Below are 283,799 nucleotides of genomic sequence, written 5' to 3'. Positions count from 1 at the left end.
CTGAAGTAAACCAAAGTCTAAAATACTTAGTCATTTGTTTAATTGTAATTTAGCATTATATAACTCACATATAAAACTATCAATTGTAATTTTAAATGGTTTAAAAGCATGTAGAATAGCATATGTAGGCAAGTACATTTCTCCTTTTGTTATCAAGAAGCAAAGACAAAAGGGAAAAAAAACTGAATCATTCGTCCCCACCAATGCCAAAACGAAATCTACGCCCTTGACTTCACAGATACACAGCAGATAGTAGGAGCTGGCAGCAGTATTACCAACAGTGCTCTGAGTCTGAGCTCAGCAAGCCACATTCTGCAGATACTGACATTTCGACAATGTGTCGAGCGCAGATGTTTGGAAACGCAGTTCAAAGCACACAGGTCACGTGACCACAAACTTTTGGTGCACTTCTGTTCTCTATGCAACAACAGGATTCCATTTTATACTTAAAATCAGGCACGTGCAGAGCGGGGTGGGGTCCTGTCTGTGCCCCTCAACAATAATATTTAACTATTAATCACAGTTTTGCTAAATAAAAGGATCTGGCTTGCATCAGTCACATACGGTGGCCCCTAGAGACAAAGCACATACAAACTCCAAAACACAACGGAAGTGTCACGGTGAGTGAGATGAGCCGTGTGGAAGAAATAAAGGAGGATCCAAACGCAGGCACTTGCAAAGGTGTGAGGGTGGTTTATTAAACACAAAAATATAGATGGACAAATGGTAAACGGAGAACTAAACTATACTGGACAACTAAACTACTGAGCCTGAACAAGGACACGAACCTGAACATGAAGGAAGACGGAAGATGGTATATGACTGTGACAGCAGGGAGAACACACGAAAGGAACATGGTAGATACACAGACGGACCAGCAACTACAATGACAGAAGACACGACTTAAATACGCACAGAGAAACACAGGGAGATTACAGGTGGTGGACACAGCTGGGAGTAATTAACGAGACGAGACAAGGCAGGTAAACTGAACACACTCACATGAGACGCAGATCACTACACAAAGACGCAGACTCGACATTGAGAGACAGACAGAAAATGACACATGGAACTAAACCCACACAAAACATGAGAACACAAATCCTAAACCGTTACATCTAACCGTACAAACAGTTCTGGGGGCCGACCGTGCACACGGCAACGGCGGTGGTGCAGACAAAACAAATCAGGAGGCCGGCCACTTGGAAGGCAGTGGTGGCCATTGAGCAGGTCCGGAGGACGACCGCGAAGCCAGCGGTGGCGAAAAGGAAAGCGGCCGGCAGAGGCGAGGCGGAATAGGATGAGCTGGGTCCAATGACGGTGTGGCAACCGCAGGACCAGACGAGGCAGGAGCAGACGAGGTTGATGAAGACACAGAGGCCGGACCAGGCGTGGATGAAGACACAGAGGCCGGACCAGGTGTGGATGAAGACACAGGTGTGGATGAGGCTAACGCTGCAATCAGAACTGGTGTCCATTTACCTGATCATCCTCTCTACTTTGCTCTCTGTTATAGTAGAAGATGTTGTCTTTAGATGTTAGCTCCTTCTGCTCCTCTTTCCTCAGACTGACAAACAGCACAACCAGGACCAGCACTGAACACAGAGCACAAAGTTTAGCACACAACAACCAACCAAATCCACTTAGCTGGGAAAGAAAACAGAGGCTACAAGTTATAAATCCATTCACAACTCACTGAGCAGCAGAATGCCTCCAAGTACTCCCCGAATAATGGGCAGGTTGCTGCCACCTAAAGCACGCTGAGTACACATCAAATCTTCTCCCTTGCAGTCGCACACTTCAGCTTTGATGATGTTGTCCTGCCCCAACCCATGCTTGTCTGCCACTGTCAGTATAACACTGTAATTTCCACTGGGCAGCTCAGTGGCTAAATTCAAGATGATGCCTGTTCCTAAAAAAACCCAAAACAGATATTCGCAGGAAATAATCTCAACACAAGTCATGAAATATATTACGTTTCTATTTCAAAATATTTCAAATTCTGGCCATGTGACTGGACAGCATCACTTTATACAGTTTACATACTGGTGTCGTTCATCCTAGCGGTCCAGTTGGTCTTTGACATGCCCTGTAAAGACACCGAGTAGGGAGCTCCAAATTCTGGTCCGTCTTTATCTGTTACTGAGAGCAGCTGAGGAGCTGGATCCTTGTTGCACACCTGAGGAAACACAAAGCCTTTATGCTAATATTCTGTATCACATGACTGCATAAATAGGGCTTGGTTAAACTTTTTAATTGATCGCATCTTGAAGTCGGTAGATTCAATAAATACACCCATCCTGCACCACTATTTGATGTGTTAGATGAAAACACCTGTTGAGCTGGTGGGAAATAAGACATACCATAATTTTATGCTGCTCAATGATGGGAGCATTGTCATTGACATCTTCCAGCTGAATGATCAGAGTACCAGTTCCTGTAGCTGGGACTGCATCTGGTCACAGAACAAACACAGATGTTCACAGGTGGGTTCCATCGACAAAGTGAAATATAGTCCAAATTTTAACGCTCAGAGACTTTCCTCTGGTCTTCCAGTTCTTACATAACTGACATTTGACACACAAATAATTGAAGGTACTGCAACAAAGGGCGACCGTGGCTCAGGAGATTGGGAAGCTTATCTGTAACCGGTAGGTTGCCGGTTCGATCCCCCTGCTCTCTCTGTCTGGGTCGTTATGTCCTTGGGCAAGACACTTTACCCTACCGCCTACTGGTGTTGGCCAGAGGGGCCTATGGCACGATATGGCAGCCTTGCTTCTGTCAGTCTGCCCCAGGGCAGCTGTGGCTACAACTGTAGCTTCCCTGCACCAGTGTGTGAATGTGAGAGTGAATGAATAGTGGAATTGTAAAGCGCTTTGGGTGCCTAGAAAAGTGCTATATAAATGCAACCCATTAACAAAGGGCAACAATGTTATTAGCTGTGAGCATGCCAGGAACATCTGTTTGTACTGGAATTTGTATTGCAAAGAGCGAGCGCACGTGCACACACACCTTAATCCAGTGAACAATAAAATACATTTTGTTTGCCTGTTTCCCTGATATCACTTTTGTTTCTTGATAAACTCTTTCCTCATGTTCATCTCTGACATTGTACAGATTTGTTAAAGTAGAGGTGAAAGAGCCACAGCAAAACTCTTGTTTACCAGTGTAATTATTCAGACACTTGTTATTTTATGAAATCATATCAGTGGTCATTGTGTATGGGAGTCAAATGATGATAATAATCTGCATCAGTCTTAACTCCCACCTACCATCATCATAGGCCCCGATGGTTGCGATGTATCTGTTGTTTGTGACAAAGATGGCCTCTCTGTCCATGGACGCTCTCACTTTAATAAGACCTGTGTCCTTGTCCACGTTCAGCCAGCCTGCAGGGTCATTCATTATTTTGTACCTGTACAAGACAGTCACCGAAAAGATGGTAATACTGTGCAGGCAGGATGATTAGAATTAGCATGTTTCACAATATGGCACAGTGTGTTATTTGATTTTGGACATTTGTCGGGCTGTATTTTTATTATGCAAATGTAGCTCTGTGTAGACCACGAGTGACAATAATATTTATCTTTCTTCTTAATATCTTATATGTTTCTTCTTAATATTTCTTCTTTTTAATATTTCTTCTTAATATTATCATTATTTTATCTCTTAATTCTTCCCTCATGTTTAATCCATGGTGTTATGATAACTGTAATTGGACAAATGAACTGTTACAGGTTTCTCACATTCTTTATATTTGGGGCTTTGATAAGCAAACCAAATGTACTATGAGGGTAGCCAGAGGTAGCCAAAATAGATGTGGTACACAAATATTTTTAGAAATATTTGTGTACCACATCTATTTTGAATTACATATACAAAGTGTTTTTTTTTTTGTTAAGTACGTCAACACTTTGCATTGTTAGGATTGTTACATCTATTTTAAAAAAAGAAAAGAAAAGAGAGAACCAGTTCATCTCTCTCTGGTAATCAGTGGTAGTACTGGGCTGGAACCTATTTTGAAAACATTCTTCAGAGATTTTGGTCTATATTGACCTGACAGCATCATGCAAATTGTAGTCAGTGAACAGAGCGTTCCTGTCATGTTCAAGAAACCAGTTTGAGATTATCTGAGTTTTGTGACACGGTGTGTTATCCTGCTGGAAGCAGCAATACGAAGATTGGTACACCGAAGGCAGGGATACAGCCAGAAGCAGGCCGTGGAATTAGTATTGGTATTAAGAGGCTCAAAGTGCCAAAAACACATCTTTCACACCATTACTGACATCCTGAATTGTTGACATAAGGCAGGATGGAGTCATGCTTTTCATTGCTTTCATGCTTGTCAAAATGTAATCCTACCATCCAACAGAAATCAAAACTCTTCAGACCAGACAATATTCTTCCAATCTTTGTTTTTCCAACTCTGGTGAACCCAAGTGAACTGTATTTTGTTTGTTTGTTTGTTTGTTTGTTTGTTTGTTTGTTTGTTTTTAGCTAACAACTGTGTCCCGCACTGTGATGGTTCACTGGTGTAGCCCATCTGCTTCAAGGATGAATGTGCTGTGCATTTAGAGATGCTGCTCTTCATATGATGGTTATGCATGTCTACCTATGAATATCTAGTGGTTATTTGAGTCACTGTTGCCCTCCTATCAGCTTGAAGTAGTCTGGACATTCTCTTCAGATATAAACAAACAATTTTCACCCAGAGAAATGTCGCTCACTTGGTGTTTTCCAAATCCCCTTTCTGACCAGATTTTGCAGTGATTTGTATTGTGGACTGGAATTGAACCAACAACTTCTCACTTGCCAAACCAACTATGCTCATATGGAAAAGATGTATAGAAATCTTATAAAGTTTGTATCTGTCTTTTGTGAAACTTGTATGAAAAGCATATAAGAGTGAAAACAGATATAAGATCCCTTGAAAAATTATATAATGAAACTTGTATGTTTTGGATACTTCCTAAAACAATATATGAAAGTGGCCACTTTCATGAGTAATCACATATAAGTTTTTACTATTTCTTTTCCATGTGGGTGGAGCCAAAAATAAATGATATATATACTATAGTTTTACCTTCAAATGATCAATGGATATATAGTCACTTCTTTTCTTCGACTATTGTTTCCACCAATTTATTATTTATGTAAATTTACAAGGAAATATTACACATTTTACAGACTTTTATTCCCTGTTTGGAAACTGAACGCCTCTTTTTTACAGCCCCTCAGTCGGTTTGCCAGGTGCCAAAAAACAAAGTCTGGGTACTAATGAAGTGTTTTTATAGTGTACTTTTGACTGAAAAACTGAATGTTTGAGGCACTTATGAGGTTAGTGATACATTGTCTCTGTCAGTGAGAAATTTGTTCATAGTAAAAAGGCGTTTTTTTGTCCTGTTTGACTTACGAGACTGTCTGCTTGCGTGCAGTGTCTGGGTCTGAAGCAGTGTACTGCACCACGACTTCATCCACAGCAAGGTCCTCTGGTTTTACCACAAGCGTCTCCTTTGGATCAAATATTGGAGCTTCATTCACATCCTTCACATTCACCACCACTGTGGTGGTAGAAGTGACCACAGAAACACCAGGAGCAAAAGGAATCTCATTCTCCACTGAAACCAACAGAGTGTGCTTGCTGGCCGTCCCAAAGTCCAGCTCCTGGTTGGAAGGAAGAGAAAAAAAACATAAGGGTGTTGGCAATGTTAAGTTACAACAAATCACAGAAAGTACTTCCATCGACTAAAGAAAATACTCATTGATGACAATTATCTCCCAATATTATGAATGAATTCCTGATTTTCTTCGTACCTTTGCAGTAGAAAGGATTCCTTCCTGTTTGTTAGTTCCTGTTTTTACTGTGAAAAGTCCATCAGGATCACCACTGACGATCTTGAACTTGGCGTTCCAGGCTGCAGTTTGTGGTTCATCCTCATCTGTTACTATCATCCTAACCACCACAACATCCTTTTTGTTTTCATCAACTGTTGAATTATACTGTGAGAAAATAAAGGATGGCAGTGAAAACAGATCTAAAGCCTCCTCATTAGGGATAGAGAATAATGGCCTCATTTTGTAGTCTGTCATTATACTGGGCTCATTACTTACTGCACAGCTGTGGAATTTTATTAAATAAAGTTAATTCACTAAAAATGGAACAAAAGTGTTTTTAACCATATTAGCATATTTTCCATGTGCTGTCAAAGACTCACTATTCCCTGTACAAACCAGGGCACCCTGATGCATCTCAAAATCTATAGATAACTACATTTTCATTTGTGACAACTAGTTGTCAACTACGTGGAGGCAGCTCTACTATGTAGATATAAATATTATAATTTCTTTAATAATTTTTACTTAAATTGACAGCAGTATTTTACTCATTGCCGGCTGTCCACATGTAAATGCCAAAGTTACACACAAAATGTAGCACATGTTGAACAGCTGCTAAAGTGCACATGCTGTGGACATGTTTTGTTCTATTGTGGGTTTTTGCTGTTTTTACTATGTGTGAGTGCAACATTAGTAATGCATTTAGATACAGGATGAATGTATTCTGCTTTAACAGAGTGAAAAAGCAGCAGTTAAACAGGAAGTTTCCAGTTACTTCATACTTACTGAGCTCTGAGTGAAGACTGGAGCGTTGTCATTGCTGTCCGTCACCGTGAGGATGACTTTGGTTTGTCCAGTTAACCCTTCTCCTGCCATATCTGCTGCTTGCACTGTCAGAGTGTACTGTGGATATTTCTGTTAAGATACAGGGACTGTTAAGGTAAATCAGCTCATCAACAGGAAGGAAGAAACACTGACATCAGTTTACACACTTCTATAACACACAGCTTTCAAACTGCTGACTAGAGTCGTTCATCTATGAAGGCTTGGCACTCTGCCGAAAGGCTGAAGCGAAACTCATTTTATATTTTGCTTATGACAAATACCTGTAAACCTGATGCCATTAACTAATAATAGCCGTGTCGAAACTTTTTAAATATAGTGTATTCCCTGACCAGCTAGCAGGAGGCTGTTTGTTTGGCATGGGAAGTTCGAAACAGACGTGTCGACGCTGTGTCAAGCTTCCGAAGCACAGAAGTTTCGATACACCGCTCCAAAGCGTGGTTCAAAACACCTAGGTCATGTGACCACGACTCACCAAAGTTTTGGTGTGCTTCACCCCAGTTTCGACAGGTGGGGTACCTACTGCTTCTACACACTGCCAAGCAGTGTTGGGTAACTACGTTATTATTGTGGTAACGAGCACGGTAACTAGTTATTATGCTAAAATCAGGAACGCGTTAGTCGTTACTGGGATTTAGATAGGCTCGTTACTCGTTACTTCGTGTGGTGACATCGCAGAGCTTCCACAGATTCAGTAACATTAGCAAGTGGTGGAGGCAAGCAGGTGGATGAGAGAAAGGGGACGGAGAAGGAAGAGAGACCCGAGGCGGGCGCCGGTCCGAGTGTAAAAAAACAAGTTTAGGTGGAGTTTTTCCCGTACTGCGTGCTAGCTAGCATGACTGGGTTTCTATACAGCTGGGTGGGTGCTATGTTACTGATGTTGAACTTTATTTTGTTCATAAAGTTAATTATTAGAGTTGCCAACCGTCCCCTAAAAAACCGAATCGTCTCTTATTCAGAGAAAATATTACGCGTTTCGTATTGAGGTGAAAAGGAACACAGTTTGTCAGCTAGAATGGAAAAACACAAAGCTGGAGTTATTCTGTGTTTACGTTGCACAGCTGCCACTTCTTCTCTCATTCTCTCCCCCCTCCCTCTCCTGTTTCTACTTCAATCATGAAACTGATCAATGATCAGCTGATCGGCTCTCTTGTTTGTTTATCGCCCACTTTGTGCCAGAAAGAGGAAACCAGCTGATGTCGCGCTAAACAACAGCAGCACGTTTAAGCTTGATCAGCTGTTGTTAGAATTTATTTAATATTACTTTCTAGTATCAGCTGATGTTTGCTGGAGCCACAGCTGTAAAGCTGCTGGTCATGATGTCGGTTTGGATATGTGGTGAGAGGGAAACATGAAGATGAAACCAGGAGATGTCCTTACTGGATCATCAGAGCTGAACAGGTGATGGAGAAACAGGTTTACCTTTTAGGTGACATGAATGAGTTGAAGTTATGAACTGTTTCTGAGAGACAAATAACACCAGGATCCTTTTCTAAGTAGCTGACAGCTGGTAACTGTGCAGGGGCGGGTCTAGCAAAGTGTTGCCAGGGGGGCATGTAGGGCATTAACAGGGAGAGGGGGGCACAAAGAAATACTTTTCTTTCTTATTCTCATTTAAAATATCTAGCTTTTAAAAAATAATTATCTGAATCTTACAACAAACGATTGATAGATTGATGCATATATACCATCAGAACAGTGTACATCACTGTCACAACAGCGTTGGTTTTCATTCAAAGGCTTTATGATTTTTCCTATAATGGTGGGCCGGTCTCTAGTCAAAATCCCCGGGCCGATTTTTTGTCCCAGTCCAGCCCTGTATGCAACTCATCTGCAGTCTGGTGTTACCTGCATCTTCCTATTCAGAAGGCAGAATTTCCGAGTTCTGAGTACAATCGAAAGCACCACGACTGCAGTTTTTGTGTTGGATGTAAAAGGCGCACAAGACTGGCAAAGTTATGGAAGCAACACATTAACAAGAGAATTCTGAGTAAAACCAAAGTTACTTTCCCTAGTAACTAGTTACTTTGAAGGTAACAAGTAACTTGAAGTAACTAAGTTACTTTTGATAGAAGTAACTAGTAATGTAACTAAGTTACTAATTTAAAGTAACTTACCCAACACTGCTGCCAAGTGCAAGGATTCCTATCTTAACTAGAGCCAGACTGGACTGGGACAAAAAAAAAATCAGTCCTGGCATTTTTTGTCTATGATTGATATATACCATGCATACCTTGATCTATGTATGCTCAAGGTGGCAGGGAGGGAAGTTTGCCAACTATCGGAGCTGCAGAAAGGTGCAATGAAGAATGTGCGTAAGTACAGCAAGCTGTCCATACCTTAGACCTTAGAAACTGCCAAACAATGACTTACAGCCTGGGCCAGCTGCTTAAAGAACTATACCAGAGTAATAGAAGGCAACAGAATAAACCAGCTGTTCTCCACTGAAGGGGTGAGCAACAGAATGGCAGGGGAACAATATGGGAATAGCATCACCAAGGCTGTAGACAAAGCAATATTCGAAGCGCATATAGAAGTACGCAACCCATAACGCCAATGCTCAGTGGCTAGTGGATCTAAGAACAGACAACAGCAACTTTCCTGAACAGGTACGGGTAACCATCATAGTGGCAGACAGCCAAGAAAGGGTCTCTATGAAGAATTGGACAGCACCAGGCCCCGACGTGGTTCACATTTACTGACTGAAGAAACATACTGTACTCCATGTGAACGCCTATAAGTACAAATGAACCAGCTGCTTGTCAGTGAGACCTCTTCCACACCTGGAATGGCTAACTGAAGGCCGGATAGCCCTGATTCCCAAGAACCCCCAGAAAAAGTCCCAGGGAAACCGAGTTAACAATAAAAACCCTGAAAACCATGAATTTCACACCCGAGCCTCAACTCTCGCAGCCCGGTACCAAACGACTTGGCCCGGGGTTTGGGGGCCACTGGTGAAATGTAAGCCAGAAATAGAGACTGTTAGCCTGTAAAGTAAAAGTGTAGCCTCATGAAATCTGTTGGTTTCAACATTAAGTAAAACTTTTATTTGAAGGCAAACAGTTTCAAGTTTCACAATTGAAGAAATCACCAGCAGTGTTTTGATGCAGCACCCTCTTTCTGACTGATTTCTAGCAGTGACAGGCAGACTACTGATCCTGATTCATTATAAAATGCTTTTTTCAGTACTTAGGCGTAAAAGGACACTTGTGTTTTAAATGTGTTTAACAGGTCTTACCTCTCTATCCAGTCCTCTACCAGTGATTCTGATGCTTCCAGTAATTGGGTTGATTTCAAACATGTTGTCAGTGGGCAGCGGTGGGTCCTGGTTCAGAATACGATAGCGGAGCTCTGAGTTGTCAGTATTTGGCTCATCGTCATCTTTGGCCTCAACCCTAACCACCTCAGTCCCTGGAGTGGAGGAATTCAGAAAAAGGAAATAAAGAGCAGAAGTTTTAGAAGGTCTTCACATTGCTTCATTTAAGAATTTATTAAATCAAAATAGAGTTAGCGTAAAAAGTCTAATTTCATTCCAACCCACATTGTAATTTTCTGAAGGTTATCTTAAAATTCATTGCATTTAAACCTCTGCACTACATTGATTTCTATTGATGAGAATTGTAGATAGTTTTAAAAAATAAAGAAAACTGCAAATAAGTGCCAACAAGTTTGCTTGTTCAATATCTCAAAAAACAAAATAATGTCAAAAATATGTTTAAACATACCGATGGTCGTGGCCTCAGCAACATTTGCGTTGTACTCCACCGTAAAATAAGGTTTGTTGTCGTTCTGGTCGATCACAATGACTATAATCTCCATGGGAGCTTGTCCTGCTCCATCAGCCACAGCATGTGCTTCAAACTACACAGGCAGAAGATTTCAACATGTTTGATTCAGCTTTAAATTGATTCACTTATCTCTACGCCTTCAACATTACACACAATACAAACAAGGTAAAGATTTCAGTGTGACTGGTGAATTTAATATAAACTGAATCGAATTCTTTTAAAATTCTAGAAATAAAATGAAATGAAAAGACTTATTGTCTTGACTCTACACATTTGATTCATTCACAGTAGATTTTGTGAGGCGTCACTTGACTTCTTGTTTCTGTCTCTCAAAAGGGTTTTTGTGTGTTCCATTTCAAAACAGCCAAAAAGACCTGCAATGTCCAGCTGTAAAGGTTTAACAAACCTAGTAAAACTAGTAAAGACTATTAATACTTATCTAAACTGAACATTTCAGACTGATCTGCACATCAAGAATCTTATTTCTTAACTGTGAAGTATTGTCTGTAGTTGATTAAAAAACTGAATTAATTTCAATATGATCCTGAAACACAAGATGTTACAAAAAAACAACAACATGATAGAATAATCAGGATAAAAGTTTTTATTACTAAGTGATCTTTAAAACATACTCACTTTGGAACACATTTGGACAAAGTGAGGATGATTACCGTGTAACTGGCTGTTTCCTCTCTGTCGAGTGGCTGTGTTACATACAGATTGCCCATCTCCCTGTCCATTGTGAAACGACCAGCAGGAGGCAGATCAGCTCCAGGACCAGTGATGCTGTAAAAGAGCTTCTTTTTTTTATCGTCACTAGAGCGGATCTGGAAAAAACACACAGGACGGAGTTAGATCACTCTCACTGTCTATGGTAAAGGTTATGCAACAATAAAGAAGCCGTGGAAGTTCATCTTCAAAAATATCAAGAGATTCCTCAAATCAACAAGATTGCTAGATTCTCTAAGCACTTGGGATTTTTTAAATGTGTTTCTTTTTTATCAGAAGACAAGCTACAGTTACTAATTTTAACTAATTAGCTTACTGTTGGTGCTAACCATTTTAATGTTTTTTTTTCTATAATATCATCTTTTACCTTAATTGGATAATGTAGCAGTGAAGATACACAGAAAACGGGGAAGAAGGAGAAGGGAAACACACACACAGGAAAGCGCTGCACGTCAAACTCAGACTGCTGCACTGCAGCCATGTGACGTGTGGTTGCCTGCTCATCCACTGAGCTCACGTGGCCCCCAATTCACTTTTATTTATATTGTACCAATTCACAACAAAAGCCGCCTAAAGATGCTACAATATTTGAGAAAGAACCTCAAGAATCAGCTGGTCTGGAAGCACTTAGTGACAGTGGGAAGGGAAACCACTCTTAACAGGAAGAAATTTCCAGCAGGACCAGGCTTAGCATTTAAACGCTGAAATTTCAAACACAAAATATGACTAAACATTTTACTTTCTTTCCTTGCAGTGGATATCAATACATTTATGGTGAGACAAATTAAGCTCAACTGTATGTAAATAGGGTGAAACATGACTCTGTATGTGTGTATGTGGTCTCTGGTTAGGATAAATCTGTTATTCTAATTTTTCCCCCAGGTGTGGGACAGTTACTGTTGACTGCTAATATCTTGCTCTCATTATCGTAAATAGCAAATAAACTTTTGATCTGTATTTAAGAAATAACGTTTCTTTCACCAAAAATGTACATATTTTTACTCAACTAAAGTTAACAAGGTCAGCTTATGACAAAGACACATCCAAGAAAAGTGAAAACTCTGCAGATTCAATAATGAGAATTCAAAATAGGGGGAAAAGACTTGCTGACTGCAGAGGAAACATATAAACATTTACAATGCACTTTAGTGTCAAATTCTTCACAAGGTCCTTCAGTTCCTCATACCTGAGCTACTTTCAGGGGATAGGTTCCTCTCTTATTCTCAGTAACACTGAGTGGAGGAATAACCCAGTCTCTCTTCCTCCTCCTCACCCCTCCACCAGACTTGGGGGATTGAAGAACAGACACTTGTGGATCATTGGTAATCTGGGAAAACATGCAGAAAGCTTGGATAGAAGAACACTCACAAATTGACAAACTGCAATAAAGACTACAGATTATATTGTATATCTCAGAATTACACAACTTAGAGAAGTGAGAGGTAAGTCAGAGGGAGTGATGGAGACTTGGTAGAAAACAAACCTAATAGTAGGTTTTGTGCCTTAAAGAGACTTAGCTCAGAATCAAACAAACTTTTTTAAGCTTCAAGATACTGTCTCCCGGCCCATAGCATGAGGGATAACTTTGTGTATCCCAAAGTCTACTGGAGAGGACGCAGAAGCAACTGTTAAAAGCTCCATCCATGGACTTCCGTTTTCCGGTGTTCTGACAAAACGTCCTACTTTGGCAAAACGTCCTACCGTAAGTAGTTTATGCACATTTCTGCTGTCACAGAGTAATTCCAGCACAAATGTAAGTAGGTATGACGGTTTGCCACGTAACTTTGCCCATTAGAGAATGCTTGTAGCTCACATTCATAAAGCCAGGACGGTTTGCCACTTCATTTTACCCATTAAAGTATGCTTGTAGGTAACATTCACAAAGGTAGCATGGTTTGGCACGTAATTTTACCCGTCAGAGTATGTTTCTAGCTCTTATTCACAAAGGTAGGACGGTTTGGCACTTAATTATAGCTGTTAAAGTATGCTTGTACGTCACATTTACAAAGGTAGGACGGTTTGGCACTTAATTTTACCAGTCAAAGTATGTTTGTAGCTTATATTCACAAAGGCAGGACGGTTCGCCACAGAATTTTGTGTTGTGCGCATGCGTAGAAACAACGGGTAGGATTTGTTCTTGTTCTTTTTTCTTTCTCTTCTTCGTGTCCTGAAAACTGGGACTAGTATGGGAAGAAAGCAGGGGCTTACACGGTTGCTTTTGCAACCTGCTGGGGAGATATTGGTGGGTGGTATTGGTTTTTTTTTTTTTTTTACGCAGTGATATGTTATTGTATTGCATTTTATTTCTGGGGTGGGGTTGGTTGTCATGTTTTTTGTTGTTGTTGTTGTTGTTGTTGTTTTCGTCCCCTCCCTTCCCTCCTTGGGCAACTCTGCACATAAAAATGTGGGACTTCCTTGATGAGTGGTAATCTTACCTTTGTTAGCTGGAATGTGAGGGGGTTGAACCACCCAATAAAGCGAAAGAGAGCCTTATCACGCCTGAAGCAATTTAAGCCCGGGATAGTTTTTTTGCAAGAGACTCACTTGCAGGATTCGGATCACTCACGCTTGGCGAAATGTTGGTCAGGACAGATGTTTCACTCTAATTTTAAAGCAAAGGCCAGGGGTACAGCTATTCTTATCGATCGGAACATCACATTTGTTCCATCCACTGTTGTGTCAGACAAAAACGGTCGGTTTATAATAGTGTCTGGCAAACTCTGCGACAGGTCTGTGACCTTGGCCAATATTTATGCACCCAATTTTGATGATGTGCAATTTTTTCTACGCCTGTTTTCACACCTCCTGGACTTAAATACTCACTCTTTAATTCTGGCGATTTTAATCTTTATTTGGATGCGGTTTTAGATCGTTCATCCCCCAAAGCTGCTACTCTTAACAAATCTGCAACTTATGTCAAGTCTTTTCTTGAAGATTATAGTCTCACAGATCCCTGGCGGTTTTTGTTCCCTACTGGTAGAGACTATTCCTTCTTCTCACATGTACACCACACCTACACTAGAATAGATAATTTTTTATTGATAATTTGCTAATTAATAGTATTGGATTCTGCAGCTATGAAAGCATTACTGTCTCTGATCATGCCCCCCTCGTGCTCAAAGTAGCTTTTCAGGGCTGCTTTTCAGAGAAAGCTCTGGAGATTGGATCCATTGCTGCTCACGGATGAACAATTTGTTTCTAACATCTCTTCTAAAGTTAAAAATTTTCTTAACGAGAATAGAACACCTGGTATGCCAAACAAGACGGTGTTGGAAGCTCTGAAGGCATTCCTGAGAGGAGAAATCTCCTCAGTGGCAGCATTTAAAAGACAGTGTGCACAGCGGGAGCAGAGGCTTATTTCAGACCAGATTTTAAACATCGACAGGCAGTACGCTCAGTCACCATCACTGGCGCTATACAAAGAACGCTTAAGTCTACAAACCAAACTCAACCTACTTTCCACTCGACAAGTGGAAGAATGTCTGATTAGAAACAAGAACGATTTTTACGAACATGGTGCAAAGACCGGTAAGCTTTTGGCCACTCAACTGCGTGGTATTAGGGCTAAACTGCAGGAATGTCTTAAAGACATAAAGACCTGGATGGCCGCTAACTTTCTGCTTCTTAATTCAGATAAAACTGAGGTTATTGTACTCGGCCCTGAAAATCTTAGAAATATGGTATCTAATCAGATTCTTACTCTGGATGGCATTACCTTGGCCTCCAGTAACGCGGTGAGGAACCTTGGAGTCATTTTTGACCAGGACATGTCCTTCAACGCACATATTAAACAAATATGTAAGACTGCTTTCTTCCATTTGCGCAACATCTCTAAAATTAGAAATATCCTGTCTCAGAGTGACGCTGAAAAACTACTTCATGCATTTATTACTTCCAGGCTGGACTACTGTAATTCATTATTATCAGGATGTCCAAAAAAACTCACTGAAAAGCCTTCAGCTAATCCAAAATGCTGCAGCAAGAGTCCTGACAGGGACTAGAAAGAGAGAGCATATTTCTCCTGTTTTGGCTTCCCTTCATTGGCTTCCTGTTAAATCCAGAATTGAATTCAAAATCCTGCTCCTCACATACAAGGTCTTAAATAATCAGGCCCCATCTTATCTTAATGACCTTGTAGTACCATATCACCCTATTAGAGCGCTCCGCTCTCGCTCTGCAGGCCTACTTGTTGTTCCTAGAGTATTTAAAAGTAGAATGGGAGGGAGAGCCTTCAGTTTTCAGGCCCCTCTTCTGTGGAACCAGCTTCCAGTTTGGATTCGGGAGACAGACACTATCTCTACTTTTAAGATTAGGCTTAAAACTTTCCTTTTTTCTAAAGCATATAGTTAGGGCTGGACCAGGTGACCCTGAATCCTCCCTTAGTTATGCTGCAATAGATGTAGGCTGCCGGGGGATTCCCATGATGCATTGAGTTTTTCCTTTCCAGTCACCTTTCTCACTCACTATGTATTAATAGACCTCTCTGCATTGAATCATATCTGTTATTAACCTCTGTCTCTCTTCCACAGCATGTCTTTATCCTGTCTTCCTTCTCTCACCCCAACCGGTCGCAGCAGATGGCCGCCCCTCCCTGAGCCTGGTTCTGCCGGAGGTTTCTTCCTGTTAAAAGGGAGTTTTTCCTTCCCACTGTCGCCAAAGTGCTTGCTCATAGGGGGTCATATGATTGTTGGGTTTTTCTCTGTATCTATGAAGCGCCTTGAGGTGACTTTTGTTGTGATTTGGCGCTATATAAATAAAATTGAATTGAATTGAATTGAATTAAACAAATCATAACCGGAGTGAGGGCGGACAATGGAGTGGTGACATTTTTTTATATACATTTTCAATTCAATTCAATTCAATTTTATATATATATCGCCAAATCACAACATAAGTCGCCTTATGGCGCTTCACAGATACAGAGAAAAAACCCCAACAATCATATGACCCCCTATGAGCAAGCACTTTGGCAACAGTGGGAAGGAAAAACTCCCTTTTAACAGGAAGAAACCTCCGGCAGAACCAGGCTCAGGGAGGGGCGGCCATCTGCTGCGACCGGTTGGGCTGAGAGAAGGAAGACAGGATAAAGACATGCTGTGGAAGAGAGACAGAGGTTAATAACAGATATGATTCAATGCAGAGAGGTCTATTAATACATAGTGAGTGAGAAAGGTGACTGGAAAGGAAAAACTCAATGCATCATGGGAATCCCCGGCAGCCTATGTCTATTGCAGCATAACTAAGAGAGGATTCAGGGTCACCTGGTCCAGCCCTAACTATATGCTTTAGCAAAAAGGAAAGTTTGAAGCCTAATCTTAAAAGTAGAGATAGTGTCTGTCTCCCGAATCCAAACTGGAAGCTGGTTCCACAGAAGAGGGACCTGAAAACTGAAGGCTCTGCCTCCCATTCTACTTTAAATACTCTAGGAACAACAAGTAGGCCTGCAGAGCGAGAGCGAAGTGCTCTAATAGGGTGATATGGTACTACAAAGTCATTAAGATAAGATGGGGCCTGATTATTTAAGACCTTGTATGTGAGGAGCAGGATTTTGAATTCAATTCTGGATTTAACAGGAAGCCAATGAAGGGAAGCCAAAACAGGAGAAATATGCTCTCTCTTTCTAGTCCCTGTCAGGACTCTTGCTGCAGCATTTTGGATCAGCTGAAGGCTTTTCAGTGAGTTTTTTGGACATCCTGATAATAATGAATTACAGTCGTCCAGCCTGGAAGTAATAAATGCATGAACTAGTTTTTCAGCATCACTCTGAGACAGGATATTTCTAATTTTAGAGATGTTGCGCAAATGGAAGAATGCAGTCTTACATATTTGTTTAATATGTGCATTGAAGGACATGTCCTGGTCAAAAATGACTCCAAGGTTCCTCACAGTGTTACTGGAGGCCAAGGTAATGCCATCCAGAGTAAGAATCTGGTTAGATACCATATTTCTAGGCTTTTCAGGGCCGAGTACAATAACCTCAGTTTTATCTGAATTAAGAAGCAGAAAGTTAGCGGCCATCCAGGTCTTTATGTCTTTAAGACATTCCTGCAGTTTAACTCATTGGTGTGTGTTATCTGGCTTCATGGACAGATAGAGCTGGGTGTCATCTGCATAGCAGTGAAAATGTATGCTATGTCTTCTAATGATGCTGCCTAAGGGAAGCATGTATAATGTAAACAGAATTGGTCCTAGCACTGAACCCTGTGGAACTCCATAATTACCTCAGTGTGTGAAGAGGACTCTCCATTTACATGCACAAATTGGAGTCTATTAGATAGATATGATACAAACCACTGCAGTGCAGTACCTGTAATACCTACAGCATGTTCTAATCGCTCTAATAGGATATTATGGTCGACAGTATCGAATGCTGCACATTTGAATCTACTGTTAATGTAAAAGATTTGCATGGTTTCTTTGACTCCATTGATATGCCCTCGCTCTGGGGGGAGCGAGGGCATATCATATCAGGGCTCAGACAGACTCTGGAAGCCCCTGTCTCAAAGGCAGAAATTCAGGTGGGAATAGCATCTATGCAATCTGGGAAATCTCCAGGTCCTGATGGATTTTCTACAGACTTTTATAAAAAATTCTTGGATGATTTGTCTCCCTTCCTTTGCAAAGTTTTTGCAGAATTGCTAGACTCTGGGGCACTTCCTCCTTCATGCTACCAGGCCTGTATCACAGTGTTACTTAAGAAGGGCAAGGACTGTGCTTCTTATAGGCCTGTATCTCTGTTAAACACGGATGTTAAAATTCTGTCTAAGCTACTGGCGCACAGGCTGGAAAAAATTCTTCCTGCTATAATCTCTCCCGATCAAACTCTAAACTTTAAATCTCTAGACTCACTAATCACTTCATTTATTTGGAATGGTAAACATCCCAAATTGAAGAAATCTATTTGTTAAAAAGTCCTCCGGCCAGGGCATGCGTTACCTGCATGGGAGGAGCATGATTCCACCAGGGGCCAACAGCCAATCAGAGTGTTCACCATTCTCTCCTTGCTGTGGCAATTAACTAGCATACATGCACACACACTAAAATGCAGACATTAACAAAAGTTGCTTACGAAGTATCTCAAAAAACGCAATATACTGCCAAAACAGAACCATTTGTCATTTATGAGATGCAACAAAAAAACGTTTTGAAATCATTGTGATTTCAAAACAGTTTTTGAGTTTTTAAACAGTTCCAACCTGCTGCTGCACTTTTAGCTCTTTACCCTGTCTGAGTACTCCTCATGAGCCGGCTTGTCGCTGTTACAATCCTCAAACCCAGCTGTGCCATCTACCCGCTCCCAAGCCTCACTATTAACTTGTTCTTGGCCAGTGCATCAACCTGAAAGCCTAGGTCCTGACGGTGGAGGCAGTATCATTAGTTCGAGTCACATATCAGGAGCTCTCCTATGGTTTATTAGACCTTTGGTACTCACTAACACTTTGCTGCCAAGCCTTCCAGCTTCGACACAGTTGCTACTTAGGTCTTCAGTCTGGAAATGGCTATTTCCCAGCTCAATGGGAGGTTGTCCTGACTGGTCTGTTGGAAGTAAAGCTGCCATTTCCAGCCTCCTCATTGGCAGTGTTGTGGGCAGAGGATGAGGAGCTCGCAACCTCCATTCCAGCTGCTCCCTCTTTCAGTAGAAAGTGGGGTTCTCACAGCCACAGCTCATTTCACTGGGCTCCCTGAAGTTCCAACTACAATCATTAAGACTATTTCTTCTATTCTTGTGCATGAGTGAGCCGTTACTCCGACTGATTCTTGGGTTGCTATGGTCGGAGAGTGTTGGCTGTTTCTGTTCTAGCAAATAAAGTGACTGAGTTTTCTGTTTCTAACCTGATCAACTTAAATGTTGAGAGTTGTAAAAAAAAAAAAGCAAACTCTTGAGTCTTTGTTTTTTGTTTGTTTTTACCTGTTCATTGGGTATATGTAGCTTTAGCCTTTTTGTGTCCCCTAGGCCACAACACACTTCATCACAGACTTTTACAGAAACTGTCTATTATCCACCTGTATAGGCCTCTTCAAAACCTGTTTATTGTGAATCACTGCATCCCACCACAGGAACTACTTGGTTGCGGTGGTGTGTATATCATTCAGTAAGACCTGTTGCCATTGTTTTGTAAGGATGAAGAGGATTTTATGAAAGGGGGGAGACTGTTTCAGAGTTTCGCCATATTGGGACCTCCACAGTAGCCGGAAACACGTGACCTCCACAGAAATACGTTCCTGCATGGATCATCGACTGTGGAAGCCTTGCAAGTGAATCATTATTATTAATCAACATTATAAAGACACTATTTGTCATGTTAAATTTACTACACTACCATTATTATCTGAGCTATTATTATGATCTATTTATTTATGCTCCAGAAAGAACCACGAGGTCCTGTTTGAAACGGATGTTATCGATTTCATGGTCTAAACCTAAATCTCATGGCAACAGAGCCTTCTCTGTGCCAGGTACCGGACTCTGGTACCTGGCACAGAGAAGGCTCTGTCACTTAAGTTTGTGCAGATCTAATTTGTAGATCTGCACAAACACTGAACCACTGAACCAGTCCATTTTAAATCAGTAAAGATTTAAAATGGACTGGAAATAGACTTACAACCAAGATGGATAAATATTTGAAATCAAAAACTAAGGGCTCTGAACTGGGCCCTGGACAACATTCTAATCAAGAAGCAAAAACGGTGAGCTCGAGGCAATGTACAGCGAAAGTTATCTTTCATTTGGAATTACTTTCACTGGAGATCCGAATGCAACGACTTTGTTATTTTTGGTGTGTGTGGAAAAGCTCTTAAACAGTGCCAAGGTAGCAAGCTTGGTCTTTCCTCCCCACTGCTGTCAGACTCCACAACAAAGACTTTAACTGAACAAACACACACATCCACACATGTGCAATAACACTAAGTGCAATAATCTTTTCTGGCATCGTTGTATTTTTACTCAGTTGTATATAGCATTCGTATTCTATTTTTATCTTATTGTATATTTTTATTCTATTTTATTCTACTGTATATAGTATATTATTTTATTCTATTCTGTACAGTTGTGTACTGTATTTATTCTTATTGTATTCTAATTTTTGCGTCATAACTTTTGCACTGTCCACTTCCTGCTGTGACAAAACAAATTTCCCACGTGTGGGACTAATAAAGGTTATCTTATCTTATCTTAAACACCATTTCTACACAAAACATCCCTCACTTCAAAACAAGAACACAGGCTATTTTGTTCGCCTGTATGAACACGCTGAGAAACAGGTAACTTTAATGAGAAAAAACGCAAATATGTCTGAAAGAGCTCTCAAAGCTAGCTACTTAGTAGCTGAACTTATAGCCAAATCCCAAAGACCACACACTGTAGCAGAGACATTAATACTACCTGCCTGCAAAGTCATTGTGAATGAGATTGCTCGGCCCTGACGCGGGAAATAGCCAGTGTCCCGCTTTCAGATAACACAATTGACAGACGTATCGATGACATGTCTGCAGACACTAAAAGTGTGGTTTTGGAGAAGATACGCATCAGTGGGAAGTTTGCAGTGCAACTTGATGAGTCTACAGACATTATTGGACAAACCCAACTCTTGGCCAATTTGCGTTTTGTGGATGGGGACTCCATCAGAGAAAACGTTCTATTTTGCAAGGCACTGCCAGAAAAAACAACAGGAGAGGAAATGTTTTGGGTTACATCCAAATATGTTGAACAAGGAGGACTTAAGTGGGAAAACTCCACAAGTGTCTGCACTGATGGAGCAGCAGCCATGGGCGGGCACATCAAAGGTTGGTTTAGCAGAGTGAAAGCGATACACCCAGATGTTATTGTTATGCACTAATTTCTGCACTGCGAGGCACTCATTACTGAGACTTTACCAGCAGATCTGGAAAAGTACTGGCCCGTGCGTATGAGCTGTGGAAAGAGCTAAAAGTGTTTTTGAGTGATGAGAGGTACAACGATGCAAAGCTGCTTGCAAGTGAGGAGTGGTGTGCAAGGCTGGCTTACATGGCAGATATATTTCAGCATTTAAATGAACTAAGCACACAAATGTAAGGCCGAGATGAAAACCTGCTCAAAAGCACAGATAAAATAAATGGATTCCATTCAAAGGTGCACCTCTGGCAACAACATCTGGAAAGTGCCAAGATTGGCATTTTCCCGCTCACTCAGAAATGGCAAGGAGATATGAAAACTGCCACACTGTGTGAAATAATAGGTAAACATTTGAAAACGCTTGAGGAGAAGTTGTCCATTTATTTCCCCTCAGTATCCACTGAATGGCTTTACTGGGTAAGGACCCATATAGCTCAGCAGCAGTTTTTGAAAAGGATATGACTTTGCAGGAGCAGGAGGAACTAACTGAACTGAGACAAGGCCGTGGTTTAAAGCTAAGTTTTGCTGATCTATCTTTGCACAGTTTACGGTTGACTGCTGCCATGTAGTTCCCCATTCTAACAAACAGAGCTATTTTGACATTGCTCCCATTTTCAACAACATATTTATGTGAGCTAAACTTTTCAAGCATGGCTGCTATACAAACCAAAAACAGAACGAGATTAAGAGCTGTTGAGGAAGAGCTTTGTGTATGCCTTTCTTAAATTCCTCCCAGAATATGATCTTTGTGTTCATCTAGATAGGCCCAGGTTTCTCACTGAGTGAGTATAAACAAACTGAGGGACCAACTTTCCATTATATGTATTGTACAAGGCTACAGTGTGTCATTTTGGAAAACGTTTGGTTGGTGGTGTGCCACAGGATATTTGTGATCTATAAAATGTGCGGCGACTCAAAAAAGGTTGAAGAACACTGCCATATAAAACCTGCAGGACACCGGCCCTTGAGGTCTGCAGTCCGCACCCCTGTTCTAGATATTTGTTTTGTGTAAATGCAGACGTATCTCAAACTATACCAGCTGCATTCAGGAAACCAAACTTTGATAATGCTTTTATTTATCCACAATATATTCAGTTAAAATATTGTTTTCATTAAAGTGGAATTGTGCTAGTTTCAGTGGGAAATGTATGCAGCTCATTTAAATAAAAAGTTCAAAGAGCTGTGAAAGGTTGTACATTCTTATAAGGATGTGTTGTTTCTGTATCGTCTCTCTCCTGTTAGACTCAACCATCATCTGTTTACTGCTCTAATATCTTCAACATCTTCAGTAAGTTATATTGCACAATTATGTCATCCAATAAAAAACATTCACAGCTTCATACTGCCTTCCATTTTTATCTGCAACATACAAGGATCAAATGTTTTTACTTTATTTTTGGGATATGGGATATTGCACTTAAACCTAACTAAAGCTTTCAGACAGTGGTCATTGAATATAAACGTGTCTGTAACACAGTAACACAGGTATAAATGATGTGAAATAGAAATACATACCTTGAAGTCTTAATTTAGCTCAAGATGCTGTAGATTCCCGTCAGTAACACTTTCGGTCCGCTAGTAAAACGTAGTTCTATTAATTCAATTCAATTCAATTTTATTTATATAGCGCCAAATCACAACAAAAGTCGCCTCAAGGCGCTTCATAGATACAGAGAAAAACCCAACAATCATATGACCCCCTATGAGCAAGCACTTTGGCGACAGTGGGAAGGAAAAACTCCCTTTTAATCTGCGGTTGATTACCGGAACCGGATGTAAGTCCCAAAAAAAAAGAATTTTGGAACTGAAATTGAAGTGTAGAAGTGAAACTGAATGGTGAGAAGTGAATCTGAAATTATTCGAGAGCTAAATTTTTAAAGGATAAGATGCAGTTTCAAAGCAAATGAATTTATTTTCAAACTATAAAATTCAATTTCATTTTAGTGATGATAATTTTCAAACCAATAAATTGAATTTCAAATTAGGCTAATTCATATTCAGTTTTTAAAAGCATTTATTCAAGTTACAATTCAGATTCAATCTGAGCAATTTAAATTCAAATTTAACTTTTTCAAATTCAGTTTCTGGTGGCACAGATTTCTGCCCATAATTACATTTGTAACATATTCATTTGCATCCATTTCACATGTATGCAAATGTCTAAAAATACACAACAACCCTCTGGCTCATTTACAAAACCTTGTGTGCACGATACACACAAAGCATGTGTATCAGGTGCTGATGGGGAAACAGATCCCTCTGGATCCCTCTGGATGCTAACTAAGCTGTAAGCTAATCTGATGCTAACTAATGTAAATGTTACCATTCTCACTGCATCAAATAGGTAAAGGTGATGGAGGAAGTTCTGTTCCCCCCCCCCCCCTTTAAATCCTCATGGTCAAACACTTCAGGCATTTTCTCTCTATGCTCCTGAGGCACCCATACGTGCCACGGATGTGAAGAAGAGCATTCATCCGAAAATTCGCATGAGTTATTGTTCAAAGCATCATTTACCATGGTTCACTGCTGACATCTAGTGGAGAGTATAAGAATAGCATGATTGTTATTGTGTCAAAGGTACTGTACAATTTAGCAAGTGTGTAGATGTTCCTGTATAGTTTACAGCGAATATCTACTGTGTATAAAATCACAAGAATTATAAACTCACTCAGTTTACATACTGAGTTGGTCCTCTGGAAGTGTTTTTGCGACTAAGCTTTTTTTCTAGGTCAGTGTTAACTGACTAAGAAAAAAACGAAATCTTATTTATTTTGTATGTCTTCACTTTATTTTCTTGGTATACTCTTGTATTCTTCAGCTATCTTTACCTGAGCTGTGGTAACGCACAAATTTTCCCACCATGGGATCAATAAAGTCTTATCTTATCATTTCAACCTTCTGATTATTAGACCTACTAATGAGGTCATCTACTAATTGGACGATCTGATTAGTGGGTCGTCCGATTAGTAGAGAACTCTTCCTCCTGAGCTACAGCCAGCTACAGTTTCTGGGAATTTAACAAATGCTTTCAGGACTTTGCAGTTATTTTTAATTATCATATTTTTATTTACTTTTTTCCTTTATACAAAAAAAAAGAAGACAAAAACAACTACCACAACAACAACAGAGAGAAAACACAAAAACAAACAAACAAACAAACAAACAAACAAACACAATAAGCAGTCTGAGACATGTAAACGAAAAATTAATACAGTATATATAATTCGGTCTACCAGTCATTTACACATTTGTCCTGACAAACTCAACCTGCCATTGGAGTGGGGCTGCCTCTCTCACTATGGTTTTCTTCAGATCATCAGGTAAGTAATCCAATAGCGGGCGCCATATATCCAAAAAAATATCTTCATTGGCACTTAATTTTGCACTCAGTCTTTCCATTGGTAAAACTCTAAAGATTTCTTTATACCACTGAATTGTTGTTGGTGGTTTTTCATTAATCCAATTGAAAAGAATAATAATGGATTGTATTTATATAGCACTTTTTGGGGCCCTCAAAGCACTTTACAATTCCACTATTCATTCACTCTCACATTCACACACTGGTGGAGGCAGCTACAGTTGTAGCCACAGCTGCCCTAGGGCAGGCTGACAGAGGCGAGGCTGCCATATCACGCCATCGGCCCCTCTGGCCATCACCAGTAGGCGGCAGGTGAGGTGTCTTGCCCACGGACACAATGACCGAGACTGTCCGAGCCGGGGCTCGAACCGGCAACCTTCCGGTTACAAGATGAACTGCCAACTCTTTGAGCCACGATCGCCCCTAAGAATACATTTTCTTGCCAAAAACAATAATTTACATAATAGTATATATTTGTTTTTATCTGGAAATTTGTTCAGAATTGGCAGCCCCAATAAATACTGAGCTGGATCTTTTTGTATTCTGCTTTTAAATATACCTTTTAATTCTTTTGTTACACAGAAGCAGAATTTTGAGATTTTTGAGCAAGTCGAAAGACAGTGCAAGTAGGAACCCGCCGCAGATTTACATTTAATACATTGTGCAGACCTGCTCGGATCAATTTTATTCAGAAAAATAGGCGTTCTATACTGTCTATGTAAAATTTTATATTGTGTTTCTTTAAATCTGTTACTAAGAAATAAAGAATGCACAGATTGTATGCACTCACTCCAGGCATGATCATCACAATGACACTGGAGGTCACCCTCCCAACTCCTAATCAGTTTTCCAATATTATGTTTGTTATAACCTTCTAGTGTATTGTAAAACTGTCTTATAGTACAATTATCTGCATTTAAGTGTAAAAAGAAAATTTCCATGGGTCCTAGTTGCATTGTATTGTGCAAAGTATCAAAACTTGAAGTAATTAGGTGACGAGCTTGTAAAAATGCAAAAAAATCCATTTGATGTATTCCATATTTCTTTTGGACCTGCTCAAAAGAAATACAATCATTCCCATCAAACAAATCACCCACCACACTGCACCAAACCATCTCTGAAATATTACACTTTTCATTCCTGGTGTAAAGTGCCGATTATTTATAAAAGGTGTTAGATAACTTAGTATAGGATTACTTTCAGTGTATTTATTCATATCACGCCATGTTTTTAAGTAAGTATCAATCATTACTTTGTTACGTTTTTTAATATATCTACTCACTAGTTCGCTTAGGAGATTAAATGGCGAACATGTCCAGGCTTCATTTGGATTCTCTGTCTCTTTTAGATATGCGTGGATCCATTGATGTATAAGTCTACTATGACATGACCAGTTATACAGCAAAATGTTAGGAAAGGCAAGACCCCCTTTATCTTTGGGCAGCTGTAACATTTTCATACTTAATCTGGGTTTCTTACCCCTCCAAATAAACCTTGACAGATCTTTTTCAATTTCTTTTACAATTTTTTTGGTAAGAGTTATTGGGAGCATTTGTAAGGGATATAAAAGCCGTGGCAACACATTCATTTTAATTAAGTTTATTCTTCCTATCCAGGAGACCGGGAGATCCATCCATCTAGAAAGATCTTTTTTGACACTTTTATGAACTATGTAAAACGTAGTTCTATTAATCTGCGCTTGATTACTCTTGAACCGGAACCGGATGTAAGTCCCAAAAAAAATGAATTTTGGAACTGAAATTGAATGGTGAGAAGTGAATCTGAAATTATTCGAGAGCTAAATTTTTAAAGGATAAAATGCAGTTTCAAAGCAAATGAATTCATTTTCAAACTATAAAATTCAATTTCAGTTTAGTGATGATCATTTTCAAACCAATAAATTGAATTTCAAATTAGGCTAATTCATATTCAGTTTTTAAAAGCATATATTCAAGTTACAATTCAGATTCAGTCTGAGCAATTCAAATTCAAATTTAACTTTTTCAAATTCAGTTTCTGGTGGCACAGATTTCTGCCCATAATTACATTTGTAACATATTCATTTGCATCCATTTCACATGTATGCAAATGTCTAAAAATACGTACACAACAACCCTCTGGCTCATTTACAAAACCTTGTGTGCACGATACACACAAAGCATGTGTATCAGGTGCTGATGGGGAAACAGATCCCTCTGGATCCCTCTGGATGCTAACTAAGCTGTAAGCTAATCTGATGCTAACTAATGTAAATGTTACCATTCTCACTGCATCAAATAGGTAAAGGTGATGGAGGAAGTTCTGTTCCCCCCCCCTTTAAATCCTCATGGTCAAACACTTCAGGCATTTTCTCTCTATGCTCCTGAGGCACCCATACGTGCCATGGATGGTGAAGAAGAGCATTCATCCGAAAATTCGCATGAGTTATTGTTCAAAGCATCATTTACCATGGTTCACTGCTGACATCTAGTGGAGATTATAAGAATAGCATGATTGTTATTGTGTCAAAGGTACTGTACAATTTAGCAAGTGTGTAGATGTTCCTGTATAGTTTACAGCGAATATCTACTGTGTATAAAATCACAAGAATTATAAACTCACTCAGTTTACATACTGAGTTGGTCCTCTGGAAGTGTTTTTGCGACTAAGCTTTTTTTCTAGGTCAGTGTTAACTGACTAAGAATAAAAAGAAATCTTATTTATTTTGTATGTCTTGACTTTATTTTCTTGGTATACTCTTGTATTCTTCAGCTATCTTTACCTGAGCTGTGGTAACGCACAAATTTTCCCACCATGGGATCAATAAAGTCTTATCTTATCATTTCAACCTTCTGATTATTAGCGAAAACGCCCCAAACGCCCTTAATTTGACGCGTGCACATTCGCACCTCCACGCGTGTCCAAGAAAAATCCATCGCGCCTCAAAATATGCAATTTTGAGGCGCGTGAACCGGAAATGTGGGAGGGATGTGGGAGGAAGTTGTGCCAGACCAGTATCTTTGCTAGATGGCAGCTGTCGAGCTAGCGTTTGAAGAGAGAGTCTCCTTTCTCTATGTACTGTGGAGAGCAGAACAGCGGCGTTAAGGACGTCCTCGCCGTACCTGGGTCCATCAGGTCCTCCAGACAGGTGAGCAGTTTGGTGAGTTTCACCACTTGCTCCAGGAGCTGCACCTGGATGACATTCGATTTCTGCGATATCGCCGTCTTTCCCTCGCCCAATTTGAGGACCTGCTGTCCCACGTTGGTCCAAGTATCGCCGCCTAGACACCAACTACAGGCGCTCAATCCCACCTGCAGAGCGCCTGTCCGTCTGCCTGAGGTTAGTAAAAGTATTTAATATGGTAGTCCTTTATTGATACCTGTGCTAATATATGCTAAACTATCGTTTATAGACATGCTATCAATGAATGCCGTCAGTGTTTACTGATAGCAAACTGTGGTACAGAGACGACTGTTTATAATATTTCTAGTGATACTCGAAAGGTCTCATCAAGTCCCGATTTAATTCGACTTATGCTGTTATCAGTGTTTGCAATGATAGCATGGCTGTGGTGTCACATCAATGTATGCTCTCAGTGTTTGCTGATATCAAACTGGTACGAGGACCACTGTGGGTTAATCTTTGTAGTGATACTCACTCCTTTTTATTTAGACCTGGGGCCCGTTCTTCGTACCTCGCTAAGTAAGTTAGCTGGATTTGATTGTTGACGATTTCGCGTGATCTTGGATCGTTCGGTTCCCTGAAGCTCATCCGGGACTTGCTGCCATAGCAACAGAGCCGTAAGCGTAAACCTGCTCGGGAGCAGGTTTACTTTATGTAAACAGGATTAGATCGCGGCCACGCAGGTATGTCCGCTTCATTTATACGAAAGCAACAGCGATATTCCACCACTGTTTCACCATAAATAAATAACATCAATGTAACTAAAGATAATGCAGCACTTGATCCATTTATTGATTTCACACAGATACATACAGGTCATTTCCTAAAAAAGGGAAATGTACTATTAACATTCTATTACATGTATGTGATTATTACAGATGTAATTCATATTTCAGAGTAGTAATTGTAAATTACTTTGTGTAATCAAGATGAGAGACCACGGCTATAAAAGCGAAGGTGGATTTGGGAAGCCTGTCGCAGCCATGTCCTGTCCGTATACGCGACCAACCCATTGCGGAAGGTGCAAGATTGATAAGGAGAGTCCTCAGTATATATTGCGGGATAGACAGGATCCTTTAGCTCAGCGCGACAGTGTGCTCATAGAGAGATATCGATATTCCCGTGAGGGTATTATTCACTTAACCAACTTGTTGACGAGGGGGTGCAGGACCACCACCTGTCTGTTTTTGCTCTGCCCTTTTCTTGGTTGCTGTTATGAACAAACAAACAGATTATTCCAGGGTCTCTTTCCAAGAGACGAAAAGCAATATAAGTGATAAATATTACCATTCTGTAGAATATTCTTATATTTCACTTTTACTTGTTCCCATGTTCTAGTGGGTCCTGTTGTGGCTCTAATGTGACAGAGGATAAAATATAACATATTATAATATAATATAATGTAATATAATATTGGATATTATAGTGTAATATAATAAATCTACCCTACCGCCTACTGGTGTTGGCCAGAGGGGCCGATGGCGCGATATGGCAGCCTGGCTTCTGTCAGTCTGCCCCAGGGCAGCTGTGGCTACAACTGTAGCTGCCTCCACCAGTGTGTGAATGTGAGAGTGAATGAATAGTGGCATTGTAAAGCGCTTTGGGTGCCTTGAAAAGCGCTATATAAATCCAATCCATTATTATTGTTATTATTAAATTACTTACGAGTTTAATTTGTCAGCAACTTCCTGCCAGCCCTCTCTCCTTGCTTTTGCAGCCTTTGCAGTGTTCCCTTGCGTTCTGATTAAACTCTGAAACTCCTGAAATCCCTCACTCAAGAGTTCTTGCTCTGCTGCCGAAAAATACAGAGCGCGCTCCTTCGACATTTTCGCCGACCAATCAGAGGGTTGCCGATCAATGTTTCTACTATCGATGCGTAGCCCCTTTTACGACACCCAGTGATCTCACATTACTTCATCCAGCTGTAGTAATCGTCAACAGCAGGTGTGTTCGGAGAACCGGATTAGCGAGCTCACGGTTAGCGCGATGATTTGGTCTTGGATGTAGTAAGCGACGTACGAAGAACGGGCCCCTGGTTTAATTCTGGGATAGTTGAATATTTGTATATAATTCCTGCAGCTGTCAGACTCTATAGCAGGGGTCACAGCCTTTCTTAAAACTGAGAGCTAGATAAAATTGTGAACAGTTTGGTTCATCTTTAGTTACATGGTTCTATCTTGATAAGCTATGTCTTATCACAGATTAATTTTTCAAAAATATTAATGATTTAAGCAAGGAAAGGGCTACATGTCAACATACAACTCTTTATTTCTATTAATGTCTCACTTCATTCCTACCTGATTGACATGTTTAGGAATTATGAGTGATTGGCTCACTGTAGTTGTGAAAGTTGCTACCAATCAAATTATGATATGTTAAAGTTAAAACCAAACACAACTGTTTAATATTATATCTAATATATATTATGTAATTATCCTTATAATTACAAAATGTTTTATGTAAGATTTATGTTTTGTGATTTAAATCTGACATCACAAAAGTGTTTTGGAATTTGAATAATGTATTTTGTAACTGCAGTACACATAATACTGATTTTGAACAATTTTGTCCAGGTTCCTTGTCACCGGGGACTCCTTCAGCACCAAGCGTTCAGTTTCAGAGTCGGTGTGTCCACGGTGAGCCAGATCACCCCCCAGGTAGCGACGGCCATCTGGGACTGTCTAGTGGACGACTCCATGGCTGTGCCTTCAACTGAAGACTGGCGGTCCATCACAGAGGGATTCCAGGAGCGCTGGAACTTTCCTCTGTGCTGTGCAGCTCTGGATGGGAAGCACGTCCAGACAAAGGCACCCCATATATCATATAGGAGACACACACATTGATATACACTAAATATTTATTTCATTTCTTTTTTTGTGGTACCCAAATTGATGCAGCTGCTTGATTTTGTTTAAACAATTATTGCACACTTTCTGTAAATCCAGTAAACTTCTTTTCACTTCTCAAATATCACTGTGTGTGTCTCCTGTATGATATTTAACTGACATTTTTATTGTAACAACCAACGATTTATACAGGAAAATAATGTCTATTAACAAGGTTGCCCAAACTTCTGCATCCCACTGTATCAGTATATTTTGTCATTAGTATAATATGAAATAAATTCTACATGTGTCAAGTCGTGTGTAGTAGGACATACGTGTAGTAGAACTGAGACATTAGTCATTATAAAAATTTATTTGAAATAATATTAAAATTCTCACACAGAAAAACATTAAACATAAAATATAAGTATTTACAGAGAGACAGGAATAAAAAGGACCAGCTGCTCTCAAGAGCAGGAACAAGGCTGAGGAGGAAATGCTCCATTGGAGACTGGTGTGGCCTCTTCAGGGACTCCAGGATGGCCAGCTCCACCGCCGATGGACCGTCCTGGGACCGTTGTTCCAGATCTACTGGCGTTTAGATCTACTGGCGTTTAGATCAACTGGCGTTTGCCACACATCTGTTCGACCAACGCCAGTTGATCTAAACGCCAGTAGATCTGGAACAACGTCCCTCATCTGCCTTGGAGCCGTCCTCCTTTGTGGGCCTGTAAAACAGCACAAAACACAAAGAAATGAGAAGACTGCTACTAGATTTTAATTTCAAGATCGAAAAAAACAAAAAAACAGGATATAATCAGATTGGTTGTAGATATTTAGTAAAGGTGATCACAAGGCAATCCCACCGACTAAAAAGCTATCAGTGCTTGCTGTACATCTGATGCTACAATTACATACCTGTGGTGCAGCAGCAGCAGCTCAGGGACTGGGGATGCTCTGCTGCAGAATCAGTTGGTTCTATCAATACAGTATTAAATGTTAACAGGTTGAATATAATAATCATAGAGTAGACAGTGGTCCCTCATTTATTGCAGCAGGGGTTCTCAGAATAACTAGCCCCTGGCCACGCACTTTATACACTTTTTTCCACACACACACATGAACATTGGTCACAGTTCTCACAATTGATTCTCAAAGTGCAAACCTTTGTAGATTGCAAAACGTAAAAGTATTATTATGCCGCGGTTTGTCTTCATCTGCCCGCCACTTTCGTGCACCTTTTTCCCTCGCGGTGCAGGTGTCTATTTCCGAATGAGGCTCATAGTTATGGGTGTTTTTGTGCTGTTTTTTCTATCGGACGTGATGGTTATCAAAACCAAACGTGATAAATTTGGCAAGCGCAGGAGACACGACACGGAGGAGATTTGTCAATCAGGCTGCAGATTGCAATGCTGTACTGTGCAACAAAAAGAAAATGAAAAAGAAAATCAGCGAAAAAGCGAAGCAGTGACGGATGAACAGCGGGACCACTGTGTGCTGTTTATTAATAAACAAAATATATTCCTAAATGACAACATGCATAAAAGCAGAACGGTATTTGTACGTCAGTGGGAAAATAGCGGTGGCTTGCTAACTTTTGTGCGGCTTCCCCGGGTCAGTGAAAACTTTCAAAAGAGAAATGAATGAACTTACCAGGTTGCCCGTCTCTTCACATATCTTCCTCCAAGCTCGGTCCTTTATATTCCTGTCTCGGTACAGAAAGCAGCTGGTGTCGTACAGCTCCGGGTGGTTTGCTACTGCGTTGATTAGCCTTCCCTCCATTGAAGAATGAAGGGCTTTGGCTGGATCTGCCCCTTTGACCTAGGTCAGAGCACGTCACCAGGCTCCTGATTGGTTGTCGCGGTGCGATTTGACACTGGAGTTCAGATTTTTCCAACTGAGCGGTAGACGCGAAACGCGTGTATGCACAAAATGCAACACAAAAACTCACGCGCGTGGTTTTTTTCGCGAATCAAACGCGCTACACTGACACGCGTTTCACGCGTTTTGGCGTTTTCGCGATATGGCAAGCCATTAGTATGGCAAGCCATTAGTGCCAAAAATCGCCACTTTTCTAACCCGTTTGGTTAAGAAATGGCGTAAAAAACGCCGTTTAATTATTCAAAACGCCGAATAAAAGGGCGTTCTGTTCCGACAAACGCAGTTTTTTCCGACTCTCACGTGGCACCCTGAACGCACCATCCGAGTGACATAAAAAGCGGCATTCAAAGACAGACGGAAACGCCGTTTTTTCCGCCACTCGGCAGAAAACGCCGTTCAAAGATGCATAAAAACGGCGTTTCTTACGGCGTTCTGTGCCAGCTGTAACGGCGTTTAAAGCTGCGTTTTATTGAAATTATGCAGGGCACTCCCCATGGTTCCCTCATCCAATTACTTTCAACTCATTTCACCCAATCAAAGAAGAGGAAGTGCAGACCACACTAATGCATCACCGATTCACCTTGCTGCTAAGTGATTGCCTATTCAGTACCAGTGCTTGTCACAGTATTGGGATCAGCTATTAGCGCTGCGCTACCGCAGTGTAGCATCATGATGCTAACGGAGTCCTGGCTAACACCGCAAACTCCGGACATGAGTGTGGAGCTGCCCGGTTTCCAGCTGCTGCGGGCTGACAGGACGAGATAGCGGTGAGAGGAAAGGCAGTGTTTGTGAACGATGAGCTGATACTTAATTTAAAATATTGCATACATAAATCATATATATCATAAACTAAACTTGCGTAAACGTTACAGCAGCTGATAATGATAAACAACTATAAAACATTTACAGTAAAGAATTAGATGAAGAAAAAACGGTATAGTAGGTCTTGAAGTGGCTCAGTACAGTGCAGTGGACATAAAGTGATTTGGTGTGTGTTTGGTGTTGTGACAGTACACAGCTGAAAAAAAGTGTTAACATTAGAGAGCAGATCACTTTTCTCCAGACAGACTTTGTACAAACCCAGTTCTGAAAATACTAGTCTCCTGTGTAAAATGTAAAAAAAAAAAGAGAGAGAGAAGAAAGCAGTGATTTGAAAATCTCAAAGCCATTATTTATTCACACTGTAACATAGAAAATATGTCATGTGTTTAAACCTAGACTATGTCGTTAAAAATAACTCCTTTTGAATTTGATGGCAGTAATATGTTTCAAAACAGTTGGTATGGGGTGAGAAAAGGCTGGAAAAATAAGTGGTTCTAAAAAGAAACAGCTGGAGGGACATTTTAAAAGTAATTAGGTTACTTGGCAACAGGTCAGTAACATGATTCGATATTAAAATAACATTTCAGAGAAGCAGAGATGATCTGAAAGAAATGTGGGCAGAGGTTGGTCAATCTGCAAAAAACTCCATTAACAAATTGTGCCAAAATTTCAGAATAATGTTTCTCAGGGTTAAGTTGGGAAGACTTGAAATAGTGCATCCTCTGGAGGTATCAAAATATATTTTATCAAAAGATTCAGTGACTGGAGAAATCTCTTTGCAGAAACAATGAGGCTAAAAGCCATGATGTCAGTGATCTTCAAACGCTCATAGGAAAGTTATCATCATGGAGCATTAAACAGACATGATTCTATCATGGAAATCAGTGCATTTCCTGTATCCTTTTGGGCAACAGACCCGAGTCACACTTTTAGAGAAGTACCTGGTGAAGTGGATTGAGAGGAATATCCATGATGCATGGCAGTTTGTTTGTTTGATTCTTTTGTCCCCATGACAGAACAGAGAAAACCGACTCATAGTGTGTTAAAACATTTATATTTCTTTTTATTCAATCATCTTCCGGAAGAGAGAGACCCCTGCACAGTTCAAACGCCAGTTGCAAGAGCTCTAACATTAGAATCATAAGCTGTGCCTCATATAGGTGTTATTTTGGTACTTTCCATATAAGCAATGTTTCAGACTGTGTGACGTGCAAAGTTCCTCTTTTCTGTATCTTGTCTATTGGGGCGATCGTGGCTCAAGAGTTGGGAGTTCGCCTTGTAATCGGAAGGTTGCCGGTTCGAGCCCCGGCTTGGACAGTCTCGGTCGTTGTGTCCTTGGGCAAGACACTTCACCCGTTGCCTACTGGTGGTGGTCAGAGGGCCCGGTGGCGCCAGTGTCCGGCAACCTCGCCTCTGTCAGTGCGCCCCAGGGTGGCTGTGGCTACAATGTAGCTGCCATCATCAGTGTGTGAATGTGTGTGTGAATGGGTGGATGACTGGATATGTAAAGCGCTTTGGGGTCCTTAGGGACTAGTAAAGCGCTATATAAATACAGGCCATTTACCATTTTTACCATATGCCTGTGCACTACAACTTCCTGTTTTTTAGTCTGGCTGAGCACTTAGTTTGTGAGTCAAAAGTGGCCTTGCTCTACAAGCCTTCATTATTAAAGTACATAAAACAATCTAATGAGCAGATACACATTAAAAATATTTCTTTTGTCCTTAACAACAGGTAAACTAGTTATGTTATGTGCAGCGCTGTCATGTGCCACTGTCAAATTCGTGTAAGACATCCAGAGTACTCTGATGACATTGACAAGGACATCTCCAGTTTAAATGGGAAACAATTATTTCATGTTCTTGAGATTACTTATTTACATCACTTTTCAGAAAACGTACAGGGAGTGCAGAATTATTAGGCAAATGAGTATTTTGTCCACATCATCCTCTTCATGCATGTTGTCTTACTCCAAGCTGTATAGGCTCGAAAGCCTACTACCAATTAAGCATATTAGGTGATGTGCATCTCTGTAATGAGAAGGGGTGTGGTCTAATGACATCAACACCCTATATCAGGTGTGCATAATTATTAGGCAACGTCCTTTCCTTTGGCAAAATGGGTCAAAAGAAGGACTTGACAGGCTCAGAAAAGTCAAAAATAGTGAGATATCTTGCAGAGGGATGCAGCAGTCTCAAAATTGCAAAGCTTCTGAAGCGTGATCATCGAACAATCAAGCGTTTCATTCAAAATAGTCAACAGGGTCGCAAGAAGCGTGTGGAAAAACCAAGGCGCAAAATAATTGCCCATGAACTGAGAAAAGTCAAGCGTGCAGCTGCCAAGATGCCACTTGCCACCAGTTTGGCCATATTTCAGAGCTGCAACATCACTGGAGTGCCCAAAAGCACAAGGTGTGCAATACTCAGAGATATGGCCAAGGTAAGAAAGGCTGAAAGACGACCACCACTGAACAAGACACACAAGCTGAAACGTCAAGACTGGGCCAAGAAATATCTCAAGACTGGTTTTTCTAAGGTTTTATGGACTGATGAAATGAGAGTGAGTCTTGATGGGCCAGATGGATGGGCCCGTGGCTGGATTGGTAAAGGGCAGAGAGCTCCAGTCCGACTCAGACGCCAGCAAGGTGGAGGTGGAGTACTGGTTTGGGCTGGTATCATCAAAGATGAGCTTGTGGGGCCTTTTCGGGTTGAGGATGGAGTCAAGCTCAACTCCCAGTCCTACTGCCAGTTTCTGGAAGACACCTTCTTCAAGCAGTGGTACAGGAAGAAGTCTGCATCCTTCAAGAAAAACATGATTTTCATGCAGGACAATGCTCCATCACACGCGTCCAAGTACTCCACAGCGTGGCTGGCAAGAAAGGGTATAAAAGAAGAAAAACTAATGACATGGCCTCCTTGTTCACCTGATCTGAACCCCATTGAGAACCTGTGGTCCATCATCAAATGTGAGATTTACAAGGAGGGAAAACAGTACACCTCTCTGAACAGTGTCTGGGAGGCTGTGGTTGCTGCTGCACGCAATGTTGATGGTGAACAGATCAAAACACTGACAGAATCCATGGATGGCAGGCTTTTGAGTGTCCTTGCAAAGAAAGGTGGCTATATTGGTCGCTGATTTGTTTTTGTTTTGTTTTTGAATGTCAGAAATGTATATTTGTGAATGTGGAGATGTTATATTGGTGTCACTGGTAAAAATAAATAATTGAAATGGGTATATATTTGTTTTTTGTTAAGTTGCCTAATAATTATGCACAGTAATAGTCACCTGCACACACAGATATCCCCCTAAAATAGCTAAAACTAAAAACAAACTAAAAACTAATTCCAAAAACATTCAGCTTTGATATTAATGAGGTTTTTGGGTTCATTGAGAACATGGTTGTTGTTCAATAATAAAATTATTCCTCAAAAATACAACTTGCCTAATAATTCTGCACTCCCTGTACATACAGGTCTAATTCAAAACTGCATACCTATTTTTTAATGCATGTTGAAAGGGCAAAAATATCCCTGAGATACTGTTAACATTATTAAATTTGAAGGCTATTATACAGTGGTATCTCCACTTGTTTCAAAAAAATAATTCTGTCATTTATTTGCTTTTATTATTTATTTATATGCCCTCCGCGGACCATCTCTGTAATGTGTGGGTGATTAGTGGCTCCGTGCACACTAAAGGCTGCACACAGGGACAAGGCGCACTAGGTTACGATCAGATTGGAGAGGTGATGAACTGTATGCCACTTTTTCATTGGCATACATTAAGTACAATGTTTTATTGCCTACAGTGGGACAGGTCACATACTGGGTGAAGGTGGGCAGTGTAGAGTCCAGTGAGACATGATTAAAGTCCCCTGATATTATAAGAAGAGCTGTCGGAGATTGAGTTTTGAATTTGCGGACCACAGAGATTCACAGGCTGCCTCCACGGATGCTAACGCTATCAGATGGGATTATTTTAACAAACCATTAACATTTTGGCTGATAACTATTTTTATTCTCCTGTAACTTTACTATATAAAGAGCTAAATCCTCCAAAGTTTCAGGAGTAATGCGTCATAATAAGAGGTGTTTGTGAACTAAAAATCAACAATGTGGGATACTGTTTCCCGTGATTTGGACAGTCCAGCGTGTGCTCCCGACGCAGGGGAAACAAATTCTGTCAGGGATACCTAGTTTGGCACGACACCTGTATACTGCCACTGTGACCGGGTTAGCGTCATTAGCTCCTCAATCATATCAGGGAGCAATCTCACATTTACAGTGATTACAGGAAGGAGAGATGGTGTGTAAGGTGTCCTTCTCGGGAGACATCACCCCCGTCTCTTTCCTCACTGGGGACGTAGGGTCTGTCTGCCGGTAGCGTAGCTGCAGGGCGCAGCGCTAACAGCTGATCCCTAACGTAAACAAAGAAGCCATGCACCGAGTGTCCAAATACGGGTGAAAAAAGTGGAGACAAAAGAAGAGAAAAGTCAACATAACTAGCACGAAGCGGTAATGCATGATGGCAGAATCTGATTGCTAAGACATAAGTTAAAGGTTAAGAAAAGTAAAGAGGAAAATAAGAAAGAAGCTAGCTCTGCTTATTACCTGTTAGCTGCCATAACATGTAACACAGTTAAGGTTTCAGAAAAAGTATTCTGTCGTTTGTTTGCTTGATCATGCCTTAAACACATCAAAATGCATAGTGGGATTATAATACAAGTCAATACTGTGACAAGCACTGGTACTGAATAGGCAATCACTTAGCAGCAAGGTGAATCGGTGATGCATTAGTGTGGTCTGCACTTCCTCTTCTTTGATTGGGTGAAATGAGTTGAAAGTAATTGGATGAGGGAACCATGGGGAGTGCCCTGCATAATTTCAATAAAACGCAGCTTTAAACGCCGTTACAGCTGGCACAGAACGCCGTAAGAAACGCCATTTTTATGCGGTAGCTCCAGCTCCAGAGAAATGAGTGAATATAGACTGCCAAATCATAACCAAAGAAGGAAGTCTCACCTCAGAAGCGATGACTAAAGTGCCAAAAAGTGCGAGCCAAGCAGTCTCCATCTGTGTAAATGCTCTTTTTTTAATATTCCCTGCACATATATGATTGTAACCAATAATAATTAGAAGAATTCGAAATATAGACCTATATAGACAGCAATGATCTGAGTCCGAGCTCAGCCATCCACATTCAGAAGATTTCAGTCTCTTCCTCTTCCTGATAATGTGTCTCTCACTCCCCGTGTATTTCTCACCCATACACACACACTGAAATTCAGACTTTAGCCACAGTTGTTTACTAAGAATCACTAAAAAAATCATATGAAACTGTTATGAAACAGCCTCAAAACCACCAGCATCTGGGCATCAGATACTGCATGCTCAGTGTTGAGCAGGCGACCACATGCCATGTAGCATGTGTAGGGGATTGGGTTTGAGTCTGACCTGCGGTCCGTTGCTGCATCATCTCCCTCTCTTTCTCACCAGCTTTCTGTCTATATTCACTGCTACACTATCCAATAAAGGTTTTAATCCTTTTTAAAATAATCTTAAAAAAGAGAGACCAGATGATGTGTGCTCATTTTGGACTCTTTCTTAGTCAGATCTGAGTTACTTTATTTGTGGGGTCTCAGCTTTGTGTGAGGTGTGTCATTGCTGATCCCAGGGCATCAACCTGCTGGATCCTTTGTCTTTTAGAGATTTAGAAAAGCTCAGAATTTATTAACATGGCTGTGCTTTTTGTTGATGTTTTTTAAGTTTAGTTTATAATCTTGGCCTCCTGTGGTGCACACTTCTAAAAGTTGTGTTTAGTTAAATTGATATCAGTAGAAAAACACAAGCATATTCTGCTTCGTGTGGCTCTTTCATACTTATACTTTATTGATCCCCGTGGGGAAATTCATCTTTGCATTTAACCCATTCACTCAGTGAAGCAGTGGGCAGCCATTGGGCGCCCAGGGAGCAGTGTGTAGGAACGGTACATCTTTGAACACTGTTTTCTGCCGAGTGGCGGAAAAAACAGCGTTTCCGTCTGTCTTTGAATGCCGCTTTTTATGTCACTCGGATGGTGTGTTCAGGGCGCCATGTGAGAGTCGGAAAAAACGGTGTTTGTCGGAACAGAGCGCCGTTTTATTCGGCGTTTTAAACAATTAAACTGCATTTTTTACGCCATTTCTTAACCAAACGGGTTAGAAAAGTGGCGATTTTTGGCAATTCATCTTTGCATTTAACCCATTCACTCAGTGAAGCAGTGGGCAGCCATTGGGCGCCCAGGGAGCAGTGTGTAGGAACGGTACATCTTTGAACACTGTTTTCTGCCGAGTGGCGGAAAAAACAGCGTTTCCGTCTGTCTTTGAATGCCGCTTTTTATGTCACTCGGATGGTGTGTTCAGGGCGCCATGTGAGAGTCGGAAAAAACGGTGTTTGTCGGAACAGAGCGCCGTTTTATTCGGCGTTTTAAACAATTAAACTGCATTTTTTACGCCATTTCTTAACCAAACGGGTTAGAAAAGTGGCGATTTTTGGCACTAATGGCTTGCCATATAGCGACGCAAATCTGCTTCCGAATTTTCGCGGGAGCCGCAATCGCGGGTCATCTCGCTTTTCCATTGACTTTACATGTAAACCTGACGCTGTGTTCGCGTCTATCGCGGTCGGTGTGAACACACCGTTAGGAATATGGGACGTGGTTTGTAAACTGAAACATGCTGAAATTAACAACATTTTTCCACATCCCAGCCAACATTTATATGTGGGGCCCATATGGTTTGGAAATGGGCTGAAAAATGGGCCCCATATAGGATTGTCCGCGGGTTCCGTAATGGCCCCATATTAAATGCCCATATAGGTGTTATGTTAGGAAAATCTGGGAACTAAATGGGCCCCAACTGGGAAAAGTACACAGAAACCCACCCGGGCCCCATCTTTCAAGTTTTTGTGGGTACCATGTAGGCACCACATAGGCTAAAAAGTGGGTTTTAAGTGGGATTGTCCGCAGGTTCCACAATGGCCCCATTTTATAAGCCCATCTCGGTGTTATATTGGTAAAATCTGGGAACTAAATGTGCCCCAACTGGGCAAAGTACACAGAAACCCACCTGGGCCCCATCTTTCAAGTTTTTTGTGGGTACCATGTGGGCACCACATAGGCTAAAAAGTGGGTTTTAAGTGGGATTGTCCGCGGGTTCCATAATGGCCCCATTTAATAAGCCCATCTCGGTATTATATTGGTAAAATCTGGGAACTAGATGGACCCCAACTGGGCAAAGTACACAGAAACCCACCCGGGCCCCATCTTTCAAGTTTTTGTGGGTACCATGTGGGCACCACATAGGCTAAAAAGTGGGTTTTAAGTGGGATTGTCCGCGGGTTCCGTAATGGCCCCATTTTATAAGCCCATCTCGGTGTTATATTGGTAAAATCTGGGAACTAAATGGGCCCCAACTGGGCAAAGTACACAGAAACCCACCCGGGCCCCACCTTTCAAGTTGTTTTGTGGGTACCATGTGAGTACCACATAGGCTAAAAAGTGGGTTTTAAGTGGGATTGTCCGCGGGTTCCATAATGGCCCCATTTTGTAAGCCCATCTCGGTGTTATATTGGTATAATCTGGGAACTAAATGGACCCCAACTGGGCAAAGTACAAAGAAACCCACCCAGGCCCCACCTTTCAAGTTGTTTTGTGGGTACCATGTGAGCACCACATAGGCTAAAAAGTGGGTTTTAAGTGGGATTGTCCACGGGTTCCATAATGGCCCCATTTTATAAGCCCATCTCGGTGTTATATAGGTAAAATCTGGGAACTAAATGGACCCCAACTGGGCAAAGTACACTGAAACCCACCTAGGCCCCATTTTTCAAGTTCTTAGTGGGTACAACATGAGGAAAACATGAGCTAAAAAGTTGGAATGGCATTAGCAGTGGGTTCTGTATTTGCATCTTATTTCTAGTTTGAATTGACTAAGTTCTGGCACTGAGTGGGCCCCATGTAGTAAAACAGTCACAAAATCAATTTTTCAGACGGCTAATACGGGTTCTGTGACACAAAGACACCAAATATATTAAAGCTGACCGCAAACAAAATCTAGTTTGTAAATAAAACCATTTCAAAAATCACGAGGGTACACAAAACAACATTTTTCACATTTATTTTGTCCAACAACTGTGATTTTACGTAACTGTATTCCAAAGTGCGTAAACGTTTAAAAACTAGAAATGTCAAACTACAGCAAAATTCCTTAGATATTTGGAACTGTAGCAACATGGGGAAAAAGTCAGATGGAAAACTCAAAAGCTTATCTTGAATCAGCAGGGTTTGTTTTTTTACAGAGCCGTAAGTCTATTTTGTACCCTTGCAGCCCTCGGTCCTCCTCTGTCTTTAGCTCCACTGAACCACTTGGACAGAGCCTTCTCTGCTTCTTGCAAGTTGACTTTTGATGTTAAATAATTCTTCAGTGCCTCTGCAAATGAAGAAGAAGAAAAACGGGCAAGCCAAAGTAAAGTTAATCTTAGCTTACTTCATTTGGTGATGATTTTCAAAGAACAATGTTTATTTCACTTTATTGCCTCAAAAAATATATACAAATTGCATGATAACCAATCTCAGTTACACTTTCAAACACTTTATTAAAAAAGTTTAGTTTTCTAAAGTTCAAATGTCTCAAGTGAAACTAACTTACCATACACAACATTAAAAAGACGCAAATCTCTGAACTTTTTTTCCCCATGTCGGCCAAGCATGTTGTACTCCACAGCCAGCTCAGGTGATATGAGGAATTTCATCATCCTTCTTGTGGCATCGTCTACACTTGTTTCCCCTGTATCTGCTACCATGGCAACCTGAGGGGAACATACAAAAAGGACAGATTAGATACTGGCATCTGGTTAGGATGCCTCCCTGGTGAGGTGTTTTGGGCACGTCCCACCAGGAAGAGACCCAGAACACCCAGGACATGCTGGAGGGACTATGTTTTTCGGCTGGCCTGGGAATGCCTTGGGATTCCCCCGGAAGAGCTGGGCCAAGTGCCTGGAGAGAGCGAAGTCTGGGCCTCTCTACTTAGTACCGGATTGGGTCGAGGGGCAGCAGCCTAAGCTTAAGATAATGGACCGGAATGGAGGATAAATGGACACTTTACATATTACTTAATGTTTACTGTGTGGTGATAAAAAAAAAATGGTAGTAAACACAAGCTAAACTAAAAAAATTAATTGCGCTTCCTTAACCCTTTATCCCCAATAATGTTACGCAGGATAACTGGTAGGTCTGGTAGGTTTTTTCCTCTACTGTATACTATATGAATGTAATCAAGGAGTAATAACAGAAAGAAAAAAGAAATTGAAATTTTGCCATTTTTACTAAAGGCAATCAAAATGTACATGAATAAAATATTTAAATTAGTCAATTCAAATTAATAACTCTAAAACACTGAACAAAATTAAGTATTTGACCCTGTGGTTTATTTTCGGACATCTCTTTTCTTCTAAAAGTCCAGGCGTGTTGGGCCCCTGGCAGAGCTCAGGTAGCGCTTGCAGCATTTTCTCCCACTGAAAATGCTACGTCCAGATGAACAGAATCAACTTCTGGAGATGTTCTCTGATTGGATTGTTTAATTGGTGATTGACATGAAATTGACCAATCAGCTGAAAGGAAGAAAAATAGGGTCAAAATTTGGATGTGTAAGTATAAATCCACACACAGCCAGGAAAGCCGAGCGCAGAGTTGTTTGTAGCACCAATTCAGCCAGAGTGGAGCCAGATGGATTTTCCATCCATCCACACTGTAAAGTCTATAGACCAGCAAGTGATAAATTAACAGTGTTGTTGGTATTTTCTAAAACAGTTGTATGCAATAGGAATTGCTGTTTATAGTCCTCCTGTATATCTGCATGTTCCCTCCCAATTAAAACCTGTGATAATGGAGATTCAAATTCATGTCATACCTATACCAACAGTTATCAAGTATCCAGATCGACCTTTACTGATGTGCTCTGTCAGTGCGCCCCAGGGCAGCTGTGGCTACAATGTAGCTTGCCATCGCCAGTGTGTGATTGTGTGTGTGAATGGGTGAATGACTGAATGTAGTGTGAAGCGCTTTGGGGTCCTTAGGGACTAGAAAAGCGCTATAAAAATGCAGGCCATTTACCATTTAAAGGAAAATTGTTATTTCCATGTATTTTCCTGTTCTGCCTTCAACTTTGAGGACTTCCCCCCACATTTCTAGTTGTGACAGTGCACCTATAACAAAAAAAATCTGCTGTGATTTACATTTGTTGAAAGAGCAATTTTGTAAAATAGTCTATTTTTGTATGCACAGTTTACAAATCTGTCCTGTACAGCATGGACTGATTGCATGCTAAAAAGTTGTTGCTTAAAAATAAAACAATACATTTTTAATTAATAACATCAGCAGAAAGCCTTGTTATTAATTAGATGTACAATTTCTATAGAATACGAAACAACTCAGTTCATTTTTGATCATATCAATACCAGCATATTACACAACTAGTGATGGGATTTTCGTCTCTTTTTAGAAAGCCGGCTCTTTCGGCTCCCAACCGGCTCTTCAGGTTGTTTTGTTGCTTTAATTAATTTATTATTAACAACAATATAAAATTATGAACAAAAGGAATTACTAATGTAAAAAAAGAAACGTGGTTTTATTTATATATGTTTATATATAAATATATATGGTGGCCCCTAGAGACAAAGCATGTACAAACTCCAAAACCCATTTCTAGCGTCAACTGAACTTCCAAAACAGAGCTATCTAGATCACTTAATTTACACAATTGAAATCATATGTGTATTTTTTGTGTATTTATACACAAGCACTCATATATATTCATAAAAAATTCCAAAAGCTGTTCATTTACCTGTTACTACCACACACCAAATCCGGTCGTTGGTACTTCCTGGCTTGTGTAGCCACTAGGTAACAAAATCTCAACACTGTGCCTAGCATCCTGGAGCACTTCTGTTGTGTTTTGTACGTGCTTTGGAGTTTGTACGTGCTATGGAGTTTTTACGTGTTTTGGGGTTTGTACGTGCTTTGTCTCTAGCAGCCACCGTAAATATACTTTTATTTATTCTCTCCACATAAAATGTAATAAATAAATCATATAATACAAAAAAAACAACTATTTACATTTCAACTTTTAACTATTTAAATTTTCAGCTTTTTCCTTTTAAACAAATTTAAAGTGAAACAACACAAAACACTGCAAACCACAACACAATTAAATATAAATTATAATATGAAAACAAACAGAAGATGCACATTCTCCGTCATATGGGCCTGCATGAATAAACTTTCTGAATCCTTTATCATCCGCAATTGAAAATAGTTGTGGATGATTACTATACCTTTGTAATGTGACGTTGTTGTCCCTGGCTCTCTTTCTCTCTCTCTCCCTCCTGCTCTGTTACTGTGCTACTGCGTGTGTAACAACCGCCCCTCCCCCCTCTTCCCAGCGCAAAGCACAAGGCTGGCGTGCAGAGTGAAGCGGAAAAAAAGTGCGAGAGAGCGGGTGAGAGAGAGAGAAAAAACACGCTTGTGTCATTCACTTCAAAGAGCCGTTTCGTTTTGACCAACACATCACTAACAACCATGATGAAAAACGCTCATCTGCTTCCATCACCATCAGCTGATTAACATTGAGCTGCTGCAGTCAACACCATCAAACTAATTTAGTGTTTAATGTTATGTTATGTTATTGAATGCTTTTATTTTTAAATCTTTACCAGCGCTTAAAGACTGTAGATGTTCACACCTGGTGTTAGAAAACCGAGCTCACAGCAGTATTTTTTTTTATAACAGGAAATTTTAATTTTTATTGGTTACCGTGTTTATTACCACTTTTATCAGTAATGTACTTCCTATAAAATATGGATTTGATAAGTTACCGGTTTATTGAAATCAGCTAGTGAACACATCGATCACTTTATTGAACTACACGCCTTACACTCTTGTGAGCTCTGGTTACTAACAGCAGGTGTGAATGTTTGGAGTCCAAAACGCAGATAAAGATTAGAATAACAAGGCAATGTAAAATCAGTTTAATGCAGTTGACAGTAGCAGCTCAGATGGAAATCAGCCAATTGTGAGGAGAGCAGAGGACCAAAACTGTCAGAGTTGTGGGTCAAGTGAAGAGAACACTGTTGGCATTATTGTTAGCATAAAAGATGAAAATTAAATAAATGTTAAATTTTAAAATAGATCATTGCCTCCTGTGCCTAAATAAATATATATACTTAATACCAATAAAAAAAAAAGGATGCCCCAAAGACCATCACTTTTCAAAAATAATAATAATAATAATAATAATAATAATAATAAGTAATACAAATAATATGAAAGTTACTTACATGTCAAAGATGGTGCTTGTGATCTTGAAGAATCTAAACGTGATAAGGAAATGAAAGAAAGTGCATGAGAAAATACAAACATTTTTGTTTTTTCCCAGGATAATTCAATATAAAAGATTCTCTTACTAATGCACAAAATGAACAGTGTAATTAAAAGTTTGAAAGGCACTACATGTGTTTATATGATAAACTGACTAATTCAAGCAGCAAACACTAGCAGTGCAAAAATGTATCTAACTAGCTGACAGACTTTAAAGTCACAGGAAGATATATCAAAATGGTGACTTATGCCAGAACAAATGACTTGACAGACATAAATCCTAAATTCCTTTAAGTAAAAAAGGAATTACTTTTTTATAAGTGGTCCCTAGTGGTTTTCAAATTATTACATGGCTTGTTAATTTTTTATTAAATTATTAAGAAGCCAGATGAGTTCAAAACATTTACAAATGACTATAAAGCACTATCCAAACTTCAAATCAAGTGGCAAAATCTCCAAATTAAAAGTACTCGCAAACTATAAAAATTTGATTATACTTAAAAATATGCAAAAACTAATTTAGTGGAATTTTTACCTGCTCAAGAATACATTGAACATGCAATATTTAATTGAAAAGAACAAAATTTGTGTACTTTTAGAAAGGATTATTAAATATTTGGGGATACTAGACATAAAGAGGGTCTCGTACATTTACGGGCATCTAATTTCCTGGATTTAATGGTTTAAAAGTTTAATAGGTCTTTGAAGTTGATAATAAAATTGAGTCCATTATTAGCAAAAAGAATTTAAAAAAAAAAGAGCAAAAAAATGCTTAATATATAATAATTGTTTTAAACTTAAGCTTTGTAATTGTAGCAGATTTCATTATGTCTGTAATTTTTTATTTAGCCCCACAGTAGTAAAAGCCATAAATGGGAGTTAGATTTATTACTAGTATTTTACACAGCATTCAGCTATAATAACATGTTCTGCATTTTCCTACTTCACCATCTGATCTGAACAGCTGCACTCTCTTAATTAATTAATGACCTAACATTTCTCAGTAACCAATAACTAGATGGAACAGCACAGTATCTAAGAGAGTGATCAGACAGTGTTTGAGCTAAAGACGCTGTGTGTTTCTTTTGGGGGCTTTTTACACACTGATCCACCACCGTTTTCCCATAGTACAATGCATATCTGGTAACATTACCGTATTCAGATCAGAAAACCGTTTCAGCTGCAGGCATCTACTCCTGTAATTTAAACAATCACCTTGCTACACTGCACATGAATATTACTTAACATGGTATGACTAGCTCATGTTCAGACATTTAAGATACTGTTCAGCCATTTTGTTTACTGGGTAGTGCATAATGGCCGAGTTAGCTGAGCAGGAATCCACTAAAGCCAAAAAAATAATATAAATTTTTTAAATTAATTACAAAAACCTTATAGGAAAACCCAAGAAACAGTTGCAGAAGCACAGAAAAAAACTGCCGTGTACGTTATAGTGTGTAAATTCAAAAACTGTATAGAGAGAATGGTGCAATGAAAACAGAATAAGATAAGATGAACTTTATTGAGTAGAATATAGGCAGTAAGAGTTTTTTAATTAACTTTAAATTATGTTTGCCAAAGACAATGCAGCAAATTAACCCAGTTCTACCTGCTAGCTAAAGATGTTATGCTTCTCCCCCTTATACCGTTTAGGACGACTATAGAAACTTACTAAAATAACCATTGATGAAAACGTATCAAACTTTAAGTATTTACCTTTGTCATAGTTTTCGATTCTTTGGTATCCTTTTGTCCTCCACGTTCTTAAACACCAGGGAGAGAAAAGGCGCAACAGACGAAAGACCGCGAAGACTAGACGCTAGGCGGTGCAATCTGCTCCTCCCTCTTTTTAAACGAGCCAATAGGAGCTGCTCACATTAAAAACAACTTTATTTAAAAAGTCGTTTTACACCTGATACAAAAATTTTAAAAGTCAAACAATGCACAAGTTTAAAAGAACAATTTTATTTTTAAAAGTTTTTTAAGCATAGGGATGGTTAATATGTTTTAAAAAGTAATATATAATATTTATCAAAAAGTGTCACCCAAATCAACATCATAATAAAAATATAATTAATAAAAATATAATAATGATAAGAAGAAGAATAACAGTTTACCTAAAAGCTCTTCTAACATTAGACTGGTTTTGAAAAGTTTCAATAGTGTCAATACACCATAAGGACAAGGGAGTTTCACAGTTGAAGTGTGACTGCTTGAAAGACCCCATTCCCTCTCCTTTCCACTAGTTCAAAGAAAATATAAATTATTTCTGGTTATATAATTTGAGGGCACAAGTTTGAAGAGTAACATTTTAACAGATCGGTAATATACTTCAGGAGCTTTACTGGATCTGATTAACCAAAACTTCCATCTTCCATGTAACTAACTGTCTTTTCTCTAATACAGTAGAGTGTGTCTGATCTACTAAAAATCCTCAACTGCATGTTTGCTCAAGTAAATAGTCTTAATTGTTTGAACAACCAGTAATCCTTAATTTGCAAATGCCAAATCTGGATTTTGTCTGTGTAATTCACTTTTATCTTAGGTTTTTTATTCGTATTTTTTGCTTTTCTTTTTTTCTACTCTTGTGTCCGTTTTAATCACTTATTATTGCTGCTGTGACAAGTGAATTTACCTAAGAAGAATCATGAAGTCCTTATTTTATCTTATCTGAGCCTCACCATGCAGCCTACCATGCAGAGTTCACATTAAGTACATAAAATGAAATCTAAAATTAAAAAGTAACCAGTTTCAAACCAGTTATTTGGAATAGTGTGCAGAGTGTTTTGAGTAACATTGAATGTTCAAAAACACCAAAGTTCCTATAGTCTCACTTGACAGCTGGGTTGTAGTGTCTGATAACACATAACATCTTGAGGTCTCAATGTGGACTTTGAGTACATTTGCTAGCCAAGGCTAAATACTGAGAGGGTCAAAAATGAAGGGTCAAGAACATCTGACTGTACGTAAGGGTAGCAAAAGTGATAGACTGAGGTTGTGCCAAATATGTTAAAGTTAGGGTGATTTCTTAGAGAATGGTACCACATGGGTGCCGTCTGCAGGTTATAAAAGAGAGTTATGTTCATACTTTCTTTTGAGATTATTTTTACAATTTGACTTTCAGAACTCCCTGGGTTGTGCGCAATCTGTGATGGGCTTGTTTGGAATAAATCCTCCTTTATTCAAATAACACTTTCTCAGGCTCTTCACAGAAGAAGAATCCTCACATAAGCATGTGCTACCATTTTGAACCAATGTACACATTTACCATCACTAACCCAACTAGGACCTACATTGGATGCCCACCCATATGGATTTGATGTTAGAAACGCAAGTGGGTCCCATATATACTAAACAATCTTGAGCCCATGTAAAATATATGCCCATATTAATTTAACATAACCCATTTGGGGCCCACATAGACATGTTTTCAGGGTCTGACTTGCATTTGCCCATGTGTGACACATATAGTTTGACCAGGTGGGCCCCACCTATGTCATCAGTACCAAAAAATATATACCGATTACCTCACTTTGCCCCACCTGGGGCACACAGCAAATGCTTTTCTTTAAATGACTGTGTTTGCCCATGTCTAACCCAGGTGAAAAACCCAAGTGGGTCCTACGTGTGTTTCCCATTTTGAAACAAGTGAAGTGTTTCCCATGTTTGACCCAGCCAGGACCTACTATATGTTTCCACTCGGTTTTGCCCATATGGCTTTAATGTGAGAAACCTAAGTGGGTCCCATATATACTAAACAATCTTGAGCCCACATAAAATATATGCCCATATTAACTTAACATAACCCATATGGGGCCCACATAGACATGTTTTCAGGGTCTGACTTGCATTTGCCCATGTGTGACCCATATAGTTTGGCCAGGTAGGCCCCACCTGTGTCATCAGTACTAAAAAATATATACTGATTACCTAACTTTGCCCTACTTGGGGCACACAGCAAACGCTTTTCTTTAAATGACTGTGTTTGCCCATGTCTAACCCAGGTGAAAAACCCAAGTGGGTCCTACGTGTGTTTCCCATTTTGAAACAAGTGAAGTGTTTCCCATGTTTGACCCAGCCAGGACCTACTATATGTTTCCACTCGGTTTTGCCCATATGGCTTTAATGTGAGAAACCTAAGTGGGTCCCATATATACTAAACAATCTTGAGCCCACATAAAATATATGCCCATATTAACTTAACATAACCCATATGGGGCCCACATAGACATGTTTTCAGGGTCTGACTTGCATTTGCCCATGTGTGACCCATATAGTTTGACCAGGTGGGCCTCACCTGTGTCATCAGTACCAAAAAATATATACCGATTACCTCACTTTGCCCCACCTGGGGCACACAGCAAATGCTTTTCTTTAAATGACTGTGTTTGCCCATGTCTAACCCAGGTGAAAAACCCAAGTGGGTCCTACGTGTGTTTCCCATTTTGAAACAAGTGAAGTGTTTCCCATGTTTGACCCAGCCAGGACCTACTATATGTTCCCACTTGGTTTTGCCCATATGGCTTTCATGTGAGAAACCCAAGTGGGTCCCATATATACTAAACAATCTTGAGCCCACATAAAATATATGCCCATATTAACTTAACATAACCCATATGGGGCCTACATAGACATGTTTTCAGGGTCTAACTTGCATTTGCCCATGTGTGACCCATATAGTTTGACCAGGTGGGCCCCACCTATGTCATCAGTGCTAAAAAAATATATTGATTACCTAACTTTGCCCCACCTGGGGCCCACATAGACATGTTTCAGGGTCTGACTTGCATTTGCCCATGTGCGACCCATATAGTTTGACCAGGTGGGCCCCACCTATGTCATCAGTGCTAAAAAAATATATTGATTACCTAACTTTGCCCCACCTGGGGCACACAACAACAGCCTATCCTTAAATGACTGTGTTTGCCCATGTCTATCCCAGGTGGAAAACCCAAGTGGGTCCTACATGTGTTTCCCATTTTGGACCAAGTTAAGTGTTTCCCATGTTTGACCCAGCTAGGACCTACTAAAAGTGCTCACTTGGGATGGCCCATATGGGTTTAATGTGAAGAACCCAAGTAGGCCCCATACAAAAAGCCCAGTTTGAGCCCATGCCCACATGGTACCCATCCAGCCCGAGCAAAAACCAGGTGGGGCCCATATATACATGTTGGCTGGGATGTAGCTCCAATTTTGCAATATGATTGTTTTTTTTAATTAGTGTGTGCTCAGCAGCTAGTCTATACAGAATGGCTACCCATATGGAAAAGATATATATAAACCTTATAGAGTTTGTATCTGTCTTGCATGAAACTTGTATGAAAAGCATACAAGAGTGAAAACAGATATAAGATCCCTTGAAAAATTATATAAATGAAACTTGTATGTTTTGGATACTTACTAAAACAATATATGAAAGTAATGAGAAAGTGGCCACTTTCATGAGTAAATCATATAAGCCTTATATGATTCACTATATTGAAGTAAGCAAATCTTATGCAAGTCTTTTATAAGTTTTTTTCTATTTCTTTTCCGTATGGGTAAAGTTGGGTTTTGATTTTTTCATTTTTTATACATATTAACATTTATTTTATTCAAATTGGTATGTATTTAAATGGTTACACTAACACATTTCAGTCAATGTGCAAATCTACTGTTTATAAGGTTGGGGAAACCTGCAGTCAACTGAGACTGAAGAAGTCTGAAGACTTGGATGAGTGACAAAATGTTTCTCCCACTAAAAACGTTACGTCCAGATGAACAGAATCAAATTTTGGGGAGTTATGAAAATTAAAAAAAAAACATTAAATGAAAAGGTGTGTCCAAACCTTTGACATGTAGTGTATTAGTTCAGAGGTCCTAAATAACATGCTGTTTGGAATCATCACATCATTCCCTAAATCTCAACATGTTGTCATTACAAAAAATGGCAGTAAAAAAACAGTTTAAAAAAATAGCTCTATAATGCATTATTATTACTTTGACATTCAGATTAATCTAATGACTTTAAAGGAGAGGTGAGAAGTCAGACATGATATTTGAAATCTTCTTGCGATACTTTCTTTATGGTGACAACAGACACCACACTTGTAAGAATCCTAGTGTCTACGTTATAAAGTTTTCAGTCAATTTTCAACCAATTTTTCAATAAGTTAACCTTCAAGGCCTTGGTAGATGTGAGCCAAATTTTAACAGATTGTTTACTCGGCTTTTAAAAAGAAATGGTGCTGTCAAATTCAGTGAAACAAGTAACAAAATTCATTTATTTTACGTAACTTTAAACAGAATGGGCAGTAAGAGAAATGAGTGAATATAGACTGCCAAATCATAACCAAAGAAGGAAGTCTCACCTCAGAAGCGATGACTAAAGTGCCAAAAAGTGCGAGCCAAGCAGTCTCCATCTGTGTAAATGCTCTTTTTTTAATATTCCCTGCACATATATGATTGTAACCAATAATAATTAGAAGAATTCGAAATATAGACCTATATAGACAGCAATGATCTGAGTCCGAGCTCAGCCATCCACATTCAGAAGATTTCAGTCTCTTCCTCTTCCTGATAATGTGTCTCTCACTCCCCGTGTATTTCTCACCCATACACACACACTGAAATTCAGACTTTAGCCACAGTTGTTTACTAAGAATCACTAAAAAAATCATATGAAACTGTTATGAAACAGCCTCAAAACCACCAGCATCTGGGCATCAGACACTGCATGCTCAGTGTTGAGCAGGCGACCACATGCCATATAGCATGTGTAGGGGATTGGGTTTGAGTCTGACCTGCGGTCCGTTGCTGCATCATCTCCCTCTCTTTCTCACCAGCTTTCTGTCTATATTCACTGCTACACTATCCAATAAAGGTTTTAATCCTTTTTAAAATAATCTTAAAAAAGAGAGACCAGATGATGTGTGCTCATTTTGGACTCTTTCTTAGTCAGATCTGAGTTACTTTATTTGTGGGGTCTCAGCTTTGTGTGAGGTGTGTCATTGCTGATCCCAGGGCATCAACCTGCTGGATCCTTTGTCTTTTAGAGATTTAGAAAAGCTCAGAATTTATTAACATGGCTGTGCTTTTTGTTGATGTTTTTTAAGTTTAGTTTATAATCTTGGCCTCCTGTGGTGCACACTTCTAAAAGTTGTGTTTAGTTAAATTGATATCAGTAGAAAAACACAAGCATATTCTGCTTCGTGTGGCTCTTTCATACTTATACTTTATTGATCCCCGTGGGGAAATTCATCTTTGCATTTAACCCATTCACTCAGTGAAGCAGTGGGCAGCCATTGGGCGCCCAGGGAGCAGTGTGTAGGAACGGTACCTTGCTCAGGGGTACCTCAGGGTAGCCATTCAGTGGATTTGAGCCCCAACCTTCTGGTCATGGGGCCACCACTCTACCTACTGAGCTATCCCTGCCCCCTCTCATTTCAAAATGATGTTTTAGTTTTCCACCACTTGAGGATGCTGCAGGGCAGATCAGAAACTTGTACCCCCCTCCTGGACTAATCTTGCCACAAATCATGTATATTGTCTCGATACTGAGTTTAACATATATGGACACCCCAGTTTAAAAAAAATGAAAATGCTCTGGAAATTATTTCATGGTTCTGCCCTTACAGTATGTGACCCACCTGCCGCTGAGACACAAATGTAAGTACAACAGCTGCAAATTTAGGTCCGGGCAATGAGTAATATCATTAAGAAAAAGAAATGTTTCTGCTGTGTGATCTTTTAACTGCAAATAAGGTAATAGTTCGTTGTCTTTGTTTCAGTGTAATCTATCAGAATAGGAAAAACAGCAATGTGACTTGCAGTGTAAATTATTTATTTCATTTTATGCAGGTTAAATGTCGCATCTGTTCTGCATTTCTTACACAAAAAAGCACCTCATCAGTGTTTAGGCATTACAGAGCCAAACATGAAAATGAGGACACAAACATACCGAGAATGAACACAGGTCGGCCTATATTGACACTGAACAGCTTTATCATCATTTTTTTTTATTAATATGTGTTTTATTATTTTGAAATCAAGCATCTAGGAAGACTGTTCTGGACAAGGCAGTCCTGAATTTTATTATAAAGGACTGCCAACCCCTTAGTATTGTGGAGAGTGTCGGAGAGAAACATTCCAAGATCAGAGGATCCTTTAACGTACTGGGGGAATAGGAAGGCATCTAATCTGAACCTTTTCCACCTGGCTTTACAGTTTTTGTGTACCCCAGCTTCATCTATGCCTGTGAGTTTTCCAAAGCTGGAAAAACATTGGATAAACTTATTTTTCTGAATAGAAATTTATAATAAACTCTGTGTCAGTTACATTTAAATGAGTAATATTACATTCACAATACTTTCATTTTAATTTTCACTTAATGCCATTCACAATATATTTTAAAGATTTCTACAATATTTGAAATGTAAAAGATACAAAATGATTCCATGGAAAATACAATACCTTACAGTGTACAAGTATGACCAGGGGCCTGTTCTTCATACCTCGCTAAGTAGGTTAGCTGGATTTGATTGTTGACGATTTCGCGTGATCTTGGATCGTTCGGTTCCCCGAAGCTCATCTGGGACTTGCTGCCATAGCAACAGAGCCGTAAGCGTAAACCTGCTCGGGAGCAGGTTCACTTTATGTAAACAGGATCAGATCGCGGCCACGCAGGTATGTCCGCTTCATTTATACGAAAGCAACAGCGATATTCCACCACTGTTTCACCATAAATAAATAACATCAATGTAACTAAAGATAATGCAGCACCTGATCCATTTATTGATTTCACACAGATACATACAGGTCATTTCCTAAAAAAGGGAAATGAACTATTAACATTCTATTACATGTATGTGATTATTACAGATGTAATTCATATTTCAGAGTAGTAATTGGAAATTACTTCGTGTAATCAAGATGGGAGACCACGGCTATAAAAGCGAAGGTGGATTTGGGAAGTCTGTCGCAGCCATGTCCTGTCCGTATACGCGAGCAGCCCATTGCGGAAGGTGCAAGATTGATAAGGAGAGTTTCCAGAATTCAGCGTATATTGCGGGACAGACAGGATCCTTTAGCTCAGCGCGACAGTGTGCTCATAGAGAGATGTCGATATTCCCGTGAGGGTATTATTTACTTAACCAACTTGTTGACGAGGGGGTGCAGGACCACCACCTGTCTTTTTTTTGCTCTGCCCTTTTCTTGGTTGCTGTTATAAACAAACAGATTATTCCAGGGTCTCTTTCCAAGAGACGAAAAGCAATATAAGTGATAAATATTACCATTCTGTAGAATATTCTTATATTTCCCTTTTACTTGTTCCCATGTTCTAGTGGGTCCTGTTGTGGCTCTAATGTGTAAGGGGATATAATATAACATAATATAATATAATGTAATATAATATTGGATAATATAGTGTAATATAATAAATTTACCCTACCGCCTACTGGTGTTGGCCAGAGGGGCCGATGGCGCGATATGGCAGCCTGGCTTCTGTCAGTCTGCCCCAGGGCAGCTGTGGCTACAACTGTAGCTGCCTCCACCAGTGTGTGAATGTGAGAGTGACTGAATAGTGGCATTGTAAAGCGCTTTGGGTGCCTTGGAAAGCGCTATATCAATCCACTCCATTATTATTGTTATTATTAAATTACTTACGAGTTTAATTTGTCAGCAACTTTCTGCCAGCCCTCTCTCCTTCCTTTTGCAGCCTTTGCAGTGTTCCCTTGCGTTCTGATTAAACTCTGAAACTCCCGAAATCCCTCACTCAAGAGTTCTTGCTCTGCTGCCGAAAAATACCGAGCGCTCTCCTTCGACATTTTCGCCGACCAATCAGAGGGTTGCCGATCAATGTTTCTACTATTGATGCGTAGCCCCTTTTACGACACCCAGTGATCTCACATTACTTCATCCAGCTGTACTGATCGTCAACAGCAGGTGTGTTCGGGGAACCGGATTAGCGAGCTCACGGTTAGCGCGATGGTTTGGTCTTGGATGTGTCATTTGATCTTGGATGTAGTAAGCGACGTACGAAGAACGGGCCCCAGGTCATTGAATCAGTCTGTTGTGAGTCTCAAGTAAGTTGTCCGCAATTATATTTAAGGTTTGGGGAATGTGCTGAAATGTTTCACGAGGCCTCATCTACCCATCACTAGTAGTTAGTGAGCTGATACAAGACGGTGCTGGTGCGAATGGGGTGAATGTGGCATGTTGAATAGAGAGCTTTCAGTACCCTGGGAGGGTAGAAAAGCGCTATATAAGAATCACTCCACTTAACATTACTCAAAGCTTTGCAACACGGTCATATCTGGTGGCCAAAAATATGAACAGCTTGAATCTACATATCACAGTTTACTGCCTACTGTACAGAGTGGAGTTCACATTTCTGTCTGATATTGGCCCACCCTTGTGTGTGAAAAAAATGTTGTCTTTTTGTTTAATAAATAAATTAGATCAATAAACTTTCCGTATTTAAACATGTACCATGGTGTGGTCTTTCTTTTCTTGTGACTTCTTGATGTTGGTAAATACAATAGAAAAAAGATACATATGATATACCTATAATAATTTACAACAAAATATGGAGTGTGTTCCTCCATTTTTGGATGGCATATTCATCTCTGATAGATGAGCTTCGACTGCATTACATTAGACACAGGCAAAAGCCTTAGTATGTAAAAACAGTCAAACCAGTCAGACCTTTTTTTCTCCACAGACGTCAAGCAAAAATAACTTAGCTTACGAACTTAGTAAAGTAACTTTGAGTTACTTGTAGTTTCACTATTTCCAATTTGTACTAGAATTCTAAACTACTCTTTAGATGCAGGTTCTTTGCCATTTACCTGAATAAATTTGAACATTTCAGATATTAAAAACAAATTGTGGTAAATTTAAAATTAAATCAAACACGCATATGATCACTTCAAATGTATTGATACAATTCAAATTCCCTTTATTTATCCCCAAGGGGCAATTAAAAAGGCACAGAGACCACCACATAAGACATAGAACATAAAAGCATCAGTATAAAATGACCAATCATAGTTCAGATTCAATGATCAGTTCAATTACCAAGGAACTGAATGTGTGGGGAAGGAAGCAAGAAAAGGATGCAATACTGGGGTGGGAAAGGCTTACAGTTCAGATGTTGAAATGCTGTAGGGACATTAGTGACCCTTTTTTTTGTGTCCTACATCCTGGAAGCATAGTCTACATGTACTTCCTGATGGGAGCCACTCAAACATAATATCAAACATAAAATCAAGAAAGAAAACCCCAAAAACTAAGGAATAGTACACATTTGTTTATTTTACGTCTTTATTTGAGATCAAAATGAATACAAGATGTCAGATACATGTATACCTTTTCTAAAACTACAATGCTGTTGGTCCAATGAAATGAAAAAAATTTCTTACTGCTTATTTTCTTACTGCTTATTTTATTGAACATTTAATTAAAAAATAGAACCAAGATGTGATGCCATACCTGAAACGTGGCAGACTTTAATACAGTGCTGAAAACTGTGCAGAATGTGTAAAAGGAACAGACGTCTTGGAAAAGGTTTTTGTTTGCCTGTTTACTGAGGAACACATGAGAACATTTCATTCCACATGAGAATTAATTTGACCGAGCAAACACGCTGTCTGAAGTGGGGGAAAAATACCTGAATTAACTGAGAAAATTCAATCTTAGTTCTAAGTGAGGTAAAGACCACTGTACTAGATACACAAAGACAAAAGTAATACTAATCTTCTTTTAGAGAAAGACCACCAACAAACGTGCTTCCTAACATATCAGTCTATTCCTTCATACATGATGAATCACTCTGAGGTCTACCTTCCTCTTCTAATGACAGTAACAAAAAACAATTGGGTGGAGGAAAAGAAAGTGAGAAAACTATGTTAGAAAATCAGTCCAGAAATAAGCTGCTACCATCATCCCAGAGTTATATGACAAGGACAAAATAACACCTAAGACTTCTCCTTCTGTTTCTTATTCTTATTCTTTTTCTCCTTCTCCTTCTCCTTCTTCTTCTTTTTCTTTTTATTCTTTTTTGTTTTAGGTGATTTTCCGTCATCATCAGTGCTATCACTGTATTGATCATTTTCAATGCTGCCTTTCTTTTCCTTGGATGATTCTAGGTCTTTCGCTTTAACTTTACCATGGCTTCCAGTGGCCTTCTCCTTGTCCACCTCCTCCTTGACCCTGATGTTAGAAGTTGAAGGTGTCAGTCCATCGGAGACTGTTATAAACATTCGCTCCTTTTTCATTTCCTCTTTCAAGAAGATGTTTTTATCTCTATCCTTGTGACTTTTGTGGTCATCATCATGGTATCGGCTTCTGAAATCTTTGCCATCCTTCCAATTCCGTAGATGGTCTGTGCTATTCCGGTGGTTTCCTGAATCCCCGCGGTAACCATAACCCCTGTGATCTCTCCTGTCTGGGGGGTCAGGGTGTCGATTACTGGAGGGACTGTAATGATGTGGGTGTCCTTTGATGTCTTTAGAGTGCCTGTCCGTCTGTTCTTTTGCCTACAAATACACGAGGGGGGATTGAACATAAACAGTTTTGGGATAAGTGTAAAGTTTTTTTCATTGTGAAAACAAAATTTTTAGATTCAAGCTTGTATATGCGGTTAGTTATATAACTGTAGTCAGAGGTTTATATACATTCATCATAGTATATTTTAGGCTTTTAATAATTTCTTAGAACTGCTCCTTTTCCAACTTTGATTCATTTAAACAACAAGAACTGGGTCCACAACTGGATTTTTTTCTTTATTCCAAACAGGGTCAAAATTATACACACCCCTACTAAGTTTTGATTAAATGCCCCGTAGCAAGTTACAACTGACTTTTGGCAACCATCAACTAGTTTAGCGCATAATAACTGGATATCTGACCACTCTTCTTTGCAGATTGGGTTCGACCTACATTTTAAGCACAGTCCACAAATTTTCAGGATCCTTATCCTGTTGGAACACAGAGTTGTGTCCAGATTTTATCTGAGGGTGATGGTTTGGGTGTGCTTCTAGCCCCTTTCAAAGTAGTGACACATCTGGGTACTTGCAAAAAACAATTTGGATCAATGACCTTGGAATCTGTACTTGTTTAAAAATTACTCCAAGACATGTTCCAAGTTGGACATTTCTAATTATCTGTCTTAGATTTTCACTTGGCTGCTTGAACTTTAACCCTTGTTCTGAGCAATGTTCCCTCTAATTCTTTCTGTGTCTGAGCGAACACACAAACTCCCTGAGAGGCCCGTTGGACCACTGTGAGCAACAGCAGACGTGTGCACTGTGGTCACGCCAGCATCAAATCCATCCAAGTCACGTGGTTTATCAAAATAATCAAATTACAGCATTAAGCACAAAATCAATTGAACCTGCTTAGCTATACCATACCGTCACTGCCATTATATTATGCTGCTATTCATACTGTCATTATATTAATGCTGCTATCCTGTATATATCGTACTTACTATTGTTTGAGTACTTGCGATTATTTTATTGTACTTTTTATATTTTACATTTATAGTTATTATTTATCTTGCACCAAGGGAGTGGCACTCCAATTTCGTTGTACTCTGTACAATGACAATAAAGGCTATTCTATTCTATTCTATTCTATTCTAAGTGCTTTAGCCCACTTACAGTGAAAATTAAAAAAAAATCTTGTTCATGACCTGTGTAGTATGTTAACACTATTGGAAACAACAAAACAAAACCAAAGTTTTACAACTTTGTTTTATTTTGTTTTTATAAAGCTCTGACTTGTATTATGAGTATGAGTCTGTGCTCTGGGAGAGAGTCCTGTCACTCTGTCTGCAAAATACAGTATATAATGGCCAATGTTGTGCAATTAATTATATAGTTACTTCTTCAAAAAAGTAACTGAGTTTTTCAAAAAACAAAGTTTTTTGCAGCGGTTTACCTAAAAATGCAGCCAAGGTGGTTTTTAAAATAAACATTTCAAACTATTTACAGAACAATCAGCTGTTCTGCATCAAATCTGATGCCACACAAATTATTTCTGCCACTCCAAAAAATAATTTCTGTCCACTATGAGATAAAGGAGAACAACAGCCTGATACCTGCAGGCCTAACAACAGGAGATGTATCACTGCTGTAACACCTGTAACATTCAGCAGTCGCTTCATTGTTCTGACACACACAACAAAACTATTGACTACACTACACACTGACTACACAAGATTTGCGCTAAACGTCGCAAATCTCTCACATCTCAAAACACCGCCGTCACTCCTAAAACTTCCTCCCTTCCTAAACAACTAAATGCCTTGTTGCCATATCATTTTTTGATTGGTCCACATCGTACATGTTTCCACCAATAGGAAAGGCGAGGGGCGCGGGGGTGGTTTTGTGTTTTGTTTTTGCTCACAGGGGGAGAGTGCTTTCGAGCGCTTTCCTTATAAAACACCGTTATTACTGTTTCTTTTTCCAGTAAATATAAACAACGATAGGATTCAAGAAAAAAACAAACATTGCATATTTTTATCATAACTCTGGTTTTACGTGTTTTCAACACAGTTTAAAAACTGGTATAAAGTCCACACTTTTTCCGTCGATTGTTCCGTCTGTCCTGCTCACATCTCCAATGGTTGTTCACGTTGTCATTAACGTGGCTTCACTCCACATCAGCCACGCCGCTTTGCTAGCTAAAACACCGGTGTCGGCACATAAGGATGCTGTCATAGCCTGTCAACGACGTTGACTAGCTGCGTATACAGTGGGGCAAAAAAGTATTTAGTCAGCCACCGATTATGCAAGTTCCCCCACCTAAAATGATGACAGAGGTCAGTAATTTGCACCAGAGGTACACTTCAACTGTGAGAGACAGAATGTGAAAAAAAAAATCCATGAATCCACATGGTAGGATTTGTAAAGAATTTATTCGTAAATCAGGGTGGAAAATAAGTATTTGGTCAATAACAAAAATACAACTCAATACTTTGTAACATAACCTTTGTTGGCAATAACAGAGGTCAAACGTTTACTATAGGTCTTTACCAGGTTTGCACACACAGTAGCTGGTATTTTGGCCCATTCCTCCATGCAGATCTTCTCGAGAGCAGTGATGTTTTGGGGCTGTCGCCGAGCAACACGGACTTTCAACTCCCGCCACAGATTTTCTATGGGGTTGAGGTCTGGAGACTGGCTAGGCCACTCCAGGACTTTCAAATGCTTCTTACGGAGCCACTCCTTTGTTGCCCGGGCGGTGTGTTTTAGATCATTGTCATGTTGGAAGACCCAGCCTCGTTTCATCTTCAAAGTTCTCACTGATGGAAGGAGGTTTTGGCTCAAAATCTCACGATACATGGCCCCATTCATTCTGTCCTTAACACGGATCAGTCGTCCTGTCCCCTTGGCAGAAAAACAGCCCCATAGCATGATGTTTCCACCCCCATGCTTCACAGTAGGTATGGTGTTCTTGGGATGCAACTCAGTATTCTTCTTCCTCCAAACACGACGAGTTGAGTTTATACCAAAAAGTTCTACTTTGGTTTCATCTGACCACATGACATTCTCCCAATCCTCTGCTGTATCATCCATGTGCTCTCTGGCAAACTTCAGACGGGCCTGGACATGCACTGGCTTCAGCAGCGGAACACGTCTGGCACTGCGGGATTTGATTCCCTGCCGCTGTAGTGTGTTACTGATGGTGACCTTTGTTACTTCGGTCCCAGCTCTCTGCAGGTCATTCACCAGGTCCCCCCGTGTGGTTCTGGGATCTTTGCTCACCGTTCTCATGATCATTTTGACCCCACGGGATGAGATCTTGCATGGAGCCCCAGATCGAGGGAGATTATCAGTGGTCTTGTATGTCTTCCATTTTCTGATGATTGCTCCCACAGTTCATTTTTTCACACCAAGCTGCTTGCCTATTGTAGATTCACTCTTCCCAGTCTGGTGCAGGTCTACAATACTTTTCCTGGTGTCCTTCGAAAGCTCTTTGGTCTTGGCCATGGCGGAGTTTGGAGTCTGACTGTTTGAGGCTGTGGACAGGTGTCTTTTATACAGATGATGAGTTCAAACAGGTGCCATTCATACAGGTAACGAGTGGGGGACAGAAAAGCTTCTTACAGAAGACGTTACAGGTCTGTGAGAGCCAGAGATTTTCCTTGTTTGAGGTGACCAAATACTTATTTTCCACCCTGATTTACGAATAAATTCTTTACAAATCCTACCATGTGCATTCATGGATTTTTTTTTTCACATTCTGTCTCTCACAGTTGAAGTGTACCTCTGGTGCAAATTACTGACCTCTGTCATCATTTTAAGTGGGGGAACTTGCACAATCGGTGGCTGACTAAATACTTTTTTGCCCCACTGTATATGAATGTGAATCGCATCATTGGCTCGACTATGGGATAAGGTGGCTGCCATACTGGAGCAGCCAGTCATTTACTAACACTAACACTGCAAAACAGAATTGTTAACGTATTTATTTTCATTTCAATTCAGGTTAGATTTCTTTTTGCGCAATGCAGATTTTCTGTGTGCAGAGACCGTGCCAGCAGTGCGCAACTGCGCACGCACGCAACTTAGGGGGAACATTGGTTCTGAGTATTGATCAGTATAATGACTGTTGTAAAACTAATTGTTTTTATGGTAGCAAAGAGAGGCTATCAGTCGTAGTCAATCATGAACAGTAATGAGAAGTCAATAGACTAGATTAGATCCGGCGATGGTATGCATTACAGTGCAGCCAGATCTGAGTTGAAAAGAGGCATCAGAGAGGCCAAGGCAGCGTACAAGAGAAGGATCGAAGACCACTTCAGCAACAACAACTCACGACAGGTATGGCAGGGAGTTCAGCACTACAAGCCCCTGCAATACCACATTGACTGAGGGTAACGCGGTGCTTGCAGAGGAGCTGAACCACTTCTTCGCACGCTTTAAGTGAAGGGACCAGAGGCAGAAGCAGTAGAAACATCGGACAGCAGTAGCAGCCCAAGCCTCATAGTGCAGGAATATGAGGTGAGGCGCACACTGAGGGCAGTGAACCCCAGGAAGGCCGCCGGACCAGATGGGGTAACCACAAGGGTCCTAAAAGAGTGTGCAGACCAGCTGGCTGGGGTCTTCACTAAGATCTTCAACAGTTCACTGTCCCAGTCCTGCATCCCGCCGTGCCTAAAGTCAGCTACAATTGTCCCACTGCCAAAGCGTACTAACATTAGCAGCCTCAACGACAACTGACCAGTTGCTCTAACACCTGTTATAATGAAGTGCTTCGAGAAACTGGTCCGACGTCACATCATGTCCTGCCTGCCACCCACACTCGACCTGCTCCATTTCACATACAGAGCTAACAGATAAACTGAAGATGCCATTGCTACAACGCTCCACACCACCATCTCTCACCTGGAAGGAGGAAGTCTGAGCTGCAGCCTGTCAGCATCAACGGGGAGTGTGTGGAAAGGGTCTCCAGTTTCAAGTTTCTGGGTGTGCACATAGACACACCTAACACCTCTGTGGTTTTAAAGAAGGCCCAACAGCGTCTCCACTTTCTGAGAATCCTTAGAAAAAATGGACCTGAAGGAGGAGCTGTCTCCAGAGGGCACACAGCATCCTACAGGACTGCACACACCCAGGACACCGGGTGTTTAAGCTGCTGCCGTCCGGCAGGAGGTTCAGGCTGCTGAGGTCCCAAACAAATAGACTCAAGGACAGCTTTTACAACAGGGCAATAGCCCTGATCAATGCAAATAGCTGACCTGATTGGCTACCTCCCTGGACTTTTTTGGGAGGGAGGTAACAATGGTAAAAAAAACTAACAATAATAATATTTATATTTATAACAAGGTGCATTATAATTAATGTGCAATAATAACAGTGTGCAATACACATACACTTCTTTTTTTATTACTAAGTTAATATATACTTTTATTACTAACTAATATACTGTAGAACTTTTGACGCCACTCATTAAAATTTTTGAGTATATGCATATATTTGAGCCTATATGTATACTTTTGACCCTGTGTGGATGATAGAAAATCCTAAATAAATTCAAACTCGTGTATCCAATTCTTGTTTTTTAAAATCACTCAAGATATATGTTGCAGAATCAGTCTAACCTGGAAAAAGAACAGCTCAAAGAAATCACCAAAAAATCCAAAATTATCAAGACATGGTCATGATGAGTGTATGTAATGACGCAACTGTTCTGAGCTGTTTGATTTCCTTAGAAGGAAATTTGAAAGAAAGAAAATCACAACTGGTGAATTGCACTGGCAAAAATGTTGGTGCAGGGCTACTCCATCTGGGGTTTTTTTCATAGAATTAATAGCTCCAGCAACATGCAAAGATACACACAGTGTGTTTTGGTGAGTAACATGAAACATAAGCACAAGTGGCATTAAAACCTTTAAATATGTAGTCATGAAGTTGAAGGGTTATGATCCTATTTAAATCAAATATAACTGAAAATCATTGAACATTTTTTTTCTGTATATGCAAGGAGCACGTTGACTATGTGAAAAAGATGTCAGCCAAGTTGAAATCGGTTACATACTTATCCTTTTATGTTTTTCAAAAGAATGTAGAGTATCATGTGCCTCATCCATAATGAGTTATGTACAATGGGTACTCACAATAGAGTTACTATGATGGCGGATAGCTGCATGGTTTTCAGCAGACTTCAAATCTCCAATGAACTCCTCACAGTTCTGGCAGTAAAAGCCAGTAACTGGAGTTATAAAACCCAGTCCTGCAAATGGAGAAGAAAAGTATTTAAGTGTAAGGAATATTTTAGACTGTGGGAGACAACAAAATGGAAATAAACAAAGAACACTACATTACCATCTTGTTTTAACAGTTCATCCAGTTCTTTGGCCAAAGACTCCATTTTATTTACTTTCTCTTGTTTCTCTCTCTTCCTTTCCTCACTGTCACCCTCCTGTGAAACACATTCGAATTTCAAAATAAGCGGGTGCTTTAGCATTTTTTCCTGTATCTCACTTCATTACACAAATGATGTTTGAAAATTCACCTTATGTTTATCAGATGCTTGAGATGCGCAGTCACTTTTTGTTCGTTTCTCCTTTGTAGCTGAAGGATCAAAGATTAACGGTAATTAATGTATAACTATGCTTTCACTAATAAAAGTATAAAAGAATAATAACAGAGGTCTAAGACATCAGACCAGGTGACATCAGCTGGGTAAATAGCTGTCATACAAGTCTCTTCGTTTCACACAAGCAGACTTTTGTGCTTGTTGCCATCCCTCAGGCAACAATAATGCTGGGCGTTCTATAAGTTTCTTCATGGCTGACCTAATGAAATTTAAAATGTTTTATGACCTCTTTCATTAAAAAAGAAAAAGAAAAAAAAATCACAACCACACCAGCAACACAGTGAAAGAATTTTACCTCGGTAAAAATCTAATGCAAAACGTGTGATAATTAGCAAATCATTATAGTTTAGTTACCCAGAAACTGGATTAAAAGAGAGTGAAGTATATATTTAAGCATGCGTATATATGCTTAAATATATACAAAAAACAATGGTTTACTTAAACCATTATTTTTTTTGGTCTTTCCCAATTCCCTTTCAGGATTTTTTTTAAAAAGGAAGCAAATTTCAGGGAGCCAGAAAATGCAGTTTCATGGATGCCTCCAAAAGCAACTCAATCTCCACAGACTCCCATATCAAAATGCCCAACTTCACTGCTTAAATAAAACTCATTACAGACTGCTACAAGAAAAAGGTCTGATCTTTATAATTTTCTCCCATTTTCCCCTTTCATGTCCACTGCAAAAGTTACCCTTTATGAGTCTATTTTAAAAAACTGATAATTTGGTAAAAATATTCTTGTTTTTACTTGATTTAAAGGGGATAAATTTACATATATATTTCCTATTTCATTCCTATTCATTAAACAAAGTGAAATAGCTTATTTTGTTTTAATATCAATGACTATGGCTAACAGCATGTGAAAATCAGAAATCCAGTACCTCAGACTTATAGAATATTTCCTCATATCAATCAAAAAGCATTTACAATACAGAAATGTCTAACATCTGAAAAGTATGCACATTTACAGTTGTAGTCACAGTAGTCACTTGAGTCTTAACCCTAACCCTTTTCCAATGTGGACTGATTGTACAACACCTTATATTACTTAAAACAAGAATTTGGTTCCTAAGTTTAAATTGATGGATTGTCTCTAATCTACAAAGTGCAAAAACTATATGTATGCTTAAATCTATACATTCACTTCACTATGTTTTAATAAGTGGTGCTGAGGGTTCTACAGAATCTTCAATTCAATTCAATTCAATTTTATTTATATAGCGCCAAATCACAACAAAAGTCGCCTCAAGGCGCTTCATAGATACATACATAGAATCTTAACTTGACAAGGCTTTTACCTATTGACTTGTCAAAACTACCAGTTGACTACAATTGGTAGTTTCTCTTTTCCAGCATAAAAAGTTGGTTGCCAGCAGTCATGGTATTGACCGATGTCTAGAACACTGGAAAAGTCTAAGGAACTCTGTGAAGATCTATGATGGATAATTGTAGATTTACACATGCAGGGGATGTTTCACGGAGACATTTCTAAACAACTACACATTCCAGAATCATCAATTCAAACAATTATAAATAAGTACAAGTTATTTGGATATGTCAGCACAGCCAAGAATAAAAAGAACACGCAAACTGTCCCACTCACATGAAACAGTTGTACTGGTACATTGCACAAAGTGGCTGGAATAATGAAGGAGGACTACAACCTCCAAAATCTTTCCTCTTTTACATTTCCTCAGATCAGCAGCTAGAAGAAGACTAGTCAAATATCTAGCCAGGATTACGCCAGAAGCTTGTTAATGGGTACTAAAAGCATCAGGTCAAGGTGCAATTTGCTAAGGGACGGTTAACCAAATATTAGTGGGGACGTATATATTTGAGCCTGTATGTACAATGTTAACACAGTGTGGTTTAAAGAAAATTCAAAATAAATTTAAACTTGTGCACCCAATTCTTGTTTTTTAAAGTAATTAAAAATGTATGCTGTACAATCATTCCACCCTGGAAAAAGAAGAGTTCAAAGAAAACAGAAAAAAAGAAAACCAAGACTCTTTCACCAAAAGTTAAGCACGTGTTTAGGAGCCTGAGCACCCTTTACCTCGTCTGTATGTTATATAAATATAACAATGGCAGCGGTCCCCAACCCCTGGGCCTCGGACCGGTACAAGTCCATGAGTCGTTTGGTACCGGGCCGCAAGATTTGAGGTTTGGTTGTGAAATGTATGGTTTTCAGGGTTTTTATCGTTAACTCTGTTTCCCTGGGTCTTTTCCCGTGTTGTAGTTGTGTGTCTTATTTTGAAAGAAATATTTACGCGAGAGCAAGTGGCACAGAGGACTATGTTACTCTCAAATTTGTTGGAGCATTTCAGGAGGACGCTGCTAATAAAGTTACACAATTACACAGTGAATTAGTGTTTATTACTATATTTACAAAATACCACAGTTTTGTCTTGGCCTTTTCATTTTATTTTGTTGTATTTATCCGCGACACCTTAAAGGCCGGTCCGTGAAAATATTGTCTGATATTAAACCAGTCCGTGGCGCAAAAAAGGTTGGGCACCGCTGCTCTATGGGGTTAGCGTCAGATGAGTTAGCTGACCAATAACATGCTGTTAAATAAAGTAACAGTATGTTATTACTGTTTACTTTATAAACAGATCAGAAAATCATTTTAGTAATTTTGCCACTGTCGTTAGATAGAGGTCCTGTTGGTAAAAGAAACCAGCATCTCCATAACACTTGTGAGATAGTGCTGTACAATCTTCTGTACTGAAAATGGAGTTGATAAAACACAGTGGATCAATCACTACAAACACTGGAAGATGAAGCGGCACCACAAATTATCAGTAACTGTGGATACTGGACTTCAAAAAAACATGGATTCTGGGCATCTCCACTCTTCCTCCAATATAAAATCCAAATCCCTTCTGGTTCAAAAACAAAAGACGAAGTTAGCTAAATGCCAAACTCAAGTCCTGAAAACAGTAGTCCATTAACTAGTGCATCTTTTGAAATTATCTATGTTTATTTTAAATACACTGCATATGGTTTGTATTCACAGACAAGTCAAATAACATACAATTTCAGGTTTAAAATTTAAAAGTATGTTATGTGTAACTCATAATCTGCCATAATGAAGTAAATCAAACAACTGTTATCGTTAATAACACAAAATACTGAAAAAAATAGAACTCAGTAGCATGAGTAAACTATGCTGAATCTTTCATTTAATAGAAATCTCTCACCTTTGATCAGAGATTGCAGAGACTCCAGAGCCTGACGTACATTTGGGTTATTGAGTGCTGGCAATGCTAAAGTTGCTGCTGCTTTGTCTGAATTGACAAGTGTAGGAGATGACTCCTGCTCATTCTGACCCTGCGTCTTCACCTTGATCTCACTTGATGAACCCAGGCTTTTTAATATGGTCTTGATTTTCTCATATTCCATGTTGTCCAGATTGGAGTGGACTAAAGTTGAAGAAGCCAACTGCAGGGACTGATTTGGATCAAGAAGATGTCCACAACGAGTGGAAAGGGAACTACTCTCGTTCTGTAGTTTGGCCTTTTCATTAATCTGGGAAGCTGGTTCATTCCCATACAAGAAAGACTCTTCATCTTCAAGTTCATTAGCTTTCTGGTATGCAGCATCTTCTTGACTTTGTCCTTGAAGCCATGAGAAATCACCACCAACTCTTTCATGCGGAAGTAGCATGCTTTCCTTTTCCAGCATTGATAAACTGTCTTGACTGTCATGTTCCATGTGTGTAGGCTCATTAGATACACACTCAACTTTTTTGCCCTCATCTGGAGCCTGTGTAGAAGAAATCACAATTAGATACACTGAATTTGTGGCTGCTCACAATTATACTGCTCAGTTTAAAGGTTCAGGGCTAAAGCAATCAATTGTTCACCCACGAGCCTTTGTAGGTCAATGTAATTCTCATTTCAGCATAAATAAGTTCAGCATAAACACCAACTAAAAACCTCAAGCTCCAGTGCACTGTTACATGCTTTAACTTAAGACTAACATTCTTTCCTGGATCATATGGCCTATATTGAAACCTCGCCATTATAAACTATAGCTTTTAACATTTACAACTGCCAATGTCCGAGACGTCTATGTGCTGTGTTAAGAAATTTCAATTTAAGCTCCTATTAATTTAAGCTGCTATTATTTAAATATAATAGCAATTTGTAATAGTATTGTCCCAATGTAACATGCAGGGTAGATACAGCACATAATTTGTAAAGGTTTCACTGAAAAGTCTTATTTTCCTAAAAACAGCTTCTGCAATTACAAGAATTTTACTTGACTTGACATATGCACTTCTACTTAAAGACATTTTACATAGAATTTGATAATTTCTTTATATTATAAATACATATATATATATATAAATAATGCTGCTGAAATCTCTATCAATTACTAGTTACTTCCATACACAATGTCATTTTTAGATCAAGTTACATAAAGCATGTCAGAGAATTCTGTTTTGCACTGCAAGATTGTCTTAATTTAAAAACAAACAAAAAAATACACTAATTAATGACTTACAAATGCTAAATCATACTAGTACTTGGCAAACATTACTATAATGTTAGGGTTTGTTGTTGTGAACTCTTAATGTTGATTTTTTTATTACAATGCAGCTGGTTTCAATTTGGTCCAGCAAAACAATGATCTTAGCATAACTTGTGGAATAAGTAATAAGCTCTACCTTAATAGTGAGGATGATATCTTTGAGAGATGGCAGGTGATCTTCCAAATCTTGGCTGCTCATAACCAGCTTCAATCCTTCTAATAGACTATTTCCTGGCAGATTATTACTGCTGTTGACAGTGATGAGTCCGGGGCTCCTGTTTTTCTTTTTGCCTTTGCCTCGGCTCTTTTCACTACTGCTACTTCGTGACTTGGATCGCCTTGCTCGACTCTTGCTCCGTACATGACTTTTTTTCTCACTTCGACTGTTGCTCCGACTCCTACTGCGAGCCCTACTTTTGCTTCTAGCTCGACTCTTCCCACAGGCTTGAGTTTTGCTTCTTCCCCTGCTTCGGCTGCGTACTCTGCTTTTGCTTCGACCGCGACTCTTGGCTCGAGACCTGCCTCGGCTTCTGCTTCGACTACGGCTCTTGCTTCTAGGCACATGCTTCTGGAATTCACGGTCTGATTTGACTGCTTCTTTCAAGATACTAGCTGACTTAAATGCATCAGCCAGGTTGTATGCCATGTTGCCTTTCAGATAGTTTGGGAGAGGTTTGTTGGCTGCAATGCATCTCAGGAATTCCTCACCAGCACGGTCACTGGAAACAAACATGTGTTACAAACAAAAGAATATTTTAATGCTGAAACTTTGACTTATACACACTATTTCAATGACAGAAACACACACAAACACACACACAGACCTATTATCTAGAGAATGACGTTCCACTGGAGGGGGATTCCACTGTGGTACCGGATGTGTTGATGGTTCAGCAGGAGTAACAATCTGCTGGCTTCCTCCCAAAGCAATTGGTGTACTACGGTCTATGGAGAAGCTGCTACAGTGGGGCTGAGAGCATTAAGATTTCATGTTATAGTGCTGTACAGGTTATAACTGCAGAAGATTATCTATGGCATTTTTTATTTTGTATGGAATAACTTCTAAAGAGATTTTAAATAGACATTTCCCAAATGATAGTCTTTATCTAAAAATGGTCAAGCCCATGCAGTTTTGGTTTATCACACTAAATGATTGCACTTAGAAGGTTTTCCATTTAAAAACAAAAGATTAGCCATTTAAGTGGTCTGGTCACAACAGGTAATTATTAGCTTATTTTAGAATTTTTTTACAAAATCTTACAACAGCCTATGTTTGACCTGCCTCATCTTGCAACCCATAGTAATTTTGACAGTTTTTATTCTATGTAGAGCACAGAGTATAACTGTCACTATTGCTACAGAGTGGATTAATGCTTTTACTACTTGCGTCAAGTGTCAAGCCTGTCTTTTTTTTTGTAGACTGAAGCTGCATCCATACTGGAAACAATTTACACTGATGTAACAACCAGAGACCATAGAAAGTCGTGTCGAGCAAGTACGGGGAAAATAACAGCTGGTGACTCAAAGCGAGCAGGACCCAAGAAACATCTCTCAACTTCCCGGCATTCTACTAAGTGACCAGTCGTCAGCTTCAAAGTAAATATGCAATGAGGGAATCGTTTCCAGTGTGACGGCAACTTAAGCTGCCAGGGTAAAATAATGTTCCAACTTTTGAGAGTATTTGCTCTAAACTATTCACTGTTTATTCTTGACAATATAAAACTTTAATTTTACGTTTCAGTTAGTCTGCATTTGTTCCATAACAACTGTGTCTTTGCTTATATAGTCTTTTACTTATCTTAATGTTAGAATAGCAAAGCTTTTACAGCAGATCTGAATGCAGTGAGTGGCTCCTTTTGGAGCTTTACATAGATGAGTACTAAGCAGTGAGGTTCTTCTTTTTGTGAAGAAGAATCAGTTATAGTTATAGTCAGTTAAAGTTTGTTTAGCTGAGTCAACCCTTGCAGTATTATCACCTGTGTAAGTCAAGGCAGGATTCACATCAATGCATTGCTTCCAACGTTTGACATAAGCTTTCCTGATGTTTGGGGGTAACTTTGCTGGCACAAATGTCATAGCAATAGTAACCAATCATCACAAGGCAAGCTAGCCAAGCTTTGATTAGCCTTTAACATCAGCCGAGGTGCCTTCCTCGGAGTAATTTTGTTCAAATACGACAGGGTGATTATTCACTGCAATGAATAACTTATTTCTTACATTTAGATGCCAAACTGCACAAATCACAAGTGAATAATCATGACTGTTGAATGTCTGCACTGGTGCTTCAGATCTTGAATGTCTCTCCACTTATAGTACAGACAAAGCAAAGCAATTGATCTGTAATTTAGATCAGCGATGCATGATGTTACCCAATTCAAGGCAAATAAGAGTGTTGAAGCCAGAAATTCATCCATGTGAATCCTGCCTGTCTCAACATATCAGAGTTAGGATTTTGCAATTAAGATACAAGGCCCTAGCTAACCACCATGGAAATGTGAAACTTTTGGTCTACTTTAAAAGGTTCATGTTTCATTTTAAGATGAGGAAAATTCTTCATGGAGGAAACTCTGTATCACATCTTCTTGTTCAAATGCAAGTTCAGTAACATGCCTATTCATGAATTGCAGAGAAAAATAATCTCACCAGACTAATAATAATAATAATAATAATAAATTTTATTTGAAAGCGCCTTTCAAAACACTCAAGGTCACTGTACACGGTAGAATAAAAGCAACATAAAAGGATAAGACATAAACAAATAAAATAGCAGAGTGGAGAGGTTATGTGGGATAAGCTATTTTGTACAAGTGGGTTTTGAGTTTGGACTTAAAGAGTGAGAAGGAAAAGATATTTCTTAAATCAGGATTTAGGGAATTCCAGAGTCGTGGAGCAGAGCAGCTGAAAGTCCTGCTGCCCATGGTTGCAAGATGGGGGGAAGGGACGGAGAGTGAAAGGGAAGAAGAAGATCTGAGACAACGAGATGGGGCGGTGATCTTAACCAGATCAGAGAGATATGGAGGAGAGAGATGATGAATAGCCTTAAATGTGTACAAGAGTATTTTGAAATTGATGCGATATTTGACCGGGAGCCAATGAAGCTGCTGCAAGGCAGGAGTGATGTGGTGGACAGAAGGGGTCCTGGTGATGATACGGGCAGCAGAGTTCTGGACGCGTTGGAGCTTGTGGATGGATTTTTGAGTAAGACCAAAAAGAAGTGAATTACAATAATCAATCCGGGAAGTAACAAGGCTATGGACAAGAATGGCATTAGCATGTGGGGTGAGAAAAGGATGGAGACGATTAATGTTGCGCAATTGAAAATATGCAGACCGAGTAACATTATTAATGTGTGAATTGAAAGATAAAGTCGAGGATGACACCCAAACTTTTCACAGAGGAAGAAATGAAGACCGGTGAGTTATCGATAGTAATAGAGAAACTGTTGGTTCTGGATAATGTTAATTTAGTGCCCACCAAGAGGAGCTCGGATTTATTACTATTGAGTTTGAGAAAATTAGAAGAGAACCATGAATTTAGTTCAGCTAAACAGAGGGTAAGGGAGGATGGGGGAAGAGCAGAATCAGGTTTAGTGGACAGATAAAGCTGGGTGTCATCGGCATAACAGTGAAAATGGATATTGTATTTACGGAAAATATGTCCAAGCGGTAGAAGGTAGATAATGAAAAGAAGGGGCCCCAGGACAGATCCCTGGGGCACACCAGTGGTCAGAGGAAAGGGCTGAGAAGTAAAGGATTTGAGTTGAATGAACTGAGTGCGATCAGACAGGTATGATTTAAACCAGGCTAGTGGAGTATGGGAGAGACCGATAGAGGCTAGCCTACTGAGAAGTATAGAGTGAGAAATAGTGTCGAAAGCAGCACTCAGATCGAGGAAAATAAGAATGGAAAGTAAACCGGAGTCAGCTGCCATAAGAAGATCATTGGTTATTTTTATAAGTGCTGTTTCAGTGCTATGGGAGGGGTGAAAACCAGACTGGAACTGTTCATACAGATTATTATTAGTTAAATGTGAGTGGGGTTGTGTGGCAACCAGAGATGGGCAGTAACGCGTTACTTGTAATGCGTTACTGTAATCTGATTACTTTTTTCAGGTAACAAGTAATGTAAGGGATTACTATTGCAAAAACGGTAATTAGATTACCGTTACTTTCCCGTAGGAACGCTGCGTTACTGCGTTACTAAAACCATGATTTTTTTTGCGAGAATGTCTCACGACAGTGACGTAAGCGAGTGCGCCGTTCGTGACAACAGCTGTGTGCAGATCAACAATGGATCACATATCGAGTGCAGAGAGAGTATGAGCGTGCAGCGTTTAAAGCGTGGAAGTACTGACCTTACTTTGAGTTTGATTCCATAAAAAGTGACAAAAACATTAGTGTCCGCTGTGCGTGGGAAGAAAACTTCTTTTTACAGCAAAAAAACCCCTAAACTTCCAAACAAGCACCGAGTAGCTACGACGTAATGGGAAACTCACAGAGAAACTCGCGGATTCTTCAACTGACCGCGGCACACCTGCACCAGGGTAAACCTCCGCCTGCCCCACTCCTGCTTTACAGGTGAAAATAGAGCAACAGGACCGCTGAGTCTTTGATTTTATTTATTTTCTGCTGTGTTTTACTTGCATCTATTCGAAAGAGTGAGTGTAAACACAAAAGCAAATTTTATTTTATGTGCTGGAATGTGCAGAAAATAGGTTTAAATGTTAAACTAATTTCTTCCAGTCAGAGAATGTTGCATATAATTAAATTTTTGCTTGATGCATAAAATTAAAAGATTAAAACTAATAAAACAAGTTTTAAAAAGAGACTTTTCCATTTGATTACATTTTGTATGATGGATTATGCAGAAAAAGTAGAATTGGGCTGAAAGATCTATCGCTTTATCACCTCTTCAGATTGTAAATCGTGTTTTTAAAAAGTAACTAAGTAACAATTACTTTTGAAAATAAGTAATCAGTAAAGTAACGGGATTACTTTTTTGGGGAAGTAATCGGTAATCAGTTACTGATTACTTTTTTCAAGTAACTTGACCAACACTGGTGGCAACTATTTTCTCAGGAATTTTAATAAAGTAAACAGTGCTAAGCATCAACATCACCTTTCAGGTCATTCTGAACAGAGTACATGCTGTAAAAAGTGACTGAACCACTGTGTGAATGACAACCTGCAGTTAGTGACTTTGAAGGGATGCAAATGGAGTAGCTGAGTCTCAATAAAAGCATAAAAAGCCAGCTCTACTCTAGTAACACTAGCTGATGTTTCTAAAGTAAAAATGAAATTGTTTAAAAAAAAAAAAAAAAAAAAACAGCACAGGACACAGGTTTTCTTTACTTTTTGAAAGGTTTTTGTACACATACATTTGTTATTTTGTCACAACATAACCAAGCAAATGAAGACACTGTGACAGGTTAAAAAAACAGAGCTCCTTAATTACCTAATGTAACATGTGCCACATACAATAAATATATCAAAATGCTATAAAAATCAGCCATGGCCATAATCGTGTGTGCTCACAATGGTAATCAGAATGGTGTTTAAATGCTTCCAAGGCTTCTTGAACTCTGGCTTGTACAATTACCGCATGTGACTATAAAACATGCAACTTCCAAAATGTTTCTTTAGCAAGACTTTTGGCTATTGTAAAACTAAACAAACTAAAATACACAATAGTTTCCTCTGATAAATGTAGGCACACAAACATACAACTTCCACCAAGTCAAACTGAGTAGCAGCCACAGGTAGTACTGTTTTTTTCCTGCTGTACAAAGGAAGACAAATCTCTACATGAAGGCTAAAAATGACACGTTATATGTTTCTTAAGAAAAAAGTCATGAATCAGTACAACAACATATTTACTTGTATTTGCCCATTCCTAAAAGCAAATAAGGGACAATTCAAATCCCATCAATTCTTCAGTGCATCTTCAGGATTTAAAAATCCAATTCGATTTCATTTTAAAATGTTATCCTGCAAAATACGGGAAACAATGTAGAGTAAATAAACACTATCAGAAAATATATTATGTTCATAAAAATGTTTCACTGGTAACACAAAACAGAGACATAAACTAATGGTACAATCCTAAGAAGGGGATAACTAACTTCTCCATTACAAGTTTTCAGGTTACATAACAGTTTAACCTTATTACATGGCATTTAAAACAGTACAGATGCAGTCCAGGTTCACTGGCTCAGCTGAACTCTTCACAGAGGGAGAATCACACTCCCGGTGAAGAATCTCACACAAACTACTGAAGATAAAGAGCTACTTGGGTTTTTACGCTAGATGCTCTTACTAACACATCCACAAAGGGATCTGTAGTGGCTGCATTTTGTTAAGATGGTTTCTGCTATCTAAAAGGGGATGAATGTCCCAGCATTAGAATGGTTTATTAATTTTATTCCTTAAAGTCAGATGATCTAAGTAGGATATGATGTTTGGCATAATTCCACATTTGATCTAATAATATCTAACAGCAGCAAGCTCATTCAACAGTAGCTTACACTGCTGACCTTATTGGTTGGGTCATGCTATCTAAATACTTCTTTTCCTGAGATCACCAACATTTTTCTACGTCAACTCAGACTTTGTTATTTCAACAGAACAGACTAATCAAAGTGAAGTCCAAACACTGACTTATAGCAACAAGAGACTCCCTGGAGATACACTTCATGATACGGCTCAGTTATTGTCATTAGCATTAGCAATTAACATACAGAGACACTATAAAACACTACAACTCACAAATGATCTAGACTGTTTTTCATCAGAAAAAAAAGTGCCAACTTACCCTTGTTGATGTGAAGCAGTTAGAGCAAATACTGATCCATACGGAACTGACAAATTAACCACAAAGCCAGCCGCTTGTCAGTACTCCACAGCAGACAGAAAACGTTGCGTATGAATTGACCCAAAAGTAGCCCTCTCTAGCTAAGTACCATGTTAATATATACATACATATAAACATAAACAGTTGCTGATTAGATAGGAAGCTAGCAAGTACTAATTACTTTTACAGAAAAAAATGGATCAGCAGAAGACAGCAGCACCATTTCAACCATATCTTAGAAAGAAACAAACAGGTGAACTAGCATTTCTGTACTTTATCCGGGGGTTAAAAACCTTTAACCAATGCAAGACATAATTAAAGAAGATTAATTATGTCTGCAAGTTTGCAAGCATTCCGAGTTATTACGGCTGTTTTAGGGTTGATAACAGTGTATTTCTTATACCTTTTCTAAAATTTCTTTCCTTTCTCGTATGTCTTTCTACCAGCAACCTCTATAAATTTAAGAGGGTCATTTTTAGACAGCAGGTAACAAATGGAATGTTAGTAGTTATTTGCAGCCAGCTTACATTATTAAAAATGTATAAGGAATGTGACTACTTTTCAAAATTGAAACACAAGACGTTAATGTTTAAACATTTTTTTCTTAAGAAGACATTTTGATTTTCTTTACCATTTCAAAAACTACATTTTTTTAATTTCATTCACTCTTTTGTCTAAAATGATGTTTAGTCTAGCAGAAATTTGTAGGCTATATACTGTATCTGTCTACATCATGGTTGTCAAACATAAGGACCAGGGAACAGAACTGGCTCGACAAAGACTCCAATCCAGCCCAGTGTGTCTTTGGACAGCGTAGATGCTAGACCTTTAACTGTATGTCCTTAACCTTTACAACTTACCGGATAAAAGTAATTAAGTAACAGAAACAATTAAATGACAGAAATTTTCCTGTTTTTTTCCACTATGTGCCTTAGGGTGGTAGGGGAAAAAATGGCTTTGATTAAAAGAAGTCTTGCGTTTTATAATTAAAAGACAGTCTGGCCAGTGAGCTACCAGAATGTTTTCTGCATGTTTACACACTTATTTCTTGCCCACGCTGACGGATTTCTTTTATCATGTACAAAAACTGATACATACAGTTAAAATTGCACTTATTTGTCTTTTATTAACATATCTAAGGGATTTAATGTGTTTTTAAAGTTCTTTACATTGACAGAAAAGGGAGTGTCGCTGGCCATGCCTTGCAGGACAGTTGTTGTGATTTGGTGCTTTATAACTAGATGGGCGGAGCATGGACTGAATTGCATGTTTCGTATTTATACGTTTTGTTTGGAGGGAATATTTTACTTTCTGTTCTTGTTTGTTTCAGTATTAATATAGCTACTTTTAGGATTATTTCTTTTATATATTTGAGATGCACCAAATAGCACAAAAGACTTAACATTACGCCGAAGACTTTTTTTATGTCCACTGAAAGAGACATTATGATTCTTAACTTGCTTTTTGTTTTATTTTGTATTTGTTATTTGATCGAGTGTGTAAAACAGATAACGGCCTGTAAACACGGTTAGAGTGGAAAAAGAAGCCAGTTTCTCTTTGTTTCCCTCCCAACAATGTGTGTTTTTTTTTAATTTAAATAAAATGTTTGTTTTTTTCTGAACTACATATGACTTTATGAATTCTCAAAATTGCTTTATGCATCGATCATATACATATATTAAATTTATTTCTAAATATGGTAGACCTAATAAGAAACGGCTACACATATTTGAAGTACAACGTTATGAAGCGTGAAGCCAAACGTTGTGTAGCGTGCTCGTGTCAGTCACGTGACTCGCATTTACCCACAAAAAACTGAGTTAGGATACAGAAACCAACCACTTCTTTCACAATGAGAGGTGCATGCTGTGCACTGAGGCCTCCCGCACATACAGGAGTGTCAGAGCTGTATCTCACAGTGGTCTATGAATTCGTACGCTAGCGTTATGGTTGCCAACTCCCTTTTCCCAATCATGTTACTTCACCACTAAGCTAGTACTACCTAGTCTTGGGTACGTACACGAACGAAATGCCCACTCGGCGGTCTGTTGTGGAGATAATCTCGTGCCGCGACCGGATATGGTCCACAGGGCCTGGGGGGTAAGTGTCCAGGAGGAGGAACAGAGCAGGGCCCTGTGGGTCTAAAAGGAGGGCCGTGAGGCGGTGGAGGTCCGAACGGCAGCGGTGGAGGCACCTGGCGAACAGGTTCACCCGGGCGATACATGTCTGTGTTCAAGAGGACACGTAACGCTGAATAAGAGAAGCTCTTTTCAACCCAGTGTGTGTTTAGGGTTTGCCGCTGCAATTCTCGCCGTCTGCAGCTTCCGCCGGAAAGACAACAAGTACACTTCCGGAGTAATCTTTTCAAAATACAGTCCACTATTTTTTGTTTTGGTCAGAGCTTAGACATTCACTAAATGTTTCAGACTATAACGTCATTTCCCAGTTTTCACCATAGGGATATTTAAATTATATACCCTGTATATAAACACAAAAATCCTTGACAATATACAACTCCTTAATTTAATGCAAGTGTTGTCTTGCATTAAATCAATGTCATGATGCAAGTAATTATTTTGTACTGTTATGGACATACTATGAATGTGTGAACCGCTTTGTTAGTAATTTATTTAGTGTACTTACTGCTGTGAACTTGTCTTGACGTGACAAGTATTTACTAGGCTATATAATTGTGAATTGGTGTCGGTCGGGGGGTTAGTGAGAGTATGTATTTCAAGTAGGAACCTCAAAACAGCTCCTTGAAGCTGGCTTCAGAAGCAGGTCAGTGCACAATTTTATGACGTCATTTTTAAAAACCATGGTAAATGGTAAATGGCCTGTATTTATATAGCGCTTTACTAGTCCCTAAGGACCCCAAAGCGCTTTACATATCCAGTCATCCACCCATTCACGCACACATTCACACACTGGTGATGGCAAGCTACATTGTAGCCACAGCCACCCTGGGGCACACTGACAGAGGCGAGGCTGCCGGACACTGGCGCCACCAGGCCCTCTGACCACCACCAGTAGGCAGAGGGCCTACTCCATCAGGAGAGGAAGTGGATTACTCTTTTCAAGTAATGAGTAGAGTAAGGGATTACTATTGCAAAAACGGTAATTAGATTACCGTTACTTTGCCGTAGGAACGCTGCGTTACTGCGTTACTAAAACCGTGATTTTTTTTGCGAGAATGTCTCATGACAGTGACGTAAGCGAGTGCAACGTTCGTGACAACAGCTGTGTGCAGATCAACAGTGGATCACATATCGAGTGCGGGAGAGAGTGTGAGCGTGCAGCGTTTAAAGCGTGGAAGTACTGACCTTACTTTGAGTTTGATTCCATAAAGAGTGACAAAAACATTAGTGTCCGTTGTGTGTGGAAAGAAAACTTCTTTTTACAGCGGAAAAACCCCCCCCTAAACTTCCAAGCAAGCACTGGGAGTGCGCTATGACGTAATGGGAAATTCAGAGAAACTCGCAGATTCTTCAACTGACCGCTGCAGCTCACCTACACCAGGGTAAACCTCCGCCTGCCCCACTCCTGCTTTACAGGTGAAAATAGAGCAACAGGACCGCTAGTCTTTGATTTTATTTATTTTCTGCTGTGTTTTACTTGCATCTATTCGAAAGAGTGAGTGTAAACACGAAAACAAATTTTATTTTATGTGCTGGAATGTGCAGAAAATAGGTTTAAACGTTAAACAAATTTCTTCCAGTCAGAGAATGGTGCATACAGTTAAATTTTTGCTTGATGCATAAAGTTAAAAGATTAAAACTAATAAAACAAGTTAAAAAAAGAGACTTTTCCATTTGATTACATTTTGTATGATGGATTATGCAGAAAAAGTAGAATTGGGCTGAAAGATCTATCGCTTTATCACCTCTTCAGGTTGTAAATCGTGTTTTTAAAAAGTAACTAAGTAATTAATTACTTTTGAAAATAAGTAATCAGTAAAGTAACGGGATTACTTTTTGGGGGAAGTAATCAGTAATTAGTTACTGATTACTTTTTTCAAGTAACTTGATCAACACTGGTGAGGACCTTAAGCTGACTGTTAACTCTGCTCCAGCTCTCTGCAAAACCGCTAGTCTTTTTACCACTGCTCAATATAAAGCATTCTATCATACTGTACAACAGCTTGGTAGGGAAACTACACAGCTGCTGTCAAACCGCTGGCAACCACCCCTCAGCCTCCTAGTAGATACCTCTATGGTATCAACTTGAAACTCCTACTGCTCCTCATTTTAGGGTTCTTGCACAAAGTTAGGTATCCACACTGTCAGCCCAGCATTACAGCAACATTGTAAAGGACGTTACCAATCCATTTTATCACCCATCCTCTTTGCTGCCATTTGGAAGACAGCATAGGGCTCAAAAGACCTGCACTTCCAGATTCAGGAACAGGTTCTATTGAACAGCCATAACTGCACTTGGTTCTCATTTTGGCATCCTTCAAGCAAGTCATGAGATGCACTTGGCACAATTCCCTTTAAATTGTGCCTTGTCTTTAAAGCATTCAGGTCAGTTTTTATGGTAGTCTGTATCGTCTTAAAACAATTAAAATTATAATAGCATTTCTCTTAAGCATATTGCATACATAGGACTGCTATGCCATTTTCAACTGTTCAAGAGAGACAACAAATTTAACTGTATGTGTCGCACGAGACAGATTGCTATATTAGAATTAATCATTTCATCAAAGTGTGCCTAATAAAATGCCCAGTGAGTTTATAACTCTGATGTAAATAATTGGCAATGAGGGAATGTCCCCATCTGATGTAGATAATCAAGACCATTGAACCTGTGACACTCGTTTCAGCTTTTATTTCTCATTCACTCATCCATGCAAACCTTTCAACATCCATACCTGTATGCACACAAGCTTCCATTAGGAGTACAAGATAGCATCATTTTGTTTTTTTAAATAAGTAACAAAGGACTCTAGTCAGATTAACCGAAACAAAACTAAGACTGGAAAATGATGCTTTTTTCCCTTCAAGTCATTCTCATATTCACCAAAACCAGAAGAATTTCAAGAATCCTGTAATATCAGTGTGCACCTCTAATTTCAGATACAGCAAATGCACACACACTGAAATTTTAGGGACCTTTAGTTTTCGAAAAAAATGTCCACAATAAGGCTAATTAAGCAGAGTCCAACTTGTCGACTAACCACTTATAGCAGATCTATATGAAAACAACTGAAAACAAAGGGCCACTTTAGAACTGCCCTGAATAGAGACCATAACAGTCTGGTGAAAAATACTACCTGTGTTTCTATAACGTCAGCTTGTAACCATTATAATAGTTGAAGATCAGCTGATAAGGCATTTTAGATGAGTTCATGAACGAGAAGCAGTCGACGTGGACTCTGCTGTGCTGCCCTGCCTTCAGCTAGTATAATGTCTGCCTTGACTAAAGCCAGCCTGGCTATAATGCTGCCCACCATGCTGGAAGAACTGTTCAAACTGTCCTCCTTGGTTAAAATTCTGCCCCCCTCTTCCTCCCCAGCCCCCTCCTTGTCCTCCTCCTCCCCTTCCTCCTCTTCCTCTACCCCCCCGACCTCCTCGACCACCACCTCTGTCTTGGTAATGACCGCCATCATGGTATCCGCCGCCTCCTCCTCCATGGTAGTTGGGATCCTGGAAGCCTCCTTGGTGGTTTCCTCCATAACCTCCTCTTCCTCCTCCCCCGTGATGACCTCCTGCATCCTGATAGTAGCCCTGGTTGTAACTGCCTCTCCCTCTTCCACCTCCTCCTCTACTTCCTCTCTCCCCGTGTCCTCCTCCCCCGGCTCCCCTCTCATAGCCCCCACGGCCACCTTGAGAGCCGTGATCGTATCCTCCCCTGCCACCTCCGTGCCCACCGCCGCCATAGTGTCCTCCGATTTGGGGAGCATCTTGACGCTTCTGCCAGGTGGGCATCTCTGGAGGCGGAGGCTCAATCTCACACGGCCGACCTCCCCTGTCTGGTACTCGGCCCATCAGAACCTGAGGAGAGGAAATGTGCTGAAATCAAACAGTTGTGGGACGCTTGACCACAGCGCCACTAGACGTGACGCGTGGATGACCAGGAGAAACATTTCAAACTAAAGTTACTGTGCTGAGCTTTATATGTTTATTACCACCAAACAGTCAGTATTAAATCAACGCATTTTACACTGAAATAAAAACAGAGTAAAAGACATGAAAAGGAAGAAGGACAAGTGTCACTGCACTGATGAGCCCACCTTATTGATGGCACAGGCCGTCTTCTCTCTTATCTTGCCGCTGCTTGTGCGGAGGATCTTGGAGAAGTCTTGGCGAGCGGCAAGAAGATGAGCAACAGAGACTTTACTTTTGTTGGCAAGAGCTGAACGCAGTGGAGGGTAAACTTTACTCAACTTATCAGCATGTGTCTGAAGAGAGATGAGCACAATAAAGCCCATAATCCACAACAGGACAGTAACACATCTATTGTATTAAACAGTATTTTTCAAAGTATATGACTAAACACGAGACTCAGAATCAACAATCAACTGGCAGAATTATTTGAAAAGATGATTACTCTTTTCATCATTTTATAGCAGCTTATATTCCTCTGGATTTCAGGCTGTATCTCTTCAGGAAGCCTCTAGAGGCAGGAATTTCTCACCGTTTTATATTATTTTCAAATAATAATTACTTATGAAAAGTTGTGGTCCGGATGAAGTTATTACTTCAAGTCCACCTATTCTGCCTTTTCATATTTTCTGTCATATCTCCTGTTCAGATACTCATATTAAACATAACCAAAGTTTAAATGATGAGTCCAGCGTATGTACATGTGAGCCAAAAGCTCAGGCACAAACTCCTACTCCTGGCTCTATATGATGTCAGCGAGAGCATGTGGCCGTAATGTCGCACGCAGTTCTGTTTGTCAGCAAAGCAGCCACACCCACCAAATGAATGGTGACCTTACAGGAGAAGAGCCAAAATAGCTATTTTCAGATGCAGGACAAACTGACGGCAGCACAAACACCGGCAAAAGATAAATAAGGATTATTTTGGTTTTGGCCCAACATTTTTATAGTGAGAAGAACAACATTTAAGAGAGCAGAAGATTTTGTAGCTAACCCAATTAAGAACATTTGCTATGAAAGAGAGCAAAGAGCAGTACCTCTGTAACCCACAGTGCTCCTGTTTAAAAAGCTAGACACGTGCTTCATACTTGGTTAGGAGGATGCCACGTTGCTACGTACCTTTGCTCTATCGGACCAACCGAAGGACTGCACCGTCACGTCAAGACGTTTCAACAGCATCTTCCTTCTCACCTCATACTCATTCACTAGCGCTTGGTTTATAGCCTCAATTTTTTCCTAAGGTAAAAAGATTAAGAGAGAAGAAAGAGTCTTCACATACTATTCACTGACTGTTCTGCATTTCTCCACCATTTTTACTTACCATGTGCACAGGTCCAAGGGGCTTCTTTAACAACGGCTCCCCTACATGGTTTGGTGGAACTCGACTAAGGGCTTCTTTCAGCTGAAAGGAAAAAGAGAGCATGTGCAGATGTGTGCAAGTTGAATTGTAAAAGTATCTGCTTTCAAAGAAAAAACACTTTAGGAGGGCAGGAATCCTTTCCCTGACTTCAGATTGTCAGCCTCATGGTTGGTTGTTGCAAAACATTCATTTCTCTCAGTGTTGCTGGCAGGCAACTCACATCCTTCCTTTGCTTTTAAGCCTACATTTTAAAACTCGTTCACTCATTGTAAGTTTACACACTTTCTAAAATGAACACGAGTACCATGCTTATACACCTGTTTTACACTAAATGTCAAAAAGAGTGAAAACAGTGCTGAGCAGTGCTTTCATGTAATATCAGTTTCTACCACAAGATGGTGCAGCATCCACTCATAATTCAACCTGAAGAGGAGGCGCACGGGGACATGACAAGTATCTATTCCAAATGATAAAAAGTCCACATGACAGCAGCTTTCTACAGCTTTGGAGATGAAAAGAATGAGTGATGATGTTGATTGGAAGCCACAAAGCAATGGCTATATTAATAAAGTGCTAATGTTTCCCAAATGGACTTCTTCTTGTTTGTCATTTTAGACTAAATGCCCTGCATGTGATTACCTCAATTAGACTTACTTTGCTGTGGAATCTAAGAGCAAACCATACATTTTATTTTCTTCATGTTAGAGGGTGGGCAACTACACGAAATATTCTGGTAAAACACTGCCCCTTGGTAGTAATAGTTTGGGTACATTTTGCAGAGGTCAACAAAAAAAACCCCAATAACAAGAAGGCTTTGTATTTCTCTGTAACGGTAACGTGCAAAATTCATTATGAAATTCTGCCTCGGCCCTGAAACTTTAGCCATTTTATGTTTATTCACTGCAAAACAGTTATATTTTAATCATTTATCTCATATATGTGAAAACGAATAAATTAGCAGCAGTGGGAAATCTTTGGGTTGGGGCAGGCAAATGTTAAAGTCTGCCTAGAGTGCTGACACAGATGAGATGTTATCAGATAATAAAATATTAAATAATCATCATAAACATTTATAACCTCTCATCTCAATTACTGCAATGCACTTCTCATAGAGATCAGCCAGGCTTCCATTGCTCGCTTACGGCTGGTGCAAAACACGCTGCTCGATTTTTTTCTGGTGCAAGTGAGAGCACATCACTTCAAGTTTAGCATAACTTCAGTGGCTGCTCGTTTATGAATTCAAAATCCTTTTATTTGTCTTCATGTCTCTTAAAGGTTCTGCCCCATTTATCCGTATGAGCTGCTGCACCCTTTTGTCCCAGATGTTTTTGCTTGTTTCAAAGGTCAGAGGTGACCTTTACAGCTGCTGCTCCTTCACTCGTCGTTTTTAACTCTCACCCAGTGCGAGTTATCACAACACGATGTAATATGGTGTCGCTCTTTTTTAGAGACCCTACTTTATAGTGGACACCACCTCTGTGTCTAACTGACCTTCTTCTCTATGCCACTGAAGAACTGGAACATGGTGATGTTGGCTGGAGGCTTGGACATGCCCAGTGCCATGCAGATGCCCTTCAGTTCTTGGAACGCAGGGCTTCCAGACTCCTGGGCTTTCTTCTGAGGCTTGTTAACCAGGATCATCCTCGACGCCTCCAACTCAGAAACCAGAAAAGCTGAAACCCCCCAAAAATGAATTTGAGTAAATTCTTATTGCTTTGACAGTGAGATCAGGTTTCTGAAAGTCACATTTCAAACAAATCAGCTCCACTTGAGATTTACAAGTCGGCACTAATCTGTGTTTTGAGGCCAAGACAGTGAAGCAATACTCCACCTTCATTTACTTCCCTCTGAAAAACCGACTGGGAACTGCCCAAGTTAAAAGACACACAGAGTGTCAGGGTGAAAACTGTGGCGACAGCCATGGCTGCGTTCTGTCCAGACAGGTCAGATCCAGTATCCGCTGCTGATTTTCCTGCCATCATCAAACTATGTTCGTAGTTGTTCAAGCTCAGTTTAGATTTATTGCTCATGTTTGACTCCAGCCCTGCCACAGAATGGTGAAATGTCCACTGTACAGCACCTTTCACCTTATCACAGGTGTGAGAAGCAGTTAAGAAGATGGAAGGATGAACAGATTTTTGTAATTTGTCATTATGTTTTCCTGACCTGATTCTGACCTGAACTACAGCAAAAACATGAAGCCAGTGGACCTCAGTGTTTATAGTATAATTACTCAGTTTATGCGCTGATGAAGTCAGGAAATTCAGAGGATGACAACATGGGTGACTACAGTAATGCTGCATGAACACCAGCGACTGCACAGACAGATTTGCAGATTTATGGATCGTGTATGAGAGTAATCCACAGTGAAAGAAGTAAAACTAGATGAAGGCACCTACCAGAATAAAGACACTTCATTTCTAAATGCAGCATATTACTAGTAAAGCTGCCACACCTTCTCCAACCAACAGGTAAAACTGGACACCTGCTGAATGTATGAGTCCTTAAAACTCAAACACCAGTGGCACACCCACAGTGAATGTTTCACTTGTTTTGCCTGCAGTGAGAGCATAGTGCGCAAGACTCACATCTTTCCTCTCCTCTCACTTTTTTTTGCTTTCATCCACATTAGACATTTAAATACAGAAGACATGTTGACATTAGGTGGGCCTTTATCACAGCCTGTGTGTGTCTAAGCAGTTCATAGAAAGTGTCAGGTTTAAGTTGCTCTTTAAAGACAGGCGTGGTTATTAAGAGTGTTTTTCGTACTTATAAGCAGCAGGCAGTCTGTCCTGTTCAGGAACCTCTGGGTAATGTCTCCACTGGTGAGGACAGAGTATGGACAGGTGAGCTCTGACAGCAGGCCGCTCATCTCCAGCTGGAAGCCCTCTGCCTCACTCGGGCCTGGAACAAGAACAAAAAGCACTTTCTAAATGTTGGCTTTTAGATAAACAAGTTGGTTAGATCTCATTTCATTAACTCATGTATGATACCCACAATCATGGACTGGAATTGGAGGCCAGAAAATAACAAACACTGGAATAGATGTTCATTAATAATCTGCTGTACAACTATTCAACAATTATATTTTACATTTGTTAGCATCAGGAAGAGCTTCATGTCCTAGTGAATGAGCAGCGCTTACAGTTGGTAGCATGGACATTTTCCTCCAGCTTGCAGTAGAGTCTGAGTTCTGAGACGATCCAAGCACAGAGCTTGGTAAACTCGGGTGAAGCTGCTCCTCCGCTCACAGCAGATTCCAGAGCTCCTTCTTCCAACAGAGGGCCTTGGTACCTGCACTCAATCAATCCATCCATCACACACACACACACAAATAGAGCTCATATTAAAAAACAACAACAACAACAAAAATAAAAAAACACATAAAACCTCTCTCACTCTTGATGACGAGTAGAAATGAAGCCTGCTAAGAGAGCCAGAGCGTCTCCAAACAGAACCAAAGCACATTTTAAAATGTGGTTATTTAAGGACTCTCTTCTTACTGTCAGGCTTACATGAGGCAACGAAAGTGGCACGAGAGCCCCAGTGACTTGGGAGAACCTACTGGAAATTTCAGCGTATAAGAGATTAATCTGGAACCATCTTCTCTATCTTGCTTAGAAAACTGGTCTGAACTGGTTAATGCAAAATAATGTGTTGGAGCTATCCTCGTATGCATTTTCATGGCAGCAGCTGCTGCTGCTGCTGCTGACGAAGCCTGTAGCTTATCATGTCAAATCACTGTGTAGGCTCGATTTGCATGACTATGTACACACATCAATATGACACTCATAAGCAGCGATTTTAAATTTAAATAAATAAATAAATAAATACACAACACCGCCCGAACGCTAGCTACCACACCAATTTAGCCGTTTAGCTCAAGCTATATTTGTATTGCGCTGGCTAAAATAGAAAAGAATGGGCAGGTCTGCTCCCTGGAGCGTGGCTAGGCACACAGTGTTTCCACAGCGGGATACATAACCGTATTTTCACTTACCCTAAATCTTCCAGAGAGACAAGAATGTCATTCTCCATCCTACTGTTCCCGAGTTATCTACTAAAATCACGAAATACAGATTCCACATCAGCCAGCTCAGCATACACGTTTAACTTCTTCTCCTTCTTCGTTGGATTCATTGGCGGCTGTGACCCCAACTTGGATCGAGCTTTTTTCCGCCACCTGCTGGACTGGAGCGCGATCGGTGACTGCGTTCGTGTTTTTTTCTTCGCTTTTTTACGGCAGCTTGCAGTCTATCAGTGTTGAACTACTGCCATCTCTTGGGTTATACTGCGACACTTCAATTTCCTTAGGAATTTCTTCTGGAATGACAACTGCCGCACTTGTTTAATTTTTGGATTTTTCGATCCATCTGTATAAATCTGCAAATAGTCACTGTACTTGTACCTGAAAAATCCTTTTCTCTTTCCCAACAATTTTCTAACACTTTCTTAACAGGATGACTTTTATTATGACCTTTCAAATGTATCTAATAATTAACTATTAACAGTTTTCTTCTAATATATAGTGGCATTTCACCTGATTCTACCCTTAAAGCACATATTGGCATTGTTTTAACTGACCCTAAGCAAAGTCTCAAAGGTGAGTACTTTTGTTTGCTTTGGACTGTTTAATTTTTGCTCCTTTCTTCTCAGGACCCCGGCTCCAGCTTCCCCTCCACGAAACTGGTTGTACTGGAGATGTATTCCTGTTAAAAGTTAGTTCTTCCTTCCCACTTTTACCAACTGCCCCAACGTTCCCGCTCTAACAACTGTAGAGTCTTTACTGTACGATATGAAAGTGTCGATCCTAGGTAAATACATCTGTACCGAACTGATTTGTTTGCACTCTAAAGTTTTTTTTTTCTGTTGTTTTCATTTTTCACACCTTTTGCTTTGTTTTACATACTCACTGCCCAGTTTATTAGATATCATTAGTACCACATTGGACCCTCGTTCACCTTTAGAATTGCTTTCATTATTATAGATTCAGCAAGGTGGTGCTCAGAGATTTTGGTCCACATTGACATTGTTTCATTATGCAGTTTCTGCAGATTTGTAGACTGCACATCCATCATGCCAATCTCTTGTTTCAGTACATTTCAAAGGTGCTACCGGATTAAGATCTGGTGACTGTTGAGTCCATTTGAGTGTTGAACTCTGTTAAAAAAAACCTTTTAGATTATTTGAGCTTTGTGATATGGTGCGTTATCCTGCTGGAAGCAGCCATTAGAGGGCTGGTCCAAATGTTCATAAAGGGATTAACACGATCAGAAACAATACTCAAGCAGACTGTGTTGCGCTGGCTAACAGCTTCAGTGCACCTTAGCATTCCCCAAGTCCTTTGGTGATGGCGATGAAGAGAGCAGCCTAACATCATTAAAATTTCCAGTAGGTGTTCGGATGGGCTGACGTGATGAATGTGCAAGTCATAATATTTCCCTAAATTTGTCACCCATCTGTACCTTCATAATGTTGTCCTTTTTCAGAGCTTGTTTAGCCAACAAGTACACCATCTGATTTTGTTCTTTGTCCCCGTGACTATCATTCTGTTATCCATATTAGTCACTTTAAAATGAGACTCAATGTTCAGATCAACAACAAGAAAAATCAAAATTACAAAGCGCAATGCAGCTCTGTCCAGATATTTATGGATTTATTGTATTTAATCAAATGCTCCAAATGAGCAGTTTTTAGATTTGTGAACAGGTTGCTTTGAATTGGGCGTATGGCAGTGTACTTTTAATACTTTATGATGTTGGTTAACGTTGGTGTTTGCTCTTCATTTTCCATTGTTAGACTGAGGGCTTTTGTGTCAACCACACTGTACATGAACAAAACTGGACTGCAGGTCTCTTGGTTCGGTTCTCAATCCACATGTTGTATTTGATGAAAATGAAGTTTGAAACAGTCGGGCCAACACATCTTGGTTTGTGTGCGTTATCACTGTTTCCAACTATGGACAGCAGGTATACTGCATGCTCATCATTTAAAGCAACACATAAACTACTACAGGATACTGAGGAAGTCCAATGAAGCACAAACACCAGATAATACAATTAAAGCTTGTTGACATAGTGTGGTGGGATTCACTAAGTAAAAATGAGGCTTAATCCATCCAGTATAAAAAAATATAAATATAAAAAATATAAATTGCAGATTGATCCAGCCTGGCCCACGATTTTGCTTTTTCCACACGGTGCAGGACTTTTCCCCATACCTGCCTTTTGGGAAATGTAGTTCTTTTTCCATCCCCAATGTTCTGTCAACATTTTAGTGACGGCTTCGGCATGGAGCTGTCGCCCTCCTCCGCCCACACCTCCAGAGCCACTGCTTTATCCACAGATACAGTACACAGGTACAGTAAGCAGATACAGTACACAGGTCCAGTACACAGATACAGTAAACAGATACAGTACACAGATACAGTACACAGGTACAATACGCAGATACAGTAAACAGATACAGTACACAGATACAGTACACAGGTACAGTAAGCAGATACAGTACACAGATACTGTACACAGGTACAATACGCAGATACAGTAAGCAGATACAGTACACAGATACAGTAAGCAGATACAGTACACAGGTCCAGTACACAGATACAGTAAACAGATACAGTACACAGATACAGTACACAGGTACAATACGCAGATACAGTAAGCAGGTCCAGTACACAGATACAGTACGCAGGTACAGTATGCAGATACAGTAAACAGATACAGTACACAGATACTGTACACAGGTACAATACGCAGATACAGTAAGCAGATACAGTACACAGATACAGTAAGCAGATACAGTACACAGGTCCAGTACACAGATACAGTAAACAGATACAGTACACAGATACAGTAAGCACATACAGTACACAGATACAGTACGCAGGTACAGTACACAGGTCCAGTACACAGATACAGTACACAGGTACAGTACACAGATACAGTAAACAGATACAGTACACAGATACAGTAAGCACATACAGTACACAGATACAGTACGCAGGTACAGTACACAGGTCCAGTACACAGATACAGTACACAGGTACAGTACACAGATACAGTAAACAGATACAGTACACAGATACAGTACGCAGGTACAGTAAACAGATACAGTAAACAGGTACAGTACACAGGTCCAGTACACAGATACAGTAAACAGATACAGTACACAGATACAGTACGCAGGTACAGTACACAGGTACAGTACACAGATACAGTACACAGATACAGTACGCAGGTACAGTAAACAGATACAGTAAACAGGTACAGTACACAGATACAGTACGCAGATACAGTAAACAGATACAGTACACAGATACAGTACACAGGTCCAGTACACAGGTCCAGTACACAGATACAGTACACAGGTACAGTACACAGATACAGTAAACAGATACAGTACACAGATACAGTACGCAGGTACAGTAAACAGATACAGTAAACAGGTACAGTACACAGGTCCAGTACACAGATACAGTAAACAGATACAGTACACAGATACAGTACGCAGGTACAGTACACAGGTACAGTACACAGATACAGTACGCAGGTACAGTACACAGGTCCAGTGCACATGTCCATTACACAGGTACAGTACACATATACAGTACACAGGTACAGTACGCAGATACAGTACGCAGGTCCAGTACGCAGATACAGTACACAGGTCCAGTAAGCAGATTCAGTACACAGGTACAGTACACAGGTACAGTACACAGGTACAGTACATAGGTACAGTACACAGGTACAGTAAGCAGATTCAGTACGCAGGTACAGTACGCAGATACAGTAAACAGATTCAGTACATAGGTATAGTACACAGGTACAGTAAACAGATACAGTACACAGGTCCAGTACACAGATACAGTAAACAGATACAGTACACAGATACAGTACGCAGGTACAGTACACAGGTACAGTACACAGATACAGTACGCAGGTACAGTACACAGGTCCAGTGCACATGTCCATTACACAGGTACAGTACACATATACAGTACACAGGTACAGTACGCAGATACAGTACGCAGGTCCATTACACAGGTACAGTACACAGATACAGTACACAGGTCCAGTACGCAGATACAGTACACAGGTCCAGTAAGCAGATTCAGTAAACAGATTCAGTACACAGGTACAGTACACAGGTACAGTACGCAGGTACAGTACATAGGTACAGTACACAGGTACAGTAAGCAGATTCAGTACGCAGGTACAGTACGCAGATACAGTAAACAGATTCAGTACATAGGTATAGTACACAGGTACAGTACACAGGTACAGTAAACAGATTCAGTACATAGGTACAGTACACAGGTACAGTAAACAGATTCAGTACATAGGTACAGTACACAGGTACAGTACACAGGTACAGTAAGCAGATTCAGTACGCAGGTACAGTACGCAGATACAGTAAACAGATTCAGTACATAGGTATAGTACACAGGTACAGTACACAGGTACAGTAAACAGATTCAGTACACAGGTACAGTACACAGGTACAGTAAGCAGATTCAGTACGCAGGTACAGTACGCAGATACAGTAAACAGATTCAGTACATAGGTATAGTACACAGGTACAGTACACAGGTACAGTACGCAGATTCAGTATACAGGTACAGTACGCAGGTACAGTACACAGGTACAGTACACAGATTCAGTACACATGTACAGTACACAGATACAGTACACAGGTCCAGTAAGCAGATTCAGTAAACAGATTCAGTACACAGGTACAGTACACAGGTACAGTACGCAGGTACAGTACACAGGTACAGTACACAGATACAGTACACAGGTCCAGTAAGCAGATTCAGTAAACAGATTCAGTACACAGGTACAGTACACAGGTACAGTAAACAGATTCAGTACACAGGTACAGTACACAGGTACAGTACACAGGTACAGTAAACAGATTCAGTACATAGGTACAGTACACAGGTACAGTACACAGGTACAGTACGCAGATTCAGTACACAGGTACAGTACACAGATACAGTACACAGGTCCAGTAAGCAGATTCAGTAAACAGATTCAGTACACAGGTACAGTACACAGGTACAGTAAACAGATTCAGTACACAGGTACAGTACACAGGTACAGTACACAGGTACAGTAAACAGATTCAGTACATAGGTACAGTACACAGGTACAGTACACAGGTACAGTACACAGGTACAGTAAACAGATTCAGTACATAGGTACAGTACACAGGTACAGTACACAGGTACAGTACGCAGATACAGTAAACAGATTCAGTACGCAGGTCCAGTACGCAGAAATGAGGGAGAACATATTTTGTTCATTTGTTTGTTTGTTTCTACAAGAGCTTTGTGTGATTTGATAAGTATCTGAGGCTGAGACCACAGGACAGTAAAACATGATTTTTGGGCTTCATTTCTGTACTGAACAGTCATTTCAAGATTAATTAGTAAATAAGAATTAGCTGATGTTGTTCATGAGACTAAAGTCATATCACTTTGGTAATGTAAATATAATATGGCCAATATTCTAGTTATTATATTAATCATTATTAGCTATTACAGCAGTGAACATGAACTCTGTGTCAAATACTGAGCTTCAGTACAGATTCAAGTTGCAGTTATTTATATGTCTTATCACCTTAAATCTTCACTCAAAGACAAGTATCTTTGACAGTGCATATATAGGTGTATCATATATAAGAGACAAATGTTGTTCCTTCATGCTGGCATTACTAAATTTGGCTCATTGCTTACATATTTTTATAAAAAGAAAATGTACAAGCTGTGATAACTGTTTCTGATAAAATGAAGAGTAGGCTGATATATGAAATATTCCTTTATTGGGTGAGAAAATCAGACCATGTCATAACTGCTTTAAGTCATACAGAATAGATATCAGAGCCTTAAACAGGCTGGCTTCTGCTAAATGGGTCAAACTGGGCAGAAAGTAAACAAACACATAACATCCTTACAGAATATGATGTAACACTATAGATCAACTTAGCTCAGAATATATAAAGCATATAAACAATTACAGCAATATGATGCAACAAACACAGCAGTGCTACTGATCCAAAATACTCAAAGCTTCATAGAATTGAAACAAACATTTGTTTTTAGCTCCATTCTGCTGCTGATACATACTTTAGGTTTCTGAATATTACACTTGTTGCTGCCTTTCATAGTGTGTAACTTGAAGGCCCTGAGTACTTTCTCCCACACTGGAAACACTGGAATGATAAAATTATTTGAACATTACCTAATAAGACTGATTCAGGACAGACAATTAGTTATTTTAAACTTTTCTAGCAGTCCTTCACAAACAGGGAACAGTCTGTCTATTCTCTCCATCTGTCAGCTGCTGCTGGCTCTTCCTCCTCCTCTTCCTCACACACTGTTGAGTTTGTCCTGGTGGATCATCAGGGGTGCAAAGCCTCACAGATGATGTGCAGCAGTGGGTCCCTCAGTCTGTCCTCACTCTGGACACTTGCAGTCGTCACACATGGAAATCAAATGTGTGATAAGCTGCAGGATTCAAACACAAGTGTGACTTATAAACACATGTTCATATTTTTATTACACAATCAGAGAGAAAGAAACAGAGAGAGTGCAGGACAGACAGACAGGTGACAGTCTCAGGTGTATACACTGCTACAAAACAGCACAAAAGAAGGAGGATTTAGTGTTTGTGTCATTATGAGTGCTAAACAAGAAGAGTTCCCAGATGCTACAGTGGACACATGTGTGACTCCTGTGATTAAAGCATCTTTCTTTCAGCTTAACGAGTGAACCGTCAGCTCGTTCAAACACACGTTAAAGTCCGTTTGGCTCGACACCACCGAACAGAGGCAGCAATATAACACAGCTAACATTAACAGTGCAGTGAATCCTGCTTGTGCCGTGATATTCAGGACTGCAAACCGAGCAGCATCACTGACTTTCAGCTTGTTGTGTTTGTGGATATATGACTGACTTTAATTATCCACAAAATCATCACAATCTCTGTAAGATTAAGGTCGACTATATATATATATTTTTTAAAGTAAAGGCTTTAAAACCAAGTTAATTCTGAAAGTACAGACATGACTAATGTCACATAACTTTCCCGACATGTGGCCAACAATAATGGTTTAATGTTCTTCATTAAAAAAATATTTGCGCATAAATAAGTGACATAATATTCAGTACTTACTTCTGAAAGTTTACACTTCCTCCGCTCCGCTTCCACCGTTTTTTTTCGGCAAAATTATCCACACCACCACCGCACTATGAAGTCTGGGATATGTTGGGCCATGAAGGCTACACCGACCCATCCTTAAAATTCAGGGAAATTATGGACGCATTTGAGGGCCGCATTTCGAGCAGCCTTTGAATTGGGAAAGCCTTCTCTTGTCGCTGTGACGTAATCGGCCTTAAAATGCGGCCTTTAAGGCTGCAAACCCCAAATCCGGTCATTGGTACTTCCTGGCTTGTGTAGTTACTAGGTAACAAAAGCTCAACACTGCCCCTAGCGTCCTGGAGCACTTCCGTTGTGTTTTGGAATTTGCATGTGTTTTTGAGTTTGCAAGTGTTTTGGAATTTGTACGTGTTTTGGATTTTGCAAGTGTTTTGGAATTTGTACGTGTTTTGGATTTTGCAAGTGTTTTGGAATTTGTACGTGTTTTGGATTTTGCAAGTGTTTTGGAATTTGTACGTGTTTTGGAATTTGCATGTGTTTTTTAGTTTGCAAGTGTTTTGGATTTTGCAAGTGTTTTGGAATTTGTACGTGTTTTGGATTTTGCAAGTGTTTTGGAATTTGTACGTGTTTTGGAATTTGTACGTGTTTTGGAATTTGCATGTGTTTTTTAGTTTGCAAGTGTTTTGGAATTTGTACGTGTTTTGGATTTTGCAAGTGTTTTGGAATTTGTACGTGTTTTGGATTTTGCAAGTGTTTTGGAATTTGTACGTGTTTTGGAATTTGTACGTGTTTTGGAATTTGCATGTGTTTTTTAGTTTGCAAGTGTTTTGGATTTTGCAAGTGTTTTGGAATTTGTACGTGTTTTGGAATTTGTACGTGTTTTGGAATTTGCATGTGTTTTTTAGTTTGCAAGTGTTTTGGATTTTGCAAGTGTTTTGGAGTCTGTACGTGTTTTGGAGTTTGCATGTGTTTTTTAGTTTGCAAGTGTTTTGGAGTTTGCATGTGTTTTGGAATTTGCAAGTGTTTTGGAGTTTGCAAGTGTTTTGGAGTTTGTACCTGCTTTGTCTCTAGGGGCCACCGTAGGTTACTACCGTTTATGTCAGAACCGGTGCCGGACACCGGTACCCATCCCTACCAGTAGGTAAGGAGGCCACCCACCACCAATATGCTGATGTGGTGAAGCGATGGCTATGCTTCGTGCCGTTCAGACAGGGAGGGAGTGGCCGGCGTTGCTGGAAGCCTTCCACGGACATTTCACATTCTGAGGAAACAGACATGTTCAACAAAAGTTCAACACTCTGATGTTTGTCTAACCAAAATACTTGAACACAACAGTTTTAATCCAGGATGAGATGCTCACAAAAAGCACTGTGCATGAAAAGATCCATCACTGTATAGTTCTTTCATTATTGCTCTTCTTCCAGAGGACAAATATATCCAATTAAAGAAGCATTTCAGAGAACTGTATTGGTTGGATCTTTGGGAATTTCACTGAAAAAACGATACATTTAATAGAGCTACAAGCTTTCTTTTTAAGATGCTTTTTATGGTATTTTTCTCATGTAATGCTTCTCAGAACCTGTCACTCTATGGTTGTTCAGTATGTATAACCCTTGAAAGACCCGACAGACAATTTGAGCCATTCAGTTTTTTATTTTCATGCTATTTTGGTTGTGCTAAATGAATATAGCATAATATAAATATATATTATATATAGCTGCACCTTAGCCATGATGGCAAGACTTTACATACAGCAGGGTCTGAAAATGGTCATGCACTGAGTGTGAAAATGGCTCTTCATCCTCCTCTGAAGACATCAGCTGATGTCCTCTTGGTTTATTAAGTCATGGTTACTTCCAGTTCCTGCCTCACCAAAAGGACATGAAATTAAATTATTGATCAATCATCTGTAATGCTGTAAAATTCAGGTGATTGGTAGAGGTAAAGGTTAGTGAATTTCAGAATCTTTAAATGTTTCACCCCCCCTCCCCTTTTGTTCCAACAACACCAGTACTTGAGCTCCAGCTGAACTCCTCATGTTATCCCTGCATGATCTTGACAGTTATCTATCAATCTATTTCCTTTTGATTGCTGTGAATTTTTGTTTCTTGTTTAGTTGCCAATTTGTGGTCACTGAACTACACTTGGTTGGCTCCATCTCTGCTGGTAGTTGAGAGATATTCTAACAATTCATAATCTCTGCACAGGTAATCTAATCTGTCTCTGCATTTAGTTTATTGTTTCCAGTGTTTTAGACACGTATCTTTTCATTGTGTTGTAATTTGTTTTACTGTTTGGTGTTTGGAAAGCAGTGTTGTTGACAGACCAGCCAGAGTGTTTGAGAGGAGGCTCGACAGTTCTTTGTTGGTGATTTTCCATGCATGTGTAAAATGTTTCTGCACAGTTCTGCATGTAGAAATTCTGTCTGAGTAGACCCCAAACTTCGCAACCTTACAGAGCAATGGTCAGGATGACACTATCCAATATTTCAACCAGGAAAAAGTCATACCCCATCATACCACCTTTGTGCTGGTATGACAGGCCTTTTCCCCAGAAGACGTTTTAACATTTGTGACGGTAAGGAAGGCTCAGGTCTAAATAATGCAATGAATGCATGCTGGTCTGGTTTCAAAGTTTCCTCAAGTTACTGTCACTGATTTACTGTAACACGGTCGTGGCTCATGACAACTGGCATATCTCTGTCAAAACAACTTATTTAATCTTCAGCAAATGCAGAACCGAGTCTCTTTGGCGATCTGCCCATAATTCTCTGATAATGATACTTCGGAGCTGAGAGTGACACATGCACAATATTCCCGATAGTCATCTCTGTCCTCTCATGGGAAAAGTACAGCAAATGGGAATTTTGTTTAGCTCTGCAGCTTCTAAACGGCACTGGTGGTTTGCCACCTTTGGTTCCTCTTTCAACAACAACAAACAAACAGAATATTAAGCAGTTTTAAATGATCTGTGCTGATCTATGGGAAAACATACATTTACAGTGTTTTACAACTATAAGGAGGTAAAAGGAAAGATGATACAACTACAAACAGATCAGGACCGAAAAGAGGTGACTGGAGAAGAAACGCTTAGTGCATCGTGGTCCCCCAGAAGTCTGAGTGTGTCACAGCATAAGTACGTGAGGGTTCATATTCACCTGATTCAACAAAATTAGCAAATTCAAAAATGAACATTTTAAGGCTAATTATGAAAGTATACAGGGTGTATGGCTTGTGAAGCTAAACTGACAGATGGGTTCAGAGAAGAGGGGCCTGAAGGCTCTATCTCCCATTCTGCTTTTAAAAACTGAGAGTCTGAGAGTGCTCTGTAGGAATAATATAAAACTGCGAGGTCTGATTCAGGACGTTATATGTAAGCAGAAAGATTTTAAATAAAATTCTACATTCAACAAGAAAACAATGATGAGAAGCTAAAATGGGAGGAAAACTGTCTCTTTTCTAGTCTCTTAGAAGTATCACTGTGGTGTTTTGCACACAGTGAGAGCTCTATTTGGAAGTTTTTTCAGGAAGGTTTTGGAAGATGGTAATAAATAGTAATCAGAATAGTCCAGACCTGAAAAGAAAACAAAGTGCATGGACTAGCTTTTCAGCATGAGTCTAAGACAGGATGTTTCTAATTTTAGTAATATTGTGCAGAAAAAAAATCTACATATTTGTTTAATTAAGTCATGTGGCTACAACCGTAGCTTGCCTCCATCAGTATGTGAATGCAAGAGTGAATGAATAGTGGCATTGTAAAGCGCTTTGGGTGCCTTGAAAAGCGCTATATAAATCCAATCCATTATTATTATTATTATTATTATAATGTGTGAGTTAAAGGACATATCATGATTAAATATGACACCAAAGAAATGTGAGTCAGTGTGAGAGTCTCATTTCAAATTTATTTCTCATATTTTTAGGGCCTAGCACAATAAACTCAGTGCTGTCTATATGTTAAGCCTCTCTGAAATGAATGTAATGAATTCAACCATAAAAAGGCACCTAACTGAAAGAATGAATCAGTCTTGTGTCTACACATAACAGAAAAAAAAAATAGCAACAAATCATTTAAAATTGCATTTTAAATTTGCAGTCTTGCAGCCCGTTGATCATTTCTTCAGTTGAGTTTATGAAATTTTTTTTAAAAAAAAAAATCAACCAATTCGGCAGGCACCAACAAGGTCATTCCCAAAAAACTATTGATTGAAAGCTTGGCATATTTTGGTGTGGTGTACAGTTTGTCCTTAAGAAATTGAGGAAACACGACAAGTACAACGCGAAGAAGTGGAAAGTCTAAAAACTATCTACAGCAGATAAACAGTATGTGAAAATCATGTCCTTGAGAATGGACGGTTGTCAAGATGCCACTCTGAAGGGATGTAAACACAAAAGTATATACCAAGTTCTAGAGTATTTAAAAAAAATTGACTTAACAGCGTGTACAGAAGAAGTCGGGAGAACGGTACAACAGGGTTTTTAACATATGTCCATATTATGGCCCTAGATTAAAATGTTCTTAAGTTTGTGTGTTAAGAGTACACTTTTGTCGACTCCAGAGGAATTAAAGCCAAAAACTTCAGACCAATACGGTTTTCTCAAATGGAACACGTGACAAGAAAATTAATTTTGAGTTTGTTTTTGTTGCTTTTGCGTGTTGTGGGGGGAGGAGGCAACATCATTGCCAGGGTAGGAAGTATTGAAACCATGCCTTTAAAATAAAACAGTTAGTGTCTATTATTAGTGTCTAACCTGTATGCGACAATACCTGTACTTTTATTTTAAAGGCATGGTTTCAATACTTCTGTTAGGTGATGGCTGTGTGCGGACAGGGATAGGACCCAAGATGCAGACTCCAGAGACAAACTTAAACCAAAACAGCTTTAATGCTGAACGCAAACATAACATAACTGGAAAAAAACTCAAAATAAACCCGGCCAGGCGGGAGGCACTGGCAGCGACGTAGTTCAGGGGGCCGTCCATGACGGCGGCGTAGGTCAAGGAGCCGGCCATGACGGCAACGACGTCCAGTCATCGGCCGGACAGGACATGCAGGATGTGCCAGATGTGCAGGCCGGACAGGACGTGCAGGCCCAGACGGCATGGGGACCCCAGGCGCAGACGAAGCTAAACACTCGGAGGCCGGACCAGGCGGCGCCGCAGAGGCTGGGGCCGGACCAGACGAAGCAGACACTGCGGGCGGTGTAGATTTAGAGTTTGCAGGTGGAGCCGGTGGTGGTTGAATGGCCGCACCAGAACCATCAGCAGACACTGGAATGTGCTGGCTGGGTCCTCCCGGACCCCCAGCCGACGAGGCAAGAGGCTGCACGGGCCCCTCGGACCCTACAGCAGAGTCAGGAAGCAGAACGGGCCCCTCGGACCCTCCAGCGGAGACAGGAAGCCAAACGGGCCCCTCGGACCCTCCAGCGGAGACAGGAAGCCAAACGGGCCCCTCGGACCCTCCAGCGGAGACAGGAAGCCAAACGGGCCCCTCGGACCCTCCAGCAGAACCAGTTTGCAGAACAGATGAAGTAGGTGTGATGTCAGAATGTCCAGAGTCAGAATGCTCAATAGTTCTGTTGTGGCGGCGGCCAGAACGCCGTTTCCTTCGGGATGAGGAAACAGGAACCGGTGGAGAAAAAGAGACCACCTCCTCATCCTCTGACCACATAGCTGCCAGAAAAAAGGCAGGTGAACGAGAACCCAGCTGGTGTGGGGAGGGAGAGGAAGTCCGTGGCAATGTTGAGACAGAAGGAGAGTGTGTGTTGTCCTGGGGTAACGGTGGGGAAGATGTAGAGAGTGAGAGAGCAAGCTCACCAGCCTTGACTTGCTCTCTCCAGGCAGTAATGGTGTCATCCAACTTAGTGTCCTTAGCAAACTGAGACAGCTGAGGGTTATGGCGAATGATGGCATCCACTGCATTCAGCCCGACTGCCATAGTCCGTAGATCCCGTGACTGGGCAATGCGGTCGAGCAGGCTTACCAGCCGCTCCGTCTCGCCGTTGAACTCCGAGGAAAAGGAGTCTGCAGGGTCCACGTTCTGGTCGCGATCTTCTGTTAGGTGACGGCTGTGTGCGGACAGGGATAGGACCCAAGATGCAGACTCCAGAGACAAACTTAAACCAAAACAGCTTTAATGCTGAACGCAAACATAACACAACTGGAAAAACTCAAAATAAACTAACACCAGTGGACTAGCAAAACACACAGCAAAATAAACGGTAGATCACAACATGGATACAGAGAAACACAGGGCTTAAATACACAGAGGGAGCAATCAGGGAATGAGTAACAGGAGGGAAACACAGCTGGGGCAAATCAGGCCTAACGAGACCAGGGGAAGCAAAACCAGACACATTAACATCAGACATGGACTTCCAAAGTAAAACAGGAAACATAACACAGACTCACAGGCAAGCACTAAAACAAAGGGAACAGAGACGTGGGACCAGGGCAGACACAGACACTGACTGGACGTGGAAATACAGCAGACAGGAAAGACAGCAACAAAGGAACAAAGACAGAAAACCAAAACACTAAAACTCTAACCAAACCCCACCCAGAGGACCTTAACTAAGAAAAACCCGTAAAGCAAAGCTAGAATATAATGAAATAACAAAATCAAATTACCAAAAACACAAAACACTGGGTCACCGACCCAGGAACCCTAACAACTTCCTACCCTGGTCGTACCTCCGGTTCCCACTGACACTTGGAAAAATAAGTGTTGCGAATGTGAAACAAACACAAGAGAAGTTTTCTGTCCTTCAATTGTTCTTGTTCTGTGCTAGGTATTTTCATTTTTATATGAAACTTTATTGTTTTGTTATTTCAATATAGGGTTAAAGCTTATCATCACTTATTTTTGTTTTTGAAATTCTCTACTGTTACTGTGATTGTAACTGCTCACGAAAGTGTAAAGAACAACATAGTTTATTTACAAACATTGCTTATTTAATCTGTCCAAACTCCAAAGTGTACTTTGAGTAACACGACAGTTGTTATTATTCAGTGGAACATTCGTTTTCTTTAATATATTTTTTTATATATAGCATGTAAAGAAAGGCTTTTGGAAACAGCACAGATCATTGAACTTAATTTCGCTCTTTGGATCTCTTGACATGAGCGTTAGGTATTTTATTTTGAAAACAAAAGCGGAACTCGTTTCTTCTTGCGGATCGTTTTCACACTCAGACGGAAAGTCTGCTCCTCAGATGAGCTTGGACCATGGGGGAAGCTACAGCTGGATGGAATCTTTTTCTTCAGCCGACACAGTGAGAAAAAGTAACACTGACAACGTGTAACAACCGAAAGTAACGCCGACACGGAGCAATAATGCTCTCACACATTCAACAAGTAAACGAAGCAGTGGAAGTTTCTTCTGCCAAAGTGAAATAACCCACAATCCGCAAGAGGTAAGTAAGTTTAAAGTTCAGCTGCGTGTTCTTTGTGTGGCTGCTGTGCACGAGTCAAAGGTCTTTTTGTTTTTTTGTTGATTATGTTCCGCTTCGAAATTCAGATGTAATTCTTTCCGCCAAGAAAAGCCGGCAAACTCACAGTTTCTCTAACAAAGCAGCGTTCTGTGAATCCTGCGGGACGTGTTGTACAGCTTAAACACCACCTGTCGCGCGGCGTTTTCCTGTGCCCAGTCCACAGAAAGCCTCCGTACTTATTTCACGCATGTTTAGAAAATACACGGTGTTCAGTGAAAACACACGGAGCAAACTATGTCATTTAGATAAGTCTTCAATCTTATAAATAAATAAATAAATGTGCAGTATTTACAGTAGCCCCTGCCTTCAGCCCATTATCAGCGCTTCCCTTCAGTCCGCGGTCAGCACTCCTAATTAAATACAGATTTATCGATGCATTTTGATGTCTGTTCATAACGTGTTTTCAGCGTTGTTTCAAGTTGCAGGGATATAACGAGTAAGATTACTTATCATAAAGTAGTTAATGGGTCCCTCTACGTTATTACTGGGAAGGAGTTCGCTACAACAAGTACAGCAAAATGAGCTCTGAATGATCATGTAAATTTGTTCTCCAAACTCACGTAGCCCGAAGCATCAGAGTGTTATTTCAGCTCGGCTCACAGATCCACTCGTGTGTTTTGTGGCTCACTTGTCTTCCCCCCCCCCCCCCCCCCCCTCTTTGGCTGCTGAATGTTTCTAGCTCACAGACTGGCATATTGTCTATTGTTTACATGGTAATTGGACTGCTGTCTAAGAGTTCTAGCTGTGTAACCGTACTCATCATCCTCAGCCTATAACATCATATCATCCTTCTCCTGACTGTCTTATTTTCCTTGAAGAAGGTTTGTGTGTGGGGGGGTGGGGGTGGGGGAGTATTTCCTGGTACCGGTCAGGATCCTGGTTTTCCAATCTCCTCAGAAATCTGCTAATGTGCTTAGTGCTCAGGACCCGAAGCAGTTGCTGTACCTCAAACCTGAGTCACAGGGCAGGAATTCAGTTTGTTGTTGGAGTACCACAGTTATGAGAAGAGATATAGAAAATATGTATTTTAATTCTTTAAATATGCAGAGAGAGGTATGATTGTGGTCTTTGATGAAGCGTCACCATCACAGAAAACCACTCTCCTTCCACTTAGGTAAATATAGGTAAGTATTTCTCATCAGAGGCTGGAAAAGCAAGAAAAGGGAGTTTCTCTTTGAGGAATGAAACCAGTTCTTTCAGAAGTGCTTTCATACCAGAGTGTGACATAATAAAGAACAAGACGCCAATCAGTGTGTTACTGTCATTCTGACTTAATTTAGATATTGTTGACAGGTAACTTGACATTTCATATAGGTCCTGCTGGTCCCACTCTTGTCATACTGAAGCTAAAACCTGGTTATAACAGAGTACTTACTGCCAGAAATAGGACTGCTTTATTATGGCAAAAAAATCTGAACTATTTCTGTCATTATTACAATCCACATTACCCATTATCAGTGTTGTCCTCGACCCTCATCCCCATGTCTTCCATACTGAACAAAAGCCCAGGTAAATACAAGTTACTGCTGTTAAGCAAAGGTTGTACTAGCAACTCTTTCTTTAACCGGGACACCAGGGCAGAGGCCATGCAGACTTTGAGTGTTCTTCCTTGTCCTGCGTGCGTTCTCTCTGGCTTCCTGTCACAGTCCAAAGACCTGCAAGTTAGGTTAATGCTAAATTATCCGTTAATGTGCGATAGATGAAGTGAACAGAATAAAGTAGCATATGAATATATCTTTGAATATTTTTTCTCATAGCACTCCAAAGCACTTTTAGTGGTCACTAAAAAAGAGCTAAATAAATGCCAGTCCGTTTCCAGATTTAAGCTGTGATGACATTAGGCCTCATCTGCAAGCATTTACCTTCAACTTCCAAGAAGGCACAAGTCTGCAGTCACATTAACAGACGAGATTCTGTTTCAGTGTTCTTTGCTAACTTAGGTCTTTAAACAAGGCAGGCAAGTGGCAGTGCTTTTGAAACCTGTACAGAATGGCTCTGCCTTCAAACAATTCTTGGACTTCCAAATATTTAAATTTGCATTTTTACCAGTGCTTAGCTAAAAGGTAAATGGACTGATTCTTATATAGCGCCTTTTACTCTCCCGGACTACTCAAAGCACTCTATACAACATGCCACATTCACCCAATCACACAAGCACTTTCTTTCTATGCTTAGTGCTTCCTAACTTCATTCATACACATTCACAGAAACTTGGGGTTAGTATCTTGCCCAAGGATACTTGACATGTAGACTGGTGAAGCCTGGGATCGGACCTTCCAATCAGTAGGGGACAGCAGGGAACCTGTAGATGTCTGCAGTACTATGTCAGATGCTGCATAATTAGTGGTCAGGTATGTTTAGTGTATAGAAAATATACATAGTGTACTTATGTATACTCTTATACATAAGAGAAGGTGTGTTGGTTGAAAATAATGGGGACAGAACCTGTATTGTTGAACCTGAACTGTTTACTCGTCACATGGTAACCTAAAAAGCTGACGTGCAAAATGATTATATTTTTGCATATCAGCGGGCGTACATATGAAAGGTAAATTGTACTTTTCTCCTCAGGTTTCAGAGAACTTTTTACTAGATGGCACGCTACCGATACTGATACCGATATCATAAATTTGGATATCTGCCGATACCGATATTAATCCGATATAGTATATTTTATAGTCAATAAAACGGTTTGTTTTTTATCTTGCTGCATTTTGTATAAGTTCATACTCAGGTTTTAAAAAACAAAACACTAAAGCTATTCTGTTATACCTGTATGCAAAAACACACTGCACCCAAAATATTTCATAGTTCAGCAAAACTGATCAATCTAATAAACTTGAACCTGCACCATCCTCCCTATTCTGGTATTCTAAAAAGTACGTAGTGGAAATATTAAACAACTTAATTAATAGGGTTGCCAATGTCAAGCAAAAAAATTTTGAACCACCCCCCACCTCATGATGCTTCATCAACGTAATCGACTTTAATGCACGTGTAAAACAAATGCACAGAAATCAATTATATTTCTACAATAATTACATAAATTCAACATCTTTCTTCAACAGAATTGCAGACTGCACGGATGGTACCTTCCCAAAGGAAAAAGTACTGTAGGTTCTAGGGTACCTACTAGGGTATATATTAGACTCATAGTTACTATATACAATAATGGATTTCTATACATTTTGCATCAGATGAAAACTTTGGTTGTAAGATTCAGATTTTTTTTTTTAACTAGACATGAGAATAATAAATAAAAGTATTTCTTTGTGCCCCCCTCTCCCTGTTAATGCCCTACCTGGCCCCCTGGCAAAACTTTGCTAGACGCGCCCCTGCACAGTTACCAGCTGTCAGCTACGTAGAAAAGATCCTGGTGTAGAAAGTAATATTAAATACATTCTAACAACAGCTTATCAAGCTAAACCAGCTGCTGTTGATTATTATTTTGGACAACAAAAGGGGCATTAATAAACGTCTTTGCTATTTAGTGCACAATATTTGAATAAACTAACAACATCCACCAACATAGAACTGTGGCAGTCAGTGCAACTGAGGTAGGTATTAACATCAAGTCTAAGACGACTCGCTTAATGGAGCCTATTTAGAAAAAGTGAGTGGCAGGTTTTTTTTAAGAAAAGTAGCTTTTCTGCATGATCAGCAGCCAGCCTGTTTCTGTTTTCATCTATAATGTGTGACACTGAGCTAAAAAGCCTGTCACTTTCCACACTGCTACATGGGGCTGAGAGGTATTTATGGGCCATTTTAGCCAAAGTGGGGAACCTGATTTTGTTGACACCCCAGTACTTCAGAGGACTGTCTTCACGAGGGCTCGGGGCCTCTCCGAGGTATGTGTCGAGCTCAATGGCAGCACCTGCTGCCAGCGGCTGTGCTGCCTGGGGCTGCTCCTTAGCGATTTCATCAAATACAGTGTCCAGACTGCTGCTAGTGCTGGCCTGGGCCTTGACGAACAGTTTAGCAGGAGGTTCTGCAGTTTCTGCCCGACTCCCCTCTGCCTCAGCTCTGGACATCATCTGCAGCTCCTGCTTCAGGTGCAGCTTGGCCTCCGGAGCAGTGTTGTTGGAGAAGAAGCGATCTTTATACCTGCACAAAATTCATGAATGTATTAATATGTGGAAAAATAGGACTGATTTTAGTTTCCCCTAAACCACTGTCACAGATGCCAGCCATTTGACTTTCTGGTAGTAATAAGGGAAATATATTTCATATTATATATATTGCATACATTTGTATTTGTGTATTTTAGTTACAAAAATATAATATTTTCAGATGGAAATTAATCTTACATTTAGTGCTGTAGTTTATCATTGAATACCTATAGCACACAGACTTTACCTTGGGTCAAGTATGGTGGAGATGAAGTCTCGACGTCACTGAAGCGCTTCGTGACAGCTGCCTGTAAGGTTGCTTTCATTGTCTTGACGCTGTGGTCCTCGTCTGTTTCTCTGTTTAGAAGTCTCACTAGCACAGTCACAGCTGGGATGACATCAGAGGCTAGTGCGTCGTAGCTGCTCACTTTTTTAGTTGGTTCCTCAAAGGGGGCGAGGATGGCAACAGGCGTCTCCATAAGAGCCCATTGGTGAGCGGCGAGATAGTCAGGGAGTTCGTGCTCGGACACATACACGCCCAGCACTCGCTTTTGCTCTATGAGGGACTGGAGCATGTAATACGTCCTGCTGCGGTCTCTTTATTGGCTGGTTGAGCTGTCCCTGAATGTCCTCGAGGCGGGAGTAGACTAAGGTGGAATGTTTAAAATGCCCAACTATTTTCCGCCCCACTGCTAAAGCATCAGCTATGCTCCTCTGTGCTAATAAGCCCTCACAATTATGTGATCTAACAGTGTACCATTTCTTTTACATCACAGAAATGGTTGTAGCTCTGGGAATTACCCAGTAATGACAAAATATTTCCCAACTACTTACAAAGACAGCTTGCTTCCTGCAGAAAAAAAATACTGCAAGAGTACACTGTTCATTAACCTTGTTTCATTCTACTTTTAAATACTCTAGGAACAACAAGTAGGCCTGCAGAGCGAGAGCGAAGTGCTCTAATAGGGTGATATGGTACTACAAGGTCATTAAGATAAGATGGGGCCTGATTATTTAAGACCTTGTATGTGAGGAGCAGGATTTTGAATTCAATTCTGGACTTAACAGAATGTTGACCCTGTGCTAACTTGCATATGACAAATAAAACTGAAAGCTGAAAACAGTTTATGTCTTAACAAGCATTTATCAGCGTGTTGTGCGTCAGACAGCACAGCGGGGCTCTGTGTGTGCACTGATGGGTCAGCCAGTAGGAACATAGAAGAAATCTGCAACATACACTTTCAGAGAATTTCAGTGAGATGTGAATGTCACCATTTGGCTAGCAGCTACTTTGATCAGCTGTTGGCTCAACAATAAAAAGACAGACTTATGGGCTGCAGAAAGTCTGTTACCTGTGAAATTTCACACACTCACTATCCTACAGTTGTAACATGCAATGGAGCCAACTGAACCACTCTACTTTTTTGGGTACACAGCAGCACTGTATCCACAACACAAACGAATCCTGTTCTTATTTAGACAGGTGAGTGACTCATGGACTTGTTCTCCATCAGAACTGAAAGCACACAAAGTTCACATCTGGAGCTAACCGGGTAGAGGATACGTTGAGCCTGAGCTGTGATTTAAGTCAGGTGTTGCGCCATCAGCACTTTTATTGAGGTGCTGTTGAATTTGGTTAAGCATACTGGGTGTGAGTGGTACAGTGCAAACACTTTGACAGCAGACTGTGGTGTGTTTGTGTGTGTGTGTTTACACAGTCTGGCTGCAGAGAGCTCTCTTCTCAGTTCAAATGTGTGTTTGTGCAAGTTGGTGATCTCTGTGCTGTGGGACAGGTTTCCATGGAATAAATCTGTGCCCTGTGGTGAGGGGACACACCCTGCTAATGTAAAGAGGAGTGCACTCGCACACTTTTAAAAGCTAAACTTAGCCTTTCTAAGTGGAAGTAACTACATGGCTGCCAGCGTAGCCCATGACCTACAGGAAATCCCATCAGATGGAGGAGAAGTGCTCAGGAATGGCATGTGGACATTTTTTTTTCTTTTTTGGCCAACTTGGTCTACTACTTAAAGTACTGAGAGCCATTCTGTGCACAAGTTTCCTTCCTTTTCATAAAATAGCCAGTGATTACAAGGAATGAGTGGAATTGTCTTCTTCATAACAAATTGGGAAAAAACCTGAATATTTTTGTGAATGAGTAAACATACTTCTGGAGTTGCCCAATAGTCATTCGGAAGTGGAAGCTGTGGAGATGCTAAGCTTATGTCTGTCAGGGATAAAGAGACTGGAAGGTGTTGGCTTAGGTTGTTGGCAGCTATTAAGCTTTGAAAATAAGATGCTAAAACGAGTCACCAGATATCCTTTGCAGCTGTTAGTGCGTTTGAGTGGGCTGTTCAGTCTGTGTGTGGAAAACACTGCATGCCAGTGATGCACCACTGATTTATGATTTCCCTGACTTTTCCAAATATTGCCTCCCACTGCTCAGTTGCTGTAGGTTGGTAGGTAATGATGCTGGATACCACTGTCATACACAGTAAGTTGGTGAAAAATGTTGAAGGAGTTTTGTATGTGAAGCCAGGTGATATTTTGATGGCGCTACCTCAGCTGAACCCCCCACCTAGGGTCAAGGTCTGGGACTGTGTGTGGGATTTTTTCCCCCCCATTATCAACAGGATGATAATGAGGGGAAACGGAAAGGAAACAGACACCAACCTGAGTAGTGTTTGTTTTTGAGTGTCTCTGAGCACCAGAGAATTGTGACTTGTTGGGAAATAGTAACCGAACACATAATGGTGAGTCATGTGGCACTGCTAAAAAGACACCTATGAAAATGAGTGTTGTATGTTAGGCTGGGAGGGTGGGAGCTTCTTGTGGTTTTAAGTGTGAACAGTAAGCTTCAGTAGTCCACTCAGTTCCTTTATGTCTCAGCACACATGCTCAGACATACAGGGACCTCAGACTGCTCTGAGGTAGAACACTAATAGGGTTCGTGCACTTGGTGCTTAAAAATACTGCAAAAGATGGTAGATCAGCTACAAAAAGCAGTATTAACTCCATGTAATGTATTCACTGTGAGGCTCTGTATTGAACCGATTGGTCAGTTATGTGAACACATGAATGTAATTTACTCTTCTCAAGGTCTCTTGGGACAGCATACGCATTTTTCACTTGAACTCAGACACACAGAAATATGACCATAACATTTCTTCAAAGGTTAAGATAATCTGGAGGAGGAAAGGAAAACAATGAATGTCTGAGATTTTTGAGACCTCAGGCAGCACTGTTTAAAGTCAGGCCTGGTCCTGTAGTGGTACACGCTGGGCTTCTAAACGCTTCTGCAGTCAGTGAACACATTTAGTCACTCTTACCATAGTGGTCTAACACGCTGTGTTAAAAAGGCTGGTACAAGTATTATGTAGTAGCAGCTATGCTAATACCAGGACCCTGAACGCAAAACATGTGATAGAGGTGTAGTTTTCATAACAAAAGCCAGGCTTTTGTTAAAGGATATGACTCATCTCAGTTTGTTTCCCTCTTTCAGCCATAGTTGTGGATTCCAGCATTGCTGAGCTGGTGTTTGCTGCACTTACGTTTGTTGGCTTCTTGAGTGTGTTTCATTTTTTCTAAAGATTAATGTGGACGTTTACATCACATCTAAACTCTGATGTGTCTCTTTGAACAAATGGAAAAAAAAATCTAAGGTGTCTACAGGTATGTCACATGGTTTGTATGTGTTGCAGCTCTGCAGCTGATGGCTGCTTTACTGTAAACATGACACAGTGACACACACGTATGATTCACGTTTTCATTTCCACATGTTCTGTTGTAGTAGTTTATTCGCCGACTTTGTTAAGCCCCATTTTCCTGGGAACCGTGCAGCATGTGACTTACTGTCACAGAGTGTATGTACGGACTGGTAAAGAAGAACACCAAATATAGTAACTGGAGGAAAATGACAGATGATTCCTTGCTTGTCATCAATGTCATTTCATTAAGACGGAGATTTTGGAACTCTTGACACTGAAATGTTGACGATCTATTGCAAAGCCCATTCTCAAATCAGGGTTATGATTTGTGGCCATAATTTATGGATTTTCCATAAACCATAAAGTACTGTTTTCAAAAGGAAAAAAACTGCAATGAAATACTCCGTGTGTGTTCAAAAGATACAGAACTTACATTAGTTCCAATGCAGACTTCAGCAGGTGATCAAACAGCTCGTTTCCTTATTCCTCATTCTTTTTATTACTTAATCATCTGGCGTTAACATATTGCACCACTGTTTGTTTCTCACTTTGTGTAATTTATGCATTCCTTCTGCTATTTATTATTCTGGGGAACTGGCAGTCTGTTTATTTTTCATGGACTGACAACCAGCCTTCCTGTTTACTGGGTTTGGACTGTGTGTGAATCACACACTTGCAGCTTGCACACACAATCACAAACACATCTTACTATAACCCCACCTGCTGCTTTGTTTTCACATGAGGACTTGACCCAACAGAGCCCCGATAGATTTGTGAGGAGGAGAGGAGAAACGAGGCATGCTGGGAAAAACCAAAACAACAAAAAACAGTGAGGTCGCATGCCTTCTGTGAATCTTTAGCTGTGCTTGCTTTCCAGGAAAGAAACCTGTTTTTCTCAAGGTTTCTCAATCAATGTTTGCCAATTTTCTCAAGCCAAAAAAAAAAGAAAAAAGAAAATTAATAGTAATAAAAGGGAAATCTGATGCTCTGGTGTTGTTGTTTTTCCAAAAAAAAAAGACTTCTCCCCTTGGTTCAACATCTAGATGTCTCATCAGTGCATCCTGTCCTTGTTTATTTTATCCCTGTGGTTTGGTCAGCTCCATTCACTGCCAGCACCATTTAGTTTCTAGCAGTGAATCTAAAGGATCTGGTTTTTAAAAATGGTGAGACTGTGTTGTCCTAGCAGAATGGACATGAGGAAACATGTCAGGCAACACCAACCTGACATGGTGCACTACATGTCATGGCTTGAATTAGTGAAGGTGGGTCCAGGCTGTTCTATCACTAAATGATCAGTGTTACAGAGAAGCTCCTCGTGGATTAGCTTATATGTGACTTCTTTGTCCATGTCACTGTTGGGCTGCTCTAGAGTGCATGCGTCATTGTTTAAGACGGTCTGCATAGTTTTACGTTCATAAACTGTCCAAGAGTCCCTCAAATCAGATGTTCGCCAAGTGATTCCTTTTTGTTAAAAATGACCAGATCATTGTTCTTTTCAGATGTTGGAACCCTGAGCCCAAGAGATGGTATCTGCTTGACTCAAATTGTTTTTCAAGGCTTAAAGGGTAAAAACACCTCAGTGGGGAAAACCAGCCTTAGGCTCTGTCCATGCTTACCATGATGGAGCTTCAGATATCTTAAACACTACCACTAGTGGGGTAGTGGACGCCCAACCTCACTCTCTTGGCAAAGTTCCATGTCCTTAAACTTAGAGTAGCTCTGTGTCATCACAGCTCTGTTACCAGGATTGTTATGGACAGAAGTTCTTGTTGCCTCAGGATTACATGTATAGATTACATATAATAGTTTTCTATACATTGCATTCCCTCATGTCATATATGTCTGAGGGCATCAACAGTTAGACGTTTGACCTCTAGCTCGAGTAGGGCTGTTCGATATAACGATATATATCGGATGACGATATGAAAACGTCCATCGTTTCATTTTACGCTATTGTTTGTTTCGTCGTGTCGCAAAATAAACTGTTTACGGCAATATTTTTTTCATGGTTTTGATGGTCACTGTAGTGGCTATGTTAATTAGTTAAAGTTCTCTCTTTCTCTTATATTTAATATAACCACACTACAGACAGACAAGCGTTTGTTTTTATGCGTTGTCGTTAGCAACAACGACGGTAAAACCACCGCGTGTCCGCTTGTTCCACATAATCTTGAGTCCAGCCGCAGACTCAAGATTTATGCTTTCATAACAGCCTCTGTTCAAGCACTCTGAAGAGGAAAGGATTTTGGGTCAGCTAGTGGTTGCTGGTGTTTTCCTCTTACTCATGTGTTTCTTTAAAGGGAAGGACTGCAATGTGTTTGCATGCCACTCACAGCTGGCTCGTATCAGCTGCTGTAAAAGGATCCGCCACAACATCTGTGAGAAGCGTGCCTCTGCGTATGCTCGTGCGTTCAGTCTGTTTAAAAACACAAACAGTATTGTAGGAAACACAAATCTGCTTTGGAATTTGTTTTGAGTGAAATGTTTTTCAGAGTATAAGACCTAAAATATGCATGTTGCTTAAGATAGAAATTATTTTAAAACCATGATTAATGAGGAGTGAGGTAGAGCAATACCAGTTGGATAGCCCTCAATAAATCACACCATCATTCATCAGTTAGTTTTTTTGAAAAAAGTAAAAATAGTTTGATTAAATATGCAGCAAACTAAGAAATCAGGAAGGAGACAAATAATTTTTCACAACACTGTAAAACTTTCTGCAGCAAGAGTACAGAAACTAGAAAGAGATATCAGCTTTGTCCCATATTTAAATCACAGTACATATGTACATAGTACCTTTATATCCCAAGAGAACATGTGCTCTAGTATGTATTTGTGCTAGCAAGTGAAGGAAAGTGAATCCTTAATTTTTCGGGCTGTTTTCTGAGCTGGGGTTGTTTCCTTCCACACACAAGCAGCCTTAATTTATTTCAAATGGTTTAGAGGAAGACAATGAGAAAAAGTGTGGTGGGGAAATGGTGTTTCTGAACGACTGAATCGCCTTTGTTTGTCTCTAATGTTTGTGTGTGTTTTTTCCCCTCCTGCATAGACGGCTCAGCAGACAGGCGCACAGAGACGACCACAGAGGCAACATGTCTACAAGTAACATCAGTCTGCCCTCCAAGCGGGACAGCAAGGGCAGTTTCTTCAAGGTGTGTGCCACTCTGAGCAGTCAGAAACATCCTTACAAACAGAGCTGCGCTCAGCACGCTTCAGGTAGAGACGGTCCCTCACTGTCTCTACCTGAAGTTTTTGAGGAAGAAGTTGCAGTCAGCATCACGTTCATCAGACCACGAGAAATCAGGCTATTGTCAAAATTTCCTACATTTCCTACTAAAGAAATTCTGACTGACGAAGAAATGAAGAAAAGCAATCACTTTTCTTTTTCATAGACATTTATTTATTAGGGGAATTTCATTAAGACTGAAATCAACTTTGTGAGAAAATCCACCCTTAATTTCCTTATTTCGTCTTACACTTAGAGCAACAGAGTGGCACAGTAACTCTGGCACTGACGAGATGTGATAGTTGTCAGATAAAGTACAGTAAAGTAAAATGTAATTGGATGTATTTGGAAAAAAGGGAACAGTCTTGTCTCAGTAACCCCTGAGACAAGACTTGTGGGGTGAGCAGAGTTGTTAAATGGTGTCATTATGACCCTAAATTGACAATTTCATTACACAAATAAAAAAGATGTGATAACGCTGGAACATAAAGCAGTGTCTCTGCCTGTGCAGCGCAACAACAGGAGTACTCTACATCTGACCTGAGTGCACGAATAGTTCATAAGGTTATTTGTTTAAATGCTCATCTCAGTTACTGAAGACCGTAGAAGAAAAAAATTGCACTGCTGTGAGTCAGATTTTAATTCAGAAACACACAGTTTGGTCCTTTTGGCTCGATTAGACCTTTAAAAAGATGAATTAACTGAAATCTATGAAGTGCATATTTAGTTTTTCCCAACTTGTGGCCGAACTTTGTTCTGGTGCGCTCCTGCAGAACTGTGCTCTGTGAGTCCTCCTCACCACTCCCAACAGTTTCCCACAGTGTTCAACATTGTATTATTATTTGTAGATAAATTATTTTTACTATTAAATCAATATTTCATCCTAAATTTAATAGGACATGCTTTGAAAATGTTACTAGGAGCAACTCTTTGTATTCGAAGCTTTGTGAGGTCTGAAGAGAGTCGCTGTGGTGCTGAATCCACTCCACTGCTTCTCACAGACAACACTGTTTTTAACACTCGTTAAAAGTGTTATGTTGTCTGGGACTTTCAGGCCTTTTAATTACACCTTTAATAAATCGTACTGATGTAGAGCGGAAATCACTGTCTCGGCGTTTGCACGGCATGCAAGTGTATGGAGTCTGTTAGGACAGGTGTCCATGCGGTGAGGGTGAAACGGTGACTTCAGCACACATGCATGTGTGTGGGTGTGTGGTAGGTTCTCCTTTGTTAATAGCAGCCCTGCACAATTGCATGCAGAGTGTGTCACTTGCTGTAGTTGAGGTTTTTTGTTAGTGCCAAGCTTTGAAGTCATTACTGCTTTGATGTGAGTCAAAGTTGTAATACAAGGCCGTGTGTGTGAGTGTGTGTTTAAGGCAGGACTACAGCTAAGCTGCTGCAGGTGTTAGCATGTTGTGATAACTGGCACTGATGGTTAACACTTAGAAAATATCAGCTTGTCAGTGTTTGAAACTAGAGGTGAAATAGTGCAAAGTTTATTTTCAGTAGAGCGTAGAAGAGTGGCTCGTCCTGTTCAGACGTTTCTGAGAAACATCACTGAGTGTCAGCTGGTGCTCAGCGAGCCTCTGTTGATCAAGGGTGTCTGATTGGGTCTAAACCAATGCAGTCATTGGTCTAAATGTAATACCAAAATAGTATCACATTTCACATGCTTTTTCACAGGGGTTTAATAAAAATAGTGATATTGAAAACTAAAACACTTTGTCACTGGAAAGTGAGATGCATTTCAGTTTTATTTATTCAGTGCCAAGTCACAGCAGCAGTCGCCTCAAAACATTTAAGAGTAAATCCTGTAAAATCAGGTTTGCCAGTATTTGGATCTCAAAACTGAAAAAAGATCGCCAAGGCCAGATGAATATCTCGCCAGGTGTCAGGTCTTTGTGTATTTTCTTATCCTGATTTTGTTCTCCACGTATCCAGTTTCTTCTTTTAAAGACACACTTCACACCAACTTTCTAGCTAATAGCTCTTTGGTAATACTCTTGTTGGTGCATGTTTGTCACACTGTGTAGCTAATTACAGAAACGAGACAGGCAGACAGGGTGCTAATAACAAACTACCTAAAGATACATTTTAAAACTGGTTCCTTGACAACTTTGTTATATGCAAACACGACACTGGTGCTGGCACCTTTGTTTGAATTATTGCAAGAAATTCTGCTTCCATGGAAAATACATTCAAAGAAATAAGAACTGGTTCAAGACTTTTGCACACTACTGTATCTACCTACAAACATTAGTTGGATATTAATACAATAATATTTTGATATATTCTAAAACATAGGACAAAAAGCTTTTCTTATACTTTGATGCCAGTCATATTATAGAGAGACAAATCAGTTATGATTTATAGCAAAAATCAAAAACCCATTGTGATCCTGCTGAAATACAGTTGAAATGTCTACATTTTTATGTCTGTAGCTCAAAGAGAAGTGCTAGAATATTCTAGGCTGTTGTCTGAGCCAGTGTGGCCTGGCTTTCTCTTAATATGCATTCTGCCCCCTTAAATTTGGTAGTTAAAGCTGCTTTTATTGCTTGTGGCGCTGCAGCAGCTGTTTATTTTATTCATCTGGTTTAGGAAATTTATTTCTTTGTTTAGCATTTATAATTTACCATCACAATGAACACCGGTGTACCACAAGGCTGTGTGATGAGCCCTTTCCTCTACTCCCTCTTCACCCACGACTGCAGACCTGCTGATGGTTCCAACACCATCATTAAGTTTGCAGATGACACCACGGTGATTGGCCTCATCAGTGACAACGATGAGGCCGCCTACAGGGAGGAGGTGGATCGTCTGGCTGAGTGGTGCGACACAAACAACCTGCTGCTTAACACCGAGAAGGCCAAGGAGCTCATCGTGGACTACAGGAGAAATGCTGACCCACATCCACCCATCCACATTAAGGGGACGGCTGTGGAGCGTGTGAGCAGCTTCAAGTTCCTGGGAGTCCACATCTCCGAGGATCTCACCTGGACGACCAACTGCTCCAAGCTGGTCAAGAAGGCTCACCAGCGCCTCTTCTTCTTGAGGACTCTGAGGAAGAACCACCTGTCCTCAGACATCCTGGTGAACTTCTATCGTTGCACCATCGAGAGCATCCTGACCAACTGTATAACAGTCTGGTACGGGAACTGCTCTGCCTCGGACCGGAAGGCGTTGCAGAGGGTCGTGAAAACTGCCCAGCGCATCGCCGGAGCACCACTTCCTGCCATAAAAGACATCTACAGGAAGCGGTGTCTGAAAAGGGCTGGGAAAATCATCAGAGACCCCAGTCACCCATCACATGGACTCTTCACCCTCCTGCCCTCTGGGAGGCGCTACAGGAGCCTCCGGACTAAGACCACCAGGTACCGGAACAGCTTCTTCCCCACAGCTGTCAGACTCCTGAACTCTGCCTCCTGACATCTGACCCACGTTAACTCATGGACTGAACATACACACACACACACAATGGACAACTGTACCCTCAAACACACAATAATAACATGGAGTGAACCACCACTCACAACCACTAGCACTTTATATAGCCTCTGTAGAAATTATCCACACCCTCACTTACCTTAACTGCACTACTGTATAGCCCTGTGTAAACAATCATTCTGTACATACGATAATTTTTAACCCTACAACTGTTTACAACTTGCATAGTTCCCATTTCTGTATAGCTGTATATCTCAGATTCCTGTAAAGTTATTTATTTCATATTCTGTATAGTTTTTCATATTTATATCCTGTCCATATCCTGTACATAGCTTGTACTCACTACAGCCTGTACATACTTATAGTTATAGAATATTCACAACATACTTCATACCGTGTACATTATAACATAATAGACCCATTTCTGTAATATACTTACATATCTATATTATTGCTAATATATATTGTAATATATCTATATCACTAAAGCACTTCTGCATGGATGCAAACTGCATTTCGTTGCCCTGTACCTGTGCATGTGCAATGACAATAAAGTTGAATTCTATTCTATTCTATTCTATTTGTAAATGGTCATTTTTTCAAACTGATTTAAAGCTACTACATCTTATTATTACCATAATAAATGATATTAAATTGGTACTTTGATTGGGGGGGAGGGCAGGGGAACATCTGTGGCTTCATTGAGAAAGTGTTGTCTTTCTAAACGTTGAGGTTGTGAACCTTAAATGTTCCCCTTAAAAAATGAAGGAGTCAGATATTTGATTTCCTCTGAAACGGCTGAACTAAAGGTTTCCTCACCCTGCTGAAGCTGCTGATGTGAGGTTGCCCAACAGAAGCTGGACTGGGAAGTGAAACCAATGACATCAGTGACACTCTGACGAGGGTCAAGGCCAGACTGACACAAAGAAAAAAGAAGGTAGAATTTGTGTCAAATTCTCATTTGACACATTTCAAAATCTAATAAATTGTCAAACAATTTATATGGAAAGACAAATGGGGGGGGGGGCGGGGGGTGTTGTAATTTTATAAATAGGCTCTTTTGATTGGATGTGTTCCTGGCCTTAAGTGTCTGCTGCCAGTTTACCCGTTAAGGGTAGTTTCTGTCTGATCTGAATGTTTCCTTTCTGTTCTTAATACTTATTGTCAAGGCCTTATAAAAAGCATTATTTGATGGGCATACAGTGCTCATGAAGCCCTAAAAGATGCTTATGATCGTATATAGAAATCTTTTATGGATTAAAAATATTCATAAAAGCCTTTAGTTTGTTAAAATGGTTTATTTTTTCCTAAAATTAACGAGGCATTGTTCTTGCTTTAGAGCCAGTGGCTTTAAAAATGTGCAATAAGTTATAATTAGCTGTTACTGAGGCCATAGTTAACCTGCAGAATAAAGTCAGTTGCGCAACAAAGAAACAAAAGAAAGTTCAGCACAGACACAATTTAAAGTCTTATTCACATATTTTATGCGTATTTTATGGTTTGATAGCTAATACAGTTCATGTTTAACGATTCAAGATGCAGTGTGTTAAATCAGTGAGCTAGCTCATAGCTATTATGAAAACAAGATAGTTGGTCAAAAGAATGTGGCTCTCTGCTCTTGTGTGTCTGTACATTTTCTTTCTCAGTACGATTTGTCTAGAAGTGGAAAAACAGCTGACAGGAAATACAGAAAAATCAAATATGTATGTGTGTGATCACATGAGTGCTGTCGCAACTGGCATTTAAAAAGCTGATGTGTGGGTCTTTTTTTTAGTACATTTGATCGACCTTTTTGGTTGTGAAATGTTTGTGATCAGGCATCCACATAACTTCTAACTCGACTAGATGGAAGTTGGATTCTTGCTTGTTCTCTCTTGCTCTGGGTTAAATCTCTTTTCAGCAACCAGACTGGGCGTTTTACACTTCACTTGTTGCCAAAGTGGAGCCCAGCAAAATAAAATACTTATACTTTTAGTTAAACAGTTGGGCAATGTTGAGGACTAAACTGCTGGTTTAAATCAAACATCACATGCATAAGCATCAAATAATTACAATGTGGCCATTCAGACAACATGCAAAATGTGTTTGTTTTCAAGTTACTACGATTCAAACCACGTTATATTGATACTGTGTTGTGGTTAAGAAGATTTGAATGGTGAACAATACAGATCTCTGTGGAACCTGTATGGACATGAAGATGTTCCAACATGAACACAGACACAAATTGTTTCCTCTGTAGCAACTTTGGTTAGTTAATGGGAAGTGGTTAAATGGGAGTAGACTGTCTTGCAACCACAAACACGTACTTCTACTTCTCCTGAAGAGGATTTGCATGGACGAATGCCATCCTTCGCTTCTTAAACACATCCTAATAAAATAAACATAAACTAAAGCTGACTCTAAGCTGAACCATAAAGTTCTTTCCCAGTTCTAAAACATCCTTTGAAAGTCAGGATGTCCTCACTCCCAAGAGCCAAAGGTCGGATTGATCCTCACAAAGAGTTTGCACCACAGGAAACGCAGCAGAAGCACTTTGATCATCGAGTCTTTGTCTCTGTGTCTGTGCAGCTCATCGACTCATTTGCCTGGGAGATCGGCACTCTGAAGAAGGTGATGGGGAAAAACACGGAGCCTGTGGGAGGAGATCAGAAGACAGAAACACTTGTGGGGTGAGCTCATGCTGTGTCTGTATTAAAGACAGTTCCTAAATTGTGTGTCTGCTTGTGCTTGTATATCTTTAGATTTCTTCTGGTGTATTTCTCCATGGCTGCCAGCAGAGAGCGCTCCTAGCAAACCTTTAGGTCTTGATGTGTGAAATGTGGTGATATCGGCACAAAGATGCCACTGAGCAATGTCAGGAGTCAGCTTGACAAACAGGAGCTGCTTTGCAGTGCGTGTTTCTCACTCGTCTCTCAACTCTGAAAAAAACGTCTCTGAACAAACACCTGATTTGCTTGTGAACATGCAGCACTCACCTGTGGATCTAGTGTAAAGTTTCATACCTTAGCTGGAAGGTCCAGTGTGGACTTCAGTGATTAATTCCTCTGAGAGACGGTTTCTGTAGAATTCAGAAAGTACCGGTTAGTTATTGAGGAACCGAGAAGGAGGTTGATAGGCCCTGCGAGGCACACTGTCTGTGTTGGAATAATTGAAACTAAATTTACTGAATTACTCATAGCCTTTTTTTAAACACTATGAACACTTTGAGCATTAAAAGTGTGCGTGGGCATCTTAGCATATAGTGAGAGCTGGAAGAACTGTGTGTAATCTCAGTAGGGGGCTTTACTGCATTAATAAATAACATAAGTAAATATGTGAGCTTCTGTTGACTGTTTTCAGAAATACAAAGTTAAAAGATGTCTTGAATGTTGTGCAAGCAAACTAAAGGCTGGGTGGCACTGAGTGCTTTAGCTTACAAGCCCAAGTATTCTTCCACAACTTGTTTCTCCTCTACAGTTTAAACCTTACATTCACAGCTAAAATACCAGTTAACCTAGCATGCATGTCTTTGGACTGCAGGAGGAAACCAACAAAGACTCAAACCATAAATGTTCCTACAGGGAGGGAACCATCACAACACTGGATAGCCTACTGATGCTTCACAACAAGAGTTTAGAAATAAAGGCTTTCTCTTGATGAGTTGGAAACGGTTGCATCAGCTTTCTGAGCATAAAGTCTACAGTGCTGTAAAGTATTTGCCCCCCTTCCTAATTTCTTTTTTCTATTTATTTATTTATTTAGGACAGTGCATGTTAATGAACATAAATGTAAAAAAAAAAAATTACATGAATGTAAACATACCAGATTATAGCCAAGGGCTAATTTCCATCTGTTGTCCTTAAGCATAAAAATAGACAATAATTCATAAAAATTCATCATTCATTCATAATAAAAACTCCATCACCAAACTTACACATACACACCATTCTGTTCCCAAATAAAACATTAAAACTATACAACTCATACATGATCACACACTTGATTTGTCCATAACCAGTTTTTAACCTTTGCCTTAAACAAATTGAATGTCGAGCATTCTCTAATGGGTTGAGGAAGACTGTTCCACAGATGGCCACCCTGGACAGAAAGGACGTTCTGCCCAAATGCTGTCCGTCTGTGGGGTATAAACACGTCTCCTCGGATTGTAGCTCGAGTGGTCCTGTCTGAGCTTTCTTTATGCCTAATGAACTGCTTTAGTGGTGGTGGAGCAAGAGAGTGTAAGACTTTATATATTAAACTCACTCTTTTAAGTTTCACTAAGTTATTGAAGTTCAGTAATTTATGTTTTTTTAACACATGACAGTGGTGGTGGGAAGTCGGTTTTTTGTCGAGTAGTTTTAAACTTCTTTTATAAATGTTTTCAATAGTTTTAAGTGTTGTTGGACAAGCAAGTGACCAGGACGTCAAACAATAGTCCATATGAGAGATGATCATTGAGTAAAAATAAGTTTTTTGTTTTGTTTTCTTAGGTTTACTTTTACTGCTAGAAAGTTTCTAGTAAATTTCATTAAAGGGAACTGTGAAAAAGGAAGTCGAGGCGTCATTTTAGCCACACTTTGGGGATTTTTGTCTGCGTGGGCGCGTTTGATCTAATCAGTCCACCTTTGTATCGTTCTTTATTTGAGTTTATTGCCAAGGAGCAGCTCATCTACAACATTTTACTACTTTTTAACTGTGTCAATAAAAAACTATTTTTAATAAATACCAGTTTTGTTGTGGATATAATAATAATAATGATGGATTGCATTTATATAGCGCTTTTCGAGACCCTCAAAACGCTTTACAATTCCACTATTCATTCACACACTGTTGGAGGCAGCTGCAGTTGTAGCCACAGCTGCCCTGCAGACTGACAGAAGCAGCGCTGCCATATCGCGCCATCGGCCCCTCTGGCCATCACCAGTAGGTGACGTGTCTTGCCCAAGGACACAACGACCAAGACTGTCCGAGTCGGGGCTCGAACCGGTAACCTTCCGATTACAAGACGAACTGCCAACTCTTTGAGCCACGATCGCCCTTTGATATAGAACCATGTGAGAATGTCTCTGAACATGCCTTCAATTCTGAAATATGTTCAAATGTTACACGTTAAAATAAAAATTCTGCGTGTTTTTTTGTGGTTTGTGTAGCCGGCCACTGATGCTTGATTTTATGTGTTTGTTTTTCCAGACTGGGGGAAGAAGTGGGAGGCCTCTTCCTGCAGGCCTCACCTTGTGCTGGCATTGGTGGAGGGCTGGCCGGTGCCAGAGACTCTGGCTACGACTCGCTTCACCGACGCGTCAGCGTCCTGGACAGACTGGTGCATACCCATACTGTGTGGCTACAGCTGGGCCTTAGCCACGAGGAAGCCATGCACATACTGCAGAACGAGCAAGCTGGGGTGAGGCAACAGCTGCCACTGCGGCTTCCTTCTTTCCAACACTGCTAACTTACCTGGAGGCTCTCACTTTGGATTAATAGTTAATGTTTAATACAACAGAGGCATGAAATCACAACTAACACGGCAAACTTTTTCTTTTCCTCAATAAAACCAGTCACAATTGTAGTAGTGTATTGTTTGACCGCAGTCAGCTTATATGCATTACAACAAGATCACTCACTCAACAACATGATGGGAGTCACTTTTTTGAGTCTTAAAGAACTCATTTTGCAAAAAACGTTTTAAAAAAACAGTAAAAGTATCTCTGCCATGGTCGGTGTTTGTCTGTTTTTAAAGAAAATATTTTGGATAATTGGGACCAAAATGAAATGATATTGCCGATACCCCACCTCTCTGCAAGATTCCATCCAAATCTGTGTTTTTTAAAATAGGATAGGATATTTTTAGCCTCTGATAACAGTAAATATACAGCACTACACGTCCATTGTTGTGTATACATTTTGTAAATATAGGACGCGTCTGGATGTTAGGACATTCCTTACAGTATTTCCAGCTCTCTACAAAGCACAGCTGAGTCAGCAGAACATGAAGAATGACCCAGTTTTTGTGCAAACATTAACTGGATGTGTTCTCTTTCCTTACCCATAGACATTTGTGGTGAGGAAATCAGCCAGCCTGCAGAAAAAAGTCATATCTCTACGCATGGATAAAGACTCGAGCGTTCCTGTCAAAGATTTCCCCGTAAAGGAGAGCCAGTACAGTAAGTGTTTGTTTTTCTCTGCTATTTTTAGCCACTGAGATACACAAAGCTGTCAGTCACCAGCAGCAACAGGCAGAGCTGTTAATAGTGGAATGATGCAAGGAGAGGAACAAAGAATTTACAGGGGTAATTCCTCTACTGGATACTTTTAGGCAGTACCAGAACTCTTTGAATAGAATGGTTTAATTATTTTGAGGACTCTGAAAAGGTCATTTACTGTCCATTACTGAACAGAAACCCAACTTGTTTAGATGTTTTTGGTGACAACATTCCTCATGACTCACACCTGTCTCATAACCAGCTATTTGAGTAGACAGGCAGTATCAGCATTTCTGAAGGCTGAAGGCCTAAATCTAAAATTGAAAAAAAGAATCCCAGGCCTAAACGACACTATAAACCACAGAGACTCAGGTCGAAGATGAACACAAGAGCACCTTCCAGCTGCCAAGTTCCCACGCAGGACCACAGCACTCACAGCAGGGCCGTCATCAGAGATGAGCTCGGCAAATAGCAGACAAGCCTGTAGTAAAACCCTAATACTTATGTCTTCAAAATATGTCACAGGCTTTCATATATTGTTTGTTTCGCTTTATTTCTGTGCTCACTTCTTCCTTCCCTGTCACTCTGAATAAGTGTGTTAGTGTTGCATTTTCAGCCACATAAAAAGTGGGATTTCCCAGACTTCCAGAATGCATACAGTCTACTTCTTGTACCTGTCTGTTGCCATCAGTTTCTGTCTGCACTGAACTGGAATTTCCAAATGCTTACCCGGCAACAGAATGTGCTGAGTGTGAATCTCAGCCCTGCTAAACTAAAGAGACAGTGACGTTTCTCTTTGCACCTGCAGAGAAAACAATGAGCACAGTGAGACAGAACGTCTTCTACTGAGCATTTCCATCGACTGTAATACTCTCTGTGATCTCAGTGATTTGCAGCAGTAATAATGAGTTACTGTTTTTTTAACACCTGAGGTTTAAAGACCACTTTCCCGTTCCTCTAAAGTGACTTTTCTTAAGCTGACATGCATCGAGACATTCTGCAATAATCTGGAGGACAAACAGAAATGCAAACAGAAAGAGGGCTGGATTCACCCCCTGAGCAGCAGTTGCATACCTCCAAAACTTGCGCTGTTATGGAGTTTTTCCACTTTACCCCTGCACTGCTGTCTGGAACTGTTTTTTTTTTTTAAGTAACCGTTAGAGTCACACCAGATGGAAAATACCACTAAGCTCACACTAGCCACATTGTCCACTGCATGAAGAGCTGGCCCTTGATTGAGCTGTGATAAACATTTGGCAAGCAAAGCTGCAGGTGTTGCAATAACAGTTTAAAACATTAACAGGAGCGTTCTACCTGGGAGGGAATTCTTCCATATGAATCATTTGCTCTGTAACGAGTCTGTTCTGTGGCCTGTTTAAACCTGTGCTCTTTAACAGAGAATTGGGATTAATGGACTTTGATAAAGGTATTTGGGCAGGTATCCTGTGATGAGTGGTGTGGGAATGTGCTACCAGGCCTGCTGTCATTGCTGTAATGACAGGTAATAATAAGGGCTCTTTTCATGTGTTAAAGTCAATATTTCAACAAGTAAAAGTGAAATGACTGAAGGAAGATTTGAAGTCCCAGAAAAAAGAGACGTGTACATGTCGGCAGGTTTGGTTTTAACCCACTTTCCTTCTTTCCAGAGACTGTATATGATGTCTTTGTCTTACTGCATTCTACTCAGAGTTTAACGCGTTCACCATTCGAAGATCTTGGTCATGTTTAGTTCAGTGCCCGGAGCGTTGACTGTGTGCCAAGTTGTGAGCAAACAGCCTTCTTGATTCGTGTATTACCGACAACATGCGTGCTAAGGATTTCCTTCTTTGTTTTCCAGCATGGTGTTCTTTTACAAACTAATGAGTCAGTAAGTCGAGGAAAAGTGCTCACACACTGTCATTCTCGTTGCTGTTGTTTGTATATAGTTTGTAACCTTGTGGGGATTCCTTTGAATTAAGGGACTATAAAGCAGAATTGAACCACACTTTGCATGCACTGACTTAAAACATGTGAATGTTTTGCTTTGCCTCATTGGCCTTTGTTGCTGCAAACCGTTTTAAAAAGACTGAGCTGTCTTTTTCTAATGCTTTTTGCCCTCTGATGGTTTCCTTCGCTGGACTGATCATGTGCTTCTGTTTTCCTACAGCTTTCTCTCTAGAGGGATCAGGACTGAGCTTTGCAGACCTTTTCCGCCTCATGGCCTTCTGCTGCATCAGCAGGTAAAGTCACCATACCATCATTATTGCAAACTGTTAGACATTCATATTTCAGCTGTTAGCTTTAAAGCACATATCTACTGCTTCTGTTTCTGTTATTTAAAAACCATCATCACAAAACTCAAGAAAGAAGAACTACTGACCCAGTTACAGTCCCGAGTCAACCAAAACACACAATCGCTCCAGTTTGTCCTCTGGCTTCCCCGTGGTCTCCTTGTGGCTGGATATGTCTGAAACACCTCATCTAGGTGGCATCTTTGTCAGACTCCCAAACCACCTCTGCTGGCTTCTTTTGATATGGAGAAGCAGCAGCTGCAGTCTGAGCCCGCCTTGAAACACTGAGCTCCTAACTCTGCATCTGACGAGGAAGCTCAAAAGTTCCACAGCCTGTATTCACAATCTGCTAGCAGTTCATAATATGGGTAAAATGCTTATGCACTGTTGATTGTTCAGATATGTATTGACCTATCTATTGCCTGCTCTGCACGGGGGTCGCACAACAAATGTTCTGCTGAAGCATTCCTCACAGGACATCCTGGACATTGAAGTCCGAAAACACTCCTGGTGTCTGGAATTGCTTCATTATTACTGGATTATTTGCATAATGTTTGTTTCTCAGACAAAATCATGTTCATTCAGTCCCATGAACAAATTTACGTAATCTTTTTGTTCAGAATCCTCAGAATTTCATATATAACCGATAATACCCAAATTTCAGACTTTTGAATGTGAACCATAATTCAAATTTGGATTCCACACTCTATAAGACCTGTTGCCACTGATTTTCTGTCCAGTTCTTGAGTAATTGCACCAGAGCAAAGGAGCGGATTAAGAATAGCTTTCTGACAGCCTCAAGTCGATTTCTGATGAGACTATGATGAACAGTAGATCAATGGAAGAGTCAGATGTATCTTGACCTGGGTCAGGTCTTTTGGGGGATTTTATGTTTTTTTTCCTCCAAAGGATATAATTTTCAGATCCTCTTCTTCTGCAGTAGATATTTTTTAGGCTTCCTTTTGGCCCTTCCCTTTTCCAATGTTCTCATTTCATCCTTTTTGAAATCTGCCATGTTTGGAAGCTCTTTGGAAATGACCTTTGGGTTCAAAAATTATTAGCGGTCAATTCTGTTGTCATGTGGAACTGTGAACGGTGGTTTGATAACAGTTAGTCCTTTGGTAGCTGCCACACAACTATCTGTTGGATAGTGTACTGGACAAATTCTCAGGGGGGATCAAATACTTATTTCCTCACTAGAACGCACATTAATTAATTAATTAATTAATTTTTATAGACTGCCTATTTCTTTGTAAGTTGTTAAAATGAGGAATTCAACAGGGGATCAAAATGTATATCCTCCACTGCCCCAGTGTGTCCAGGCTTCACTGTGACATCACTATCATAAAATTAGGTTCACTGTTGTTCACGCAAGCTTGCATGACCGAAACTAAAATCTTTGAAATGTTTTGGTAAAGTCCCAGAGGTAGCACAGCAGCATGCACATTTTATCCTCCACAGTTCTGTGGTTGAACCCACACCTTAGCCACCATCGCACACAAAGCTGAGCCACAGCTTTTTCAACACGGTGACTAACACAAGTTTGAGAGTAGCTTTTTAAATCAAACCGCTTTTCCTCCGTGTTCTAACTTTCATTGATCCTTTTCTCTCTTTCTCAGGGATGTGTTGCCGTTTACTCTGAAACTCCCAGAGGCCATCGCTTCAGCCAGAACTTTTTCTGATCTTGAGGAAGTTGCTAAGCTTGGTGCAGGTTTGTTCACTTATTTATATGTAGTGTGTGTTAATGGTCAAGCTGGGGAACTCAAACTGCAGAGACAAATAAATATGACGTAATTGGCTACATATAAACTTTAAATGTTGAAGCCATTTTGAGAATAATGTTTGTGTAACATCTGTGTTCAGTGTAACTCTCAGTGATAGTTGGTTGTTTATTTCCAAAGTAGCTTATAGAGCTACTTTGGAAGCTTATAGAGCTATGTATTCTATGATTAGGAATAAAAATAAAAATACTTGAAATGTGCAATTCACTTGTATTTGTATTTTTATTCCTATTTATTCTATTTATCCCCTTCGTATATTGTGTGTGTGTGTGTGTGTGTGTGTGTGTGTGTGTGTGTGTGTGTGTGTGTGTGTGTGTGTGTGTGTGTGTGTGTGTGTGTGTGTGTGTGTGTGTGTAATATTCTGTAACTCTGTAACTTTTGTCGGTGCTGTGCTTTTGGAAACCGAATTTCTCAGAGGAACCCACCCGAGGGATTAATAAAGTTTTATCTTATCTCTCTTATCTTATGAAAGTCTAAGGAATGCAGTATATGCTGCAAGTATGGAAGTAAATTACTGCTGAGCGCTGTTGATAGCCAGTTACTATTCTTCTCCATTCAGTCATTTGGAAGTAATTAATGATTGCTCAGTTTCAGTTTTTTTTGTTCAAACTGATTTGTGGACTTCCGTCAGCAGACGGTACTTTCTCTTTTCCCACATTTATCGGGTGTAAAACCCGCAGAAACTTTTTTTCCTCCTGTGGCCCATCCCAACCACATTCCATGGTATTTGAGGAGTTAACTGGCATGCTGGTGCTGAATGAATCACTCTTAGGGACAAAAACGTCTTCCACACCCAGATCAGTGCGACTGAGCTTTGTTTAAATCAGGCAAGACCGCCTGTGTTTGTGGAAGAGATTTTATTCATGTTCATGACTTAATGGTGTGAGGTCAACGTCATCACCACCAACAACCAGCCTCAATCCCTTACCCAGTACTAGGGATGCACAATTATTTCAATTTTAATCTTGATCACGATTTTAGTTTAACGCAATTTAATGAAGACGATCAAATGATATTGAAAGTGGTGGTCTGCCAGTGGAACACAAAACAAGAGCAAATCAAGCGCTCCCTAAATGACCTGTCTGCATGTACCAATCACAGCTGTTCCCTGGACCACCATAAATAACCACCATCATATAATTAATCATCACATCCTATAACAGTGCTGTAGAGTTATCGTCACCACAAGACACACAACTAACTTAATCAACCACCTAAAAATTCACCTCAAACTGCACTACATCTAATCATGAAGGCCACGGTGCTGTGACTTGTTTAATATCAACTCAGACAATTACAACTTTTTCACATTTTTCCTCTTAGGGACACAGACCTGTGAAAAAGTGAAAGCATGACTCTAAGACAAACATTATTATCACTAAACTCAATGAATAATCTTGACAAATAACTGCGATAGTCGTTTTAGTCGTGGTGACACCCTCCCTTTTACTATCATGGGATGATTTTTGGCCAAGTCAGCAAACCAGGGACAAGGAAATAATCATTGTGACACAAATCAAAAACATTTTCCCTTTTTTAAGTTGTTTTGTTTTTTAAACATGTAAAGTATGCAGGGATAAATCTCACCCTGGTAGGTTACCACTTACAACATTTAGTTTTCTGTAAATTCATCGTAAAGGCAATAGTTCCGATGACATTCAAGCATTTAAGATTATTTTTTGAGCCTTTGTTAGGCAGTTTGATAGTGGAGAGTAGACAGGAAAGCAGGGAGAGAGAGTGGGTGATGACATGCAGCAAAGGGCTCAGAAACTCCCCGTGATTTATGTTCCACAGCACTCTTTTTGTACATCCTTCTCAGAGCAACTTTTTTATCCACTCAGACTCTACCACTATGATTCAGCTTGAGGCATTAAGGGGTGCTCAAAGGTAGACTTGACTTCTTCTTAAAGAATTCCGTGTGACACGATGATTTGATGACTTTCTTGCCTTTTATTGAAGTGCGTGCAGACTTGTTGTCTTAACAACCCCTCCCCCCACAAACAGTCTTTCATTCATAAAAAAGGGCGCCTTTTTGGTGAAGTGACACAATAGTGGCCTTTGTGTTGCTAAAGGTAATTGAGCTACAGTGAATAGTTGATCTAGGAGACATTTCTGACGTTGATATGAACAAGTATGCTTGTGAGACTCTGTGGGTATTACTTTCACCACTGACTCAGAGGAGAAAAGATCACTGTTGAGTGTGACGTTGTCAGTGTCATGTTACCTATGTTGTGTGGCGCTCCACCTGTGATAACACTTTTGTAGGGAAGGTTTTTTTAGTAAGGTAACTGACTTTTTGTAATGTTCTTAAAGTTTAGCTTGGCAGCCGGGTCCAAAAGTTGCCCATTAGACACTTCATGTGTACAGATTTTCTATTTGGCTGACAAATTAGGAGGGGAACTTTTAAGATCAATGATATGTTTTTGTATTTAGTCTTGAATTTATTAAGTTTTGATGTTTTGCTTCTGGTTTTCCCTATAATTTATTTTTAAAGTTTGCAAGTTTGCACCATAATAACTTTATCTTTAAAAATGTGCTTAAAGAACTAAGAGCATAAATGACATAAATGTAATGTTGGCGTGAATATTTTAATGGATTCTCACATTAGCTAGTCATTAGTCTCAGTGCAGACCTCGGATCTTTTTAACAGCCAAAAGGGGACAACTTCTTTTGTTTGGGAGGTCTGATCTTCATAGAAGTCTATCCTTGATCTTTTTTTCGCTCTTCTCTGTTGGCAACGAACTCCACTGTCGTGTTCCTGCTCTGCTTAGCTTGTCAACCAATCAGCATTTGACCAGTTGAGCAATGTACTGTTGGGTTTTCAGGGGACTGCATGGGAGCACGTTTGCATTGGTTGAAATTTTGCATGTTCTCCCCATGACTGTATGGCTTCTAACGTAGAAAATGAAAACATACATGGTTTCCAAAGACACGCATGATGTAAGTGAAATTGTTCTAAACTGGCCATGGGTGTGTACGGTTGCTATCCATATGTGTTAGCCCTTAGCCAATTCAGAGTTCTTGGCAAGGGCTTAGAGCTAAGTAGATGAATGGATGTTTTTGCCTCCGTGAGTACTTGTTTAATATAAAGCTTCTCAGACCAAGTGGGTCATTAACATTATTATTTAACCCCTAATTTATGTTAATATTAGTAAAGCTGAATTTTTCTAAACACTGTAAGTAATTCAATAACATAAATTGTTTTTTGGGTGTTTTGAACGACACATCAATACTCCCCCCGAACTTCTAATCTGTTTAATATTGTTCCCATTGCAAAAACCTTTGGAAACCATCGCTTTAAACAACATCATTGAATTGTTATTTAATCTTTACAAATAATTTCCTTAGTATAGAAATAAAAGATAAATAAAACATTTCTAATCTTGTATCACTAAATATTTGCCTTTCTTTTGTAGATGTCATCAGGTTCTCGTGTTTATTTGGCCCTGACTCCATATTCTTTAATATTGTTCCTCCGTCAGTATCAGATCCAGTTATGAACTATTTGTTGCTCAGGTGTGCAGCTGAAACACGTGTTTTGTTGTTGTTGTTTTTTCATGAACTGCTCTATGTAGATATTGGCAAGACACTAGCAAGGCAGGCAACACCAGACTCACCAGAGTGTGTTACTATTATGTTACTTGCAAGTGTCTTAGTTAATTTAACAAGTGAAAAGGAAGGTTAGCACCTCCTGAGAGCGAGTAGCTTCTGTCTGAATGTTAACATTGGGAGTGATAACTTATTAATCAATGCCCGAGCATTCCTGATTCTTATGCTCAGTATTTGACCTGAGATTCACACTTTCTATTTTGTACCTGTATATTTACTGCAGGCTGTCAAAGCAGAGCTGTAAAGCGTCATTTCCAGGCTCATTAAGAGATCTGTTGGGTTTTGATTGGTTGTTACTGATCTGTTAGTAATAACACTGATCTTGATGATAATCCTTAGGATCAGCTCAGCATGTTGCTAATACACTGTAGAGTCTGGCAACATCCTGGTGTGCTGCCTGATAATCAGATCTACTCCTATGGAAAGCGGCATGTTCATTGATGGAACAGTTTGTTTCATCTGCCACTTGGTTAAGTTGAAGTAGTCTCAGCACTGAGAGAGCCACCACTTCCTCCCTCTGACTTTTTTTTCCTGGCTCCAGTTTGGCAGCCGTAGCTCTGAATGATGTCACACAATTTCCCAGTTCTTACACAAAACCACAGCAAAACACATTCCTGTCTTGGGCTCTGTATGTGCGCACTGTGCAGGACACTTGTGTTCCAGAAGTTTCCAGTTCGTGGGAGTCTTGTTGGTTCCTGGGTTATTCCTGAACATGCTAACTGGTGTTCTCTACTCTGAAGATGACAGTCTGGGACTTCTTCAACCCCTATTGAAAAAAAATTGCAGTCCATGATTAAAAGCTGGGTCTGCACTAGAGATGGACCGATCCGATATTACGTATCGGTATCGGTCCGATACTGACCTAAATTACTGGATCGGATATCGGAGAAAAATAAAAAATGTAATCCGATCCATTAAATATCACGAAAGCACCTCACAAAACTTGCAACACGCCGTAACTCGCCTCAGAACGTTAGCACGTCGGAGCAGTATGCATCACGTGATAGAGCGGCTGTGGCATGCGGGACCTGTGGTCTGGATAGCATTTGGAGCTTCGCTAGCAACCCGGCATTTCATCTCCGACAAAGTTATCCCGAGAGAAGTAAAGCAAGTGTGTAAGTCCATCTCTGAATGTTTGTAAAGCATTCCCACGTTAAGCTTAACGAGCGACTGCCTCTCGCTCTCCGGCTGCTACTTCAATCGTGAAACTGCTTAATGATCAGCTGATCGGCTTTTCTGTCGTGAGTCTCTCTTGTTTGTTTTTGGTCCACTTTGCGCCAGAAAGAGGAAACCAGCGGCTGAACAACAGCAGCACGTTTAAGCTTGATCAGCTGTTGTTAGAATTTATTTAATATTACTTTCTACTCGAGGATCTTTTTCTACAGCTGACGGCTGGTAACTGTGCAGGGGCGGATCTAGCAAAGTTTAGCCAGGGGGGCCGATAGGGCATTAACTGGGAAAAGGGGGCACAAAGACATACTTTTCTTTCTTATTCTCATTTAAAATGTCGAGCTTTTAATAAATAATTATCTGACACCCAAAGTTTTAATTTGATGTAAAATGAATAGAAGTCAATTACTGTATATAGTGACTATTAAGTCTAATATATATACCCTAGTAAGCTATAGTACTTTTTCCTTTGGGAAGGTACCATCTGTGCAGTCTGCAATTTTGTTGAAGAAAGATGTTGAATCTATTTAATATTTCTTGAAAAATAATTGATTTCTGTGCATTTTTTTTTCACACTGCATCAAATTAAGGTTGATTACGTTGATTAAGCATCATGAGGTGGAGCGTGAGGGGTGGTTCCCTATTTTTTATTTATTTATTTTTGTTGTTGCTGGGAGTTGGAACCCTATTAGTTAGGTTGCTTAATATTTACGCTAAGTACTCTTTAAAATACCAGAATAGGGAGGATGGTGTAGGTCTAAGTTTATTAGATTGATCAGTATTGCTGAACTATGAAATATTTTTTTTGTATACAGGTATAACAGAATAGCTTTAGTGTAGTTGTTGTTTTAAACTTGAGTATGAACTTGCAGACTTGCAAAATGCAGCAAGATATTTTAAAAAACAGTTTTGTTGATTAAAAAACACTATATCGGATTCATATCGGTATCGGCAGATATCCAAATTTATGATATCGGTATCGGTATCGGACATAAAAAAGTGGTATCGTGCCATCTCTAGTCTGCACCAGGGAATCCACCAATGTAGTCTGCCAAGAAGAGTGGTTATATCTAACCAGAACTATGCCGAAAGCTTTTTGGTGGCTACTGAAGGTGCATGATTAAGGTGCAACTTGCTAAGGGAAATTTAACCGAATATTCTCGGGATGTATGTATGATTTTGATCCAAAATAAATTCAAACTTGTATGGCCAGTTTTTGTAGGGTTTTTTTTTTTTAATTTTATTTGACATCATTAAAGATGTATGCTGTATAATCATTCCACCCTGGAAAAAGAGCAGTTCAAAGAAATCATTAAAATCCCAACCCTGACATTCCCATCATCAGTATGTGTAAACTTTTAGCACAACTGTAACGAATGTACAAAGAAGTTTTTCAGCAAGTCTGAGAAGTAAAGGTTACTTATAGAGAGAATAAACATCAGCAGCGCAAGACGGAAATGGGGGGATGGACTTGTTTTGGTTTGCCACGCAGCTTCATGTGAAAGGGGAGAGGAGAGGTGGGTTGAGTGTGCCAACAGCCCGCCCACACCCTTATTAACACAAGTGAGTCATAACAAAGAGGGAGTGCGAGTGAGCCACAGAAACCAGCAGAGTTTCAGCCTGCAGAGACGCAGTGTCCTCTAAACACAAAGTTAGACTGACATCAGCAGTTCGCCTGTGCCATTCAGCTTTGGGTCACAGTAAGTACTGTTGTTTCCTCTCTGCTGTGTGTGAAGGAGCTGCACTGTGTCTGGCACTAATATTTCTCATATGCCGTTGTTTCCTCTGCTGTGTGTTTGTCTGGTACGGCTCAGACTCCAAGTGCTCAACAAAGAGTTGTGTTAAAATTGTTTAGTGCCATTTCTCTCTTTCTTTCCTCTGTTGAGAAAAGCTCCTAACAGCATGAAGGAGCATTTAGAGGTTTTTGGCATTTGTTTTATTTAGCGGGGCTTTTACTGGGAGTTGATGGGAGCACTGCTGAGCATTTTCCTGCTCTTCGCTGAACTGTTGGATCTATAAACGTGTCGGCTCCCAGTAAAACCGTGGAAAAAAAAGATAGCTGACTCTGTTTATTTTCTTGGCACATTTTTTGCTTTTGAAAGCAAACCACCCAATAAATAGCTCTTCTACTTCACTCCAACTTGATTCTGCAGTGAGAAGCTGTTTGACTGCAGTGGGCAGAAGGATCTTTTACTTGATTGTGTTTTACACAGCCTCGCTGAGGGACATCACAGGCAAGTTGGACTGTTCAGCAGATGCAGTTTGAGATAATTGTGAGCAATGGTGATGCTTTCTTTGTTAAATGGTGCTCTAATATTGCAATGAAATCTAAACAGAATTATTTTGGCCCTTATTAGTCAATATTCGTGGCACTCATGCCTCCAAAGCTTTTGAGGGTGAAACAGTTCAAATTTCTTACTTACAGAAAAATATTGTTACATGATACTAGACTGTAATATTTGAATTCATGAGTCTCCCTCATCTTGCCATATGTTTCTTGTTTTTTGGCTGTTAGATTATGACAAAAAACGCAGTTATTATTCTTAGTCAGTGATTAAAATCTCCGTTAATTAACAAGGTTATTCATTAACTTGATAAGTCAAGTATTTATTGATTTCTTTTTACAGGGGATTTCCTTGGACATAAAGTCTGATTCGAATTAAAAGCAAACACAAAGGATTTATAGGAAATTTTTCCCATTTTTTCCCTTGATTTTTCTTACTTTCATCATTTATGAAAGCCAAATTGTGGCTGAACTTGAAATCTAATCAGTCCTGTTTTTATCTGAAAGCTGTGAAAAGGCAACTCTGATAAATTTGTTTATAGGTTATAGGGCTCATGGCCTTGGGGATTCGTTTTAGCAGATCAGGTCAATCACAGTAACACACTATCACTTTATGATTATGGTCATGGTCAAAATAATCTGAGGTAATGAAGTTGTATGGAAGTCTGTAAAAGCTTACAAAACATTTATTTAGGGTATTATACAAGTATTGTTTACACAATGTTGATATTTAATTTAGACATTTCATGGTTACTGTTAAAAAAACAATAGAAAACAATATGAACACAAGATCTTTCATTTGCTGTTTCTTTTTAGGCTTCTGGGATGTTCCATTGTGCAGCAGGAGGAAGAGCCCAGTGTCGTTGACGGGGACAGCAGCCCCTGACAGACCACCCCCACCTGCCCACAGACCAGTGTCCTCAACAGCTACCTCAGGACGCCCTCGGCTTCAAACTCGCACCCCATCTGAGCTTGAGTGTTGCCAAGCCAATGGAGCGCTGTGCTTCATCAACCCGCTCTTCCTAAAGGTCCACCAGCCAGATGATAATCAGAGCTTCACTCCCAACATCCCCGACACAGGAAAGCAGGACCTGAGAGAGGAAGCTGACAAAAGAAAAGGCAGCAGTAAGGAAGCTCAGGTTTGCAGCTCAGATCACAGCCACAGCAGCCAGTCACAGCAAGAAAACCTGCAGAACCCTGACAGAAACACAGAGCTGCACACCAGCACAAGTCACAAACTCAGCGGGCCAGAAAGCGTGACACGATTTCCACCACCTCGGCCACCTCCACCTCGCTTTACAGCACAGCAAACAGCCCCTCCTGTTCGGCAGCGCAGCATGCCCGAAAAGATCTCCTGGATCAAGGAGAAGGTGGAGGAGAGGGAGCGAGGCAGCAGCCTCCTTTCTCGCCTTGGCTCCTCGCTAAGTATCAGCCCCTCATCCTCTCCGCCTAAGAGACTTAGCATCAGCTCACCTATATCCATCCCCCGGCCATCACTGCCCCTCTCTCTGCCATCTCTGTCCTCATCTCCACGTCGAACCAAAGCCTCACCAACATCCAGTCTAGAGGACGCTCAGTGTCACCGAGCTCTGGAGGACGACACCATTGAGAAGGCCCTAATCAGAGCCAAACTATCCCGGCAAAAGGCTCTACCCTGCTCCCAGAACTCCTGCAGTCCCCCAGACTCCACCGTGGTGACAGCAGTCGAGCATGGAGAGGTGGGCGGAGGAGAGGAAGAAAGAGTTGACGAATGCAGCGGGGGCAGCCAGCGGCTCAGTGACATGAGCCTCTCCACAGACTCGTCAGACTCGCTGGATTTCTCTCAGTCCTCAGCTTTCTTTATGCCTCCTATGCATGACCCCAGCCCCCCCACTGAGGCTGACTTCAACACCCACCTCCCCCTCTCCATCCCACCGTCCCACCTAGGTTTCTGCAGTATGGAGGACGATGACGACGATGAGGATGAAGATGACGAAGAGGAACCTGACTATGGCGTCAGCCTGGAGAGCGATCAGGACCAAGACCAGGACCTGACCATGGTGCCACCTGGACACCGCACAAAGCGTCGCCCCAGTGCCAGTGCCCTGGTCCTCCAGAAGGCCCTGCGAGGCCATTTTCGCAAAGTGAGTGGCGTTTTCAACTCGCTGCTCACACCTGAGAAGAGGGCGATCCGTAAAGTGGTAGAGCTGTCCAGAGATAAGAGCTCGTACTTCGGCTCCTTGGTGCAGGACTATCTGAGCTACATGGGCGAGGGTGCGGGCACCCAGGCATGGCAGGGATACGACTCCGGACTGGACCTGCTGCAGACTCTCCGGCAGTTTATCACACAGATGAAGAGCTACCTTCGACAGAGCTCCGAGATGGAGCCGCCCATCGAGAGCCTGATCCCAGAAGACCAGATCGGTGAGTTTGCAGTGCAGAGTGTGGTCCTCCATCATTTTACTTTAGCACAGAGCTTTATTTTCTCACCTGTGTTTTCCCAGACATTGCACTGACCCTCCAATACTAACATCATAGAGGACAATGTCAGCTTGTTGCTTTAATGACAGCATCTACACCAAAGACAGTTTGCACCACTCCTCTCAGATCACTGCTGAAGTAGCCGCTCTGCACAGTTGCAACATTTCTACCTTTTTTAAGCTTCTGATCTCATCGTTTCTCAGCAGGTAGTCAGCTCCCTGCATGACTGCAGATAAATGTGACTATTTCTAGGAAGTGTGAATGAGTGACACATTCAGAAATCTTAATCATTGTGGAAAATCACAGTCACATTAACTCCAATTAATGCACATGTAGCAGTTTCACTTCAGTATTTTAGCAGTGAACACTGGAAAACGCTTTGTGTGTCTACTTTAGAAGCAGAATGCAAATCTCTATTGAAGCAATAATTGTGTTTGCATTTCTCTGTTACTGCCCTTTTACTATTTTTATCCTTTTTTTCCTATCTTACAATGTCTTTAAAGCACTTTGGAGGAGGACAGCCAGAGACAACTACACAACCACACACACGCACATACAATGTCTCACTGACACACACACACACACCTGCCGGAAGAGTCTGAATCATTTAGGCCAAGATTCAGTGGCCACATTAGACCTTGGACAGAAACATGTAAACACAGAGCACAAAGAGGGTTTTATCTGTGGAGGAAGGAGCCCACTTCACCAACCTGTTTTTACTGGCCTCGTTCAGAAAGTTGAGCAAAGGGCTGCAACTATGAAGTCATGAATTGGGTGGAGAAGTGCTGACAGTTGACTTTGTAATGTTTTTTCACCTGTAAGAAAGTTTGTTTGTGTATCAGGATTGAAGGATCCATTTTTTTTCAAAGCTCGACCCGGAGCAGAACAGGGTATCTCCATCTCTGCTCATTTCATTATAAATAGTTTGGAATGCTAAGGAAGCATTCTGGGAAGCATCCTTTTGGATTTGGACGTGTGAAAAACTCCACAGGCTGTTCAGCCGCTAGAAAATGGAAAACGTTGCTTAACACACCTTTAAAGCCAGAAACATTTTCATTATGTTCCATTTTCCCCTTGATAAATAATTTGATTGACAGCTACAATCGGTGTGGTGTCTGAAGGGAAAACTAAAATTGAAAGAGCAGCTTTGTGTTTCCATTGTTGCGTGTTGTGGCCCCCTCTCGTGCCCACACACTGAATGGCTTGTTTTTCTCAGGGATGACACACTGGGAACTGCTGCGGCTTTTACTTCTTGGAACACTTACACAACATTTAGTTGTGGCAGCTTCAGAGAGTGTTTTCTGTTGAGCTCAAAGGCCGGCTGGCCCAGATGCCTCTGGATGGCCGTCTGCCAAGTCATGCAACCGGTCTCGGTCCAACTCCAGCTCTCCAATCAGAGGAGAGGATTAGACGCAAGCCCCCATCACACTGTGCCTCTCCCTGCCCTTCACTCTTTGTTTTTAATCTGTGGTTCTTCAATCTCTCCCTCTCGCACTTGACACTGCCAGTAGGTGGTGTGAGAAAATGACATAATGTGAATTAGATGAAACCGAGAGGTGACCTAAAACAAGATGTACCATCAGGCCATCTGTGTTGTAGATGATGTATGGTTTTTGGGAGTAGGTCGATTTCAAATATGGAGGCCACCTCTGTGCTTGTTGTGCTCCTTCATCACACCAGCTGTGTATGTGTTCAGGATGGGGAGGGGGAGTAGGGGGCAGGGGAAAATAGAGTCTGTTGTGTTGAAGTCATCCCACACAGAGAGGCTGTCCTCCAGCAGACAGCCTGAGCCAGATCAACATCAAGCAGGTCTAACTTATTGATGATGTTATCATATGCACACCTTGGGACTCTGGCTTTTACTTATAGCTCTGATGATACTTTTATTCCGCTGTTGCTTTTAGGTCACATATCAGCTCAGAAATTCACTTCTTGTACAGACAAATGACACATAACATGCTAATTAACATGTTTATTGATGCTGGAAGGTGGATTTTATTTCCTTCAGACAGATCCACACTAGATATTCATATATATATAAAAGACCACACTGCAGTCGTCGTCTTGCTGTTTTGAAACTGGAAGTGATGAGCAAGTGTTGGAGCTGAAAACGTAAACTTTTTTGTTTGTTTGTTTGTGGGTTTTTTGCGTTATTCACATTGGTCTTGCTTTATCCTGCTAATGACCAAGTGACTTTAGTGAACACATTCAAGAGGAGTTTATGGGATCAAAGGTCAAAGTAGATGAGGTCTGCTGTTCTGTAGATGTCTTAAACATGCTGCTGGTATGACGAGGACGAATCAAAATGCTATTTTTATGGTTCAGATTATAAGCAGGAAGTCAACAATCTGTGTAGCTTCTGGCTTCAGTGACAGAACAGATACTCACTACTGTTCCTGATTTCAGCAGGCTATTTATAGTTCAAGGAGACAGTCACTTTGTGTACACACACACACACACACACACACACACACACACACACACACACACATATTGTGTGTGTGAGTGTATAATGGTATTTGATGTGGTCTCACTGTTATTTTATCTTCACCAAATGGATGGTGGATAAAAGGTTCAGCTGTTCCCCGTAGACAGTATTATGTGAGACCGCCCAGCTGCAGCAGACAAGGTGATTGGTTAAAGGCTGCGTGGAGGATGCTTGGTGAGAGGATGTTTATATTCAGAGGGGAAGACACAAGAAGTGTGTAAGTTTGTGTGTGATTGCTAGCTTTCCCTGGCCTTGGCTGATAAGTTGTCCCCAGGAAAATGGGTGCCACTGTGATGTCTGCAGTCCATCTGTGATCCAGGACACAGGACACTGTGACATTTCCTTAACCCTGCTCTCACATTATTTTAAGGTGGATGCATGCATGCAATCTAAAGAAGCACAGAGTCAACGTGCGGAAAACTTCAGACCGCAGGCTAAAATATGTTCACACTTTTACAAGCCTATAAGCACAGAGCTTTAGTCTGAGGAGTCTCATTAGTGTGTCTGTAAATCTGGACATGTCCCTCTTTAGGGTGACTTGGACACAGCTCTTAACTAATGTCCACAGTGAGGAATGTTGGCACTGTTTTTAATTACTTAGGCAGAGCAGTGGAGACTGCAGGAAAGAAAACTCTCCCAATTTAAAAAGCCCACAGCTATGAGTTTTGTCCTTCTAGTTGTTAACCAAAATGCTCACAAGTTAGGTTTTAACGGTTAGATATCAAATTTACTGTTCACTACCGAAAGCTGACATCAGAAGCTATTTTTCAAGCAAATGGGACCAAACTCCACTGGTTCCAAGTTCTGCAATAGCAGCAATTGCTGCTTCTCTCAGATTTCTAGCTTTGGGAAAAGGAGGCAGGGCGGCGAGTATTTTAGACTGTTGGTAAAACTTTAGAAGCCATTTAAAAAATGGTTAAAAGTAATTAAAAAAAAAAAACGCAGACCGATGAGACGTTTAGGGGAAAAGACCAGATCACAACAACAGCTGCCTCGAGACACTTTATATTGTAAGGTAAAGCTCCTACAATCATGCAGACAGAGCGTCAGCATTCAGATGAGTCTCTATCAGCAGCCAGAAAGAGTGGGAAGGAAAAACTCCCTTTGAACAGGAACAAACAGCCATGTTGTTATTCTTAGACTCCAGTTCTTCATTACCGACAGTTGAAAATAGACCTTGTTTATTTGCGCAGCTCCTTTGTGAAGCTGTTGAAGCAAAATTCCTGCACTTTGTAAACAAAGAGATTGAACAGGAGGTGGAGTGAGGGATATTCCCCCGAGTGACATCACACAAAACTGTGTGAACCCGAGTGGTCATTGTTTGAAACTTTGGCCAACTTTAATAATAATAATATGAACTACATAATAGTATTTAATATATTTGACAGAAATGGGTTCCCCCTTTTTGATTGATCAAATGTTTCAAAATTACATGAAATGAGGAAAAAAGGAAGCGGTCGTTTCAGACAGTGGTGTCGTAATATCATTTTTTCAAGCTTTTCTTTGGAAATACTTGAACAGTTCAGTTTGGTGTGACTTCCATCTTTGCCAAGCTGCAGAGCGTTACGGTAAGGAACGTCAGTGGTGACATGTAGTGGCAGGTAGGTGGTTTCCAGTGAGTGAAAGATCTTGTCATGGAGATAAGCCACAGTCACACCCTGGATTATCAGTGTTTGTTGACACAGAGAGTTTAAGCACTGGCGAAATCTGCTCACTCCTCATTCTTAATCCGTGGCAGCAAGCAGTGATAACAGAATCATGCAGAGCACCTCGTTTACTGGCAGTTGGTACACAGTGATGGAATGAGGAAGTGAGAATGTGCTGCTGGAGAGTTGCCAGCTTGGTTCTCTGATGCAGCTCCAGTAGGCGTACATCTGGAGGAGTGGAGGAATCTCACAGACACGCGTGAAGCAGACTCGGACTTTGATACTTCATCGGGAGGAAGCTGATGGAGATGGGTTCATGTGGCGGAAAGGTGTGTGTGTGTGTGTGTGTGTGTGTGTGTGTGTGTGTGTGTGTGGATTTGCTCAGCCAGAGAAACTGCTGACTCCATATTCCTAGAGAACAGTCAGCATCTCTCACACATTCCTTATTCAGCAGGGCTGTGGTTTGGCCTCCTGCTCGTGTGTTAGTCAGACTGCACAAGCCGAAGAAGCTCATGATGGTTTGACTCCTCCTAGCTGAACTTTGAGCTGCACACATGGTCGTCAATAGGAACTTGATTTACACACATGATGATGACAAGTAGAACTGATCTGATCGCGACACCCTTCTAACAGCTTGTAGCTCTTAAATCATGGCTCACGGTACACAATGAATTTGGTATGCAGTAAACATGGGTAAAATTATTAATGTCACAGCTAAAACATGTCTCACTCAGTGATCTGTGGACCCTCTTGATCTCATATCACAGGTTGTATTTTATCACTGTGTAGGTGTTCAGATAGAAAACAGTAAGTGGGAGAGCACTTCCTTCAAGAGAGATGGTATCTAAAAACACACCACTATTGCACTGACTCATATTCACTGATGTGCTTTCCTCTTGTGGAATCTTTACTTGTTTTTTTTAATTTAGACTCCACTGACATTTGTTTTCTAATATGCGACTCACACGTACACATTACTTACGCACTTGATGGTGGGTGTGGCTGATGCAGGTGGGGGTAATTTTCCTGCTTCACAGAAACAATAATCAGCTACTTGGAGGGCATGCTAATGGGTCTTTTAGCAGTTAGCATGATCCAGGCTTGCTTGCCTTTTAGTAACTTAGCTCATGTACCTCTGGGAGCAAAGTCACTGTAGTGATTAGCGGTGTCCTTCATTTAGAGCCAGACAGACTGCACCAGCAGCTGCCTGGCGTTTGTGATGTTTGTATTATGTGTTTTGATTTGCTAGCAGCTATGCTGAACTTTCCTCAGCTCACTAACGGTTTATTTGTGCGAAACACTGAAAGATTCTCTTTGCGCTCGTCCACAGACCAAGTCCTGGAGAAAGCAATGCATAAGTGTGTCCTGAAGCCCCTCAAGGCCGTAGTGAGCAGCGCCCTGCAGGAATTCCAGATACGCAGTGGGGAGTGGCAGGAGCTGAAGGAGAACCTGTCCCAGGCCAAGGCCAGGCAGCCACAGGAAATGGGCGTGGCCGACGCGCAGCCCCCGGACACAGTGGCCATAGAAAAGATCAAACACAAGTTCCACACCATGTGTAAACTGTACTCTCCAGAGAAGAAGGTCAGCATGCTGCTCAGAGTCTGCAAACTGATCTACACCATCATGGAGGACAACTCAGGTACAGATGAAAACCACACCCACACCCACAGTCAGTGTCGCATGGCAGGAATGATGAGTGAACCTGCTGTGTGTTTGACAGGTCGTCTGTATGGTGCTGATGACTTCCTGCCCATGCTGACCTATGTGTTGGCCCAGTGTGACATGCCTCAGCTGGACAATGAGATACTCTACATGATGGAGCTGCTGGACCCCTCACTGCTGCATGGAGAAGGTGTGGCACTTTTCCATGGAAACCAGCACAATCTACCCCATCCTCCACCCCCCACATAATTAACAGTGTGCCGCTGTGTGTGCGTGTTGATGTGCAGGTGGCTACTACCTGACCAGTGCGTATGGAGCCATGTCTCTGATCAAGAACTTCCAGGAGGAGCAAGCAGCCAGAGTGCTGAGCTCTGAGACCAGAAACACACTCCACCAGTGGCACCGCCGCCGCACCACCCAGCGCTCTGCACCATCCATCGATGACTTCCAGGTGAGAACACACAAATAAGTTCACTCAGTGCAAAAGGTTTCTGTGACGCTGGCAGATTAGCACTGCTTTAGAGGTTGTCTTTTAGCTTCAGAGTTGATTTTGATATTTTTATACACCAGTATTTTCAAAAGCAACACCACCCAGTACAGCCTCTCAGCTTCGAAAACATGGCAAGGAGGATTTTCGGTGTTTAACTGCAATCAAAAACATCTGAGTCTTCAGGCTTCGTATGTTTGCTCTCTGAACACTGACCGTCTCCTCTGACTGTCCCTCAGAACTACCTGCGGGTTGCTTTGCAGGAGCTGGACAGCGGCTGCACAGCCAAGACCCTGCAGGTGCAACCTTATGCCACCGTGGAGGAGGTGTGCCAGCTGTGCGCCCGCAAGTTCAAAGTGTCTGACCCCGAAAACTACGGCCTGTTCCTGTTGATGGAGGGCAACAGCCAGCAGCTGGCCCCAGACACCCACCCTCAAAAGATAAAGGCTGAGCTGCACAGCCGCCCGCAAGCCGGTCCCTTCTACTTCGTCTTCCGTCGCGTGGCCAGTAGCAGCACCGCCCAGCTATCTGCTCCCCTTCATGTGGCGCCCAACCTCAACGACCTCACCGTGACCTCTGACACAAAGGCCAACCTGAACGACCTCAGCACGGACCTGTCGACTGACTCCCCCAAACCCAGAGTCAGCTTAGGCCTGAGCCTGCCACCGAGCCACCTCAGCAGCTCCATCTCTGTGTGACTGTAGCAGCGAGCAGAAGCCTGAACAAGCTCTTTGTCTGCCGCAGTGTCACCCATAACTCCAGTAAACAAAAACATGTGGAGACACACGAGCTGGGCTCAGCGCTGTGGCGTGCCAGTCTTTGCAAAGCCGGACTTCTCCTTTCTTAGTCTGGGGAAGGTTCTGTCTGACAGGCCAGTTATTTGTCTTCCTGCTCTGGATTTCTTATCAGGGTAACTTTGTGGTAAACAGCTCTGTCAGTTGCTGTTTCCACCTCCTGATGGAGGGAATCTGAGCTCAGACACATGGGACAGTTCCTTTAAGTATACAAATAGATGTAGGTTATATATGTCATTTAAGTTTACGTCTCACAGTTGCTGGTAAACTGTAACTTTATTGTTTGAATTTTAAAAAGATAATCCTTCAGATTGTTGATTTGTGTGGATTTAGCGGCACCTGGTGGTGACTGATGCACAAAGCCATTTAAAAAAGAGAGAATGAAGCCACTTCTAATACAACAACAAACAAAACAATGTTATTAATAATAATACTAAAAACCCAGCATGCAATGCGCTGGACAGTCTGATTTCTTTATTAAAAAAGAGAAAAGATTCTAGTGGTTTCATGGTAAATGTGCTATTGTTAATAATGATTATTACTAACAAAATATATATAATAGGTATAAGGTTATATAGGTTTGCAATGATTCACTCATTCTTAAGAAGCATATGAAAAAAAATTGAATGTAATAAAATATAAACAGAGCTGATGTCCCAATCATTTGGACCAAACTGTTACCTGACCTGGCTAGCCACCATTGTTTAGGTGCAGCAGCTACAGAGGTGTGAGCAGACCTCCACCTTTCTCACTCAAATGACTTCACACTACATCTAAACAAACTTGGATTTAAAAGATACAAAAATTGGTGGGATTCCCCTTTAACAGAATGCAGAAATTTAAGAGACGCTGTTTTTTTTTGTTGATGACGGTGTTTTGTCATTTTTTTTGTTCCATAGTTGTCCCCACCATCTGCTGGATTTAAAGGGAATTGTTGATGCTGACGTAGAATGAGATGTGTCAGCGTGATCAGATCATCTGAAGGATTAACTTTGTAAAATTTAGCTCATGCATGTAGTTTGTGTTTAATGTTAGAAAAGGCAGGTGTTGCCAGTGTTTGTGTATTTACTGACAGTATCCTGGTGATATGAACGAGGCTCTTTCAGACCTGAGAGATGTTGCTGGTTATTGTTTCAGACCGTAGGGGTGGAACAGTTCTCCAAAGCCGTGGTTTCCCTTCATACCTCGGTTTTCGTTAGAGGAGAAGAAAAAGATTTTACTTGACCCCGACCTCATTATGAACAAAACGGATTCACTCGTTACCTGAATGGTCTGTAAATAGTAACCAGGCATTGACAGCTTCATATCACGGTCCAGGGAGACACGACCATGGCGTGACACTGTGGGTGTTTGTGTTACAGTTTCTGAATTGTTCCACTCCTATGAGAGTGATATGTGACAGATCCTGCGGCCGGCTGCCCCGTCTCTGTACTACTGACAAAGGCCTTTAACCCGGGTGGTAAGAACATGTATGAAGACACTGTGTGGACATCTAAGCTGGTCTGAGGTCCCACAGTCACACACGTTGAAAGGAAGGTGTAGAGGGTACCGTGATGATGGAGGGGAAAGTACTGAGAAGGACCTGCAGTACAGCGTAGCGTTGATTTTGGTGCTGTTGATCCAAATGCTTAAATTATAAGGTTTCAGGTAATCAGCATATAAATATATACACATTTACCAGTGTCAGTGTCCATTGTTTATCTGCCTGAAGTGCTGAAAGACTCTGAAACAGTCATTTTAAATTCCAGATTTTATTGTTTCCCTTGGCACAAAATAGAAAAAGAGCAGTAAAAATAAAATGAATGAAGGAATGAAAATATGAAATCAGCTATAGGCCAAATAATTATAAACATCAGCGTCAGCCCAAAATTTCACAATCAGCACATCTTGAGTTTGAACAATTGGAAAAGCTGAAAAAGATGCTCATGCAGTGAATGAACTGAAGTGCAGTGCTCTGTTCAGTCCTGTTTTACGCAGGATGAAGTGTAACAGCTGAAACAGGGAAGTGAAAGTGTTGCTGAGTAGCATTAATCTTGTACAGAGCCTGTCGTGCAGACCTCTGTGGGCCAAGTCTTCAGCGTCTGAATTTATACCTACTGCCATGTTCCTCTAACATTCTTTGAGTATTTATATGTCTCTGTGCGGGAATTTTTCACAGATGGCTTTTCAATGTTAAAAATGTTCTTCATGGTGTCAAAATATCTTTAGTATCCAGGAGACATCCTGCTTATCATCCATGTCAGAAATATTCTTTTTGCACTCAATAAATGGTGGAAATGGAAATACTGTCTGTGCATTTGTTTGATCAATGCTCTGCTGTTGAGTCCCGTCATACCAGTTTCCTGCCGCCAGAGGGGGCTTGTGCCTCATTGATGCTGCATGAAGACTTGAAGATGAAAATGACCTCACACAAACAGGATGTATAACCACAGAAAATACACGTAACAGGCAGAACATGTGGCACCTATCATGTTTGTAGAATTTAGACTAAATTGTTATAGAATAATATCCTGTGTTTGACCAATACATTTTTCTAATAGTTTAACAAGCCCTCCTTCAGATGAAATGATAAAATCCTGGACTATTTGACCGTTTAATTTTTTTTTACTATGTTACTGCCTTGGAATGGTGACTACACCTATTGCACTGTAACTATGGGGAGAATTCCAGGTCCACTCATCCAGCCTTAATTATACGCAAAAAGGAAAGTTTTAGGCCTAATCTTAACAGTAGAGATGTGTCTGTCTCCTGAACCCAAACTGGATGCTGGTTCCAAAGAAAGCTGAAGGCTCTGCCTCCCATTCCACTTTTAAATACTCTGGGAACCACAAGTCAGCCTGTAGTGTGAGAGTGAAGCACTTTAATTTGGTGATATACTATAAGGTCATTAAGATAAGATGGGTCCTGAATATTCAAGAACTTGCATGTGAGGAGCAGGATTTTCAGTTTAATTTTGGATTTAACAGGAACCAATGAAGAGAAGCCAGTATAGGAGGAATCTGCTCTCTCTTTCTAGTCCCTCTACTTCATCTTCTAACTGTTATTGTGTTTATGAGCCATCCATTCTCTTCCAATTATTCAATTCAGGGTTACGGATAAATGTCATCAGCTGAACCAAACTAGAACTGGGCTATATTTTAATGTAAAACATTTGTACCACAAGATGATGCAATAAGTCTATGAAACCTTTACTTAACCAGGCAACGCACAACGGCTGATGGGAAAACGCTTTGGGAAATGGGGTCAGGGTAAAGAAGAATTAAAACGCACAGCAGCACACATGTGAAAACACGCCCTCTGGTGGTAAATGTTTTCAAAATTAAATAAAATACTTTTAAAGATTCTAAAGGTTACGACCAGCCTCCCCCCCACACAGCTCAGTGCAAAGTCCTGTTTGACTCTTTTTTAATTTACAGAAACTCAATTTTCAGACATCAGATTTCCAACTCTTGATCTGTTGAGGTCTATCATGCACCATTCAGTAGCTGGAGGCTGAACTTTAAATGGCATTCTTCATCCTGACAGCTATCTGCCAGTTCAGCAGAAGCATTTAAAAAATGCTGAGTCCTCCTACACAGCCCCCACCTCCTTAGATGGTATGGATGTGACACCATGAGGTACACTCAAAAACTTCTCTCTCTCTTCAACTTGCATCATAGAGCCACAGGAGCAGCTATCCAAGCCTCTGAGGATCCCAGTTAAAAGGCTCAAAATAACCCACCTTCATATAGATGATCATCACTGCCAGCCTTTTCTACAAGACCCCTGAAGGCGCTTCAAGGTGAAGGATGATCATGTTTCTTCTGGCAGACTTGGCACACATACACATTTTCAACATCATTCTGAAGTAATGACTTGATTGGCTGGCTAGCATCATTGGGAGGGGTTATGATGCATGTGACTGGTCTGTGTTTCCAGTGTGCACATAGGGACCACCGTAAATATGAAAGAAAAATGGCCTTTGTGTCAGAGGTCACGGTGTAAATAAAATAACTGTCTGTCAAAATCTAACAGTAGGTCTGAGTCTGTATAGAACCAGACCCAGATAGCGTTCCATGGGTGACCTAGGCTTCAGACTTCTATAAAGCACTCTGCGACTCCTTTTCTGTGAGCACAGTAATAAAGACACAATTTAAATACTTATTTCCTACATTTAGCATTAGAGAGTGTTAAAGTTCTGCCATCTTGTGCCGAAACAGAAGGTGATGTCACTGGATTGGTTGGTTGTTGCTAAAAGGCTGGTTTATGTTTCTAGTTGCATTATTTCTTTTTCAGCTTCAAGTGAAAAACCACACTGACTGTGCACCTATATTCAATGCGGTAAATGCATACAACATACAGAATTATCAGAAATAACTTGTTTGAATGTATAGATTTTCTATAGAATAATACTGCAGACCAGTCAAAAGTAGAGCACAAGCGATCATGTCACCTTAAGCAATGACAACTTTATTAATGCTCAGGTAGCAAAATGATCTCTAAAATTACATTTGAGACATCTAAACACAAAGTAAACAATTTCTTTTGAAAAGTTTCTGCGTAGGAAGAGGTAAAGCTTAGATATGCACAGAAAGATATCATCTGCATACACTCTCACTCACTATCTCTTACATCCTGTGCTAGCCACAGCATGCAGTCATCTAGGATTTCCAGTACAAACTAACTCCAGTGCCATCTAAAAATGCTTTAGACTCTGATCCCAAAGTACATTAAGATTTACCATAAATAATTTATTATATCGAAGTATCTCCATGCGAGTAAACAAAGGACAAGAAACACGTCAAAACAAAGGGGATTACAGAGGAGACCTAGGAACTATGAAAATATATTCAACAGATATACAGATTGAGACAAAAAATATATAAATACATTTACACCTATTTATATACATATGTACATCAGCAATATATCACTCATGTGAATATCACAAATTATTTAGAAATCTCCTCTACAAGATGTGTCGTTTTATAATGAGAGCGCGTTTTGGTTAGTTTCAAAGTACCTCATGTTTTACACTGTAGATACATGCAGTTAATAGCAGCACATGACGTTTGAACCAAATAATCTGTAGCATAAATTGTTTGATAGTAAAGTGCACAATATATTTTGAAATAAATAAGATGGCCAAAACTGATGCCTTGGATTAGAAAGGTGTTGGTAACGGACAGGATGACACAGAGGAAAACCACGTGTACCTCAGAGAGGGGAATGCTACGAGACATTTCGATCCATTTCTTGATTTAGCTCATACTGATGTGTTTAACCTCCACAGTAATCAGACGCTTGAGATTTGGATATTTAAAAAAAAAACAACTAATTTTTCTTTCTCATTTTTTATGCCTAGATAATTTGTCTATTTGTTCATCCCAGCAGCTGGATAGTGTAGTGGTAAAGCTACACACCTTTGGTGCAGGAGTCACAAGTTTGATTCCCACTCAATATCCAGTTAAGGGTCCTGCCTAGACCCCCACGATGCTAAAACCAAGCCCAGGAATAGTGCAGCCAGTCTGCAGCTTGGACACAAGCATTTCTGTGCACGTGACAAATAAAATTTAAACGTTTAGCTTTTTTTCGGGAAGAAGTGGGCTTTGTAGACATTCCTCAGGAGCTGTTATTGACACAACAAAAGTCATCCAGTTATTTGGTTTGTAATTAGCACCTCATTGAGCTCTTTCAGGGAAACTCTGGAGGAAAAGTTTGAGGTGGATTAACAGTTATACCCTGATATATGTATAATAATGATCACCTCAGACTGTGTTTAGGTCTCCCGTCAGGCAGACATTCTCACAGTTCCTCTTCATGATTTGAACTTGTGTTGTGTTTGGATAGTTTGAGCAGTCTAACAACAATATTAACAGACATTTATGATTTGAATGCGCCTTTTTAAACTCAACTATAAAGTCATGTTTTATCAGCAAAGCGCCATATTTACATATCGGTAATCTCAAAGTTATTGCATTACATAAGATTTAGACCCTGTTTTCCGGTTATGGTTGCGCTGTACTGTCTGTTTCTATGACATAAATAAATATCTGTGATATATGAAATATTTATACATTCGAAAGACAGCATTTCCTATTTTAGATATTTGATATTTCTGATCAATAAATTAACAAAGTACCTGAAACAATAGATCTTTTTCTTTTAGCAATACTCTTCCCTCAGTGAGAAAAAAAGAGCATGGAGCACTTGACATTTGAAATGCACCTGTCTGAGGAAAAGCTGACATTTTGATGAAAACTGTGTGAGAAGAATCAACCCTGACTGACAAGCGTTCACTTCAGTGTTGGTGGAAGTCTTTCAAGAATAATTAAACTTTACTGGCCCCTTAGTGGAATAAAAAATTCCCCGGAGGGTTTCACAAACCACACTGTACATGCTCTAAAAACTAGTAGGAATATTTATGTGCCACAAACCTACCAAATCTGGACAAATCTAGACATTAGGCATTACAAAATACAAAGAACTCCTGGAGAAAAATATAGTGGAAACTCCTCCCAACCTTAAAGAGTTGGGGTAAAAAGTCCTACTTTACTACCAGTTACATTGCTCACCCTCAGAGAAGTAAAGCAGGACATCCATCCATCCTTCCAGCACAGAGCAAACACCTGGTCCAGGTGTGGTTTTGAATAATGCCACCACTGTTTTGAGTCTATTTGGTCAGTGTCTCTGAGAGGAGAACAAGCAGCAGCTCCCCACTCACGAAAGACATAAATACATCTGCTTCTCGAACCCACTCCACACAAACCTGCTTCATTTTACAAGGATCCTCTCCTCATAATCAGCGTGCTTCAGCGGGTAAACACCTTGCTCTCCCGCTCTTCAGTGCAAGTTTGAGCTCCGCATGTCCCGTCCACACGTAGAACTACTCATCCAGATCAAACGGAATTTTGCAAAATGCCCTCACAAAAATTGTGCTTGTGATTGTGATCATCGACCTGGATCCCCGGCTGCACAAACAAAAACCTGCCCAGGTGCTCTTGTGACCTCCAGAGAAGAACTGTGCGTATGACAGGAATAAATAATAAATAGGACATCTGGGGGTTATTTACAGAGGTGAGCTATTTATAGAAAGGAAATCAATATGAAACGTGACAGCTACGGCCGTGAGTTAATTTATAAAAAGGTGACGGGATAATGCCCTGTTCCTGCTGAAGTGGAGACTTGTAGGTGCATGTCTTAAAAGAAAAACTGTAAATGCGAGCGTAAGATGGAAATAACAAAAAGTCCCAAGTAAACACTGTAACGAATAATGAAGACTCGTGGCCCTAACTCTGTCTAAACTTCCCATCGCTTTACATCATTGCTTTTTTTTTTTTATTACTTATTACTTTCAACTAGTAGATCTAAAAGACCCGCCTTTCCTCTCAGGAAAGGTTAGCAGCTAGGAAACATCACACCTAACACAGGGAGTTTCAAAATAAAAGGTCCTCATGTCAGGAGTGAGCAGTAGTAGAATAATTTCTGTGTGTGTGTGTGTGTGTGTGTGTGTGTGTGTGTGTGTGTGTGTGTGTGTGTGCGCGTGCGAGGTTATCATCCTCTGTGCTGTCCGTTGGTTGCTTCCATCTCTACTCCTGGAATCAGTCCCACTCTCTGGTCTGGTGTGGGCTAAACACCAGAGCAGCTCCATATGGCAAAAAAACAAGCCACAGAAAAATCAGTGTGAGTCAGACCTGTGCCAAATAGTATTTGCAATTAATTCTTTGGTCTCCAATAAGATCTTCCACTTGTTGCCACCAGCTATCTATTTAATATTTCTTTTTGAATTCCTTGCAAACACCACTTGTTTGTGTAAGTGTGTGCACAGTGAGTGTGTTGTGTATGCGTGCGTGTCTCAGTCATCCCGGCAGGTCGGCAGGTTGACAAAGGTGAAGATGTTGTACTCGATGAGGCAGGAGAAACACACGAAGATGGAGTAGAGGATGAGACACATGAAACCCAGACGTTTGTTCAGCGTCCAGTTGTTTAGGTGAACTCCCAGGACCTACAGCAGAGGAGAGGAGGAAAGCTCATGAAAACTGTGCTATGAGAAAGAAAGAAACAGAAACTGTCCATTCAAAAACTCACTGTCATAAACACAGATGCCAGCAGGAGCCCCACAGAGAAGATGAGTCCTTTGCTGTTTAATTTGATCTGCAAGAGAACAGGTGAGACATTATTAATGCAACGATCATCAACCTAAAGGGAGTCCACACAGGAAGCAGTTTGGTAATCACAGTTTTGTAGCTAAAGGCTGGTTAATAGCAGCCATTCCAGGTCCTGGATGCCCAGGGACCCTTTAATGTGTTGATAATCCTGTCAACCATCATGTACTGGACTACCTACACATCACACCTACAGGACCTGCTCAGGCATGAAGCTCCTGGTGCACAGGTTTTATGTGATGTTGATGCCAGAGGAGATTTCTGGAATTGTTAAGACAACAGAGCACTGACTTTTGCACACTATGTATCTGTGAAGTTACCTGGTCTCCCACATTGAATAATTTTACAAACTGATTCAAATCATATTCAGTGAACTCTTTAGAGACATTGTTTCACAAATGTTTGGAAAGGCAGACTGCATGGTTATATCACTTTTGTAGACCACAGGCTATTAAAGATTAGGTGCAGCTTTGTCCATATAAAGTGTGTCCAGCAAATACAGCATGTCCTTAAAAGTAAAGTTCAAGTTGGAACCTTCTCCCTGACTTTCTGTGATCTCTGCACGTCACTGCTAGTCCCCTCCTGTGTGGAGATCCTTAAACACATTGTTGGTCACTATGAGGGGACTTGGACTCTAGACTTTAGCAACAGATCCTAAAACCTAAGGGCTACAGTTCTAGAAGTGAATGTCCTATAGAAAGCATTTTAAGGATTCAAATAAGTCACGTAGCTATGAGCTGAATCAAGATTTGTTCTGGTTCAAAAAATGAAGGAAAACAAAAAGGCACCATTGTAGTAGTTTGCGTTATGGATCTGTATTAAAGTTTAGTCTAATTATCACAATCGTACAGGGCTTCGTTCCAGCCTCCACCAATCAGTGATGTTGCTGTTTCAGTTTAGGATTGTGGGTAAAGTAGTATTTCTCTGCAACACTGTGAATAAAATATGTTTCTGTTGAAACAAGGCTGATATCAGTGTGACCTGGTCTCACAGTGCCATAGCTTATAATGAGTCTGGTAAACATTATGGCTCATAATCAAAATTATAATCAGAATCTAAATGGGCTTTTTATTTAAATAGCCTCACTGTTGGGTTCTACGCTGCACTTAATTACTGAAGCCTGTTGTGATTAAGTAGCAGACATATGGACGCAGATATGAGATAAATAAGAAAATGTGCTTTAAGGATTTACATTTTCCTGTAGTCTGTATCAGCTCTTATGTGTAACAGTAACAGTAGTGCAGGTTAATAAGATGCTAGTTTACAGCATTAACTTTCTATTTAAGGTTGTAATGGTAAATGGCCTGTATTTGTTTAGCGCTTTACACATCCAGTCATCCACCCGTTCACACAGTTTTGTCTTCCACAAAAATCTCAGGAACGAACTCGATACAATAACACAAAACGATAAAGCTCTCTCTCTGACTGTGAGGTGGCTCAGGGGGTAGAACCTCATCTACTGATCAGAAGCATTTAGGCATGAAAAAAAGTGCTTTGTTTGAACGTGTGTGTAATCGGGTGAATGAGGCTTGTAGTACAAAGCACTCCGACTGCTCAGTTAGAGCAGATCTACTTAACATTTACCATAGATCCATCAGTCTGAGCCAGAGTCTGTTTTAGCCGTGTACCATGAACTGGTTGCCTGTACTAAGAAGGACTTATCCAAGTCACTTCAGGGTTAACCCCAGGTTTTCTCTACTCTGTAGACCTCTGCATGGGGATCAGGAGGGTCGAAAGATTTTAAGCAATGTTTAATGTCTCTGATTTCCAGCAGCAGTGATAAACATAGGTTCTTAGAAGTAGCTTTATCATTTGATTCACTTTATTAATCCCAGGTTTGTTTTTTGGCATCATTAATAAAATAAGCAGTAATAATACATAAGACAACTACAATGTACTTGCTCACCTCATATCAAATTTGTACACAGACCTATAATTCTGTTTTTGGTTAGTCATTAATATACTGCTGCTTGGGCTGTAGTTACATCATAAGGTTTTAAAAACGGAGCTATATAATGAACAGTGGTAACACAAACAGAGAGAGGTCGACAGTGATCACTGACTTTTTTAGAGGCTTGTTCAGATTAAATAGAACAAGATACAAAGCATGTCAAAAACACAACAGGCTTAATAAACACAGACTAGTTTCGACCCGGAAGCAGTGATGAAACATCAGGTCATCACTTAAAGACCATCAATACCTGTAAATGTGCTTTATAAATGATTTTTCCAAGCTATTGCATATGCTGTCTTTCAAATTGTTGTAGATCATGTTTGCATGTGTTGTTCTATCATGTCTTAGCTGATATTTATACATCAGCTGAGTTTTACTATCTGATGGACACAAGCTACTGCACGGCATATCTTCCTTTGCAGCAAATAGGTAAGATTTTCAGTTTCAGTTTTGAATCCTACTGAAACATAATTTCCCTCCACTGCACTACTGGGAATGTAGCAGAGATGTTAGCAGTAGCAATAAACTTGTTGGAAAAATGCCACTCATTATGTGGGAGTCCACCATAACAGAAAACCTTTTGTCATATTACAGCTGTCTTCTTCTGCGGCATCTATCCTTGTCTCTGAGAGAGAGGTGCTGCTACTGGTTCATGTTGACGCTCTCTTCAGTGACTTGAAATCCTGCATGAAGGTTTCAGTTTCAGATGCATTCACCCAGACCTATCATCCATTTTGGATTAGAGAAAGACACTCTACTTTTGAAACTAGGCTTCAACTTTCCTTTTGGATAAAGTTTATACTTAGGGCTGAATCAGAAACATCAGTTATGCTCCACTTCCCTTTTTTCACTCATTATGCCAGTACATTACATTAAACGCCACTACCATGCACAGGTAGTATTCTGATTGGTCCAGAACAACAAAGTTTACAGCATTGAGGAGAAACATGCAAACTCCCCAAAAGATCAAATAAGCAGCACGAGAAGGAGAGACAAATTCACTTCATTATAAAGATTCATTTTGACTCTCTCAAGGACCAACAACAGTACAAAATGAGCAGCACACAGGCTGTTTGTTCCACATATTGTTGATGAAATGCTCAGTTGAAAGTAAAAAAACGACAACTTTCTGATGAAAGTCTGCAAAGCTCTGTGCACGACCATAATTAAAGGGTCGATGAGCTTTGTGCTACTTACATCAGAGCCATAGTTGATAGCCAAGGTCTTTAGAGCCCAGGGAAGACCGAGCCCTACCAGGATGTCGAACACGTTACTGCCAATGGAGTTGGACACCGCCATGTCACCCATTCCTGAACACACAGACGTAGACGGAGTTGTGAATCAGCAAAAACAGAAATCAAAGAGATCAGGCAGACAGCGTGAAAGGTAAAGAGAGTGGGAAAAGAGCAGACAGGAAGCAGGTTGGTCTGACGTAGGTGGACACGGGCGGCATTCAGTACAGCTATCTGTCTGTTGCATCTTCAAAAAATAAAAATACAATAACTGAGCCTTACACCGGGGTATCGTTGCACTGGTTTACTGAACCTTACTTTCAGGGCATGTACAGAACATGAGCATCCATTTTCTACTGCCTCCTACAGGACACACTCTTCTTCCACTTCCTTACACATTAATGTAACACAGAACTAATACTGCCTCTCCTGGCATTACCATTGTAACAACACATTCATTCTGTTTCTTTCAGAAGATTAACAGGAACTTAGGATGTAGGTATCTATGAATAATAACTATTATGTATACTCATATTTATATAACCACTTATTTCTTGCGATACCACATCTCCTCCCCCCTTAAGTCAACAACTCCCTTGACTTACAAAATAACTGTTTATCTAAAGAATGCTTAACAAACAATCAACATGTAATTAAGGTAACCATACAACCATACAACTGTACATAGGTTTCCATGTTTCTCTTTTTTTTTTTTCTAACTAGGAAGGTACGTCCTTCCTGTGAGATCAGAGCGCATTGTTGCTCTATTTCTGGAAGATCTCACACTACCTAACAAAGTCCTTTAAAGTCTCTGGTGGACGTCTCTCTCTCTGGGAACGTCGCAACACGGGTGTCCCTGAGGAGTCTCCGGGAGCTGGAGTCTCCGGAGCATAAGGCAACTCCATTGCCGGAGGTTGTGGCGATGTGTCCAACTCTGATGGCCAGCAGCACTCAGGCACTGATTCTTTGTCAAGCAATGGCTCCACCTCCCTGTCTGGTGTACTGGGAACAGTGTCAGCCACTCTTGCTCTCACCTGATCCACATGCCGCTTCACAGTTTGACCTGATCCAATGGTAACAATGTAAGACACTGGACCCGATGCTCTCACAATGACTGCGGGAATCCACTTCGGGCCATAGGAGTAGTTTCTGATGAAGACCTTGTCTCCTGGTGTGAAACTTCTCAGTCTTTTCTTGGTGTCATGATTTTCTTTCTGTTTCGATTGTTTGTGCTGCACTTTTGTTTTCACATCAGGCATGAGCAAGTCCAAAACTGATCTGAGTCTCCGTGACATCATCAACTCTGCAGGTGATAAACCAGTAGTGGCATGCGGTGTGATGCGATAACTGAACAGAAATCGGGACAGTCTGGTTTGCAAGGTATCACCTTTGACTTTCTTCATCCCCTCCTTAAAGGTCTGGACCGCCCTCTCAGCCAGCCCATTTGAAGAAGGGTGGAAAGGTGCTGATCTTACATGGTCAATTCCATTCTGCTTCATGAATGACTCAAATTCAGCACTTGTGAAGCATGTTCCGTTGTCTGAAACTAACATTTTAGGTAGTCCAAACACACTGAAACTCTGGCGCAGTTTCTCTATAGTTACCTGTGATGTAGAGGATTTCACAGGGTAAATGTCCATCCACTTGGAATGAGCATCCACAATGATTAGAAACATCTCCCCGAGGAAAGGCCCTGCATAGTCCACATGGATTCTGGACCATGGTGACTCCGGCCACTCCCAAGGGTGTAATGGTGCAGTAGGTGGTGACTTGGAGTGTTTCTGACACTCCTCACATGCCTGCACTTCTCTTTCAATGTTCTCATCCATCCCTGGCCACCATACATACGACCTTGCCAAGCCTTTCATCTTCGACATGCCTGTATGAGTCTGGTGCAGGAGTTTCAATATTTTGTCTCGGCCTTTGGTGGGAATAATTACTCGGGCTCCCCAGAGCACGCAACCATCCCTCACACTCAGTTCCAGCTTTCTCTGTCGATACGGCTTTAAACAGGTGTCGGTCTCAGTTGGCCAGGCTTTTAAGGTGTACTCGTGAACTTGCGACAACAAGACATCCTTAGCTGTCCATCGTTTGATCTGCGCAGTGTCCACTAATGTGTCATCCAGTACATCCATCATCAAAACCTGCTCAGCCATCTCTCGCTCAGGTGCTGAGTCTGGTACCGGCAACCGGCTGAGCGCATCCGCGTTTTCATGATGTTTTCCTGGCTTGTACCTGATGTTGTACTCGTAAGCACTCAATGTCACGGCCCATCTTTGTACTCTTGGTGAGCCCATCTGAGGTATAGGCTTCTTTTCATTGAACAGTGAGATTAGGGGTTTATGATCTGTGTAAATCGTGAAAACTCGGCCATACAAGTATTTGTGAAATTTCTTGATGCCAAATATCACAGCTAGACCTTCTTTGTCAAGCTGAGAATACTTTTTCTCAGCAGGAGAGAGTGTGCGTGACATGAACCCCAAAGGTCTCTCGCTTCCATCCTCCATCTTATGTGACAATACGGCGCCTACGCCATATGGGGATGCATCACATGAGAGAACCAACTCACGGTCAGCAGAATAATGAACTAACACCTCTGCTGAGTTCAACAGGTTCTTAGATTTCTGGAATGCTTCCAAAAAAGTGGACCACATCAGTCCAGCTCTGAGGTCTTTACACTGGCTGCCTGTCCGTCAGAGGATAGACTTTAAAGTTCTGATGCTGGCCTATAAAGCTCTGAATGGTTTAGGACCAAAATACATCAATGACCTCCTGACCCAGTATGAACCATCCAGATCCCTCAGGTCATCTGGATCCGGTCTTTTATCAGTTCCCAGAGTCAGAACCAGACACGGAGAAGCTGCATTCAGCTTTTATGCTCCTTATATCTGGAACAAACTCCCAGAAAGCCTCAGATCAGCTGAAACACTCAGTTTATTTAAATCCAGGTTGAAGACTCACCTGTTCTCAGCTGCATTTGAATAAAACACCAAATCCACACTTTAAGCTTAAATTTCAAAACTTACATTTAACTACTGATTTTATCTACTGTTCTGATTTTATCTGTTTTGATTTTATATACTGTTTTGTTTGTTTGTTTGTTTGTTTGTTAATTAGTTAGTTAGTTTATTTGCTTGTTTTAATCAATTTTAAATCATGCTTTTTATTTGTTCTTGTTTCTAATGTCTCTGTAAGGCACTTTGAATCACCTTGTTGTTGAATTGTGCTATACAAATAAACTTGCCTTGCCTTGCCTTGTCTCTTTTGCCATGTCCACCGTACCTCGTGTCTCAAAAGTTCATGTAAGGGTGCCAACCGGGTTGCCAGGTTTGGAAGGAATTTGTTGTAGTAATTTAGCAAACCTAAGTATGCTTTCAGTTCAGTGACATTTGTGGGGGTAGGTGCGTCCATGATTGCTTTAACTTTCTTTTCCACTGGGTGGAGCCCCTGGGCGTCCACTATGTGCCCCAAGTACTCCACTTTCTCTTGCATGAAGGCACACTTGCACCTCTTTAACCTCAACCCAGCTTCCTCCAACCGGGTCAACACCTCATCCAGGTTCTGTAGATGGCTTACTTCATCCACTCCAGTCACTAAGATGTCATCTAAATACACTGCTACATGAGGTATCCCCTTCAAAAGACTTTCCATGGTCCTCTGGAATATTGCTGGAGCAGAGGCCACTCCAAAAGGCAATCTGTTATACGTGAACAGCCCCCGCGATGTGTTTACTGTCACGTACTTTTTCGATTCGTCATCCAAGAGGATTTGCTGGTAAGCGTGGCTCATGTCTAATTTTGAGAACTGCTTACCCCCGGACAGTGTGGCAAACAAGTCCTCCATTCTGGGTATGGGGTACTGCTCCAGTGAAGCCACGGTATTTACAGTAAGCTTGTAATCCCCACACAGTCTTATTGTCCCTGTGGGCTTCAGGAGTGGCACTACTGGTGCCGCCCATTCAGCATATTTCACTGGCGAGATGATGCCTTCTTTCAACAGTCGGTCTATTTCCTCGTCGACTTTTGCTCGCATAGCAAAGGGGACAGAACGCGGACGGAAGAAGCGTGGGGTGGCATCACTTTTCACATGAATAGCAGCTTTCATTCCTTTCAGGGTGCCCAACTCCTCTTTGAACACATTTTCATGTTTACTTAACACTTGCTGAAGTGTTTTCTCTGTTGTTTTGACTTGGTGCAGCTTTCTGTTGTTAGGACTGTTTTTCACTTCACCCCAGTCCAATTTAATTTCCTCGAGCCAAGCTCGACCTAGCAAGCTGGGGCCGTCGCCTTCGACCACCACCAGGGGCAGATGTTTTTTCTGCTGCTTGTATTTGACGCTGACTCGTGTTGCACCAATCACCTTAACAGGATCCCCTGTATAAGTTTCGAGCTTGATTTTGATGGGCTGCAGGCTGGGGGGCTTGCTGTCTTTCCCTGTTTCTCTGAATGTTGCTTCGTTCATGACTGTTAGGCAACATCCAGTGTCTATTTCAAAGTTCACCTTTTTTCCATCAATTTGCATATCCACAGTGTAGGGGTCTACTCTTCTTAAGTGTACCGCACTGCCACGCCCTAACTTGAACAGTTTTCTTTTGTGCCCTTGACTGCACTTGACACAGTTCAACATAAAAGAGTCATCTTCAGAGCTATCAGTTTTGTTGTTATCTGCTTTCTCGCCCACATTGTGAGTACTGTAGTGTGAACTCTGCTTTTTTTCTTTCTTTACATATGTCGATCCATACTTTTTCTGGTTCAGTTTAGTCTTGCTTTTACAAGCTCTAGCTATGTGTCCCATTTTACCACAAGCATGACATTTTTCTTGTTTGTACTTACAGTCTGCTGCTGTGTGCTTGGTTCCTTTGCAACGATAACACTCTTTATTTTCTGCTTTAAAGGTACGACTCTCCTGTTGTCCTCTAGCGAGACTGAAACATTTTGCTGACGCCCCTGAGGTCTGCAGATCCTGTGCATTTTTATTTGCAGTCTCCATGGCTACTGCAATTGACAGAGCCTTGTCAAAAGTGAGATCTATTTCTGACAAGAGACGTCTCTGAATTCGGTCATCCTTAATTCCGCAGACGATCCTATCTCTCAACATCTGTTGTAACGTGTTGCCATAGTTACAATCCTGTGCCAGGCGACGCAGCTCCGCTACATATTCCATGACGGTTTCATTCGGCTTGCGGGAGCGAGAGTCGAACTTATACCTTTGCACAATTTCACTGGGCTTCGGATCGAAGTGATTTTTCATCAGAAGCACCAGCTCTTGGAAGGTTTTGTCTTTGGGCTTGGCCGGGCTGAGAAGGTTTCGCATCAAGCTGTACGTCGCTGCTCCGACGACACTTATTAATATCGCTCTTTGTTTCTCTGCATCGTCGATCCCGTTAGCTGCGAAAAACTGCTCGAGTATTTCCGTGTACTCATCCCAAGTCTGATTCTTTGGATCGAACGCTACTAGCGTACCAATTGTAGCCATTTCCGCTTCGAGGTCACTGCCTTCTATTTCCAGCCGAAAACTTTTGCATTCTTTGAAAAGCTAGCCAAACCTGTAGCCGACTCCATCACTTTATTTTCTTCTCTTTTCTTTCAGTCCGATCGCCCAAACTCCTTCCCCCTAAACGTCCTCGTCGCCAAAAAGATGTTGCATCTTCAAAAAATAAAAATACAATAACTGAGCCTTACACCGGGGTATCGTTGCACTGGTTTACTGAACCTTACTTTCAGGGCATGTACAGAACATGAGCATCCATTTTCTACTGCCTCCTACAGGACACACTCTTCTTCCACTTCCTTACACATTAATGTAACACAGAACTAATACTGCCTCTCCTGGCATTACCATTGTAACAACACATTCATTCTGTTTCTTTCAGAAGATTAACAGGAACTTAGGATGTAGGTATCTATGAATAATAACTATTATGTATACTCATATTTATATAACCACTTATTTCTTGCGATACCACACTGTCCAAATGACTTTCCAAAAAAATGTCAAAGCGATGAAGGCGACAGCAGCTACACAGTGGAGGATGGACGACTAAACGGTGGCGAGTGTCTCTCCTGGTGAGCCCCCTACATACACACAGACAGAGCTGTTTAAATATTTGATGACAGGAGCAAGAATAAACACAGATGAAAGGACAGAGGAAAGGATCTGGCGGCCTGTCTTCCCGCTCTCTTGTCATCACAGGGAAAAAGATGACAGGCCAGGATCTTTACCTCCCCTCTCCATCTCTGTCATCTAGTCCCCTCTCCAGCTCTTTGATAGCGGCTTCACTTTGATTCTGCTGTTTGCTCTGTGTGTGCATTTTAAATGACAGCTTGGTAACCTGTCATTTTGCGTGTTTGTGTTTGATTACCTTGTCGTGCCACTATAAGACTGGCCATGCAGTCGGGGACGCTGGTGCCAGCTGCCAAGAATGTGATACCCATGATGACGTCTGGAATACCGAGTGTGAAGCCTATCACTGTTACCTGACACACAAAGACAAAGACACACTATCACTGGTTGTATTTTTAACAATCAAGAGTGCTGACAGAAAAATGGAAAGAAAGACTAGAACCCAAAACCAAAATGTTAAAATGTTCTTTTTTAACTTAAAGATAAACCAGGAATGACACATGCACTTACCAATTTTCTTACATGAATAATGAAGAATTTTTTGAAGAGCTCTCACACTTATTACGTGATTCTGTAGCTCTAAAGAGCTTTTCAAACCCCATTAGGATTAGATTAACCCCGTGTTTCCAGAATTTATCTAATTGTTCCAGACAGACTTTTTAAACTTGGAAAGTAGACTGCAATAACTACCTGTGGCTGACAACTGAGCACATTAATGAGCTCGATTGGCGTAGCTCTGCACAGAAAATGACTTTTACACTCTTAACTCAGTTAAACTGGGAGTGGATCATATTGAAATCACCTCACTTCCCCAAAACAAATAAATCCTGTGTAAACGGAGCGTCCTAGCATCTAGACAGAATAAAAACCTAACAAAAACAAAACAACGAGCTAACTAGCTGCTAACGAATTCAATACTTTACCACAGTTGGTTAATCTAATAACAGCTTTTTTAAGTTGAATGTCAGACTAAAATTGCTGAATCATGTTTAGCATATCAATATTTCACATAGCTCGAAAACCCCCAAAACAACTGTAAAGCTAAAAGATTTCAAGCTAATGTTCTGCTAAATGCATTCTTGCAGTTAGTAGTTAGGTCAAAATAGGGAACATGTTCGATTCACTATAGTGTTAAATTATTCTCTGTACTATTCAGTGGATTCACAGGGAATTATTCATCCATTCATTTATTTATATATTTGATTTTCATGTTTCTGACCACCTTTCATTTTTATTTATACAATTATAAAGTATCTATTTACAACAATAGCTGTCAGCAGCATAATGAGCCAACATGTTTTAAAAGGGCACAGTTTCACATTACATGCATATACTCCAGTCATGTCACCTTCCACTGATTAAAAAAACACAATTCATAAACTGCCTAAAGATTAAAACGTATTTATTCTGCTTCTTGGAATTATAAGTCCTTATACATTTGATAGAAAACGTAATTTATCTTTACTTTAAGTCCTGCGGATGAATGGATATTCACTTTAGCTTATTCGCTGCCATGGCTTTTCATAGTCTGCTATTTTTAGCACATTCACAAAGACTTCTGGTTTTTGGGTGTTTTTTCTGGATTATTGTGGGCCCTTTACCTCAGAATATAAAGCACCTTGGGGTGACTGCTGTTGTGATTTGGTTCCATAAAAAATAAATTTAACTCAACTGAATCAGTACAGAGTGAGTGTCTGTGGCCAAAATACAAACTGGGAGATGGTTCCACAGAAAAAGGGCAGTAAGCCTCCAGTCTAAGACCCAACGGTATACTGGGTCTGATCATTAAAGACTTTGTAGGTGAACCTTCTGGATCATCAATGAATTACAATAGTCCAGCGTAGAAGTAATAAATTCATGCAACTGGTTTTTAGCATTACTCGGAGACAGAATGTCTCTAATTGTAGAGATATTACCCAAATGCAAAGCAGTCCTACATATTGGTTTAATCATATTTGTTTAATAATTCTGGTCAAAAATCACTCCAAAATTCGTCACAGTGTTGCTGTAGGCCAAGGTAAATGGATTGGTTCTCATATAGCACATGTTGTATACAAGCGCCTTTTTCTATGCTTAAGCTGAAATGCTTCAACAACCAATCTGCTTGGTTGATTTTTATACTGTAGCAGGAGCTTCATATACAGAAGCAACAAATGCCTCACAAAGAACAGCATCATGGACAGCTCCGTAGGTAGAGTGGTGGCCCCATGATCAGAAGATTGGGGGTTCGAATCCACTGAACAGCTACCCTGAGGTACCCCTGAGCAAGGTACTGTCCCTACACACTGCTCCCCAGGTGCCCAATGGCTGCCCACTGCTTCACTGAGTGAATGGGTTAAATGGAGAGAGGGATTTCCCCACGGGGATCAATGAAGTATACATTATCGTTATTATATGCCACTGAACCATTATTAATTGCATTGCATTTTTGTTTTCAGCTTCATGTTGCTTTTCAGTACAAGTCTGCTTTTCCCCCATCGTCACTTACCATCCAGACCATGATGTAGGAGAAGCCGGCGATCCAAAGTGTGGAGGCAACAAAAGACAGCATGAACCAGTTCTCCCAGCGAGGTGTGGAGGAGTTGGGGATGGTGAAGAATAGCAGCAGGGCCAGAGGCCAAGCCAGCAGCCACTTCAGTTTATTAAACCCACCCGCTGCAGACACACAGAGCGAGATACAGCATTTAGACTGGGTCGAGACTGACACACGAGCAGAGAGAAGAATGATAGAAAAGACAGAAAAGACAAGTGTTTAAAACCGACATTGCTTTCTAGCAGGAGGAATAATTTACTGTCCAACGAACGCATGTTTTTAAACTCCGATCTATCACTGGCTAAAGATCTGATTATAGTCCAATATGAAAGCACACAAGAATGAAGGCATAAGTTCACCTGTGTGTGAAATTTAAAATCAGAATGAATTCATAAATTTAAACTTGATTTAGACTACTCGTTGGCACCTGATTAACAACAGATTCTTACAGAGGAAGGACGCTGAACGATAATTAACAAGCAGAGTGATGTTTTTTCTGTTCTCCTCTTTTGTTTAAATGGGATAACGTTATTTTAATCAAATGAATCGCATCCCTCTCTGAACATGATTGAGTTTGTCAGTAAAATTATCCCGTCACTTCTTACGTTGGTCTACTTTTCATGATTACGCTTTTGTGCTTCACTCTTTTTGTTCATCGTTTTAAATAAATCAAGCCTGGAGGTGGAAACTTAAGTCAACTTAAATAAAATTAGAAGTTAACTGGGATACAACTTTTTGCATGACTTTTTATTTTAACAACAAGTAAACAGATTATGAGAAAAAGTGTTTTAGTATGAAAGTATGAAACTTAGCCTAGCTTAGCATAAATATTATAGCAGGTTTCTTTCAATTGTCCCTGCACCAAAACCTGTTTTCTCTGAAAGTAATTAACAATTCTCAAGAAATAAAACTAAACATTTGCAAAGAGGTCTGCTGATCCATGCTTCTAGTCGTGTTAGAGAAAACAGTGGTTAGGGACCGCGGGACGACCAAAATGATTGAAACTGGGTGCAATAAAGTTGCATCCTTGTTGAGTTTGAAATGGTTTCTTCAAAGATGGGGACCAAGTCTGCGACCGCTCGCTGTGGTTTGATTGAAAAATACATCACTCTTAAAAACAAGAGTCATCTAAAGGTTTACCTGGGCATTGGAATGGTACGTAAGGTCCCTCTCCTTCCTCCTCTTCTTCCTCTTCATCATTCTCATTGTTCTCGTTGTCCTCGTTATCCGTCTCATTGCCGGCCTCTCTGTCATCGCGCCGAACGCCGACGCCCCTTTCGGCTCCAGACAGCCCATTTTCTATGCCCCACCTGCTCCCTCCCTTCACGGGAACCTCAGAGTCACCGTTAGTCAAAGTCCGCGTGTTGATTAGACGCTGCCTCTATACGTCGCCGCCGCAAACACAAGAAGCACATTCACAAACACACAAACACAGAAGGGAGACTGGTCAGATCTGATGCAAGGTTAAATGACTGTTGTGAACTCATCCTATATAAATGTACTTTATTTTAACTCGTATCAGAATGAATGTGAAAACAACAGTGGATGTCTAAGTGGTGTTGACACTTGACAGCGGGGAGGTTAAGCTGATGTTCACGGTTCTCCTGCTCTGTCTCTGACTTTCTTGCTTGCAGCCTCTCTGGGCCTGTTTTGTTCTTTTGCTGACAAAAGTAAAAGTAAAACAATAATTTGTTATATAAACTGCAGCCCTGAGAAGATAATCACATTGTGAGTGAACATGAGCTCCTGTGCATTTGCACAAAACAAATCTCAGTCTTTCCTGCAGCAGTATAATATTGTGAGGGCCAGACTCCTCTACTAGAGAGCTTAAGACTGTACTGTAGTTGTTAACATTCACCTACTTTAAGATTCCACAGAAAATATTATATTCGTTGTTTTTCTTTAGAGTCATTTAGGTTTATCTCAAGTTCCACTTCTTTTATTTGACCTTCAAGGTCCAACATCTCAGAATAATTATTATCTGCTTTGTTTTTAGTGTAGCTTATCATCTGCCCACGAATAAAAACCTTAAAGGCTTCCCATCTTACTGAGGCTGTAGTTTCGGATTTATTAAAGTAAAAATAGTCATCAATATTTTTGCCTACGTATTCCAAGAATTTTTGATTGTGCAGCCAGTGTGGTTTTAAACGCCAAATAGGATTACGTTTAAAAGCTGTTGTACCTGAGAAGTTAAGCGTGGTTAATGAGTGATCAGATATAAGCACACTTTTATATGAAAAGCTGTTAATCCTGGAGATAAGAGAGTTTGAAATAATAAAATAATCTATGCGACTGCGACTATTATGACTGGCTGAATAGCAAGAGTATTCTCTCCCTGTTGGATTTTTTAATCTCCATATATCTTTAAGATTCAATTCAGACATAAAGTGTTGTATGGCTTGTCTAGATTTTGGATGGGAAGAGTCTAAACCTGATGATCTATCAAGCTTAGGCTCTAGGGTACAATTAAAGTCCCCCCAACAATTATCTCACCGTGGAGGGCTGCAATAGAGAGGAATAGATTGTTATAAAAGCTGGAGTCGTCGATATTGGGGCCATATAAATTAACTAATATTAAGTCTTGGTTCAGCATTGTAGGATAATGAATCACCCTGCAGGGTCCAAGATGGTTTTTTTTAATACACATGGGCACTGATTTATGAATGAGTGTTGCCACTCCTCTAGCATGTGTTGAGAAGTGGCTAAAGAAAGCCTGACCTGACCATCTCCTCCTTATCTGGGCAATTTCACTCGCGAGTAAGTGTGTTTCTTGAATAAAGACTATCTTTGGGTGATATTGTTTAATTCTATCCATTACTCTTTTCAGTTTAATACACAACATATATTGCGTGTTTATACCCCAGTCTATAAGCTATGGTTCTACTTTTTCTTAAAGCAACAGATGTAGGGGCACCACAGTGGGGGCCGTCAGGTGTCACAGCGGTCTGATGCGAGGCAGGATTTGCACAGATCCTCAGTGTGGTAAGTATTGACTGTCAAACATGTCATTTGATAAATTCACCAGCACCTACACCTACTGATAATTTCGTGGAAAAAACTGCGTATAATTCAAAATATTTGACTGAAGAGACAAGGCTGTTTTAAAAACAGAGACTGATATTCAAAGCGGCTTATAAGAGAAGGGGACCCTGGACACAGATGATAAGAAGGCCCACACACTTAAGCATCTCGGGTCATAGAGTGTATATACTGATGGATGCCTTTGTTAAAGAGGTCTTGTGAAGGCCCAAGCGGAGCAATTTGTGCCCCAATCTTTGTGTGGTGAGACTGGACATAACATGAGGTAGGCCTGCTCTAAACCACTGCCTGTTTTATCATAATTTCTGACTCTATTAAAAGAACTTAATTTAAAAGAAACAGAAAACAAAACAACTGAATTTGTCTCAAAACTTTGATCTTAAAGTCATGAGGGAACTGTTTATTGAATTATAAAGATCATAGATGCAAAGGAGCTGATGGCTGTTTTCAACATAATACAGTACAGCTAATTTAGCAATCCGAAGAGCTGCCCTCTGTTGGCCATTTGAAAGAATGCAGGTTTACAGCACGTCTGCACTGGCTTGACTTTTCAGACCTAGAAGCTGCATCCATCTTTTTATGTACAGTCTATATCACAGACTGAAAGTGACACAAAACAACTGCAAATCAAGCTGTCTTTTTGTAATTATCTCACTGGTACCCCCCCATGGTTGTCTGTCTGTCATTATCACAGACAACCAGACAACCTTATGCAAATATGTTCACAATGCAACAGCTTGACAGGCAATGAAACTCTCTGTGCAGACAGAGAAAAACATTCTGACTGATTAATGCGCACACGGAGAGCTGCAATGAAAACCAAATCACAGACAATACAAACTCTTCAACTACTATGGCAAATAAGATGCCATGTGATTCTTTCTGTTCCAAGCTTGCCCATCACGTCCTGAACAGCCCTTTGTAAATGTAGCATAGCAGGCCATGCCTAGAATCCTCAATGGTGGAGCTGATTTGTAGGCCAGGGACTGTGTACAGCTCCAGATTACTTTGCTAAAGAGGCTGTCTGAAACGCTTTCCCCTTGGAGAAAAACACAACGCAGTCTGCTTCAAATTGGAAATGTCAGCAATCTCTTTTTTCCCCTCTTTTTTTCAATCAAAAGTGTGGCTGAGGTGCACCTGCGTGTGCCGTTACCTCAGTGATGAGCATTCGTGAGGCCATGGTGAGACGAGTTCTGGGGGAGAAGTGGCTGGTGATCATGATCCTCATGCCGGCCTCGGAGAAGGACAACTGGTGGGGGTACGCTGACAGCAGCTCGTCTACCATTAACACAGATGTCTTCCTGTGGTGGTTTGCTGTGGGGCACATACATGGAATACGAGCTATACTATTGAAATAAACCAGTAAGATTTTCCTTAGCATTACGACTGCAAAGAGCAGGAAGCAGAGACATTAGCTCGATCAGAAGTTCCACATTACACGTACAAAGTCTCAATAAAAATGTACCTTTCTTTAAAAGAACAGCAGTAGCATCACAGCCATCGTCCAGTTCTGTGTTATTTGCTGCACCGTTTCTCAAAGTGGTCGAGTTCTTCTTCCTCCTCCCCAGGAAACGGACAATGTAGGAATTCAGTCTGGAACAGAAGTCGGGTTAAAACCACACTTTGCTTGGTACAGCTGGGTCAAGTCATTGCTCTTTACGGCAGATAGCCTCCCAATAGAGATAGGTTGATCATATTCAAAAATGATCTGTCAAGTTCTATAAGCTGCTGTGTGGCACAGCCCACATAAAGAAATGTATCATTTCTATATATCCCATTCATATAATACTGCTGCAGACATAAGGATAAATTATGTTACACATGGGATGAGTTTGCATATCGCAGCGTAATAAATGACACCGATCACGGGTCTTATATTAAACTCATTAATATGCAAGCATTTAAAACATTTTGTATTTTTTGCTTGTAATATTGATATTCAGTAAACTTCCACTGTTTTCAATGAAATACTACAATCCATTTGAAACAGAGCATGACGTTCTTTTCTAGATAATATCCACATTGTTGTTGTGTTACTTAATATTTATCCATATATCTGCTAAATTTGCCAAAAGAAAAGATATTTATTATTATTATTATTATTATTATTATTATTATTATTATTATTATTATTATTTGTTTGTTATTCATCTGTTTAAATAGACATTTTAATCCCAGGGATATCTTACATGTATCAATACTTATTTTAGTAACTGTTACTGTTGGGGTACATTACACTCCGGCACAGAGCAAAAGTTCATTGTTCATTTTTAAGCCTCAAAGTGGATGAACTGAACTTACTTCATGATCAAAATGTAGACAAAATACATCAGGATCAGCGTGAGAGCTTCCCACCTGGAAAAGACAGTTCAGATGCATTCATCATGTGTGTCACTGTACAGTGTAAGTGCCAGGTGTGTGCAAAGTTAATCAACGTGTAACTTACCAAACTACCTTTTCATCATATATGAACTGTAATAAGAGAGAGGCGAAAATCTGAGAACCAGTATATCTAAGACATGAAGGCATAATTTCAGATGGAAAGAAAAAAAAAGAAACAATCAGAGTAACTAGAATATTTCTCCATAGAGGAAATCCAGTATGGAGCTTTTAAAGTATCTGATGTGTTACTATGTTAACCTTAAGGTGCTTCTTACCACTATAAGAGCAGAGATCGATAAGGTGTAGTAGACTGAGTCTCTGAGCAGAGGCCAGCGGGAGAGACGGATCGTCTGGAAGAAAAGACAGAGAGACAAGAGGACTGAGACAATTCTACAACTTACAGGAGCTCAGCTACACCTTCTTTTGTTCTACTGGGTAACACATCCCACAAGGTTCTCACTGCCATGCACTAATAACATAAGCCAAGCTCTTTGTGTGTGTGTGTGCATCTGTTTGGCATTTTACGTAACATGTAATCTAAATAAGAAAAAAAATCTTTCAAGTATGTTTCTCTTTTCCTAGTGGGATTACAGCAGTGAACAGGACACGTATCCTTTTCTGATTCAGGCAGAAAAGGTTTCCATCCATGGTTTTTAATCTAAACTGTGGCCTAAACAAACAAGTCACAGAGTGTGTGTACTGCACCGGCTAAAAATCAGCGGTTAATTCTGTACCTGCACAGCGAATATCCCGCACACTCCGATGATGCAGAGGATGTTGAAGACGGCAGATCCCACAATGGTGCCGACCCCGACGTCACCTTTAGTGATGAAAACTCCTGTGCAGAAGGAAAGGAAATCACTGATTACCACACATGGCAAGTCATCTGTCCACAGGTTACAGAGACATCCTGCTTGGTGCAATTCTTTGGTAATCTTGACGTACTTCACTGATCCACGACCCTTTGTCTAGCTGGTAACTACTGATGGCATTTACATAATAAGTTCCTCTGTTTGCATGTGTTGTTGAGTTATAGAAGGATTTCTCTCCCATAGACTTTATTAGTGAGGGCTGCCCAGGTGTACTGCCAAGCACAAAAGCATATTTGGCAGCTTACTTTAACATTTTCTATTAATGTTTTGAATTGATTTACTCTCAGGCAGACTGCTGGCTTTTATTTTGAAAGTTTGGGTGCTGGTAACCTGCTGACCAGGCCTATCTTTCTCAAGTATTTTCTACTGGCTTGCTCACTGGCCAGGTCACTATTGTGGTAGAATTTATTACCATTCAGTTGGTTCCCCATATTGTGTGTCCAAGCCAAGTGATTGGCTCTCACTAACAAGAGTTAAAGGCTAAAAATGGGAAGACACATTTAAAAACCTTTACTAACAGTATAGTAACATTTTGATGGCAATAAATATTACCCAGATAGTCCAGGGATTGACATCATACTATAGAACTTTAGGGTCTGCAAAACACTTACCATTCAGAGGAGGATAAAGAGGAGCTCTTTATCCTCTCAAGGATACTTGAGGGTGCATGGGAGTTTGCCCAACCAGTCTACATGTGTTTTGTGGACTTGGAGAAGGCATTCGACCGTGTCCCTCAGGGTGTCCTGTGGGAGGTGTTGCGGGAGTATGGGGTGTCTGGCCCATTGCTACAGACCATTCGATCCCTGTACAACCATTGCAAGAGCTTGGTTCGCAATAAGTCGGACTCGTTCCCGGTGGGTGTTGGGCTCCGCCAGGGCTGCCCCTTGTCACCGATTCTGTTCATAATTTTATGGACAGGATTTCTAGGCGCAGCCAAGTGGTGGAGGGCTTTCACTTCGGTGGCCTCAGAATCTCATCTCTGCTTTTTGCAGATGATGTGGTTCTGTTGGCTTCATTGGGTGAGGGCCTCCAGCTCGCACTGGAACGGTTTGCAGCCGAGTGTGAAGCAGCGGGGATGAGGATCAGCACCTCCAAATCTGAGGCCATGGTTCTCAGCCGGAAAAGGGTGGAGAGCCCACTCCGGGTCGGGGATGAGTTCCTGCCCCAAGTGGAGGAGTTCAAGTATCTCGGGGTTTTGTTTGCGAGTAATGGGAGAAGGGAGCCGGAGATCAACAGATGGATTCTTGCAGTGGCCGCAGTGATGCGGACGCTGCACCGGTCCATCGTGGTGAAGAGGGAGCTGAGTGTAAAAGCGAAGCTCTCAATTTACCGGTCGATCTACGTCCCTACCCTCACCTATGGCCACGAGCTATGGGTAGTGACCGAAAGAACAAGATCGCGGATACAAGCGGCAGAAATGAGCTTCCTCCGAAGGCTGGCTGGCCTCTCCCTTAGAGATAGGGTGAGAAGTTCAGCCATCCGGGAGGGGCTCAGAGTAGAGCAGCTGCTGCTCCACATCGAAAGGAGCCAGCTGAGGTGGTTCGGGCATCTGACAAGGATGCCTCCTGGGCGCCTCCTGGGCACCTCCTGGGCGAGGTGTTCCGGGCATGTCCCACCGGGAGGAGGCCCCGGGGCAGACCCAGGACACGCTGGAGAGATTATATCTCTCGGCTGGCCTGGGAACGCCTTGGTGTTCCCCCGAATAAGCTAGAGGAGGTGGCTGGGGAGAGGGAGGTCTGGGCTTCTCTGCTTAGGTTGCTGCCCCCGCGACCCTGCCCCGGATAAAGCGGAAGAAGATGGATGGATGGATGGATGGATGGATGGATGGATGGAAAACACTCAGTATTCAACACCATTGTTGTAACAACTGAGGAAAACAATTACAAAATCAAAATTTAAAATCCAATAGCCTTGCTGGCAGATCATTCTCAGCTTCAGTCTGAGACTTTAAGAGAGTCACAGTTGTTAGACACAGACAGATTTTATCACGTTAAAATTGGTCACTGGAGTGAGTAATCACCAGGACTGATGACGCTTGCTGCCAAGCTCCCACGTTAGCATTATGATTTTATTATTAGCCATAGCTGCTAGCTGCTACCTTAATGATAACGTAACAGATGGGTAACTGCTAATAGTTAAATGGCTATGTAAATGACGACAATATGTGTGTTGGACAGGTTAGCATTTAAGATAACTGTTTAATACTTCAACATTGTTGAAATGGGCACGTTACTGACCTCAAGAAGTTCTTAACAAGACCAGAGTGGCAGTCTTTAAAATGCCTCGCAAAGTTGTGCTGTTTCCTAGGTGTTCACAATGAAATTGAAATCGTGCATTCAGCTGTCTGCAGTGGTTCTGCAGGAAGTTCTGTGTTAGCAGGAGGAGGTGAAGACGGCACTGTTGCAGTTGAGATCTAACCCAAGGAATTTTTAGTATCAATTAGTATCAGAGTAGCATATTTTGACAGCCCTGCTGCCAGTGTTAGCTATGGTACTTCAAACCCACCAAACCAAAACAAAAAAGACCCTCTTCTCTCACCCCAACCGGTTGCAGCAGATGGCCGCCCCTCCCTGAGCCCGGTTCTGTCCGAGGTTTCTTCCTGTTAAAAGGGAGTTTTTCCTTCCCACTGTCACCAAAGTGCTGCTCATAGGAGGTCATTTTTTTCTCTGCATGTATTACTGTAGGGTCTACCTTACAACATAAAGCAACTTGAGGTGACTGTTGTTGTGATTTTGCGCTGTATAAATAAATTTGAATTGAATACTCTATTAGAGTGGAGTCAGATGCAAAGGATTCCAGCTGGAGCTGTAACAGTGGTAATATCTGCCCAATATCTGGATTAAAAACTGGCAACAATGTTATATTAGCTAGATAATAAGCCGACAGAATAAGCTAAGTTGAAGTAAAATATCAACTCAGTATAAGCTCAGATGTGAAAATGTGTAAACACCGTATTATAGTTGCTATAAATTATCTCTAAATATGTATTTACTTTTAACCCCTTTATTAACAAATTATTGCCTCACTATTAGTATGCTATTATCAAACTGTACTATTAATGGCTGTACAGCTAAATTATATCTAAAATGTGTGTGTGTGTATGTCTCTGTCTCACCAATGACAGAGGTAAACAGTTCAGGCGCTGAACTGCCTGCTGCCATGAAGGTCGCTCCTGCAACATCCTCACTCAGATGCAGACGCTGGTGGACGAGGGGAGAGAAAGATATTCTAAGCATCACAGCGTGGCAGTAAGAGTGTGTGATGTTAGTGCAGCAGCAGTGCAGTTACAGTCTACAATGTTTGTTACCTCGCATATCTTCTCTAGCGAGGGGACAAAGTAGTCATCGCACACCAACGCCAGAGCATAGAACATGTAGACTGCCTGCAGATGGCCAAAGACACACAGGTGAAGAACAGTATACACTTACAACTGGATAAGACCCCCTGCTGAAAAAACAAAAACAAAAAAACATTTGTGCTCTATTTTCTTTGTTTGCAGTTTAATCTCAGCTTCTGTTGTCATTTACTTGATGTTTGCTGAGACTAAACCTGAAAGCCCAGCAAAGAGTTACAAGCAGATAAAATAATACACCGACATATTACTAAAACTCATCAGTTTGCCAAGGAACTGTTGGAAAATGCGCTTACTTACGTATTTAACAATACTCTGCTTCCAGACTTCAGCCAAAGATTGGTGGGGCTTAGTAAAGCATAAAAGCTGAAAGTAGCTGGGAACAGCTGGTCAAAAGTTCAGCAATAATCTTCCCAGAACAGTCTAGCACATCTGTACTTCTGTAAAACATGCTTGAATTTATTTCTATGGAACAAGGCTAAACCTTGCCATGTTTCTAGGCTGCTAAACACTTATGTCAGTTTGCAATTAAATCACTGTTGTGGACCAACTACGTCACTGTTAACCAGAAGACGTTATGAATTTATATAGCAGCAGCTTCAAAAATTCATTGTAAATTTCTGAGCATGTAAATGGAAACAGATTTACAAGTTCATCAATTTATCGCAGGTAATGTCACCGGTATCCCAAACAGACTGCATGTAAATGCATGGAATGGGCAAGTTGACCCACATTCAATTGCAAATTGAACGCAGAGTGACTCCATGATACTGAAACTTGCAACTAACTGCAAGCAGTTGCAGATGTGGTCTGGTCTTCATAGCTGCTGAAAGTAAAGTAATTAAAAAAACAAACAACCAAAGATATTTTAGCGGGTTTTTTTTTCAGCAGTACCTTTCATCCCGCCCTGATACACAACAATCCTCTGCCATCTCACAATCTCTTTGCTTATGCATTGATATACCAAAGAGTACACTGATACAGAGTTCACACAATTGTGTTCCCAGACTGACAAAAGTTGGGAAGAGCATGAGAAACTACTGCAAAAAGACCTCAAAGCACACCATAAACCAGCAGTTGTGACATCATTGTCAACAGACAACAATGGCAGGCATAAACTGTTACATGAAGGCTAACTAGCAAAGTCCTCCTTCTTCTTCTAATGAACTTCAGTGTTTCTAGCGGTACAGTACTATCCTGGCAGCCCGTGTGGTCTCACTAATTCCTCACGAGGCTAAGTAAAGAGGTTTTTGTATCTTCAAGGCTAAAATCATTAAGCTGAATCCTTCAGTCTTCTGCCTACACAACATTATCTACCTTTCTTATCTCCATGTGGATCAGAAACAAACCTGCCTGAAAAACCCCCACAACCTTAACCCTCCTGCCATCCTTTAAAAAACTCACACCCATCACCCTAGGGACCATTCTCAGCCACGCCCAAAAACGCCATAAAAAGACCACATATCCATATTTTATTCCACTTTAAATTAGCCAACCTTGTAAAACTACTTCTCCCTGAAATATTCATGTAAAGTTTTAATTATATTGTCGTTGTTTTAACCCTTCAAATCCCAGTGTTATTACATGAGCGCCCTGTGTTATAAGCCCCAAAAAACAAAAAACGAAACTAAATATTTCCACAAAAAACCAGTTGAAGTAATATGTGATTGTCATTATAAGTAGGCCTTTAGATGGACCAAAGATTGGCACCAACATACATTTTGACCTGCCATTATTTTTTTGCATTTTTTTTGCAATTTAAAAATTAAAACTTCAAGGCCCTGAGTCTTCATTGACATCCAAGAAAAGAAGAAAAAATAAAATCATATAATGATAATTTGGGGATGAAAAATAGCGTTTATAATGGAAGTCAATGGGCAGAAAATGGTCCCCAGGGTGATGGGTGTGGGGATTTCTGCTGCTCAGCCATTTTAGGCTGATTTAAGGAATTCACACTGGAATATTAACATTGACAGGTAAAAACTATCCTGTGGCAAGTTTGGTTATATTCCACTGAACACAGTGGAAATGGCAGCCATTTAACACATAGCAGTGGCACAAAAAGGTCCCAAGAAGGCAGGAAGGTTAATGGTCCTGTTGAATTGCATGATGCAAATACATAGCAGGGGTAAACACTCAGTTTGTGAGTTTGAAAGTTTCAGAGATGTGACAAAAAAAATTAAGACCCATTCAAATGGAAGACAATCTATTTTAAAGCATTTAAAGCCACTGAAAAGAAGAAAGCTAGAACTACTTTGGATATGCAACAACTTTAACTCCAAAACATTCAAGTGTCCATGTAGTGTGCTGCAGGTGACACTCACGCAAAGCACGTGCAGACCCACTGCTCCTTCCACGCGCTGCTTGTTGGTGAAGTAATCCCTGGGGAACTCATGGATTGCTGCAGCGAGAGAGGGGGAAAAATCACTTACACATGCTGAAACAGTGAAAGGAGGCAAAATCTGAGCAATTAAATACTGACTGTAGCTCAAGGAAGATACCCTGAGGGCCTCATGAAATAGCTCATCAGCCAAACAAAGACAAATAAACATATAAATACAATCAAACACAGATACAGGTCCAAAGGATGACTGAATTTAATATCCAATAGGGAGAGAAATTAAGAAAAAGAAGTTGCACTACAGTGACTTCAAACAAAGGCAACTGTTGAAATCCAAAGATAAGGCAATTGAACACTCATTTCCCATGATCGGTTCCATCGTTTTTAAGTCTAGCTTTTGTCTGTTAGCGATTTGCAATTAAAGTCAGAGAAGAATCTCAAATGGCAATTATGAATAAATATACCCACAGGAAGGAAAACGACAAAGAAATTTTTAAAGCACACAAAAAAATTATAACAGCACGCAGAGCGGTAGTCTGTTTTTCATTTTAAAGTAACTCACTTTAACCGTTTCCTCTTGGTTTAAGACTGTGGTCATAATTAAAATCATTCATGGAAATGTGAATTGAGAAAACCAGTCATTATACTTGAATGTTGAAAATTCCTAATAACTAGTGCCACAATATGTTTAGTACAGGTAAACACTTCAAACCTAAAAATTCAGTACAAGCTCTTTCTCTTTCTTTCTAATGAAAGATGTTTGCTTCATAGGTTTATGAACTTCTTTTTAAAATGAAAACGCTGGAAACAGAAACACACTGCAACTAGAGCAGGGCGATATGACCAAAAATATTTATCACGATAAACATTTGAAAATTTGCGATAACGATATAACTGACAATATAATTGACAAATGAAATTGGTAAATGGCCTGTATTTATATAGCGCTTTACTAGTCCCTAAGGACCCCAAAGTGCTTTACATATCCAGTCATCCACACATTCACACACACATTCACACACACAATTGACACTAGACAAAATACTTTACAACTCCACAACTTTATTAGTGAAAAAAAACATCAATGTATTTTCACTTAAACAAGCAGCTGTTTTTTATGTGTATTAAAGTTATATAAAAATGTAACAGTGCAAATGCAAATTCCTCGCTGACAGTTTAACCAAAAGGCATTTCCAGTGGAAACTGGCCGACATATCCTCAGCATAACCATGTAAAATATCCACAAAAATTAAAAGAAGTTATACACACAATACGGTAATATTATGTTAAAGCACAGTACGTATCACTCCGCCAGGCTCCTGACTACGATAGCGGTAATGCTCCGACAATCTATCAAGCGGTGCGGCTTCGTAGCTTAGCAAAGTTGTACTAAAACATTTGACAGATTTTCGAGCGCCGTGTACATAAAATCGTTTCGAGGTCAGCAAACACAACCAGAGTTCATACATAAGGCACACGGGATTATAAGGGGCTCTGTCGATTTTCAGAAAAATCAAAGGATTGATTTTAAGTGTGCCGTATTTTCCAAAAAATAATAACGACGGCCCGCTAGCATGCGCTACCAAAAATAGTGCTTTGTTGTGTATCTGACGGACGAAAGCTAAACCAGTTCCACACTGAAGTTGCAGCATTTTTACAAACCAATTCTGGTTCATCCGTTTCATTCAACGATTTGCTTTCGCCGCCATGCTTTTTCCGACATGTACGTATGAAAACAAAGGCACTGCCCATGCGCGTTTTACCCATATTCTATCGTGATATTTCATTTTTCTATCGTTGCCCAAAATTATACCAGTATTACCGTGAACGGTATGATATGGCCCAGCCCTAACTGCAACAAGTTAAAAAAGACTAAAATCAAAACTTCAGCCTGTAAATTAAAGGGTGGTAGAGCAGCCCAAGATTTTTCCTCCAGTGCTCAATTTGCATGTACTTGAGTAATAATGGATTGCATTTATAAGTGGATATACGGAAGCCATTTAACACCATTAACAAAACTTAACAAAACTTTCTTTTTTAACTTTGTTAAATTTGACATTGCTCTCCACTACCAGTTTGTCCCAGTATCCCACAGGGCTCTGTTCTGGGCCCAGGTCTACGTACTTATAGAATCACAATAAAGCACTAAACACTAAATCAGTAATGTGTGGATATGCATTTGTTCCTATGAAATGTATATCCACAGAGTTTCTTTATAATTTGCTAGGAAAACAGGAAATAGGTGCAGTGACAATTCTAAAGAGCTTGAAAGTACACATTTGTTTGTTAAGACAGCACAAACTCTCTTAGGCAAGCTTTCTTGTAATTTCTTTAAACCACAGGTCTCAAACCCACGGTCTGGGGACCACTTGCGGCCAACATCGCCCCTACTTGCGGCCTGTATATTGACGTGAAGAAAGATAATGCAATTTGGCCCTTGAATTTTTTTGTTAGGGTGTATTTGTTTATTGTTGAGTGCAAATTATTTAATATGAAAGTAATATAAGCAGCAAGCACAAACATGTTAAAGTGTTAGTTCAGTAAGAGAGTCATTTGTAAAGAAAACAATTTTCACTAGGAGTCAAAAACTAATGTGTACACTTATGTCTGCATTTTTTTTGTTAACTACAAACAAAATGATAGCAGAAGTGCTGCCACGTGTCTGGCAGCACTTGTCTTGAAAGTAAGAAGAAAAACTGGATCATGAAGGGACTGGAAGCCAATGCAGGAAGCCCGGAAGGCTGGTCTTTCCTTTAAGTTGAGCTGCTGCATTTTGTATAGCCTCCAGGCAAGAAGTAGCGACTTATCAGGGCTGACATCCAAAGAATTACAATAGTCTAACTGAGAAGTAATGAAGGTGCCTTTTACTGTCTCAGAGTAACATGGAGGGAAGCAGTACTTCACCTTACTGAGAAGGCTTAATTGAAAAAAGTTTGTCTTAACAACAGAGCTAATCTGTTGATCAAATGCTAGAATGCTACGCTCTATGGTGTCAAATGCAGCAGTCAGATCCAAGAACACAAGAATCAACAGTTAAAAGCAGGACACTAAAAACTCTTAAAAGGTCTGTTTCCATGTCATAATATGAAACCAGACTGGAACTTCTTAGAAATTTCAAATAAATCCAGGCATGGTTGTAGTTGGTTAAAAACTACCTTTTTAAAGTCCTTTGGTAGAAAAGGGGATTCAGAAATGGGCATGGAATTAAAGAGGAAGGAAGAATCCAAGTTACTTGGGTTTCAAGGTTGTACTACAGCATGTCTAAAAGCAGCCAGGACACAGCCAGATATCAGGGAGGAGTAAATCAGGTCAACAATACATGGCCCAAGGGTATTAAAAACATCTTTGAACATGGGGTGGGATGCTGATCTATTTCAGTTAAAGGGGAGGAAATTCTCAAAGACAATGGACATACAGGAGAAGCAGCATGATCGAAGACCAGAGAAAAAAGTGCTGATAGTAGAAATCTTTTCTTTAAGAGGTCTAATAGCTCTCTGGTATTACAAGTAAGAAGTTTCTTAAAATATAGAAGCACACTTCATGATCCCTTTGCCATCTTCTTGCATGGATCCATCACTGGCTTAAAGCTTTTATCCTAAAAGAAGCCACCACATCCAGCAGATCAGTACAAGTAGAAATCAAAGAAGCACAAATTCAGAGGGACTCAGATTACAGTCCTAATGCTGATTGTGAAGCACAGACTCATTAAAAGCTGATGACAACGCTGCTAAAGGATTAATTGTCACAGTTGGTGACATACGTTTTACAGTTTAACTTGGGAACATGTTAAACAGCAAAAATGTAGAAAATATGCATGTCACAAATCTCAGCAAAACATAAATTTAAACCACATGACAATCTGAACTCACCAAAGTCTTGTACATATTCTTGGTTGACAATAAATCAGCACACAGAACAAGACTGTTGAAGCTTTTGACAAATGTCTATGCCTCAAAAGAGAGAATCAGACTGCGACTGCTGACACTGGAAACAGGATTTGAATACAATCACTAGTCCCCTACTTCTGCAAATAATCTCATGTAAGCTGAGACAGATGCCCTGAATGGTTGCGAGGCTGGAGGTTTGATCACCCACATTACATTTTATCCAAGTTTTGTGGGATGGTATCTGATATCAAGAAGTGATTGGCAGAGACCTGTTCTAGTGAGTTTAACATAGATTGGGCATCGTTCCATTGTCTGGATTCACTTACTCTAACATTGGGAACATTGTTAGCAATTCTGGAATGTGGGGCCGGCCTGCTGCTGCGGAGTCGGGGCGGTCTGCCCCCCCCCCCACCGCAGGGAAAAGGGTAACACCACCTGGGTCTGGGTGCAGTTTCCCCCTCCAGGGGCAAGGGTACCTAGACCCGGTTCGTAGAGTACGCTTGGGGAGTGTGATCGTGTGTACAGCGTCTCTTTATGTCTGTCTCCACGTTGGTTGAGTGTGGAGTAAGTGCATATGAGAGCATGAGGGTGGGAATGGATGTTTGTGTCTGTGTGTGCCTGTATTTCTGTGTCTATATGTCAGGTTGGGTATCAGACGCCACCTCTCTGGGGACATCTCAGGCCCTCCAAGGTTTGGAGGCCTATCTCCCCCCACCACCACTTCCCCTGCCAGTGGCGGACTTCCTCAGGTGTCGGTGCGTTGGTGGTTCTTTGTGTCTGGGGATGGGCGTCCGGGTACACACCTGCTCACTCCTTGGCGGCCGCTTATCGGGGCCTGGAGCCTGGGGCTCGCTCGGGCCACTTCGGGGGTGGGGTGCCCCCGGCCTCTCGGCCTGGGGCTCGGTCACTCAGGCACAGCTGGCTGCCGGCGGAGCTCACGGGCGCGTCACTGCAACTCCCCCTGGCTTCTGCTCCGCGGCTGCTGAGTGAGCTCTCATCTGGGACTCTCCTCAGCTCTTACTGGGACAGTGGCGCGGCTGCCCCTCTGTTGGTCTTCCTTGGTCTCTTGTGTTCTGGGAGCCTCTGCATGTCTGGAGTTTTGATCTCCTCCATACCTGCTTCATGCCCTGGAGGACGGGGCAGTTGCCCCCCCACACCCTCTAGCAGATTATTACATGTAGGAACCTTTTAAATATAAGCGCGTCCATGCTCACAGGTGTAAACACGGGTGATCACACCCACAAACTACACCCTTTTTGGCTCCTACCTCAAAGCACACTGTGTTCTGTTGATCTTATGTGCTGCACAATAATGTTTGATATTTAGTATTTACTGTCATATTCCCATATATCATTGTGATGCTGTTTATTCTATTACTCTTGTTCTCTTCTGCTTGTTTTCTTTTTTCTTTCTCAGCAGGTGACCCAGGTGATCGATATATGCATTTCTTATTTCTGCCCGTTCTGTTGGTTTTTGTTTTTTGCCCTTCTCCCCCGTCCCTCTTCTCAGCTGTTTCTCTTTCCCTCTTTCTTTCTCCCCTTCTTTCCCCCAGTCAAGTCTGTCCCGTATTCAGCAAGTGAAAATAAAATAAACAATAAAAGGTGAATCAAATGGACCATTACAGCAAGGCTGGGATGGTCAATTTGGTAAAGTAAATCCGTTGGGCATCTTTCTTCGCCTTTAGACAATAATTCTGATGGCAAAAGAGCCAAATGCAGAAAAAAGAAACAAACAAACAAAAAAACCCCAGCTGATTAGCAATTCGCTAAGCTAACTCAGGGTTTCGCCTGTGCATTCATATGAATGGGGTTGCATTGGTAGCATCTGAACAATTACTAATAAATGTCTTCAAAAAGCTGCTCTGTTGCTAAGAATAATTAGATTAAATTTTAAAAGACAGTTTTAGTTTTTATTTTCTCAGCTATTGTCTTGGTAGTCTAAACTTTTAACAGTTTAAAAGTATAAATGTAAAAACTGAATTAAAACATGGTATGTTTTGGTCTACAGTCAGTAAGTAAAAATAGGTTGAATTTTTAGCATTATACTGCTGTTTCAAAATTGTTTGTGGTAAAAACAATAAAAACGTTCCCTTCGCCTTCAGGACAGGGAACGGGTCCTGACCGTTGTTTGTGCTTATGCGCCGAGCGGGACTCTGTTGTCCTACTGGGAGACGTCAGTGCTTCTGTGGGCAATGACAGCGAGACCTGGAAGGGCGTGATTGGGAGGAACGGCCTCCCGGATCTGAACCCGAGCGGTGTTTTGTTATTGGACTTCTGTGCAAACCACAGTTTGGCCATAATGAACACCATGTTCGAACATGGGAGTGTCCATAAGTGCATGTGGCACCAGGACACTCTAGGCCACAGGTCGATGATCGATTTCGTAATCGTATCACCAGATCCTCGAACCAATGGTGGACACCAGAGGTAAGGGGAACCACCAAGCTGAAGAAGGAGTCCTACCAGGCTTGGTTAGCCTGTGGGACTCCGGAGGCAGCTGATAGGTACTGACAGGTCAAGCGGAATGCGGCGCGGGCGGTGGCGGAAGCAAAAACTCGGGTGTGGGCGGAGTTCGGAGAGGACTTTCGGACTGCCTCGAAAAGATTCTGTGTTTTGTGAACTTGGAGAAGGCATTCGAACGTGTCCCTTGGGGTGTCCTGTGGGGGGTGCTCCCGCGACCCAGACCCGGATAAGCGGAAGAAAATGGATGGATGGATAAAAACAATAATCAAGAAGAATCTGAAATCTGTTCATCATAGAGACTTTAGATGCTATTAAAAAAAACACAGACATAGACCCTGTAGACTCTACACACACAAAAGGATCCACAAACGTGGTGATGAAGTGATACCATATGCACTGGTTTCTAATCTGGAACATAACCTGGGGCCAATTCCAGACAGCATGTTCGACAAACTCTGAGTTTAAAGATAAACTCTGAGTTTAATAAGAGCTTTAATAAGAGCTCAGTATTTTTGGTTGCAGAAAGGAACAGAGAGAGCTGACAGAATTACTTCAGTCAGCTCTGAGCACATTCACCCTGAGTCAAGTAGGTGTAATAATAGAGAAAGAATAGAGCTACAAGATCAGGACTCATCTTGGCAATGGGTAAATGAAGAGCAGAAGTTTTGCAGGATGAAACATTTCAAATAAGGAATTGTAAGAAACTGCATTTTGTTCCAATTACAGATTGTATCTGGACAAAATAAGCAACTATGAACGATTCAAAATGGATCCAAACGGGAAGAACAAGGAAGTAAATGGAGTAAAACTCAATCTGGGGCTCATCTGCTGGGAACATTAAAGCAGAGTTTTTATCCAAAAAGTTAGATTGTTACATTACATCATTACAGTACATTTTTACTGAAGAATTACTAAAAAATGAAACTTTCATAAACTGAAGCTGAAGATGATACAGATACACTTTTAAGAATTTTTGAAATTAAAGGTTAGGTTAAAAGAGTTGGCACAAGTAAAGCCGTTTTAAATAACGCTTCAGTTACTATCACTTAAAGGCTTAGGGTACCTAATCTGTTCTGGACCTCTGTCTGTCCAGAACTTCACTGTGTCTGAATATCTTTATTGTAATGAGACACTTAAATCTGCATTTTTATGTGTACAGATTTGATCGACTGGGGTCACTCAAAAAAAAGAAAAAAGAAAAAAGAAAAAAAAGAGGGACAGAGGTTGACTCCAACACTTGACACATTTGACACCGCATTGAGTGAAGATATCACTTTGACACCGCTTTGTCCCTCCATCCTCGACCTGTCAGAGGTGACAGCATGAATCAATCTCTGTCCAACAGCAGTGGTCAATCACAACACGCCAAAATATGCCGCGTCTTCATACACAGCCATCCTGTGGATTTCCTGTTGAATATGACTCTGCGTACGAGCAGCCAGGCTAAAAATAGCCACGGCCCAGCGTGACCGTGTGCATGTGTGATGTGGGATTTGCTTGGCTTGCTCTGTGTGAGTACTATCTGTGTTCTGTGAGTATGCACGTGCACTCCCCCCCCCCCCCGTATGTTTGTTTGTTGCGTGTGTGCGCTTGTGTAACGTGAAGGCAACCCAATGTGCAGTGACATTCTCCCTCTCAACAGCCGAGAGCTCGTGAGTCAGGCGGCTTTTGCCCTGCGTGGCCCAAAGACAACACAGGCCTGTCTGCTTACAGGAACTGACAGCAGCATGAAGAGGAAGAGAGAGGTAAAAGGGGAAGACACGAGCGAGGCAGATGGGAAAGAGAAAAAATACGTTTTTAATTGGAATCTAAAATGATGTGGAACAGCCAGGGGAAAAAGGAGAAGATTAGAGCTGTGAATGACACGGGTCTGTCATTTGATGTCTTCTATTGGTCTTTAGTGGTCAGCTGATTATCATAAAACATCACAACAAGGTTTAAAGCACCATCTGTATTTTCCAGTAATCCAGTCAGCAGACTGTCGTTAATCACTTAACAACATTATGTTGTAGCTTAGTTACCATCTTTTGCTTGCATTTCAGTTCAGTGTATTGGCTAAAATATGTAAAATAGCAAACATATATTGGAACAAAAAAGGAGCTGCAGTAAAGTCGGCCAGTGGGTGGATAATAATCGCCTAATAATATGAACAAAATACCCAGAACTGGGAAATCTGCTTTAATGTTCCATTCAATACACATTGAATTTTTTTATTTTTATTTTTTAGCTTTTCTCAGGTGGATAGCGCTCTGCATGGGTGTTATCTGGGTTTTATCCTACATCACAGTAATACTGATAAGACAAAAATATAAAGGTTACCTTATTATTCATTTCCAGATTGATATTTTTATTCTTGGACTTTTGCACACAAGGCTGCCCCTCATAAGATCAAAGTCTGATCAGCAGTTGGATGAAGCTGCTGTGCTGACAGTGAGAGTGTGTGCCTGAGATGACCAAGTAAGACTTCTGCTCTCACAGATCCAAGAATAAGAAAGACTGTCTGTATTAGAGTGTTTGCTTCAGAGACTGATGGTGTGAATGTGAATGTGCAGGATGCCAAGACTGGCACAACCAGTTGTTCTGGTTACCTTCTGACACAGGGCCGGGTAAGTTCAGACATTGTTTTTCCCTTAATGAATGAAATCATTATTTTAAAAGCTGCACTTTTTATTTGATTTTGTTTCCTTTCACTAATATTAAAGTCATTTGATCCAAAACATTTGAATATGACAAATATGCAAAAACAAAAACCCAACAACTCAGAAATGAAGAAGGGGGAAGTGTATATACGCACACAGCCTAAGTTATAAGTCTGCAACAGTTTATAAGCTGGTACAGTATTCTTCACTGCTGTTAATAATGATAAACCTGTAGATTTCCCTCCTTCAGTCAGCAACTATACAGTCACATGATGGCCTTTTATTGTCTTTGCAAGTTTGAATGGTTCTTAATTTTGTTCTCTATTTGTTCTATAAGAGAGATGTGACAGGAAGTGCTGCAAAGTCACAATGTTCTACGTGATGATGACCTTCCTGATGTCTGCAGCACTGCTAAGTTTTTAACTTTACATATTAAAGAAGCTGTGGGGAAGTTTCCTATTGAATTGTAGGTTTTATCAGGCGTTAAATGAAAAGGTTGACGCTGATCACACAGATTTGGAGGCCTCCTAACTTTTACTCCTCTCTTGTTTTGTCATTGATTGATTTTTCTTTTTGTAAAACAGGGAGGGACAATTTCTCCAAAACAGAATGTAGCAAATCACAGTTGACTTCATTCATATACAAATGACCCCTTTTTGTTTTTATCTTTAGTTTAAATAGTTAAAACATTGGATTTTTTTTAAATGTATAAATGGGTACTGTGAGCAGTTTTCTAATAACTGATCAGCTGTTGCTTTTGTTAGCTTTTAGACAGGCTTTGAGAGTGACGAGGCCTGAGGTCTATTGAGAGTGTCGACTCCCAGATGCTCACCACCTTGGTTCAGGGGCGACTGCCATAATTTTTTAAGAAGGTATTTAATTGGATGCTCTCAAGAATTTAACTATATAAATGTCTGTACAGTCTAATGAAATGGTTTTAAGTCCCACATTAATTATATTAAATTATAGTTCGTGACTTTTTATATGTAAAAAGTACCAACTAAACCTGTTCTCTGCACCTCATCTACAAATGATGTTACAAAACTAAAAAATGTCACATTTATACCGCCACTCTATTTTATATATGCGACTCTTTTAGGAGAATGGAGCTGTTTTTATTTATTTCTATGGATTTCTGAAGCCCTTGACAACATGAGCTCTTTCTAAAACAATCAGTTTGCATAGTTTTAAAAAATAAATGAGACGCTTGTTCAAGCAAATACAACTAAGAAATCATCTGTTGCAGGTACTTTCACATTACTCAGAATTACTGTTCTAAACAACTAGTATTTACTAACACAAGAGTACATCTGACTTAAATTATGAAGTAGTCTGTAGTTTCTTTTGTTACAACATAAATTTTCTATTCCACTTGCGTTTTTAAGGCAATTGGTTTGCAAACTTTTTCTTAGTGAGGTTAGCCCATTAGAATTTACATTGCACAAGCTCATACTGTTTGCGGTGTTGTGTATGGACAGCGCTCCTTTAATGAACTCCTTAGCAACGCTGTGGCTAACAGCCTTTCTGATGAATATCCAGCCTCTGTGCCAGTCCGCTGACAGAGTGATACTAGAGGGGAGGCTTTTTTCCACAAGTGATTATTAGTTTCTACAATCAAATTTTCCCTTGTTTATATATTTGATTACTTAACCAAATTTAGAATCTATGTGTTGACAGCCAAAACAGTTTATGATACTGAATCGATGCTTGGAAAAAGGTAAATACATTATAGCTACATAAAACTACTTAGATTAGAATGATAATTCATTCAAATTCAAATAACAATAAACTGAACTGCACTTGGGGGGCCTATCGCAACTTTTGCATCATATGTAAATTCACAACGACATTCATCAAAAAATATATGGTTTTATCAAATATTAACCAATTCAGATCTGCACCAGAAGTTAATGTCTTCTTGTACGGCCCAAATTTGTACTTCTCCACTAGGACTGGGCGATATATCGAGTTTTTAAATATATCGATATATTTTTATACAAGATATGAGATGTGACAATATCGTTTATATCGATATAGTCTATGTTACGTTATAATTATACTTGTGGAGCCACAAGTTTGCCTCTCGAGGTAACCGCTAACACGTTGATGCCTAAAATCCTTTCATTTTCTGAAAAATCGACAGTGCGCCTAATGTATGAATTCTGGTTGTGCTTACTGAACATGAACCGATTTTATGTGGTACACGGCGCTCAGCAATCTGTCAAAAAATGTTTCACTATGACTTTGGTAAGCTACAAAGCCGCACCGCTTGATGGATTGTCTTCAACGTAATATTACCGTATTGTGTGTGTATAAGGACCACAAATGGCGCCTGTAAGAGACATGGTTACAAAGAGGCTTTCAGTTACGCAGTAGAACTTGGGACCAGAGCAGCTGTGAAATCTGCCTGTCTTTGTTATTATGCTCAGCGTCTTTTAGTTTACAATTGTGAGCTTTTTCTTATGCACAAAAACAACATTGCTTTATTTTATTTATGGAGCATTATTATTTAATAAATGCTGATAATTTATTTCTGAGTAATTTTTTCATGTACATCTATGCTGTATGTTAATAAAAGTGCCTGTGTGAGATCTGGGACACAGCTTTGACTAAGAACTCTCTTTTTGTTCTTACTTTATGGCTTTAAAAAATATCAAGATATATATCGTATATCGCCATCCAGCTAAAGAATATCAAGATATGAATTTTGGGTCATATCACCCAGTCCTATTCTCCACCAAGTTTCAGGAAATTTGGCTTGATTGTTTCTGCTCCCACCTACTAACAGACTGAGAGACTGACAAACAGCAGTGAGAAAACAACAGAGCAGGTTGCAAATCAAACAACACTGCCATCGTTGAAATTTTTAGGCTGGTTTAAATGTGTCTCTTTCTCCAAGTAATTTAATAAGCGCATCAGCAGAACCTCAGATGTTAAACAGAAAGTCAGTCAGCAAGTGAAAGGTACTTATCAACTCTGTGGGAAACAAATCTGTCAGAAAACAGCTTTCGCTTTATTGGCCGGTTCCATCAGCAAAATCTGCTTCACACTGAACGCTCCCAGCCAGGACAGTTGTGCACACAGATAAAAATAGCAGGCCACATCATCCTGAGAACATGCCGAGAACAGAACAATTAAGTTCGGTGTCTGTACTGTCGCACATCTGACACAGATTGTATGCAGATTCTCACGCACACATTACAAAAACACACAAATCGCAACATCCGCGGGCTCATATAGATGCTGATGAGATGCTGCTTTTGCCAATTCCACACAGCCCCAGAATAACAAAGACAATAACAGTCTCAGCCTGCTGGCATGACTTCTTCTTTCCAGGAATCGTTGTGTTTTCAATTCACAGATTAGAGGCTCACTCAGCCAATGCAGGCACAGACACAGGCCAACTCTATTCCTACCAGAGCTGCGTGTTTGTGTGTGTTTGACGGGCCGTTGTCACGAAGCTGTCTCTTCTCTCTCCTTTCCCTTCAAGTCTGGCACTTATAATGAGACTTCCAGATGGACGAACAGGCAACATACCACGAAATAACTACTGTTCTAACAGACTGAATGCACGTGCAGGAGTGTGCAGTGCTGGTGGACAAAAAGAAGTAAATTCAACTTTTTTAATTCTGTTCATATCAAAATCTTGGAAAGAGCTTTGAAACCTGGACATTTAAACTTTTAGTATCACTATAATTCCACTGTTGTTAGACTGTAATTTGACTTTGATACACTGTGAAGCCATGGGTTTAACTGGGATTTGTGCAGGCGTCTTGCACATGCTTCCACAGTCCACTACAAATATACTGGCATACCACTAATATTACTGCATGGTATTTTCATGTTCTGAAGTGCACGACTGGCAGAAACAACAGATTGTGACAGCATCGATGTGATGTCAATTTAACATAACCTTCTTGTAAAGAACGGTGGGTTTAATGATGCCCTTGCGGTGAGATATACGACAAAATGACACCATGTTAACAAAACTTGACCGAAAAAGACGCCCCATAAAGACTCAAAAAATGAAGGCACTGTTAAAATAACTGAGCCATGCAAAAACATTTTTCTCAGATGGCGCTTTTCCAGCTACTTATGGAGGATAGTGACAATTGAACAACTTCACATCAACACTGGATTTGTGGTTCCATATCTATATAAGGCTCACTGCCCACTTTACTGAGTTAGTACAGTACCTCTTGTGCCTTTTTCATTCAGAACTTTTGTTTTGCCTTGATAATAAGCAGTTTTGTTTCTGTTTTCCTTCATTTACATTTGAAAGTTTCCTGATTATATCCAGAATGCCTATTTTTGTTTTTTGTCTATGTATTTAAGAGACTGTTTCCCAGAAATTTAAAAGAAGCGAAATACAGAGTACATTATACTTTTTGGAGATACAATATTTATAAAGAAAACACTTTAAAACTTTAAGCTTCTGACTGGTTTATTGTATTATGTGTCTATGTTATTTATTTCTCAGACTTAAAAACTCCTTTGTCCCACACGCCATCAGACTGTTTAACTCCTCTCTGGAGGGGAGAGGGAGGGGAAACAGGAGGACAAAGGAGGGAACAACTAAGCTGTAGTGCCTCTTCACCTCACTGTACAATACCTTTTGTGCAATACTTTTGTAAATAGTCAACGGTGCAATAGACTCAATACTTGAAATGTGCAATTCACTTGTATTTTTATTTTTATTCCTATTTATTCTATTTATCCCCTTCGTATATTTTATTTATATTGTCTCTGTATTTATATATATGTGTGTGTGTATAACTCTAACTTCTGTCGGTGCTGTGCTTTTTTGGAAATCGAATTTCCCAGAGGAACCCACCCGAGGGATTAATAAAGTTCTATCTTATCTTATCTCTTATCTTATTTAAAATGCAGTTATATAATGTCATTTATCACGACAGAGAGGAGCAGTTTAAACTTTGCACGAACCCATAGCTGGCAAAAGCCAGTTCTGAAGACAGCTTTTATCGTTTTATCGGTGGCAGAGAAACATGCACAAATTTTTTTGTCTATCTTGATAAGATTTGGTGGAATTTGACAGATAAGCATATTGCGGTAGATCCCCCAGCTGTAACCTGGCTGCAACACAGGTTTTGTGCTTCCGTAGTCATCCTCTGACACTGGGGACGAAGGGTTCTGTTACTGTAAGTGCTTAAATGTTGAAAATAGTCCTTTATGAATATGCGTCTTGGTTTAGGATTGAACAGATACATGCGGCCGACTGTTGGACTGGCCTGCGGTCTGTACTGATGTCAGCTTCTGCCTGCTGCATTTTCCAACTTCCACAAGTGATTACTGATAGCATTATAGAGGTACATGTGCAGAGTAGGGTGAGGAGTGCCCTGCCCCACATACAGTTTTCATATAACACCAAAATGAAAGAGGAGAATAAAAAATGACCTATTTAGGTTTGTTTGGTTTTAGGCTGGATGAAACCATCAAGCTGAAGGACTTAAGTAAAGCTTAAATAAAGTAAAGCAATCAGCCAAAGGAACAGCTTTTAAGTCAATGAACATGTGGGGATAACACACTGCAGGGTATTAAATGATCAAAGTGCATACTCCACATGCACTGTGCTACTTCTCAAATATGACTCATAACATGTTGTTTTTCGACACCATTCACTACAGACAGATTAACTGTCATTTATCCACTTCGTGTTTATGTCTCTTTACAATAAATAGATTATACTGACGATGCTATTTAAGAATACTCACACAATACCACTTGTCAGTGCAGCCAGTGCAGAAATGCCTTAAACCTCCATTCTGTCTAAAGGGCACGGATGGTGATAGGTATGACTGCACAAAGACTTTGGTCCTAGAGAGTTGGCTGAAGAGATGGGCTTAAACAATGAAGTCCTAAATTACCAGTCAATGCTAGCAACTTTGGTTAGCAAGTTGCTTTCAAAAACTATGGGTGCAATGCATAGACACATATTTCAGCTAATTAACCTCCTAGGACCTGGCGTCCACATTTGTGGACATCACATTTTGGGTTGTCTAGACCAAAATACAAAATTTTGCTCTACAAGGGCCTGATATCCACATATGAGGACATTATACTGGCACTGTTCTCTCGAAATTTAAAGCCATTGTCCTCATATGTGGATCTCATTTTTCTCAGAAACAAAAATCAGGTAAACTCCCCCCCCCCAAAAAAAAGGTAATTCTTTGTTTTTAGGTCCCAATCAGCCCAAATAGCAAATGGATATTAAAAATGCATGCCATGAAAGAGTTTGAGTCTTAGGAGGTTAATGCTACGTCAGCTGCTCACTCATTCACAGGGGGTCACCACAACAGAAAGCCTGACTGACAGATTTTTTAACCATCTCCTTCTGAGATTGAATGGTGGATCTTTCACTGTGTGTGTAAACCACTACACCGTAGTGTCACAGCATGTTAATGTTAAGTAATAAACGAAAAAAAAGAAAAAAAAAGATTTGAATTTACTAAAACTAAAACACAAACTTATTGAATGGTCTAGTCTGATTTGTGACTTTCTAAATAATGCTAACTTGATACTTGATACTGAAGTTAGCTATGCTAACTTCAGTATCAAGGTGGATAAGGTATAAGACCTCACTAAGATATTTTGTGTTATCCACATAGGCCTCAATTATTTTCTATTAACGAGTAAACTTAGCTGTTTCAAAATGAGAGACTATAGTGAGCGACTTGCTTTAGAAGCCGTCCTGAAGTTCACCTAGAGAAACTAGTTTTTGCCATCTTCACATTGGCCCTGAGCGGAGGTTGTCCCTTGTGACAGATCATGCAGCATCCACTTAAATGCTGTGATGCAGATGGTTATATCCACAAAACATGCAAATCTCAGCACAGGTCAGGTGATTACAGTGTAGATCTACTTTTTTATAATTGGAAGCATTATTGTTACCTCCACTTGGAGGCTTGTATCCAAGTGGTCAACCTATCTGCATTTATGTCCTCACAAAGAAATGGTAGAATGTGGTCACAAATTTTAAATTGTGGCAAAGGCTTCAACTTGAATGAAATGAGGCTTATTTAGAGTCAAGGCATAAAAGAAAGAAACAAGGAAAAACTGGAAAGAGAATGAAGAACCAAGCAATAAACACACATACACAGACACAATGTGGTAAATTAAAGTTTTTGTACAAATTATTTGCCAAAAAACACCTAAAATGTTTTTTTCTGCCATTGAGAAACAGAAAGCTATAAACACAACACTCACAAATTAACACCTCATAAAGCTCATAAATATATTAGATGTGTGTTTATCAGAGCATTTCGCCTAAGAAAGCTGTCTGCTCTTACTGCACAAAATAGTGCACATGAAAGAGAAACAGGTGGAAAATTTTGCAGAAAGATGCTAAAAAGCAAAATCCACACAGAGCAGGGGAAGCTAATTTAGAAAGCCTCTCACATTAAGAACTTTTCTTATCACACACAGTGAAACAAGCCAGATCTGAGCTTCCTGGATCATTGAGCCTTTTCTTAACTGAGATCACAGGTAGTTAAATACCTCAGTGCTGCAAGGATGTGTGAAAGCTTAAAAACATTTAACCAGATGTGTGAATGAAGAATGCATTCAGTCACACTGCATACAGTACATGCTTTGTGTGTGTGTGTGTGTGTGTGTGTATCTTTGATCCCCATTTCCCTAGAAATCTCTATCCTTCACTAACCTTTGACTGGTGTGTGTCAAAGCATTAGTCGTTCTTAGTTTGTGTTATCTCCAAAAAATGAACTATCCATCCATCCATTCTCTTCCACTTATCCTTTTCAGGGTCGCTAATTAATACCTAGCTAATTAAGAATTAGCCAACATTGTACTACACGGTTCCAGCCTCATAAATGTGTGTATTGAATTTTGTGCTCACTAAAACAGTGCAGACAGTCTTACTTCAAAGGCAGTTTTACACTGAGCTGTAACACAAGGGTGTCTGTGATTTACACCCTGTGATTATTATTTATAATAATATTATTAGTAGTAATAATAATATATATTACTTTGAAATTGAGTTATAAATGGCCATTGTTATACTTAACATTTTAGGGTTATCTAATTTTGCCAATCTTGACTGGCATTAGAAAATGTGTGTGCCAAAAGTCAATATGGGTGTAGTGTAGGCTGCATGTGGCTAAAAGTCACAAGCCTTGCTTCACATACATTACAAGTATGTGGGTCACATTTTGCTTAGTCAAAGCAGCCAGACTCAGATCCTGAGTAAATGCTTGAACTGCATAAAAGTGGAGTGTCTTATACATAATAGATATCTAGATATGTATTAATGTCCCAAGCAGTAGAATGAAGAAAGTACTAGAGTCCAAAGAGAATCCCTTGGTACGAGTAAATATGTCTATTACTATTACTTGGTCATATTTTCAGGTTTTGAAAACTGTTAACATGTTTCCAATCACCACACAGTATTTTATCATAAAAATAAACAAGTAAAACAAAACAAAACCAATGGGTTCATTTCATATAAGGGCCAAAACATTAAGTCACAGATGCTATGCTTCAGAAAATGCCATAAATTTGAGATACGCGTTAGCTTTACACACACACAAGTCTATCTGTAATATTGTAGAGCTTTGTAGAGCTGTGTAAGACCAATGTGGATTGACCTCAGTGGAGACATAAGACTCAGCGGCAGAGAAACAGTTAACCCACAATGCTCCCACCCCCAACGCTTACGTAATATCACAAGCATTACATAAGAGCCCTGTGGCTCCAGCAGAGACAGAGCCACACAGAAAGGAGAGAAAGAAGAGGCAAAGCTGATGCATCATTAAAGGGATCTAAGGAGGCTGCGGTGTTTGAAGAACTGCAGAAAAGATGCTGCTTTATGCAGATGACAGATGGTTTTTCCTACATCTATGACAAAGCATGCTGTAGCACCTGCTGTGTTAGACAGATGCACATATATGTATGCTGCAGTGTGTATAAGGAGAGCACTGTAAGAAGCAAACAGCAGCCCTACTCTCATTAAAAAAAATGACATCACTTTAAAAGAAAACAACAACAACTACGTATGCAGTGATCCTAAAATTCTCTGAAACTAGCAAAGAAAAGATGTCTCCTCATTTTGTGTTTTTATGATCGTGGTGGAGTTTAGCACAGTACCATGAAATCTCCCATAGTCATTTAGTTGGACTGACATCTGGTGACACTGAAGGCCACAGCATGGCATTCACATTATTTCAAACTCAAACCATCCAGTGAACGCTTGAATGAGTGAAGCATTCATTCTTAGAGTAGTCATAGGCATTTTCATCTTTGAAGAGAAAGAAAGTGCTTCATCAAAGTATGAAAGTGATTACTCTGAATAACTTTATTCCACATGTCCCCTTGAAAGAAGCACAAACCATTTCAGTATGTTTGCTCCACACAGGAAAAACCGAGCCACCTGATCCCATCATTTGTGTGGGCCAAGTAGGTCTCTCTAATCATCTGGGATTGGCACAATACTAGACTTTCAAACTTGATCCCAAACACATCAAAATGACAAAAAATTAAGGGTCACATATTTTTAAAAATAGATAAAAAAATGCAAATAACATCAATAACAATACTGTTCTTAATTTGTCTGGCAAAAAATACAGTAACATAAATTTAAAGTACTATTTCTTCATCACTGTCTTGCTATCTATACGTCTGTGTGAAGTGGTGTCCCAGAAGAAGAGAAGATGGCACTCTTGGTATAGATACTGTTGCAAATGAGAATCTAATTCAGGGATTAGGATATGGGTAATAAATGTAGCAGTGAACCATTAAAAAGTGTGACCCAAACCGGCAACAGATGATGTTAGTCTAAAAAGTATTAGCCAACATGTTTCAAAAGGTAAAACTTGTACTTGCACTTGCATTGAAAAATGCACGTTTGTAAACTACAGCTATAAGTGCATGCACTCACACACACACCCAGAGCAAATCAGTCGTGTAGCCGTCCTAATCCTGCAAATGCATTTTAATGCATTAAGAAGAATGTGTAAGTTTAAGTCTGGTAGCACCACTTGTTTAGTTTCTTACTTTCTATGCTGAACTCAGCAGCTTCAGACAGACAGGGTCTGCACGACATGTGCATGTAAGCAGCAGCAGAAATATGATGTAAATTGAAAATGTTCAAGCCCGTGGCCTTAAGCTTGCTAATCGTTAACACGTTACTGCAGAAGAAAGCATGCAAGTACACACATATACACAAACTGCAGCATGTGGTTGCATTTATTTTCTGCCACAAGTGCTTACAAGTGAGTGGGTGGTATTACCTAACACGTCGGACATTCGTCAGCAGGAAAGAAAAGTGTAGAAATTAGAGAAAGAGAGGGGGGCGAACAGAGAGGTCAATTCTATTTACTGCATTTTCCTGTAAACCGCCCACTAACATCATGTTAGATAAATACAAATAAACAAGTCTTTGTGATGGCTTTTAAGATCTGAAGGAAAAGGCAAAAAAAATAATGCAGATAACTGCAAAAAGAAACACGTCCAACGGAAAAACAAAAGAAAAGACAGCAGGAGAGCAGAGCAGGAAGACTGAGTGAACGGTTGAGCTGCCCTCTGCTCCGCTTCGCTTCTCCATAAACTATCCCTCCGAGTGTCTGCAGCCCTGGGCCACAATTAGCACCATAGGTGGCATAGTGAAGGGGGCGTCAGGTTCACGCTAGCCCACCCTTGAGCTACAGTAGCTGGGCAAGTGACCTCTGTATTCCCTGGGTTGTCAGTGTGGGGAAAAAAACAAAACAACAACAACAACAAAAAAAACTGCTTCTGCTCCTTCTTGTAGCTCTTTAATTGTTATTTTAATACGACAGATACTATAATAGTGTGCCACGTTTTAGATTAGAAGCAGAGTCAGAGGTAAATCTGATATAAGACTTTAAGACTTAAGGCTCAGCTGCAGTTTATCACCTTTAAACCTCACAGGACACAAAGATCTGAGAAAGATCTAAGATATGAATTCAGATTTGCAGAAAAGGTGCTGCTGGCAGAGAATCCATAAAAACTTTAAAGGAGCCTTTTCAAAAGTCTGGAAAAACTTTTAGCAAGTAATTTTTAAAAAATGTAATATGACAAAAATGATGAATCTACAGAGAATAATTGAGACTTTGGGTATACAGTTCTTGTATACTCTGCTGAGCAACCACCCAGGGATTCATCTGACCTTCGGTGATAGTGTCAGGCAACAACAACCATTTTAGGCACGTTGTGGTGACTGTTTATGTGATTTGACACTACGTAAATAAAACTGAACTGAATTCATCGTGCTCCAATATGTTATCCAGCTGGATGGTTTACCAACTGTGTTGAATGGTGTATGTTTAAACTCGCACTTGTGGCCATAATAATTATAATTCAGCAGGCAGGTGTTATCTTTATAGAGCTGAAATCTTTCCCTGAGTGGAAACTGACCTGGTTGACAGAAACCCTCAGCCTAATGTTCAACTTTTAGTGTTGGAGATTCACTTCTAATCTCTCCAGCTCCATGATGCTCACACAGATATACTGTGAGTCTTTTATTGTTGTAAATACACAAGAAAGGACATCTAATATTTACCAATTGAAAGGCAAATTCTGACCTTTTTCTAAAAAGCAATCAAAGGTAGACAGTCCCTTACCATCGCAGTGCCATCTGTGGAACTATCACATAATTCTTAAGGCCCCATGCTGGATGGATTTAGCATAACTGCTTTCATGTTTCTTGATTTTGTGGCCTGTAACTTTCCTATTTTTAGCCACTCTTTCTGCTCCATCAACAACTAAAGCAGGCCTTTGTGCTTTCAGAGACAGATGGTGTGAAACAGAGAAAGTTGAAATATGTTGAACATATTAAGAGCTAAAGAGTAAGATGCTCTTTTTAGGAGCTGGTGGAGAACACCTGATGAAACACATTCCAGATCAAACACAGTCACGCAGGCTTTTAATAAGCTTTGGCTGGGAATCCTCTCTCTCTGTGTCTCTCCATGTTCTGCGTCCTTGTTTCCAAGGAGTTTGTTTTTATAATCCTCTACAGAGACATCATATTCATGGAAATGTGTCTATTTGCAAGTTGGGAGGTGTGAGGTTTGAATCACAGTGTATGGGTAGAAGGAAAACAAAACTGATACTGAAAAAGGAAAATGGATAGATGGTACGGAGGCAGGGATGTAGGACGTCTGGGAGATGAATGACAGCAGACTTTGTGTTGCATTTGGAAAAAACAAGTACACACTAAACAGCGGCGTGAGTGCTTGTGTGTGTGCGTGTGCTACATCCATGCTAAAGGTTAGATGGTAATACTGGCATTTAATCAGTGTGGCAGCAAATGTGGACAGTGAGAAATCAGAGCATGACCTGTGCTGACCTGGGATTCAAATGATATGAGATAGAAAGCTCAATACACTCCTTCACTGTCTCCTCTATGGAGGACTGGGTGTGTGACATGTGACTAATACACTTTGATCAACATTAAAACCACCTGCCCAGTCCAGGTCCCGCTTATGCTGTCAAAACAGCTCTGACATGGCGAGTCAAGGCTTTCACAAGCTCTCTTAATGTGTTCTGCAGTATCAGGCTCCAAGATGTTAGCAGCAGACCTTTCATCTGACTTGTTTTTCCACAACATGTCTTAATGGTGCTTGACTGAATTGAGAAATTTGGAGGTCACATCAACTCAAACTCTGAAAACAGACCTCACTTCCTGCACTTGTGAATGGGTTTTGGGTACTCGCGACCCTTTTGCCAGTTTATTAGTTGTTGTCAAACTAACCCAACACATCCCGAATATCACAAGACGTTTTAGAGGTGTTTTTAGAGAGCGATCATAGCTTGATTCTCATCAAAGCTGGCCTGATGTTTATAGTGCTGACTTTGCCTTTTCAACACATTTTAACACACTTCCAGAACTGACTGTTTGTATTTTGTCTAATACAGACAGTGTTGAGCCCTGCGGGAGACAGCGGCCTGCTGGATAGGTAGCAGTATGGGATAGGATAAGCCGAAGAGAATAGATGGGAGCCAGTGTAACAAAATTCTGTTTTATTTTCTTAACCAGTAAGTCTGATCGCTTTACACTAACGCCACATTTTACCTACATTCATTCTGTGGTTTTGCTGCTGTGAGTGATTAACAAGATAACAAGCAGGGCAGAACAGGGGTTAGTCTCCCCGCTTCTGTTCCACAAGGGTGGGCTAGTATGTACTGGGCACCAGCCCCCTCAGTGAGTCACCTCTTATGTTAATTGTGGCCTGAGGAAGCAGACACTAAGAGGAAGAGTTTATAGAGGAGCAGAGGAGAGGGCAGATCGACCTGGGCTGTTTTTCATAGTCTGATTATTTCCTCTTGTGTCTTCAGTGTCTTGTTTTCTGCTGTTTCCTTCTCATTTTGTCTTCACCGCAGACATTGACTCATATATTCGGTAAAAACATCTATGCGCAAAGTGTCAAAGTCATAGAAATTTGCTTTCCTCTGTGGAGTGTATCCACACATTACTGGTAGAGATGTGGCTTTTTGGGAAATGTTATCCAGTACTTCCACTGACCAGATGCAAAAGTTTTAAATACAGAGAGGTTTTCTGTCTACTGACGCATCTGCTAGCATCTTTTGTCTACAGTGAACAATCTAGGTAACCAGTTATAATGGAAGAAAACAGTTAAGGCCCTTTTACATAGGAAGCAGCATGCACTGCACTGACTGCTAGCTGGAGGCAATAGCCTAAAATCTGTGTTGCGCTTTGCCTGCATGTCACTTTTTTGCAATGCCTGTACGTGTACTAAATGCGCATGTTATATCAAAACATGCATCTCTCATTCATAAAGAAGAGAGCTCTGGCACTATTTCTACTAATGAAGAGAAGGTACAACCAAAGTATAAAATTAAGCTTAATACCTTGAGTATATAAACCTAAACTATACATATGCTTTCCGAAATTTAATAAGGTGTTTCACTGTTTCACGCCAATTCAGTGCAAATATGTTTCCACAAGACTGGTTTCCTTCCTTCCTCCCGTATACGCACTTAAACGTATGAACATACTCACAGAATCGAGTTTTCTTCCGTGTTTTTGATTAAACAGCGCAGCTGTAGGCTCCGCCTCTGTTGGCTGTGTGAATGTACGTCACAGCGCGCTGTGCATCGGTACTCCTTCCCTGTGTGCTTGCGCTGTGCTTTGCTTGCGCAGCACGTGCCACTTCCTATGAATGAAGGGGCCTGTAGTTGATTGCTTGTTTCCTCATTAAGTCTTGTTGCTAATTTGCATTACTTTTGGCTGTGTGCAAAAATCTTCATGCTGTTACATCAATGGCAGAACTTCAAATTGCCAACAATACATCACTATCACCAGTTGGCCTTCCGAAGTAAATCTTGAGCATAATGTCTATTGAATAGTTAATAGAAACATTGGCATTCTAGGATAACTAGATGTTAATTTAAAAGTAGAGATGAATAACAAATTAAACTCCCTAATTCTTCCTTTATGAGAAACACCCCACTGCCACACCAGAAACTGTAAATGTATGAATAAAATTCCTCCATGCAGCAGCCCAGATTTGAAGCTGACGATTATCTGTAGGCTACAATGAGACGAGCTGTTGTCGCACTGAAATGTTCTCATTTTACTTTAGACCGGTGTAACTGGGTGCTCTGACAGCATGTGACTGTAAGCCTGCTGCTTAATAACAAACACATTTACTGAGGTGGAATGCTTGTAAAAGTAAAGGTTTCGATGCAGAAAACAAAGAGCGGAAGAAGACAGAGTGAATAAAGACGCTCAGTTTTTAATGTTTTTCCTTTTTGGTGCTGAATGAATCTGTCAATTTATACCCAAGAAAACTTACTGTATCATTTAAGGAAAAAACTTCAATCATTTCTTCCTCCTGCATATGCTTAAGCAACTACAAACAGATAAAAGGTGACAGAGAATGCAAACAGAAGATTGTAAGAGGAAAATGATGTGGCTACACGATAACTTTCATAAACTTAAGCTGATGGTCAAGTTTGGTGTTAATGTCAATATACATAGCTGCTTCCCTTTCCCTATGGCATCAACCAAAAATGTGAGTGAATCATATTTTTTAGTTACTGACACAGCAATCTGCCAAAGTATGGTGATCTGCAACTGCCAGCCAGTCTATACCTCAGGTTGGCAAGTGGTTGCAGGAGATTTGCATGGAAGATCCCTGTCTGTAAACTCTCACCAACTACTCACTAAGCAGGCTTCAAACGGAAACTTCAGAAACAATCATCGTTCACCTTCAAAGTAACAGTTGCACTTATTGAAATGTGTTGGTTTCAGCAGTAAAACACAACTTTTTTTTTTTTTTAATGTGAGCATTCTCCATTTCCAGTTTGCGCTTAGTGATCAGGTAGCCAGTGTCTGCAGACAAATGTTTTTTTCCATGCAAACTATGGACAGTAAACTGCTACTGCTCAAAGCCATCATAAGGTTGTTTGTGAACAGTCTCACCCAGCAACATCCAGCAACCTCTTGCAGTCAAACACCTACACCAGAGTATATATTTTCCCCTAGCGCCCAGAGGTTATCAGGCGCTCGCCAACCAGTCTCTAGGCCTGTATAAGTGTTTAAGTCTCTTTTGGCATTGCACCTGTACAGTTCATGGATGCAGTATGCTAACCAAGCCTGCGAGTCTTAGCTGATAACTTCAGTCCAAGTACACAGTGGATATGTCCATCTTTTATACAATGTATCAGCTGTACTGTGCTAAACAGGAATACCTCAGGTTGTGGACTGACCCGAACTACTCATTTATCGAGAAAGGACACGTAGACAATTAAGATGTGTTTTATTTTTAAGACACGAGCATGGAAAGTTTCACATTTTACAATCTTCAATATTAGGTGCATTCATAGTATTCAAGTATTTAGACTTATTTACATTTTGGCTATCCTTCTGACTGTCACAGACTTGTCACAGACCAGTGAGCGAATTTTCTTACAAACTTCCTCTCTGTTAGTGCTAATCCTTAGAGCCAGATAATTCCAAATAGTGAGGCTGTGTACATAGCATGGTGCAGTAATCTGAGCAGTACTGGGATCGTTCTAATTTAGCTTTGTAAGCTGATATGAAAAAAAAAACAGATTAAAACCTTTTAAATATATTTTCATCTCATTCTGTCACTGAGGTTGATAATGAGCGATGATTGTTGGCTTAAGTGTAGTGGCTTTTTTGTTTTCTGGGCATTAACAGCTGTGACATTAAAACTCAAGGAAACACACATCATGATATATGTAGGTAGGTTTGATCCACAGAGGTGCTGCTCTGTCACTCTTTTGCTGTTAATAATTCCCAGTGTTAATGAACTGCTGCCATGACACTCAATTTCAGCAGTGATCTACACCTGAGCCCTGCCTCTCTCTGATAATGCACACGGCACAGGAGATGGGACAGTGAATGTATCCATGCATGTGTGACTTTAAAAAAAAAATAGTCGACTGGGAGCGATAAAAAGAGGGGGAGAGGGAGGAAGAAGAGATACAAAGAATGTGACGACAAACTCTGAAGACTGTTCGGACCATTTATTTCATTTACAGTTGATTTACAGCTGATGCACACTACACAATGGTCTTTCAGTGTTTTATTGTTTAGTAACACAGAACACGTGTGAACATATCTGTTCACTAGCTGTTCCTACGTAGGTAACAAACCTATGCTGCTCTGCAGTCCCAGAGCAGGAAAAAGGTTAGCAAGGTCCTGCTAGCGAACAGCACGTGGCTCCTAAATGAACAGATTTATTGACGCCTGAAACAGTTAGACTCTCTGTTCTAGGCCATGTGACACATCAAACGTATTGGTAATGTCACAAGAAAAACAATGGTGTGCTTGTGTCACATGGCCCTCTTCCTATTGAAAAAACAAAAGTTGTATCCAAGATGGCCGACTTCTAAATGGCCACCATGGTCACCACCCATCTTTTTTTTTTTTTGCCTGTCCCATGTGGTTCTTTAGCCATCAGAATTGTTGTCTGAAGACCAACAAGGATACCCAATGGATTTCAAATGGATCATCACGGCCTTGCCGTATTGGTCCATTTGATCAACCTTTGTTGTTATTATTTATTTTATTTTATTTTTGTTACAGACGGGACAGACATGACTGAGGGATAGGAAAGGGAGAAAGAAAGATGAAGGAAAAGAAAAACAGAAGGGAAGAGGGACAGTGAGAAAGGGCACTTAAAAAGAGAAAGAGAGAGGAAAAAATCTCCTGGTTCACGTGTTGAGAGAAAAAGAAGAGAAAACAAGCAAAAAAAAAGAGCAACATACTAAACACAACACCATCACGTTAATCTAGCTAAGTGTAAACAGCAGTAAATACTAAATATTTATATTTATTTACTAAAAAACATTGCCCCATAAAAAAATTTCTGAGGCTTGAATTCTGAAAGACATCCTTCCCGGTCTCTAGAATTAGTTTTAAATAAACATAACTTAAATTATACTGCAAATTATCTCAGTGCAGCTGTTCATCATTTTACCACTCACCAAGTAGTTATGATGTAATTCAAAACTGGAGAGTGTCATGATCAGGCTGTGTGCAGGCAGGATGAGGACCCAAACGCAAACTCACGGGAAAACAGGACTGAACTCAAAATACAGCTTTATTGCTGACAAAAGATAACGGCGATACAAAATAATATGAAACTGAACTGGGAAGTACAACCTAGGAACCAAGGCATAAATAAAGAACAAAATACAAAACACACCAAAACTAAGAATACTGGGCCAACATGGCCCAGGACCATGACAGAGAGGAAACTTTACTGTAGTGCTTACGTAGTTTTCAGCTTGGCTCAGTTCAAACATGACGGTCTTGCAGCATGTTTCATACATTTGTGGAATGGCGACATGGGAAAAGTAGTTTCGTGATGGGATGCGGTACAGTGGGGCAAAAAAGTATTTAGTCAGCCACCGATTGTGCAAGTTCCCCCACTTAAAATGATGACAGAGGTCAGTAATTTGCACCAGAGGTACACTTCAACTGTGAGAGACAGAATGTGAAAAAAAAATCCATGAATTCACATGGTAGGATTTGTAAAGAATTAATTCGTAAATTAGGGTGGAAAATAAGTATTTGGTCACCTCAAACAAGGAAAATCTCTGGCTCTCACAGACCTGTAACGTCTTCTGTAAGAAGCTTTTCTGTCCCCCACTCGTTACCTGTATGAATGGCACCTGTTTGAACTCATCATCTGTATAAAAGACACCTGTCCACAGCCTCAAACAGTCAGACTCCAAACTCCGCCATGGCCAAGACCAAAGAGCTTTCGAAGGACACCAGGAAAAGTATTGTAGACCTGCACCAGACTGGGAAGAGTGAATCTACAATAGGCAAGCAGCTTGGTGTGAAAAAATGAACTGTGGGAGCAATCATCAGAAAATGGAAGACATACAAGACCACTGATAATCTCCCTCAATCTGGGGCTCCACGCAAGAGCTCATCCCGTGGGGTCAAAATGATCATGAGAACGGTGAGCAAAGATCCCAGAACCACACGGGGGGACCTGGTGAATGACCTGCAGAGAGCTGGGACCAAAGTAACAAAGGTCACCATCAGTAACACACTACAACGGCAGGGAATCAAATCCCGCAGTGCCAGACGTGTTCCGCTGCTGAAGCCAGTGCATGTCCAGGCCCGTCTGAAGTTTGCCAGAGAGCACATGGATGATACAGCAGAGGATTGGGAGAATGTCATGTGGTCAGATGAAACCAAAGTAGAACTTTTTGGTATAAACTCAACTCGTCGTGTTTGGAGGAAGAAGAATACTGAGTTGCATCCCAAGAACACCATACCTACTGTGAAGCATGGGGGTGGAAACGTCATGCTATGGGGCTGTTTTTCTGCCAAGGGGACAGGACGACTGATCCGTGTTAAGGACAGAATGAATGGGGCCATGTATCGTGAGATTTTGAGCCAAAACCTCCTTCCATCAGTGAGAACTTTGAAGATGAAACGAGGCTGGGTCTTCCAACATGACAATGATCCAAAACACACCGCCCGGGCAACAAAGGAGTGGCTCCGTAAGAAGCATTTGAAAGTCCTGGAGTGGCCTAGCCAGTCTCCAGACCCCAACCCCATAGAAAATCTGTGGCGGGAGTTGAAAGTCCGTGTTGCTCGGCGACAGCCCCAAAACATCACTGCTCTCGAGAAGATCTGCATGGAGGAATGGGCCAAAATACCAGCTACTGTGTGTGCAAACCTGGTAAAGACCTATAGTAAACGTTTGACCTCTGTTATTGCCAACAAAGGTTATGTTACAAAGTATTGAGTTGTATTTTTGTTATTGACCAAATACTTATTTTCCACCCTGATTTACGAATAAATTCTTTACAAATCCTACCATGTGGATTCATGGATTTTTTTTTTCACATTCTGTCTCTCACAGTTGAAGTGTACCTCTGGTGCAAATTACTGACCTCTGTCATCATTTTAGGTGGGGGAACTTGCACAATCGGTGGCTGACTAAATACTTTGTTGCCCCACTGTATCTCCAGTCCACTTTATGTATCAGACTGGTGAAGCCCTCTCTGCTAACTGTATTTAAAGGCATCATGTTTTTGTCAAAAAATGTGTAATGGCCTCTGTTATTTCTTTGTAGCGCTTCGACGTTTTCTCATAAGGAGTTCCACTTGAAAAACTCTGATACAGAGACGGCTGTTGGACTGCGGTGCTCTTTGTCTTAACATTAGCAACCTTTGTTTGGCTAGCCCTGTTTTTCTGGAACTATTCAAACAGTTCTCTGTGGTTGTATTGAAGATGATGGTGGAGATTAGTCGTGTTTCCTCTGGTGGTTGCCGAGTGTTCGGCAAGTTTTGCAGAGTACCTGTGTTTGGAGAACATCGTCTTTATCAAATCCAAAGTACCTCCAAAGCGAGGTACTAATTTTTTTTAGGCACGAGTTCATAGTCAGTACCGTTCTCGTCATGCATCTCGCTCTCAGCCTTTACAACTCTGACTCGTTGCTGCAGCGTTGTTCGCTCCCCACCTGCGTAGGAAGCGGGCCTCTAATCCATTTGATTGGTTAATGCCGTGAAGGGCTCTATTCGACTGGTCAAATGTGTAAAGGGGTTTCTTTAAAGCACGTGTGTAAACATTTTAAGGTACCCAATTATCGCAGTTTACGTCGTCTTTTGCGATGGGCCCATCGCGCAGGCTGATATCGCGATGACAATAAATTTTCAATTTATTGTGCAGGCCTAGTTCTAAGGTGCATTTAAAACACGGGAGAGCATGGTGCTGCTGCCAGAGAGCAGCAGGTGTTAGCACGGCCCCTCCCGAGAACCCTCAATGTCTACATGGATTTAAAATTGAGAGGTGGGCACCGGCGCCAGAGGTGGGGTTGAATACACACACCGTCCACTGGACACCGTTAACATGCCCACCCTCAAGGCCCTATATGTATGTGTTATGAGCGTGTGAGTAATGTGGATGTCTAAGTTGTGGAATAAAATTGAGGCACAGGCAGCCAGAAGGGGACGGGGGGGGGGGGCAATGCCTCCCCTGCACCCTGGTGACACAACCGCACCCCAAGGCCCTATTTGTGTGGGTGGGTGTGTTGGAGCGGGAAGAGGGAGGCAGCCGGGGATGGGGAGGAAAAGAAGGGAGGAGCAAGACGAAACCACGACCCCCCACCCCCGCTAGGTGATGGAGCCGATCAAAGGAGCCCAGAGGGATTGATGTGATCTATTAGATGGTTTCTATATTGGCTAGAATTAAGATTATTTTTATTTTTCCAGTTCATGAGGACAGTTTTCTTGGCAATGCAAAGGGCAGTAAAAACCATGTGGACTGTATTCGTTTCTGTAGTGACATCATCCAATTTGCCCAACAAGCACAGTAAAGGGGAGATTGGAATTTTACATTTGAGACACTTTGATAAGTCTTCACATATCTCGCGCCAAAACTTCTGCACTGGTGGACAGAACCAAAGAGCATGGATGTAATTGTCTGGTGTATTGCCTTGACAGTGTGAGCAGTTGTTGGAAGATGTAAAGCCCGTCTGGAACATCCGATGACCTGTATAGTGCACTCTATGTAATATTTTGTATTGTATTAATTGCAGACTGGGATTTCTAATCAATTTAAAGGTTTTTAAGCAAATCTGAGACCAGAAGTTTTGGTCTAAGCCGACTGACAAATCTGCTTCCCACTTTGCAATAGGAAGAGATATTGATTCATCTATTTTAGAAAGTGTTCTGTATATTTTAGACAATAATTTAGGAGATTTAAGAGTAAGAAAATGTACCGCGCTTGGTGGTGTTTGCAATTTAACTTGACTGAGGTTAAATTTCTTTTTTACTATGGATTTAATTTGTTGATATTCTAAAAAGCTTTTCTTGTTGATCCCATATTGTATATGTCTGTCAGATGGAACTCCATTCTGGGAAATTAATCATATTATTGTTTTGTAATATGTCAGGGTTATTCCAGATAGGTGTACGTCTGCATGGGATTAATGAAGACTTCATTATTTTTAGAAACTCCCACCATGCTGTCAGAGAAGAGCTGATGTTGATGCTTTTAAAGCATTCATGTTGTTGGATGTTTGAGCTGATAAATGGTAGGTCTGAAATCTCTAGATTATTGCCTGTTCAACATCTAGCCAGGGCTCATCTAAGAAGGTACGTTTTAACCATCCTGAGATGTACTGAAGCCTGTTGGCTAAGAAATATTGTTGAAAATTAGGCAGATCTAATCCTCCTCTATCCTTGGTTCTTTGAAGCGTTTTTAAGCTGATACGCGGGGGTTTATCTTTCCAAAGGAATTTAGAAATATATGAATCCAGAGATCTGAACCAATCTTGTGATGGTTTGTTCGGGATCATTAAAAATAAGTAATTTATTTTTGGCAAGATCATCATTTTTATAGTGGCGACCCTTCCCATGAGTGATATGGGTAGAGATTTCCATCTAGTCAGATCACCTTCTACTTTCTTTAGAAGTGGGATGTGGTTTAATTTAGTTAAGTCTGAAAGCTTAGGAGACACATTAATACCTAAATATTTAATATTTCCAGATTGTAGTGGGGCAGAAAAAGAATTATGGAAGGAGCAGTTAATTGGAAGAACTGTAGATTTTGACCAGTTAATTGAATAATCTGAAACTCTTGAAAACCAGTTTATTAGAGTAATTACCTCAGAAAGGTTGGTTTGTGAGTTTTGAAGAAAAAGCAACACATCATCCGCATAGAGACTGATTTTATGTTCTACGTTCTTACAATTGTTGTAGCCTGTCTAAATGCTGCTGCTAGTGGTTCGATAAAAATTGCAAAAAGTGAAGGGGAGAGTGGGCATCCTTGTTTGGTGCTTCTCATCTTGAGGAGTTTGCCCCCTCACATATACTAATGTGCCACAAACAGGACTTTAATATCACCAACCATTGCCATTTTATTACGGTGTATCCATATAAATGGCCCACCCTGTATTTCCCTATTGGAGGTACATGGTGACACGTGGTCATCCAAAACACTCTGTAACACTTTATGTTGGCTGTGCTTACTTTAAATCACCATCCACCTACAAGTAGCAGCAGTTTGCTGCTGTATCTTTTAAAGCTTGAGACTAAACAAATGCGATTATACATTATTACTGTACTTCTGACAATGCAGTTTTAACATCCTGCTGCTGGCTCTACAGAAGCACAGTCATCATTCTAACCAACAGGAAGACGTGTGGCTTCTTCTCAGCACAGTCCCCTGTAATACAGACTACATTATCCTCTTTACAACATTCCTGTTATTTATCTGTCCTCTCTCTCTCTCTCTCTCTCTCTCTCTCTCTCTCTCTCTCTCACACACACACACACACACACACACACACACACACACACACACACACACGTGCTCACAACTAGCTTGGGAAACTCTCTATTGACTTATCAAGTGGATAAGCACCTGTGAAAGCTTAGACTGATTGCAGATTGTGTAAGTAAAGGCAGATAAGGAAATGGAAACATGCAGATGTTGAACTAGCTTTGTAGTATTGTAGTACATAGCTCAGGGCAGGCTCTAACCTATCATGATCCTACTTTGCATTCACTCTGTTGAAAATCATGGCATCACTATCTAACTTTGGATATTTACATGTCTGCTTAATGTCTGACTGTACTTTTGTAATGAGCAACTCGATGCTTTTCCCTTTGCTGGATTCTTTTCCGAGCTTGTTGCTTCATGAAAACCCTGCAGTAAACAGACCTTTTGCTGTGGGATACCTTTGACATGTGCAAACACAGAATCAAGGTGAAATACATGTATTCAGTGAAGTCTGTTGGCTAGGAGGGTTAAAGTAAGGGCAAGGTGCTAAAAGATGACAAGACTGTCATCTCATCGAGTGGAGCAAGTACAAATCTACAGGCATAACTGTGTATGTGCACATGTGTGTGTAACCGGGAGTTATATCATGGTGTAATCCTCAATGTCTGGCCCCTGCTGATGATATCTACACTGCTGTGACAGCAACAGCGTCATGATAGAAATGTTATTGCAGCTTACTGATTCAGAGCATGAAAAACATGCACTGAAAATAAACCCAGTTGGAGAGGAGAGAGGAGCTCTTTTGTAATTTCTCTCGACACACTCTTCATAAATGTTGCCAGTGATGTGCCTTTTCCCTGCTGCAGAGGAGGAGCGCGCTGTCACAGGGATTTTAAGTGACAGATCAAAGTTGAGCAATGGGAGGCGCTAATCAGGGTTTCAGAATGTTCAGGAGGAGGAGAAAACAAGGCAACAAAAAATCCGACTTGTTTTCTGTGAACGATTTCGTCTGATAACAAACATGGAACGACGTATCACTGCTCCACAGTCAACTAGATGAATAAGATGGATTCTCTTACACAAACTGGTTAAGGTAAACTTAAATCAGTTTATGTTAAAAGACTCGCTGGCTTTTAAGAACTACTGCATCATTTATTCGAACCTAAATTTACATTTGTAGCTCTGTCTATGAGATCTGTATCAGTCAAGATATCCTTTGAGCTAGGAAGGCTGGAACTAAATGCAGACTCATGGCATAATTTATACCAAAAAACGCTGGCAGAAACCAAAAGTTCATTCAAAACACAGAGAGACAACAGAAGGAACTGGCACTTGAAACAACTATGACGTGTCAAAGACCGGGGGAGCAAATCCAGAGTGAATACACACAGTAGGATAAAAGTGCACACGTGAACTCAGTCAAGAACAAAAAAAAAAACAGAAAACCACATGAGGAATTAACCTTCAAAGTAAATGGTAAATGGCCTGTATTTGTATAGCGCTTTACTAGTCCCTAAGGACCCCAAAGCGCTTTACATATCCAGTCATCCACCCATTCACACACACATTCACACACTGGTGATGGCAGCTACATTGTAGCCACAGCCACCCTGGGGCGCACTGACAGAGGCGAGGCTGCCGGACACTGGCGCCACCGGGCCCTCTGACCACCACCAGTAGGCAACGGGTGAAGTGTCTTGCCCAAGGACACAACGACCGAGACTGTCCAAGCCGGGGCTCGAACCGGCAACCTTCCGATTACAAGGCGAGCTCCCAACTCTTGAGCCACGATCACAGAAAGAAAAAAGAGGGGGGGGGGGGGGAAAAAAAAAAAAAAAAAAAAAAGAGAGAGTCCAAGAATAAACTTAAACAAGATGCTGACAGGACAACAAAGGAGGCACACGAAAAGGGGAAAAAAGAAAACCCTGGAAACATAAGCAAACCAAGAAGTTTTGCAAGTATATTATTTCAAGATCATTTCAACCTCTTTACCTGTGGCTAAAATTGTAGATGCAAGGTCCCATGACTTCAGCAATCAACACTTTAATGTTAAAACGTTAAAAAAATGTATTCCAGCTTTCAGGGATCATATGTTCATCATTGTAAACCTGCTTTTTTCCCCCTGTAGGAAACTGTTTATGATGTGTGTCCCTGTGTACCTACGCACTAAAATCTACTGTATGCAGAGTAGCTGAGAGTCATTCTAACATGTTGCATTTGGGCTAAAAGCTGAAAAGTCACAGTTTTGCACAAATATATCAGTTTGCACAAATATATTTGTGCAAACTGATGCCCGAGGGCCCCAGTATACCCGCGGCATTGGTTCCTTTGCACGCCGCAGGCAATGTCGACATAGTCCCTCCAGATCATTTAAACCAGCAGTGCTTAGGGTGGGGGTACCCATTGAAAAACCAGGAGATGAACCATCCATGTAGTGTCTCACAGGAGCATTTTACAGGTTGGGAATGGCAAGTTTAAAGACCTCACTAGACACCGTACTACAAAGCTGGTGTCAGATTGTCACATTTACTGTTGCTAGCTGCCATTTCTGCAGGAGGTTTTGGAATAGCGACACCTATCGTTCAAGAGACTGCAGCAGGTAACGGCCAACATAATAAAGGTTGCTGTGTGATGATGTCACCTGGTACACAGGGGCTCTTGTACTGTGCTCTCTCAGCACAGAGACAGAAAGACTACAATGAGCTACTGAGCTAGCTTGCTGTATGCAAACAACGTTAGTTTGAACTTCATAATCCAGCCATCCATCTTTTTTTGCTTTTATTGTGATTTTTGCTCATTGGTTAAGTTTGGGCCCTAAACGTGATTGTGGTTTGTGTTAAAGTGTGGCCCTTTACAGTAAACCTCCTGAGAGTGACAGACCCATCTCCCAATTACCATCGTCCACTGTGTAATGCGCTGCAAGCATAGAACAATTTATGTATAACTGATCCATGCCAGCAGCATTAACAAGAAGTGGAAAAGAGGAGGTAGTGTGTGTCAGTTATGTAACTGATCAGAAGTAATCGTTACATGAAGTGTGAAAAAAAAGCGCCCAGTTTACTGTTTTTGTCGGAATGGTTTCTGTACAGACAGTCCTCTGGCAGACATGGGGCAAGAACCCGCAGACACAGATGCAAAAACTATGAATTAGCAAATACACATGTCCATGTCTCCATGCTCCTGAACCCTCTGACTCGGGTCTGTCAGCTTTGGGTCGTTTCTTTCCACCAGGAGAGTTTGGAAATGTAAACATCCCCTGCAGAGCTGAAGAATGCAGAGCTGCACACCGAGGCACGAGAGGCAGCCAAGTACTGCTGCAAAGCCTCTGGTATGCAAACAGCTGGCAGTGAGTACTTTCATGCACTAAGCTCTCAGTTTAGATCCAAAGATGTAGTGTGAGGGAGAGACAGGTGTGTCCAGGTATGAAGCCAACGTGCACATAGATGTGGGTGCAGCAGGACTCAAATATGCATCAGACATTGTGTATGCGTCCCTTTCCAGCTGCTCCATCCTTTTTGTACACACCAATGCACAAACACATATACACACACAGACACACTAAACCTACTGGTATGTAACACAGTTCACTGGTTGCCATAGCAGCAGGATGGGAGGAGGGTCTATTCCCACCAGCAAAAATTTGCTGATTTGCGTGAGAAGGCAGAAAGGTCCTAAAGAAGAGTTTACCTTCATTACAAACACACACACACACACACACACACACACACACACACACACACACACACACACACACACACACACACACACACACACACACACACACACACGTGTGTTTGTGCAGGCTGCAGATCTGTTGGGGCTATAAGGGCATCTGTCACACTGGTAATGCAGTCCTGTTGTTAAAAGGGGAATTCCTGAATCTCTGTTTTACAGCCTACTATAAATAATTTGGGATAATTACAGTGGTGTGCATCCCAGCCTTGCATTATTCCAGCTAATTGGACCTCCTCTCAGTTTGATACTAGATGAAGTTATGCAAAAAATTTGCTGAGAACACCAAACTTAACACCATTGCTTCTCTGCAGAAAAACATTGAAACAATGGCCGTGAACACCAAAAAACACATAGAGGTTTTCTGCAATGAGGCTTCCCTGCAGGTTAGACAGATAAGTTGAAGTTTGAAGGTACATATTAACATAACATCCCTGGCTACGGTTATGGTTAAGTTGGATTATAGCTAGATGCTAAGGAAATAAAGTTTCAGAAAATAGATGATAGTACCTTTCAAATCAACTCTGATACACACAGACTTTGGCTTTATAATTCATCTGTTATAACATTTCTCAAGGAGAATGTGTGAACCTAACCAAAAAATGTCATATTAGAGTTACACATTTAAACTTATATGGAGGTTTTTCAGGTTAAATCTGTGTTGCTGCTGACCATGTCCACAGTGCAGCCTGAGCTGTGGCCTACTGCATCTACTGCAGGTAACATACTGAGCGTGGATCCTCATACACCTCCACTTGAAATGATCCCAAGCTCTGTGTAAATATTTTATGCAGTTAATTAGTCATTATGTTAATGATCAATAAAGAAATGCTGTAAATTATTTCAAAATGTTTTGTGAAGCTATATGTTTTTTGCTATAGAAAACATCAAGCTAAAATCTTTGGCATACATTACTTAGGCCCAATAGCTACTGGTCTACTGTATGAAGTTAATATTTTCAATATATTTAGAGTTACTTTTCCTTTATATATTATTTCCACACATTTAAAAAAAGGTTTTTTTGCTCTTTCCTAACCCCCGGTCCTGTCCGTTTCGATTGTAATGACTTAAAAGTAACAAATTAATAAATAATAAAGATTGAACAATCAAGTGGATCAGTATGGCAAAAGATGTAATGATCAAATTGGTGAATCTGTTGGGCATTTTTCCTGGCCTTCAGGTAATATTTCTGGTTGCTACAGGTTTATGTTAATCTAGATTACCTAGATCACTTCTTTCCCCGCCGTCCTGTTCGGCAGTTTAGCAATCAGAATTGTTTTCTGAATGCCAAAACAAGACAAATACAGGGAGTGCAGAATTATTAGGCAAATGAGTATTTTGTCCACATCATCCTCTTCATGCATGTTGTCTTACTGCAACCTGTATAGGCTTGAAAGCCTACTACCAATTAAGCATATTAGGTGATGTGCATCTCTGTAATGAGAAGGGGTGTGGTCTAATGACATCAACACCCTATATCAGGTGTGCATAATTATTAGGCAACGTCCTTTCCTTTGACAAAATGGGTCAAAAGAAGGACTTGACAGGCTCAGAAAAGTCAAAAATAGTGAGATATCTTGCAGAGGGATGCAGCAGTCTCAAAATTGCAAAGCTTCTGAAGCGTGATCATCGAACAATCAAGCGTTTCATTCAAAATAGTCAACAGGGTCGCAAGAAGCGTGTGGAAAAACCAAGGCGCAAAATAACTGCCCATGAACTGAGAAAAGTCAAGCGTGCAGCTGCCAAGATGCCACTTGCCACCAGTTTGGCCATATTTCAGAGCTGCAACATCACTGGAGTGCCCAAAAGCACAAGGTGTGCAATACTCAGAGATATGGCCAAGGTAAGAAAGGCTGAAAGACGACCACCACTGAACAAGACACACAAGCTGAAACGTCAAGACTGGGCCAAGAAATATCTCAAGACTGATTTTTCTAAGGTTTTATGGACTGATGAAATGAGAGCGAGTCTTGATGGGCCAGATGGATGGGCCCGTGGCTGGATTGGTAAAGGGCAGAGAGCTCCAGTCCGACTCAGACGCCAGCAAGGTGGAGGTGGAGTACTGGTTTGGGCTGGTATCATCAAAGATGAGCTTGTGGGGCCTTTTCGGGTCGAGGATGGAGTCAAGCTCAACTCCCAGTCCTACTGCCAGTTTCTGGAAGACACTTTCTTCAAGCAGTGGTACAGGAAGAAGTCTGCATCCTTCAAGAAAAACATGATTTTCATGCAGGACAATGCTCCATCACACGTCCAAGTACTCCACAGCGTGGCTGCAAGAAAGGGTATAAAAGCAGAAAAACTAATGACATGGCCACCTTGTTCACCTGATCTGAACCCCATTGAGAACCTGTGGTCCATCATCAAATGTGAGATTTACAAGGAGGGAAAACAGTACACCTCTCTGAACAGTGTCTGGGAGGCTGTGGTTGCTGCTGCACGCAATGTTGATGGTGAACAGATCAAAACTCTGACAGAATCCATGGATGGCAGGCTTTTGAGTGTCCTTGCAAAGAAAGGTGGCTATATTGGTCGCTGATTTGTTTTTGTTTTGTTTTTGAATGTCAGAAATGTATATTTGTGAATGTGGAGATGTTATATTGGTTTCACTGGTAAAAATAAATAATTGAAATAGGTATATATTTGTTTTTTGTTAAGTTGCCTAATAATTATGCACAGTAATAGTCACCTGCACACACAGATATCCCCCTAAAATAGCTAAAACTACAAACAAACTAAAAACTACTTCCACAAACATTCAGCTTTGATGTTAATGAGTTTTTTGGGTTCGTTGAGAACATGGTTGTTGTTCAATAATAAAATTATTCCTCAAAAATACAACTTGCCTAATAATTCTGCACTCCCTGTAGATTTACTTTCACAAGTGGACTATTATGGCATTTGCTATAATGATCCACTTGATAGTCATATTTTATTAGAACGTGGTTGGAATTCTTTATTTTGGATTATTGCAACCACAATGGACAAGATCAGGGGGTGGAAAAGGAAAAAAAAAGACACAGTGAATTTGGGGGGAAAAAATCAATGGAGGGAGAGGGAGAAAAAATAGAGGAGAATAAAAGGGATAGAGAGAGAAAAACCCCCCACTGAGAATCTGCTTGAACGCCAACAAAAGAAAAGAAGCAAAGTAACCACAGCAACAACCAACATATACATAAAAAACAATGACAATGTTACTGAACATCACAGAGCACTAATAACACAAGATATTTTTGAGGCAGCAGCCCAAGATAGCATGTGTCTGTGGGTACCTGTGTGAACACCTGTGTGAACACCTGTGGGGTGAGGAGCCACAGCCCCGCACCAGCACCAGAGGTGAGGCTGAATGAACAGCTCCCCCTCTGGACATCGTCCATTATATCCATACCCAAGTCCATATGTACACATCATGAGAATCTAAGTAACCCTGAACCCATTTCTCCATCCCTCCCCTGCAGCTGAGCCACAAACCACACCCTGCAACACTATTCTTGTGTCAAACGGATAAATTCTATTCCTTCAAATATATGTTCCAAGTATTAAAGTCCTTTACAACTCCAGCCTGAAAAATGTATCATATTATTGTTTTGTAAGATGTTAGGATTGTTTCAGATGGGTGTATGTTTGCATGGGTTCAGTGAAGACTTCGTCAACTCCCAATACTGTCAGAGATTAGCTAATATTAATGCTTTTAAAGCATACATATCATCTAATGTTTGAGCTAATGAATGGTGGGTCCGAAATCTTTACATTATTGCAAAGTGCCAGGGATCATGCAAGAGGCTATGTTTTAACCATCTTGAGATGTATTCTAACCTGTTGGCTAAGGAAAGTAGTGAGCCAGATTGTCTTTCTTTAAAAGTGGGATGTGGTTTAGTTTTGTTAAATCTGCAAGCCTAGGAGAAACACTGATACCTAAATAATTAATATTTACAGATTGCAATGGGGTAGAAGAATAATTATAGATGGAGCAACTAATCGGAATAACTGCAGATTTTTTAATAATCTGCAACTCTTAAAGAGTTTATCAATGTAATTACCTCAGAGATATTTGTTTGGAAATGCTGGAGAAAAAGTAATACATTAGCATAAATACTGATTTTATGTCCTACATTCTTGTATTTTACACCCTTAATCAGTATAGCCTGTCTAATTGCTGCTGCTAGTGGTTTGTTAAAAATTGCAAACACTGAGAGGGAGAGTGGGCATCCCTGCCTTGTTTCCCTCTAGAGACAGAAGCTTGAAGATGTTTGGTCATTTGTCCGAGCACATGTTGTTGGGAAACTGTATATTTTTAATGAGTTTATGAAAAAGTTTCTAAAACCAAATTTGTTTAAGTTACAAAAGTCCTTTTAAAGCCCGTTTAATAAAACCAGTTTGTTCACGATGCATTATGAAGGGTGTCATCTTCCCTAGTCTTCGAGAGAGCTTTGCAGATTATTTTAAGGTCAACGTTAATTAGGGATATTGGAGAATAACTGGTAGCAAATACAGAGCTTTGCCTGGTTTTAGCGGGAGACTAATGTTGGCATACTTTGGTGGTAGTCTGCCATTTTCTTTGAATTCCTGCAACATTCTGTGGACCGTTGGTGACAAAATTGTCCAGAATTCGTTATAGAATTCTGCTGCAAATCGATCTGGGCCTGGAGCCTTATTATTTGGCATGCCTTTAGAAAGTCTTCAGATGGGTTTGTCTGAGGTGAAGATAAACTTTTGTAAAAGTCCCTGAAAGTGTTGTTTGTTTATTTATGTATTACCCACATCACTTCTGGTAGATTCTTACATTAAATACCTTCCAGGTAAAGGGGGGACAATGTGCTTTCAGCTGCTTCAAAGGCTTTTAATATGAAACTAATTTGAGTGTCTGAATAGTGTTTCCGAAAAAAAAAGGTGGCTATCATGTAACTAAAGTCTGGTGTTGTATAACTCAAATTAATTAAACATGTTGAACAATGTGAATTAGAAATAAGAAAACAACTTTAGCAGATTAGGATTTAGAGGGATGTCATCACTGAAATGTGATAGCGTACTTATTTTTTGCAGGTAAAGATTACTCAGATGCTATTAAAGAGTTTATAGAAAAAAAAGCAAAAATGAGCAAAAGCAGTTTTTATATATTTATTATATTAATATATTAATATTAATATTATTTCTGCAGATGTTTGAAGCTGAGTTTGTTTAGCAAAGAAAATTCATCTGCTAAGATAATAAGTACATGTTTACTTGCTAATGCTAGCTCTGTTTCCACACAAAGTGCAGATGGTAACTGATGTTGAAGCAGTGAAAGCAGAGCCAACGGCAGTTTATCTGCATTTATGTTTAAAGCTTTGCATACACACTGACTACATGTTTACCTGAAACATTTAGCATCTTTTACTGTATGGTCTTTTAGCAAAAGGTGAAGCAGACAGCGAAGCTCAAATAAAGGTTCTGCTAAAATGATAATCCAGGATCATAATGCATTCACAGACATGTTTCAGACGCTGATTAAATCCAACAACTTTTATATAGCCGGCCTTGCTGAGTAATGTGACATTTAATTCTTAATCCCCACATGTGTCTGAGGTTGTGTATGTGCGTGCATGCCGCTATGAAGACGAAACGTTAGAGCAGTGACAGACCATGCTTAATACTAAACCATCATGTACAATGTTGCTTTAGTTCCTGCTGAATACAGAGCGGACAGAGTGGACACTGATGAAGCAACAACCTGCCACAGTTGTTCAAAATGATACCACACCCCTTTTAGATTTTTAGGAAAGAGTCTGGCTCTGAGCATCAATGCTTTAAGATCCCAGCAGGCAAAATGTTTGTTCTTCCATCTACCCACCCACTGCATGCTGGGTATGTTGACAATGTTCCAGGCAATCAAAACAGGGATAAATCCTGCTTTCATATTGGGCTTTCATTCTTCCCAAAGCTCACAAGAACCACCAGAAGTAATGTATTTTGGTAACAGGATACTGCAGTTCACTAACTCATTCTGTTGCTCACGAGCAGTCATTGAATCTCCAGTTGAACATTCTGTGACAGCGCTGAATGAAGTAATGCTGCTGGAGCAGCTTGGGAAGTCTGTTTGAATGATTTGACACTTTTTCCAGAGTCCTGTCACTGTAGGAATTTATTGTAACTGCTGTGAACTCCAGAACTTGACACACCTCATTGTGGATGAAACTCCAAGCTTTGCTAATCTTCTTTTTCAAACATAAAAGAACTAAAACATTAAGTTTCGAGTTCTCAAATAAAACACATTTTGAAATTATGCCTTATATACACGATAAAAGCTCCATTTTGATAAAAATGCCAGACGAGAGAATGAAAGCTTAGTAATCAAACATTTGAGCAAAGTTCAGAACTATATTTCAACCAAGACTAAATGTAGAGAAAAGACGGTCACCTAATGGTTATTCAGTGTTTGGTCTGTATCTGGTTTATAGAGATACAGTTTGGTGACTGCCATTTCCACTTACTATTCCTGTTCCTTATTGCTATGAAATAAATTAAACCAGCAAGTCCTGTTAAACTGTCACTACAGCTTCTTTTAAACTAGTACCTACTAGCTCGACTTGACTTAGCTTTTCTTGGTTTTTAGGGTTTTCTATTGTACCTGTACCTGGTACTTTTTTAGTACCTGCTTGGCTGGAGTTTCGAGTGAGCTTTGTCGATCTGAAGATGTGACGTCACCAGACTGCATGCCACTGATTGGCCTGTCAGTAGTGTCGCTTAATTAGTCCTTTTGGTAAGTAGACCTAGTGGAGACCTTTGGTAAAAACTCCAGAGAAGTTTTAAGCAATCAGTGCTATGGAGGACAAAACTAAGGCTGCTTGCCTAACCCGCCTGTCACTCAAGTGAAGCAGCAGAGAAAACAAACGAACAGGCTGATGCTATTTTTAAGCAAAAGCTATGGGGTGATATCTGACAAACTGTGTTTAGTGGAATTTCAGAAAAAGTTACATTCCCTTGTTAAAGCCTGCTGTCTGTCATCATAGTGTTGGGTGCCATTGTTCAGTTAGTGATATTAGGTTTGTGTTGACAAAAAACAGTATAGCCAATGTTGAAGGTAAGGTTTATGAATCAGAAATGTCAGGATAGCAGTCATGTTAGGAAAGTGCTCCCATTACATAACATCAAATTAGTCCATTTTTTCTCCATAATCATGGATCCCTCCTTTCCTGTCTGGATTATTTTGTGCCAGTGCGATTCCTTTGCAGGATATGATGTAATACAAAGTGACACAGATCATCCCACCCACTCTCCTCCTCCAACATCCTCCAACCAACACAAACAAGCATGCACATAAGCACACATATGGACACTCCTCCCAGCAGGCCTGCACACTTTGAAATGCTTAGCGAGCTTTCTTGTGACAGATGGACTTTGTGTTTTGTACTGCTGAGTGTTTCTGTGTGATTATAAGAGCCATCCCCTCATTGCCATTCAATTTTTGTTGAGTGTTGGGGGCCAAACAAACAAAGGTAATTGATTACATTACAAATTTGACGTAATCGTCTCCTCATCAGCGCACCACACAAGCCTCTGCGTCTCCATGACGCTAGCATGTGCCTACACCCTTACACTCAAACCCCAGGCTCTGCATATGAAAGGACATATGAACAACCTGCCTTTCACAACCTGTTCCTTCTTTTGTACTATAAAAGCACAGCAGACCACACCACAGCAAAAACTAACCTGGATGAGCCACAGTTACAGTTAAACAAAAAGTTAAGCTAAAATGAATAGCAGTATGTAGAAAACTCATCCGTTGATGCTTGTGAAACAATCTTTGTACAACAGTAATATAAAGTTATTCGTTTCTGTATGGGTTTGTTAGTCTCTCACATCACTGTGGAAGAAGTTTGGCCCTGTTTCTTAATGTTGCTTCAGTTCATTGTGCTTTGCGGGCATTCATTTATACACAACTCTCTTACGTTGCTACCACAGCAATTCAGTCCAACAGGGCTGTTGCAACCCCTGGATGCTTTTCTTTTGCATCAATTCTGTTGGAGATTTGCTGGAGTGCTTGGGATCATGTCCTGTTGGGCAACATACTGGACTCCAGAATACTTTGGTATAAAGAGGAGTTCATGGTCCACTCAGTGACTCCAACGAGCTCAGGTGCTATGACTATAAAAAAAGCAAACTTAAATGATCACATTTCCACTGCTGTGCTAACCAGTTTTAATGTGGTGTTTGATTATAATACACAGCATTATGTTCACTGAAACCCAAACACAGCAAAACACAACAAATATCTCCACTTCGGTGTCATCTGTCCAAAGGACAACTGTTCAAAAAGACTTGCTGTTTGTTCAAATGCAACTTTGCAAACCTAGGTTGTGCTGCCATGTTCTTTTGAGGAAAGAAGCTTTCTGTTGGTGAACCTTGACATATGTAATACATAATATTTGAAGATGATCAGTCATTATTATTTACCTCAGTTTAAACCACTAAAATGGTGTGACCTTTAATAAGGACCATATTTTTTATTATATCATGATATATAAAACTGAGAGGGGGTGGATGTTCTTTTTACCATGACTGTATACTTTTTGAAGAAGTCGATAGATGTTTTCCTAAAGAACACATCTGTAAAACCATATATAAATGCCATCAGCTCCAGTCTGTATTCTCTAGATCTCTCAGGAGATTATTGCAAAATCATTCTGGCAAACCAAATTATTATAACTGGTGATTATGTATCAAATTCTAATGAGGTGTACATGGAAATGGATTTTTTTTTATTTAAGGTAAGGAAATCAGGAAGAAACTAGCAGTGATGTGGCAATAAATGACAATGCAGTTAAAAGCCATATAGTGAAGTAGACTAGAACTTGGAAAATCTACCAGTGATCAATTGTGAGCTTCAAGTGATGCATGAGAAGTAAATAACTTTATATGTGGACAAGACTTTAGAATTAACATCCGTGGAGTTCTATATCTTAGCTGAGCATGTGACCAAATCAAATCAAAGTCTTTACTGCAGCATCCTGGGTTCAAGTCAGCACTGGATCATTTTGTGAGTGTGACTTTTCCAACACCTTCCTGTCTACTGCTCTAACAAATAAATGGCATTATTTTTATACCTGGACAGTATCTTTGATTTATAGTCTATGAGGAAACACTAACTAAACACAATAATGCTATTATTACTGGTGGAAGAGGCCACCTAACTGGCAATATCAACGGAATTGATATCAACTAATGATGGCAATTTCAAAGGCTGGTAGCATGTGAAACAGGTGTGAGAGATCTAACAGTGCCAACCCCAGTATTCCCATGTTTCCTGTTCCTCTCATAGCTTCTGAACTCCATGGTTCTGAATGCTTTCAGAAAAGCTGTTTTTAGCTCCCTCCATTTTGACAGAACTGCCTCCAAATAAGCTCTCACACTTGAAGGTTCATTTTGCCTCAGCGTGCAGTAATGGAAAAAGAGAAAATAGTCCCATTAAGTAGATAATTAGCTTCATGTTAGGAAAACCTGCAGTACACATGCTATTTATCATGGTTTAGTGAGACATGGGAGGGGCAACAATGTGTTTTTAAACGGATCTGCAAAAGCATTTGAGACTCGGGAGATGAGGCAAATCAGTCGAAGAACACACAGCACTGACACAATAAAGGTCCAGACTCTCTCAGGCCAGCACAACACTAGTTCATAACTCACATACTGTAACTCTACAGATGTGTGGATTTTGCTTGTTGGTGGTGCCATGCCAAGGGGAGAATATACTTCCAATAGCATAAATATGCTTATTACAGTCCATGAGAGATCTTCTTATAGCCTAAAAGCCTTTTGACAAATGGTGACCCAAAGGAAAGAGTCATGGAAAGTCAAAATCAGAAAGTGACTTTTTCTCAGGTGAGAAAGTAAAATGCTGCACATTCTGCAGGTACAGTATCAGTTTTTCAGCAGACCTGATAATAACCTTGGTCTAACTAGAAAATCGTACTGGGAAGCTAGAGACAAGACAAAGAGAAAGGTGGAAAACCCAAAGAAGAAAAAGTTGTATGTGAGCCTGGACAGTTACCAAGGATGAAAGGACTTTTACCGATTGGCTATGCAGAAAGATCAAGCTGGAAAGGATGTGCAGCAGGTCAGAGCGATAAAGGACAGAGATGGAAATGTGCTAACGAGTGACTCAAGTTTATTGAGAAGATGGAAGGAGCACTTTCAGGACCTGAAGAAAATGAAAGAGAACGATGAGGATGGATTGAGCAAAGTTAGTGAAAGCGTAGAGAATTAGTAAGAAGAAAATGATAGCAGCTATGAAGAGGATCTGTGGAAGTAGAGAACCCAGAATTAAATAGGTTTAATGACAAGCATACAAGTCCAAGATGTGAATCAATGTGCCACAGTCCAAATCAAGCCCTACACCTGAGTTAACATCAATGGCAATCTTACTCTGATTAATCAACACAGAGAAGAGGGAAAGAGAGCAAAAGAGCACAACCCTTTAAATGTTTAACTGAAGTGTGATTAAGACTATAACAAGTGATTTCTATGGTAAATTAAGAGTTGATAGAGAGAAAAACAGGCTAAAGTGAAACTGATAAGGCAGATAAGACGATGGATAGACCACACTCCACACACACACACACACAGCTTATCATGGAGTCAGATTGAATTAGATGAGAATAGATATGAGTCACAGAGGAAAATGACAGACAGAGGTTAATGCTACCATGTTGTGCACACTGATTCACACAGGCAAATAAACAACACACAAATACACACAGTCTAATGAGGTAGAGGTTATTGTTTGCGGTGCATGAGCAAAGAGGAGAAAGTTTACAACTGTAAACATGATTATCTCTAATGCAATGCACTCCACTCTGTAATCATATCTGTGTGTGTGTGTGTGTGTGTGTGCTTCTCCCAAGGACTTTTAGTTTTTCTTTAATTTGATGGAAAATTACAAAACTGAAACCATGTCACACACAAAGAGACGACAAGAAAATCATTATCTGCACCATTGTTTGCTTCATATATATGTGTGTTTGTGCGAGCGTTTGTGTCATTTTGCATGCTTCCCCCAGTGTCTGCCAGAGCCTGACTGTGTACACTTGCTACTCTGTTAGTATGAGTATGGATGTTTGTGTGAAGTGGGATGAGAGGAGGAGGAGGGCGTAATTGCCATTGATCTGAGCAATTACAGCACAAACGGAGCTCGGGAGAGAGGCTTGCTGCCGTAGGAATGCATAGAAACATTTCTGCTGTCAGCTTAGATGGGAGTTTTTTCGTGTCTCAGTGTACTGCTGGGAGCACAGAGAGAAACCATTCAACTCCACACACTAACATTTCTAAGGTTTATGTGCTAGGACACAATAAAAATGATCTGGTCTTTACTGGGTTTAAAAACATTTAATCACAGATAACAACCACAGATGTACAGCAACACATAACATACAGCGTGTCATTATTTATCTAAGCCAAAAATGCAAAAGGAGTGTGCTAAAAACTAAATACACCCCATGACTCAACGGATGGTAGAACCACCTTTAGCTGCAGTAACTAGAGGCAATGGTTTTATAAATGACTTTATGAGTCTCTCACTTGTTTCTCTAGTCTTACTGCATGGAAAAGCATGCAATCACACCTAAACATCTGTATTAAATAAAAACGGATTTAAAACAAAGAAAAATTATTATTTTAATTTAAATATACTTTATATTTAATACACAGCCAGACAGAGAAACACATATTTTCTCACATATTAACACTGCTGTTTGTTAAATCAGATGTCAAATTTAAATGCACAACAACAAATACATGCACAACTGCTACATATTAGAGGGTGGCTGTAGCTCAGGTGGCAGAGCAGGTCAGCCACTAATCAGAAGGTCGGTGGTTCGATCCCAGGCTGCCTCCTGGCTGTATGCTAAATATCCTTGGCCAAGATACTAACCCCATGTTTGCCTACTGGAGGTGGTCAGAGGGCCCGGTGGCACCAGTGTCCGACAGCCTCGCCTCTGTCAGTGCGCCCCAGGGGAGCTGTGGCTACAATGTATGAATGACTGAATTCAATGACTGTATGAATGACTGAATGTAGTGTAAAGCGCTTTGGGGTCCTTAGGGACTGAGTGAAGCGCTATACAAATGCAGGCCATTTACTATACTGGTTATAGATGACACATTTCCTTTGTACGGGTTACAGTTTACTGAGCAACTCTGTCTAACTCCTGTTTTGTTTCCATACATCTGAGTAACAAATGTCACTTGACCATGTTTTTCTGATTGTGACAAAACATGGCACAGATGACGAGAGCATCACCAGGACTTCCTCCATGTAAGAAAAATGTCATCATCTTTTGCTAAAGCTGGAGGAAAAGAAGAGAGCTGGCTTAAGTCCAGATTTTAGACTTGTTTTTGCCACCTCATCAGACACATGCTGGGGATCAAGGCAAAAAAACGATCAAGAGCTTGCTGGAGCAGGAGGGAGCAGTCGCAGAGGTTCTGTCCCTATATGGATTAAGATGGAGGTCTTGGAGGGAGCCAAGAACAAAACAATACACAAAATTCACGGTTTGGTTCAGTTCGATACTTTGGTGTCATGGTTTGATATTTTTTCGATACAAAAAATGTTCATGCTTTTTTAATTTGTCATTTATTAAAATTATAAATATATATTTTAACTCAAAAGTACAGTTTTTAAATTTAATGTTGCTGAAACAACAAAGTAATAAAAAAAAAAAATCTATCTGATCGAGAAATCCCTCATCTTTGGAAAAGAGAGTTTATTACAGAGAAATGTCTCTTTCCAAAATAAAAGCTATACTATACGCTTCTTCTGGGCTATATTCTCAGCAGCATATTAAACATATCAGGTCCCCATAAGGAGAATCCTGTGCTAACGGCTGTCTAAATGACTCGGGTAAAGTTTGTAGCATGCATGCTTGTTGTTTTTGTCTGCTTCCACTTGTCTTTGCACTAGGATGATGTCGAAGTACATGTGCAGTCATATTCGTTGTGTTCCCACTAGTGCTGTCAGCGTTAATCTGAAATGACGTTAACGCCACAACACGGCAAATTTCCATTAACGAGCTACTGCGGATCGCCCCGTGCGTGGGGCTGGATGGCCAACACGTTAACGAGCTTACTGTGCTAACGCACTAGTTCCCACCCATGTAATTGAGCATTGCGTGGCACATCCAACATACTGTTTTACTTTTGTCCATGACGCGCTTACCTTCAGGGTCATACGTCACATGAAGACCAAAATAGTTCCAAAGGCCAGATCTGAATGAGGGTGGGGGAGGTTCAATTTGCCATGTTGCAACGAGCTTAGCTTCTGTCTTGCTGGCTTGTGCTGCGCTCAGTGGATCTGCAGTGAAGCCTAGGCGGAGTAGTCAAACGCAGATCCACTGAGCTCTCAACACAGACAGCATTAAAATTTTTGTATTGTTCTATACATATGCGTACCGAACCGAAAGCACTGTATCGAACGGTTCAATATCGATACGAGTATCGTTGCACCCCTACTAGTTACCTGCGATTTTGGAGGTCGTCTGGGATAGCATCGATAGTACAACTTCGCATAACACATCTCATCTCATCAATTAGACATTAATTAGACAATTAGACATATGCTATGTAGTAGCAGGGTGGTATATAAATGCATATTATGCTGCACATATGCATGTCATGACTGTATTTTTTGTCTTGATTTTAGTTTTACCCTTTTGAATGTCAGTAAACCTGTAGACAACGCTCATCGGTCTTCAGAGTGGTGATATAAGAAAGGTGTTAACGCCCCTGCATCAGACATGCACCCATAACGGCACATTGACAGTTTTTGAAACCTTTACTTTAAATTACTGCAATGTATGCTGCTTAGTCAGCTAGCGACTTGTTGGAAATGATGTCATTTCTGGTTTAGATTCAAATACTTTCCAGTGGAAAAAAAAAAAAAATTGAAATACAGAAACAACACTCACTCATCTGGGCCCATCTACCCAAGGCCAAGAACCAACAACTAAGAACTAAGCTTCAACAAAGGAGAGCACGGTAACCTCAACTGACACAAAGAGAGGCAATGGGAAATTAACTTTCAAGCTACTTACAGTTCGTTAATGTAGAAATTCAGACAGATCCTCTCAAATGGTAGAAGAAACATATCTTTCCAACTCTGAGCCACCTAGCAAAATATACATCTTTAGGTTTAGTCCACCTCCCAATCTAAAAGTAGGGGAGCTGGTAACCTGTCACACATTGTGCCTGAAGAGGAGAATGTTGATAGACTGGCTTTTGCTTATTAAAAATTCCAAGTGCTTTTTTTTTTTTTTTTTTTACGTAGAAAGGGATTATAAGAAACTGTAATGAATTGTTATGAAATCAATTTACAACTAAGGGTTCTTCAACTTTACTGTCAGTATAAAATGTTCAACAAGGATTTGAGCTATCCTGCCAAAAACAAAGGAAATCAGATGCTTGAGATAAAGAATCGTTGATGTTCACAAAGCAGGAGATGGATATACAAAGCTATCACAGTGTTTCAAGTGTCAAGAACTGGAGTGAGAAGTACCATCAAGAAATTCAAAGACAGTACAGAATACGAAAAATTTCAAATACTCTGAAAAGAACTAGTGAGAGATGTGTCTAGCAAAGCAAGAAAAGTTCCACTTCTGCAGAAGAGACACCTTTAAACCAGACTGAAGTATGGTAAGGACAACCTGGAGTAAGATTACGCATGAAGTGCGCGAGAAAGCCGGGAGAGGCAAACAACCCAAAGAAAACTGTCTCCACAGTGAAACACGGTGGTACGAGTAATAAAACATATGTTGATCTTGGTGAAAAACTACGTCCAGATGAAAGTGAAGGTTATTGAAGCCCTGACTCAAAAATCTGTGGAGTGAACTGAAGACCAAAGCTCAGGTCAGAAGACTATTTAACCAGGAAGATGTTAAAAGACTAGCTAAAGCAGAATGGACTGGAATTGCTCAGGAGACGTGTCAGACTTGTTCAATATTAGCATCAGTGTGGCTAATATTTGAATTTGAAGCCTGGCAGTTCTTGGTTTTGTTTGTTTCTATGTGCAAAGTAAAATGAAAATAGGATGTTTGGAAAAGCTGTGTAAAAAAGTCTGTTGCTCTTTTTACCAGCACTTTGGAAATACTTAAAAATGTTCACAGGCTGGCTAATAATTCTATCCTCGTCGTTACGTTGGCTACATTTACATCTCCCACAGACAGCATCACTTTTAGCTAGATCGAGCAGAGAAGTTAAATAGACGGTCACCTGAAGGAGACACAGAGACTCCAGCTGCATTCAGAAGCAAAAGCAGTAAACATTTTACTGGGAATTTTACTGTCACGTGTTCAAGTGCCATTGTTGCTTATCTATAGCAACAATGGCGCTCATCTATAGCTTTACAAGTGAACAAAAGTAAAAATAGAATGGTATTTCCCCCAAAATTGTGAACTGCAGTGAGCAACAAGAATTCCGATTTTTATCCCAGCGGAACTCATTACAGCACATACTCACATACAGTGCATCGCCAGTGCTCACTGACAAAATAGCTCATCTCAACTTAATGAATCCACTGCTTCTGGCAATATTAAACAACAAGAGCTAATCTTCTTAAATTCAAGATGCTGTTTCGTTTTGAATCTAATCTTGTATAAAGTTTAACAAATCTAATTAAGCTCCTTGCAAAGATGTGCCACTGGGTTTGAGAAGAATAATGTGCAGTTGCTCCACATGAGAGAAAACGTTCCTCTAGATGGATATGTGCATGCACATGTTGCCACATCAGCTGCATGCACAGAGATGCACGTGCACGTGTCGTCTCAGCGAGTGTGTGTCTCTGTGCCGCGTTTCTGCAGCGCGTGACGACTTCACTCAACCCCTCGCAATTGAACTGATGATTGCATCTGTGAAAGAGGAGGGAAAAAGCACAGAGAGAAAAGAAAAACAAAGAAGAAGCAGGAGACAGCGAGCGCTCCGGGGGGACGACAGAGAACTACACAGATGATAAAGGCGCGACAGAGAGACAGAAGTGGGGAAGTGAAGCATAAGGAGTGCATTGTGAATGCCCCTATTAGCGCAAAAAAGCAGGAATAATCCCTATTAAGGTAATTAGAGTTTTAGGAGACAAAGTGTAATTAAACAGAAACAGGCTAGAAAATATGTAGTGCCTATATATAGAAGGTCCGTATGAATCCAATATGACCGAGGAGGGTCTTTGCATATCCAAAATGCAGGACGGAGTGCATTTACATGTGTGCATTAGACGAGGGCTGTGTGTTTACAATGAGATCAAGAGAATGCTTGGCAGGACGTTAGCCTTGTAAAGCCACAGGATTCCACATGAAAAACACTCACACACTCCACGCCACAGGGAAAACACACAAATGTTTGGATGTCCTGCTCCATCTCTCCACCCACCCACACACGCACACACAGACACACGCACACACACACACACACACACACACACACACACACACACACACACACTGACAAGCCCACAGAGAAAATAAACATAAGGCATGAGAGAGTTTGGTGCACACTGAGGAAGAGACTCACACACAAATATATACGGATGCTGGCAGCATTCGCTCTGAAGGAGAGCAGAGAGGATTTCTACCTGGAAGAGGTTTGTGTTCTTTGCGTGCTTGTGTGTGTCGAAAGGTAAAAGGAAGGATGTAGGCGGTGTGGGTTTTTTTCTCAGGTATTAAAAGGGCAAAGCATAGTGGAAGACAAAGAGAGCCAATAACAACAATTGAGATATAATTGAAAATAACAGTCCTAAAACTAGCAGTTATTTTCATTATGATGGAACCCCATTAGGTTCAGCTCAGAAAAAAGATATGTGCAGCAATTTCATAAACCAGTGCTCTAAAAAAAACAAAAACTGCACTCTATGTGTCAGCTGAGTTGAGCTCTGCTCAGTCATTGCAAAAACAGGATAGCAACCACATTGCAAACTGAAAATAAATCCTTAGTTGCTTTGTATTTACATTGCATGTATTTATTGCATTTAATGACCAACTGCAAGTAGTTGAGGTGACCACATGACCAAGAGGTCGAGAGTGCAACAACCTCAACTTTTGATCGTAAGGTGACCGCCTGGGTCATCTGGTGGGAGGTAACCTGTCTCCAAAGAAATGCTCAATCACCCTCACACAGACTGCCTGAGAGAGACTGACAGCAAATAAATCCCATCTGTAGTGTAAACGCAAACAGGCAGCCAAGCTGTTGATATCAATGTGAGTCAATCTGGGATGATGAACACAACTCATCTGCAACATGTTTTTTTGCAATAAGGGACATGATACAACTGTTTTCCAACAGGTTGCATTCTAGTTAACTTGTTTAACTGTTTAAAATCGAAAATGTTTTGCCTATTCTCTCAGTGTATGCAGTTAATGACAATGACTGTTCAATGTGAATGTCTATATATGTAGTATATGTTGTCATATTATCACGAACTGTCTGACCCCATCTTACTGCTGTTTTATGGTCTTCATGACTAACCAAAATGAAGATGCCATTGCTCTAATTTCCTCTGATCTGGTTCCCGTTTTCACAATAATAGTTTCAAAGGCAACAAGTTACAATAATTTTGGTCGTATCAACTGCTGCTTTTCCTGTAGCGACTGTGACATTGTGCTGCAGTACTGTATGTACTGTATGTATATGTTGTACAACAAATCAATATAATGACAACGAAGCTGAACTTGATGTGATAAAGCTACTAATGCCAGATACATGTTGCGCAGCTGATATAAATGGCAGATTTCTGGCTATCTGCTTGCTGTGTTACATAAAATGAGGTCTGTTAGGCATCTAAGTTAGTATGATGGACCATGTTAGCTAACATTTCCATCCAGACATGATTTTTCTAGTTACGACATTCACAAGTAAGATATGCCTAGTCAGCTGGATGACCAGCTAAATGACAGGTGAGACCCTACTGTCGGGCCAATTATTGGATGAAAAAAAACACAAATGACAGGAAAGATTTTACAAACTTATCAACTGTGTGTAAATGTCCTAAAATGTTGTAGCATAACTACCTTTAACCCCTGGTCAGCAGAACCAAGAAAGAATCTGATGGGGTGAACCTGCAGCCAAGTGGATAGGGCATAGCATATATTGCCAGAGGAGTGGATCTCTAGGACAATGTTGCATGACATTCGCCTACTCACTCTTCCACATTTCTTGCCTCTCTCTCAACTGTCCCTGAACACAAAAAGGCAGTAATGCCCAAAACCTGAGTTCCTTAGTCTCTAGCCCATCACAGTTGATGCACACTAGGCTTGGGTACTATAGAAGTACGCACCACTTAACATCCGCTTGCTCTAATAAAAGCTTTTCAGAAACCTCCCACACTGACACTTGCATATGAGACACATTTAAATTACTCTCACCTGGTTCGGTGCAGTTCTTCTCAGGCTCAGAGTACAGCTTGGAGTGGTTGTCTTCCTGTAGAAGGTGACGACTTTCCCATCTTGCCTCCTCCACAACCATGGAGCTGGAAACATGATATCCTAAGTGAAAGAAAAAAAGACCGAAAGGAGACAAACAGATATTGGAATGTTAAGGAAGGTTTCATGAAAAACAGACTCACTACAAACCTATCAGGCCAATCATTAGTGGCACTTCCAACCCAAGGGACAAAGTTAAGTGAAATAAGTGAATGCATGATTATGCATTCTGCAAAAGTGGTTTTATATAACAAAACATTTTCAGACATACTTTCTCTATATTTTGTCTGCTTTTAAAAAAATATATATATTAAAAAATAACCAGCCCATACACAAACAGAATAATGGCTGTAATGCACAAGCTCTTAGTTCCACAGTCAATTGACATTTCTGAATAACTTCCCTCTCCCCACAGAACAAAAGGCAGATGAGACATGCATCTTGTGTAACCATGTTCCTGCGGGAGCATTAAGCGTGGCGGCACACTGAGTGCCGCAAGGCCAATCATTCCAGCTCTGTCATCTGGGTTACAGTAACCTCAAGCACTCCACCTCTGACCCATCTCCCCTCCCACCATGCAACAGAAACAACTTAGGTGCACAGCACACTGGGTTTCTATAAATAGCACTGTGTTCAACTATATTTATCAAAATGCAAAAAAACCAAATGTTTTGCAGCCGTGTTGCAGGAAAGGATGAAGCAGAGAAAGGCAATGATATGGAATAGCAGGCTTTACAGCTGAAGTAAAATGGCAGTTCTTTGGTGGATCTGGGCCCTTAAGAATATGTTTAGCTAACCAAAAATGTAGTTCTCTATTCAGCAAAGCCAGCGTCACCTGAATTCCTACAAAATCAAAAGCAATACGTAGATTTTGTGAAATTATGTAAAACTGACATAACAACAGAACGCAATGATTTTTCTAATCTCTTGAACCCAAATTTTACATAGAAAACATATCAAACTTGTAAGCTGAGACGTTCATATTTCATGAAAAATATTAACTCATTTCGAATTTGAGTGCAGAAACATTTGAAAAAAAGTTGGGACAGGGAAACAAAAGGCTGGAAAAGCAAGAGGCACTAAAATGAAACATTTTAACTTACTAGGTTCACTGGTAACAGATCAATAACATGAAGGTATTTTGTGTTTTAATGTTTCATATAATATCTACCTTGGAGGTAAATATTATGTAAACATAAATCACCATGAATCCACCAGAGAAGTAGAGATAAGACAATCTCCAGGGTTCATATACCTTTTTCAAGGTCAAATTCAAGCTTTTTAAGCACTTTCAAGGTCCATTTTCAAGCTTTTCCAGCATATTACCAAAAAAAAAAATGCATATTTCGCATCACATCTATCTAAAATCTATTTATTTAATCTATCTGTGATATTATTATGTACAATTATAATGTATTGTTCATCTCCCTTAGATAAACAGGCAGCCTTAAAGTATGAAATATTCATATACAAAAACACATTTAAAGCTTTCACTTGAGGGAAGTAACTTGCATTACTGCTACTGCTACGAAGTTTACAGGATGAACGAAAATGCTCTGTTCCACCTGGGTTCTGGTTGTGAATTGCCATGAGTCTCCAGTCAAAGTCAAACTCGCATGTCCCGCTCTGCAGTGATTCCTGGTGACCGTGTGGGGACGTTATTGTGCACCTGAGGTTATGCTTGGCACTCCATATGATGAAGCAATTGACATGTGGTCTCTGGGGCTGGTAGCTGTGGAGCTTTCTACAGGGGTGCCTCTCTATCCTGGGGAAGACGATTATGATGTTTTGAAATTCATAATTGAAACTCAGGGTCAGCTACCAGATCATCCTCAGGATTCTGGCTTGTACACTGATGACTATTTCATCGAAGACAACTACAACAACATTTAAGACCAAAGAACAATTTCAATACGAGACAGATTATCAATCCAAGGAAACTCGATTTATAAAACTTAAGCGTCTCAATGATCTCGTAAAACTAATGAAGGTTAGGCGAGGACCTGAAAATGCCAACCATTATTTATCAGGCTCACCAAACAGATGTTGGCCTTGGATGCAAATCAGCGCATAACACCCTCAGAGGTTCTGAAGCATCCCTTTTTCGTCCCTTGCCTCTCTAAGAGTTCCCCCTGCACTGACATGAATATCACAGGGGGACAAAACCTTGTGCTTTCTTAGCAATCGTCTGATTGTTGGGGTGGCCAAAACTCTAGGGAAGCTAGCAATTCTTGTGAAAAAAGCCCCCCCAAAAATAACAAAAACAACCAATGAATATGGTCTTAAACTTGGGCACAATTGGCTTAAAGTTCATTAACTAATCTCTCAATATTCAAAGCGGAGCAGTGGAAAACTTAGCATCACATCAGTCCTTCAATCAGACCTACAACAAATGTTAAAGATGAATTTGAAATTAATTGGAAATAAATTGGATATTAATTAAATAAACCTGCTTAAAGCATCAACTAATTGTTGTTTGTAATTCTTTATAAATATAGTGCTACCCTTCAGCCTCCTAGTAGACATACATATGTTATAAATGTGAAAATCCTCTGGTTTTCAGAAAGTTGACCTCTGACCTTGAACTCAAGGTCACTAAGATTTAAACTTAACAGAGATTTTCAGGAGATGCAACCATGGTATTGATTTGAAAATTCAATCTTGCCTTGTTCTTGAGTTATTGCTTTCACAAACTCGGGTGTCCATAGCACCCCAGCTCAAAAGATTAAAACGTGTTTTCTTTTAGTTTTTTCATGAAAATTGTAACACACAAATAACAAAAATGGCAACACTATTGTCATTTATGATAACGCTATTTTCATGGTATGTCTGTGAAGGTTCTCAGTCATCCAGGTCATCGTAGTCAAAGGAGCTTGCAAAGAAAAGCGTCTGGACTTCTTTAAGTTGCTTGAAGACGTTTCACCTCTCATCCGAGAAGCTTCTTCAGTTCTAAGGTCAAATGGTGGAGAGTCCCAGATTTAAACACAGTGGGAGTGACCCCCCACAGAGGGACAAAAGGACCCCCTGATGATCCTCTAATCGCCTGAGCCAAGGTGGGAAACTGGGCGTGGGTCCCAATCAGCCAGAGTTTCGGGTGTGTTCATTGTGAAACCTGGCCCCACCTTATCATGCGAATTCCTGAGGTCAGATGGCCCAGGATGTGAGTGGGCGTTAAGGCGTCTGGGAAGGGATCTCAAAACTGGATTATAGATGGCAGAGAGTTGGTGTCGTAAACCCCCGCCTCTGTTCAAAGATGGTCGCTCACAGTGGACATAGATGGCTTCTTTCACTCCTCTTTCAAACCATCTGTCCTCTCTGTCCAAAATGTGAACACTGGCATCCTCGAAAGAGTGTCCTTTATCCTTAAGATGCAGATGGACTGCTGAGTCTTGTCCTGTGGAGGTGGCTCTTCTGTGTTGTGCCATGCGCTTGTGAAGTGGCTGTTTGGTCTCTCCAATGTAGAGGTCTGAGCATTCCTCGCTGCACTGTACAGCATACACCACATTGTTAAGTTTGTGTTTTGGTGTTTTGTCTTTCGGGTGAACCAGTTTGTGTCTGAGCGTGTTGCTGGGTCTGAAATACACTGGGATGTCATGCTTGGAGAAAACTCTCCTGAGTTTCTCTGATACGCCGGCTACATAGGGGATGACAATGTTGTTGCGTCTGTCCTCCCTCGCTGGTGTCTGATCTTCTTTTCTGTGCCTCTTTGCTGACTTTAAGAACGCCCATTTAGGATAGCCGCACGTTTTGAGTGCTTCCTTTACATGTGTGTGTTCCTTCTTTTTCCCTTCAGGCTTAGAGGGGACATGTTCTGCCCGGTGGTGTAGGGTCCTGATTACTCCAAGTTTGTGTTCCAAAGGGTGATGGGAGTCAAAGAGGAGGTACTGGTCCGTGTGTGTGGGCTTCCGGTAAACTTCGATGTTGAGTTTGCCGTTCTCTTCAATGTGCACAGCGCAGTCCAGGAAAGGCAAACAGTTGTCCTTTGTGTCTTCCCTGGTGAACTTGATGTTTTTATCCACAGCGTTAATGTGCGCAGTGAAGGATTCCACTTCTTGTGTCTTGATTTTGACCCAGGTGTCGTCCACATATCTGTACCAGTGGCTGGGTACTCTTCCTTTGAAAGAGCCAAGAGCCTTCCTTTCCACTTCCTCCATGTAAAGGTTGGCTACAATAGGTGACACGGGGGAGCCCATGGCACAGCCATGTTTTTGTCTGTAAAAGCCTTCGTTGTACTTAAATATGTAGTGGTGAGGCAGAGGTCTAACAGTGTGCAGATCTGATCGGGTGTGAAGTTGGTCCTGTCCTCCAAGGAGCTGTCTTCTTGTAGTTGTTTTCTGACAGTCTCCACGGCCTCCGTGGTGGGTATGCAGGTGAAGAGAGAGACTACGTCAAAGGACACCATGGTTTCATCTGGATCCAGGGTAAGTTTCAGGACCTTGTCGGTGAAGTCGGTGGAGTTCTTGATGTGGTGTGGGGTGTTCCCCACGAGAGGTGCAAGGATGGTAGCAAGGTGTTTAGCAATGTTGTAAGTGGCTGAGTTTATGCTACTGACTATGGGTCTGAGTGGGACAGCTTCCTTGTGGATCTTAGGAAGTCCATAGATGCAGGGTATGGCATCCCCTGGGTAAAGGCGGTGATATGTAAGGCGGTCAATGATTTTGTCCTTTTCAAAGTCTTGAAGGCAAGCTATAACTTTCTTTTTGTAGCTGCTTGTGGGGTCTCGCTTTAGGGCTTCGTAGGTATTGTTGTCACTGAGGAGAGTAGTGATCTGTGTATGGTAATCTGTAGTGTTTAGGACCACGGTACATCTTCCCTTATCAGCTGGTAAAACAGTGATGTTGTGGTCTTTGCTCAGGGAAGCGACGGCCTTCTTTTCTTGTATTGTGAGGTTGGATGGAGGGACTTTGGCACTGGAGAGCGTGGCTGAGACTTTCATCCTGATTTGCTCTGCTTCTGTCTGTGATAATTTATTAATCCGTATGGCAGATTCTGTGGCTGTGATGAGGTCCACTATGGGCAACTGTTGCGGAGAAATGGCAAAATTGAGTCCTTTGGCTAATACTCTCTTTTCAGGTTCAGTGAGAATCCTGTCTGAAAAGTTCTTCACCCATTTCTCCTGACTGGCATCAGGTGTGTTTTCTTCTCTGGGTTGTGTAGGTTCAGGATGAGGAGTGTGTGTTTTTGAAAGCAAGGTGTGAAATTTCCTGCGTTGTCTTTCTTTTCCTTTAGAGTGTTGGGCCCGCTGAGCCTTGTCCACAAACTTGTAAACCTCTTCTAAGAGGTGTGGTGTATGCTGTACAGTGCAGCGAGGAATGCTCAGACCTCTACATTGGAGAGACCAAACAGCCACTTCACAAGCGCATGGCACAACACAGAAGAGCCACCTCCACAGGACAAGACTCAGCAGTCCATCTGCATCTTAAGGATAAAGGACACTCTTTCGAGGATGCCAATGTTCACATTTTGGACAGAGATGACAGATGGTTTGAAAGAGGAGTGAAAGAAGCCATCTATGTCCACTGTGAGCGACCATCTTTGAACAGAGGCGGGGGTTTACGACACCAACTCTCTGCCATCTATAATCCAGTTTTGAGATCCCTTCCCAGACGCCTTAACGCCCACTCACATCCTGGGCCATCTGACCTCAGGAAATCGCATGATAAGGTGGGGCCAGGTTTCACAATGAACTCACCCGAAACTCTGGCTGATTGGGACCCACGCCCAGTTTCCCACCTTGGCTCAGGCGATTAGAGGATCATCAGGGGGTCCTTTTGTCCCTCTGTGGGGGGTCACTCCCACTAGGTTTATATTTGGGACTCTCCACCATTTGACCTTAGAACTGAAGAAGCTTCTCGGATGAGAGGTGAAACGTCTTCAAGCAACTTAAAGAAGTCCAGACGCTTTTCTTTGCAAGCTCCTTTGACTATTTTCATGGTATTTAATGAGGGGAAAAAACAAAAATATAAAAACTAAATTGATAACTAGCAGTGAGACAGTCTGCGTCAACACACAGGGGAACACAGACTTCAGAAGATTTTGAATGCATTTGTCTGATTCAGCCACATATTTGTTTCAAATAACTTTCAGATTTTTCACCAAGGATTTTGTCCCTCTGGAAGCACTAGATTGGATTGCATTTAAATGTTCTATCTTTTATCAGTTTGATCAGTTTTCATGATCTCTGGAATAAATAATGTACTAACACTATGCTAAATTAATTCAGGTATATAAGTATTTGGTTAATTAGCAACCAAGGCTTATTGTCTATTTAGTACAATTATTGCAAGTACTTGGAAAAGAGAGCTTTTCATCTAGTGTATATCTGGCATTTTGAACAGATCTATTTTCATTTTATTTACTATTTATTATGTATATAATCCTAAATGATGTTGGCTGATTAGCTAACTCTGATATGCACACAAAGCATACAGGAAGTGTGCTTAAATTGAAATCAGACCTAGTTTTATTTTTGAGATCATTGTCCTTCTGCTGGTGTAACAACACATGTATACATGGAGTCCAACAGCTAGTGTTCTCCAGTATCATTGCGCTAGTTCAACAATCAAATCTGCATGAGATTAATATCCTTTTTAATCCATGTTCAAACTGAAATATCATCATGAAACATTATACCTTTGGACCACTTTTCTAATTGTAATTGTCATAATATAAAGATTTTATGTGTGTTCCTTATATCCTCCTAGATGAGAAGACCGATCTTGATGAAACTTTGCATAAAGAAAATTAAATATCTAAATCACATATAAAAATATTTTATAGAAATTCCAAAATCATATTTATACATTTGACAGGTCAGCTGACTACAGAATGGCATGTCAGATCAGAATGTTGTGTCATAATATAAGCATGCACATATTTGCATGTTCCTTATCCCCGTGAACACCGTGCCCTACTGTCGGCAGTCAACTTGATGATAAGGACAGTGAGGAAAAGTGGAACAGTTTTGAGGTGCAGTTAGGAGGTCAGGGGTCAGTTCGGGGTAAGTTTACGTAATGTGTGTGGTTAAGCACCAACACCAACATTTGTGTTGGTGTATGTGTGTTAGGAACATAGATAGGACGGCAAAGGGGTCATGAGGTACCAGGATTCAATGCTACTCCAAAAGTCAGAAATGTGATGTCCAGCTCACATTTACAAGCAACTGCTTCCTGAAGTTCCACACAGAAAGGTTATTAATGACACACACTCACTCACACACACACACACACACACACACACACACACACACACACACACACACACACACACACACGCAGATATAAAAACACTGCTTGTATAAATATGAATATGGGTATAGTCTTTGCAAATTGTGGATCTTAATGTTCTATACACACCCTCCCCTACTCTTCTGTGTACCACACAGCCATATAATTCATCATAACCATCCATCCATGACCACGCATTAAACATGCCTGAAAAGACACCAAGACAGGGTACTGTTGACAGGTATGGTTCAGTTTGAATTACTGCAAGGGATGCAGATACTGTACTGAGCAGCTACTGCTCCCTGTGTCTGCAAACCTGTCACTCAAAAATTTAAGCATCCAAGGAGTTATATTATTTAAAAAAATAAAAAATCACCTGCTTCATTATGAAGGTAGAAACAACAGTCTGTAATATATTTATGTTTCAATGCCAATGCTTGCTGCTTTGTGTCACAATATCAATTTGAATACAATTTAATGATAAAGTAAATGTTACAAGGAAAGTAACGGAAATAAAAAGGGATGAAAAGGAAAAGGCTAGAGTGACAGCATGGTACTTATTGTGTGTCTGCCTTGTGTCCTGCTCTGTGGTGCTACATTACCACTTTCTCCCGGTGACCACCTGTATTGGGGATGAAGCGTTTGGCTTTTTTAGCTCATATGCGCATTTACAGAATATGAAAGGATAGGCTGTGTGGCATGTGGTAGCAGACGAGAGAATGAATGTTGGATATAGTGAGATTGGTGCAGACTTAAGAGGATATTCCACAGGGAAACTGCAACCAAACCTCAGAGGAAATGCTGCCATTGTACAGTGAAGCAGAAGACATGATAATACATCCCAGGAGAGTGCTTGTAGCTTGCCTGCTGAGTGCATACCTGTACAGTCTTTCCCTATACTGTTCGTCTGCTTTCTCCTTTTCATTATTTCATTTCAGTTAGAGAGAGTTTAGTAATAGAGATGTAACTTGGACTGTGGTGCTTGCTTTTTTCAATGAAACACATTGTACAATGTTACACCAAAGAATTTCCAAATACTAAAGAAGTCCAGCTCTGTGAGTGCTCGAAAAATATTCGAGAGTGAGCTGTAGCAGAATTTTCTTTTATCTTTTGCCTTCTTTTAACACATTTGTAATATTTAATATGTTCATAATTCAATGAGAAATAAAATTAATAGATCAGGTTTACAAAAACATCACCAACTTAAAATAAAGTGGCTATTATTTATTTAAAAGCTGTTTTCTTGATAGCCAGGTTGCTGCTGCCGAATATGAGACAAGATACGTGTTGCTGACAGGAAATACATTTCCTATTGAAACACATTACTTAAAGATTTGTGGTCACTATCACTAAAATGTTTCACAATTCAAGTACCAGAACAAAAACAAATTTCATGAGTATTTTACATTTTGCTATGAGATTGGGCTAGACAATAACATGTGTATGTGTAAGCAATGTATTTCTTAACATCCACATTTGTCACTACCTAATAGCTTGAATCTTTGCATTCCTAAGTCTGGCTGACCAGTGAAACTGGATGCCACTATGAAATAGTTTCAGGTAAATGGACTGAGGACTGTTTCTTATATAGCGCTTTTCTACCCAGAACACTCAGTGCTTCAAACAACATGCCACCTTCACCCATTCACACAACACATTCTTCTATGCTTTCAAGTGCTTTCTAACATTCACACACATTCATACTTCGATGGATGCATCGGAGATGAACTAGTATCTTGCCCAAAGATATTTGGCATGTGGACTCTGAGAGCCAAGGATCGAACCATCAACCTTCTGCTCAGTAGACGACCTGCTCTATCTTCTGAGCTACCTGCTCTACGAGGTTACTATGGCGACATGATGGAACTAAGTAGACGCACGGTGGTGTCGGGTAGGTTCATGACATAATACCGAGTAAGTGCTGCATACGCACAGACAGACATACAACTATGACTAACCAAAGTACAAGCACATGCCATCAGACGCGCTCCGCTGTCACTCACACAGGTAACCATAGTCAGCAGTCGTCGTGGGGTGTTCACTGCAGGGCTTCCAGATGAGGGGAAAGGAACGTGAGCTATGTCAATCGAGATCATATGAACTAAAAATGCACATTTCATTTTAAATAGGAAAAAGTTCTCATCTTCAGTTCTTTTTTTTTAGTAAAGCTGGACGAAGTGAACAAAAAAAAATGATGGATAAAAACTACAGCTGACATGAAAGCTGTCATGTTTAACTGATGTACACACCTCAAGCACAGGAATAAAGTACAAGTACAGTATACTTCATCAAATTTCAGCAAGACATCTTACCATTTTCAAATCAAAGATTTAGAAAAAGAACAAAGAAAAACACACAGTTAATATATTTCCGACTAATATACATCCATTTATGTCCAATAATAAAACTGAAAAATTCATTGCCGTATATGGTCCTCTCCCACTGGGGTATTACGTATATAAATATATCATCTTTAAGATTACAGCTTACATTTAAGGTTCCAACTGGTAAATAGCTCTTATTAAACTATACCAAATCACCCCCCTAGCTGTACTAGCAGTATTATTAAAGGTACATTATATTTCACATTCCGTTTCGTTTTAATACATTTTATTTTCAGTTCAATTTCATTTGAGTAATTTTTCCTGAGTGGGTTTGCTGGTTTCAATTTAGTGTCTATAGTCGCCTTTTGGAACTTTTGTTTAGTGTCAATGCTAGGGTAAAACATGCAGCGGTAAAGGGTTTTAGTCCAAAATTTGAAAACTGATTTTACTCAAATTTTCTTTGTATATTAGTGGTCCCTATTATAAGACTCAGGTATGCCAGATAAAATTACTTACAGAGGGGTACCTAACCCTAAACGAGCTGATGGACACCAGGTGCATGTTAAGACGTTCTGCTGGAGCCTGTTGGTTAGGGCCTGCTCTTGTGCCGCCATGATCCGAGCCTCTGTGCTATCAATTAGGTTGGTCTTTTCTAACCACTGGTGGGATTTTTATCTGTCAGTGGCGCGTCCCATGCAGGGGCTTGGTCATCCATGACAGCTCCTCTTATTCCTCACCACTTTCTGTCTTTAACTGCCAGAGGTATTCTTGGAGCAGCTCATCTGAGAGGAGCTTCAGGGTGCTAGACTTCAGGTGGAGTTATCGTGTCTTGACATCAGTGGCATCTATCTCCTCCTGTAGCCAGCTTATTATTCCGGCTATCTCGTGACCCATAGTATTTACTGTATTCATTGGTGGCTTGGATCTTATTTCTACAGTTCAGGTGGTTTCTCACAGCCAGTTTTACATTCTGGAGGTATTTGGCTGTGGCTGACCTCCATGCATCATGGTTCTCGCTCATCTGTGAGATACCCAGGCATTTGTAGCTATCCTGTATATCTGCTATTCTGCCTTCTAGTACTTCCATCTTTTCAGTGCAGCTCACCTCCACTGTCTTTGCAACCATTCATCTACACTTAGCCTTGTCCTCACTGTAGATCATATGTGTCAAACTCATCTGGCCCACCATGCATTTGTATCCAGCCTGCAAGATCATTTTATTTAGATCTATTATTATTGTTATTAATGACCTGGCGATATGAAGTGCTGATAATGCACAAACTACAGATCCCATAATGCAGCGCTTCAGCTGCCTTGCTACCTGGGAACATTACCACATTCCAATGGCGAAGAGGAAAGATGATTCTGAAAACAGAGCCTTTCAAAACCGATGGGAGGGTGAGTTTGTTTACTGACATTTTCAGTTAACCCATGTGTCTTATTTGTGGAGCTAATGTGGCAGTAATTAAGGAATTTAATCCAAGGCAGCACTACAAGACAAAACATCAGGATAAACTGAAAAACCTAAATGCAGAGCAGAAGATAAAGAAAGTAGAAGAGTTAAAGAAGAATCTAACATTTCAGCAGATGCTTTTCACCAGAGCAAAATAACACAGTGAAGCTGCTGTGAAGTTTTATTGTACCAGAGGAGATAGCTGTATCAGCCCAGCCATTTACCAAGTTTAGTTACCAAGTTTTGAAAACGTCAAAATGTAACCGACATGAAACTGCCCTGGGACAAACTTGTTGGACTTATAACAGATGGAGCACTGTGAATATAGACTAGTGGGAAGGATGCAAGTAAAGATGCTGGAGGAGAACTGTAAAGGTGAGTTAACAGCATATCATCGCACGATACACCAGGAAACGCTGTGTAATAAAGTCCTAAAACTAGAGCATGTAATGAACACTGTAACACAAACTGTAAACTTTATCCGAGCTGAAGGTTTAAACCATCAGCAAATGAAAAGTGGAATTGGCATTTCTGGCTGACGTAACAGCTCATCTCAACGTCTTAAACCTTCAGCTCCAGGGACGTGACTACATGATGGCTGACGTGTGTGATACAGTGAAGGCATTTCAACTTGCCTCACTTTCCCTGTTGCCAAGTAATGTTGAACCAAGCTGGCACAACAGTCTTCCCAAATGCGCACTTTGCTGATAAACTGAGCACATTGTGCAATTGCGCTTTGGTGACTTTGAAGCTCAAAAAAGAATTTCAAGCTGCTTCACAACCCATTTCCATGGACGTGGAAACTGCACCTGTACAGATTCAGACGGAGCTGATTGAGCTGCTGTGTAATCCTGAGATTCTCCACAACACACAACCTCACACCAAACCTAAACAAACTCGTTGCCAAAAAAAAGATGCCAAGCATCCAGCTCTGACAAAAAAACAACAACAATTGTTTTCAATAAATGTTTATCCTGTCCGGCCTTCGACCTAAAGTGTGCTTTGAGTTTTGGCCCCCTGTGTAATTGAGTTTGAGTTTGATAAAGATCCTAGTGAGGTGGATCAGCGAGTCAACGTCTTAAGTCTCGCTTGGCATAAAGCTTGATGTCATTCTTGTAAAAGAAGGTCCAGTTCGAGGAGGGGATCCTCAGTTCCTGATCCTTTTCATGTCCATCAAATTGTGTGGCATCCTTTCATTCCTAAAACATTAGCCGGTCCATATCAGTAGATTTTATTTCCCCCCCTGTAAAATCAGAGGTGTTTTCAAAGTGTTCCTTTATTGTACGGAGCAGTGTATTTAATGACTTGATGGCCAACGCTGCCATTCATCAACAGGCACAGTTGTTTGGTGGACATTTGCATTCCAAGTGTTGCTTTATTTTTGTGAGCAGAGTATACAGATAGGCAGAGTTTGCTCTCTTAGCAACATCCGTCCATTCTCCTGTCACATATTTACAAAGTGTCCTATATTGGTTAAAGCACACTGCCTATAGGTTCAAGCCCACCTAACATTACATTATTTAATATGGCTGCCCATCCCTCCTCACTGTCATGCTTAATTAGGTACTTTATCTTCATTAGTGTCCCCTGGCAGGCTTATGTGTGTGCATACATGCATACAAAATCCATGTTTCTAGTTATAGCATGACTGTAGCATCACTACATGACATGTCATGTGTGGATATATGCTTACACATGTGCCTCCATGCTAGGTACAACCTTGTCCCTAGAGAGAAAATAATCAGGCCATGAGTACATGACTCATACTATACTCTCCTATACCATACTTCTTGGGATGTATTTATATATTTTGTCTTATCATCACAGGAAACAATATGTGTGCTACTGTTTTCTATGTATTATTTTTTCTCTATGTAAAGTGTTACATATACAGTGGGGCAAAAAAGTATTTAGTCAGCCACCGATTGTGCAAGTTCCCCCACCTAAAATGATGACAGAGGTCAGTAATTTGCACCAGAGGTACACTTCAACTGTGAGAGACAGAATGTGAAAAAAAAATCCATGAATTCACATGGTAGGATTTGTAAAGAATTTATTCGTAAATTAGGGTGGAAAATAAGTATTTGGTCACCTCGAACAAGGAAAATCTCTGGCTCTCACAGACCTGTAACGTCTTCTGTAAGAAGCTTTTCTGTCCCCCACTCGTTACCTGTATGAATGGCACCTGTTTGAACTCATCATCTGTATAAAAGACACCTGTCCACAGCCTCAAACAGTCAGACTCCAAACTCCGCCATGGCCAAAGAGCTTTCGAAGGACACCAGGAAAAGTATTGTAGACCTGCACCAGACTGGGAAGAGTGAATCTACAATAGGCAAGCAGCTTGGTGTGAAAAAATCAACTGTGGGAGCAATCATCAGAAAATGGAAGACATACAAGACCACTGATAATCTCCCTCGATCTGGGGCTCCACGCAAGATCTCATCCCGTGGGGTCAAAATGATCATGAGAACGGTGAGCAAAGATCCCAGAACCACACGGGGGGACCTGGTGAATGACCTGCAGAGAGCTGGGACCAAAGTAACAAAGGTCACCATCAGTAACACACTACAACGGCAGGGAATCAAATCCCGCAGTGCCAGACGTGTTCCGCTGCTGAAGCCAGTGCATGTCCAGGCCCGTCTGAAGTTTGCCAGAGAGCACATGGATGATACAGCAGAGGATTGGGAGAATGTCATGTGGTCAGATGAAACCAAAGTAGAACTTTTTGGTATAAACTCAACTCGTCGTGTTTGGAGGAAGAAGAATACTGAGTTGCATCCCAAGAACACCATACCTACTGTGAAGCATGGGGGTGGAAACATCATGCTATGGGGCTGTTTTTCTGCCAAGGGGACAGGACGACTGATCCGTGTTAAGGACAGAATGAATGGGGCCATGTATTGTGAGATTTTGAGCCAAAACCTCCTTCCATCAGTGAGAACTTTGAAGATGAAACGAGGCTGGGTCTTCCAACATGACAATGATCCAAAACACACCGCCCGGGCAACAAAGGAGTGGCTCCGTAAGAAGCATTTGAAAGTCCTGGAGTGGCCTAGCCAGTCTCCAGACCTCAACCCCATAGAAAATCTGTGGCGGGAGTTGAAAGTCCGTGTTGCTCGGCGACAGCCCCAAAACATCACTGCTCTCGAGAAGATCTGCATGGAGGAATGGGCCAAAATACCAGCTACTGTGTGTGCAAACCTGGTAAAGACCTATGGTAAACGTTTGACCTCTGTTATTGCCAACAAAGGTTATGTTACAAAGTATTGAGTTGTATTTTTGTTATTGACCAAATACTTTTTTTCCACCCTGATTTACGAATAAATTCTTTACAAATCCTACCATGTGGATTCATGGATTTTTTTTTCACATTCTGTCTCTCACAGTTGAAGTGTACCTCTGGTGCAAATTACTGACCTCTGTCATCATTTTAGGTGGGGGAACTTGCACAATCGGTGGCTGACTAAATACTTTTTTGCCCCACTGTAGTGCAGATACAGTGTACTCATCTGCAGTATCACCACGTGCTAATGCTATGGCATAAATTGGACCAAAATATTGGACAGGTTCTAGTCGGGGTGTCTCTGCCACCTGCAGTCCGTGATGGTGTGCCCTGCTGGAAGATGGGACTTTTTGTAAAAGTGACTGCATAAAAAAAACAAACAATCTGGTTGACCAAGCTGGCGGGAGAAACACAAAACCAAAGTGCAAAGGCTAGCTGGAACCTCAAGTCAAGTCCATCTGTGGGAAGCACTACAGTAGAATTCTACTGTATACAGCAGAATGCAGTAGCTCTGCATTAGAATTAACATTAAACCGTTGATGTTAATAGTTCGTAAATATCTATACTAATTTTTTAAATGTTATCAATTCTTTAAACTTATTAGGGCTACGATGATAATTTTCATTAATAAAATAGCCAGCCAAAGCTCAGTGACATCTGCAGATGTCTTTGTTTGTCCAAATAACACTCCAAAACCCAGCAGCAGTCACTTTACTGTGACAGTTCACTTTTGAGAAATAGGCTGGAACAAGATTATGTGCTGTGTTTATTAGAGCTGCCACTCTGAGCAGCTGTGTGTGAACAGTTTCACAGTCATGGTGAGTGGTAGAGCTGGACAGAGCAGGTGATACCGCTCAGTATAAGTCAAGAGCTCCATTCGATGGCATTTCTCTGGAGGTGGTGTGGTGATTTTGGACCAGCAATTTTAACCATGTTTGCAGTCTACTTCTGGCCATTCCCTCCCCCACACCACATATACATACAGTAAGATGGACTTTTTCTGATTTTCATATGCATGTTTTATAATACAATGCAATTTCCAGCATATATCTTACACTCAGTTTCTATTAAACATACCGCACATACTTAGTTTGGTCTTCTTTTTCATTTAATGTCAGATCACTTTAAATTAACACGGCGGGGTCTTATTTGCCCTTGACCTTTTGGAAACAGAATACTGGGCTGGTCAACCTATTTTTCTGCAATACTAACATTTTCTGTTCCAAGGAGGATCAGCGCAGTCCATCTAGGCTCCACACAGATGGGGCAGGGCTCCCACAGCCTACTCTCCGGCCGGCACACCTCATTATTCTATTAATCTTTCATAAGATTAACACGAGTATCTCCTGCACCAACTTCCTTGTGCTTCTGCTCTCCAGTGATTCCTGTGTGGCTTAAGAGTGGATACATTTCCAGTTTTACTCACCTGTTCCAGCTGCTCCACCTTCTCTGGGAAAACTTGATCAAATCCTCACCTGCCTGCTCCCCCACCTACAGATCAGACTCACCCTCAGACTCGGACTCCCAAGTAAGAACTCACAATTCAAACCTGAGCCAGCCATTCTGCACACTTGTGCTTTGTCTAACCCTAATCTCCTCTCTCCCAGGTTGCTATCTTTAGTTTCCAGAGACTCCTTTTCGTGTCCAGCACGGTTAAAGTTCCTTTTGTGCCAGTAAAATCTGTGAACTTGTAGTTGTAGTCTCCTGGGGTCTGGTTAAGAGTCTATTTTATGGGCTAGCCTTGGCTATTTTCTAAATTTTGCTAACAGAACAGGTACTGCAATCACCACACTTTAAGATTCTTGAAATTCAGCCTCATCTTTAAGCGATGATAAATGTGCCTAGTTTGGAGGGAAACTTTCAGTCACATGTATTCTCTTGTACACATGCAACAAGTGGACTAAAGCCCAGACTCTTAGCTTATGCCATCATTTGCTTTGGTGTCAAGAGACACGAAATCAACAATGCAGGGTGTTGCTTTTCACCTGCTTCAGGAGCTGTGCATCCCCACATTGACAAGGGACCACTGATATCGTTTGAAGCCAGCTTGGAAAAATTCTGAGCCCACACTTTTAAAACATTACAACCACGGGAGTGCAGCTCAGCCGAATGTTTGCGAACCAGGAGGTAAAAATCTGTGGTGCTTTTCACCTTCTGGATATAAACTACATTTCACCTATGCTACACAGACTGTCATTAATTCAGACACTTTCAGCTTAAGCTATAAAAAAATCAGCACATTGTCAAAAAGTGAAATAAGATGGCACCTTAAGTGGGTGCAGCAGCATTCCACACAGAATTTACTCTTCCAGGCAGTCAAGCAGTCAATGCACTGTTGCAAATCCTTGCTGTCATGCTGCCAAGCGAAATACACAAACACTCCTCTTTGCAAGCGCTCAGCTACATCCACTCAATATCTCAGAGCAAGATCAGAGTGAACCTCTGTCAGCACCACTGAGAAACAGTGTGTAACACACCTCACTCACTCTCAGACACGCATCCACTCATCCACTCACTAAGCCTCTCTGTGTGATTGCCCATCAATAAATCGATAAGACTGTGAGTGGTTACATGGCCACTTGTGTTTGAAAGAAATACTGTATCTGTAGAAGATGTCACAAACATATTCCAGAGGGAAGGAATACTGTGTTATACATCTACTTTTACGTGCCATTGTGTAACATACGTCTCGATAAATTATGACCAGACGCAAAGCCTTTCAGACCATTTCTTTAATTGCTGCTTAATGAATGAGACAGCGCTTTAATGGTCTCATTAGCTGACACTGTCAGACGCCACTACTGCTGTGAGTGTGTGCGAGTGCTGTCATCTCAGACTATTTCCATGGCCTCCCACTCTCATCTCTCTTTCTGTCTGAAGATGTGGCTCATGTGGAGGGGAAGGAGATTGAGAGAGGTCATGTGGCTGTCAGGTTAAAAAGAAATATGCTGGGGTTGCAACTGCGATGGTCAGCTCAGGTGAAGTGACCGAGGAGCAGCAGTTTAATGGAATCACCATTAAAACCTTACTGGAATCAGGCTACAAACACAACTTTGTAGCTGCTCCCATCCAGCACTGTTTGTCTTACACTGAGAAAGCTACAACGAAAATAGGCAAATTACAGCTACAACTTAGTCTGACATAATGTTTAAATTAGGCAGCTGAAGGTTGACAGCAGCTCTCCTGTCCTGATGCTCCTGACAGCAGGATCACCTGAACATTTACAACATCTGTTTTCTGTAATCACAAAGATACACGTGCACAAATCGCACACACATGAACAAACACCAAGTCTATCTCATCCAGGAGATACAATACTGTCAGAACTCTTGTTGCCTCCTACTAATATAGTGAAGCCCTCCAACAAGACTGAGTTAAGGCTTATATGCCTTAGTTTAGGTTGCATGTTTACTTGACATTACTGTACTTGAGATTATTGAGTCTGTTGCAGGCTGACAGAGAGAGACAGACAATCTTTCGCGCTCACATTCACAGTTATGGGGAATTTAGATTCACCAGTTAACCTAACCCCACTAAGTGCATGTCTTTGGACTGCGGCATGAAATTGGATTAACCAGAGAGAACCAATGCAAACATGGGGAAAACATCCAAACCCAGATGGTGGAGTAAAAATCAGGATCTTCTTGCCGTGAGGTAGAGGTGCTAACCACCATGCCCTCACATCAGGAACAACAAATACAACTCTTTTGCATCTTCTTTTGTACCAGATTTTGGAAAGAGAAAATTGTGGCAAAATGTCAGTTGAGCCAAGATGAATCCCTAAAATAAGAGAACACATGAGCATCAAATCATCTTCTCTGTGAACCACTTTCTATTTTAATTTGACTTCTCTGACCTTTCCCGCAGACAAATGAACTAAATCTGCTCTTTCTTTTTGGCCCAGAGCAGATTCTTGTCTCTCCGGATGTGCAGCTCATCCAGTATACTTGTCACATACAATAACCAACATGATGTCAATGTAATGTCAGTGTGTGAATGTATTACATAAGCATCAGGTTGTCATTTCAATCAAACACACGTGATGCTAAAAACACCCACATTCAAACCTAAAGAGTCCTCTACAATAAAACCACAACACAAAAACATTGCATTAGAAATAATTCATGAGCTTCAGAGAAGCATAAACTAAGGATGTGTGACAGATCCAAAGATTATCACTATGGAAATGTTTTATGTAGAGTGTGTAGAGAGTCCTGACAAAACACACAAGCTTGTACACACATTTCAGCACAAATTGCCTCTTCAGTGCAGAAACTACTTCAGACAAGGTAGTTATGTAATCAGGGTGCATTTGCCTAAATTCTCCAAAAATGGACCGGAGGAAGTGTGCATCATATCACAGGAGGCTTGAGATGAATAGTGTGTGTGTATCTATGAGTAAAGACCGCAGCAATCGGTGACCTGTGTATAAAATGTGAAAATTATAGAAGAATTTATTACTGACATAAACTGTTAAGATTGATGCAGCCACCATAACGTCAGCCACTCGGTGCATTCACATGTATACATCATACACTGTCCACCAAGTGTGTTTCTGCTGCACTTTATTGTATTTTATTGATCAATACACCAACATTTACGCCCAAGCTAAATGGGAAAGATTCCCATTTGACTTCCCAGTCTAAAAATGTACATGAAGACAGGATGGCATCCTAACTAGGACAGAGGCTATGCAAACACAAGGAGAACTCCACATAGAAATGCCCCGGCCAGATGGTTGATTAACCCAGGACATTCTTGTTGTGAGGCAACAGTGCTAACCACCGTGCCATATATGATATGACATGTTAATTACTGGGTAGTAAAATGATTTGTTGACTTATTATCTTAGAGTTTTTGAGGTTTATCTGTTGTGTTTATCAGGCGTTTCTCCTTTTATGTGTCTGCTAGTCTGCGTCTATACAGCCTTATTTCAGTCTATACTCTATACTAGTGGCAATGTATCATTTTTTGTTTGCCAACTGCAAATAAAATAACAAGAAGGAGAATTGTTAGGCCGCTTATTTTAGACTTAGTTATGCTTTTGTTTACTCTGCTTCATTGTGAATTTGGCCTTGTTTAAGACCTATTTTTCTTTTTTCTTTCTTTTCCTTAAATAACTGTGGATTTTATGGACACTTATCAATTTTACATTCAATAAAAGATGAATTCTATTTTTTTTAAACAAATTTGTCTTTGTGTCTTATTGCTTGGTCCCTGAAGCTAAATGCATAGTTTCATAAACTAGAAAATCTAGAAGTTCAGACGTTAAGGTAATCCTAACCTGTCACGGCTGGGGCAGCAGTCGTGTGGTGGAATGAATGAGGACCCAAGATGCAGACAGCGGTGGAGATGCGAGTGACGTTTATTTACAGTGCTCAAAAAACAACGTGAGGGCAGAACTGAACAAACCTAAACTGGGAGAACTAATAAACAAATCTGAAAACATAAGGACACCGGAGGACACACGGAAAAGGCACGGAGAAAGCAGAGCAGAGAGACGTGGAGATGACCAAAACACACAGACCTTTTAGCTGCTGACATCCAATCTGTGTCACTAAGACTTTTCTACAACTACTTAGATGATCAAGAGAATTTGTTAAACTCCCAAGCCTCAATTTCCATATATCCCAAAGTTTCCCAAATATATGTTCCATCTGGAAACAAATTTAAAATTAGAAACTTTTTACAGAATAGCTTCTGGCAGCCAGACTGCCTATTAAACCCTGGGTTCTCTCTCAATGAAGAGCAGGCTGCTGGTAAGGAGGTAGTTTCCTCAGCATAGTTGTCTTTTCAATGGGAAAAGATTTTTTAATCTCTACTGTAATAAGCTGCTCTCCAGTTGAGGCCAGACACACACACACACACACACACACACACACACACACACACACACACACACACACACACACACACACACACACACACACACAAATACAAACACAGATACACAGAAATTGCAAAATTTCACTGGGAGTCATCTGAGAGTATAATTAATCTGATCGGAGTAATTAAAAGCGCAGTGGGTTCATCTGGCCGTGCTAAGTGCAGGTGAATGGTGCTGTGATTGTGTTTGGATTGTTCAGGAGAACAAAAGGGCTCTGCAGGCTAATCGCTGCTGGAGAGCTCAATCACACATCCAACTCTGTCATCACCAGCTAACAGGAGCTACTTAGGGAATTCTGAGAAGATCACAGGTTTGAGCTGGTAGGAGGATAGCAGGTTTTGAGTATCCAAGAAGGGAATAAATAATAAAATAAATTTTCTTTCTTTTTTAGGGAGAATTATATCCTTATTATAAATTTGGATTTGTGACCAAGTATTTTGTTTGCACAGCCAAATAATTTTACTAGCATCCAATAGAGTTAGTTCCCTAATTGTTTCAACATGACATTTTTTCATCAAGCAATCAAGGTATGACTGTGGTGCAGACTCTCAGCTTTAATTGTTTCGTTTTAACAAAAATATTGCATTAACTCTTTAAGAATTACAGCCATTTTTATACATAGTCCTACATATTCAGTGGCTCAAAAGTAATTGGATAATTAACAAAAAAGCAATTTCATGGCTGAATATGGCCCGTTCCCTCATCACCAATCGAAGAGATATTAAACATGCTGAAACAAACATTTGGTATGGCTGAAAACAACTGAATGAATGCCCTGGGCAGCTCAGCAGTCCCAAAAGACCACAGAAGAAACTGAAAGAGTACGACTATCAAATCAGGTAATCATTGCTTAAGAAAAACCTCTTCATCATCATATCATCATCAATTTCTGCAACAGTGAATCTCCTTCAACATAAAACAGACATTAAAAACAAACAAACCTCTGCTTAGTTCTAGAAAAAAAACGACTCGTGATCCAAAACATATTACATTATATGTCAGAAATGGTTGAGGCAGTGTTAAGGCATTGTCATACTGTATATGGCTGCCAGGTGATGTGCCTGCTGACAGAAGTAGCAGGATGAATTTTAAAGTGCACTGCAAAACAGAAATATTGCATTAACAAAATTATTCCAATTACAAAAGTGTTGGGGGTTGGGGGTAGGGCTGTTAGATATAACAATATATATCAGATGAAAATATGAAAATGTCTATTGCTTCATATTACGCTATCATTTGTTTCATGGTATCACAAAAGAAATTGTTTATGGCAATATTTTTTCATCGATTTAATGGTCGCTGTAGTGGCTATATTAATTTCTTAAAGTTCTCTTTCTCTTATATTTAAAATAACCACACTACAGATGGACAAGTGACTGTTTTTACATGTTGTTATTAGCAACAACGACGGTAAGCCCAGTGTGCGGCTCTGCCATCCGCTTGTTTATTTTCCACATAAACCTTTCACAATAAAGCGGAAGATCCTGTTGAGATTTTTCAAAATAAACTGAAATGATGACAAACAGAAGGACCAGTCAAAACATAGCATGAAAATGATTTGGTTATGAAAAGTCTGACACAGACCAGAAAACTGTACTGTGCAAATTATGCACCGGTCCCCACCTCAGACTGAAACACGGCAAACCTCTTCTACCACCTACGGAAGGATCACGTGAAAGAGTATGGACAGAGTTTACAGATGAGAAGAGCCGTCAGGTGCTCAAAATAAACCTTAGACTTCAACGTTAAAACAGGCTTTTCCCAGCAGCACGCTGTGTAATAAATTCTCACAAAGAAAATGCTGTTACAACTTATGTCTAAACATCAGTTAAAACAATAGACTCCAGGTACATGAAGCCCAGCTGAAAACACTTGACTCAAGTCGAGTTGCCCGAGATTCACAGAATTTACAGAAAGTAAATGTAAAACTTTTCTGTGCGTTGTCGGGACGATAAATGTCTTATATCGGGATACAAGATTCTGGTCGTATCGCGCAGCCCTAGTTGGGGGTAAATACCTGGAAATAGTATTTGGTGATGTCTATGGCTTCTAGACTGCAAATAAACCTTGTTTAAGTTATATTAGTTTGTCCAATTACTTCTGAGTCTCTGAAAATTAAAATAAGGACTTATGTACAAAAATGGCTCACATAATTTACAATCCACTGTGGTGGTGTACAGAGGTAAAATTACAACAACAAAAAAGTCCTTATCCAAAAACCTAAGGGCCTAACCGGAAACAGTGAAACCTTATTGTGTCACATTTAGGCTGTTAGGTTTCATAATTTCTGCCTGTTCTACATCATTGTGAGCAGTGTTGGGGAGTAACGGAATCCATGACTTCATGGATAGCATTAACAATCTGCAAGCTGCAAATAATCATGTGCAGTTCTGAAGGCAGACAGAAAGAAAACATATTACTGATGATTACAGAAATAGTTTTCTATACGAGATCACAGCAAAAAGTGCAGCCTTACCTTATGTCCACCCTACTGTTACTCATTTTATATTAAGATTTAAAAATCTAGTTGGTATTGGTTTTAGAACTGCACATGATTATTTGCAGCTAGCAGCCGTTAATGCTATTCATCAACTCTAACAGTCTGCGGTATATGAACTGACCTCAGCTAACACCAGCTAACAATGTTAGCTCGGTGGTGAGTAGCCTAAAAGTAATAAATCACACAGCAATAGTACATTCATGTAGTTGTAAAAAGCATGACAACTTTGCCTCCTAACTGCTGAACCTGAAAAGTCCCTCTGAAGTAGTATGTTATTTATAACCTCATTTCTAATGCGAGTTGTAATCAGGAACTCATTTCTAATCTTGTCCATCTTCATCACTCCCAATGAAAATCTTAAAATCTTCATATCTGCCTCCTGTCTGTCAGTGTCACCATCTCCAACTATAGATCATGGCAGGTCTCACTCTCATCTTATAAATCTTCCCTTTCACTTTGATGCCATCTTTCTGTCACAAATCACCCCTGACATCCATGTTCATCCACTCCACCTTGCCTGGACCCTCTTCTTATCAGCTGTATCAACTTTCCCATATCTTCATGGTATGGCTCATCAACTTTATTATGCTGTAGTTACTGCAGCTTGGTACATTACCCTTGTTCTTGAAAATTGGTACAAATACATTTACTCCATTCCTTGAACATCCTATCACTCTCCAAGGTGTGTTACATAATTTGGCTAAAATGTGACATGCTTGAACTAAGTGGGTAAATGTATACAGCTTGTTATGGATACAGTCAAAAGAACCAATACTATAGTAAGTCAGTATTTATGAGAATGTGATAATACTTCTATTCCAATGTTAAATATTTGAGGTGCTGGAGGTACTGTATGAAAATTTGTCCAACTGTGACAAGTGTTAGGCATGTCTGTGTAAGTTCTCAGTCATCCAGGTCATGATAGTTTTATACATTTTTAATAAAGGCACCTTTTGGTCTGTGAAGATATTTTAACTCTCATCTCATCTAACCCTAAATACAGTGAATTTTGCCATCTCAAAAACAGCAATGAATCATAAGTTATCTTGAGAATATGGCAGAGTAAATATCCTTTGAAATAATTCTTAACTGCTTTTAATGCTTTGCATAGACAGTGTTTCGGAGCAGCAAATCCAGTCTCCCAAAACTACAGGAAATCTCAGCAATGGACTTGAACTAAGCTGCATGTCAACAGTAATTGTGAGCACACTGTCTGACAATGAGCCTAATAGGAGGAACAAGACAATACAGAAGAGAAAGGGTACAGAAAAAGGAAGTAAGTAAGGAAACATGGAACAATAAAGAAAGTGGAAGAACGGAGATGAGAACAGATGTAGAGAATATTTTACAATGGTCACACTCCTCCTCAGGGATGGACCCCTCTCCTTAACTCTTCCTCTTTCATCTGTCTCTCTGAGCCAAGCGAGGATCCCAGAATACACATGGCGAGTGCTAAAATAGGCTTTGAGCCGGGTGATGAATTAGCCAGGGCGTATTTGGGGAGCAAGAGAGCATTGATGAGCGAGAGGAAGATTAGAGAGAGAGCAACAAAAGTGAGAGATAGAAAATAGCTCCTAATGTTTAATCACAGCTAGATCTAATCGCTTACATGGCCTACTGACAGACTCAGTGGCCCTTGGTTAGATTTGTTCATCCATCATAAGTGGACTCTTGAATGTGTTTTTGTGTAAAAGTCTGGATGTAAACAAGAGGATTTGCTCATTTTATTGCTACTGAAAACTCAGTGTCTTTGAATTTTGGTAAACTAGAACTAGCAACATATTAAACTATACTCTATTGTCATTAGGTAGCTCCATAGTTCAGAGGAATACACATTTGATAAAGCAAAATATCCCCAGAAAAAGACAGAAGGAGGCACCTTGTGTCAGGAAGGGAACCCAACAAAATTAATTACGTTTTCTAAAATTAAAATTGTGGAGCTACTTGCTGTTGTAACCCCCTAAGGGAGCAGCTCAAAGTAGACCCAGTACTTGAATGAGTATAGTATTATATAATATCTTATACTTTACAACAATGGTTGTTTTTATTTCTTAGACAATTTTCCAGTCCTTTTAGTTGTCCTTGTAACACATTTTTTACTCCCACTGAGGAGGTTATGTTTTTGTATTGTTTGCATCATTTGTCTGTAAATACGACAGGTCGAAACGTTTTGATGAATCTGACAAAACTTTGTATCACAAGTGAAGTGATATTTATAATCCATTAAAATTTTGCTTACGACCACCAAGGTCTATAAGGTCAACTTCTTATTGTTTTTGGTTGAAAATTGACAAAAAAGCCTTAGAACTATAATCTAACTACAATAGAACTAAAACATCTACTTATATAGAAAAAGATGATACAGAAGGATTCTAAATATCTCAAAAACCTTGGAGTGGTTCATTGATATATATGAAAAAAAGATACATTTTTAAAGACAAAAAATACTAAAATGTCTCAATTTTACAATTTAAAAAAAAAAGTGAGACATTTCATACTTTTTCAGTTAAATATAGGCTTTGCATTATTTGTAAATCCTTACTTTTAAGGATTGCCCCCACGTTTTCCACTGACACTACAGCATATTAAACTTACAATACCATATATGGCTATATTGCACTACACCAGTTGCCGTACTCAACATTTGTACAATACAATTGTACAAACAACAAATTATTTATTGAATGAAAGTAAGTAAGTGATGGTGCTCTTTACTCTTACACAACTTTGCAAATTTGCAAATGCAATTCATGCTGCTAATCCAACCATGACCATCCATTATATCATCTACAATTCTATATTTAGTTTACATTAATTTGGGTTTAATCACAGCCTAATAACACAGTGAAGTTTGACTGCTATGAGCCAAGTGGCCACTTAATTATCAGCTCAACAGCAAAGTGTTTTCCATTAAGTGCCAGCGTGTGAACACTCAGTATTTCTGGTGAGTGTGAGTCTTCCTCTCAGAGTCATATTTACATACAGTCCAGGGGCCTGTTCTTCGTACCTCGCTAAGTAGGTTAGCTGGATTAGATTGTTGACGATTTCGCGTGATAAACAGGATTAGATCGCGGCCACGCAGGTATGTCCGCTTCATTTATACGAAAGCAACAGCGATATTTTACCACTGTTTCACCATAAATAAATAACATCAATGTAACTAAAGATAATGCAGCACATGATCCTTTTATTGATGTCACACAGATACATACAGGTCATTTCCTAAAAAAGGGAAATGAACTATTAACATTCTATTACATGTATGTGATTATTACAGATGTAATTCATATTTCAGAGTAGCAATTGTAAATTACTTTGTGTAATCAAGATGAGAGACCACGGCTATAAAAGCGAAGGTGGATTTGGGAAGCCTGTCGCAGCCATGTCCTGTCCGTATACGCGACCAACCCATTGCGGAAGGTGCAAGATTGATAAGGAGAGTCCTCAGAATTCAGCGTATATTGCGGGATAGACAGGATCCTTTAGCTCAGCGCGACAGTGTGCTCATAGAGAGATATCGATATTCCCGTGAGGGTATTATTTACTTAACCAACTTGTTGACGAGGGGGTGCAGGACCACCACCTGTCTTTTTTTCCTCTGCCCTTTTCTTGGTTGCTGTTATGAACAAACTAACAGAGTATTACAGGCCAGTATTACCTTGCCAAGAGACGCAAAGCAATCTAAGAGATAAATATTACCATTCTGTAGAATACTCCTGTATTCCACTTTTACTTGTTCCCATGTTCTTGTGGGTCCTGTTGTGGCTCTAATGTGAAAGGGGATATAATATAACATATTATAATATAATATAATGCCATATGATATTGGACAATATAGTGTCATATGATAGATCTACCCTACCGCCTACTGGTGTTGGCCAGAGGGGCCGATGGCGCGATATGGCAGCCTGGCTACAACCGTAGCTGCCTCCACCAGTGTGTGAATGTGGGAGTGAATGAATAGTGGTATCGTAAAGCGCTTTGGGTGCCTTGGAAAGCGCTATATAAATCCAATCCATTATTATTATTATTATTAAATTACCTACGAGTTTGATTTGTCAGCAACTTTCTGCCAGCCCTCTCTCCTTGCTTTTGCAGCCTTTGCAGTGTTCTCTTGCGTTTTACAGTTTTTCTCAAATGTTAAAACACAAAAGCCAATCCTGTAACCCAAATGACCAGTAGTCTAAACACATTTACTAAATGTAGCCACCATATTCCAGTACCATAAACACATGTCACATGAAGACACAATTCACAAAACACAACCCTCTGTACTCATAAATCTAAACACATTTTTCCTTGCTAAAACACATGTTGCAAAACAACTCTGCTCATATCCTCAAATGAAAGCCCATGTGATGCAAAATGCTTGCCACAGTCACCAATCTTTGAACACAGGGAACACACCTGGCGTCATTCACTACACACAATGACTCAAAATTGAAGACACTTGTTGCTAATGCTGTACCCACATGTAAAAGCAAGTTCAGAGTGCACAGTATGCTGAAGATTCCAAACAAACACAATGGATGAAGGCAGAGTCAGGGGAAGAGGAATTTGATGCAGAGGAGGGAGAAGAGCTGGCCCTGGAAGAAGAGGAGCAGGCCAATGAGGAAGAGGAGTTCAAATGAGAGGAGGAAGAGGAGCGACCAACGAGGAAGAGGAGAAGGCCAACATGGGAGAGGAGAAGGTCCAGGAGGGAGAGCAAGACAACCTCGCACCATCATTACGGACGAGATGCGAGCAACAGCTCAGCGACATGATGCCGCACAGTGATTGTGGTGTGTGTGTGGTGTGAATAACGTAAATAAAAAAACTTCACACCCTGTTCATGTTTTCAAGATTACTGTTGTGTGCATTAGATTCTGTTTTTGCATTGAGTTGTGTTACAGTAGTGTACGTACATGCAGGATTTTCTATAGAATTATACTACTCATATGAAACTCACAAATCTAAATGCCTAATCCTCTGCAGAGATCTACGACGATCCGTTACTGTATAGTTTCTAAAATATGCATTGGCAGTTATGAAACAAAGAACCTTCTCACAAATTGAGCATTGTGTTTTCAATTGTTTTGCTGTAGTGTGTAATGCTGTGTATAGTGTTTACAGTTTTGACAGCTTCGAGCTGCTCTCTTGGTGTGGGAGTTTGAGTTTTGCAGTGGGAAGGTGTGGTTGTGTTTATGTAGCTTTAGAGAAGGGTGTTGTGTTTGGACATTGGGGGACCTGGTGGTAACATTTGTGAAATGTGTTTTAGCATTTGAGAAAAACTGTAATTAAACTCTGAAACTCCTGAAATCCCTCACTCATGAGTTCTTGCTCTGCTGCCGGAAAATACCGAGCACGCCCCTTCGACATTTTCGCCGACCAATCAGCGGGTTGCCGATCAATGTTTCTACTATCGATGCGTAGCCCCTTTTACGACACCGAGTGATGTCACATTCCTGCGTCCAGCTGTACTGATCGTCAACAGCAGGTGTGTTCGGGGAACCGGATTAGCGAGCTCACGGTTAGCGCGATGGTTTGGTCTTGGATGTGTCATTTGATCTTGGATGTAGTAAGCGACGTACGAAGAACAGGCCCCAGATCAAAACGTTAAGACCACTAGAAAAATGGCAAAAAAAAATCATATTTTGCATGGTTGAATCTTAATAATGTTCCAAGCAAAGCTTCAACATGCAACAAGAAGAAATGGGAGTGAGACAAAACATTTTTTGAGCATGAAATTTATTGAAGAAAAAAAAACAACAACAAACGCTTAAACTGAAATTGTTTTACAGCTGATTAAAAGTTTAGGACCACACCTCCAAAAAATCTGGAATCTCCCCCAAAACAGAAATCCAAGTTCCAAACATGAACTCAGTAATGAGTAGCTCCACCGTTGTTGTTGATCACTTCAAAAATTCGAGTTTCCATAAGGTGAGTGGTAACATTTCTCCAAGTGGTGAAGACTGTCTGGAAGTGTCATGCATTTTTGCAAACTTCCCCTGCCATCCATCCACAAAGGTTCTCAATTGGATTTAGGTCAGGGGAACACGCAGGATGTTCCAAAATAGTGATGTTATTCTCCTGGAAGAAGTCCCTAATCCTGCGGGCATTGTGTACTGTAGAGTTGTCCTGTTGAAAAACCTAGTCGTTACCACACAGACGAGGGCCCTCAGTCATGAGAGATGCTCTCTGCAACATCTGGACAGGTTTGACGCCCCTGCACCTCCTGAATCTCCATTGTTCCACTGAAGGAGAAAGGACCGCAGACCATTATCAAATCAAATCAAATCAAATCAAATCACTTTTATTGTCACATCACATGTGCAGGTACATTGGTACAGCACATGTGAGTGAAATTCTTGTGTGCGAGCTTCACAAGCAACAGAGTTGTGCAAATACAATAATGTAAACAAGCAAAATACAAGAATGGCTACATCTGAAACTAATAAATATATGTACAATATATAATAGTATATGCATTTCTGGATGTGTATACTAAATATTTTTCTACGTGTGTGTGTGTGTGTGTGTGTACACATATTTTACAAATTAAATAGAGTAAACAATAAATAAAATATATAAAATAAAATATAAAGAGTGAGACATGTGCAAAACAGTGGCATTACTGTACAGTATGGAGTGCATAATGTTAAAGTTCCAGTAGTGAAGCTGAGGTGTCTATGAAGTGTTCAGCAGTCTGATGGCCTGATGGAAGAAGCTGTCTCTCAGTCTGCTGGTACGGGACCGGATGCTGCAGAACCTCCTTCCTGATGGAAGCAGTCTGAACAGTTTATGGCTGGGGTGACTGGAGTCCTTGATGATCCTCCCCGCTTTCCTCAGGCACCGCTTCCTGTAGATGTCTTGGAGGGAGGGAAGCTCACCTCCAATTATCCGTTCAGAGCACCGCAGTACTCGCTGGAGAGCTTTGCAGTTGTAGGCGGTGCTGTTGCCATACCAGGTGGTGATGCATCCAGTGAGGATGCTCTCAATGGCACAGTGATAGAAGGTCCTGAGGATGCGGGGGCTCATGCCGAATCTTTTCAGTCACCTGAGAAAGAAGAGGCGCTGCTGCGCCTTCTTCACTGTTTTGTTTGTGTGTACTGACCACGTAAGATCCTCAGCCAGATGTACACCAAGGAACCGGAAGCTGCTCACTCTCTCCACAGCAGCGCCGTTGATGGTGATAGGGGTGTGTACTTCTCTGCACCTCCGGAAGTCCACTATCAACTCCTTTGTCTTTGCGACGTTGAGGGTGAGATGGTTGTCTTGACACCAGTGGGTCAGGGCGCTGACCTCCTCCCTGTAAGCTGTCTCATCACTGTTGGTGATAAGACCCACCACTGTAGTGTCGTCCGCAAACTTCACAATGATGTTGGAGTTGTTAGTGGCCGTGCAGTCGTAGGTGTAGAGTGAGTACAGGAGAGGGCTCAGTACACACCCCTGTGGAGCACCAGTGTTCAGTGTGACGGGGGATGAGGTGATGCTGCCCAGTCTGACCACTTGGCGTCTGTCAGACAGGAAGCTAAGGATCCAGCTGCAGAGGGAGCTGCTCAGTCCTAGATCCTGCAGTTTCCTGTCCAGCTTCGAGGGAACGATGGTATTGAATGCTGAGCTGTAATCTACAAACAGCATCCTCACATACGTGTCTCTCTTCTCCAGGTGTGACAGGGCAGTGTGTAGTGTCAGGGCTATGGCATCATCAGTGGACCTGTTGTGGCGGTATGCGAACTGTAGAGGGTCCAGTGAGTCGGGTAGTGCAGAGCAGATGAAGTCCCTGACCAGCTTCTCGAAGCATTTGCTTACGATGGGGGTCAGGGCTACAGGTCGCCAGTCGTTCAATGAGGAGATGGTGGAGGATTTGGGTACAGGGACGATGGTGGCCATTTTGAAGCAGGCTGGGACTACAGACAGAGAGAGGGAAAGGTTGAAGATGTGCGTGAACACTCCAGCCAGCTGAGCCGCGCATGACTTCAGGACGCGGCCGGGAATCCCGTCCGGACCAGTAGCTTTGCGTGCGTTCACCTTCCTGAAGCACCTCCGCACATCCTCCTCAGACACAGTGTGCGCACTGACGTCATCCGCGGTGCGCACACTGTCCGGTCTCATGGTGTTCGCTGTGTCGAATCTAGCGTAGAATACGTTTAGATCCTCACACAGAGAGGCCGTGGTCTGCGGTGTGCTGGTTTTCCCTCTAAAGTCTGTGATCGTGTTTAGTCCCTGCCACATACTCCGAGGGTTGTCAAACTGTTGCTCCACCCTGTCCCTGTACTCACGTTTGGCTGCTTTGATTGTGGATGTGTTGGTGGAGTTTGGGTGAGACTTTCTTCAGGTTTCCCTTATTAAAGTCTCCGGCTGTGATAAACGCTGCCTCTGGGTGTGCGGTTTCCTCGCTGCTGATCGCGCTGTACAGTTCCCTGAGTGCTCGGTTAGTGTCAGCTTGTGGGGGAATGTAAACAGCCGTAATAATCACTGCTGTAAATTCCCTCGGTAGCCAGAATGGCCGGCACTTAATCATCAGGTACTCCAGGTCCGGTGAGCAGAAGGATTTGACCGGGTGCACGTTCGCATAATCACACCAGCTGTTGTTGATCATGAAACACACACCACCGCCTCTGCTTTTCCCAGTAAGATCCTGTGACCTGTCCGCGCGATGCACGGAGAACCCCGGTAGTTGTATTGCGGAGTCCGGTACCTTGTCCGATAGCCAGGTTTCTGTGAGGCAGATCACGCAGCATTATGGCACCCCCTCCACTGTGGCACGTATAAAAACATCTCAGGTGGGATCTGCTTGGAAACCATCAGGACCATCAAAGTTTTTTTCTCATCCGAAAATTTAACTTTCTTCCACCTTTCAATGTCCCATGTTTGGAGCTCTCTTGCAACGTCCAAACGGTTAGTTCTGTGACATTCAAGGAGATGAGGCCTTTGAAGACGTTTTTTGTATTTTAAGCCATTCTGTCTCAGATGCCGTCTGATGGTTATGGGGTTATGGTGCAGTCTGCACCAGTAACGGCCTTAATTTGTGTCTTTACAGACAACCAATTGGATCCTCGGCTCAGTGGCGGTGGAATTTTTTGGGGTCTTCTGCTTGACTTTTTTTGTTCCATAACCCTCAGAATTATTTAAGAAATCCAAAATGACTGTCTTACTGCGTGTCACCTCAGCAGTGATTGCGTGCTGCGTGAGACTCTGCTTATGCAGTTTAGCAACCCGATCATGTTCAAAACGGAAACCTTTTTTTTGCCTTTGCTATCAGAACATCATGACAGTGTGACTACCTGACAGAAAATGACAATGAATCATTTGCACAGATTTTATTTAAAACAGTCTGCTTCAGTTTAAGTGTTGTTGTCAAAAAAATTGCATACTCAAAAAGATGCTTTGTCTCTTGTTAAGATCCAACCATGCAAAATATCTACAATAATAGACACAGAGAAAAACCCAACAATCATATGACCCCCTATGAGCAAACACTTTGGCGACAGTGGGAAGGAAAAACTCCCTTTTAACAGGAAGAAACCTCCGGCAGAACCAGGCTCAGGGAGGGGCGGGGCCGTCTGCTGCGACCGGTTGGGGTGATAGAAGGAAAACAGGATAAAGACATGCTGTGGAAGAGAGACAGAGATTAATAACAAGTACAATTCAATGCAGAGAGATCTATTAACACATAGTGAGTGAGAAAGGTGACTGGAAAGGAAAAACTCAATGCATCATGGGAATCCTCCGACAGCCTACGTCTATTGCAGCATAATTAAGGGAGGATTCAGGGTCACCTGGTCCAGCCCTAACTATATGCTTTAGCATAAAGAATAAGACAATTTTTCAAGTGGTCTTAAACTTTTGATCGGGACTGTATGAATTTAGTGTGGCACTACTCTGACTGCATTCTAAATAATTTTCACAAATAACGATCTGGATGCACATCACTGGAATGCATCCAGCTCTGTAACACAGCCCCTTTCCTGCCAACAGTCAGATAGGTATACAACAGAAAGTGTGGGCACATATTTTAGAACTTCAGATTTGGCTGCCTTTGTGGAGCAAACAATTCAAACTAAAGGATTTCTACTCACATTGTGGAATTCATGCAAAGATAAGCAACATCGCAGAACAATTGTCCCCATTTTGAGACCAATCAGAGACAATCCATGTCTGTCACAGAGCTGTGAGCGAATAGTTATGTGTAAGCGTGTGTGTTTGAGGGCATCCTGCTGGGTTAATCTCTGGTATTCAATGACAAAAGCGTGGACCTGTCACCCACACACTCATACAATGGGAGAATAGGAGCTTTGAGTGACTCACACCTGCAGCTCCACTGAAGGAACATTGTTAAAGCACAACATTAAAAACAGAAAGTGCTGACATCTCATTCATCCCCCAATCACACTCTAAATCCTGCAGACCCCATTTGACAAGCTTGGATCCAAAGCACCTGCACACAATGATACTGATTCAGAGCTCAAAGGTAAATGTTTGTCCAAGACAGTTCATTTTTAAACTGTGACTCCACACATCCATTAATATTAGCACTGGATACAACTAGAAAACAACTGTGTTGTAAAACATCATTGCAGATTAACCTAATTAGGTGTATTACTGGTATCTCAATGTACCAGGGTACCAGGGTCACTAATTTTAGTGCAGTCAACAAAAATGCCACCAGACGGATGTCTCTACTGAGCTCAGTGAGCTGTGAATGGGTATGGGTATGGGTTGCTTCTAGAAATTTGCTGCTAAAGCAAGTCCTACTTTAAACTACCATCTTCATTACACATCATCCCTGTTCAGTGACATCATTGAGTTCTCTCACAAGAATCTCCAGGAAAGAGTAGAGATATTCCTAGTTACTGCTATCCTAATTCATGAAATGGAGATTTAAATTTAGGTTAATCAACTAGTGTAACGGTAACCATCATTTAGAGTGCACCTAAATTTTGCAGTGATAGTTTGCTAGTTTACAATAGCGATTATAGGGTTATGGGACAATGGGAAAAGCCGGGGCTTCCCTGGGTAGTTGGCTGCATAATCCAACAGTGAACCAGTGTGGTACACTGATAATTACCACGTTTAACAGGCTAGTATAACAGGTGGCAGTTAGAGAGCCACAGTGGCTTTTATCATCATCAGCTAAGCTGGGGGAGGGTGACATGGAAAAAAAAGTGCTAATGTTCATCTTTTTCATGGTTGATATTGATATATAGATCACAATATAAACCAAATGACTACTTCTGTAAAGCCTAAAGTTTCCCTTTTAACTTTAAAGTCAATTTTGGTTTAAGTATAATTTCTTTTCTATCAGAAGTTGAACAACTGTACAACTTTTAAACACATAACATGGGTATAATAGACTAAAATCCTAATCCTGTATGGTATAAGCTACAAGTGTTACAGAAGAACGCAAACTGGAAAACTAAATTCTTTCATCATTTCTAAAGAAATAAAGAAGCTAAATATATATAAAATAAAAATCAAAAAATACCTCTATACTTAATCTTTTGTGTTTTTTCTACAGAAACAAGCTAAACTTATATTGTTGGGAAACAACTCAACAAAAAAAGAAAAAAAATCTATATATCCTCGGTACATATTCAAGAAATGTATGAGGACAAAAACTAAATTGACATATTCACTAAATTGTGGTCTGCACTTGAAGGGCAGCACTGTAATACAGATCAGATGTCCAACTTGTGCGACCACCATTCCAACACAGCAGCGAACACACCTGTTCAGCTGTTTGTGTACAGTCCACGTGTAGCTAGGAAAGAGCTTTCTCACAGAAGTGTTTATGGCGACACCTGGTCACCTATTTAAATTAGCTGCTTTGACTCTCCTTACGGACATCATGCCTTGTCATGGTGTAAAGCGCTTTGGGGTCCTTAGGGACTAGTAAAGCGCTATATAAATACAGGCCATTTACCAGGCCATTTTTACCAAAAACACAAGAGTTGTGTAGCGGTTTACACATTTGCCTAATAAGCAAAATATCCCTGGTTTACTGTGGGGAGGAGACCAAAATCCCATTGGGTTTGTGTCAGGAAGAGCATCTGTGCCAAAACGCGCCAAATCAAACATACAGAGCTACCTGCTGTGGTGACCTTGTGAATAGGGGAAGAAGCAGACAGTACCTTCTTCATCTATCAAATCTGGACTCAGCGTCACAAAAAGCAGCTCCTATAATGAAGTGCTTTATGGCCATCAGACAAAGATCAGAGAACAGAGTGAGGAAGAAAGAAAAAGAAAGGAAGACAGACAAGCATCTGTAATAAAAAAGCAAATGAGAAAAAGAGAGCGAGAAATCCATAAATTGTAGTCTCTAATCAACACTAACAGCCTTTTGACCGTTTCATTCATCTGAGACACACACACACACAACGTTCCTATCAAGTACTCACTTCATTTTACAACAGATTACTGCACAGACAGTGATGTGTATTTTCCTGCAAAGTGAAAAACATTAACACCCTAAAAAGGCTACAAATGTGGATATGCATGGACTCGGTTGTGCACAAGAGCACCTGAAGCTCAGTTCATCCATGTTTAACACAGAAACAGCAAAACGGAGAGGTTAAGCTTTGTGTACCTGAAACGTTTGCCTTTCTGCACACATTTCTATCAGTATATACAGGCAACTTCAAAATTTTTTACTTGAGATAGAAGCCTGTCTGTTAGAAAAATCACAAGTTTCAGTTCATCAAATGACTGTTTAAGACTGTGTGAAGGGTGTTGCTTGTAGTGAGAAACCCACTGAGAATCATCACATAAATCTATACATTCCCTTTAGATCTACCGAGTGTTTCAGTGACTTTTCAGTTACTCTTCTTCTTAGTTTTTATTTTTTCTTTTGACCAGCACTTTCGCTGTTTTAGATTTAGATAATCTGTGATTGAAAATCAGTTTGGTTGGGCTGCATGAAGTGTGCCAGAGCAAACACGGTTGGTTACCTTGTTTCACTGAGAGAAAATGACGCAGACATGGGACGGTGAGGCAGAACAGCAAATAAATAAGTCAGCAAACAGGCGAGCTGTGCTTAAGTAAAGTCTGTGAGCAGGCTTCAGAAGACTGACAATAATACAGGGAAAGAGAGCATGAGTAAGGGTGCTGCACGTCTGGGATGCTAGGAAGGGCAAAAGGGTTAGAGCTACTGGGGGACATACCAAAATGATAGCTGAGTGCCACCAAAATGGAGGGAGGAAGAGGCAAGATGAGAGCGCAGTGGCCACTACATGGAGGGGATGATTGAGAAAGAGTATGGCACAGCAGGAACAAATGGATGGATGGAAAAGGGAGAGAGCTTGTTTGTGCCTGGCTCAGATTTGGGAAGTGCTGCTGCTCTCTGTTCACACAGGCTGACCCAGATGCAGCTGAATTAGACACAGTCCCGTGTGGGTGCGTAGGTCTCTGTGTGTTTACGGATAACAGTGGAGGTGCAATGGCTTGAGGTGGAGAAAAATGAAGGAGTGATACCGCGTTCCAAGCAGATGTCTCACAGAAAATTAAAACTGCGACACATCTCACTGAAAAAACGTTAGTAAAAATGTCTGATCAGAATAGTAATTTTCAGAGCTTTTATTCTTGAGCCTGCTTGTGTGTTGATAATATTTCAAGCAACATTTTTCTTTCTAACCTAATTTTGTCCCTTTTTCATTAGACATTACAGTCTGTATGTCTTCATCTACCATCTTTATCCTGGTTTTGCTTGTCTGTGAAAGCGTTATTAGTTTATTCGCTCTCTTTTAGCAGTATCTAGTTCTCAAAGAACTCCTGAGAAAACTATACTCTGATAGATGCCTTCATATTTGCATGCTCATAAAACAGTTGATTGGGTGTTAGGTGCGGTAAAAATGCCTGCTAGACCGAAATGCCTTGACAGACCATGTTCTGGGAAGAGAGTACAACCAACTCTGCCAGGACATGTTGCCCTTATGACCTTAGTTTCCAAACTAACCCAGAGCTTGCTTTGTTCAAAGCAAAAAGACGAAAGTTTTACTTGTCAGGACATACTTAAAAAACCCCATTTAGTCCTTGGCCGGTCTTGAAAACACAATGACATATTACAGTGTGTCATTACTTATTTAACAAAAATGAAATAAAAATGCAGGAGCAGTGTTTAAATGATTCAGCAGCTCGTAAAACCACCTTCAGCACCTTAAGCTGAATAGAAAACGTATTCTGTAGGATTTTATACACGTCTCATATCATTGTGGACAAATTTCTTCAATAAAGTGGTGCTTCAGATAACTGAAGTTTGCAGAAATTCAGCTATACAGCAATAAACAACACAATTTTGTTTAGCTTTTTTACCTTTTTCAGCTTTATTTGACAGATACAATGGAGAAAGGACAGGAAAGCGAACCAGTGTTGTGCTAAAGAGTGATTGCCTGCCAAAAACTGATTTCCAATGTTTCCGTGTGTTTTTTTTATATGTAATATCTTTACATATGTTGGTAAATAGACTTCAGTGAACAGGGTTTACAAATCGGTTATACATAAAATATATAAAATTACCAGTGTTTCAAGTATCTTTATAACTCTGTGTTATTGTACTTACATTATAACCAATCCGGTCATTTTTGTCTACTTTAAATATGTTTACAGAACTATTGTTATATTTGTTGCAATATCTACTGTCCTCTTGGCCAGATTACTCTTAAAAAAGACATTTTTAATGTCAGCGAGATTTTTTTTTACTGGATAAATAAAGGATATATAAAAGTCACTGCCAAAACCTGACTGTGGCTTCTACCTTCTTGTTGTTTGTGGCTCAAGATGACTTGATGTCATTCATGAGGGATGCATTTGCCATGTTTTACATGTTTCACATATTTTAGAGCAACAAGTTATTTATAGCAGTTTAAATACAAGCAATCAGTTTTTGGCAAATACCGGAAATCACATTCTGCCACAACACCGGCTTTTATGTAACTACATTGTGATTGTCTATAGGAAATACATATCACCTTCTCTATAAAAGTGGGAAGCAGAAGTTTACACCTCTGTAATTGACAGTGACTGGCCCAACACACATGTTGTAATATGTCTCACACTAACGGCCTCAAATGTTAACTTCACACACCCATGGGTATTTACTAGGGGTGCAACGATATTCGTATCAATATTGAACCGTTCGATACAGTGCTTTCGGTTCGGTACGCATATGTATCGAACAATACAAAATTTTTAATTTATTTTATCAACTTTCCTTCTGATGATGCTGTCTGTGTTGAGCGCTCAGTGGATCTGCGCTCGACAGTGCAGCCTAGGCGGAGTAGTCGACCGCAGATTCACTGAGCGCAGGGCAAGCTAGCGAGACAGAAGTTAAGCTCTCCTTGCAACATGGCAAATTGAACCTCCCCCACTAGCTTTTATTTTGGAAAGAACCATTTCTCTGTAATAAACTCTCTTTTCCAAAGATGAGTGATTTCTCGATCAGATAGATTTATTTGTTTTTATTACTTTGTTGTTTCAGCAACATTAAATTTAAAAACTGTACTTTTGAGTTTAAATATATATTTATAATTTTAATAAATGACAAATTAAAAAGGCATGAACATTTTTTTGTATCGAAAAAATATCGAACCGTGACACCAAAGTATCGAACCGAACCGAACTGTGAATTTTGTGTACCTAGTATTTACCACACACGTCTGCATGTGTGGTAAATATTCTTCCTGTTCTTTATTAATGGCGGACAACTTGATTGGATGAAAATTTCAGCTGGTGTTGACAATAAGCCATCTTAGCCAGCTTCCAGTGGAACAAAAAAATAGTCAGAGTAAGTTAGCGGGAGTTCTGAATTGTCATGGGTTGTCATGTGATACACGGAGAATTCAAATAATTCCAGCAGTTCTTACCGGCAAACTTCCAGGAGACAGACCATCAATTTTTGGTCTTTAACTATTGCAAGGCTCGATTATCTGCCATTGCTTTAAAAAAAAAAAAAGGTCCATTGGAGTAAAAGGAGATGACACAACTATTCCATTCAATGGCTCTGGGTGCACTTACCGCCACTGTCACCATTCTTTCAAGGCTAACTAGCTAATTAGTGAACCTGTCACTCAATCATTAAAGGCACTGCCCAGGGAGGAGCAGGAGTCCATTTGTGGGAAATGTCAGAATTTGGCTGTTGGCTCCAGAGACACAAAATGAAAAAAATAACATAGAAGTGCAGAGAAGAACTTTGGAACCTGCCTCAAGAACTAGCATGTTGAAATAGTATGCTGTTAGCATTTTGTGGTCACAGTCGAACAATATCAGTTATGGCAACATTTCATTTTTACAGTAATGTACTCTGAGGGTAATTTGGTTTGATGAGATATAAATTATTAATGTGCACTCAAAATTTTTGAGAAGCTGAAAGAGAAAAAGAATCAGTGCTGCTCCAAATTTGCAAAAGGTGCAATGTTTTTGACATCAGAGTTTTAAAAAATACTCAAACTAGATGATTTGTTAGTCAGCTTTTTGTAACCAATTGCAAAACTCTACTTTTTTTTCATTAATTTTTTTCAAACTAATATGATTCATTTTAAAACAATGAAGTAAGCAGTCATAATACACAGAAAAATATTTGACAGTTTGGGCAGAAGTTGTGGTTTGTAAAAAATTAAGAAGAAATACTTCAGAATCTCCTTGATTTCTAGGACAGCTGTCAAACTGTTCCTTTGTTCAAAATGCAAGCTTTCCTTTAGTTATAGCCTACACTCATCAAAGGCTTATTCAACTCACTCAACCTGCAGCCGCTGTTCACCTTTGCAAGTATATCTGTTCCTTAAGTAGTAGTGAGATCATTGCTAAACTAAAGATTTTATTTATATAGCACCAAATCACAACAACAGTTGCCTCAAGGTGCTTTATATTGTAAGGTAGACCCTGCAATAATACATCCACTGAAAAACGCTACAATCACATGACCCCCTATGAGCAAGCACTTTGGCGACAGTGAGAAGGAAAAACTCCCTTTTAACAGGAAGAAACCTCCGGCAGAACCAGGCTCATCGAGGGGCAGCCATCTGCTGCGACCAGTTGGGGTGAGAGAAGGACGACAGTCAAAGTGGTTTGCAAGTGGGCAAAGCATGATGAAAGCATGATAAATAGTGGGTCAATAAGTTTAATAAGTTTTAGAAGTCCTCTGTTTGCTTCCAGAAATGAAATCAATACATCAAATTATACTCCGTGAGAAACAGAAAAGCAACTTCATCAAAGACAGAGAATTTACTGAGTACATCGCTGCAGTGAGGAAAAGTCGTGTGAAAAGAAGGCTAGCTGGTTATGCAGTCTCTGAGAGTAAGGAACATCTTTAAACCACTTCTCAGGAAGGGGAACGATAAAAAAACATAAAAAAACTTAAAAAGCGAAACATTTCTGACATGACAAGGAGCTAGACCATTGTTAACCCAGCAGGATTTGACAGAGATTATCAGCTACTGTGCTGTATTGAAATATATTGGGAAAAAAACCCAAAAAACAAAACAGACGGATGACAGATGCAACTCCTCCTGGACCCAAACATTAGGAAATTCTTTAAACGTGTTTGTTTTTATTATTCATTTTTTTGGACATACTCCCGAAGGTTGAATGCAGCACCCGGGTTCGATTCTTTCTCTCCCTGCTCCCTGTCTTCCTGCCTCTCTTCACTGTGCTGTCTAGTAGAAAGTTGAAAAAAAAACTTTCAATAAATCTCACTTAACAAAAGAACATAGCAAAGCTTTATTAGTATGGGATCAGAACAATGCCACCTTGAAATGAAACTGAAAAAAATATTGAAACTGAAAAAAATATATTGTAACTGAAATAAAAGTACTGAAAAGTCTTGTATTGAAAGTGAAAGTGGAGTACCTCTGTCTCTCGCTAGCAAAGTTGACCCAGACAACAAAGTAAAGCTAGCTTTCGGCTACAAGTCCGACACGGAACCCAACGCATTAGCCAGAGGTCCCTTTACTACGGTTCAGAGCCGCGGAGATGTTTTATATACACGCGGAATACGAGATTGCGGCAAAAAGTGCAGCCTTACCTAATGTCCACCCTACTGTTACTCATTTATATTAAGATTTTAAAATATAGTTGGTTTTGGTATGGCGAGTAGCCTTCAGTAATAGTAATAAATCACACAGCAATAGTACATTAATGTAGCTGTGAAGTATTCAGAATACGTTACATCTGTAATGTGTAGTGGAAAACATTTTTAAAGGTAACCTTCCCAACACTGTCAACAGGTTAGCACAAAGTGTTCAGCAACCTAATACCACAGTGCAGCAAAAGCAGTGAGTTAAATATATATTGAGCTCTCTGGTTACTCTGGTATGATAAATAACACACTATTGACAAAATAACAGTGAAAGAATTCCAGATCACAAGTTTTTAGTTCAACATACAAGTAACAACCTTTGCCTTTCATCAGGTTTTATTTAATTGTGTCAGAGAAAACATCATGTGCTCTTCATGTAGCTGAGTACATTCAGTGTTTAAAACAGAAGTCGTACAGGTCTGAGATCAGCAGTTTTCTGCAACACTAAACTTAAGTACTGTTAATGCTGATGTATAGTGACACAGTTACAGGGGTGATTAATCCTTTTGACTTTTTGTCTTTAAATTTATCAATAAAACAGCTGCAGATTTCACTGACAGCACATGTGGTACTTTAACCTTTGTACTGATTTCATCAGTTAATTTTGGAGTTACTACAAAGAGTGAAGATATACGATGATCTGTCTGCTGTCACTGGGTGGTGCTGAGGTCTGAATCTGAGGACAGCTCCTGTAATCACAAAGAGAACCATCACAAACTGAAATATAAAGTTTATCTCTCAAATCTGAAATAGAGCTGATCCACTCTGTCCTCACACACTCGTGATCTGAAGTTCTTCTCTTACATTTTTTCAGTCCTACAGTAGCTGACAGCTGACACATGAACAGTTTATTTCAAAAACAAAAAGGCCTTATATACTAACACATTTTCCAATATAATGTTTGGCACTTTGTAAATGGACATTGCAAAGATGAGATGATGGAGCAGGTTTCAGTCCTGGTTCAGTCTGCTGCTGCAGAAAATTAAACATTTTAACTTAAGCTGCCAAGCGGAAGTAGTTGGTTTCAGTACATAAATATCGGGCTTTGCTATTTAATCCGTAGCTACTGACTAATGAGGGGAATTTAAAAGTTGGCTTTAATGTCCTTCCACATGTGGCAAGCGACAGAAAACATGCTGCTGTTTGCACATATTTAATAATCAGCTCTGCACAGGAGCAGAAGCAGAGTCCAGCCTGTTGCTCTTACAGTATAATACTCATAATAAAAGTACAGTAACCGTAGTTAGTGACTGAGCAGCCCGGTGCGTTTCTCTTGATTTCTTTAGTCAGGGTAAATTCATTCACCTGCACGGGTTAGCTAAACGAACTTTACAAAACAAGTTTCCCCGACAGTCGAGTGCTCATCTTAGGTAGCTAGCTAAGGACCTTAGTTACGGATTAGCTTACAAACACATTTAACTTACCGAAAATATTGCGGCAGGGCCTCAGGTCCTCCTGTCTGGTAGTCCAATTTACTGAAGAACACCTCAGGCTGTCACTTTGAAACAGTCGGTAATGTAAACCTCTCAGCATCTGCCATTCCCAAACAGACACATGCAAGTTTGTCCGTGACCGCAGCCGCGTCGTCCATGTTTTCTACAGTCATTGGTCAGCACTATAATATATCCAAATACATGCGGGTCGGAATCCCCGCCCCTCAAGCGCCCCTGGACGCCACAACAGTGCCAGCAGAGTGAAACTGAAAAAATGGATTGAAACTGGAAAAAAAAATTGTAAGCAAAAAAAAAAAAAATTTACAGTTTCAATTAATTATTTTTCACTATCAATTTTATTTTCACTTTCAATACAAGATTTTTCAGTACATTTATTTCAGTTACAATATTTTTTTCAGTTTCATTTCAAGATGGCATCGTTCTGATCCCATATATTTACACTTTGATGGAACGCACTGCAGTTCACACATACGTAAAAACACATGCTGTTATTTCTGACTTGTCACGACATCGTTGTCCTTTCAGATATCAACAGTTAACTTGACGTAAGAATAAAGCAGAATTATTCTTCCTCTGACCCGCTGCTAAAGCTCTCTGGGCTGCTGCACTCAAATCTGCTTTGACTAAAATGCGTAAAAGCTGAATGCATTATTACTTTTTAAGAAAAAGCCCCACACTGCTCGTATTGAGTGCAAAGAGAAAGAGTGGTCACATAACAATGAAAAATAAGAGAGCCTGCTTTGCCTTCAATCCTGACCTCGCTCCATCCCCTCCCTTCATATCCTCACACTTGCTCTCTGCCTCATGACCACATTTACTCCCATCCTCACTTCACCCGCCTCAACATGGACAACCCCAGCCTACTCCCACCTCTCTCTCCTGTCACCTCACCTCATCTTTTCTCTCCTTCCGCCTCCATTCCCCCAACCTTCTTCATCTCACTTTCTCCTCCTCCTCCTTCCATCAATGCCACTGCTGTCCTCACTTGCTCTCGCTGTTCAAATCACCGCACCCCCTTCCGTCCCTGTTCGCTCCACTTCTGTCTCTTTTCCTTTTTGTCTAATTTTGCTCAGAGTCCTGAGGCTTTGTCAATTCAATTCAATTCAGTTTTATTTATATAGCGCCAATTCACAACAACAGTTGCTTCAAGGCACTTTATATTGTAAGATAAAGACCCGACATTATATGTCAGCACAAAGTGCTCCGTCTCTGTTCCTCAGCTATCGTGCAGAAAGAAGGGGACCCGCCAACCCGAGCTTTACGTTATGTAGTGAGATCATCTAGACACTAATGCTGGATACCAGATACGGCAAGCAGCCATTAGAGGCTTCTCTATAGCATGAGCACTTGTCTGGCTGATACATCTTTTAGCTTTGTCACACATTATGAGGAGATGGTAGTGATATAAAGTAATATATTTAAACCTGTAGATAATGAATGCTTCATTATGTGTGCACTTGTAAATGTTATCCCATAGTGCTTTTATCCTGGATAAGCATGGCTTCTATACCTTGTGATTTCAGGGGTCCGATGCAGACAGATGGATGGATGAGGTTAAAAGAAATAAAGGACAGGCAGAGAACGAGCAGAGATGAGGTGCGTGCACATCCATGTCCCAGTGGAACACACACACACGCACCTTAACCACATGTTTGTGTGCATAAACCCAATGGGGTATGATCACAAACGTAAGAGCAAGTCCTGGTCTCCCAGGTGGGAATCCATGTAGGAACAATGAGCACATAGCTCCATGAGAGGAAGTGAAACAGAGAGTTCGGCTCAGTAACGACACATTAATGCTGAAGCAAGTAAACAAAGATGTTGGAATTAGAGGTCGTCAGCTGATACTGGGCCTCGTAAGACCAACTCCTGTAAAAGGATTTACTCTAATCTTGATTTATTTCAACACGCCATTTTTCCTACTAATGTGCCCACCATGTGTCTGTCTGTTTACGAAGCACTCTCCTCTGCCAACACTGCAGAGACGAGGAGGTGCAAAACAACGTAAATTTAATGATGATCTCAATTAACTGTGCAGCACAATTAATTGAATTTTAATCTCAGTCACTTTTGGCATCCCACAATTAAATAAACACGATCAAAAGCACATTTTAGCACACAGTGGAAACGTCTGACTGAGTCTGACTACACTATATTAATAGATAAATACAAAATAAACAACGCTGAAACTAAACGTCTGGCACAGCAGAATGTAAAGGGCTTGTCACTTGAAGGGAATCAACTTAGGTTTTGGAAAATACGAATGACGTTAACCAACCAATAATATGCAGAGTGCTGCAGAACTTACTCAACTGCCAGAAAACCACTGTAACAACTGCATGAATGCCAAGAAAAACAAAGCAGTGGTTGCTAACGGGAAGCATCTGACGTGGAATCAGCCTGTAACGCAGGTCAGTGTTGCAACTGAAATGGGCTGGTTCTGGTTCCTCCATAGCACTTTTCTACTCAAGCACTCAAAGCGAACATGCCTCATTCACCCATCCACACACAGATTCTATCTAGAATTCACAGATGAACCCATCGGGGTTTAGTATCTGGCCCAAGGATATTTGGCATGCAGATTGGGGGAGCCAGGGAACCACCAACCTTCCGATTAGTAGGGGACACGCTCTGCCTCCTGAGCTACAGCCACCCCCTGGATACCAGTGTCAGTGTGATGTTTATATGGCAGTGCAATAAAAACTACTTGTCACACAAATAAATGAAGAAGCATGACAAATAACTTTTATCTCAATATTAATACTGTACAATATAAAGCGCCTTGAGGCAACTTTTGTTTTGATTTGGCGCTATATGAATAAAACTGAATTGAATTAAAATAACTGCAACATTCATTTTGGACGCAGTCATGCAGCCATAGTCATGGGGACTGGCGGGAGTCAGCGTGATCGTCAACAGTTTGCATTTTTAACTTGTATTCTTGTATTACTGCATTAAATCAATATTACCTTATTATAACAACATCTCTGCATTTAACAGAGAAGTTTGACTTTGATCTTTGTGTGTGTGTGCATGAAAGAACCAGGTGAATGTTTTGACTTAATACCACTTCAGCCTTTTCAGCTCGTATCTGTCCATCTGTGGCCTCTAATTACAGCTGCCTCAATCATTCATCACTGCATGTACACGAGGTTCTCCCACTATCACAGGCTCCCGTCCTTCTCATCACGATGGAAACTCCCAGTGTGTCTTTCTCCATGAGCAACAGCACTGGCGAGAGAGCTCTGTTGTGTGTACAGCTACATTGCATGCATTATGGAGGGTGGAAACCTTAATGAGGGCACAGTGAGGGTATCCTGTTGTCCAACAGGATAATCGGACAATTGGACCATGGAGAAGTTCACCCAGCTCAACAATGTTGCGGCAGCTCTGACTCAAAAAGCTGAAATTCAAAGTTGGATCCCTGCATTTGAGAGACTTGCCAAGCTCCCTGCACATTGATAAAAGCTTATTTTTTACAAGTCATTTAAACACTTATCGGTCTGACTGAAAGTAAACTCAGACATTGACCACATCATTTTTCTGAAGCTGTCCTAGGAAGTTGCAGGGCTGACCTAATCACTCTGCATATCCGTCCAAGTATGCTTGAAATGCCAGTTTTCAATCAATTTAAGAGAATCTGTGGGGCTCGACTATTTTCTCCTACTAAGAACATTCTTTTGAGCACTAGCAGGTTTCTCAAGAGATCCTGTTCTGTTGTTTGACTCATGAATATGGATGCACTCGTCCAATCCTTTTAGTTCCAACACCAAGACAGAAGTCTGAATTTTTGGACAAAAATGAGCCCAAATGCATCAATGAGGCCCAAAACGTTTCCATGAACAAACACGTGTTCATAGCAAGTAAATGATTGTTCCACTGAAATGAAATGGTTAGAAACTCTTTGATGAGGTAAAGTGATGATTAAAATTGATCAGTCTAAAGTTGGGACTGGGAGCTTCAATGATTTTAAATGTATTATATTTGGGTGAGTGGGAGGTTAACAAGAAGTTATTGATGCAATTATTTGCTCTTTAAACTCTAAATAATGTGATATGTCTCTCTGATATTTTACTTCAATGTATCAGTCTTGCTATCTGCAATCTGCATACGGACACACATCATTTCTACATGTGACAAAGCACGTATGAACTTAAGGTCACGAAGAAGATGTGAGTTTGTTCTGTTAGAGAAGCCGAAACTGAGAAAGCAAAACAGATGTTTCAACCAAAGAAAGTCAAATAACAGTGTCTGCAGAGGAAGCCAGTGTACACAGTACATTTCTAGTACCACTTGTGGATAAGATCCAGTCTATTTACTGTACTTCAACCAGCCATGCTCAAAGTTGATCCAGCAATGATACATCTTTTTCCGAAGCATTGCCTAGGCTGTAGGTGTGTGACAATGCTGACTCCATCCATCCATCCATCCATTGTCTTCCACTTATCATGGACTGGAGGGGCGCTGGAGCCTATCCAAGCTGCCACAGCGCAAGAGGTAGAGTACACCCTGGACAGGTCGTCAGTCTGCCCCAGAGCTAACACGGTAAACTTGTAAATAACTCATGAAAGAATAAAGTTACGTTGAAACCAAGCACACCATTGTTTTTCTTGTGACATTACCAATAAGTTTGATGTGTCACATGGCCCTCTTCCTATTGAAAAAACAAAAGTTGCATCCAAGATGGCCGACTTCTAAATGGCCACCATGGTCACCCCCCATCTTGAGGAGTTTGCCCCCTCACATATACTAATGTGCCACAAACAGGACTTTAATATCACCAACCATTCCCATTTTATTTGGCGTATCCATATAAATGGCCCACCCTGTATTCACACTCACATGCACGCCTAGAGCCAATTTAGAATCGCCAGTTAACCTAACGCCACAAACTGCATGTCTTTGGGCTGGAGCAGCCCGACTGGGTATTCTCCACATATTCTGGCTCCTTCTCATAGCCATTCTTGAGTGTTGATCCAATACTGGTGTTAAATTAATAAGCTGCAATCGTCACTGTAAGGAAGAGACTGTAAATTGTTCTCCATACGTGAGGAAACATCAGGTTTTATACCTTTGTATAACAAAATTAAACAAACAAGTAAATCCAAGAATATAAAAGCCCAGAACTGTTGGTATTTATGAGTGAAAGATTAAATGTCAGTGGCCCCATAATAAATACAACGGAAATTCTGCAAACTACTATCATTCATAGTCTTTTTGCTTGTTTCTCCCTTCCCAAGTGTAATATGTGGAGCTCAAAGAATTGAGGTTACCATGAGTATGACAGAAGCTTCTCAGCATGTCACACCAAACCGTTCTCCTACCTTCTATTGTAGATACCGTCTCTCTGACCTAATGAGGGTCAAAGTGTCATACGTGTTTTTTCCCTTTCACCACATTTAAGTCACATAAACTTGCTGTAGAGCTTGAAATGCCTCCAAGCTGAACATTTTCCTCTGTGCGATGTTAACTGTGCAGATCTACATCTGATCCAAATGTCCGACGACTGCATCCATAGCCCCACACTAGAAAGAATCCCGCAACGTCACCGATCAGTAAACTGCATGCTGATTTCTTTTATTCAATTAGCGAGCTGAGTATGAAAAATGCTCTCTTTGAAGTTCACAGCCCGTGAAAAGCATCAGTAACCATTTTTTAAAAATTCTATATTACTGACTGCTTTTGAATGAACTCCTCAGTTTCTCGACTGATCCTTTCAGAACAACATTTTACTTACTTTCATGATATGTGTTTATGCTGATGCTTACTGTTCTGTGGCTTCAGCAGTGGATGTAAAATAACCATACCTAAGAACACAGCCACTCCTTCATCAATTAAGACTTTAAGACTGACAATCAAGACTAAAAAAATGTTATAACTTAAAAAATATCCCCACTGATGATGAATTCTTGCGGTCCATAATTACATACTTTGGACATCTGGCATTTTGCTAATGCTTCTGTAATGATTTCACATTCTCCCCATAGAAGCTTCGGCTCACACACACACACAGACACACACACAAAAGATCAGACTTTTCAGTTGCCAATTTACTGAAAAATTACCACTGGTAAGCCTTTGCTCAAAGGCAATGCATTGTAAGATTAAAAAGCAACAAGTCTGGAGCGCTTGAAGAGCTATACAAGAAGATACAAGGAGCGATGTGTTAAGTTTAAATCCTCAGGATGTCACCAACCGGTCTGCCTCACTCCCAGCACTTGCCAGGCAGGTGACATGGACATAAACAAGACCTTATGGGAAAAAGACACTGGGGCAGCGCAGAACTAAATACAGACACTCTTCAAAAGGTAGGACTGATTATGACAGCAGATCCCTCAGAGGCCGGTCTAATGAGCATCCCACTCAGCTGCCATAAGCTTGTGAAGTGTACCGTTTAATTTATATTAGAGAACGTCAGCCTCAAGCTCGTCAGCAACGATCATTCATCAGTATCATCAGAGTTCAGAGTGCCGGGTACATCAGCACCTCGGCCTATCAGCTGCAGCCACAGGGCTGTAGGAGGAGGAAAGTGGATTTCTGTAAAGCAATTCAGGCAACACAGTCACAGCTTCCATTTCCAGGGCATTATTAGTTACAGATGCTGAACATGAAGGCATGCTGTTGTTATTTCGTTATTTACGTGACTGTACATGTGAGCTGATACAGTGCCCCAATCCAGCCTGATCTGTCTGCAGACATCCTCACGCTTTCTGCGGTGTATTTTTGGTGTTGAGCGCACACACGCGAGGCATTATATCAGCCTAAACGTTTACAGTGCTTACTTTAAGATTTGACATTTAATATTTTGCTATATTAGATCTCATGTTAATATACTCTAACTGTCCTGTTTGCGGGTTTTTTACTCTAAATGTTCCCAAAACTGGCTTCACTGTAGCGTCCTTAAAGGTTATTGTCACATTTAAGGAAACAATACGTACCAATGTTCTGTTTCTATGTTTCTCTTCCTCCGAGCAGCCTGTTGTTCCTGCTTGTGGAAAAACTCCGCATGAACGTTGTCTTTTCTCAAAAAACAAGCACTCAAACTAGAAGGAAACAGAGCTTTAAAGTGCCCCTCACCTGCTTTCTGTGCCACAGTCTTGAGCCCAACGACAACCCCCAGAAGTACCCCCGCAAAGCACATCTGGACGACGAACAACTCCTTTCGCTTTCTTCGCCTGGCTTTGCTCCTCCGCCGGTTCAGCATCATTCCTCCTCCTCCGACTGTCTCCGGCATCGCTTCAACCACCACACGGGCCATGGCGCTCTTCTCTCACGAGCGTTCCGGCGGTACCCCCGGTGGTGGTGCAGAGGTACGAGAACCTGAGGCGAGGAGGCAGAGGCACACAAGCTTACTGTACGGGTACTGAAGTTACTCGACGGGAGGAGATACGACTGGCTTTTGGATGGCTTCGTAAAGTTCACCAGACTGTGAAGGAATTACACATCCGGTTTCAAGCTTCAAAATAAAACTTATGGTTCTATTTTAGTTAGGTAGCAAAATATTTCCCTAGATAGGATCAAGTCAAGTCATCTTTATTTATATAGCACATTTAAAAGACATCAAGTGTCGGCCAAAGTGCTGAACAGAGGGATAATATAATAAAAAGAATTAAAATAGATAATATGAAAACATTATAGAAAACATTGTGAGACATCCATATATTTTTGTAAAATAAAAATATGTGTACATGCAAATATGCACATACAAATACAAAAATGTACACATTCACACACAAGCACACATGTATAAGTATACACATGCAAACATCATCCAATGAGATAAAAGACCAGAATAGCTAAAACAGAATAAAAGAGGTGTCAGAGAGATGTGAAAGCCCTGGAAAATAGGTAGGTCTTCAGATTCGATTTGAAGAGTTCCAAGGATGAAGAGGATTTTATAAAAGGGGGAAGACTGTTCCAGAGTCTTGGGGCAGCAATGGAGAAAGCCTTGTCACCTCCAAATTTGAACTGGGAGCGTGGAACTAATAAAAGCATCTGAAGCGCAGAGTTCGAGTGGGTAAGTGCAGGCTAAGAAGATCTGAGATGTAACCTGGAGCCAAACCATGGAGAGCTTCAAGGATTTAACATTATTTAAACTAATTTACCTTTTTTGACGTCAAAACTGATATTTGTTGGATATTTTCAGTTTTGCAGTTTCACAGGATTACAACAGACCGGAGGACACCAGAGCAAAAATATGTCTATGTCTTTCTAGGCTGTTGAAAAATTTGAATAAAAACTGAAATTTGTTATTGTTACTGTTGTTGTTGGTATTAGTATTTATTGTTGTAAAAACAACATGTAGTGAAGATACCTTTGAAATAATTTTCAAAGGTTTAACACTAGTATAACACTGTGATTTAATTCTATTTATTTTAGATAATAATTTCATTGAAGTTGAATCTTATTAATAATAAACAAATAAATGTAAAGAAATTTCTGAACAGAATAAAAATCACGTAGTCATTTCTCACAATCGATTTTTGCCAAATACGAAACAGTGTACCGATGTAACGTCAGATGTAGAAATTGTCTGCTCTTATTTTGAAAATGTTACTTCCGTTACTTGGGTAACTCTGTTATAGTTCATCATTTTGGACGACATTGCTCGTAACTGCTCCTATGACCGCTTCCTTGCGTACTGTGGTTGGGGTCAGAGAGCGGACCTCCTGACAGAAATGACCACGAATAGGAGTGGTGGCTGTTCCGCGTGGCAGGTCGAGGAGAAGCGCTAGTGTTCCACGGCTGGTGGATGCGTTGCCTCTGCCTCAGGAGAGAAGATGTTCTTAGCAGGGAGAAACGTGAGGAAGGGGCGTGTCGATGTGTGCATCTGAAAGAGAGAAAGAGGAGGAGGAGAGAGAGGAGCATTACATAATAAGAGTTCCCACTAGGTGAAAAGAAGAGAAGTGAAAGTGGAGTGACTGCTGCTGCTGTGGGGGAAATCACACTGGGGGGGACAAGCCAAATGTATATCTGGCTGAAAGCTCTGTCCACTGCAATATTAGAGTAGTTACAAACATTTATGCAGAGCTACATGTTAAAAAGCAGAAATTTTGCAGAGTTTGAAAACATCTGTGACAACAAAAAGTACAGAAAAATCAGCTCTCACGTGGATTTTGTGAGTTATACTGACTAATCAATCATATTTTTTCTTTTTTTAAAAAGAAAATGTTGTGTTTTGAAACATGGGACAAAGAATATGAAAAGACAATGGGGGCAGAGAACTTATATAAACCCGAGATGAGAATTTAAAAACAACAACACACAATTAAAATAGCTGAAGGAAAAAGACTGCATGCATACTCTAACCCATTCCAATATTTAAATGATAATTAGGACTATTGGTGAATCATGGATAGTATATGAATTCATTGTGTGTTATTATTAATAGTAAACAAACATAAATATTAGGTTTGCCCCCCCACCCCCCGGCACACACCACCCCCTCTTGCGCTGAGGTGTGCTATGATGTCACTGCAGCATGAAGGGAAACTGGAGACCCATAATGCCGTGTGAGAGATAGACGGCAGTGTGGCATTAGCAAATGAGCTCCCAGATTACACCCAGAGTCCCTTGGTACATGCTTACACACACACACACACACACATACGCACACACTTCCTTCATGATGAATTGGGTATAATCCTTATCTGGAGCAATAGCGTCTGACAGCCTTGGGTTGAGACAATGAGAATGACATATCGAGTGTGCTAGATTAGGAGGCAGTGACATTTCTACCTTCCAGCCTTTGGGTAAAATCTGCAGAGCTACATGTTGTTTTTGTTTTTATGTCTTTATAGTCATTTTACTGCCTATCACATGGTTTCTTTAACCTCATGCCATCCACCAGGTGAGCTCTTTTGGGTTAGGCTGAAGGTCTACATCAACCGCTTGTATTGACTTTGTACCCATTTGGCATCTCTAGAGGAGGAATGTTTTAACAGAGGACTGAAGTAACAAAATGCATGTGAGAAAAAACATTTCTGAAACGACACTAAATTGTACCCTGTAACCTGACCTACTATGACAAAAGAGAAAAGAGTACATTATGTATCAGTGGGTCACATGTAGAGGACTGAGATTGAAATCTAATCCTTCTTTTAAAATGTAGAATGTAGAAACTGTTTTCACTTTTCACTCATATCAGCAAAAAGCTTCAAAATCAAGTTGTCCAAGCTGTTCACAAAATAGAGCAGTGGAGGTTTAATATGTTTATTTAACAATTATATAATTCAGGGTTTTGGGTGGTGCAGAGCACATTGATTCAGCTTTTTGGTGATAGGTGGGGTGCACAGTGGCCACCGGTCCCTCACAGTGTCAGCACAGAGAGAGACAGAACGAGAGAGAGCTATTCACACTCACATTCACACCTACATACGGCCAATTTAGAATCACCAGTTAAGCTAACAGGCATGCCTGTGGACTGTGGGAAGACAGTGAATTCTTGTTCTGTTGGAGATTCCTTCCTCTGAAAAAGGTTTTACCTTCCCACTTCCCCAAGTGCTTGCTCATAGGGGGTTGTTTGGTTTTTTGGGTTTTCTCTGTCTTATTGTAGGGCCTTTACTTAACAATGAAAACTGAGCTCTTCCCTGGTGAAGATTTTCAGAAACTCAATTTCTGCAGTTAAATGTTGATATGGAAAACAGACAATTTCTCTTGCAATGTCAGAGGTGTCCACCTATCTTCTTGGTTGTGGGACCTCTTACTGATTCCAGTCTCTTGATTGGCCAGTATTTACCCCCTTCCTAATTTCTCGTTTTTTTACATATTTGTCACACTTACATGTGTGAGATCATTAAATAATTTTTATTATTAGTGAAATGTAACCCAAGTAAATAGAAAATGCAGTTTTAAATATTTTTTTATTTAATAAGAGAAAAATGGTTTTCAAAGCTACCTGGTGTGAAAAAGTAATTGGCCTCCACTTGTTAGATTGTGAACTTTCCTAGCTTTAGAAAGCTAAGCTGAATTTCACTGGCCACACATGGGTCTGATTACTGACAGACTTTTTGAATCAAAAAATCGTTTAAATTCGAAATGATCTAAAGAACTGCAGGCCTCACTTTTCTCAGATAAGGTCGGTGTTCATGATTCAACAGTGTGAAAGAGACTGCAGAAAAATGGCATCCATGGGAAAGTTCCAAGGAGAAGACCACTGCTGACCCAAAACACAAAGGCAAATGCACTTGGATTATGTAGCAGGGCAATGATTGAAAACATCAGGAAATCCAGCTCTGAATTTCTCAAAACAACAAAATGAAGGTTTTGTTGTGGCTTAGACAAAGTCAAATCTGAGTGAGCTGCTTTGGCATGACCTCAAAAAGGCTAGCCAAATTAGAACAAATCTACAAAAACAAGTGGGCTTAAATTCTTCCACAGAGCAGTGTTGAACAGATGCCAAGGGTGGCTTTTTGGTTTAGGGGACAATTCGTTTTTCACACTGGTCCAGCTTTTTCCCCCTTAATAGATGAAATTATCATTTAAAAACAACTTTTAGCTTTTACTTTAGTTACTTCATTTATTTTGAAGTGAAACATTTAAGTGCAACAAATATGCAATAAACTAAGAAATCAGGAAAGGGAAAATACTTTTTTACAGTGCTACATGTTGCCACCTGTTGCTCTAGCATGCTCGTCACAGTCTTTAAGGTAATTTTTGCATTTTTTGGTTGACTCAGATATTGTTTGAGAACAAACAAACATGGAAAAAATTCTTTGACATTTAATATTTGGTATCACCCACATGCAGATATATTTTTTTAAACAAAGGTCTGTCAAAGTAACTGCCTCTTGATTTTACAGTCATTCACTCTGCCTCGCACACAGACCCACTCTTCCTCTGTTCACACCATGCACACTGACAGTCATATGGTGACACACTGCCTTTGTAGTGTAATAGTGCACCTGCCTTTGATCTTGTTGTTAATCCTGGTATTGTCCTGTAATTCATTCCAGGATTCCATGTTTATTTCACTGAAGCGTCTCCTCACCTCTTTTGATCATCGAGGATTTGATTGGAACAGTTAAAAGGATTTTTATTTTCACAGAAGATTGATTAGATGTGTTTGAAATTCATTATAAGCCCACGCTCACTCACTGAGACACCACTGGTTTAGTCTGTTTTCTGCAGTCTTTATACCACACAAATTTTCATCATTAGTTGAAACCTAAAAGCAAAATATAAAGCTCCTCAACTTCAAAAGAACATCTACTTCAGCAGAGTTGAACATCTTCTCCATTTTACAGTTCATTACAGTTCCCAAAATGACCCACGGGAGTGTTTAGGAGTTCCTAAGAGTGTTCCAGTAGCAAGGTTTCCCAGCATAACATTGCCCA

The 283,799-nt window shown here is 40.6% G+C and overlaps 5 protein-coding genes, 1 long non-coding RNA gene and 1 pseudogene across 6 annotated transcripts; 1 reads left to right on the top strand and 6 right to left on the bottom strand.

The window, feature by feature from the left end:
- Positions 1 to 670: 670 nt before the first annotated feature.
- On the bottom strand, positions 671 to 12,549 carry LOC146695976 (cadherin-1-like). The gene is made up of 12 exons (XM_085476679.1): positions 12,382 to 12,549; positions 11,138 to 11,293; positions 10,404 to 10,539; positions 9,917 to 10,089; positions 6,622 to 6,750; positions 5,815 to 6,000; positions 5,414 to 5,664; positions 3,273 to 3,415; positions 2,364 to 2,455; positions 2,047 to 2,179; positions 1,697 to 1,912; positions 671 to 1,595 (listed from the first exon to the last, which is right to left on the bottom strand). Exons 1-12 carry the CDS (start codon positions 12,532 to 12,534, stop codon positions 1,462 to 1,464), a joined length of 1,902 nt encoding a protein of 633 aa, XP_085332805.1. The 5' UTR covers positions 12,535 to 12,549; the 3' UTR covers positions 671 to 1,461.
- A 28,705-nt stretch (positions 12,550 to 41,254) lies between these two features.
- On the bottom strand, positions 41,255 to 47,417 carry LOC146695975 (uncharacterized). The gene is made up of 4 exons (XR_014923652.1): positions 47,243 to 47,417; positions 45,487 to 45,519; positions 41,802 to 41,961; positions 41,255 to 41,582 (listed from the first exon to the last, which is right to left on the bottom strand). It is a non-coding gene; the product is annotated as an uncharacterized LOC146695975 (long non-coding RNA).
- A 9,025-nt stretch (positions 47,418 to 56,442) lies between these two features.
- On the bottom strand, positions 56,443 to 78,328 carry LOC146695974 (uncharacterized). The gene is made up of 8 exons (XM_085478477.1): positions 78,021 to 78,328; positions 69,977 to 70,122; positions 69,289 to 69,871; positions 67,817 to 68,381; positions 64,531 to 64,589; positions 64,341 to 64,437; positions 64,133 to 64,248; positions 56,443 to 58,044 (listed from the first exon to the last, which is right to left on the bottom strand). The coding sequence occupies exons 1-8, from the start codon at positions 78,222 to 78,224 to the stop codon at positions 57,484 to 57,486; spliced, it is 2,331 nt and encodes a 776-aa protein (XP_085334603.1). The 5' UTR covers positions 78,225 to 78,328; the 3' UTR covers positions 56,443 to 57,483.
- A 2,484-nt stretch (positions 78,329 to 80,812) lies between these two features.
- Positions 80,813 to 87,655, bottom strand: tslig3a (tRNA splicing ligase complex subunit 3A). Its single transcript, XM_085478476.1, has 8 exons — positions 87,464 to 87,655; positions 86,609 to 86,757; positions 86,233 to 86,367; positions 84,955 to 85,136; positions 83,425 to 83,505; positions 83,223 to 83,339; positions 82,233 to 82,400; positions 80,813 to 81,993 (listed from the first exon to the last, which is right to left on the bottom strand). Exons 1-8 carry the CDS (start codon positions 87,499 to 87,501, stop codon positions 81,394 to 81,396), a joined length of 1,470 nt encoding a protein of 489 aa, XP_085334602.1. The 5' UTR covers positions 87,502 to 87,655; the 3' UTR covers positions 80,813 to 81,393.
- Positions 87,656 to 101,842: 14,187 nt separating this feature from the next.
- On the top strand, positions 101,843 to 145,710 carry LOC146695971 (ras and Rab interactor 2-like). Its single transcript, XM_085478475.1, has 12 exons — positions 101,843 to 102,042; positions 112,983 to 113,085; positions 119,172 to 119,272; positions 121,773 to 121,983; positions 122,632 to 122,743; positions 124,929 to 125,001; positions 126,672 to 126,763; positions 134,713 to 136,299; positions 141,821 to 142,129; positions 142,211 to 142,342; positions 142,440 to 142,603; positions 142,879 to 145,710. The coding sequence occupies exons 2-12, from the start codon at positions 113,026 to 113,028 to the stop codon at positions 143,335 to 143,337; spliced, it is 3,300 nt and encodes a 1,099-aa protein (XP_085334601.1). The 5' UTR covers positions 101,843 to 102,042; positions 112,983 to 113,025; the 3' UTR covers positions 143,338 to 145,710.
- On the bottom strand, positions 105,725 to 106,555 carry LOC146695972 (zinc finger BED domain-containing protein 4-like; annotated as a pseudogene).
- Positions 145,711 to 147,861: 2,151 nt separating the features above from the next.
- On the bottom strand, positions 147,862 to 278,880 carry LOC146695970 (sodium/potassium/calcium exchanger 3-like). The gene is made up of 17 exons (XM_085478474.1): positions 278,542 to 278,880; positions 229,229 to 229,348; positions 175,389 to 175,465; positions 173,020 to 173,094; positions 172,828 to 172,912; positions 169,575 to 169,678; positions 169,116 to 169,190; positions 168,905 to 168,930; positions 168,760 to 168,813; positions 167,924 to 168,051; positions 167,612 to 167,772; positions 164,560 to 164,800; positions 163,375 to 163,541; positions 161,125 to 161,239; positions 154,729 to 154,841; positions 151,501 to 151,566; positions 147,862 to 151,417 (listed from the first exon to the last, which is right to left on the bottom strand). Exons 1-17 carry the CDS (start codon positions 278,720 to 278,722, stop codon positions 151,268 to 151,270), a joined length of 1,938 nt encoding a protein of 645 aa, XP_085334600.1. The 5' UTR covers positions 278,723 to 278,880; the 3' UTR covers positions 147,862 to 151,267.
- Positions 278,881 to 283,799: the final 4,919 nt, after the last annotated feature.

Source organism: Copadichromis virginalis, linkage group LG13, assembly GCF_057382275.1.
Source record: "Copadichromis virginalis isolate Kocher_CV1m ecotype Utaka linkage group LG13, C_Virginalis_male_GT1.1, whole genome shotgun sequence".
Classification (NCBI taxonomy): Eukaryota; Metazoa; Chordata; class Actinopteri; order Cichliformes; family Cichlidae; genus Copadichromis; species Copadichromis virginalis.
Note: the sequence above shows the minus strand (reverse complement) of the source record. Positions and strands in the feature narration are given on the sequence as shown.

Bases quoted from the DNA above. Each gene is read 5' to 3' on its own strand.
- LOC146695976 (XM_085476679.1), bottom strand. From the start codon at position 12,534: ATGTTTTCCCAGATTACCAATGATCCACAAGTGTCTGTTCTTCAATCC. The intron at 6,751-9,916 runs GTAAGACCTGTT...GTATCTTAACAG, and splicing joins GTAGAGGACTGGATAGAGAG to AAATATCCACAGTACACTCT. The intron at 3,416-5,413 runs GTAAGTCAAACA...TGTCTTGTACAG, and splicing joins GCACGCAAGCAGACAGTCTC to GTACAAAATAATGAATGACC.
- LOC146695974 (XM_085478477.1), bottom strand. From the start codon at position 78,224: ATGTATCGCCCGGGTGAACCTGTTCGCCAGGTGCCTCCACCGCTGCCG. The intron at 64,249-64,340 runs GTAATGTAGTGT...CTCCATTTGCAG, and splicing joins TGAACTGTTAAAACAAGATG to GACTGGGTTTTATAACTCCA. The intron at 58,045-64,132 runs GTGAGTACCCAT...GTGTATTTGTAG, and splicing joins GCCATCATAGTAACTCTATT to GCAAAAGAACAGACGGACAG.
- tslig3a (XM_085478476.1), bottom strand. From the start codon at position 87,501: ATGGAGAATGACATTCTTGTCTCTCTGGAAGATTTAGG. The intron at 86,758-87,463 runs GTAAGTGAAAAT...GATTGAGTGCAG, and splicing joins GTCTCTCTGGAAGATTTAGG to GTACCAAGGCCCTCTGTTGG. The intron at 86,368-86,608 runs GTAAGCGCTGCT...TTCTTGTTCCAG, and splicing joins AAATGTCCATGCTACCAACT to GCCCGAGTGAGGCAGAGGGC.
- LOC146695971 (XM_085478475.1), top strand. From the start codon at position 113,026: ATGTCTACAAGTAACATCAGTCTGCCCTCCAAGCGGGACAGCAAGGGC. The intron at 142,343-142,439 runs GTGTGGCACTTT...GTTGATGTGCAG, and splicing joins CTCACTGCTGCATGGAGAAG to GTGGCTACTACCTGACCAGT. The intron at 142,604-142,878 runs GTGAGAACACAC...ACTGTCCCTCAG, and splicing joins CATCCATCGATGACTTCCAG to AACTACCTGCGGGTTGCTTT.
- LOC146695970 (XM_085478474.1), bottom strand. From the start codon at position 278,722: ATGGCCCGTGTGGTGGTTGAAGCGATGCCGGAGACAGTCGGAGGAGGA. The intron at 172,913-173,019 runs GTAACAAACATT...CTCGTCCACCAG, and splicing joins CGCTAGAGAAGATATGCGAG to CGTCTGCATCTGAGTGAGGA. The intron at 151,567-154,728 runs GTAAGTAGCACA...GTTCTCTTGCAG, and splicing joins CTATCAACTATGGCTCTGAT to ATCAAATTAAACAGCAAAGG.